Source organism: Moschus berezovskii, chromosome 8, assembly GCF_049115385.1.
Source record: "Moschus berezovskii isolate FMDL1 chromosome 8, NW_MosBer_1.0, whole genome shotgun sequence".
Lineage (NCBI taxonomy): Eukaryota > Metazoa > Chordata > Mammalia > Artiodactyla > Moschidae > Moschus > Moschus berezovskii.
Genome location: NC_142467.1, coordinates 9170087 through 9458444, shown reverse-complemented (window position 1 = coordinate 9458444; position 288358 = coordinate 9170087). Strand labels below are relative to the sequence as shown.

The 288358-nt window shown below is 38.8% G+C and overlaps 2 protein-coding genes and 1 pseudogene across 3 annotated transcripts; all 3 read right to left on the bottom strand.

The window, feature by feature from the left end:
* Window positions 1-29868: 29868 nt before the first annotated feature.
* SLCO4C1 (solute carrier organic anion transporter family member 4C1) lies at window positions 29869-113213 on the bottom strand. 2 transcript variants are annotated; one of them, XM_055430609.2, is made up of 13 exons: window positions 112748-113213; window positions 108346-108609; window positions 61642-61824; window positions 55548-55644; window positions 53891-54012; window positions 52811-52923; window positions 49857-50001; window positions 49020-49215; window positions 42768-42921; window positions 38956-39146; window positions 37294-37358; window positions 35811-35948; window positions 29869-32475 (listed from the first exon to the last, which is right to left on the bottom strand). In XM_055430609.2, the coding sequence occupies exons 1-13, from the start codon at window positions 113064-113066 to the stop codon at window positions 32315-32317; spliced, it is 2148 nt and encodes a 715-aa protein (XP_055286584.2). In that variant the 5' UTR covers window positions 113067-113213; the 3' UTR covers window positions 29869-32314. The 2 variants fall into 2 exon arrangements, with proteins under 2 accessions (XP_055286584.2, XP_088694570.1); XM_088838444.1 differs by lacking the exon at window positions 52811-52923 and having other exon boundaries at window positions 49857-49967.
* Window positions 113214-159757: 46544 nt separating this feature from the next.
* Window positions 159758-272656, bottom strand: SLCO6A1 (solute carrier organic anion transporter family member 6A1). The gene is made up of 14 exons (XM_055430376.2): window positions 272134-272656; window positions 258353-258613; window positions 252138-252320; window positions 250449-250554; window positions 238911-239032; window positions 237170-237282; window positions 225525-225669; window positions 218013-218208; window positions 195012-195165; window positions 187610-187797; window positions 173174-173238; window positions 170629-170766; window positions 161480-161626; window positions 159758-159894 (listed from the first exon to the last, which is right to left on the bottom strand). Exons 1-14 carry the CDS (start codon window positions 272483-272485, stop codon window positions 159884-159886), a joined length of 2181 nt encoding a protein of 726 aa, XP_055286351.2. The 5' UTR covers window positions 272486-272656; the 3' UTR covers window positions 159758-159883.
* LOC129559247 (elongation factor 1-alpha 1-like) lies at window positions 165913-168156 on the bottom strand (annotated as a pseudogene).
* Window positions 272657-288358: the final 15702 nt, after the last annotated feature.

Sequence of the window (288358 nt, the reverse complement as noted above, 5' to 3'; positions counted from 1 at the left end):
AAAAGAAGGGATGCGATGCAGAGAGATGAACTCTGTTAGTCTACATTTTCTAACGTGCACAGTTCTGGGCAGGAATAACCGAGACCACGAAAAACTGCAAGAAGAAAATGAGAGGCTCTGTGGGAGCTCAAGGGTTAAAAACACAAATCAAGAGGATCACTAAAAAAAAAACAAAGAAAAATATCATCAAATGAAAATGCACACTACTCTTCCATTTTGTGTGCTGGCACGCTAAGTCCATGCATTCATGTCTGACTCTGTGCGACCCTATTTACCATAGCCCGCCAGGCTCCTCTGTCCATGGGATTTTTCAAGCAAGAATAATGGAGTGGCTTTCCATGTCCTCTTCCAGGGCATCTTCCCAACTCAGGGATTGGAACCCCATCTCTTAACATCTACCTGCATTGGCAGGAGGGTTCTTTACCACCAGTAACACCTGAGAAGCCCACTCTTCCATTTTATGGATGAGTTAATGATTGAAAACCTTTCATGGTCTTTACCACTATGTTACACTCTAAACAATAAAATCTGAATTCACCAGATAGGGTTCTGGTTTTCTAAAGACGTCTTCACCTTCTGTAACAAATTATGACTGAATTACTTTAACAGTGAAATATTCTTATATGTTGAATGATATCAAGCAAAATATAAATTGAAATAAAATAATGTATTAATAAGTACTTACTGGAAAAAAGGAACCGTACAATATTTTGCTACATGGAGGAGGATTATAAGCAACTTCTTAAATAGAAATAACTTCAAGACATGAGGTTAAGGTAGTTATAGTGAGAAATGGAAATATAGTACTGAGAAATTTTCTACTGTCTCAAGTAAAGAATGTTCCAGTCATCAGAGATTGCAGCAACCCGAAGTGAACTCCCAATCCTTAAGGGCACTCAGGAAGGAGAAGAACACCTGTGATCTAACAGCCCTCAGACTGTAGCCACTCCTTATGCTGAGCCCCAAGGGCACTTAGGATGTGAACACACACAGGGTATCAGCCCAGAAGAGCAGAGATACACACAAAACAAATGATTTTACTGAGCCCAGACTCTTGCATCTTCCCATACGTAGAAAAGTGCTAACTTCCCTAACAGGATATCTGGTTGACTTTAATTCACCGTAACGTTTTGATGTTCAGACTACTTGCCCTTTGCTGCAAAACACCTGTATAACCTGGCTCTCCCCTCATCTCCTCCAAGTAGCTCTCAGGATTACTTGAGATGCTGTCTCCTGGTCTTGAAATCCAAAAAACTCCCACCGAATAAAATATAACTCTCAACTATTAGGCTGTGAATATTTTTTAATTCACCAGTATCATGGGGTCGCAGAGAGTCGGACACGACTGAGTGACTGAACTGAAATGAACTGAACTGAACTGATACATGGTAATAGCCACAGGGATTAGCTATTACAATAATGAAGTTTCCTCTCTTTAGTTTTTAAAGTAAAATGTGCACAAATTTTTCACAGTCCTGGGGATACTGTTTTTTGTTATCTGCAATTCAGTTCTTCTCACATAATTTGGTTTTCGGTTTTATTCCTTTAATGCTGCCTGCCTCCCATTTTCCAGTCTAAGGACGTCAAGGAGAAATATTGAGAACTGAAGTAATTTTAAATGAGTCATATCATTTAAGATTATCAGCTCAGTTCAGTTGCTCAGTCGTGTCCAACTCTGTGTGACACCATGGACTGCAGCATGCCAGGCTTCCCTTTAATTATAGTTTAATTTATGATTTTGAGCTTCCCTGGTGGCTCAGATGGTAAAGCGTCTGCCTGCAATGCAGGAGACCCGGGTTCAATCCCTGGGTTGGGAAGATCTCCTGGAGAAGGAAACGACAACCCACTCCAGTACTCTTGCCTGGAGAATCCCACGGACAGAGGGGCCTGGTTGGCTACAGTCCTTGGGGTCACAAAGAGTCAGACACAACTAAGCGACTTCATTTTCTCTTTAAACTTATAATTTAAGATCATCCATTCCGTTCCGTCGCTCAGTCGTGTCCGACTCTATGCGACCCAGTGGACTGTAGCCTACCAGCTTCTCCGTCCATGGGATTCTCCAGGCAAGAATACTGGAGTGGGTTACTGTTTCCTTCTCCAGGGGATCTTCCCGATCCAGGGATCGAACCCGGGGCTCCCGCATTGGAGGCAGACGCTTTAACCTCTGAGCCACCAAGAAAGAAAGTCAGAGTTGTTAGCTCACTGTCTTCAGGCCATATGCCGGATAGGGATTGAGAGCAATCAGGATGTTCTCAAAGATTTTCCATTGATTTCCCCACCTTTGCCTGGGGCCAGGCATGAAGATGATTCACCTCAACAATCCAAAACCTCATCAGCGATCTAGTAAAGAGAGCTTTGAGCTTCTCCTTATCTTATCTGTTTCCAGCGGAGAGACAGGTCATTCAGGATAAACTGAAATTCGTAAAAGCATGAGAATGTAAGTAGATTGGATCAGAAACACTGGAGCAAGGCAGTGGCCTCATATATCAGAACTTTTCATAAAATAAAGATATTACACACTGGGTGTAATTGTGTGAAGCTATTCTTTCTAGTGGGAAAGTCATCCAAAAAAGGTAGAAATGTATTCATTAAATGTATAGATTGATGGGCACAATCCACACAAGCCTTGAAGTGACTGCCCACCATTGTATACATGTTATATTTAGGTCCAGAGGTCTTGTCTTCCAGAATGTAATTGGGTGAAGTAGTATTTCTTCCCTTCAACTCTACAACTTAAATCACTTATAAACATAAAATGATTATCGCACGGAATTTTAGTCTTAAATCCTACTCGGGTTGGTGGCAATACTCCCAAGGTTTTAATCTACAGTCACTGCGTAAGACTTCAAGACCGTAGGGCCTGAGTCAACAAACGGTCTCTGTAAAAGTCCAGAGACTGAGTATTTTAGGTTGGGGGCCTTTCTCTTCTCTACCACAACCACTCAGCTCTGCCATTGTAGCCTGCAGACGGACGTAGACAACATGTAAATGAACGAGTGCCGTGGGCCGAAAGGACTTTCTTTACAAGACCACGTGTCAGATGGACTGCGTCTAAGGCCACGGTTTGGATTTCTCTGTTCTAGGGAAGATTTGCATGGGGCCACGCTCAACCTGGCATGTCCAGAATCTGATGTCAGTATTGGCAAAGGGAAGCAGAGAGGCTAAGGTAGCCCCTTATCTGTGAAAGGGCATCAGCTTTGTCCCACCCTGATACAGAGACTCAGGGGACCTTCAGAAGCATGTGGGATTGGGATCAGAGAAAGTTAAGCATAGAAACTTCGTGACTGGCGGCAAAATGTGGCAACCGTGAACCCCAATAGTAAGTTTTAGTAATAGTAAGTTTAGTTTAGTAAGTTAAATTAATTAAACAAGAGGCTGTTAGACCGAAGGGGCTTAATGCCCTGGCTGCCTGTGTAAGCAAACCAAATTCTAAGCCTAGAAGGACAGGGAAGCCTGGCATGCAGCAATCCTTGTGGTCGCAAAGGGTGGGACACAACTGAGCAACTGAACTGATGAGTGCCTCAAGGTTACAAAATTGAAACTTAAAGACAACCAATCACAAACAGAAAATAGGCTTTAAGCTATAGATAATCAGTAGTTTCCTTTCTTTGTGTTCACATTTATAAAAACCTCTCCCCAAAATCCTGTCAGTGGAACACTCCTAACCATTTCTGTTTTGGAGCTGCCCAACTGGAATTGATTTTTGCTCAAATAAAGTCCTGAAAATGTTCATTATGCCTCCGTTTATCTTTTAACAGCTGAACATCCATGGATCAACCATGAACGATGGTCACTAAGTCAAGGAATATACAGGACTAGTCTCCCCACTAGAGACTAGAGGAAGTCAAGAGAAAAGTCACTTGATTCCACAGAACTCGTCTCCTGAAATGACAATGAGGTCACATAAGCCCAACGTTGTGTGTATCAGAAGGCATCTTGGCAAACAGCTGAAAATGATAAAAAAAACAAACAAACATTTTTTTTGAAATATCAATTCATCCCAAAGAAAATGTTACCAGATTATATAAAGAAACTGTGGGAGAAGGCGAGGGTGGGATGATTTGGGAGAATGGCATTGAAACATGTATATTATCATATGTGAAATAAATCGCCAGTCCAGGTTCGATGCGTGAGACAGGATGCTCGGAGCCAGTGCACTGGGATGAACCAGAGGGATGGGATGGGAGGGAAGGGGAGGGGGTTCAGGATGGGGAACCGGGGCGGATTCATGTTATGTATGGCAAAAACCACCACAATATTGTAAAGTAATTAGCCTCCAATTAAAATAAATTAATTATTTATTTTAAAAAAGAAACTTTAAATCTCTGAATTTGAATGAATTTACTGTAAGAGCTTCCCAGGTGGCGCTAGTGGTACAGAATCTGGCTGTCAATGCAGGAAACGAAAGAGATGTGGGTTCGATCCCTGGGCCGGGAAGATCCCCTGGAGGAGGGAACGGCATCTCAGTCCAGTGTTCTTGCTGGGAAATCCATGGACAGAGGAGCCTGTCCATGAGCTACAGTCCATGGGCCCATAAGTGAAAGTGAAAAGGTTAGTCAGTCATGTCCAACTCTTTGTGACCCCACAGACTGTAGCCCTCCAGGCTCCTCTGTCCATGGAATTCTCCAGACAAGAATGCTGGAGTGGGTTGTTATTTCCTGGTCATCTTCCTGGCCCAGGGACTGAACCTAGGTCTCCCACATTACGGGCAAGACTCTTTACCAGCTGAGCCACCAGACCTATGGAGCCATAACAGTCAGATACAACTGAGCGACCAAGCCCAGTACCCACACGCACTGTTACTGTAAACCAATGTAGTAACGGGGGAGAGGAGGGCCCAAGCCCTCTGTTCCACCCTACAGCCGAGGCGTTGCAAGCAAAGCCAGACAAATGATAGCAAGTAAAGAAGCATTTAAGTTGAGCAGATCAGTATCAAAAATAAATATTCAACCCTATTACACAATTCCACACAGTTCAGTTCAGTTCAGTTCAGTCACTCAGTCGTGTCCGACTCTTTGTGACCCCATGAATCACAGCACGCCAGGACTCCCTGTCCATCACCAAATCCCGGAGTTCACTCGAGCTCATGTCCACAGAGTCGGTGATGCCATCCAGCCATCTCATTCTCTGTCGTCCCCTTCTCCTCCCTCCACCAACCTTTCCCAGCATCAGAGTCTTTTCCAGTGAGTCAACTCGTCACATGAGGTAGCCAAAGTATTGCAGTTTCAGCCTTAGCATCAGTCCTTCCAATGAACACCCAGGATTGATCTCCTTTAGAATGGACTGGTTGGATCTCCTTGCAGTCCAACGGACTCTCAAGAGTCTTCTCCAGCACCACAGTTCAAAAGCATCAATTCTTCGGGGGTCAGCTTTCTTAACAGTCCAACTCTCACATCCATACATGACCACGGGAAAAACTATAGCCTTGACTAGACGGACCTTCGTTGGCAAAGTAATGTCTCTGCTTTTTAATATACTATCTAGGTTGGTCATAACTCCTTCCAAGGAGTAAGCGTTTTTTAATTTCATGGCTGCAATCAGCATCTGCAGTGATTTTGGAGCCCAAAAAGATAAAGTCTGACACTGTTTCCACTGTTTTTCCATCTATTTCCCATGAAGTGATGGGACCAGATGCCATGATCTTTGTTTTCTGAATGTTGAGCTTCAAGCCAACCTTTTCACTCTCCTCTTTCACTTTCATCAAGAGGCTTTTGAGTTCCTCTTCACTTTCTGCCATAAGGGTGGTGTCATCTGCATATCTGAGGTTATTGATATTTCTCCTGGCAATCTTGATTCCAGCTTGTGCTTCTTCCAGCCCAGCGTTCCTCATGATGTACTCTGCGTATAAGTTAAATAAGCAAGGTGACAATATACAGCCTTGACGTACTCCTTTTCCTATTTGGAACCAGTCTGTAGTTCCATGTACAGTTCTGACTGTTGCTTCCTGACCTGCATACAGGTTTCTCAAGAGGCAGGTCAGGTGGTCTGGTATTCCCATCTCTTTCAGAATGTTCCACAGTTTATTGTGATCCACACGGTCAAAGGCTTTGGCATAGTCAATGAAGCAGAAATAGATGTTTTTCTGGAACTCTCTTGCTTTCTCCATGATCCAGAGGATGTTGGCAATTTGATCTCTGGTTCCTCTGCCTTTTCTAAAACCTGCTTGAACATCTGGGAGTTCACAGTTCACATATTGCTGAAGCCTGGCTTGGAGAATTTTGAGCATGACTTTACTAGCGTGTGAGATGAGTGCAACTGAGCAGTAGTTTGAGCATTCTTTGGCATTGCCTTTCTTTGGGATTGGGATGAAGACTGACCTTTTCCAGTCCTGTGACCACTGCTGAGTTTTCCAAATTTGCTGGCATATTGAGTGCAGCACTTTCACAGCATCATCTTTCAAGATTTGAAATAGCTCACCTGGAATTCCATCACCCCCACTAGCTTTTTTCATAGTGATGCTTTCTAAGGCCCACTCAGCGCAGACGTGAGAGACGGCGGCCCCGGCGGCGGCGACACAGACTCGAGAGACGCCAGCCCCGGCGCAACCGACCACACAAAGAGTCGCGGCCGTGAGGAGCTACCCCACGCCTGAGGCCAGGGCCAGTGGCCGAGAGGAGCCACCCCTCATCCAATAGGCGGTGGCTACAGGGGCGCAGCTACTCCACCTTCAAGGTCAGGGGGCGGCCTTGAAAGATACCCCTTATCCAAGGTAAGGTGCAGCGGCTGCGCTTTCTTGGAGCAAGGTAAGAGAAACCCAAATTAGACGGTAGGTATTGCGAGGGGGCATCAGTGGGCAGACACACTGAAATCATAATCACAGGAAACTAGTTGAGCTGGTCCACTGGAGAAGGGAATGGCAAACCACTTCAGTATACTTGCCTTGAGAACCCCATGAACAGTATTAAAGGGCAAAATGATAGGATACTGAGTGAGGAGTTCCCCAGGTCGGTAGGTGCCCAGTATGCTACTGGAGATCAGTGGAGAAATAACTCTAGATGGAATGAAGGGATGGAGTAAAAGCAAAACCAATACCCAGTTGTGGATGACCAGTGATAGAAGCAAGGCCCAGTGCTGTAAAGAGCAATATTGCATAGGAACCTGGAATGTTAGGTCCATGAATCAAGGCAAATTGGAAGTGGTCAAACAGGAGATGGTAAGAGTGAACATCGACATTCTAGGAATCAGTGAACTAAAATGGACTGGAATGGGTGAATTTAACTCAGATGACCATTATATCTACGACCTTGGGCAGGAATCCCTTAGAAGAAATGGAGTAGCCATCATGGTCAACAAAAGAGTCCGAAATGCAGTACTTGGATGCAATCTTAAAAACGACAGAATGATTTCTGTTCATTTCCAAGGCAAACCATTCAATATTACAGTAATCCAGGCCTATGCCCCAACCAGTAACGCTGAAGAAGCCGAAGTTGAATGGTTCTATGAAGACCTACAAGACCTTTTAGAACTAACACCCAAAAAAGATGTCCTTTTCATTCTAGGGGACTGGAATGCAAAAGTAGGAAGTCAAGAAACACCTGGAGTAACTGGCAAATTTGGCCTTGGAGCACGGAATGAAGCAGGGCAAAGGTTAATAGAGTTTTGTCAAGAGAACGCACTGGTCATAGCAAACACCCTCTTCCAACAACACAAGAGAAGACTCTACACATGGACATCACCAGATGGTCAACACCGAAATCAGATTGATTATATTCTTTGCAACCAAAGATGGAGAAGCTCTATACAGATAGCAAAAACAAGACCAGGAGCTGACTGTGGCTCAGATCATGAACTCCTTATTGCCAAATTCAGACTTAAATTGAAGAAAGTAGGGAAAACCACTAGACCAGTCAGATATGACCTCAATCAAATCCCTTATGATTATACAGTGCGAGTGAGAAATAGATTTAAGGGACTAGATCTGATAGATAGAGTGCCTGATGAACTCTGGACGGAGGTTCGTGACATTGTACAGGAGACAGGGACCAAGACCATCCCCATGGAAAAGAAATGCAAAAAAGCAAAATGGCTGTCTGAGGAGGCCTTACAAATAGCTGTGAAAAGAGAAGCGAAAAGCAAAGGAGAAAAGGCCAGATATAAGCATCTGAATGCAGAGTTCCAAAGAATAGCAAGGAGACATAAGAAAGCCTTTCTCAGTGATCAATGAAAAGAAATAGAGGAAAACAACAGAATAGGAAAATCAAGAGAGCTCTTCAAGAAAATTAGAGATTCCAAGGGAACATTTCATGCAAAGATGGGCTCAATAAAGGACAGAAATGGTATGGACCTAACAGAAGCAGAAGATATTAAGAAGAGGTGGCAAGAATACACAGAAGAACTGTACAAAAAAGATCTTCACGACCAAGATAGTCACGATAACATGATCACTGACCTAGAGCCAGACATCTTGGAATTCCACACAAGGTATTTCTTATTCCTTGAAAATTTATGTTGTGAAAAAAGGAAGTTAGTTCAATGCGTATCTTCAAAATTCTGCTTCCTGTGTGTGTGTGTGTGTGTGTGTGAGTGTGTGTGTGTGTGTGTGTGTGTGTGTGTGTGTGTGCTCAGTCATGTCCGGCTCTTTGCAACCTCATGGATTATAGTCTGCCAGGCTCATCTGTCCATGAGATTCTCCAGGCAAGAACACTGGAGTGGGTTGCCATTTCCTTCTCCAGGGGGTCTTCCTGACCCAGGGATTGAACCTGTGTCTCTTGCGTCTCCTGCATTGGCAAGCGGACTCTTTACCACTGAGCCACCTGGGAAGCTCCCAAAATAGAAAAAATAATCCCTATGCAACTTTTCATCCTTAGGTCAAAGACTGATCAAGGCTTAGACTCTGACAGGAGGAGAAAAATTAAACAAATAATGTGGTCCCACAGAAGATAAAAGCAAATATTCAAATAGCTTGATTTACTTTCAAACTTAGGGATCTGCTTTACTTTTAATACTAGCTTCTCCATTCTAAATTTCCAATGATAAAATGCAAATTCAGGAATATTGGGACGCTCAAAAGGATTTTTTAAGCACATGATTCTAATCAAAGCTAGACGATACATTAAACTGAAAGAGAAAGTTTGATTTGGCAAAGTAGCTTTTCCATTCTCAGGAGGCTGTCCTCGCTTTTATGACACTAGCGCGCTTCCTGCTGCACTAAGGCACTTGGTTTCTGCTTTAGATTAAGCAAGTCTGGTCCTTGATCCTGACGGTTCTCCACCTCATCTTGTACCAGAATGATGTTATGGAAGAAAACGCCAAGTCATATCATTCTAAAGGCAATCTTTCTTTAATTATCCATTGATGGGCCAGTTTCCAACATAATGTAACTGAAGATAGAAATCAAGATCCATTTTCCTGATGACTTGTAAAATGTCAATGATAGAGATAAGCAACAAGAAGTATGGCAATGCTTTACAGCTAGAATTTTTTATTTTTATTTTTTTCCTTATTTCTGAAGCTTCTCTATTAAGACATTCCTTTAGGGCTTCACTGGTGGCTCCATGGTAAAGAATTCACTTGCCAACACAGAAGAAACAGGTTTGATCCCTGGTCCGGGAAGATCCCGCATACGATGGAGTGACGAAGCCATAAGCCTCATCTATGGAGCCTGAGCTCTAGTGCCTGGGAGCCGCAACAGTTGAGCCCACGCCGCAGCTGCTGAAACTCAGGAGCCCTGGAGCATGTGCTCGGAGACAAGAGGAGCAACGGCAATGAGAAGTCTGCACATCGCGGCTGCAGAGCAGCCCCTGCTCATCACAACTGGAGAAAAGCCTGCAAAGCAACAGAGACCAGTGCAGTCAAAAATAAGTAGATAAAAGTTTGTTTTTAAAAAGACATTCCTTTAAAGGCTTAGTCAACGTGATGTCACAAACTTTCCAGAAACCCCACACTCTTTTTGCAAAGACTCTTGCTATTTATTTATTTCCTACATGAAGAGAAGGCCCATTCCTGAAAGCAGACATTCTGACTCGACTTTTCTAAGCCATCAGGATATTGTAAAAAATTAAAAGAATAGATCCCTGGATCCCTTAAGTGACAGGTATATGAAGGAAACAGGGCCAAATATTCAAAACAAAAAATCAATACCATATTATTATGGTAATTATTATCATAGATAAAAATTAATAGTGTATTGTTATGATAATACCATATTTAGTTACATAAATCCACATATTTTCTCATAATTTCACTCTAACTGAAGGGTGAGTGGCATGCAGGCATCTAGGTTCTGTTCTATGGCTACTCTTAACGAATCCTTTTAAATCTCACCATTAAATAAATAAATAATAAAGAATGATTTAAGAATTCATTGTATTTAAGAGCATAGTTAATTAAAAATAAAAGAGTGTCCTTAATTGAGATCTCCATTTCCTAATATTTATTCCTCTTAACTACCTAATTCCACAGAAAATAATGTATCTAATCACAAGAAAAGAAAGACAAATCATCAGCCCTTTCAAGCCTAGAATTTGGAATTTTCAATTAATTTTGTTTTCAGGCATAAGATAAGGAAACACAGGTCCTTCTCCAGTGTCAAGGTTGTCAGATATTCTTCCTAAGAGATATTTGCAGGGTAAGAAAACAGAATCTTGTCCAACTCAAGTCTTTCCTCCTTCCTTTGGAAAATGTCAGCCTTATGAAGAGATTATCTTAAAGTGAGATGAGTTGAGGAAAGAGTCAAGTCTTCCAGAGGATTGCAACCCTCAATATTGGAAAGTGGTATATCAAGAAGCAAACCTAAGGAAAAAGAAGTCAAAATAATGCCATTTTCTTCTCTCTGAGAAGACAGTGTCCCACAGAGTACCTCTAAGAATTGTCAACATTTTCCAATTCTTCATATTTGTCATGTGAAGTGGGAAATCAAGAGAATGGATTGAGAGGGTGGGGAGAAGGTCACCTGGAGATCGGGGGAAGGTGAAAAGCTTTCTGGCAGGGACGTTAGCGCTCCTATTTCCATTCTAAGTCCCCTGACTGGGGCCATGTTGGGTTATTTATCTTCAGTGACATACAACTTCATTATTGATTAGTTTTATGAAGAGAACCAAAAGTTATGACAGGCAAATGGTGGTTATAACTGATGTACTTCATGATGCTGTTTCTTTCAGGTTATCAGGGGGGAAAAAAAAGCCAAATGTTGCGAAATCATCTAAATTATTTCCTATGTTCTTCTACTTACCCAGGGTTTCTGTTGGTATGCAGTAAATTTTATGATGTATGCTATTATGGCTAAGTATTGAAACTCATTTCCTGAAGCATGCTTAGTTACAGAGCTGAGCAGAACGATTATTTCCTGGGTTTAAGGCTGCCCCATAAAAGATACCGTTTCTGTGTGTTGTATGCAAGAAAGTGACAGTGAGGTCTTCATGCTACTATGCCAACAAGCTCTAGAGTGTGTTCATTCCTTCCTTTTATAGTGGTCAGTTTGAATAACAGTCATTTAACCTTCTCAAATCTCCATTTCTTCATTTATTAAACCCGTCCCGAAAGGTTGTGTGGACTAAAGAAGTTAATATATGTGAAGACACTTGGTTTCAGGAACATACGGGTTCTGAATTTTTCTAAACTTCACTGATTCATGAAGTAGCAGCTATGAGATAAGTGACTTGAATCAATGCAAAGATACACAGGCCGCGTTCTCTACCCTAAATTTCTGAGGTACATTCATGACTAGAACTTAAAGCGTGCGACCCCGTGGACTGCAGCCCACCAGGCTCCTCCGTCCATGGATTTTCCAGGCAGGAGTACTGGAGCGGGGCACCAGTGCGGTCTCCAAATAAACTGAGCCCACAGTCGCACTCTTGTCTCTGACAATGATTTGGAAGGGGTCTCTTATGTGTTTCCTGCCGGGGTCATGGGGACACTGTGCCAGGAGCTCGGAACTCGTTCAGCACTGACTGGCCAGCAATAGCAGTGCTCGCTCCGCACAGGACGACCCCAGATCCGCTGGGCTGGGGGTCTGTGCAGGGCGCCGTCACTGAGTTCCCTGTGCTTCCCTTCTCTCCGCTCACGGTACTCCATCACCATTCTAGTCACCACCTGGCCTTCTTGCTTGGGAAAAGATTACTAACCGGCCATAGATAAGCTCTACAGAAAACAGCAAGCTCGTAATAAATATGTCATGGAACAAAATGACTGGCAGCCAACGCCCTGGTATGGGAAGCCGAAGGAGAGGGGACCCACACACTGGATCTGTGTGACAAGAAGTGCAATTTTATGACTGAAGGCAGAAACAAGAATGGATCGTATGATCCAAGACATACATATCTGATGCTAGGACTATGAGGACACTTCCACGTTTCAGTTTCCGACAAATGTTTTGCAAATTTCTAATATTTCCATGAATCGGTAGCTGAGTATATAACATTGTGATTATGTAGTCTCTGCAAAATCAAATGAAAACATCTTTAGGTGACTAACTTCAGGATTTTCGAAGTATTCATATTTCATATATTTTAGTTTCAATTATAAGCAATCAATTCCCCCAGTACTTCCGGCCTGCTCTATACCTGAGTCAGATTTGCTCCGTGACCAGCAAGGAAGGCAATGGACGGTAGGTAAGCTCCGTGGGAGGACGGAAGGAAGGGGCTGGGTGCTGACTATGTCCTGGCACAGTCAGGTGGAGTCTGTGCCTGAAGATGATTTGAATTTGTGTGATCTGAAGCAAATGTTGGAATAAGTATGGTCAGAAAGAGGAGGGTGTATGGACTCTTAACCCAGTTTTGATAGTACCGGGCATGTGATGGAACATCTGAAAATGTGTGGATGGGACTTGAGAACTGATGTGGCTGAGTCTGATACAGCATAAACCAGAAGATAAGCTGGGGGAAATTCCCTGGCAGTCCAATGGCTAGGACTCCATGCTCTCACTGCCAAGGGCCCAGGTTCGATCCCTGGTTGAAGAACTAAATATGCCAAATGCTGGGTGGCACAGCCCAAAAAAAAAAATGTCTGGAAAGAGAAAAGTTGGCATCTAGGAAGCAAGAAGAGCCACCTTCCCCCACCCCCAGAAAAAAGAGCAGGCTTAAAGGTTGAGAAGGAACCAGATATTAATGAATTGGCATTGAACTTATACTATTCCAGTTTTACAATTTTAGAATTTTTTATCCAAGATAATTTGCTTCTAACATTAATTTGGAGATGTACTGAAAGTTTTGGTTCTACAATATTAAATTTCATTCATCACTGATGCAAGATTATCTATAAGAGGAAATGTACAGACTAATTTTTACAAAAATAGACACTGTTTACTGAGACTTCAGTTTTCAAACGCTGCTGAATAAATACTTCTTCAACTTTCAGAAACCATACCTTTAGGAAAGCCTGAGAATAAATGTGAAAAACTCAAATCAAAACTAGGTTTTGTTTTAGTTCATTCTAAGTGATTGCAAATATGGTATTTTGTTGAAAGCTAGCTTGTAAACTTAGTTATTGTATTCATTATCGTAGACCCCATAATAACAGAGTCATTTCATCCAAATGACTTTCCCTTATTTTGGTTTAATAAAAATGCTGTTCAAGTTGTTCCTACTGCAAAAACTGCCTGTATAACACTGCCACTGCAAGGTCAGCCACGGTTGGAATTGTAAAGTTTGCTCTCCTGGCTGGGATCAAACTTCCAGTCTAGATGCATCACGTGTCTGTGACTGGAAAATATATGATGCAATCAAAGCATGTCAGAAATGTACCAGCAGAAGGAAAGAGAAACAAGACTAGGAGGTTCTTTCAGGGAGATTCTTTAGCTTATTATCCCGCGTGATAGTATCTTAATAGCATAATGAACTGTTTTCTTCTTATTAGTTTAATGGTAAAACTTCTGATATCTAGATATTACATGAACTCAGTGATGATTTTACTAGATTCTAATTTTCTCAGTGTTATATAGCTTAAGGGTGTTTATCAGTAACAAAGAAAAATGATTATTTTGATTTTCAGAGTATGGTAAAGTCATACACATTTCTTTTATTAACAAAGCTGCGGAACACATAACTTTAAGGCACACAATGGCTAAAATTTACTCCATGTGAATGAATCACAAAGCTTGCCTTTCTCACCAACCCCTGATTATTTTCATGCCATAAGCTGCCAGTATTAGGTTTTCAATCAAATGAATTTAAAGTTGTGCCTGTAAGCATAAAAATGAAATATTGTATTACTGTGGACTTCTATTACTGTGATCAAGAAGCTTTTTTAAAACTCAGGATTTGACTATGAGAAAAAAATGTGTGTGTGTGCACGCGCGCATCTGTGTGTGCAGTGTAAAAAAACGCTTGGAGGTCTATTTAACCATTCCATAGCAAATGTATTTAAAACACATTAGTATAAATGCTAGAAAGCTCTGAATTGGTATCTATACAAGATGGAAAAAACTTGGCAATGAACCAAGACTTTTCACATTCCCTTGACTAAATTCTTCCCTTTTTAGCTGATTATGCTGGCATCCTGTGCAGACTTAGTGTATCTATTACAAATTTTTAGACAAATAACAACTTTCAGAAAATCTTCACTCTGCGTGTTTTACTTTGAGATCCATCAGTCTCTGTGAATCTTTTTCATAAAAACATGGGCGAGCAGAACGAAAAAGGATACACTGTGAAAGGTCTGTCAAAGTTTAGGTAATTGTACTGAAGGAAAATGTTAGCCCTTCCACTGAAAAACCCACAAAACTCTTTGTAAGTCCATGTTTTTACAAAAATAATCCATTTTCCTATATGAATCAAAAGGTTTTAAACTTTAATCTTTGTATAAATAATACACACAGAGAGTTTGAAATGTCAAATAGTGCTGCAAACTTAATAAAAGCAAGTTTTGTGAAATGTCAAACAAAGGCAGAAGCTGTGTGATTTCAGTTATATGAGGAAAATAAAAAACAAATGTACAGACATAACAAAATGGAGTCATAGATACAGAGAACAAACAGGAGTTTTGCCAGAGGGGAGGAAGCTGGGAGGAGAGAAATAGATGAGGGAGATTAACTGTAATCTTCCAGTTCCAAAATAAATGAATCATTGGTAGGAAAAAATGCACAGTTGGGGAAGATAGTCAATAAGTATGTAATATCTTTGTATGGTGACAGATGATAACTAGCCTTATCATGGTGCTCATTTTAAAATATATAGAAATATCAAGTCACTGTGTATAACAGGAATGAACACAGTGTTGTAGGTCAATTATACTTCAGAAACAAACAAGCAAACAAACTCATAGAAAAATAGATCAGATTTGTGGTTACCAAAGGCATGGGGTGGCAGGAGGGGAAACTGGAGAAAGGGGGTCAAAATGTACAAGTTGTAAGATGTCTCAGTTATGATTGGAATAAATACTAGGGATGTAATGTTCAACAAGGTATATATAATCAACATACAGCTGCATGTTATATTTAAACATTAAGAGGGAATTCTGAGTTCTTCACACAAAAAAATTAATTTCACATTTCTTTATTTCTGTTTCTATACAAGATGAAACTTGTTTACTAAGCTTACTGTGATAATCATTTTATGATGTATGTAAGTCAAATCATTATGGAGTCCCATCTATGTTATGTTTTTTAAAATGGTCTGAATTTAGCAAACACTGTCCTGCAAGAAAGTATCTTTCATGCCTTTTAAAAATTAGTATGTTCTTCCATGATTACTACTGGATGATTTTCAAATGCCACTAGTTCATCTTTATTCCATTGTAATCTCGTCCCCTGAATGTTCTGCTTAAAATTTGTTATTCCTTAGAAATTTTTCTAAGATATCTGTCTTTAGGATATTTTTCTAAGATATCTATCTGAAACCTTGATGACATGGTTTCAAAACTATTAAAAATAAAATGTTTTCTCTTCTTTTGATTTCCTTCATTTTCAAAGAATCACATCTACCGGTCTAGGGTGTATTGTACATCTTCAGGTAGATTGTTTATCTCATAGTAACTGATAGACTCATCAAATTCATCTCTGATGTCTGATGCATCTTCTATTGCACTCAACCCATTTAAAGATATTGACCTGTCATGTTATTAATATTTTTATATTATGGAAAGAAAGAGTAAATTAATTATTATAGTCACACATTAGAAATCTGTAAGAGTGTTTAAAAAATCTAATAGGTTAGATCTATCTAGAGAGACATTGATTTTGCCCATGATATACTAAAAAAAAAAATGGGGAAAGTAGTATAAGATTTGTTTAGAGTTTTATAAAATAAAATAGACAAATGAATAAGTAAGAAAACTCTCTGCGAATGTGTGTGTGTGACTACATGCAGGAAAAAATTAGAAAGCCTAATGCACTTTCACAGCAGTTAATTAAGGGAGTTGAATCGTGAGACACGGGAAGCCTGAGCAAAGAACGGTGAAGGGATGAAAAAATGATTTGATTTGTGTCAATAGTCACAGAAAAATGTTATAATTTAAACTAATACAGAAAATACAAAGTTTAGTCTCCTGAAAAGAAAACTCCAGAAACTTTCTTGAACCTGGCATCACCAACTCAATGGACATGAGTTTGAGCAAGCTCCGGGAGTTGGTGATGGACAGGGAGGCCTGGCATGCTGCAGTCCATGGGGTCACAGAGAGTCGGACACGGCTGTGTGACTGAACTGAACGGAACTTGAACCTCAGTGCTGATGTGTTACATATTTTAACACACAGGAAGATTTTTTTGTCATAATTTAACCATGTCTTCTCTGCTAGTCATTTAAAAAAAAAAAAACACCCTTCTTTCATGGAACTGCTAAGCTGCTGCTAAGGCACTTCAGTCGTGTCCGACTCTGTGCAACCCCATAGACAGCAGCCCACCAGGCTCCCCCGTCCCTGGGATTCTCCAGGCAAGAACACTGGAGTGGGCTGGCATTTCCTTCTCCATTCATGAAGCTATGTAAAGTATAATGAAATTTAGGTATTGAGTTGGACTGTTGGGCAAGCCACATACTCTGAGTTTGTTAAAACAATGTAATAATGTGAAACAATGGTTATCATACTCATCCTAGGTACAAACCTTGTAACTTTTCTGACAACTAATGTCATCCTTGTTAGATTCCCCTTTGTCTCTAAAATGAATTTTTTTAAAGAAGTGTGCTATCTCCCTTCTAACTTATAGAAGTTTGTGGTAATGTTATGGGACACAAATTATCTAACATAAAAAGTGAAAATGTCTGTAAGTATAAATCGGTAATAATAACTTGTAATACTTGAATCAGGTCAAAAATGGCAGATTACAAACTTTGCATCTAACTAAGCAAAGAGGAAAAATCTTAGGGAATATAATTAAAAGCAAAATCTCCTCCATACAGGAGGAGACGGAAGGAAGTTACAAGTTTGAGTTTTTCAAAGGCCCAGTGGGATATTTAAAGTTTTTAAGAAAACACAGCACTACTCAGTATCTCTGGCACTCTGTACAAACTGCTAGCTTGAGAAATTCAAAAGTCTTAATATTTGATTGTACTATATTCCTTTACATGATGACATATCTTTGCCAAGCTGGGTTTTAGCAGTCACTATTAAAAAACAGAGACATCACTTTGCCCACAAAGATCTGTACAGTCAAAGCTACTGTTTTTCCAGTAGTACAGATGTGAGAGCTGGACCATAAAGAAGGCTGAGCACCTAGGAATTGATGCTTTCACACTGTGGTGCTGGATAAAACTCCTAAGAGTCCTTTGGATAGCAAGGAGATCCAACCAGTCCATCCTAAAGGAAATCAACCATGAAAATTCACTGGAAGGACTGAAGCTGAAGCTCCAATACTTTGGCCTCTTGATGCAAAGAGCCAACTCATCAGAAAAGACCCTGATGCTGGGAAAGACGGAAGGCAGGAGGAGAAGGGGACGGCAGAGGATGAGATGGTTGGATGGCATCACCCACTCAATGGACATGAGTTTGAGCAAGCCCCAGGAGATGTGAAAGACAGGGAAGCCTGGTGTGCTGCAGCCCATGGGGTCCCAAAGAGTCCGAAATGACTGGGCCACTGAATAACAGCAACAACAATAATAAAGCAAGTACCTGTGAAAAGCAAAGTAGGAAAAAAGGATTGCAGTTTCCAGTCCAATCCTAAGCTTTAAGGAGATGTGCCCAACAGGTGCATATATTAGTAATTCTGATTACTGAAGAATGAAATTAAAATATAATGTTTCTTTCAATTTATGTATGCTTTTTTAAAAAATAAGCTACTTTTAAATATTTATTTATTTGGCTGTGCTGGGTCTTAGTGGCAGCACATGGAGCCTTCAGTCTTCGCGGCAGCACGCGGGATCTTTGGTTGACGCACGTGAACTCTTAGTTGCACAATGTGGGATCCAGTTCCTTGACCAGGGACCGAACCCAGCCCCCTTATATTTTGAGCATAGCGTCTTAGCCACTGGAACACCAAGGAAGTCCCCAAATAACTGTTAAATTTATTGGAAATAAATATTTATTAAAGTTTGGGTCTGTCTAGTTAATAAACACAACTGTTAGCTGTTTCTCTGGATCTGGATGTGCCATGAAAAATTTACTGAGACGCTAAGTTGGTTGTGAACCATGAAAGCTTGGGACCTCTGGATCAGCACCCAACCTCTGCAAAACTACTGTGTATATACAGGAGCACAGTAAGTCACCTCAGTCTGTGCCTCTGTTCCTGAGACTCAAGTGCATATTCATTAAAAGGGGAATAATTCCAAGACTATCTTTTTGTGTTTTTTTTTCAGTATCTTTTCCAGTAATCATATATGGATGTGAAAGTTGAACTATAAAGAAAGCTGAATGCTGCAGAATTGATGCTTTTGAACGGTGGTGTTGGAGAAGACTCCTGAGAGTCCCTTGGACAGCAAGGAGATCCAACCAGTCCATCCTAAAGGAGATCAGTCCAGATGTTGAAGCTGAAACCCCAATACTTTGGCCACCTGATGCGAAGAGTTGACTCATTTGAAAAGACCCTGATGTTGGGAAAGATTGAAGGCAAGAGGAGAAGGGGACAACAGAGGATGAGATGGTGGGATGGCATCACCAACTCAATGGACATGAGTTTGAGTAAACTCTGGGAGTTGGTGATGGACAGGGAGGCCTGCTGTGCTGCTGTCCATGGGGTCACAAAGAGCCAGACACGACTGACTGACTGAACTGAACTGAACTGATCTTTTTGTTTAGGACGGGTAAGAAATGGCACTACATATGTTTCCCCTTCCTAATGACCAGGTCCACTTGTATCTTTTTATGCATGTGAATTCTATATATATATATATCCTCTTTTTTGGGATGAGGGGGGACACTCTGCACCCACAGCATTCAGGATCTTAGTTCCCCAGCCAGGGATCAAACCTGTGCTCCATGTCATGGAAGAGTACAACCCTAACCACTGAACCACCAGGGAAGAACCACTGTATCTTTTCATAAGAATAATAAAGCATATTGTTCACATTTATGTGTGCATGAGAATGAATTAATAAAAAAATAATTTTCCACCAAAACTTAGACATCTACCCAACAGAGGGCCTGACTTCCTGGGTCTAACAATTCATTGAAATTTGAGAAAACAACCATGCTCTGACAATCCATCATTTCATTACTTCAGTTCAGTTCACTTCAGTTCAATTGCTCAGTCGTGTCCGACTCTGAGACCCCATGAACCACAGCACGCCAGGCCTCCCTGTCCATCACCAGCTCCCAGAGTCCACCCAAACCCTTGTCCATTGAGTCTGTGATGCCATCCAACCATCTCATCCTCTGTCGTCCCCTTATACTTCCGCCTTCAATCTTTCCCAGGATCAGGGTCTTTTCAAATGAGTCAGCTCTTTGCATCAGGTGGCCAAAGTATTGGAGTTTCAGCTTCAGCATCAGTCCTTCCAATGAATATTCAGGACTGATTTCCTTACTTAAATAGTTATTGATGTGCACATCCAGCAGTGTTTTGATTGATACAGAGGACATGACATTGTCATGTCAGCTCAATAAGCATAGCCCATAGACTCTCTATTCTTTAAGGCTTCACGTGTACAGAATTGTATATCTGCAATGTAATTAATTATCTTAATCATTAAAGAAAACAGCAAAAGCAAAGAAACAAAGGCAAAAAAAAAAGCTAACCTGTGTATCACCAATGTGTCATGTGTTCTCTTATAAATACTGGATTCACGAACCATTGCCAAAGAAGGTCATTCATTTCAGCTGGAATGAAACACGATAGCAATGTCCTTTTCTTAATCTCCTGTATGGTTTTCCTTCCATGCGTTACAGTTCCATCCCTCATTTCTTTTGTCTCATTTCATGTCTCCTATTATAGTGGCTTTAATATGCTTACTCCCTAATCTCTTATTGGCCCACATTCAAACCATTTTCTTTAAGTAATTAGCTTTAGTGTGTCTGAGCCTGTGTTATCTCTGTCTGCTCTGTTCACAGTGGTCTTTTATATGTAGTCTTCTCATATCAGAATTTTAAAGAGTCAGAATAGGATCAATGTCTGCCGAGGACATTATTGAGTTTCGAGCAACTAATTGCTCCATTCAACTCTTTGAGTAAAAACACAAATCCATTGACAGATGTATCATTTAATTAAAAAAAACAAAAGGTTAAATTAGACTAGAATTTATAAAAGGTTATTACTATATTACAGAGTCCCTAAGTTAAAAATCAAATACCAAGTGCTGAATTTAAAAAAGAAAGTTACAATGTGAGAGTTGGGAGTAAAGTTTTATTTGGGGCAAAATGAAAAGACCCTGATGCTGGGAAAGATTGAAGGTGGGAGGAGAAGGGGACGACAGAGGATGAGATGGCTGGATGGCATCACCGACTCGATGGACATGAGTTTGAGTGAACTCCGGGAGTTGGTGATGGACAGGGAGGCCTGGCATGCTGTGACCCATGCGGTCGCAAAGAGTCAGACACGACTGAGCAACTGAACTGAACTGACTGAAGACTACAGCCCAGAAGACAGCACCTCAAATAACTCTGAGAAACTGCTCCAAAGAGGTAGCGGGGGAAGGTCAGTTCATATGTGACTTTGGTGAAGGTGGGAGAACACGCAATCAAGCACATTTATTTTTTAGAAGGTGTCTGCTGGTCTTGTGAGGCCTCTGCTAGTCACGATAAACAGTTGTCACCATGAAGGACTTTAGTGCTTTTCTAGATCTGAGGAGATTCAAGAATTGGGCTCATAAAATCAGCTCCGGAGAATACCTAACTACCTGAAGACCAGTCCTGCCGGGATTCCCCCCAACCCCATACAGAAGGCCGCATTTCTGCTCTCCACTCTGCACTCTTTTCAGGGGGCGTTGAAGGTCACCAGCTGCAGGGGCACATGATATAATCCTTGTAGAGGGAGACAGCAACTGCCCAAGGATGGCAAGTACCAATTTGTACTTGGCACAAGCAACCGTAAAAACACGCTATATAAAATTATGCTCAGACAGGGTTAAGGAAGACCGAAATAAAGTAAAAAAAAAAAAAAAAAAAAGACTTTGCATCTTTTTGAAAAGGACAGCCTCAACATATCCCTCAGCTTGAGTGATCTTAAAAATTAAGCTTCTTCCTAATTCTAGGCCCTACTTTAGAACATTTACTTTTAGAAAATTGGTCACTATAAATTCATTCTCTGCTCATTTGAGATGTAAACATTTTCTTTTTTTAGTTTATTGCCTATTTTATAATCTAGCGTTGTCTTTCTCAATGACTTGAGAGATTTCCCCTTCAAATGCGTTATCAAGGAATATTCTATTCATAATGAGTTGAAGAGATGAGGTCGGTAGATAACTGTTGGAAAGGATCTCTTTCCCACTGAAATGGAATAATAAAATATGGTATTATTCACCCCTTCTTCACCCATTTCTGTGTAAGGCTTGGAGCCTAACTTCAGTGGGTTCCTAGCTCTGACTAGTAAAACTATCTCACTCACAAATAGACTAGAAAGTTTACTTTTCCTTGGGTTAAAGTCAGTTGGCAAACGCAGATGGCCTACAATCTCCCCCTCACCCCACCTCTTACGAGCCATCTTTTCTTTATGCAGAGCTGAGTTCATACTGAGTTTGGTGTCTCTCCTCTATTGCAGCAATCTTGAATAAAGTCTTCCTTTCCGGTTTAACTTTGCTAGAGCAATTTTTGCTTTGACACCCTAATACGGCTTCTTGGTGGCTCAACTGGTAAAGAATCCACCTGCAATGCAGGAGACCTGGTTTGATCCTTGGGTTAGGAAGATCCCCTGGAGGAGAACACGGCTGCCCACTCCAGTATTCTGACCTGGAGAATTCCACCTGTTAAAGTTATTTTAAAATATATTCAAAATTCTCAGTTTTGTTTTATATTTTTTTCCCCTGTCACTGGCCGATCAGCTGGGTATTGTAGAGTTGGAAAAGAGAATTCAAGAAAATAAAAATTTCTGTTGATAATCTATATCAGCAAAGTAATTCATATTTCAGATTATGAAATTATCATATATTCATAAAAGAAATGTTTGAAAATAAAATTAAGAAGCTAAATTTACTATTTTATCATTCTTGGTGGTTTAAAATTCTATTGTCTCTTCACAATAACATATATATATATATGTATGAAGAAATAAAATTTACTCTAGATGTAGACATGGCATTTTGTTTATTCTGCTTTCACATAGTACGATACAACACATATTTATTGAAATTTAAAACCGTTTCTAAGTTTATTATATATTTGTATGTTTCAGTTCAATTCAGTCACTCAGTTGTGTCTGAATCTTTGTGACCCCATGGACTGCAGCATGCCAGGCCTCCCTGTCTATCACCAACTCCTGGAGTTTACTCAAACTCATGTCCATTGAGTTGGTGATGCCATCCAACCATCTCATCCTCTGTCGTCCACTTCTCCTCATGCCTTCAATCTTTCCCAGCATCAGGATCTTTTCAAATGAGTCAGTCCTTTGCATCATGTGGTCAAGTATTGGAGTTTCAGATTCACCATCAGTTCTTCCAATGAATATTCAGGACTGATTTCCTTTAGGATGGACTGGTTGGCTCTCCTGGCACTCCAAGGGACTCTCAAGAGTCTTCTCCAACATCGCAGTTCAAAAGCATCAATTTTTTGGTGCTCAGCTTTCTTTATGGTCCAACTCTCACATCCATACATGACTACTGGTAAAACCATATCTTTGACTAGTTGGACCTTTGTCAGCAATGTCTCTGCTTTTTAATATGCTATCTTGGTTGGTCATAGCCTTTCTTCCAAGGAGCAAGTGTCTTTTAATTTCATGGCTGCCGTCCCCATCTGCAGTGATTTTTGGAGCCCAAAAATGTCTGTCACTGTTTCCATTGTTTCCCCATCTATTTCCCGTGAAGTAATGGGACCAGATGCCATGATTTTAGTTTTCTGAATGTTGAGTTTTAAGCCAACTTTTTCATGCTCCTCTTTCACTTTCATCAATAGGCTATTTAGTTCTTTCTCACTTTCTGCCATGAAGGTGGTGTCATCTGCATATCTGAGGTTATTGATATTTATAGTTTATTTCCTTGAAATTATAGTCATATATGCAATAGTGGTGAGTTCACAATGGTAAAGATAGGAATTGTTGATGGATTTAGAACAGATGCTAAGGGGTTTAGAATGCAAAGGCAGAAATTGTTTGGGGCTCAGCTGAATCCATTCATTAATTAAAAGAGAGAAAACCAGACAGGTAAGAAAAGTGGACGGGGCAGGGAAGATGGTGAGGTGAGCTGGTGACAAACTGAGTTTACAATGCCTATGATTTAAGCCAAGGGAGGTGTCCAATAAGACCCTAAATATTTAAAGACTCATCAGGGCTGGACTTGGGCACTGGAAAGCATGAGGGAGAAAGATAATGTCCTATAGAAGGGGAAACACGGAACTCTTTAAATGAAAAAATGAAACAGAGAAAGATTAATATATTCCACAGAAGAGAGAGAAATGATTGAGCAATGTCCTGAGAAACAAGATCAGGGGTTTCAGAATGGAATGAAGTGATAGGTTAGTAGATAGGTAACTGCTGAAAAGGCCCTCTTTCCCACTGAAATGAAATGAAAGAAGATAAACTTTAATTTGTAAACAGGGCACAAAGAGATAGAAATAGGAGCTGAGAACAGTCCTATTAAATAGTCTCGTCTTCTCTGATAAGAATAAAGTACTATCACCTGTGGAAAATGAGGCCGGGCTGGATAATCAGGGCTTCCAAACGTCTGCTCAGACATGGAGACAGCTCTAACTGGACCAGCTGGGGCACAGAACACTGCAGCCCGTTTGAGACTGGCATCGCTTTGTGACATGCCATCAATCTGTCACCTTCCAAATCACTGATACAGCTGTCACTCCCCTGCATCAGCTATTGTGTCATTCCCATTGTGTGGTCCGGTAACAGTTTGAACACCATGTTGCACTTACAGACATTTATCGATCATAAGCTTTGGCTCCGGACTGCGGGATGTGAGGGAAGCGGCTATATTCCCATGTTATCAATGCTATGTTTGACACCAAACTCCCCCCCCAACAAAACTCCTGGTAGTAAAATTGAACTGTACTTTAATATTATTGATTAAATACTGTTCAATTTACAAAAGTCCACAAGCTCCTAAACATTAAATACAGACTGAAGGGCCTAGCTCTGGAGTTCCAAACATTCAGTTCAGTTCAGTTCAGTCGCTCAGTCGTGTAGGACTCTTTGCGACCCCATGAATCACAGCACGCCAGGCCTCCCTGTCCATCATAACTCCCGGAGTTCACTCAAACTCATGTCCATCGAGTCGGTGATGCCATCCAGCCATCTCATCCTCTGTCGTCCCCTTATCCTCCTGCCCCCAATCCCTCCCAGCATCAGGGTCTTTTCAAATGAGTCAACTCTTCGTATGAGGTGGCCAAAGTATTGGAGTTTCAGCTTTAGCATCAGTCCTTCCAATGAACACCCAGGACTGATCTCCTTTAGGATGGACTGGTTCGATCTCCTTGAAGTCCAAGGGACTCTCAAGAGTCTTCTCCAACACCACAGTTCAAAAGCATCAATTCTTCAGTGCTCAGCTTTCTTCACAGTCCAACTCTCACATCCATACATGACCACGGGAAAAACCATAGCCTTGACTAGACAGACCTTTGTTGGCAAAGTAATGTCTCTGCTTTCTAATATGCTATCTAGGTTGGTCATAACTTTCCTTCCAAGGAGTAAGCGTCTTTTAATTTCATGGCTTCAATCAGCATCCACAGTGATTTTGGAGCCCCAAAAAATAAAGTCAGCCACTGTTTCCACTGTTTCACCATCTATTTCCCATGAAGTGATGGAACCAGATGCCATGATCTTAGTTTTCTGAATGTTGAGCTTTAAGCCAACTTTTTCACTCTCCTCTTTCACTTTCATCAAGAGGCTCTTTAGTTCCTCTTCACTTTCTGCCATAAGGGTGGTGTCATCTGCCTATCTGAGGTTATTGATATTTCTCCCGGCAATCTTGATTCCAGCTTGTGCTTCTTCCAGCCCAGGGTTTCTCATGATGTACTCTGCATATAAGTTAAATAAGCAGGGTGACAAAGTGTCAATAAATGTTTCTGGAAGGTGAATATTTTGACTTTATGTTTAAATCTTTAATTGCTTTACTTGTTAACCCTTAACACACTAATTTTATTTTGCCAATTAGATTCCAACCTTTTGAGGAGAGTAACTTTAGTCACAAAACTGCATTATAAAACCTCTTTTGGCTTGAAAAGAAAACCTTGAGAGAGGAAGTTTTGTAAGAAATCGACATATAACATAATGCATTTCTCAGCTAGCCAAAAAGTAGAATCATAAAAACAACTGAAATCTGATTTTAATAGGAAGTATAAAGTATGAGACCATTTTATGTTCTCATATCAGATTAGATCTCTTTTTCATTTAATTTTGAGGAGGTCTTATCAACACTGATGGGATGAAATGTCAGCATAAAAGTAAAAAATGCTAATTTTAGTGTGTACAGAATGCATGCTGACCAATGAAATGACAACTTGAACAAAATTCTGAAACTTTTTTATTATGGGTTTTTTTTTTCTGTTTTTAAAGGATCAAATTCTTTTTATGAAAGATAATTCAGAAAGCTAGTGGGCATTTTAAAATAAAATATAGAATAATATGAAAAATTCACTCTTTGTCAGTACCTGGATAGAAAACTCATGAAATTAGAAATATGTGACATCCTATTTCTAACCAAGTAAAATCAACATAATGAAAACCATTCTGTTGCATTCACCAAGTAATTCTTGCTAATTTTTAGTTTCTTTTCTAACTGGAATCCTTTCTAATGACATGCAATGAGAAAATAATTATGTAAAAATTATTAAAAGATAGGAAATTAAAAACTGCAAATGTAATTTTTACCAAAGAGCCAGAAATACTCCTCCATTAAGAAAAGATTTGAGCTGTGGTGTTGGAGAAGACTCCTGAGAGTCCCTTGGACTGCAAGGAGATCCAACCAGTCCATCCTAAAGGAAATCAGTCCTGGGTATTCATTGGAAGGACTGATGCTGAAGCTGAAGCTCCAATACTGTGGCCACCTCATGCAACGAGCTGATTCATTTGAAAAGACTCTGATTCTTGGAGGGATTGAGGACAGGAGGAGAAGGGTACGACAGAGGATTTGATGATTGGATGGCATCACCGACTCAATGGACATGAGTTTGAGCAAGTCCGGGAGATGGTGAAGGACAGGGAAGACTGGCATGCTGCAGTCCATGGGCTCACAGAGTTGAACAAAACTAATCGACTGAACAGAACTGAAGAAAATGTTCAGGACTTCCCTGCTGGGCCAGTAGTTAAGAATCTGCCTGCCAACACAGAGGACACAGGCTCAATCACTGGTCCAGGAAGATCCCACAGGCCGCAGAGCACCTAAGCAACTGTTCAGTTGCTACTGCAGCCCCAGCACCCTAGAATCCGTGCTCTGCAACTAAAAAAAGTCCCCTGTGCAGCAAGGAAGTCACCACAGTCAGAAATTTAAAAAAAAAAAAAAAAATTCAAAAAGCAAAGTATTTTTACTGCGGTAGCCTGGTCAACACTACCACCTGCTGGTAGAAACACAAATTGCAAGCCTGGAAAGGCTATGAAAGGATTTAGATTAAACAATTTTTCTGGAAAGGGAAGTGGAAGTCACCCAGTCCAGTCCGACTCTTCCCAACCCCATGGACTATACAGTCCATGGAATTTTCCAGGCCAGAATACTGAAGTTAGTAACAGTTCCCTCCTCCAGGGGATCTTCCCAACCCAGGGATCAAACCCATCTCCCACATTCTTTACCTGCTGAGCCACCAGTGAAGCCCAAGAATACTGGAGTGGGCAGTCTATCACTTCTCCAATGAATCTTCCCAACCCAGGAATGGAACCAGCGTCTCCTGCATTGCAGGTGAATTCTTTACCAGCTGAGCCACAAGGGAGACCAAATTATTTTCATGTCTGTGTGCCTGAAATTTGCTTACTAACAGTAACTTCATAAAAATTTTGGACCCAAAACTCAATTCAAGTTCTAGCTCTGACCACTTAAAACTTAATTAGCCTTGAAAACTTAATTCCCCTAGGTATTAGCTGTCTCACATGTGAAACAGCAGAACTGTAGTGAGTATAAACCATATAGATATTCAGCTCATACCCAAGAGATAGTAACTGATATTTTCAAGCAAAAGCAGCCTCATTTTCACTAGAATTATCTGATCTCTGCTATTTTTTTTAAAAAGTGTTTTCATGGGTAGTGTTATCCAACAAGTTTTGCTGCTGATAATTTTCAGACCTTGAAATTCCTTGTCAAAGATCCATGATAATCATCATTATACCACTTACAGAAACAGAAAGCTAACAATAGACTGATCTAACCTAACCAAGGCAAAAGAGGGATGTGTATTAAACAAGGAAGAGAGGAGAAGGGGAAACATTCAGACACGCTTGAATCAGTGATTCCATTTTTCCTTATCTTGGACAAGCCTCTGCTTATTTAACTTATATGCAGAGGACATCATGAGGAACGCTGGGCTGGAAGAAGCACAAGCTGGAATCAAGATTGCCGGGAGAAATATCAATAACCTCAGATATGCAGAAGATACCATCCTTATGGCAGAAAGTGAAGAACTAAAGAGCCTCTTGATGAAGGTGAAAGAGGAGAGTGAAAAAGCTGGCTTAAAGCTCAACATTCAGAAAACTAAGATCATGGCATCCAGTCACATCACTTCATGGCAAATAGATGGGGAAACAGTGGAAACAGTGACTGACTTTATTTTGGGGGGCTCCAAAAATCACTGCAGATGGTGATCATAGCCGTGAAATTAAAAGACACTTACTCCTTGGAAGGAAAGTTATGACTAACCTAGACATTGTATTAAAAAGCAGAGACATTACTTTGCCAACAAATGTAAATCTGAGCACCAAAGAATTGATGCTTTTGAACTGTGGTGCTGGAGAAGACTCTTGAGAGTCCTTGGACTACAAGGAGATCCAACCAGTCCATCCTAAAGGAGATCAGTCCTGGGTGTTCATTGGTAGGACTGATGTTGAAACTGAAACTCCAATACTTTGGCCACCTCATGCGAGACCAGTCAGTCACCTGGTCACAGAGGTAGACCACTGATACACTTACAATCATGCTAAAATACTAAAACCACTTCACCACATCTGATTCTGATTGCTTAGTTATTTTAAATCACTTACATGAAGTTCCAGTACTTTGGCCACCAGATGCGAAGAGCTGCCTCATTCATTGCAAAAGACCCTGATGCTGGGAAAGTTTGAGGGCAGGAGGAGAAGGGGACGACAGAGGATGAGAAGGCTGGTTGGCATCACCGACTCCGGGAGTTGGTGATGGACAGGGAGGCCTGGCGCGCTGCAGTCATGACATGACTGAGTCAGACATGACTGAGGGATTGAAAAACAACAAATGTAACATATGTTAATGTTATTGTCTGGGGTACAAAAAGGCTAAAGGAACCTGAGTGTGTTACAGTGAAGGGAAAACATCATTACATCTCAAATTAATAACCAATGTGATTTCTTTAAAGATATTGTACTGAGTATTTTGATAATCCATGATGAATTAAATATATAACCTTTTGAAGACACATTACTTTTGGTGTCAGATACTTCAAACCATCTGTAATACATATCCTTCTTATATCAATCCTATATATTCATCTGCCTTACATGGAAACTGTTGTGTGAAACAATCTTAGTATATATTTCACAATGAATGGCTTATACTGAATTAAATACATCCACTGAGACAGCAGAAATCATTGCATTAAATTATATCGGCAAGTTCAACAGGACAGATTTTCCCTCTCCCAACCAACGTGTGTGTATACATAAACAGAGATAAATCATATTTTAAAATCTGTGACTTTAATAAGATTAAGCACTTAAGTACAAACATATTTATATTTTAAAATATATAGATTTTATATAATTATTTAGAATAAAAATTGAAAAAATAGAGCTAAAATTTTATTTGCATTTTCCTCCAATTTACACAGCTAAACAATTGTACAGTTCTTTCCATATATAAAGGCTTTACATTTGTATTTCCTACAGTTAAGAAAATTCAAATGTTAAATTTTAAGACATACCTTCAATTATGTACAAAAACTCACCAAATTACAAACTTAAAAATCATTATAAATTGTGAAAAATACATATTATAAAAAATTATGTTCTAAAGGTAGCATAATACCAATTCATATAATCTAGGTAACTCCAAAAGAATAAACACTGTTTAAAAATTATAGTAGTGTCTGTATTGCCCTAGCATAAGAAGAGGTATTCTTTGTAAATATGTATGTTATAAATGAGTCTGACTTCTTTCAAGTGCCAAAATTATTTTCACTTTCATCATTTTCATTACAAATTTTTTAAAAATGTTTATCATCTAATAAAATTGAGTATGCTGAACATAATGAAACCCTTGATAATTAAAAATCATTGTGAATGCCAATCATTTAGTGACTTATTCATTCAACTATTTCTATGAGTGGCGTGATTTTTTTCTTTTCTCTCAAGTGGCTTTAGACTAATATGTTTTATAGTTTTTGTTTCCACTCTATAAATGAGCTCTTGAGGATTTGCCGTTATTTTACATATAGAAAATGTTTCCACTCAACCCCCAGCTTCCACATATAGGACTGCTGTTGTTTAGTTGCTAAGTCGTGTCTGACTCTTTTGCGACACCCTGGACTGTAGCCCACTAGGCTCCTCTGTCCATGGGATTTTCCAGGCAAGCATATTGGAGTGGGCTGCCATTTCCTTCTCCAGGGGATCTGCTCAACCCAGGGATCGAACCCACGTCTCCTGCATTGGCAGGCAGATTCTGTACCACTCAGCCACTGTGGAAGCCACACACATAGGATATAGAAAGCCTAAACTCTCCCTTTAGCCTTAGCTCTAACAAACATTTAAAATGTGTCTGAGTGGGGCTTCCCCGGTGACTCATTCATTATAAAGAATCCGCCTCCCAATAAAGGTGACATGGGTTCGATCCCTGATCCAGGAAGATCCTACGTGCCACGGAGCAACTAAGCCCATCTACCACAACTGTTCAGCCTCTGCTCTAGAGCCCGGATCTGCAGTATTTAAGTGCATCCAGGAGGCCATGCTCTGCAAGAAGAGAAGCCACCCCAATGAGAAGCCTGAGTACTGCCGCTGGAGAGTGGTCCCTGCCCCCAGCAACTAGGGAAAAGCCTGAGCAGCAACGAAGACCCACACAGCCAAACTAAAAATAAAGAAATAATCTAAAATGTGTCTGGCTGGGTAGGAGGGAGACTGCTTCTGAACTGGGAGTATCACGTGTTTGTTCCCGTCTACCTTGAACTGTCTCTGGTTGTTATGCATTTCCCATTTCTCAAGCACCTGGGTTTTTGGCCACCCATTCTGGCTTCAGCCTTTGGTGCTTACCTGTTCCTAGTTTAAGTAGATCTGTCTCTCTGATGGGTGACCCACTGCTCCTCCAATTCCCTAAGATTCACACGTGCTTGCTTGCCTCACTTCAAATCCATTCCTTCTTGCATCTCAATCTATAAATACTACTCAATTCTTGAATCGCCTCTGGCCACCAATTACCACAAAATATAATTCTTCAAAACTCTGTGAATTACTAGTGCTTCTGATCCTGGTCTCCTATCAGGCCTTTACCCATTTCGTTACTCAATAAAACACTGATTGTAAACAGCTAACCTAGGAAAAGGCTGATAATGAGTCTTATTAAACCAGTAACCTTATTCTATGAAATTTCTAATGGGTATGAACTTCCAACAATTTTCTTAATCAGTAAAGTTCTTGACCAGGTAGAAGTTATTTTTATTGATGTTTACTGATGTATTTCCTCCACAATTCTGAGTACACAAAGTTGGCCAAAGTCTGAGCGGAAAAAATGGAATTATAATGCTATATATGTGAAATACTTAATCTTTAAATAAACAGATCAGTTAAAAGTAGAATTTAATGTTTTAACCAAATAATAATACCTGCCTACTATAAGCAAAGCACTGCTTATGTGCTATAAGTAATGTACTAGGTGATCTGTTTTTCAAACGAGAAAAGTTGAGCTACTGAGTATATAAACACTGATCATAGTTCATGAAGAAAGCTTTCCAAAGAAAATCAATAAAATGGACATAAGCCATTTCTTTTAAAAAAAGAAATATTTTCTTATCTAATCGGCACTTTACTGAAGTAAATTGGCACCTTCCTCTGGAAGACATGGAACTGAATAATACTATCACAGAATAATCAAAATGTTAAAAATCAGCAATATCAACAAATCACTTCCTGGAATTCTGGAGTTAAAGTGAAGACATGTGCATAGAATGCCAATATTTCTGAATGCACTGTGTACTGGGACAGGAAAAAGATAATTAACCAACATTCCAGCAGTCCACTCACTGTCTGTAATAAATCAAGGACAGACCAGTACATATCAATTTAAAAACAAACAATATTAGTAAGATGGTTTGAAATTCATGTTCTTTCAATAACAGTTCTTAAAACTTAGAACTTAAACTAGATATATTAAAATTTTTACATCATGAATTTTCTAAAAAAGGCCAAACTACTGACAATGATAATTAAAATAAGACAAGTTGTAAGAGGGATCGAAACATCACTTTGGTTTTAAAATGTAAACTGTTAACTAAACATTGGCTTTTTCTTTCTAGTATTATTTATTAGCTGGAGATTTCATCTATATTTGTGTGTGTATTTTGAGGCTTTTGATAGGCTTTGAAGGCACAGGTCTGTTTCTTATATTAAAACAAAAACAAATTCAGAGTCCATACATACACAGGAAACACATTTAATTATAAAAAAAACAATTTCTAAAATCTGATTGTCCATATTGGATAGTTAATGCTGCAGTGACAACATGCATTCTTACAAATGCAGGCCGATTTTCAATCTTCCGCGATTTCATCCGTCATTCCCTGCTTTGCTGAAATCACATTCTAATGAAACCGTAGTTACAACTGCATTCTGATTTTGAAATGCCACATCTGTGACTGATGGTGGTGGTTTATACAAAAAGACTGCAAGTCCATTGAAGAAAACAGTGATAATTTTGCAAATAACACCTAAATAGAAAAACAAAAATTAATCATGGATTTTAGGCTTTAATTTACAAAAACTGATCCTCATTGAAAATTCTTCATGAATAGAATCTCACTACATAAAGAAACTTTCACTTTCACGTAAAAAAAAGGAGTATAGAGGCAATTAGTTTTATGTTTTTAATTTTTAAAACTTTAGTAAGAAAGATGATAGTTTTCAATAGAACACTGTCTACAAATCACTATCTACAAATGAGTCTTATTTTTTCTAAACAACAAAAATATATAAGAACTATTCTATTTTGGGCTATGATTGTACATTCTTCTGGAGAAGGGCATGGCAACCCACTCCACTATTCTTGACTAGAGAATCCCATGGACAGAGGAACCTGGTGGGCTACAGTCTGTGGGGCTGCAAAGAGTCGGACATGACTGAAGCGACTCAGCATAGCATAGCATACATAGCATGTACATTCCGAACCAAGGAAAGATACTGATAGCTTACATCATCATTGAACCTGAATAAACAGTTGCAACATTTTCATGCCCATGATGAAAAGTAATTCTAAAAATAAAAAAAGCTTCAGAGTTCTTAGGAGAAAGTCTCTTTGGGAATATATAACATTCAATACTTAAAATTTACCTTTAAGCATCAACTAAAAATATGACACACTTAGATTCACGTCACAGGCTTCAATTTATTCAAAGAACTCTGAGAGTTCTTTGAAAGAATATCACATTTCTTACCAAAGTTTTAAAAATTTTAAAAGAGGCTCTTTCTCTTTAAAGAAACTAGTTCTGGTCATAGTACAGGCATCTAAGTGCTAACTAAATATATTAAATGACCTCACATTGTAGTTTTTGCAGTAGCTAGATCATGGAGAAAGCAAGAGAGTTCCAGAAAAACATCTATTTCTGCTTCATTGACTATGCCAAAGCCTTTGACTGTGTGGATCACAATAAACTGTGGAAAATTCTGAAAGAGATGGGAATCCCAGACCACCTGACCTGCCTCTTGAGAAACCTGTATGCAGGTCAGGATGCAACAGTTAGAACTGGACATGAAACAACAGACTGGTTCCAAATAAGAAACGGAGCACGTCAAGGTTGTATATTGTCACCCTGCTTATTTCACTTATATGCAGAGTACATCATGAGGAACGCTGGGCTGGAAGAAGCACAAGCTGGAATCAAGACTGCCGGGAGAAATATCAATAACCTCAGATATGCAGATGACACCACTGTTATGGCAGAAAGTGAAGAGGAACTCAAAGGCCTCTTGATGAAAGTGAAAGAGGAGAGTGAAAAGGTTGGCTTGAAGCTCAACATTCAGGAAACGAAGATCATGGCATCTGGTCCCATCACTTCATGGGAAATAGATGGAGTAACAGTGGAAACAGTGTCAGACTTTATCTTTTTGGGCTCCAAAATCACTGCGGATGCTGATTGCAGCCATGAAATTAAAAGACGCTTACTCCTTGGAAGGAAAGTTATGACCAACCTAGATAGCATATTAAAAAGCAGAGACATTACTTTGCCAACCAAGGTCCGTCTAGTCAGGCTATGGTTTTTCCCGTGGTCATGTATGGATGTGAGAGTTGGACTGTGAAGAAAGCTGAGCGCTGAAGAATTGATGCTTTTGAACTGGGGTGCTGGAGAAGACTCTTGAGAGACCCTTGGACTACAAGGAAATCCAACCAGTCCATCCTAAAGGAGATCAATCCTGGGTGTTCATTGGAAGGACTGATGCTAAAGCTGAAACTCCAATACTTTCGCCACCTCATGCAATGAGTTGACTCACTGGAAAAGAGTCTGATGCTAGGGGGGATTGGGGGTAGGAGGAGACGGGGACGACAGAGAATGAGATGGCTGGATGGCATCACCGACTCGATGAACATGAGTTTGAGTGTACTCCGGGAGTTGGTGATGGACAGGGAGGCCTGGCGTGCTGTGGTTCATGGGGTCACAGAGAGTCGGACACGACTGAGCGACTGAACTGAACTGCATTTGTATTAATCATTAATATTTTACTCAAACTGGGTATTTGAGAAACAGAAATACTCATTGAGCTAAGCATTTCTAGATTTAGACTAATTATAGGTACTATTATTATAATATTTTTGGAATATTTAAAGGTACATATGTTTCTGGTGGAGGAATTCTCATATTTATCACTGAGTAGGTAAAAGAAAAATTAATTATCTACATTTTTGGTCAAAAAGTATAAATATAACCAATTAAATAATTTTTTAAACATAAAAATACACTGAATAAAAAATGTTTCTTAACAGGTAAAAGTGACGGGAAGATTAATTTTGCCTGTTTTAGTCAATATTTATCATCTCATTGTTTTCCTAGATTTATGTATTTATTTCTTCAGTGGATAATTTATTATTCTGTCATTATAAATTCAGACAGCATACTCTGACTTTAAGCACAACACAGGAGAAATAAGGGGCTTCCCTGGTAGATCAGTTGGTAAAGAATCCACCTGCAATGCAGGAGACCCCGGTTCAATTCCTGGGTCAGGAAGTTCCCATAGAGAATGGACAGGCTATCCATTCCAGTATTCATGGGCTTCCCTGGTGGCTCAGATGGTAAAGAATCTGCCTGCAATGCAGGAGACCTGGGTTCGATCACCGGGTTGGGAAATCCCCTTGAGGAGGGCATGGCAACCCACACCAGTATTCTTGCTTTGAGAATCCCCATGGACAGAAGAGCCTGGTGGGCTACAGTCCACGGGGTCACAAAGAGTTCAACACAACCGATCAACTAAGCACAATTTCTTAGGTTGTTTTTTAAATTTTCTAATTTTATCATATTCTTTCCAATTAGATGCATTGCTCTAGTTCCTTAATCTTAATTTCCACTGATTGCTTAACAAAGACTACAGAAGACAGACTGCTGAAGGCAAAACGGGTCAAACATCACGGGTAACCTGTTGTATCATAAAAAGGTCTCTCAGGAAGGACCTTAGAGCCAAGAATACATCCTGACCTAGGTTCCATGTGCTCTCCAAAGCCCGGGTGCTTAGATGACAGTCATTCCAATTTCTCAGAATTCTCTTTTAGCTTTTCGTTATACTTTCCAAAAAAATTTGAGAAAAAGTGTTATAAGAAAATTATGCAAACTGTGACGCAAGGACAGCGAAAATGTCCCTCTCTCTTCTGTCTTGGACTGTGCCTCACAGACTCTAGACATGGCCTTTTAAAACACGCTTTGATAACTGGTCTCTGCTTCAGGACTAAAGGGCAGTCCAACTGCATGTACCAAAACATATCAAAACCTAAGTAAGTAACAGTATCTTTTCTCTTGTCATAATCCTTTTACTGTCAAGTCATCAAGCAGTCACCACTTACTTATGGCCACTAGCATATAGGCCATCCTGACGTTATTATAAATCCAGCAAGCTCCTTTACTGCCACATTCGTTAATATCCCAGAGAATACACGTGCTGTCTATTGTGCTGCCAAATATAATAGGTCCAGGTATGGTGCCTAAAAGAAATCACATGTAAAACACATGAGTGAAGATTAGAGTTTACAGTAACAGGGTTTTCTACATATATTTTTTACATAAATGGGAAATAGGTATTAATCTGTCTATCCTACAAATCAATCAGTTCATGTATAAGTGATAGGAATATAAAGAAGCACAGATAAAACATTCCAAAATAATTATACTTAATTATTATATATTTCTAGTCGATTCAAAAACTTATTTTAATAAACATCTTATTAATCATTAGATTAATACATTAATAAATATTAATGTATTGGATTAATATTTAGTTAAGGAAATATTTTTGTTCACTGTTTTTCTAATAAATGTCTTTGAAATTACCTATTATATTTAAAAAAAATCAAAATAAATATCTGAAGCATGGACTAAGTCTGCTAAACTTCGGCATAGGTATTATGTGTATGTGTGCATGTGCGTGTGAGCTGATACGGGTGTGTGAGTATACACATATACTGTACACACACACTGACATGCATGCACATGGGGGTGTACATGTGCAGACACATTCACACTAACGTGCTGAGTTCACCACTAATTGTGCAACGATGGGCAAATCCCTGAATTCCCCAGGTCCTTACTTTATTCATCTGAAAAAGGGGAAAATGGGTCTAGGGGATCTCTAATGTTTCCTGCTTTTGGTTTTCGTTTTTATAAACAATTGTAACATTATGTGTATAATATTATATGTAAAATTATACACACAAATAATTATGTGTAAGACATATTTCTGCCTTACTATTCTTCCTATATCTGGAATCTTAAATTTTGGGTGGCTTAAGTTATTTCTTTCATCAATTTTTAACTAGACACAATATTTACAGTACAGTTTTTTATTGAAACATACAAACTTATTTTTTTCCACTGCTAATGCAAGAATATTATGTCCCAAATGGAGTTAAATACAGGGAGAAAAAGGAATTACAATGGCTATAAATAAGATTTTATCATAATTTATGTTGGCAGTAGGTTTTATGTGAATAAACAAAAAAATTGTCTTTTACTGTGCTCTATTAGAAATGTGCTGGTGATCATATGTCATATTTTAAATAAATATAATATACTCTTTAGGGTTATGTTTGCAACAGAATTGTAAACAACAGGTAATCAATCAGGTAAAAAGTAAAGTCCATATCTTTTTATGCAACATATAAATACTACATCGTGAATAGTGGAAGATAGTTTTCTTCAAAGACAATTATGTAGTTGTCCACTGCAAATAAACTAATTGTTTTATTGGCACATGCTGTAAGTAAATAAATCAATAAAAGTAAGGAATAAAAATAGTCAGCAGTTACCAATGCACTTAGAAAAATGACATACCTAATAATCGAAGCAATGTACACTGTATTCCCAATGCTAGAGATCGCTGCCTTTGATTAACACACCTGGAGATATTTAATGCATAGGAGACAAAAAATAGTTGTATAGTATATTTACTCTTTGAGAAAATTCATTTTTATATGAGCTCAGCATTTCTAGATTAAAGTAAACATTATATGCAGGAAGTAAACAATTATTTATAACAGCTTATATACAGTTCAACCTTTCTGGAACTGCAAGAGAAGAAAAATTTTATCTAAACTAAAATAGTGCAAATAATACCAAAGAGAGTCAAATGAGTTTTAACAAACATACAAAATATGTAGGAATAACAGCAAACATAGAAAGGACATTCATTAACCAGACTATTTCTTCTTGACTATTTGATTATTCTGTACATTACAAGTCACATGACTTAAGTTGCAAGCAAATAATTCTTACTGCTTTACTAACATTGAGACAGAAATTACAGTTACAAATTAGAGTCAGCGTAAAACGGTTTCTGATACTCAATTTGATTCCACAATAAATCTTTTCAGTAATAACTCTCAAAGATGGATGAGACATGGTGTTGGCACACACGAGAGTTAGACAGCAGATAAAGGAGATCAAGGGGTCCTTAGAAAACAAATATGTAGGTAAAAGGTGATGTAGGTAAAATAGGTGTAATATTAACAGACTACTTAATGCTTTTAGACAAAATCTCTAAAGTTTCTATTTGTCAAAAAGTATGTGAAAAGGTAGTGACTGAGTATCAAGAAACAGACCGAAGAGGGAAAAAAACTAGTCTGTTAGGAAATATAAAAGAAAGACTGACGAGCTTATAAAAGGGCAAAGAGGAAACATTTAATGGCTCAGATGATGAAGAATCCCAGTCCCAATGCAGGAGACCTGGGTTCAGTCCCTGGCTTGGGAAGATCCCCTGGAGAAGGGAAAGGCTGCCCACTCCAGTACTCTTGCCTGGAAAATCCCATGAACAGAGGAGCCTGAGGGGCTACAGTCCGTTGGGTCACAAAGAGGAGGTTCAAGACAGAGGGGATATATGTACACCTATGGCTGATTCATGCTGATGTTTGACAGAAAACAACAAAATTCTGTAAAGCAATTATCCTTCAATTAAAAAAGTAAATTAATTTAAAAAAAGAGTCGGACACAACTGAATGACTAACACACACATACCCCCAAAAAAAGAAGGAAGAGGCAATGAAACTATGAAACACTGTGAAGAGACCAGGGACAGGCAGCGTTTTTACTGTTTATGGGAAGGTTTACTATAACAGCACCTACTATAAAAGGCAGAATGCCCGTCATTCTGATTTTGTCATGTGGAATGCACTGCCATTTCCATCATACTCAAGTACAACTGATCATAACCCCAGCTTACAACTGAAGCCTCATTACAGGAGCAGAGAAAATAGCATTGAACAGATGTCAAGTAGGTAATGTTAAGACACTTTCACAACCATGATCTCATTAAAGCCTCAAACATCTCGGGTTCAATGAGGTAGCTCTTCCAATGCCATAGAACTAATGATCTAGTGAGGGCTGAATTAGTACTGGAACCAACAATCAATATAAACCCCAAATGCATCCCTGAGTCCATTTTCTTTTTCATTCAACATGTTGCTTTAGGGATGGCAAATTTCACAATGTAACACATACCTTAGGATGGACACAGTTATAGGAGTACCAGCCATGAAGGTAAAAACAACTGCAGCAAAGAAAATGCCAAGGAATAGGGGCAAGTTTTTACATTGACTTGAACACTTTCCAGCTTGAGCTTCAAGACTAACACTTGATGGAGTAGGTGTTATGTCAATTTCCCCTTCAATACATGAACAGTTATAATATACCTAGAAATATTAGACATAAACATATGGAAAGTGCTTATCTTGAAAACATATTTTATCATTGCAAATTATGTGATTTCTAGACATGGCAAACACTCTTACATAATCTTAATTCAAACACAACAAACAGTGATGAGAAACAGTAATAACCCTTAAGAAATTAAGCAAGTGAAAACAAGGGGCCATATTTACAAAGTAGAATAGTCTGTATTTGACTTTTGTGTCTGTGATTTTAACTTGTAACCTGCTACTGAGTCATGTCTTATAAGACAAATTCACAAGAATATAACTATTAGATGATCTAGTGGGCTTCCCTGGTGGCTCAGATGGTAAAGAATCTGCCTGCAATGCTGGAAACCCAGATTCAATCCCTAGGTCAGGAAGATCCTCTGGAGAGGGAATGGCAACCCACTGCAGTATCCTTCCCTGGAGAATCCCATGGACAGAGGAACCTGGTGGGCTACAGTCCATGGGGTCACAAAGAGTCAAACACGATGGAGTGCTCACACAGACACACACACACATTCTAGATTTCTTTCAATAGAACTACTCAATTGCTCAAACAGTTTTCCTGCTAATTTTCTTCTTTTCCATTATTATGATACAAAGAAAAGCATGCATTGTGACAATCTCACTACCTATGCGAGCTTGAAAGAACGAACACTTAATATAATTTTAACCATTGCCACAGTAAAATTAAATAATATATTACAAGAGTTTGGGAAAAAAATACTGCTTTCAACTGAACTTTTTACTGTAATTTTCTGAATTATCTTACCAAAAGCAAACTGTATCCCTCTTAAGATCACATATTTACCATAAACAAAAACCAGAAGTTATTACATTATCCTAAAGGCTATTTTACATATAACAATTTAACTATTTAATATATGTATACACATATACATGTATATATACATGTATACTATAATAGCATGATATGTTGGAAAGTAACATGTTTTAAAAATCACAAGTATTACCTTTTTGTAGGAAAATAATTCAGGTGTATGAAAAGTGAGGCATAATCATTTTGCAAAGGCTTTTTACATCTCAACTTTATCCTCACTACGAATCTTTGTCTATGTTTAAGGCCACAGTAAAGTCAGAGCAGAGCTAGAGAAGTCAAGGTGAATCAGTGCTTTTATTGCCCCAGAGGCCAGAAACCACTGGGAAACCCAGGAAACACAGATGTGGAAGTGACATTCCTAAAATGACTGCTACGGACTCAGCAACCAGATACACCAAATAATGAAACAAGGGAGCCTTTAGAAATATTAAGAAGAAAAACTGAAAACAGTATTTTCTATCTTAATGAAATTTTACAACTCTCTTACATAAAAAAATATACAGTTGCCTATAATATAGCCAGCTGTTAGTCAACATCCGTTTCTGTTGTTTAGACCATTGGTACGAAATATATTCTATTTCTGTGAACAAACGTGTACTGTTCTTTATTAATTATTATCAATGCATTTTTGCCTACCAATACAATAATATAATTAGCCTCCAATTAAAATAAATAAATTTTAAAAATAAAATATTTCATTTAAAAAATCCAGTGAAAAACTTAGTTGTTAAATGGATTAGCTGGGCATAAAAGAAAAAGGACAAATAGAAAATCTGGAAGTCAAACTAACTTGCTTTTCTAAAACAATCCCTAGAAGACAATTTACTGTTTAAAACGGTAATGATAATATTTGGTGACAAATACAAATATTGAATTAATCATGTCAAAATGACCAATACCATTTCAGGTGTGCTCTGGGTATTAGAATTTTTTTTAATTTACTTATTTATTTATTCATTTATTTTGGTTTCCTTGTGCAGGATGTTGTGTCTACACATTTTGATATGTGGATAAAACCCTTCCAACAATTTAATTCCTTGTCATAATCTTTTAATTGAAGTTAATAAGTAGCACTTACTGATATTTTTTTGATTATTTTAATATGCAGGAAAAAGCTACCTACTTATCTGCTTCTCGAAGGAACAGTTTACCTTCTAGATAGTTCTGAATCTATGATATGTAGCATGTTCACTTGTGGAATTTGATTCCTTACAACGGACACAAATACCTAATTTTTTCAACCTGTTTTGAAACTAAAGCCTCCCCAGATGTCCACAGATTTGAAGGCATGATAACCCTCAGTTCTTGGGCTTTAAAAATCTTCCTGATGTCTTTCCTAAGTTTTTATAGGAACTTTATGGTAGTGATCTAATTAATTAGTTTTATTCCAAGGATTAAAACTGCACATGTCAATCAAGTCTATTAAATCCGCTATGATTTTTTTTCTGCCATATTTTCAATATTCTTAGACAACTATTTTTAAATCTAGTAAGCAAAATTTAAACTACTTTTATATCTAGTAAGCTCCAGGAGTTGTGAAGGACAGGGAAGCCTGGCGTGCTGCAGTTCATGGGGTTGCAAAGAGTCGGACACGACTGAACGACTGAACTGAACTGAACTGAAGCTAGATAATATGAAAGAAAATATATACTCTTTCCCATATTCTGGTTTACCACCAGAAGAAAAATGCAATCCTACATCTCTGCTGAGATAAATGTTCAATGTATTTATCACACACAAAATTATTAGATATGTACACATATGCACAGACATATTTATGTGTATATATGAACATATAAATGTGTATAACCACACACACACACAGGCATCCATGTTAGCTCTAAAAGAAATATGAAGTAATTTTGTGATCTTAAACTTATCTTTATATAGGGAAAAAAAGAATGTCAGTCACTAATCCATATTTCAAATAACCACGATTGTGCTGTTTTGCCATATAATTCTTACGTATCTTATTCATTGTAGTCTTTTATATCATATATTTCCCTCAGATCTTTTCAAAGTTATCACATTACCTGTTAATATATAACATAACCTATGATGTGAGTATTATTTTTCCCAAGGCTTTTAAATTTAATGAAGATAAAATGTTTAGATTGTAGATGGAGTACAACAAAATTCTATGGGATTTTTTTTTTAACTATTTAATTGAATTTAAAATAAATTACATTTAGGTAAGTTAATATACATTCTAATCCACTACTAAAAATAACTTTGCACTTGAGAATGGGTTAGTGATTTGTATATTTTTTAATGTGTCCATCGTTTATCAATTAAAAACAACAAATATTTATTCAGTTTTTATTATATACAATGTACTTAGTAAGAATAAGAGAAGTTTCCTGATTTCAAGGGACATACAGTATAGCTGAAAAGAAATAAAACAATGTAAAAAGGTAAATACTATTTCGGAAGTGATGTTTAAAGATGTATGTGAGGATCTGCCATGACGGTAATTGAATCTGAGGCATAAAAAGTGGGAGTGGTTGGGGCCTTTTTTAAAAATCAAGGCAAGAACAACAATGAATTTTAAGTGTATAATGCATTATTGTTGACTGTAGCTACAATGCTATACAGCAGAGCCCTAGAGCTGACCCATTTCACTCGACTGAAACTTTATGCCTGGCGTCTGAGTGGAGGAGGTAGGCCAGCGAGAAGAGACTGGTCTAGCATAACTCCACCAGAGGAAGACAGAAGGGCGTCCAGAAATACATAAACATACTGCCTCGGACGGGAGTAAAGGAGCGAACACAAGTTACCTTCGGCTGACTTTTGGAAACGGACTGTGTACAACCTGCATAGCAGGGAGAAAAATACTGGACTCCATTCCCTCCACAGACAGGATAATAATAGGATCGCAGGCAGCTACAGTCGGCATTACAAGGAGCGGTCAAGTTTCCCAGTTCCCCTGTCCTGTCAACATGGAATAAAAGATGGATCAATTATCCACATTATAATAATGAACAGACCAGAAGCACGCATTGCTATATCTTGCCATTCAGCCATTTATTCACTCACTGGATGCTTATTTAATTAGCGAACAAATGAAAAAAATGTCTGCCTGTTCACATAGAGCTTAACTTCCTGTGGAAGAGACGGGCAGTAGAAACAACAGCTATATAATAGAATGTCTGTCAATGCTTTAAAAACACAGGCAGAGTAAGCAAAACGGTCTCTCATTTGGTACCAGATAATTTTTTTTTTGGGTGGGGGTTGGGGAGGGCTGGTTCTGGGAATTGTAAGACACTCAGAAGCATCCCTGACCTCTCCCCACTGGATGTCAGTAGCATTCCTGTAGCTATGACAACCAAAATGTCTCCAGACACTACCATATTTCCCTAACGTGAAAGACAACGAAGTCGCCTGGTGTGTCCAACTCTTCACGACCCCATAGACTACAGCCTGCCACACTCCTCTGTCCATGGAATTTTCCAGGCAAGAATAACTGGAGTGCGTTGCCATTTCCTTCTCCAGGGTATTTCCCTAGGGTATGGGCAAAATGTTAAACATGGAAGGATGAATACAGTTATAATGTTCAGCATACTCACTTTATCAATGGGAAAACTGAGGCCTAGAGAAATTAATTTACTTAACTTTCTTTGTCATCTAATACTCCTGGTTCCCAGGTTCACTGTTATTCCACGCTGCCTCTTAATAGGAGGCAACCTCTTTTAAAATATAAAGGGTTACCCTCGGCAAAGATGGGCTTCGCATGTGGTGCAGTGGTAAAGAATCCATCTGCAATGCAGGAGACACAAGAAACTGCAGGTTTATTCCCTGGGTCGGGAAGATCCCCTGGAGTAGGAAATGGCAACCCAATCCTGTATTCTTGCCTGGAAAATTCCATGGACAGAGGAGCCTGGTGGGCTACAATCTGCGGGGTTGCTAAGAGTTGGACATGACTGAGCACACATGCATCGACAAAGATATTTCTCCAATCCCTTATCTATTTATTCAACGAATAAACAGAGCAAGTGCACGACACTATCCTAGGAACTGGAACTGCAGAGCTGATGATGCGGTTGTCATCCTCAAAGGTTTCAGTCCAGGAGAAGAGATGGACCAAGTGCATACAATAATGTGGTTATAGACTGCGGTTATAGGTATCAACAACATGCACTTTAGATCCCTACACTGAGGAATGATGCTAAAACAAGCCACAGTTTAGGTAAGAGGGTTGAAGGGCTGCTACTCGAGTCTTAAACAATGAGTCAGTTAGCTGGGTAAATGGGGAAGGTGAAAGGTACTTCAGAGAAGCTGAGAAAAGGCATAAGGGCGGGAAATAGCATTCTACATTCTATATGGAGAAATATGAATGACTTCTGAGGCAGAGAGTAATAGGAAATCTAGTTGGAAAATAGTCATGGATCAGATTATTGAGTGCCTCATGAGTCTTGTTGAAAACAAAGGGCTTTAACTTATTTTGAAAAGGTAATCAAGTATTTTAGACAGAAAAGTGACATTGTTAAAAGTACATTAAGAAATAACCCTAGGAGTTATACAAAGTTTCCAGTTACAATACCCCAGGCAATAAGTTATGATAATGTGTGGTAGAACTGAAATAGAATACTGATGAAAGGAAACAGATTTGAGAAATATTTTGTAGAATCAGTAATATTCGGTGTTTGGCTGACTGGAGATAGGAACCGAATGGAAAAGTTAAGAATGACTCCTAGTGTCTAACCTGGCATTTTGGCAGAAAAGAACTAGTTTTGTGGAAGAGATGACAGGTGTGGTTTTATAAACGCATATTGAGATTAAGAGTCTCAAATTCGGTGAAGAAATTTGGTCTGGAGCCAGGTATCTTAATATTCATTTGCATATGGATGCAGCTGAAACTACGAGAATGATAAGATCAACCGTGTAAAGAGTGGGAAGAGTACAGAGAGGTCCTGGGAGTTCATGTATTTCATGAATACATAACGAACTCCAATTATGCGCTAGACTTGAAGTGGTGGATATAGATCCAAAATAAATAGAGACAGAAATAAAGATAGAGAAAGAGAGAAAGGAAGGAAAAAGAATGGAAATCAGCGTAGAATAAAATTTCCTGCAACCATAAAGCAACGTTTCTTGAACTGGGGATGAAAGACATAAATGAGTGATTTATCTAACTATTAGAAGATAGTAGCTGCTATACTGCAAAAAGGAGACACTTAAAGAGTAGGTGGAAAACAAGAAGTTCCTATAGGAAACAGATTAAAGAGAAGCATATGAAGCAAACAGGAAGATAACCAGTGGGGAATTTGAAGGAAAGGGTGATCAAAGAGTCAATTTCAAGCAATTCGTCTCCTGCTTGGAGCCTCTCCTTCAAATCTATCCTACCAGATGCTGCTAGATTTCTTCATCAAGCATGATTCCACTCATGAAATCAAGCATTACAATCTCTGCTTTCATCTAGTTTATAATATAGATGTAGAAATGAGGTGACAGAAAAATTATTCCTGCAACTCTAGAAATAGTCTCTACACAGTAACTTTTAAATTAAAATATTTTTGTAATTCCCACATTATTGATAAATGATTACTAAGAACATCAAAGTTTAAGAAAGTCATGTAAATTACCATAGAAAAAAAGAAATATAGAATATATTCCTTATTATCAAGGATTAGTCATCACTGTAGCCTATATATTTGTAAAGGTTTATTTCATGAAGTATAGGAGGAACTATTATCAGGAACATAGCCAATGTTTGTAAAGTTTATGGATTTTTAAAAATTTTTAAATATATAAAATATTTTTAAAAATTGAATATTTTAAAATATTATATTGAATATACACAAAATAAATTTTAAGCATTTTAAAAATACACGTGTATGTTTATAAATACACATATGTAGATATAAGAAACATGTTTAATCACAAATAGCTGAATTTAATCATTAATGTTTTATTTGAATCCAAGCTATTATTCTACAAATATGCTTCTACAAAAAGCAAAGATTTCCCTAAATCTATTGCAACTCCTTGAGAGATATGCCTCTTAAAGGTGCTATTTCAGATAAGCAATGAAATTACAGCTTTAGGCCATAGAGGAAAAAAATATTGTGTGTACTTACTAAGTATAAAGTAAAATGCAAATCACCATAACCAATGCTGATTACCAAAACAGAGCCAAAGCTCTTACTGATAGATTCCCAAGGTGATACAGGACAATGGCAAATTTTAATAACTGCTAGAATGAGTGACTTTACTTTCACTTTTCCCTTTCATGCATTGGAGAAGGAAATGGCAACCCACTCCAGTGTTCTTGCCTGGAGAATCCCAGGGATGGGAGAGCCTGGTGGGCTGCCGTCTATGGGGTCGCACGGAGTTGGACACAACTGAAGTGACTTAGCAGCAGCAGCAAGCAGCAGAGTTCTGGAAATGTTCTTTGACAACCTCCTTTCAACTGAATTGAGTGTTGTACTCATGTGAGTGTGTACTCAGTCGTGTCTGACTCTGAGATCCCAAGAACTGCAGCCCACCAGACTCCTCTGTCCATGGAATTTTCCAGGCAAGAAAACTACAGTGGGTTGCCCTTTCCTCCTCCAGGGGATCTTTCCAACCCAGGGATCAAACCTGCATCTCTTGTGTCTCCTGCACGGGCAGGAGTATTCTTCATCACTGCACCACCTGGGAAGCCCAGTGTTGTGCTCATATCAACATTTAATGACACATTTATCTGAAATATTATGAATATTAAAAATATCCCCTGAAATAATCAGTATTATTGATCTTAAAGCCTTGAACATACTGTTATACAGGGCTTTAAATGAACCTAACAGTAAGCCTAATTCATTAATTCAGAGTTACAAAAGCTTTTAAATCACCTATGGTTACACAGCAAAGGGCAAAGATTCTTGGCATCACTCTACTAGAAATCCTGCATCTTGACAACCTCTCTTTCTCCCACTCACTAAGGAAGTATTTCTTGAGCTTCCAAGTCTGTTCTATCCATATAATTTTTCTTATGAGTGAGTTTCTTGCATAAGGTTATTATGACTAAGCTGTCCATGATATGGACATTTTAATATGCAGGGAACAGAGGTAAGTTAAGAATGTAGGGCCACAGAGAAAAATGATCTGACGATGTCACACCTCTGTTGTGGCTTGACTTTATCTCTATATTAGTACAATCTATACACACATTCACACACATCCTGTGTGTGTTAATGTACGCGTGTATGGGTTTGCCCAGGTGACTCAGTGGTAAAGAACCACCTGCCAATGCAGGAGATGCAGAGACATGGGTTCTATCCCTGAGTTGTGAAGATCTCCTGGAGAAGGAAATGGCAACCCACTCCAGTACTCTTGCCTGGAAAATTCCATGGACAGAGGAGCCTAGTGGGCTACCATCCCTGGGGTCACAAAGAGTCAGACATGGCTGAGCACAGGTGTGTGTGTGTATGCATACTCACTTTTAGTCTTTTCATCACTAAGAATGTGTATGTAATTAGGCATGATCTCTATGTCCCAGATCTTGATATCTCTCCATGACCAAACCCCACAGACACCTCAAACTGACACCACCTCACTTGCCCTCACTTCTGAGTATGCTAAGGACGACTCATTGGGTAGTGACTCGTGTCTAAGGTAGAAAACACCAGATGGACTCACATCCACATCATTTGTTTGCCAAGGTGAAAGAGTAGTAAGTTTCTGTACTTCTAAAAGGAACATTAAAAAAAAACTGTGGTTTCTTGGAGCACACCTGGGTGAAGTTTATGGGTATCAATCACGTCTGTACAACTTAACCTCTATCTACCTTTCAACCTTTCCAGGTATTTCCCTCCTATTTCCAGACACATGACCTAGCTCCCATTCAAACTGGTGTCTGAAGCTAGCCTTCACTTTCTAGCATTTATGCTTTGGCTTAACATATTTCTCTGCATTCTCTCTCTCCAAATCTTTCTCTCTCAAACTTTTTGTATACTTAAGAGGATATATTAGCCCTATTTCTCTATTGTGTCATGAAGCCTTTTCTAAATCTAATTAAAGAAACTGAAAAGCTGTCTTTTGAATTCCATAGCCCTTTATATCCCTCAACACCGAACACACTTTTCACTCACTGTTCTGTCTCCCAATCTATGCAGCTACCCAGGAAACTCCTGTAGAGTAGGAATTTCACTGTAAAAGTCTACCAGAGGAAGCAGTTAATAAATGCTGAATAATGGCAATAAAGCTGAACCAAATGCTGCTTTAGAAGATTCACCGTTTTTCATTAATAGAATGACAGACATGAACAGTAGCTACAAATCATGATAAATGTTATTGACAAACTTTTCTCTATATATATGCTATCTGAATCCATATTAATACAGAATTATAGAGTCCCTGACCTGGTGCACCATCCCCTTCAACAGTCTCAAACACATATATTCAAACAATTAAAGCAGTACTGTGGGCTATAAAATGCTCTGCTGAACAATGCCCTGATCCTCTACTTCTGGCTTAGGATTTCAAAGCAGAATAAACCAGGCAAATAAAGAGAAAAGAGTCAAACCAGTTATAGGCAGAAACATGTTCATAGGTCAGAAAAGTGAGAACTCATTTCTTTAAAACAAACTTCTAAAGTAAATACAACAATGATTACCATCACCTAGTTCTAGCTTCATTTTAATTAGCTTCATTTTAATTTCTCTCTACTCTATTTTAAATCTACCTAATAAAAGAATTTCATCATAAGGAGTTTCAAAATTGAAGTCAACAGGAACATAAAACGTGAAATTCTCCCTAGCATGTTGAATCCGTTATGGACCAAGATTCTGTAATATTAATTTTTGTATCCCTGAGCACAGTACTCAGTGCAGAACAGTTGTTCCTTAAATTCTTCCTGAAAATATCCAACTTTTAATATGATATCAATTACTGAAACTAAATAGAAAAACTACATATTCTTACATAGGAAAAGCAGCCTTCCGATTTTTTTTAAAGCCAATTACTCATCATTTTAAGAAAGCATACACTTGGAAATACACACACGGTTTATTACTCTGATATTAATATCAAAAACAATGAAATATATTTACCCATTATATGATTCAGACACACCCGCAAATGGCTCATTTTCACAGTTGGCATAAGCAAACACAAAAGTCAGTACAAGTGAAATTACAGATGTGAGCAAAGCAAACTTCATTATGTTTTTACACGTCATTTTGAATTTCGAAACAAGAATACCACCTAAAATCTGACCAAGAGCAGCTCCAGGAATTAAAACAGTCCCTAATGAGAAAAAAAGATACAGACAGTGAGAAAATATACAAGTATACTCAGTAATGTATACCAAAAATTGGAAAACATCAAAAACAAGTACTACTCTGGTTCTAACATATGAAGCATTCATGTGATTTAGAAATAATATGCATAAATGAGTTAACAGTTATATTAAAGTGAGAAGTTAATAAAATTAATGCTTTGAATATTAAGATTAATATGTATTCTCTTTAGCTCTGTATATAGCCTCTGTAGCTCTCAAATTCATACAACAAATTGTCTAATATCAGAAAATCAGAAACATATCAAAATCAGTATAAACTTTAACAAGTGAATATCCAAAATTTTACGGTTCCCTGGTGGCTCAGCGGTAAAGAATCTGCCTGCAATGCAGGAGACCAGGGCTCAATCCCTGTGTTGGGAAGATCCTCTGGAGAAGACGTGGCAACCCACTCCAGTCTTCTTGCCTGGAGAATTCCATGGACAGAGGAGTCTGGAGGCTCACAGTCCACAGGGTCGCACAGAGTCAGACACAAGTGAAGTAACTAAGCAGCAGCAGCATCCAAAATTTTACACACATAAAATTTAATAAACATCTACTGTAGTAAAATAAAATTATTAGATAGTTACAACAAAAGAAAATGTTTTACCTGCAAGAGTAGCTGCAGAGCTAGAAGACAATCCAAACTGATTCTCTATAAATTTAGGTAAAAAGGTAGCAAATCCAGTAGTAATGAAGGCTTCTGAACAAGTTGATAGAACTAAACACATAAAGACAGTATTCCTCATCAAATTCTAAAGAAAAAATACAGTTCACCAAATGAATAACTATGATTATACTGTAAGATGTAGCACTAGAATGGTAAGCTCCCTGATGAAATAGCACATTGTAAGTAAATACAACATAATTATTTCTAAAATGTCAGCATTTCCTTTAACACAAAAATATAGATATTGATTATTGATAACCTCCTACATACAATATTGAGAAAATTTATACACAGAGTACCTAGAAAATTGACAGACAACTAATCAGTAGGGTGAACGTACCCTGATCACAAGCAAGGGACCAGGGAAAAAGGTGAAAGCTGGTTTGGAAAGTTCCCTTCCCCAGTCTTACTATAAATCTCCATTTAATAAATCTACCTCTTACTCAATTTTTTTATTGTGTTCTGAATTCCTATATCCAATAAATGAAGAATTGACTGTGAGCAGGGATGAGAGTGGTTCCTAAGTATCATACTTGTAGTTTTGCTCCACAAGTGAAGGAATCAGTAGTTAAGAACCTTAGCTGGGTATAGAATTAAGCTATTTTAAACAAGTGTCTATATTGCTGGTGTTTTCAGAATCTATTAATCTACCAGAGGAGAGTAGAGAGATTCACTTATTTCACAATATGTAACCATAAAGTGAAAAACTACAAAGTATAGTTCTGGAATATTCAATGCAAAAAAATTTCATAACTGAACAACATACACACACAGAGGAGGCAGAAAAAAGGAAGATAAGAGATCAGAAGTCAGAGCCAGATGATGCAACATAAAAATGACAATAATGACAAAAGGAAAGAAGCACCTGAATGAAGAAATGATGACTAGAAAATATTTAAGTTTTCAGATTGAAAAAGATACTGGACTCCTAGTAAGCATAATGAAAAATGATAGACTCATAGGACCTAGTAAAGTTCCTGAAATCAAAGAGAAATTCACAAACTGGCAGATGGAAAGGATAACTAAGAATCACATTAATTTGAAACTTCTCAACTTCAACATATTTAACTCGAAAATAGCCAAACACTATCTACAGACAATGAGAATTAAAGAAGTATGATCTGAAAGTATTCATCCAGTTAGAAATATCATTCTGACATTCAAAGATACTTAGATGGCATCCTATCTGAGAAGACAGTGATAAAATGCTGTATCTATAGAGATTTGAATCAGAATTGAGATCTTCAAGCATGAGAACATAAGGATTAAAAAAAGCATTGGTGAGTAATGAGTCTTGATGGTAATACATGTGAGAATTTATAAAAATAAATTTAAATAGAAACATATGAAATAAAACAAAACTACTATAAAAGAAGATAACAGTAGTTGGAATTTAAAATTATAAACAACCTCAGCAAAACACAAGAACGTGCCTATATGGGAGAGGAGGAAGAAGAGTTAAAAGGTAAGATGAATGAAGTAAAAACATTTTAAGGCTTTCACTGGAGGAGGAAAAAATTAATGAAAAGTAAATAAGATCAAATCTTGAAAAGGTAAAATTGTAAACTCCCTTATGTACAAAACTTTTATGATACTAAACAGAATACTCTGCTGAGTTCAATAAAATAGACCATAACACTATTGTTTCTTTCACCTCAAATTCAGAAGAAGTAACGGCTAACTGCTACTTTTTCCACAAAGGAAAAATACTGGTTTGGCATTCTCAAAAACATAGTTACAATTCATTGGTAATTAACCCACCCATTACATAAGAGAAATGGCATGGGATAATGGACTACATGCTAAGGAGTAACTACTGAATATTGATTTTGCCAATAAGATAACTCATGTTCTTCCAACCATTCTACTCAGGAATACTTTTCATTTACTCAAAGCACAATACAATTAAATCTGGAGACGTCTGTATAAGAGCTCAAAACACAGTAAATAAACGAGCAAGAATGCTTTGTGATAATACTTGTGTGTATGGGTATACTGTTTATTAACATATATTTGTTTTACATTTTTATCAATAACCTCAGATATGCAGATGACACCACCCTTACGGCAGAAAGTGAAGAACTAAGGAGCTTCTTGATGAAAGTGAAAGAGGAGAGTGAAGAAGCTGGCTTAAAGCTCAACATTCAGAAAACTAAGATCATGACATCCAGTCCCATCACTTCATAGCAAATAGATGGGGAAACTGTGGAAACAGCGGCTGACTTTATTTGTCTGGGCTCCAAAATCACTGTAGATGGTGACTGCAGCCATAAAATTAAAAGATGCTTACTCCTTGGAAGGAAAGTTATGACCAACCAAGACAGCATATTAAAAAGCAGAGACATTACTTTTTCAACAAAGGTCCGTCTAGTCAAGGCTATGGTTTTTCCAGTAGTAATGTATGGATGTGAGAGTTGGACTAAAAAGAAAGCTGAACACAGAAGAATTGATGCTTTTGAACTGTGGTGTTAGAGAAGACTTTTGAGAGTCCCTTGGACTGCAAGGAGATCCAACCAGTCCATTCTAAAGGAGATCAGTCCTGAGTGTTCATTGGAAGGACTGATGCTGAAGCCAATATTCCAATTCTTTGGCCACCTGATGCGAAGAGCTGACTCATTGGGAAAGACCCTGATGCTGGGAAAGATTGAGGGCAGGAGGAGAAGGGGACGGCAGAGGATGAGATGGTTGGATGGCATCACTGACTCAATAGACATGGGTCTCGGTGGACTCCGGAAGTTGGTGATGGACAGGGAGGCCTGGCCCGCTGCGGTTCATGGGGTCGCAGAGTCGGGCACAACCGAGTGACTGAACCGAACTGATACTGATATATAGATGCATGTGTATTTGTGTGTGGAGTACGTGTGTGTATGAGTGAGTGTGTGTACACTCTGTACCTTTAGAGCAGCTGGAAAATCTTTAAAACTCTGTCCAAAATTACCATCTGTAGCTTGTAAGGAATCACTCTGATGAGTTTGGGAAATTTTTCCTTCTTGAATTTTTGCTGTACCTAAAAAAGTAGTAAATATACTCACTCTATCTTTTGCTTTCAAATGATTCTGTCTTGTCCTTTACACATTAAACAAAGTGAGTTAAAAGCTTTTTTCTTTTACTCCAATTCTAACATACTTTCTAGATGAAATAATTTTTACTAACTATTACCATGTCCTTTAATTTTTAATAACAGTGCTGTGAATAAAGTTGAGAAAAGTCAGTATGTGGAATCAGAAGCTGAATGGCCCAGAGTAGAAAAAAATCAATGAGTCATCTACTGCTACTCTTCCTACTTTTCTTTTGCCCATATCCAAAAGTTAATCATCTATTCTTGTACATAAAGCAACAGAAACAATGAAATGTCTTCAGCCTAGAAAAAAATACTTCTATAGATATGTGTATGAACCATACAATTATAAAGAAGTAAAATCTCACGGAGAAAGGAATGGATATTTTTTCCATTAATCTTTTATTTTTGTACAAATTTTTAGTATTGAAATTTGGTGGAAAATAAGTATACTACAGCATGACTTCAATGACAACTGAAAATAAAAAGTACTTGTATCATCATTAACCAATAACTAACATCAATAATTTAACATAGATGGGGTCCTGAAGTTACTAACTGAATACAAACTAATAGTTTAAAAGATATTATATCTTGCATAAACATAAAACAAGATTCTGATAACACATAAGTTACAAATTTAGCAAGTATTTAATAAAAAGGTGAATATGTACAGTTTTATTAGGCATTAATGAAAAACCAACAAAAGCCATGAATATTAAGATTGCTACCCAATATCTCCTAAAATAGAGGCATATTCAAAAGTTTGCATAAGCAGACAACTGAGATTCTATGTAAAAAATAATAATAATAATAATTTTCCAGAGTTCTTACTAATTTCCAAGGTTCATTTAGGAAGTACCACTTGGCCTAGAATTGGAATAAAACTCTCAGGTTTTAAAGAAGACATTTTTACCTGGTAAATGTTTTGGAAAGCAAGAAAAAGGTATTATCAAAGACCAAGCAAGTAGCCAAGATATAAGAAATCCAATCCACCATGCCCCCAGCCATCGAGGGTCATCCTCAGTGATATCAATGCTGTGTGACAGAAAAACAAGAGGCAGACATCAACTCTCTCTTGTTAATTAGAACTCAACCCTGATAATTACATAATTTATAATTCAAATGCATATACAGAGAAACTATATTATTCAAAATTTCAAGTGGAGCCATTTTGAAGAATCCCAATGGATAGCAGGCATAAATGGTCTCGGAATAATGGCCTACAAGTATTTCACGTGACCAATACAACATAAAAGTTTTAGCTATTTAATAGTAAATACATGTATGCTAACTATTTGAAGGCATACATAGAATTTCTGAACATTCTTCAATTTTGGCTAACTTTTTCTTCTTTAAATAGTATAATATGTAACATATATATAGAATAGTAAACACATCTCACAACAAATCACCAATTTTTGTTAAAAGCCAATACAATGTGCTTCAATTGTGGCATTCATTTGAATGTAAAAATTCTGCTTAAAGTGATATATATTAACAGTTTCTTAAAATGGTTGTCACGTTTTTATATCATCAGGCTTTCCCCTAAAACACATTCCAATAACTCATTTCACCCCACCAAAATGAAAACCCAGCTCTCTGCTCCAGGACTTCCTCTCCCAACCTTTTAGATAGTCTCTAAAAGATTAACCTAGGACTGCATACAACAGTATCGTTGCATAGTACAACCTCTGAATGTTTTTATTAACCGACAGTCTCTAAAAGATCAACCTTGTTTCTAAAAAGATTAACCTAGGACTAATAGCTAAAGAACAGATCACTTGCTGTGACTATAGTTTCTTATTCATTGTTCACAGTCATGCAAAGGACTGAGATAACATGCCCTCATCAAAGTTACTAACTTCTCTACTCAAGAAAAGGAGAAGGTAACTCAGTGGGTAAGAAGGAGGTTTCAGAATCAAAAAGATCTACTTCATTTCATGCCTTGGCCACTTACCCAGTTCTGTATATCAACTACCTTATAAGATAAGTAAGAGGATTAAATAAAATGGCATGTAAAATAAGGTTTTATATATATATATCTTATATACACAAAACCTGCATTGTCTGAAGCACAGTACGGGATAAATAAACGTTATCTATTACTACCCTTCAGTGTCACAACTGTTAAAGCTGAACAATGCCATCCCTATGGTATTCTCAGAGCCACTACAGCACTTTGTCTGAGAACCATAAACTGTCACGACTCTTTCAGGCTATCTAGCTGCAGCAACATCTACTGAAAGCACAACTAATTTTAATTAAACTAGTATTTTTGAACAATGCGTAGCATCTTGGTGGTATATTTTGAAAAATAAGACCAGCTAACTATTAGTCATCCTTATTTACACTATTTACATCCTTAAATACACTATACCAAGTGATGATGTGGCATTAATTCATGAAGCAACGCAGCCAAAATACTACATAAAAATTGTGTGTATGCAGTTTTTTTCCAGAAAAATCCCTCATGATATTCTGAAGAAATACTATAAAAATGCTCTGTCTGCGGTACTAACATGATTAAAATAATATAAATCTAAATAAAAGAAAAATAGATATTGCCTTGCCTCTGTTTCAAATCCACATCAATGTACAGGGTTAGCAACTGTCCTCCCAGCACATAGCCAACAGCAGGGCCTAAAATTGACATGGCATAGCCAATTCCTAGAAGAAAGCAGAGACACTGAACATGACCATCTGTGCAATTTTGCTTTGAACGTCTGACAAGTTAAGAAAGACAAGTATTTTACCACAGAAAAACAAATGATTCAAATTATATCAAAATTTTACTCTATGGGGTCGCACAGACTCGGACACGACTGAAGCGACTTAGCAGCAGCAGCAGCAAACTAAAAAATGCCATTTGAGTGGTATCGCTGTCAAGGAGCTTCAAATACGTGAATCTATATAATTTTTTTTAGACTACAATAATGACTGCAACAGATCCGCTAATTATAAATACATGGAAAGCTATACCATGTGACCTCACAGCAGGGGTGGTCTTCTTCTGCCATTGCCCTCCGTGAACAGTGATGGTAATTATGGTCCACCATGCTCATGGAAGAAAGCAATGTGAAATGAGAAGCCTTTCATCTTCCGTGCATACAGGCATGCTAAGTTGCTTCAGTCATGTCTGACTCTTTGCGGCCCTAAGGACTTCAGCCTGCTGTACACATTCCAAAAGCACTCTTTATTTTGGACTATGGCAGCTGATTTAAAACCTGGATCTGGTCATCAGTCTGCTTCTTAAAAGTAAACCATTAAATTCTTGCTCTTAGTGAATCTCCTATTTTAACTGACAGCAGAATTAAACTGACCTTATTTTTCTGATATTTAAATTTTTTCCATACACAACTTTTTACTTTTTATTAAAAAATTATTCATACAAAAAATTATATCCTCATATGGCATGAGGATAATGATTATTCTGAAATGATTATTAACTACTGAAATTCTCATTCCCATACATGGAAGGAAAGGAATATATCAAACACAAAGTGAAGCATACATCAGTGGCAAAAATGATTTATGTACTAGATTAAGGCTCCAAAATAGAGGTCATGAAAGATGATATGAAAACATCTAAGACTTTTATTTATCTATCCTACCCTAATTTATGGGCTTCCCTGGTGGCTCAGTGGTAAAGAATCCACGTACCAATGCAGGAGATGTGGGTTCAGTCTCTGGGTAGGAAATATCCCCTGGAAAAGGAAATGGCAACCCACTCCAGTATTCTTGCCCAGGAAATCCCATGGATAGAGGAGACTGGCAGGCTACAGTCCATTGGGTCACCAAAAGACTTCGGCACAACTTAGCAACTAATATATAATTATATTTTTAAATGTATACAGATTTTTAAATTATACAGAGTGAAGTAAGCCAGAAAGAAAAACACCAATACAGTATATTAATGCATATATATGGAATTTAGAAAGATGGTAATGATAACCCTGTATATGAGACAGCAAAAGAGACACAGATGTATAGAACAATCTTTTGGACTCTGTGGGAGAGGGTGAGGGTGGGATGATTTGGGAGAATGGCATTGAAACATGTATATTATCATAAGTGAAACGAATAGCCAGTCCACGTTCGATGCATGATACAGGATGCTCGGGGCTGGTGTCCTGGGATGACCCAAAGGGATGGGATAGGGAGAGAGGTGGGAGGGGGGTTCAAGATGGGGAACACATGTACACCCGGGGCAGATTCATGTCAATGTACGGCAAAACCAATACAATAAAGTAATTAGCCTCCAATTAAAATAAATAAATTAAAAATAATAATAAATGTAAAAAATGTGTTAGTAGAAAATTTTAAGTATATGTAAGATTCATCCTCACAAAACTTTTACAGATAGAAATACATGATTTAAAATGTTGAAAATCAATGATTCCCAAATTATCTTTAGTGATAGATCTTTTTTAAAAATTATATCCAATTGGGTTTCGATTGATACAGTTATAAAAATGGTAGAGGGACTAGGTAGACTAGTGTTTCCAACCAAACTGCCCACTAAGAAAAACTTTTAAAAACTGTAAAAATCATTTTTAAATATATGCTTGAAGGCAAAGAGATAAAAATAGTGAAGGATCACTGTGTTAAGACTCTGAAGAAGAGAGATGTTTAACAAAAATTGAGACTGAGTTGTTGTTTGTTTTTCCTGAGTACACTGGCTGATTCTACAAGAGGCCCTGGGAGGGGACACTGTCCCTTGCTAGGCTTTAGGAAGTAGGGTACAAATGATGCAGCTCAGAGTATATCTTGTAAACTTTCCCTGCCCTACATTTGACACTGACCCCGAGGAGGTTATGCTCTAAAAGCAAGGGTGAGTTAATGGTGGACTGGTGCACAGCGTAAGTGCTGCTTAGCTTCAGATCAACTCAATCCCTGAAATTAGATAAAGGGCATCCCACTGCAGTGTTCCTGCATATGAGAGAGACTGGCAAGTTATTAAAAGGCACAAGGAGTGAGTCTCAAAAAAATTCTAGAACTATGGAATACACCTGTCAAAACAAACATGAAATGGATCCACAGTAGGTTACTTAGAACTAAACTGGGTATTATGAAACTAGAAAATATATTATTAAATCAGTAAATATTTATCAAGAAGCAAGAAAAAATAAAGATAGAAAATATAGAAAAGACATTAAAGGACAAAGAATACATTAAAAAAAAATGCCTAGCATACATGTAACTGGAATAGGAGAGGAGAAAATAAAGCCGAAGTTAATATATTGGAACAGTCTGCTTGTGCTGAATTCTCTTATTTTCCTATCTAAAAATGATCTTTCTTTTTACTCTTTTCCCTGATGAGTATTTTCACTGGAAACAGAAGATTAGCTGCCTCTTAATGTTCTCTCAGTACTCTAAAAGCACTGTTTCACTGTGCTCACTTCTACTCCTTTCCTATGATTATCAGTATAATTTCTAACTTAGTGACTTAAGATTGTTCTTCAAGTTAAAGGAAAATGACTTTTCAATGAAGCACTGCTGATGCTGCTGTTACTAAGTCGCTTCAATTCGTGTCTGGCTCTTTGACTCCTATGGACCATGACCCGCCAGGCTCCTCTGTCCATGGGATGCTCCAGGCAAGAATACTGGAGTAGGGTGCCAGGTCCTCCTCAAGCGGGTCTCCCCAACGCAGGGATCGAACCTGCATCTCTTACATCTCCTGCCTTGGCAGGCAGGTTCTTTATCACTGGTGCCACCTAGGAATCCCAAATAAATCATTAACAATACTTATTCAGGAGCTTAAATATAGAAGGGATCACAGGACACAGAAATAATTGACTAAATGTTGGGACAAGAATAAAGTTCAAAGGTTTTAAGATTATGTGATGACCAGGAATGTGATAAAAGTATCAATTAACATTAGAATGTCATAAAATCAGGTTTGCATATAAGGTAATTAGTAGATGAACAGTAAAAGAGCATATACCAAGGAAGTTAACAGAGGGGAGAAATGAAATAATAAATATTAAATTATCAAAAAGAAAGGGAAAAAGGGCAATAAATAAGAATGTAGAGCAAACACGAAGTACATATTAAGATGAAAGATTTTAACACAAAATAAGATTAAATGAACTTAAAAGTTTAATTAAAGGACAAAAATTGTAAACCCCAGAAAGCATTTAAAGAGAAAGACAGAATGAGTGAACGGCGTGGAGGTGGCTGTGAGGTCAGACACGAGGTGTGACTACCATTTTCCCATCACTCTAAGAGGCCAGATTGTGACTCTTTTCATTTTGCCCATTCTTGCCTTGCCGCACGAAACTGTTTCACAGAGAGGAAGGCATCCTACCAGTGACAGATACTACTGTAAAACAAAGAAAGAATGGGGGAAGATTTTGGAAATGGGGAAATGTATAAACATAAAAAGCTTAAGAAAGGATTTCACTCAACAAAACCCAATTATCCAAAGAAGAGAATCAGTTACCTGACATTGAAAACAATTAAAATGAGTTCCCCAATTTTATTATTTTTGTTTTTTCTTTCCTTTACTCTCAAAAATTACCATTCAGTGAATGCTAGAGTATTGCAAAGAGTTAAAGTAGCAGGCTTTGTGGCTGCAATCTTTAGAAAGACCGTGCTTGTGAGGTTGACCCTTGGTTTGCATTTGGGATCTTAAATGTCCAGAAGGATTGCCACCATTTCCACATAAAGGTGGATCATTGTGCTGAAACTGTTTGTACAAACAATGTGGTTTTTCCGAACACTTGTATTCCTTCTGAGAGTCGAACTTTCTTATGTGCAAGGCTCCTATATGGTCAAGTCCCAGTAAAATCCTTGAGCACTGAATCTCTAATGAACTTAGCTGGTAGAAAACATTTCATATATGCTCTTACAACTGCTGGCTGGAGGAGCTAATTTTGACCTCTGTGGCTCCACTAGGAGCAAGCAGATGCTTGAAGCTTGGCTGTGTATGTACTTTACCTCAGGTACCTTTTCCCTTTGCTGATTCTCCTTTGTATCCTCCTGCTGTAATAAACTGTAGCCCTGAAAACTGTCAGTCCCGGGGAATATAAAATCTGGGATGGTCTCTTGGGCCTTCACCCCACCCTTCCATTCTTAAACAATCTTATAAAAACTTCATATTTTGTGTGTCACTAAAATATAAAGATTGAAATTGTTTTACGAGGAGCACTGATTAGAAGAGGCCCTCAGAGAGAAAATCTGTGACCTGGAAGGCTGAAAAGCAGCACTAGCAGCTAACTGACATAAAAGCACTGCTAAATTAGTTAAGTGGAGTTGTACAGATCAGCCAGAATGCATGAGAGAGCATCAGATCTTGTGCAAAGACCAAAGCAAAGCAAGCGAACAGGCAGAAGGGTAGTGGTTTCTACATCAGAGATTCAGGGCCACACTGAACACAGGTGACTTCCAGCCACTATGGCAATAGGTCTCTTCATACACTGAAAGTTGATGTCGCCCCAAAATTCATATGTTGAAACCCAATTCCCAATGCAGTTGCATTTGGAGGTGGGGCCTCTGGGAAGGGATTAGGTCATAAGAGTGAAGCCCTCAGAAAAGGATTAGTGCCCTTAAAAGAAGGCCCCAGAGAGCTCACTTGTCCCCTCTGCCACAGCTAAAAGGCAACTGCCCATGAATCAAGAAATGGACCCTCACCAGATACTAAATCTCTGGGCACCATGATCTTGTACTTGCCAACCTCCAGGACTGTGAGAAATAAATCTCTCTTGTTTGTAAGCCAACTAGTCTATGGTATTCTCTTTGAGCAGTCCAAGTGGACAAAGTCCCCTACATTTGAGAATTCTAATAAAGTGAAAGTGCAAAGTAAAAGTGTCAGTCGCTCAGTCGTGTCTGACTCTGTGACTCCATGGACTGCAGCCCTCCAGGCTCCTCTGTCCCTGGAATTCTCCAGGCAAGAGTACTGGAGCAATTCCAGTAAAGAGAATAAGGAGTCATTCCCTTCTCCAGGGGCTCTTCCTGACCCAGGAATTGAACCCAGGTCTCCTGCACTGCAGGCAGATTCTTTACCACCTGAGCCACTTAAGGAAGACTCGATAAAGTGAAAACTCACATGCAAACATATTACACATTAATTTGAATGTAGGCCATACATGGTTCAGTCAGCTCTACCTTCCAGGAACTCCAGGGATGGAATTTAAGAGAAACTTGTGCTGTCAAGAATTAGATCACAAAGGGAAAATATTGAGTCATATGTAAAAAATATTCATCTGAAATGGACAACTCCACAGAAGTTTCTGAGTACCATTGTGTGGTTTCTTTTGTTGATTTTAGTCAATCCCATGTAGGATGAAGTAAGTCACACAGAACAGCAGGACTCTACCCCCACACCTGTGTAAATTAGCCTGGGAAACATTCCAGCAATCAAGACGATGGCACTTCCATCGTCCACTTCCACATCCACTTCTTGAATGGCACTTCCAGGAAGGCTTGAAATGCCCAGCACAGGAAAGAAGGGAGGATGTCAATAAAAATCAACCACATTCAACTGAAGGACATGGTACTTTAGCAAATAGTTAAACAAAAAAAAGTAATATTGCATTTACCTAGTGTAGATACTTATGAAATCACAACTAACTTCTTAAAAAGTGTATGCTGTACATTACTTATAAATTAAATAAGCAATAACATGAAATGACACTGAGACATTTGTATTAGCAGCAAACTTACCTATATAGAGAGAAGATTTGTGGATGGGCACAGAGTCATCAATAAAGGCTGTTCCCAGGGTATACAGAGGAGTTCCTCCTGTTCCCAGCAACAGTTGTCCCAAAATAAAGACATACAAGTAGTAGAAAAGTGGAGAACTTGAAGTGCTACAGCTGCCTTTATTCTTTGCTGTTGAGCAAGTATCTTTAGGGAAAAAATAAAATAAGATTGTGAATTTATCAAAATGTTACCTAATAACTTAAATTTCATAAATTATACTTGCCTAACATAATTTTTCTTCTTCACTTTATTATACTTAAACATACTTAGAATATAATTAACATATTTAAAAGACATATATTATTAAAGAAAATGCATGAACCATTGGATGCATGCTCAATCGCTCAGGTGTGTCTGACTCCTTTGCAATCCCATGGACTGGCCTGCCAGGCTCCTCTGTCTGTGGGAGTTTTCAGGCAATGATACTGGAGTGGGTTGCCATTTCTTCCTCCAGGGGATCTTCCCAACCCAGGGATAGATCTTGGGTCTCCTGCGTCTCCTGCATTGGCAGGTGGATCCTTTCCCACTGAGCCACCTAGGACGCCCATATGAAACATTACAGCTTCAAAACATGACAGCATCAAAATATGTGGTACATACATGCTATGACATATTACTCAGGCATTAAAAAGAAGGACATAATGTCATTTGCAGCAACATGGATGGACCTAGAGACCGTGGTACTGAGTGATGTCAGGCAGAGAAGAAGTATCCTATGACACCCCACACGTGTGGGATCTAAAAAGAAACAATACAAATGAACTCACTTACAAAACAGAAAGACACTCACAGACTTAGAAAATGAACTCGGTTGCTGGAGGGAAGGACTGAGGGAAGGTATAGTTAGGGTATTTGCAATGGACATGTACAGCACCGCTATATTTAAAACGGATAACCAAAAAGGGCCTACTATACAGCACAGGGAACTCTGCTCAGTGTTACATGGCAGCCTGGATGCAACAGGAGTTTAGGGGGGAACAGTTACATGTGTATGCATGGCTGAATCCCTTCTCTGTTCAACTGAAACTTATCACAGCATTGTTAATTGACTATATTTCAACACAAAATAAATTTTAAATATATATATATATATACTTTTATACCACAATATTGATTTTATCAATCAACATATGGTCATATGGCATTTGTCTTTCTCTTTCTGAGTTACTGCACTTAGTGTGATAATCTCTAGGTTTATCCATGTTACTACTACAGATAACCATTATTTCTTTCTTTTAATGGTTGAAAATTATTCCATTGTATGTATGTGTGTATATATATATTCACACACACATACACAACACACCCTGCATCCTCTTTATCTTATTCACCTATTGATAGACATTTAAGTTGCTTCCCTGTCTTGACTATTGTAAATAATGTAGATATCAACACTGGGGGGCAAGTATATTTTCAAGTTAGAGTCTTCGAATAAATGCCCAGGAGTAGACTCTGGATCATTTTAATTTTTCAAAGAACCTCCAAACTGTCTCCACAGTGGCTGCACCAATTTACATTCCTTCCAGCAGCGTAGGAGGGTTTCCTTTTCTCCACACTCTCTCCAGCATTTGATACTCGTAGTTTTGGGGTTTTTTTTTTTTTTTTTTAATGATGGCCATTTTGACCAGTATGAGGGGATACTTCATTGCAGTTTTGACTTGTATTTCTCTAATAATCAGGGATGTTGAGCATATTTCATGCGCCTAATGAACATTTGTATGTTTTCTTTGGAGAAATTTAGGTCTTTTGCCCATTTTTTGATTGGGTTGTCTTTTGTTATTGAGTTGTATGAGCTATGGGTGTATTTTGGAAATTAAGCCCTTGTTGTTCACATCATTTGCAACTATTTTCTCTCAGCCTGTAGGCTGTCTTTATGTCTTCTTTACGGTTTTCTTTGCTATGTAAAATTTTACATGTTTGATTAGGCACCATTTGTTTATTTTCATCTTTATTTCGATTGACTTGGAGCCTGACCTAAGAAAATGCTGCTACACCTTATGTTAAAGAATGTCTTGTCTACGTTGTCTTCTAGAAGTTTTATAGTGTCGTGTCTTATATTTAACTCCTTAAGCCATAAGTTTATTTTTGTGTCAGGTGTGAGGGAATGTTCTAATTTCATTGATTTACATGCAACTGTTCAGCCTTCCCAACATCCCCTACTGAAAAGATTGTCTTTTTTCCATTATATACTCTTGCCTCCTTTGTCAAAGATTAACTGACCCTATATGTGTGCATTTTTTTCTGAGCTCTCCATTCTGTTCCATTAATCCACATCTGCTTTTCTGCCAATATACCACACTGTACTGACCACTGGAGCTTGGCAATATTGTCTGAAATCTGAGAAGGTTATACCACCAGCTTTGTTCTTTTTCATCAGGATTGCTTTGGAAACTCTGGATCTTTTATGGCTCCGTATAAACTTCAGAATTATTTGTTCTAGTTCTGTGAAAAATGTAACAGGGAATTTGACAGGTATCTGCATTAAATCTATAGATTGCTTTGGGCAGTATGGCCATTTTAACAATATTAATTCTTCCAACCCAAGACCATAGGATATCTTTCCATTTCTTTAAATTATCTTCTGTTTTATTTATCAACGTTTTATAGTTCTCAAAATACAGGTCTTTTACCTCCTTTGTCAGGTTTATTTTACTTTCGTAATAAAATTTTTAAAGGGATTGTCTTTTTACTTTTCCTTTCTGATACTTCATTGTTAATGCAAAGAAATACAACAGATTTCTGTGTGTTAAACTTGTATCCTGCTACCTTGCTGAATTCATTTATCAATTTTAGTAGTTTTTGTGTGGCCTCTTTTAGGGTTTTCTACATATCATATCATCTGCATAAAATGATAATTTTACCTCTTTCTTTCCAATTTGGATACCTGAAAATGGTTATCTTTAAGTTTGATTAAATAAAACCTTTTATAAAAATATCACATTTAAAGGCTAGGCATAATAAATCCATATTTTCTAACTTCATCATGGGCTTCCCTGGTGGCTCAAACAGTAAAGAACCCACTGACAATGCAGGAGACCTGTGTTAAATTCCTGAGTCAGAAAGATCTCCTGGAGGAGAGGGAATGGCTACCCACTCCAGTATTTTTGCCTGGGAAGTCCCATGGACAGAGTAGCCTGACAGGCTACAGTGCACGGGGTCACAAAGAGTCAGACATGACTGAGTGACTAACATACACACACAAACTAACTCATCACATTATATTAATGAACTAAGAGACTTGTTAAAAATATATTCCCAACCCTCTCACTTTAAATCTAGAGTAGCATCCAGGAATTTGTATTTGAACAATGACTTCAGCTAATTCTATTTTCATTTTCTTGATATCAGATCAAGATTTATTATTTCCAAATTGATGAGACATAGGGCCCCTAAAGCACCAATTCTGAATATTCTTTACCTGGTTGATAGTCATCAAATTTTCAGATGCATATTCAATGCATAAAAATAATTCTTAAAATTTTGTATTTAAAATATTCTCTATAATAATATTGTATATATTCATGCTATAAGAGGTCGGCAGATATTTCGGCAGGTAATCTGTATTTATAACAGGACTAAGTCTGCATTGTTTGTGATATTTCCCTGGCCATGTCAAGCCTTTGCATTATAACTCTTGATTTCAACATTCATTTTCCTGGAGGTAGTAGGTTAGACTATCAATCTCTTATTACTTGATACACAGCAAAACTGAACATATGTATATGCATTATTGCTTTACTGTTTTCTCCTACTTCCTTTTATGTAATAGATAAATTGCCTTTAGGAAAATATTTTGTTGTAATAATCTGGTAGACATTTTGATTATATGAGTATTCTATGGGGTTTGGTGTTTTTTTGTTTTTCCCAGAGAAAGTAATCAATGAGCTTCAGCTTGCTTGTTTAAATAAATTTTCAACATGCTTGAAGAACATCAAGAAAAATATCCAGGGTTAGGAGAGAAGATGGCTGAGGAGTAAAAAGGTGAGATCACCTTCCTCCCCACAAATACATCAAAAATTCATCGGTATATGGAACAACACCTACAGAACAAGTTCCGAATGCTGGCAGAACCACCCAAGCTTTCAAAAAGGCAAGCCAGCCTCCTTAGAACAGGGCAAGGCAAAAGTTAAGATAACAAAAGAGACAAAGGATTTCAGGACAGGGACCTGAAGGAGGAAAAGTTTCCGCACACTAGGAAACTCTCTCACGGGTGGAGTCAGGGGAAGCTTCAGAACCACAGAGTGGAGCACAGTGGCGGGCACTCAGAAGGCACAGCAGAGGGAGTCCACCACAGGGATCATGGCCAACAGCACGGCCAAGAAGTGGCTTGGATGCCTCCACCTGCAGCAGAGGTTAGAGCAGCGTGTCGTGCTTCAGGTGCGGGTGTTGGACCTCAGGGAGAGGACCTGGGTTGGCTTCCATTCTCTGAGGGAGCTGGGATGACACAGTGCAGGGAGTCAGGGAAAAGACTGGGCATCCCAGGCGGGCAAGAGGTCCTTGTCACTGGGACACCCGACCTCTGCACTCACAGACAGCAGCCGAGTGAGCGCCTGCCGGGGGCCACCAAAACCAACCAAACCAGTCAGAGCCCCAGCCAGGCTTAGATTTGACTGCAATTTACACTTCCACAGCAGAAAATGACAGCTACCAGACTGATGTCATCACTTCACTTCAGGGCAAATAGGTGGGGAAAAAGTGAAAACACTGACAAACTTTATTTTCTTGGGCTCCAAAACTACTGTGGACGGTGCATGCAGCCATGAAATTAAAAGACACTTGCTCCTTGGAAAAAAAGTAATGATAAACCTAGACAGTCTATTAAAAAGCAGAGACATCACTTTGCTAACAAAGGTCCTTATAGTCAAAGCCATGGTTTTTCCAGTAGTTATGTACAGATGTGAGAGTTGGACCATAAAGAAGGCTGAGCACTGAAGAACTGATGCTTTTTAAGTTGTGGTGCTGGAGAAGACTCTTGAGAGTCCCTTGGACTGCAAGGAGATCAAACCAGTCAATCCTAAAGGAAATCAACCTGGAATATTCACTGGAAGGATGGATGCTGACGCCAAAGCCCCAATACTTTGGCCCCCTGATATGAAGAGTTGACTCAATCGGAAAAGAGTCTGATGCTGAGAAAGACTGAAGACAGGAGAAGGGGACAACAGAGGATGAGATGGTTGGATGGCATCACTGACTCAATGGACATGAATCTGAGCAAACTCTGGGAGATGGTGAAGGACAGGGAAGCCTGCCATGCTGCAGTCCATGGGTCTCAAAGAGTCAGACATGACTGAGTGACTGAACAAGCCACTACCAAATCCAGGGAAAATGACTGAAGCAGCAGACAAAACGCCACTGATGTGGTCCAGACCCCAGAGGTGGCAATTACCACCAGGCTGTGAGCAGATACAGGTTACTGCCTGCACCCTGCTGAGAGGCTAAGCAGCTTGGTTCTTCCTAGGGACCCACGATCTGGGGCCAATTGCTCTGAGAGTGCGCACAACCCATATCAGGCTGTAAGAACATCCAGCAGGTCTCTATTACCACAGGCAACCCCTAGAATTCCCCTGGTGGCTCAGACAGTAAAGCATTTGCCTGCAAGGCAGAAGACCTGGGTTCAATCCCTGGGTCAGGAAGATCCCCTGGAGAAGGAAATGGCAACACATTCCAGTACTCTTGCTTGGAAAATCCCATGGACAGAGGAGCCTGGAAGGCTACAGTCCATGGGGTCGCAAAGAGTCAGACACAACTGAGCGACTTCACTTTCACTTTCACATCCCAATTGTGGCTGCCATACCCCCTCCCTCTCCCCAGCCAGAGTGAGTAAGTGAGTCCTAAAAAGTCTCAGCCTTTGACTCCTCGTGTCTAGGCAGGGAACAGTCATGAGAGGGCAACCTACAAGCAATGTATGCGTGCGTCCTTAGTCACTTCAGTCGTGGCTGACCCTTTGCAATCCAGTGATCTGCCGTCCACCATGTTCCTCTGTCTATGGGAGTTCCCAGACGAGAATACTGGAGTGAGTTGCCATGCCTTCCTCCAGGGGATCTTCCTGACCCAGGGATCAAACCAGTGTCTCCTGCATTGCAGGATTCTTACCCACTGAGCCATCTGGGAAACCCACCTGCAAGCAGAGCCAGACCCAAAACCAAAGCAGAACACCAGGGGCTGTGTGACCAAAGAAGAAAAAGAGAATTAGCAGCCACAGGTGCAGCAGATTAAATACCCACAATTAGCCTGAGATTGTGGACTCTAGAGACTGTGTACTTTGGGACAAAGTACAAGCCGGAGTAAGGCCAGATCTGAGACTGGGCAGACCCCACACAGCCCACAACAGGTCTAGAGGACTTCCTAGAAATATTGGAGGACTTTGGTATGTGTTTCTCTGGGTGTTCTGGGCTGTTGAGTGTTGCTTTTACCAACAGTCTTAGGGTTTTTTGTCTTCTATGCTGTGTGGCTTGTGAGGTTTTAGTGCCACAGTAAAGGGTTGGACTTGAACCTCTGAGGTGGAAGACCTGAGTCCAGGACTTTGAATGACCAGAGAACTCCCAACCCCATGGAATATTAATTGATGAGAGCTTTCCCAAAGGTCTCCATCTCAACACTAAGATCAAACTCTACCCTAAGGTCAGCAAGCTCCAGGGACAGATGCTCCATGGCAATCCTTCAGCAAGACAGGAGCACAACCCTGCACATTAGCAGAGAGGCCACTCAAAGCATACCAAACCCATAGACACATCAAAAAGCACTGCTGGACATGGCACTGCCCTTCAGAGAGACAAGATCCAACTCCATCCACCAACCAGAAAACCTTCACAAGGCACTGCTCCAACCCCACCCACCGGGGGCAGACTCCACAGTAAGAGGACCTGCAGAAAGAAGACCCTAAACATAGCAAATTAAACAAAATGAAAAGCCAGAGAAACTGCAGCAGACAAAGGAGCACGGTAAAAACCCAGAAGACACAATGAATGGAAGGGAAATGGGCAGTTTACCTGGAAAAGAATTCAGAGTAATAATACTAAAGATGATGCAAAATCTTGACAATAAAATGGAGGAATGGATAAATTGACGGCAGGCACAGATAGAGAAGATGAAGGATGTGATCAGTAAGGACCCAGAGGAATTAAAGAGCAGACGATCGGCAATGAGCAACGCAATAACTGAGATGGAAAATGCGCTGGAGTGAACAACGGCAGAGTAACTGAGGCAGAGGAATGGATAAGTGAGCGGGAAGATATAATGGCGGAAGTGGCTGAGGCAGAGCAGACTAAGGAACACAGACTAAAAGGAAATGAGGACAGTCTCAGAGACCTCTGGGGGCAATATTAATCATAAAAGCATTTGAATCATAGGGGTCCCAGAAGACAAAAGGAAAGGGCATGAGAAAATATGTGACTCCTCATATCCTTAATATAGTTATAGTCAAAAACTTCCCTAAAATGGGAAAGGAAATAGCCACCTAGGTCCATAAAGCTCAGAGATTTTCACACAGGATAAACCCAAGGAAAAACATGCCAAGACACATATTAATCAATCTAACAAAAATTAAACACAAAGAACAAATAAATATTAAAAGCAGCAAATCAAAAGCAACAAGTAATATAAAAGGGGATCCCCATAAGGCTAACAGCTGATCTTTCAACAGAAACTCTGCAGATCAGAAGGGAATGGCGGGATATACTTAAAAGTAATGAAAGGAAAAAACTTGCAACCAAGATCACTCTATCCAGCAAGGATCTCATTCACATTCAAAGACGCAATGAAAAGCTTTACAGACAAGCAAAAGTTAAGCGAAATCAGTACCACCAAATCAGCTTTACAACAAATGTTACAGCGACTTCTCTAGACCAAAAACACAAGAGAAGGAAAAGGCCTATAAAAACAAACCAAAAACAATAAACGGTAATAGTATCATACATATCAATAATTACCTTAAATGTGAATGGATGAAATGCTCTAACCAAAACACAAAGATTGGCTGAATACATACAAAAACAAGACTTCTATATATGCTGCCTACAAGAGATATGTCTGAGACCTAGGGACACATAAAATTGAAAGTGAGGGAACTAGAAAAAGATATTCCATGCAAACAGAAATCAAAGAAAGCAGGAGAAGCAATACTCAGATAAAATAAACTTTAATAAAAAAGACCATGACAAGAGACAAAGAAGGACACTGCATAATGATCAAGAAAAGAAGATATAATGATTATAAATGCACCCAATATAGAAGCACCTCAATACATAAGGCAAATGCTAACAACTATTCAAGGGGAAATCAACAGTAACAATAATTGTGGGATATTTTAATACCCTACTCACATCAATAGATCATCCAGACAGAAAATTAATAATGAAACACAAGCGCTAAAAGATACATTGGACCAGCTGGACCTAATTCATGTCTACAGGGCAATGCATCCCGAAACAGTAGATTCCCCTTTTTTTCTCAAGTGCGCATGGAACATTCTCCAGGATAGATCACATCTTGGGTCACAAATCAAGCCTTGGCAAACTGTAGAAGACTGAAATCATTCCAAGCATCTTTGCTGACCAGAACAGTTTAAGATATCAACTACAGGGGGAAAAAAACAACTGTAAAATAACACGAACACATGAAGGCTAAACAATATGCTTCTGAATAGCCAAGAGATCACTGAAGAAATAAAAAAGGAATTAAAAATATACCTAGAAACAAATTACAATAAAAACACAACTCAAGGCCTATGAGATGTGCTAAAAGCAATGCTAGAGGGAAGTTTATAGCAATACAAACCTATCTCAAAAAGCAAGATAAACATCAAATAAACAACCTCATACCTGAAGCAACTAGAAAAAGAACAAAAAAAAAAAGTTAGTAGAAGAAAAGAAATCATAAAGATAAAAGAAAAAATAAATTAAAAAGAAACAAAGGGGACTATAGCAAAGATCAATAAAACCAAAATCTGGTTCTTTGAGAAAATAAACAAAGTTGACAAACCATTAGCCAGATTCATCAAGAAGAAAAGGGAGAAGACTCAAATCAATAAAATGAGAAATGAAAAAGTTACAACAGCCAACACAGAAATACAAAGGATCATAAGAGACCACTATGAACAACTATATTATATGTCAATAAAATGGACAATCTCAAAGAAATGGACATATTCTTAGAAAAGTATAACCTTCTAAAACTGAACCAGGAAGAAACGGAAAATATGAACAGACCAATCACAAGCACAGAAATTGAAACTGTAATAAAAAAAATCTTCCAACAAACAAAAGCCCAGGGCCAGATGGCTTCACAGGTGAATTCTACCAAAAGTTTAGAGGAGAGCTAACACCTGTACCCCTCAAACTCTTCCATAAAATTGCAGAGGAAGGACAACTCCCAAACTCAATTTACAAGGCCACCATCACCCTGCTACCAAAACCAAACAAAGATGCCACAAAAAGAAAATTACAGCCCAATTACATTGATGAACATAGATACAAAAATCCTCAGCAAAATGCTAGCAAACAGAATCCAACAACACATTAAAAGGACAACACATCATGATCAAGTGGGTTTTTTTCCAGAGATGCAAGGATTCTTCAGTATATGCAAAATAATCAGTGTAACACACCATATTAACAAATCAAAATACAAAAGTCATATGATCATCTAAATAGATTCAGAGAAAGATTTTGACAAAATTCAACACTCATTTATAATAAAAACTCTCCAAAGAGTAGATACAGAAGGATCAAATTCAACACTCATTTATAATAAAAAAAAAAAACTCTCCAAAGAGCAGACACAGAAGGATCATGTGTGCATGTGTATTTAGTTGCTCAGTTGTGTCTGACTTTTTGCGACCCCATGGACTATAGCCTGCCAGGCCCCTCTGTCCATGGAATTCATCAGGCAAGAATACTGGAGTGGATATCCATTACCTTCTCCAAGGGATCTTTCGGACTGAGGGATCAAACTCGGGTCTCCTGCATTACAGGCAGATTCTTTACAGACTGAGCCACCAGGGAAGTCTCTCATAGGGATCATACCTCAACATTATAAAAGCCATATACAACAAACTCACAGCAACATTATTCTCAGTGCAGGAAAACTGAAAGCATTTCCTCTAAGATCAAGGAAATACAAGGAATAAGACAAGGGTGCCCACTCTCACCACTATTATTAAACATAGTTTTGGAAGTCCTAGCCACAGCAATCAGAGAAGAAAAATAAAAGGAATCTAGATTGGAAAAGAAGTAAAACTCTCACTGTTTGCAAATGACATGATACTATATTGAAAACCCTAAAGATGCCACCAGAAAATTACTAGAGCTGCCCAATGAATATAGTAAAGTTGCAGGTATAAAATTAATACACAGAAATCCCTTGCAATCCTACACATTAACAATGAAAAATCAAAATGCAGTTAAGGAAACAGTCCCACTAAATACCTAGGAATAAACCTACCTAAAGAGACAAAAGATTTGTATGCAGAAAAGTATAAGACACTGATGAAAGAAATCAAAGATACACAAACAGATGGACACATATACCATGCTTTTGGATTGGAAGAATCATTTTTGTGAAAATCACTATATCACCTAAAGCAACTGACTGATTCAATGCAATTCCTATCAAACTACCAATGGTATTTTTCACAGAAGTACAGCAAAACATTTCATAATTTTCATGGAAACACAAAGACCTCAAATAGCCAAAGTAATCTTGACAAAGGAAAATGGAACTGGAAGAATCAACATTCTTGACTTCAGACTAAACTACAAAACTACAGTCATCAAGACACTATGGTACTGGCACAAAAACAGAAATGCAGACCAACTGAACAAGATAGAAAGCTCAGAGGCAAACCCACAGACCTATGTGCACCTTATTTGACAAAGGAGGCAAGATTATATTAAGGAGAAAAGACAGCCTCTTCAGTAAGTGGTGCTAGGAAAACTGGACAGCTCTATGTAAAAGGATGAAACTAGAACACCTCCTAATATCATACACAAAAATAAATCAAAGTGGACTGAAGACTTAAATGTAAAGCCAGAAACTATAAAGCTCCTATAGGATAACATAGGCAGCATACTCCCTGACATAAATCACAGCCAGAGTCTCCATAACCCACCTCCTAGAATAATGGAAATAAAAACAAAAACAAACAAGTAGGACCTAATTAAACTTAAAGGCTTTTGCACAGCATAGAAAACTATAAACCAGGTGAAAAGACAACATTCAGAATGGAAGAAAATAGCAGCAAAGGAAACAACTGACAAAGCATTAATCTCAAAACATACAAGCAGCTCATACAGCTCAATACCAGAAAAACAAACAATCCAATAAAAAAACTGGCAGAAGATCTAAACAGACATTTCTCCAAAGAAGACATACAGATAGCTGATAAACATGAAAAGATGCTGAACATCTCTCATTATTAGAGAAATCCAAATTAAAACTACAGTGAGGTATCTCCTCCTAGGGTCAGAATGGCCATCATCAAAAAATCTACAAACAATAAACGCTGGAGAGGGTATGAAGAAGAGAACCCTCTTGCATTGTTGGTAGAAATGTAAATTGATATAGCCTCTATGGGGCATCGTATGGAGATTCCTTAAAAATCCAGGAATGGAACTAGCATACGACCCAACAGTCCCACTACCGGGCATACACTCTGAGAAAACCTTAACTGAAAGAGATGCATGTATCCCAGTGATAGCTGTAGCACTATTTACAATAGCCAGAACATGGAAGCAACCCAGATATCCATCTACAGATCAATGGATAAAGAAGACGTGGTACATGCACACAACAGAATATTACTCAGCCATGAAAAAGAACCCATTTGAGTCTGTCCCAGTGAGGCGCATGAACCTAGAGCTTATTATGTAGAGTGAAGTAAGTCCGAGAGAGAAAACGAATATCACATATTAGTGCATAGATATGGAATCTAAAGAGACGGTGCTGAGGAGTCTATTTTCAGGGCAGCAATGGAGACACAGACGTGGAGAACAGACTTGTGGACACAGTGGGGGAAGTGGAGGGAGGGATGAATTGAAAGAGTAGCTCTGAAACATATACTCCACCCTGTGTAAGACAGATAACCAGTGGGAATTTGCCGTATGATGCAGGGAGCTAAAACCTGACGGTCTGTGACAACCAAGAGGGTTGGGATGGGGAGGAGGTGCGAAGGAGGTTCAAAAGGCAGGGACATATGTATACCTATGGCTGATGTTGCTGCACGGCAGATACTAACACAATAGTGCAAAGCAATTATCCTGCAATTAAATTTCTTTTTTAAAAAGGCAATGGAGAAAATGTTCACAATGCAAACCAAAGAAAATAACCTCTCCCATACCTCCACTTTCCTCCACCTTATGCTCTCCCATGTCGCTTAGATGGAGGCAATAACCTCTGTCAACATTTTCTTTGATCATTTTTCAGATATTTTCTCATACATTCACATGCCATATCCATTTATACTTTTATACCTGATCATATTAAACATACTATTCTTATCTTCAACAACTTCCCGTTTCCACTTCTTATGTCCTAGACATCCTTGATATTGACACTAAAACTTAAAGCTATATTTAAATTTCTCTGTTGGCAGTGTTATAACATTCCACAGAATAAATATTTTGTGATTCGTTTACCAAGTCCACAACTACTATTTAATAACTAATAATATAACATATATGGCTTCACAGGTTGTTCAGTGGTAAAGAATCCACCACCTGCAAAGCAGGAGACAGGGGTTCGATCCCTGGGAAAGGAAATAGCAACACATTCCAGTATTCTTGCCTGGGAAATCCCATGGACAATGTAGTCTGGCAGGCTAGTCCATGGGAGTGCAAAAGAGTTGGACACGATTTAGCGACTAAACAACAACAATTTTGACATAAATTATTAATGTTATCATATTATGCATACATTTAGGTCAAAATAATGCCATGATGAATATTTTTAAAATTCATTTTGGCATATCTGTGCAAGCCTATCTATAGGACAAGTTACAGAAGTGGAATTTCTAGGTCAGCATGTGTAAATCTTTATATTTGATTTGCCAAACTGCCTTATCAAAAAGTTATAAAAATATGCAATCCCATTAGCAATGAAGGAACACTTTACACAAAAAAACTTGAATCACTACCAACCTCACTGGTTAAATAAATAAAATATATATGGACACACACAATTTTTAAATTTCATTTGAAAAAATCAGCAAAGAAAGTAAGCATTTTTCCATACGCCTGTTGGCCACCTGCATGTTTTTCAGTGAACTAACTTTTCAAATTCACCTCAGAGCTTCTAATTTATAAAAGTCTTCCTTTCTCCATGATTACATATAAACTCATTTATTCTAGGTTTTATCCTATCATTTTTACTACTTTAATTTTTAATTCATCCATGTAATATATTTTGTGAGAAAATACAAGGGTACAGCATTTTGTTAATTAATCAAAGAGTACATCTCTTTAAATTTCTTATGAATGGGTTTATTTCTTGACAATCAGTTTTGTCACTGATCTTTGCAGCCCCTCTCCCCAGATCTCTTGTAAGTACTTCATCTGTCCAATGTTTGTGGGTATTAGAAGCTCAGCCCAGCTACAACCCATTTTATATTACTACATTTAATGCTCTGTAACAGATATTATTTTATCATTTTTCCCAAATAAATAAGGCCTAAGAGTTATTTATAAAACTACTGTATCCAATACATTGGATTACTTTCCACAATACTTCTGAATATTTCCTTCTACTACTTTTCCTAAAATTGATAAAAATTGATAGTGACATGTCAAGACCCAGAAAGGCAAAGAATCTTAAATGCATATTTCTAAGCGCAAGAATCTCGTCCACAAAGAATAGACACGTTACAGTTTTGAACATACAACAGTCCAGAAAAGCAAAAGCATGACAAGAGTTGCCAAGGGAAGAGCAGAGGGAGGGTTGAATATATGAAGCACCACAGGATATTTTTAGGGTAGTGAAACTATTCTATATGATGGCTTGATTGTGGATACATGGCACTATGCATCTGGACATCATAGTACAATGAGCAAACTTTAAAATATACAAATTTTAAAAAATCATTTAAGGGGCCAAAAGGTTTCAGGAGAAAACATAGAATGTGACAACAGAATCTAACTACTACAAATGCGTGAAACCCCCTCCCCAAAGAGGACAGGTCCTGAGGAACTCTCGACATGAGTGGAGTCTTCAAGACTAAAGGCAAAAGGGTCTACACATAATCTCCATACTCTCAATGGTAAAGCTATTTCCTATCCTGTAATAAAGAAACCAGGGCCCATGAGAGAACCAGTTAATCCTAGAACCAGAGCAGGAAATATACAGGATGAGCCTGAAGTATCTCAGAGTGCCAGGACATAAGGAAGTTCTCAAAAAAAAAAAAAAAAAAATATCAGCAATAATGGAGGCAAGTCAAAGGTACACATGAGCCAAATGGAAAAACTCCAGGTAGACAAAGCTAGAATAATTTAAACAACAAAATAAAGTAGCATTGGATTATAACTGAAAGTATAAGATATATATCCATGTATCCACACTGAAAAGAAGTGGATTTTTAAATTTTTATTTTACTTAAATAAATAAATAGAAGTGGGAGAAGAGACAAATCCTAATCCTGAGTAATCCCAAGTAATTTATGCAGTTACTCCATCCTCAAAGAGATGGCATATAACACTCCATTTCTGAAGTGTGGGGTACATTTAGTGACTTTCTTCTGAATTGTATACTATAGAAAGTAGGAAAAGAGCAACTTCACAGCAGATTAACCTGAAAAATACTACCTGAGCCAGGTAATCAAGGTTATCATCAAGAGTGATAAGTGATGCTTATATCATACCCTTGATATGATGTGATGAAAATGGCATTTTGCTGCGTGGTCCTCCCCCTGGAAATCCCATAAGCCTAGTCCAATCACAGGAAAAACATCAGACAAATCCTAGTTGAGGGACAGTTTACAAAATATCTGCCTCAAAACTGCTATGATTATCAAAAGAGAAAAAGAAAAATCTGGGAAATTATCAAAGCCAAGAGGAGCCAGAGGGATGACGACTAAATGTAATAAGGCATACTGGATCAGATCATAGAACAGAAAAAGGACACTAGGTAGAACTAAGTTCAGTTCAGTTCAGTCGTCTCCGACTCTGCTACCTCATGAACTGCAGCACGCCAGGCCTCCCTTGTCCATCACCAACTCCCAGAGTCCACCCAAACCCATGTCCAGTGAGTCGGTGACGCCATCCAACCATCTCATCCTCTGTTGTCCCCTTCTCCTCCTGCCCTCAATCTTTCCCAGAATCAGGGTCTTTTCAAATGAGTCAGCTTTTCGAATCAGGTGGCCAAAGTATTAGAGCTTCAGCTTCAACATCAGTCCTACCAATGAACACCCAGGACTGATCTCCTTTAGGATGGACTGGTTGGATCTCCTTGCAGTCCAAGGGACTAAATCTACATAAAGTTTGGACTTCAGTTAACAAGTAGAAACATTAATAAATGATATATCAATATTAGTTCATGAATCATAAGAAAAGTAGCATACAAAGCAAGATTTTAATAACAGGAATAAATGGTTGTGGTATAAACAACCATAGGAAAAGGTGTACGTCAAGGTTGTATATTGTCACCTTGCTTATTTAACTTATATGCAGAGTACATCATGAGGAACGCTGGGCTGGAAGAAGCACAAGCTGGAATCAAGATTGCCGGGAGAAATATCAATAACCTCAGATATGCAGATGTCACTACCCTTATGGCAGAAAGTGAAGAGGAACTCAAAAGCCTCTTGATGAAAGTGAAAGAGGAGAGTGAAAAGGTTGGCTTGAAGCTCAACATTCAGAAAACAAAGATCATGGCATCTGGTCCCATCACTTCATGGGAAATAGATGGAAAAACAGTGGAAACAGTGTCAGACTTTGTTTTTTTGGGCTCCAAAATCACTGCAGATGCTGATTGCAGCCATGAAATTAAAAGACGCTTGCTCCTTGGAAGGAAAGTTATGACCAACCTTGATAGTATATTAAAAAGCAGAGACATTACTTTGCCAACCAAGGTCCATCTAGTCAAGGCAATGGTTTTTCCCGTGGTCATGTATGGATGTGAGAGTTGGACTGTGAAGAAGGCTGACCGCCGAAGAATCGATGCTTTTGAACTGTGGTGTTGGAGAAGACTCTTGAGAGTCCCTTATACTGCAAGGAGATCCAACCAGTCCATTCTAGAGGAGATCAATCCTGGATGTTCATTGGAGGGACTGATGCTAAAGCTGAAACTCCAATACTTTGGCCACCTCATGCGACGAGTTGACTCACTGGAAAAGACTCTGATGCTGGGAAAGGTTGGGGGCGGGAGGAGAAGGGGACGACGGAGAATGAGATGGCTGGATGGCATCACTGACTCTGTGGACATGAGTTTGAGTGAACTCCGGGAGTTGGTGATGGACAGGGAGGCCTGGCGTGCTGTGATTCATGGGGTCGCGGAGAGTCGGACACGACTGAGCGACTGAACTGAACTGAACTGAACTGAACACTATCTTCACAATATTTCTGCAAATTTACATCCACATCCAAATTTATATGCTATAACTAAAGTAGTACCATAGCAAAAACATCTCATTCAAACAAAAAAGACATCCCCCAAAAAAAGAAGTCAAAATAAAAGATGTTAAAATAGATCACATATTAATATCAGTGAATTGCCCCTAGCACTAACACTACTGGCTCTAGATGAGTTTACTGTAGAATATCAACAGAGAAAATAACATACAAAAGAATATCCAGGAAAAAGAAATACTGAAAAAAGCAAGCGATTAAGAAACATCTATAATAAAAAGCAATAAAGAATTAACAAATGAATAGCCATTTGATTAATAAAATATAAAATAAGAAAAGTCACACAAAAATCATCTGAAATAACCAGGAAAATATATTACTAGCTATCATAATGAAAAAGGAGAAATAACATATATACAAATAATACATGAAAAGAAGGAAATATAAAGAGAAGAAATCTTTTAAAATTCATAAGAGACTACTTAGATAAAAATTCTAGCAAATTAATTTGAACACCTAAAATGGCTAATTCCCAACCCACTTAGTTTCAGAGATTAATTTTATCAGAACTTTATATATTAATAATAATAATAAGTCTAATGCTACTTAAACTACTCCAATACATAAAAACAGGATTAAAAATTACTAAAATATTTTTGACTACAAATTGATAATGTGAAAAAGATGAACAATACCAAAGAAAACCATAGACCAATATCATACATGAATATCAACACAAAAAAGTCATAAACAGAATATTAGCAACAAAATCCAATAATATGTATAAAAAAATACAGCATGACTCTATAAAGAAGCACATTAAGAAATCTATTAAAATTTAACATATTGGACCTAATTAGAAAAATCAAATGACCAGTTTCATAGATTTTAAATAGACAATTGACAAATGTCAACTAAATCATATTATTCAACATAAAACAGGAATAGATATTTAACATAATTAAACATATAAGTGTGTATACACACATAGGTATGTATACGCATACACACAGACTGCTAAAATCAGGAGCTAAGACAAGGATACACACTAACTCTGCCAATTCTCTTATTGTACTAGAGGGAAAGAGAAAAGAACTAGAAGCCTATGAATGGGAAATCAAGAGGTAAAGCCACTCATATTTGCAGAAATTATAGCTTCTTTTTGGGACACTGAATTCATTCCAGAACCAATGGAAAAACTAGTAAAAATAATAAGGGAATTTAGTAAAGCAGTAAGATACAAAATTAATTAAAAAAAAAAGAATATACAAAATAAAGTAAGCTTCACATGCATAAGTTAGATGACAAGATGAAAAAAATGTACAGAAAGAAAAACACTAAGCACACTTAGAAATAAATGGGAACATCTTATAGGAAGAATACTTGTCTACCTAGCATCACTGAGAAGTCAGAAAGGTGGAATAAAACAAGGAAGAATGTGTCATAAAGGTGAGGAGCCAGACAAAAATTCTAAATCTAAACAGCAGTCTTTCCGTGTGGGAAAGAAAGAAATGCTCCATGACTTTTTCAAGAGGAACATCTATCTCAGCCAGAAAATAATCCCGTTTGTCCAGAGCAGGGCTGCAGGCCCTCTCCTGAGTGCATGTGAAGTGAGAGGGCCCTGAAATTGTGCCCGGGGCTCCCAGTCCTAATTCCGGGGCCTGACTATGAAAACAACACGCCTCTGATTAGGTCACAGTGGCAAAGGGAACTCTCAGAGCAAATCCATCTTACTAATTAACTACTTAAGTCACTAACTTAGGTTGATTTTGAACTGGTCTGAGAGAAGATTAACTGACCGTGTTCGACAATCTCATCACAGGAGCCCCTTAAAAGCAGAAGCTTTCTCTGGCGGGCAGAAGCGGTGATAGAGATTTAAATTAGCAAAAAGATTCTGTGAACTTTCGTTGGTTTTGAAGATGGAGAGGACTATGTACCAAGAAATGCGAGGAGCTTCTAGAAGCTGAGAGAAACCTCCATTGACAATCGTCAAGGAAACGGAAGATCAAAGTTCAACAATTCCGAGAAATGGATACTTCATGACTGTTTAATAGGTTTGCAAAAGAATTCTTGTCTAGAGCCTCAAATGAGAACGCAGCCAGCTGACATTCTGAGATGGAGACTCTGGGCAGAGAACTCATAGCTGTGCCAGACTCGAAGTATGGAGATGGTAACATAATGTATTTGTGCTTTTTCAAGTTGGTAAATTTGCGTAATACGCTATACAGCAAAAGAAAGTTAATACAAACTTCATACAAAAAGCTCTCCAAGGTAATAATTCACCTCATTCAAAATAATTTCCTTATAACCCAAAAGGAAAAGCAAATACATAACAGAACAATTACCATATTGCTATGGGGTCACACAGAGTCGTACACAACTGAAGTGACTTAGCAGCAGCAGCAGCCTTTAAAGTGATGAAAACAATTGGTTCTTAAAAATCAAAAGCTGAAAACAGGGATTTAATAAGCTCATAAATGTGGGGAGATAAGGGAGTTGGTGATGGACAGGGAGGCCTGGTGTGCTGTGATTCATGGGGTCTCAAAGAGTTGGACACGACTGAGCGACTGAACTGAACTGAACCGAAGGGATTTTAAAAAGAGAAAAAAGTAGGCTGAAAACTCTGGAAACACATGAAATACAAATGAAAACTACCACAGAAATAAAAGTCACACTGCAATGGGCAAGAGAGAAAATAGAAATTGTGAGAATTACAAGGACATACAGAAAACACTTGAGAAACACACAAAAAATTAAATGAACAAAAACCAAGACTTAAAAGATTAGAAAGAAAATTATAGAAATGATATCCAGACACAGAAAATCAAACATTGCAGTATCAACCAGAAAAAATACATATATTAGTAGGAAGCTTTCCTGAAATAAATACAGACTAATCCATAATTTTAAAAGGCATTGAACAGTCCTGGTAATTTTGATCCAGAACTTTCAACAAGACATTCCCTTATAAAACTACTAGATTTTAATGATGAAGAAAGACTTCTTTGAACAGTCAGGAAAAAAAAGATAGTCACTTAGGCAGAGAGAAATTAAAAAAAAAAAAAGCACTTAGCTGGACTCAGACTACTTTAAACCAAAATTATTAAAACGCAGAGATATTACTTTGCCAACAAAGGTCCATGTAGTCAAGGACATGGTTTTTCCAGTGATCATGTATAGATATGAGAGTTGGACTGTGAATAAAGCTGAGTGCCGAAGAATTGATGCTTTTGAACTGTGGTGTTGGAGAAGACTCTTGAGAGTCCCTTGGACTGCAAGGAGATCCAACCAGTCCATTCTAAAGGAGATCAATCCTGGGTGTTCATTGGAAGGACTGATGCTAAAGCTGAAACTCCAATACTTTGGCCACCTCATGTGAAGAGTTGACTCATTGGAAAAGACCCTGATGCTGGGAGGGATTGGGGGTAGGAGGAGAAGGGGACGACAGAGAATGAGATGGCTGGATGGCATCACTGACTCGATGGACATGAGTTTGAGTGAACTCCAGGAGTTGGTGACGGACAGGGAGGCCTGGAGTGCTGTGATTCATGGGGTCGCAAAGAGTCGGATACGACTGAGCGACTGAACTGAACTGAACTGAATCCCATAAAGGCAGTAAAGGAATGACATAGAAAATTAGTGAAAGATAATGTGACTCAGAAAATTTACACTCAGCCAAACTGTTATCCAAACATAAATAAAAGACAAATATTTAACATATTTAAAATCTGATGGAATTAACCTTTCCTTAAAACAAACAAACAAAAACCTACTAGAGGATACATTTCAGCCTACTGTGAAATCAGTATTTCATTCAGAGATGCACTGCTGCTGCTGCTGCTGCTAAGTCACTTCAGTCGTGTCCGACTCTGTGTGACCCCACAGACGGCAGCCCACCAGGCTCCCCCGTCCCTGGGATTCTCCAGGCAAGAACACTTGAGTGGATTGCCATTTCCTTCTCCACAGAGATGCACTATAGGGCCCTAAAGAAAACCATTCATGTTAAGTAATATCAATTTATTAAATTGCATCTGTTATAACACAGCTTTACAAGATAGCTAGATTTACCTATTACACAACTTCTGTGGTATTAATAATTGAGGGAACTATCTGAACCTTGTATTTCAACTTCTGATGTGAAATCCAAGTTTCTGACAAAATATTTGCAACGCTAAATTAAAGGTATGTGATTTGACAAGACACCACAAGAGGGAGCCTCTGTGTCGTTTAAGAACGTAAGAGGCGTGTTGCCAAAAAAAATTAAGGCTCAAATTTTCTTTTTCTTTTTTTAAGGTTTCAAGTATACTTTATTTCTTCAAACATGCCATATTTTAATGGGTACATAGTACTTTTAATTGGCATTAATTATGAGTTGATTTTGAAACAGTTCAGTTCAGTTCAGTCGCTCAGTCGTGTCCGACTCTTTGTGACCCCATGAATCACGCCAGGCCTCCCTGCCCATCACCAACTCCCGGAGTTCACTCAAACTCATGTCCATCGAGTCGGTGATGCCATCCAGCCATCTCACCCTCTGTCGTCCCCTTCTCCTCCTGCCCCCAATCCTTCCCAGCATCAGAGTTTTTTCCAGTGAGTCAACTCGTCGCATGAGGTGGCCAAAGTATTGGAGTTTCAGCTTTAGCATCAGTCCTTCCAATGAACACCCAGGACTGATCTCCCTTAGAATGGACTGGTTGGATCTCCTTGCAATCCAAGGGACTCTCAAGAGTCTTCTCCAGCACACAGTTCAAAAGCATCAGTTCTTCGGCGATCAGTTTTCTTCACAGTCCAACTCTCACATCCATACATGACCTTACTTCATGGCAAATAGAAAAGTGAAAAAGTAGAAGCAGTGACAGATTTTATTTTCTTGGGCTACAAAATCACTGCAGACAGTGACTAAAGCCACTAAATTAAAAGATGCATGCTCCCTGAAAGGAAAGCTATGACCAACCTAACACAGTGTATTAAAAAAGCAGAGACATCACTTTGCTGACAAAGGTCTGTGTAAGTCTAAGCTATAGTTTTTCCAGTAGCCATGTATGGATGTGAGAGTTGGACCATGAAGAAGGCTGAGCGCTGAAGAACTGATGCTTTTGAACTGTGCTGCAGAAGACTTCAGAGTCCCTTAGACAGCAAGGTGTTCAAACCAGTCCATCCTAAAGGAGATCGACCCTGAATATTCATTGGAAGGACTGATGCTGAAGCAGAAGCTCCAATACTTTGGCCACCTGATGAGAAGAACTGACTCCTTGGAAAAGACCTTGATGCTGGGAAAGATCGAAGGCAGGAGGAGAAGGGGACGACAGAGGATGAGATGGTTGGGTGGCATCACTGACTCAATGGACATGAGTCTGAGCAAACTCCTGGAGATAGTGATGGACAGGGGAGCCTGGTGTCCTGCAGTTCATGGGGTCGCAAAGAGTCAGACGTGACTTAGCGAATGAACAAAAAGTCTACAAGCATCTTCTGACCTGGAGATGGTAGCTCATCCCTATCTCCCTCTCCTATAATCTCTGTTCACTTATCTTATTATCACTCTTTCAAAAACCTTTCTTACAAAACTTTAAAGGGAAGAAGCAATTATCCATGAGTTTCAGTGTCTTTGATGTGCACCCCTGTGAGCACAGGGGTCAGGGAGGACCCTTCTTACCCAGGCCCAATGGCAGGCAGCCGGCGGCAGATTTGGGTAAGAAGAGGAGGAAAAAAATACTCTTTCTGAAGGTGGGCAGCAACACTCTGAATCCAGGCTTCCCCAGAGTTCCTGAAACAACTGACGGAGAAACAGGAGATGAATCCGGTTGCAGCAGGGTCTTCTCGGGCTCCTTTGGTTCATAAAAATAGAGCAAGTGTGCAGGAAGAGGCAGCACAGGGAATCTCACAGATGATTTAGGGCTCTGTATTTGTGGGAGCTGAAGACCTGGAAAGCCTCTGCCTGTTTGCCAACTAACCCACCTGGGATGCTGAGCTGATCACTCATCTCCCATGAGAACCTAGCTCAACCAATAAAATGATTTAAAAAAAAAAAAACAAACTATCACAGCATCCATACAAAGATGCTGTTAAGAAAAAAGAACAACATACTTTCATTTAAAGTAAGATTCGGACACTGACTAAAAAATATATTTTCATGGAGCAGATGAAAAATCTGAGCACATCGTAATGGCAAAGCAGAAATGAAATAACTTAGAAAAGTGGTGAGAGAAAGAGGAGGTGCAGTTTGCACTGAAAAACTCCAAGAAAAAAGTAAAAGGGAAAAACCAAAACTGCGTGGAAAGGAAGGTAAAACCACAAGGATGAAGAGGTTGAGAAAATACAGTCATGGGCACATAATATAAGTTAGAAAAGGGAATGAAATGAAAGATAAAGAGGCAGAGAAAATGTGAAGGATAGAAGGTGGCCAAAGAAGATTATATATACACATAATTGAATTATCCGAGGGAAAATATTCCTAAAATGTGAAAATATGCATGTAAATCTATATGCTTCAATCTGCATAGTTGGGTGCCAGGGAAATCAACAGTCATCCTAAGACATAGCTTCAACTGGACTTTGAAGAGACTCCAAAGTGCACAGACATATGGACTCTTGAGAATATTCTTGGTAGAAAATATGACCATTTACACTGTATATCTGGGGCTTCCTTGGTGACTCATCTGGTAAAGAATCCGCCTGCAATGCGGGAGACCTGGGTTCGATCCCTTGATTGGTAGGCTCCCCTGGAGAAGGGAATGGCAACCCACTCCAGTATTCTTGCCTGGAGAATTCCATGGACAGAGGAGCCTGGCGTGCTACAGACTAGGGGATTGCAAAGAGTTGGAAATGACTGAGTGACTAACACCATACTGGACATCCAGTGTCACAGGCAGTTCTAAACGATTTCAGAATACACAGGTGGAAAAAGGCCATTAAGAACATAAATATAAGGATGAGTAAGAAAGCCCCAAAAAGGCAGAGATCAAATTACGAACATTTTTTAAAAAGAGAAACACTGAAATTACAAACTACACCTTGTGCCAAATAACACTCACCTTTAACTACAATGAAATCTATCCTATTTTACTCACCACGTATTATTCCAAAGGAAAAAACTATAAGCTTTCACATGCATTTCTAGCCTAATCTTTACAGTGTTCTGCAATCATTCTACTCATGAAGAAACTGAAGACCAAAGTCACATGCTAAGAAGAGTCAGATTTTGCAACATAGCCTAACAATTCGATTCCTAGTCTTCTGGTCCTCCAATATATTCTCCATGATCTTTGAGAGCTATAATTAAATAAGCTGAACCATTATCTAAAGAGATACAAAGCAAGATTTCCCCAAGTATAATTTATGGAATCCTAGGCTTCTGAGAATTTCCATGAATGAAAGGGTGCTATGGTCAGATCAGTGTGAGAAACACTGTTTTATAGCACCTCCCCTCTTAGATTAATAAGCATGAATTTATAAGTAAGTAAGATGGACATGCTTTCTCCATGATCCAGCGGATGTTGGCAGTTTGATCTCTGGTGCCTCTGCCTTTTCTAAAACCTGCTTGAACATCTGGGAGTTCACCGTTCACATATTGCTGAAGCCTGGCTTGGAGAATTTTGAGCATGACTTTACTAGCATGTGAGATGAGTTCAATTGTGCAGTAGTTTGAGCATTTTTTGGCATTGCCTTTCTTTGGGATTGGAATGAAGACTGACCTCTTCCAGTCCTGTGGCCACTGCTGAGTTTTCCAAATTTGCTGGCATATTGAGTGCAGCACTTTCACAGCATCATCTTTCAAGATTTGAAATAGCTCAACTGGAATTCCATCACCTCAGCTAGCTTTGTTAGTAGTGATGCTTTCTAAGGCCCACTTGACTTCACATTCCAAGATGTCTGGCTCTAGGTTAGTTATCACGTTATTGTGACTATCTTGGTCATGAAGATCTTTTTTGTACAGTTCTTCTGTGTATTCTTGCCACCTCTTCTTAATATCTTCTGCTTCTGTTAGGTCCATACCATTTCTGTCCTTTATTGAGCCCATCTTTGCATGAAATGTTCCCTTGGAATCTCTAATTTTCTTGAAGAGATCTGTTTTCCCTATTCTGTTTTTTTCCTCTATTTCTTTGCATTGATCACTGAGGAAGGCTTTCTTATCTCTCCTTGCTATTCTTTGGAACTCTGCATTCAGATGCTTATATCTTTCCTCTTCTCCTTTGATTTTCGCTTCTCTTCTTTTCACAGCTATTTGTAAGGCCTCCTCAGACAGCCACTTCGCTTTTTTGCATTTCTTTCCCATGGGGATGGTCTTGGTCCCTGTCTCCTGTACAATGTCACGAACCTCCGTCCAGAGTACATCACACACTCTATCAGATCTAGTCCCTTAAATCTATTTCTCACTTCCACTGTATAATCATCAGGGATTTGATTTAGGTCATATCTGAATGGTCTAGTGGTTTTCCCATCCGCTGGATCATGGAGAAAGCAAGAAAGTTCCAGAAAACCATCTATCTCTGCTTCATTGACTATGCCAAAGCCTTTGACTGTGTGGATCACAATAAACTGTGGAAAATTCTGAAAGAGATGGGAATACCAGACCACCTGACCTGTCTCTTGAGAAACCTGTATGCAGATCAGGAAGCAACAGTCAGAACTGGACATGGAACAACAGACTGGTTCCAAATAGGAAAAGGAGTACGTCAAGGCTGTGTATTGTCACCCTGCTTATTTAACTTATATGCAGAGTACATCATGAGAAATGCTGGGCTGGAAGAAGCACAAGCTGGAATCAAGATTGCTGGGAGAAATATCAGTAACCTCAGATATGCAGATGACACTACCCTTATGGCAGAAAGTGAAGAGGAACTCAAAAGCCTCTTGATGAAAGTGAAAGAGGAGAGTGAAAAGGTTGGCTTGAAGCTCAACATTCAGAAAACAAAGATCATGGCATCTGGTCCCATCACTTCATGGGAAATAGATGGAAAAACAGTGGAAACAGTATCAGACTTTATTTTTTTGGGCTCCAAAATCACTGCAGATGCTGCTTGCAGCCATGAAATTAAAAGACGCTTACTCCTTGGAAGGAAAGTTATGACCAACCTAGATAGTATATTAAAAAGCAGAGACATTACTTTGCCAACCAAGGTCCTGTCTAGTCAAGGCTATGGTTTTTCCCGTGGTCATGTATGGATGTGAGAGTTGGACTGTGAAGAAAGCTGATCACCGAAGAATTGATACTTTTGAACTGTGGTGCTGGAGAAGGCTCTTGAGAGTCCCTTGGACTGCAAGGAGATCCAACCAGTCCATTCTAAAGGAGATCAATCCTGGGTGTTCATTGGAAGGACTGATGCTAAAGCTGAAACTGCAATACTTTGGCCACCTCATGCGACGAGTTGACTCATTGGAAAAGACTCTGATGCTAGGAAAGGTTGGGGGCGGGAGGAGAAGGGGATGACAGAGAATGAGATGGCTGGATGGCATCACCGACTGTGGACATGAGTTTGAGTGAACTCCGTGAGTTGGTGATGGACAGGGAGGCCTGGCGTGCTGTGATTCATGGGGTCGCGGAGAGTCAGACACGACTGAATGACTGAACTGAACTGAACTGAAACTGAACTGAATATGGATATGAGTTTGAGTGAACTCCAGGAGTTGGTGATGGACAGGGAGGCTTGGTGTGCTGTGATTCGTGGGGTCGCAGAGAGCCGGACACGACTGAGCGACTGAACTGAACTGAAGACGATAAAGAGTGATACAATATCTGTCATACATTCAAGTGGCTTTTTTCTCCATTAATGTCTAACATCTCACAGAACTAGTGTTCCATAAAACACACTTTGGTTTAAAGTATAACAAAGGTGTCAGGTAAAACAAAACAACCCTAGGTAATTAAAAGTTTTAAATTAACTCTTGTATTGACATACATAATTCTCAAAGGATTAGTGTTATCAGTGATCACTTAGTGATTCCTAGTGCCAAGATTCTATTATTTTGGGGGGCTCCAAAATCACTGCAGCTGGTGACTGCAGCCATGAAATTAAAAGACACTTGCTCCTTGCAAGAAAATTTATGACCAACCTAGACAGCTTATTGAAAACAGAGACATTACTTTGCCAACAAAGGTCTGTCTAGTAAAAGCTATGGTTTTTCCAGTAATCATGTATGGATGTGAGAGTTGGACTATAAAGAAAACTGAGCGCTGAAGAATTGATGCTTTTGAACTGTGGTGTTGGAGAAGACTCTTGAGAGTCCCTTGGACTGCAAGGAGATCCAACCAGTCCATCCTAAAGGGGATCAGTCCTGGGTGTTCATTGGAAGGACTGATGCTAAAGCTGAAGCTCCAATACTTTGGCCACCTGATGCAAAGAACTGACTCCTTGGAAAAGACCCTGATGCTGGGAAAGATTGAAGGCAGGAGAAGAAGGGGACGATAGAGGATGAGATTGTTGGATGGCCTCATCGACTCAACAGACATCAGTTTGAGCAAGCTCCGGGAGTTGGTCATGGACAGGGAGGCCTGGAATGCTGCGGTCGATGGGGTCGCAAAGAGTTGGACACAACTGAGTGACTGAACTGAGTGCCAAGGTTCAGGATTTTGCTTCCCACCTTTTTTATTACAACCCATCTCCTTTGAAATGAACATAGAGATATAGAAACTGTAAGGATGACTCCAAATCTCAATTTGAACTTCCAGTGTTTTATGCTCTAGAATTACACTTTTCCAAAAAAAAAAAAAAAGAAATCTATATTTTAATTAATTATTTAGAGCTTCTAGCTGTGGTTCATGGGGTCGCTAAGAGTCGGACACGACTGAGCGACTGAAATGAACTGAACTGAACTGAATGCCAAGCTTGTACCTCTAAATCTAAAACAAAATTCACATGCTTCATCACAAACCAAACTTCTCCACCTGATTTTCCAGTGTCTGTTCATAACATCCATTTTCTATAGTCCTTGGCTATAATGACCATGTCAAGTGCTTTTTCTCCTGATACCACACCCATTGTTCAAGAGTTGCCCTAAGGAAACTTTCATTTACTCGTATTTTTCTTTATTCAGTGACTAGGCCTGTATGACTCACTGGGCTCTTAATTACCATGCATTACTTTTATCTTATCCTCATTTATGTTAACAGCAATAAAAATAATACACACTGGGTGCTTATCTTAAGCAAGGTCCTTCAATGGCAACCATTTTCTTATCTAATCCCCAGAAAAATCCTATGAAAGTGATACTATTGCTTTCCTCATTTACAGATAAGTAAAGTCTGGATTAGATTAACTTCAAAATTTCTTAAGATTTAAGAGCCTATCCTTTGTATTTAAGAGATTCATCTCATGGTTAATGGTGACATAAAGTAAAATTAATCAGTTTCTTGAATAGTTTGGGATGTGAATTCAAAACATTTCTATAAGAGCTCCTGACTTTAAGATAAAGAGACAAAAACTTTTTAATATAAAATTTAAAAGTTGATCTCCTTATCATCTCTAAAGTACAATAGAAACTCTAGACCTAACAGGCCATTAACCCATTAAAAGTTAAAAAAAACTGGAATTGCATATAACAGGAATGATCATAAATGCATAAAAGATTTTTTAACATTAGAAAGCTATACATATAAGCATGTACCAATAAATTTAAAATCTATTAAAATAAAAATATTGACTACAAATGATATAAAATTTGAATGAACCTGCTGTGGCTCAGCTGATAAAGAATCTGCCTGCAATGCGGGAGACCTGGGTTTGATCGCTGGGTTGGGAACTCACTCCAGCATTCTGGCCTGGAGAACTCCATGGACGGTATAGTCCACGGGGTCACAAAGAGTTGGACACAAATGAGTGACTTTCACTTTCACATGACTCAGGAATAAACTGAAATAGCAATCAAAAGTGTACTTCTAAAATCAACCTATCCAAAACAGTTTCTCCAGAGGATGTGTGTCAAAGCTCCATCGAGAACAATCAATCCATGTGTGCTATTTTAACTGTTCCAATATAGGGAAGAAAATAAAAAGTTTCTCATTTTGTTATGAAGTATTAGCACAATTGGGCTTCCCAAGTGGCTCAGCGGTAAAGAATCCACCTGTCAGTGCAGGAGACAAGGGTTCAGTCCCTGGGTGAGGAAGATCCCCTGGAGAAGGAAATGGCAACCCACTCCAGTATGCTTGCCTGGGACATCCCATGGACAGAGAAGCCTGGTGGGCTACAGTCCACGGGGTTGCAAAAGATTCCAATGTGACTTAGCGACTGAACAGCAACAACATTAGCACAATCTCACTTCAAAACAACAGCCATTTGCAAGGAAGAGCTTAAATCAAAATATTTGTTAAGAGTCAAGTTAGAATATGTGTATATTTTTACATATCAGTTAAGGTTGCAGTAGGGCACAGATAAAAGAGATAACAAGCAAATTTAAGATTTCTGTATGGATGTGAAGTGCTTTATGAGTGAATTACTTGACAAAGGCATAGTTCAAGGAAGAAACAGTGGGTGCGACTGGGCAGTTACTGAAACTGCAGCAACGTGGCCTTAGGCAGAGACACATAGCAACTCGCACACCAGGAAAATAAGCAGCAGAACCCCTCCTTCCCCACATGCAAACTCCCACTGGCTGAATCCAACTAGAAGCCACATGGCAATATAGTCCATGGGGCTTGTTCTGATAAATCAGACAGCTGACAAGCTTGGTAATTCTCCTTTCTGTAATCACTTCTTCTACCATCCAGGCTGTTTCCTTACCACCTGCCTGTCTCTCAGTTGATAAGGGATTTTACAGTCTTTGTAAGTCTTCAGCTGTTCTGTCTCGATTAGGATGCCACAGGGCTCCATTTTTTTTAAATGGAAAGTATCAGTATCTTTTTATTTATTATTTTATTATAATTAATGTAAGCATGGGCTTCCCTGGTGGCTCAGAGGTTAAAGCATCTGCCTCCAATGCGGGAGACCTGGGTTCGATCCCTGGGTTGGGAAGATCCCCTGGAGAAGGAAACGGTAACCCACTCCAGTATTCTTGCCTGGAGAATCCCATGGACGGAGAAGCCTGGTAGGCTACAGTCCACGGGGTCACAAAGAGTCGGACACGACTGAGCGACGGAACGGAACGGAATGTAAGCATCTGATGCCAAAGAAATGAAGGTGATTTTACAAACTCAGAATTTTGGCACGTCCATGAAATTTCCATTTTATTTATAGCTTTAAATCACATTAGTCCAAATGCATTTCTCTACAACTATTCCAACATAGCTTCTTCAGAACTATTTCAGTCATACTTATCACGTGACTTTACCAAAGACTTTGAATCTGAAATAAACAAAATTTCCAATCAGTAACATTTCATTACGAATGGGGTAAGTCACAAGTTGATGGCTGGGGCTGTTAATTTCCAACAAGACATTCTTTTGACATGTTTCTTCTGATACCCCTAGTATAAATGAGAACCTTCAGGAAACCAAAGGGCAGAACCAAGGTACATTAAAGAAGCTTCTGCAGCTTAAGCTTCCCATAGTCCTAGACCTCTGATAGATGCCAGGCAAAACATCTTTCCCGCACAATAAGTGGGTTTCCAGTATTTCCATGTGGTCAGGCTTTCAGAGACAGACACTTAGGCATATTATGAGAATATACCATCTTGGCTCTGGTTCCCTTATCTATGCCAGAAGAGGTTAATGCCTGTCCAAGTCCAAAGGTGGAAGAACACATAAACAGATACAGTAATCGGCAACAGCTGACTGTAAAAGCACAGGCTGGTGGTGCCAGCGCAGCCCTGTGGGAAGTTTTACTCCACACAGCCCGAATAAAACAGTCCTGCTGAAGACACGAACGGAACAAGGACAGTCAGTGCACGGAGAGACAGAAACCTTCTTCCCCGCCACTCTGACCTTTTAAAAGGCAGATGGTACCTAGCATATTGACTTGTGTGTGCTGCTTTTAAATACGATCTAATGCATGCTGATGCTGGGAAGGATTGGGGGCGGGAGGAGACGGGGACGACAGAGAATGAGATGGCTGGATGGCATCACCGACTCTGTGGACATGAGTTTGAGCGAGCTCCGGGAGTTGGTGATGGACAGGGAGGCCTGGCGTGCTGTGATTCATGGGGTCGCGGAGAGTCAGACACGGCTGAGCGACTGAACTGACTGGGTACCGGGGAGTTAACAGGACCCCTCAGTCCAAAATACACTCTGCCTTGCCAGTGATCAGAACAACGCAATTCCCCTTCTTAACAAGGACCCATCACTTCCGCAAGTTCAGTGGTCATCTTCTCTACCTGCTGATTATTGAGTATGGAGACTAAGGCTGGAAACAAAGTCTGTACGTGGATTTTTAGGTACAGGACTACAAGGCTCCGACCACTGCCACTCCCTAGCTCAGCACCATACGTGTGGTGGCTCCGGAGGCCCCAGCAACACACAATGCGTCTGCCTCACTTAATGCAAATACCATGTTCTGTAGAGAAGGAAATCTTATTCTGCAACTTATAGCAAAATAGACACCGTTCGACCAAGTCAGAGACTTCCGGGTGTTGGGGTAAATAGTAAGATACATAAGTGAATTTCATGAGCAGAAGTCTGTTACCATCGTTCTGCTGCAAATGAATTTCTTCATCAGAGGTGATGCAACTTCTTCAGAAGTTAGCTATAACAATGAATAAGGCATTCTGTAAGTCAAACAACATTGAGTGTTGGTAGAAGCATCACAGGTGGTAAAATCATATCTCGAATGTGTATTTGTCTCAGGAGGACAACCTGCAACCAGGAGAGATATATTCTGGCTGTCCTGGGGTATACTGGGTGCCCGAGGCAATGTTACCAAACCATTGCTCTCAGGACTGGACCCTGAAGTTGGTAAATTGGGTAATGCATCTGCAATACAGGAGTTACACCAGTCTATGAGGAGGAAAGAATCATTCTGAACCCATGTCTAGCTTCCTTCTATAAGACGTGGTCATTTTTAACATGGGTCAATTCCACAAAAAGTACAGTGGCTGAGGAAAAACACTGATTGGCACTCACTGGACAGACCGTATTTTCTTCCTGATTGAGGGCGTCTTCTACAAAGGATGCCCTCAAGTTAACAAGTGGCAAAAACACCTTTAAATTCTAGGCTTCAGATTCAGCATCAATCCTTCCAATGAATAGTCAGGATTGATTTCCTTTAGGACTGACTGATTTGAACTCCTTGCTGTCCAAGGGACTCTGAAGAGTCTCCTCCAACACCACAATTCAAAAGCATCAATTCTTGGGCACTCAGCCTTCTATTTGATCAAACTACACCTGTACATGGCTACTGGAAAGACAATGCTGCTGCTGCTGCTGCTAAGTCACTTCAGTCATGTCTGACTCTGCGCGACCCCATAGACGGAAGCCCACCAGGCTCCGCCGTCTCTGGGATTCTCCAGGCAAGAACACTGGAATGGGCTGCCATTTCCTTCTCCAATGCATGAAAGTGAAAAGTGAAAGTGAAGTCGCTCAGTCGTGTCCGACTCTTCACGACCCCATGGACTACAGCCTACCAGGCTCCTCCACCCATGGGATTTTCCAGGCAAGAGTACTGGAGTGGGTTGCCATTGCCTTCTCCGGAAAGACAATAGCTTTGACTAAACATACCTTTGCCATCAAAGTAATGTCTCTGATCTTTATTAATAATATGCTATCTAGGTTTGTCATAGCTTTCCTTCCAAGGAGCAAGCATCTCTCAACTTCATGGCTGCAGTGCACTATACATACGTATTAACTCATAGCATACTATTAAAATTACCTTGTTAACAACTTTCATTTTTGTTTTGTTTTGTTTTCAAGTTTCTGACTGGCCAGCTTATCTATTAGAGTGTTGTGCATAGAAGAATTGGTCGTTCAGTCGTGTCCAACTCTTTTGTGACCCCATGAACTGTAGCCCACCAGACTCCTCTGTCCATGGGATTTTCCAGGCAAGAATACTGGAGTGGGTTGCCATTTCCTTCTCCAGGGGATCCTCCTGACCCAGGGATTAAACTTGGGTCTCCCGCACTGCAGGAAGATTCTCTACTGTCTGAGCCACAAGGTAAGCCCAGACTGTTGTTTGTGAATCAATGAAAATCTATACCTCAGGCCTTCTCTTCTATCAATACAGAATTTCCACAGACTTTTAGGTACATGCCTGAGTAGGCTTTCTCTACAAAATGTTCACCTTTGGTAGGTACCAGCAAAAACCCTCCATAAAACAGGCTACACCTTTTCCTGCTCTGTTAGCCAGTCACAAGGAACTCTGTGAGATCCTTGTAATGAGGACATTTAGGGTTTTGTAGTAAAACCATGCTAACTCCTGCCTATAATAACCTTTCTCCATTGGAAAAGAGGGAAGTGAAAGTCAATAAAAAACAAGTAGGCTAGTAGTATGAGATATATGCCTATAGTTACTTGCACCTTTCAAATTTATTTTCATCTACCATATCATTTAACAACAAAATGTCCAACTTTCACATGTCTAATTTCATGATTTGTTCCCTTATAGCTCAGCTAGTAAAGAATCTGCCTGCAGTGTTGGAGACCTGAGTCTGATCCTGGGTCTAGAAGATCCCCTGGAGAAGGAAATAGCAACCCACTCCAGTAGTCTTGCCTGGAGAATCCCATGGACAGAGGGGCCTGGTGGGCTACAGTCCATGCGGTCGCAGAGTCAAACACGACTGAGCAACTCAACCACCACCACAGTAGTAACACACATGATGAGTTCAGGTCGCACAGTGATCATAATCCTGTTTATGTCTAACATATCAGCACTGAGGAGCAAACCGATGGTTGCTTTTCAAAAGAATAAGGTAGACAAAAAAGCTTAGCCTTACTAAAAAAAACCCACGGGTCCTCCCTGTGAAGACTTGCCAGAGGCTTCCTATATTTTCCCAGTCTGCCGTCAGTTCAGTTCAGTTCAGTCGCTCTGACGTGTCTGACTCTTTGCGACCCCATGGACTGTAGCACACCAGGCCTCCCTGTCCATCACTAACTACTGGAGCTTACTCAAATTGATGCCCATCGCATCGGTGATGAAATCCAACCATCTCATCCTCTGTCGTCCTCTTCTCCTCCTGCCTTTAATCTTTCCCAGCATCAGGGTCTTTTCTAAGGAATCAGTTCTTCCCATCAGGTGGCCGAGGTATTTGGAGCTTCAGCTTCAGGTATGGCCAACGGGTATGGACAACACTTATGACAGTGTTCTTTGGACAGTCTGCCATAAACAGTCATAAACATTGTCCATACCTGCTGCAAGAACTTTATCATGTTCCAGAACTCAGAAGGCCTTTGAGCAATATAGGTCAATTAAAATTGAATGTGGAGTAGATAAAACCAAGGCGATGGCCCCACTCCCTGTTAATGGCACTGAGTGGATTAAGCCGACCCCAAGCAAAATACATCCCATGCCATTAACAGGGAGTGGGGCCATCGCCTTGGTTTTATCTACTCCACAGTCTATTTTAATTGACCTGTGTTGCTCAGAGGTCTTCTGAGTTCTGAGTTCTGGAACATGATAAAGTTCTTACAGCAGGTTTGGACAGTGATATGGCAGACTGGGAAGATGTAGGAAGCCTCTGGCAAGTCTCCACAGGGAAGACCCCTGGGTTTTTGTAATTAAGACTAAGCTTTTTGGCATACATCATTCTTTTGAAAAGCAACTGTCGGTTGGCTCTTAGATGTTGGTATGTTAGACATAAACAGTGTTATGAGCACTGCAACCTGAACTCTCCATCATGAAGTATGTGTTACCTACTGTACATGGATGGAAATAGATTTGGAAGGTACAAGTAACCATAGGCATATCTCTCATACTACTAACTACTTGTTTTTATTGACCTGCACTTCAAGCAAATACTTTCAATTGGAAAATAAGGCTCAGGGAAAAGTGCCAAAGGGTTTGACTCTTCTTTACTCTGATAAGCTTGAAGTGAAGTGAAGTGAAGTTGCTCAGTCATGTCGGACTCTTTGCGACCCCATGGACTGTAGCCCACCAGGATCTTCTGTCCATGGGATTCTCCAGGCAAGAATACTGGAGTGGGTTGCCATTTCCTTCTCCAGGGGATCTTCCCGACCCAGGGATCGAACCCAGGTCTCCTGCATTGCAGGCAGATGCTTTAACTCTGAGCCACCAGGGAAGTCCAAAGAGACAAGACACAATGCAAAACTTAAGAGTGTGATTATTGGCACATAAACCTGAATCATGTGAAATGATTTTCTTGGGCTCCAAAATCCCTGCAGATGGTGACTGCAGCCATGAAATTAAGAGACGCTTGCTCCTTGGAAGAAAAGCCATGACAAAACTAGAAACCATATTAAAAAGCAGAGACATTATTTTGCCAACAAAGGTCTGTATAGTCAAAGCTATGGTTTTTCCAGTAGTCATGTATGGATGTGAGTTGGACCATAAAGAAGGCTGAGTGCCAAAGAATTGATGCTTTTGAACTGTGGTGCTAGAGAAGATTTTTGAGAGTCACCTGGACTGCAAGGAGATCAAACCAGTCAATCCTGAAGGAAATCAATCCTGAATAATCATTGAAGGGCCTGATGCTGAAGCTGAAGCTCCAATACTTTGGCCACCTGATCCAAGGGCTGACTCATGGGAAAACACCCTGATGCTGGGAAAGATTGAAGGTGGGAGGAGAAGGGGACGACAGAGGATGAGATGATTGAATGGCATCACCGACTCAATGGACATAAGTTTGAGTAAACTCCAGGAGTTGGCGATGGACAGTGAGGCCTGGCGTGCTGCAGTCCATGGAGTTGCAGAGTCAGACACAACTGAGCAACTGAACTGAACTGATAAACCTTTTGAAGAAAAGAAATAGAAAACCTTTGAGATCAATGACTAGAAAAAAGAGTTCTTAGGCTTGACAACAAAAGGAAAAAAGAGAGAAACTGAATTTCACTCAAACTAAAATCTTTTGCTCTGTGAAAAACTCTGTTAACGAGGTTGAAAAGGATAAGCTACAGACAAGATGAGAATATTTGTAAACCACCTATGTGACAAAGATCTAGTACTTGGAATACATAAGTAACTTTTAAAACTCTACAGTAAAAAATAAACAATCTAGTTAGAACATGGGCAAAAAATAAGAAAAGATATTACATGAAGGACAAACAGATGGCAAAGAAGCACAAGCAAAGATGCTCAACATCATTAGCCATTAGGGAAATGCAGACTACAAGTATAACAAGATTTCACTACAACCTATCAAAATGGGTAAAATAAAAAATACTGAGGGGAAATTCCCTAGTGGTCCAGGGGCTAAGACTCCATGCTCCAAATTCAAGGGGTCTGGTTTCCATCTTTTTTCAGGAACGAGATCCCACATGTCCCAATTAAAGAGCTCACATGCTGCAACTAAAAATCACCACATGTCACAACAAAGATCGAATATCTCATGTGCAGCAACTAAGATCTAGCACAGCCAAATAAATAAAATAAATAAAAATAAATACTAAAAAAAGCTTTTAAAGTAATGACAGCAAGAAATGTTGGCAAGGACGTAGATAAACGGGATCATTCATACGTTGCTAATGGTACCATCACTCTGGAAAACAGTAATAAACTAAGAAGAGAACTATCATATGACCCATCAGATTTACTCCAAGGCATCCATCCCAGAGAACTGAAAAGTATGTTCACACAAAAATACATATACTAATGCTTATAACTTAACTTGGGATAGCCAAAAAACTAAGATCAACTCAAATGCCCTTTAGCAGGTGAATGGTTGGACAAAACATGGTAAATCCATACCATGAAAAACTTACTAATTAGCAATAAAAGGGAAAGAGTAATAAACTCAACTCTGATGAGTCTTTACAGAATTATTCTGAATGAAAAAAGTCAATGTCAAAATGTTAAGAACTGTATAACTACCAAAGTATAGTACAATGTTTAAACATAAAAATGTTATCACGAGGTGATTTATTATGGAAAACTTTTAAAATGTAATTATTTAGCTCTGTGAGAATGGTTAATATATATAATTGAATATGGTACAAGAACAAGAATGCTCATATGTTGTAAACTATGAGAAATATTATACTAACTCTATAAGAGACATGTACAATAAAAATATTAAGACAATCCCAAAGTTGCTCTCTTGAGGAAAGAATAATAATGAATTTTTTTCCCCTCTTTCTACTGTTTAGTATTACTCAAATTGTCTGCCATGGGCAATAGAACTTTTCTAACCAGAAAAATAAAATGCATTAATAAAAATCACGACAAAGGAGGGTTGGTTAAATAGATTATCTATAAAATGAAACAATATAAAAGCATATTCTTCAGTTTTGTCTTTTTTAATATTTACAATATCCCAAATATATTCTAAGTTAAAAAATAGATACCCGTAAGTTAAAAATATTGTTTCCTTAAAATGTGCATTGGTATATATATATGAAAATGTGATATAAAGATACATGAATATGTATAAAGGTTAGTAAGAAGGTACGAGAATGTGTGTATTAATGACTCAGCTCAGTTCAGTCACTCAGCTGCCTCTGACTCTTTGCAATCCCATGGACTGCAGCACACCAGGCTTCCCTGTCCATCACCAACTCCTGGAGCTTAGTCAAACTCATGTCCATCGAGTCAGTGATGCCATCCAGCCATCCAATGACTATGGATGGATCCAATGACGATGGTATTAATGACTATGTAATGTAAAGGTGCAATCGTGCATAACTACTTGTGAATACACATATGAATATGTATATACATTAAAAGGCTGAACTACTGATAGTGTGCTATCTAGGATGTGTTATCATGCAGACTTCCTTCCTTTTATTCCATATATTCTAGTTTTTCCCCTTTTATATCACTTTTTTAAATTTTTCTATCTTCTGATTGGCTGCCAAAGGGACATATCATATTCAAAATTAGGAAAAAATTAAAACTATTTAGAAAGAGGCACCATGGCTATTTAACAGGCAATATTTTAGTATGTTATATTGAGTAGCCCCAATTAATTTAGCTACAGCAAATCAAGTTTAGCCAGACTTTTGGGATATGCTGATATCAAATGGCACTTACAAAAACATATGCATCAGACTGAAAGATTTTTAGTTGTCCATATTGTAACTACCATTGATAATAGCTAAAACAAACCAAGAAAGGCAATTTTTTACATTAAAATAACTGTTAATTAGCATGAACATAATTTTTATTCATTACTATTATTTGATGAGAACTTACCCATACCGGGCACTGCCTTAGCACTGTGTGTAATTTCCTATGAAGTAGCAGTTACTATTACCATCATGATTTATAGTTGAAAAAAACCTGTGTAGGATCACACAGCTCTATCATACAGTGCTCAAACAAAAATTTAAACTGTTTTGTCTGACCTTAATATCCCTGTCATACTACTGATACTTTCACTCAATGTAATGTGCTAAGTGAAGTGAAGTAAGTGAAGTGGCTCAGTCACGTTCGATTCTTTGAGACCCCATGGACTATAGCCTACCAGGCTCCTCTGTCCATGGGGTTTTCCAGGCAATAGTACTAGAGTGGATTGCCATTTCCTTCTCCAGCGGATCTTCCTGACCCAGGATTGAACCTGGGTCTCCCGTATTATAGACAAACACTTTACCATCTGAGCCACCAGGGAAGTCCTAGTGATAATGTGCTAATTCCACTAAAATAAAAGAAAAAATACAGTAAAACACGCTGGCTAATTCGTGTATTTTTAAGAATTAGTGACCAAGAAAATTGAATTTCCTCATTTTTTCCTTACCACAGTTTTTACCAACCATTCTGAGGAAGCTACAAAAAGCATTGCTTAATCACTACCTCCCATATATTACATCTTGTTAGACAGAACTATGCCTACGGTCTGCTTGAATGCCCTATCAGAACATTTCCTTTTATTTCAACACAGGAAGATAAACAAGGGTTATCACCACTAAAGTCTATCCAAAAACATCTGACATTTTGGTATCACTTTAAAAGTACAGTAGATAGTAAAATCAATATTTTAGCAAGCAATTAAGATGAAAGTCAAAAATAGAATACCAATGCATTTTGCTTCTATTTCTGAATATGCTTTCTCATTTTAGCTTCCTTTTTCATACTGCAAATATTTCAGATCCCAAATCTTACCCATAAAGGTCATTTATGGCAAATAATCTTTGACTCTGATAACTGACAATTCTTTCCAAGTCAGTGGCCAAAAGAAGGGAAAATTATTCTTTATGGAGTAATTTTGGGTTCCATAAGGCCAAGTTAATAGAAAATGTGAACAGAGAATTTTAGACTGCCTTTATCTGCCATTAGCTACTCTTACTGCCTTCTGTGAAAGGACAAGTCATCAGACTCAACGTGCCTCTACTGAAGGGGTGCAGTCATTCATTTACATGTCTGATAACTCAACAAACATTTCTCAGGTACCTACAATCCATTATACTGTTATAGGTGCTGGCCATAATGAAGTTTCTAAAGTCAACAAGGGATTTAAAATCACATACTGAGACATTAGTGGGAAGCAGACCTTCCCACTAATCTGGAGGAGAAAATGTAAAGTGAATAGTGGAAGCAAGGTAAAAGGGACAAGCATATCTGTGGAGGTCTTTGGTCGATAAGTTCAGAACCAGACATTTCATATCCCCTAACTAAAGAGTCACACAATGCATTCACTTAAGTGTTCATCTTTCCCCAAACTCACTGAACTAGGGCAACCCATGTTTAACATATCCCTGACACCGTCAGAAACTCGGCTTGGCAGATCATATTTTGGTAAATGTAGCAACATTATTTTCTCTGTTCAAGACCATGAATTTTAAAATGTGTATCTGTCTGCAAACTATAACTGTGGGCAGATTTGAGTTTGTGCTAACATCTCATTGACACACGCCTCCCTACTTATTTTTTTCTGAGTTTCCTCTATTTCAGAATCAGGTTATGTGAATTTCAACAAAACTGGCTACATTAAGGCAGGTAGTATTTCATGATGCTTGTGAAACTCCTGTTTTAAAGGAAAATATAAATCAATAATCCTGAAATGAAAAGAAACATTTATTTCTATGTCAACAGTTGATGCCACAAAATAAGGAAATTCTAAACTGGACACGTATTTCAAAAACGGACTTCTAAAATAACCTGGGTAATTTTAAAAAACATAAATTCCTGAATCCCACTTCTTGAATTAGAATTAGGATCTCAGATCCAACCAGTCCATTCTAAAGATCAATCCTGGGTGTTCATTGGAAGGACTGATGCTAAAGCTGAAACTGCAATACTTTGGCCACCTCATGCGACGAGTTGACTCACTGGAAAAGACTCTGATGTTGGGAAGGATTGGGGGCGGGAGGAGACGGGGACGACAGAGAATGTGACGGCTGGATGCCATCACCGAATCTGTGGACATGAGTTTGAGTGAACTCCGGGAGTTGGTGATGGACAGGGAGGCCTGGCGTGCTGTGATTCATGGGGTCGCAAAGAGTCGGTCACGACTGAGCAACTGAACTGAACTGAACTGAGGGCATTAAATAAGGATACCAACCATCTAGGATAATTCATATTATCTAGGAATTCTGGGAAACAGTAAAAACAGTGACAGTTTCTACAGCACTGAATATCCCTAAAAGGTAGCTCTAGCTCTTTCACTGTTGTATATTAAATTTAAAGATTGTTTTAAATAATTCACTTTATTACACTACTATATATTTTAACCTAATAAACCACCTCTGCTCTTTATTTCATTATAGTAAAATTTAAATCTAAGAAAAAATGATTTTCATATGAAAGAAGCAATATGAAGAAGAAGGAACAGAGACCAAACAAAATTAAAGCATCCTGTAATGCACCGAAAAACTCTAAGATTCTTGGCCCTCTGTCTTCATCCTAGGCAAGCATTCCATAGCCAAAAAAAAAAAAAAAACCTTTAAGAACACAAGACAAAGACAAAACAGTAATTAAAAATTAAGTCCAATTTTGAGTCCAGCTCTAATCATTTTCCTAGTTCAACGTTTTTAGTTAGTCAGTCTGCCTAACTAAAATCCTTTGATGCAAAATGCTCCCTGAAAGACCATTTCTAAAACATTAGAAATTTAGTGATTAAGCAAATGGGAAGTGTTGAGAGCTATATATATATATATATATATTTATCTTTAGAGAAAAGGATACGAAAGGGAAACAAGAAAATAATACAACTTAAAATTTATCCAACTATTGGTCAATAGAGAAAAACAGCTTTACTGGATTTAGTAATTAGTACTCTATAATTCCTAAGTATTTACTAATGACTCCTGTCACAAAGTCTCAAAGAGAAGAAAAGATAATTTTATTTACCAACATTAAATTAACACTCATCCAAAGGAAATTAAAAAGCGCTTGGATGAAAAAATGTTATGTGGCAAAGATTTGATTATTTATTGCATTTTAACAATATTTAAAAGCTATATTAAAATATGTTCTGTTATTGGTCTGTTAAAATACAGCAAAAGTGAATGGCAAATATGATTTACTTGAAAATGGTTTATGACATTATTCTCAGGTTAACATATTAGCCCTTAGAAGCATTTATTTCCCTGAAATTAATTCTTCCTTTTTTCTTGTGTTTGTCCAATAACAGCAAGCAAAACTTCTCTTTGATAAATGTTAATTTTTCCATTTAAAGTTAGATCACTGCCTCTAACCCTTATGTCTCCACTAAAATTTCCTTTAAGAAAATAATTTCCCAAACCTACTTAAATTTATTTTTTATAGAATAGAAAATTCAAGCTGTTTTCAAACACTTTTCTTCCTTTTTGCTAATTCTTAACCTCCTTTTGTGTCATTCTCACACCTGTGGAAATTATACCTGCTTATCATATTTCATATTTTTTTTCTTCTACTTACCAATTATATTACATTACTTTAATCTCCTCTTACAGAGAGTATTTCATCCAAACTGATGTTTGGTTTCCCTCAAGTTCGAAACAACAGCAACAAAAAAAGCATATGAAGGAATATATTAATTTTCTCAATGTCAGTTTCAGATTAACTTAAAATGACATGTATGATTCAAATAATATGATTTATTAATGTTATGCTCTTTAGGTTATTTATATAAAATTACCTAAGAAGATTTTACATATCCTTCTAATTTATTTCCAAAAGCTTTCAAACTTATTTGTTTTCCTTTTCTCACTTAAATCTCCAGTTTTTTTCAACATTCTCCTTAGAGTTGGATAAATAACTCAGATTCGTGGTTATATGATCCTGTATTTACAAAAGTGGATTAATTCACTTGAGCAGACAAGTTAGTACAGACCATTAAAACTGGCTATCGGTTACAGACGGCCCAAAAGAACACAAAAGGATGGTCAACATCACTAATTAGTATAGAAATGCAAATTAAATCTACAATGAGGTATTACCTCACGCAGTTCAGAATAGTCATGATCAAAAAATTTACAAATAGATACTGGAGAGGGTGTGGAGAAAAGAGAACCCTCCTACACTGTTCATGGCAATGTAAATTGGTAAAGCCACTATGGAGAACACGGAGGTTCCTTAAGAAACTAAAAACAGAGATACCATATAATCCAGCAATCCTACTCCTGGACATATGTATGAAGAAAACTATAATTCAAAAATATACATATGCTCCAATGTTCATAGCAACACTGCTTACAACAGCAAGGACATGGAAGCAACCTAAATGTCCACTGACAGAGAACTGGATAAAGAAGATGTGGTACATACATACAAAGGAAGATCACTCAGCCACAAAAAGAGCAAAATGACGCTGTCTGCAGCAACACAGAGGGACCTAGAGATTGCCATACTGGGTGAAGTTAGAGAAAGAAATATCATTTGATATCACTTACTTGTGGAATCTAAAAAATGGTACAGATGAGCTTATTTACCAAACAGAAATAGTCACAGATGTAGAAAACAAATTTATGGTTACCAACGGGCTTTCACAAGGGAGAAGGGAGAAGGGATAAGCTTGGAGATTGGAACTGACATATACACACTAGTATATATGAAATAGGTAACTAATAAGGACCTACTGTATAGCACAGGGAACTCTACTCAATATTCTGTAATGACCTATGTGGTAAAAGAATCTAAGAAAGAGTGGATATATGTAAATGAGGGATTCCCTGGTGGCTCAGACAGTGAAGAATCTGCTGGCAACACAGGAGACCTGGGTTCAATCCCTGGGTCGGAAAGACCCCCAGAGAAGGGAATGGTAACCCACTCCAGTATTCTTGCCTGGAGAATTCCATGGATAGAGGAGCCTGGCAGGCTATAGTCCATGGGGTCGCAAAGAGTCAGACACACTGAAAATTCACACACACACATACACGATCCACTTTGCTGTACAGCAGAAACACAACACTGCAAATCAACTACACTTCAATAAAAATTAAAATAAAACTAGCTATGTGAACTTAGGGAAAAAATGGTTTAATTTCATAAAGATATTTAATTTCATAAAAAATATGAAATTATTTGATAAACTTAATTAACCAACTACCAGTAATAAATTAAAAAGTTTAAAAGCCTAAACAAAGCACAAAAACTAGTATTAATTTTAGCTGTTATTGACCACCTATGAAATTGCTATAAAGTCACTTCACCTCTTCTCCTAGGGGGTGTGTGCATGTGTGTGTGTGTGTGTGTTAGTCACTCAGCCTTATCTGACTTTTTGCGACCCCATGGATTGTAGCCCGCCAGGCTCCTCTGTCCATGGAATTCTTCGGCCAAGAATACTGGAGTGGGTTGCCATTTCCTTCTCCAGGGGATCTTTCCAACCCCAGGATAGAATCTGGGTCTTCTGCATTGCAGGTGGATTCTTTACCATCTGAGACACAAGGGAAGCCCTGTCCTAAGGTTCTACATGGTAAAAGAAGGGATTCACAACTTCTAACATTCCTTCTATTTGCAAGTGTCCAGTTTCCTTTACATATATAATGTAATTTCAACCCCGAGTTTTGTATCTGTTACATTGTAAACACCTCCACTTACACACAAACACACCCCAGTGACATTTCTATTAAGGAAAAGTTTCAGGGAAAAAAGAATGTAAACACTTCAAAAAAGCAACCAGGCATTTTTCTTATATGGACTGTGGAAGAGTAACTGGTATATTCTTTCCTAAAAGTCAGTGTGACACTACCTATCAAAAATTAGAATAAGGAAGCCCTTCTAACCAGCGTTTTCATTTCTAGGAATGAAGACTAAAGAATGACTTGAACATTTACATAAACATTCATGTCTAGAGATATATATTGCAACACTGGATATATAGTATGCGGTTCCTACTTAAGTCCAAACCTGAATTCTTGATTTGCACTCCCAATAATGTTCTACCCAGTCTTCCACACGAGAGTAGATGGCCCCAGTTGGCCAAACCAAATATGAAGGAGTCATTACCCTTTCCTTCCTCACAATCAATCCACTATAAAGACCCGTCTCTTTTTCCTCCAAAATACATTGGGAATCAATCACTCCTCTAAATTTCTACTGTTACCAACCCCACCCCAACCACCTTTTTTGCTCACCTGAACTATAGTGAAAATCTCCTGGGTGATTTCCTCGCAAATACTCTTGTCCCTCAGAACAACAGATGCCAAATGATGATTTAAAAACATAAATAAGATCATGTACTCCCCTGTGTAAAACTCTCTCATGAATTCCCATTGCATTTAAAGACAAATCCAGATGACTCACGCTGTGGTCTGCCTGCCTCTCAAGTTCATCTCAGCTACATTTTCCCTACCTTTGAGAATGCTGGCCAAAACGGACACTTCCTAAAATCTACCAAGCTGTTTCCTGCTCCAAAGCCTGCGATCATTTTCTCTCCTGCCTGGAAATCATCTTTCAGGACTGGCTCCTCATTATCCAGTTTTTATCACAATAGCCTTCCCTTGCCCATGTATTTTTCCTTGTGTGCACTATTACTTCATACTATTTCTTCCCTTATTCACTCACCTCAATCTTTAGTTATCATGTTTGGTGCTTTATTTTGTATTTCCTCCCACTAGTATGTACAACCCAGAGGGCATGAGCGACTGAACTGAACTGAACTGAGAGTCCATATCAATAAATATTCATCATACCAATGGCAGAATAAGGGCAAACTGAAATTTTATTTTTATTTTCCATAGAGAAATTATTATTTAAATTATGAGTCAATTTCGAGTAAAAATTTTACAGCTCATCCAATTCTTCTACCTAATCTACTTCAACTAAAATCATGAAAAACATCAATATGAATGTGGTGAAAACTTGCATGATATGCAATAATGTACTAAAAGTTTATAATCTGGTTTCAAGAACCTTCTTGGCTTCATCTCTGGCCACACACTCCTTAATTTTTGGCAATTTCCCTTTGGGAAATAGAAATTATTCAAACTGGCTGCAACAAAACGGGTGTACGAAGAGAGGAAGCTAAGAAGACAGCTGAGGACAGATCAGGCTTTTGCATTTGGAGCAGGTGTTTGTGTTTTAGTTCAAAGAGTTAAAGTTGTTTTGTTTTGTTTTTTAAACAAAGTCTGTATACTTTAAGAACAGTAGGGTATCTGATCAACTGGAAAAATGAGGGATTAAATTCAGGACAAAGGTCACCATCTAAAGGCTATCAATACAATAATATTTTTGCTATCACAGAATCAGTTTTATATTTCTTGCGACAGATAAAAATTCAGCTTTTCCCTTACCATTAAGATATCAAAGATACTATACTAAATCCTGCATCTCTTATTCCTAAAACTACTCCCAGAGAAAGTATGTGCAGTTGACCTAATAAAATTTTATGGAATCTTAGATAATATACTAGAACCCAGTAACTGTTCTTTCTGTAGATAACACATTCAACTTATCTCATTCATTTCAAGCTGTACCACCTTTTTAAAACATCTCTTGATCCATATACTTGCATATTCTATTTTTATTTCTAAAATGAAGTCTGCTTACTTAGTAAGTGCACCCCTAAAACCACGCTGCATGATATATATACTTTGTTATTTAAAATACTGCCCTATTTGTTGTCAGTCGACAATTGGGAAATAGATCTTGGGAAATGTTAACACTTTAATATGAATCTTCAATACTAATACAAATATAAAAATCTTAACTTTCTAAAAAATAATGGCTATCATGCAGCAGGCCCCAGTTCCCCTTTCTTCTTACTATAAGCCTTTTTTTCAAAAGGAGATCAATCCTGGGTGTTCATTGGAAGGACTGATGCTAAAGCTGAAACTCCAATACTTTGGCCACCTCATGCGACGAGTTGACTCACTGGAAAAGACTCTGATGCTGGGAAGGATTGGGGGCGGGAGGAGAAGGGGACAACAAAGAATGAGATGGCTGAATGGCATCCCTGACTCGATGGACATGAGTCTGAGTGAACTCCGGGAGTTGGTGATGGACAGGGAGGCCTGGCGTACTGTGATTCATGGGGTCGCAAAGAGTCGGACACGACTGAGCGACTGAACTGAACTGAACCTCTGAAAGCTTCTGAGTTTGTAACTCTCTGATTTTATTTCAATATTTGCTATTAAGTCTCAAGAAGGACAAAAAGTGTTTAAAAAGTCTGCTTTCATTGGCACATTTCTCGGGCTCTACCATAATTGGTTTTCCATTAAAAAAAGATACTTTGGGGGAAAAAAGGAGAAGGAATATAAATAATCAAACTTCCTTTCTGAGCCTTTAAATAATGTACTGAGCAGAGCAACACTTTAGGTAACTCATGAAGTTCTGCATCTCTAAATCAGAGTCAAAAGTGAAGCTAATTTCAGTACTCAGGAAAAGCCCTACTCCTGTAAGTTTCGCCTCTCATTCTCAAATCGGGAGTCAGCGGGTCCAGGGTGCAGAGCTGTAAGCACAGCAAACAGAACCACCAAGGGGAAAAACTAGATCTTAAAGCCCCAGCGAAGCCACACCACCAGCAAAGCAAAACAGGTCATGTCTTTTTTTAAGGAAGATTGTGTATAATACGAGGAATGAGTATTAGAAGATTAAAAACTTGGAGATCCACTGAAGCAATGAACAATGCACAATCTGTCTCTATAGTCTCCTACCCCACACAAATCACATCGTAACAAAGCAGGGAACAGCGGAAGACGGCTAAGCCCTTACCCTACATACCCATACAAGTGAGGTGCACCACAGAGCCAATACAACTTCTTCAAACAAGCAAGAAGGGAACAGAAACTTACCTTCAAAAAGGGCCCCAAATTGGTATTTTCCACTAAAAAATTTGGGCAGTGAAAACACAAGCGCTCCCAGCCCTATCATGAAGGATGCAAATGCAAGCCATCTCGGTTTGTGTCCTCTTTCACCAATGAATGATACAAATAGAGACAGCAAGCAGAAGGCAATGTCATAGCTTGATGATATCAAGCCCGTCAGGGAGCTCTGCAATTCATAGCGCTTCTCGATAGTGGAAATGCTAATATTTACCAGGCCATTCACCACAATACCTAAAAGAGAAAAGAGGAAATCCATGTGCATTATTACAGCTTTACCATATAGAGTATGATCATTAACATGACATTACTAAAGATTGTTCATTTCTTTTAATATTTTTAAATATCCAATTTTAAAAATCTCAGTTTCAAAACTAAGCAAGCCAAACATATTTCCTTTACAAATCAGTTCTCTTTTAAATTATACATTTGTGAATATTGAGCTGTTAAATAAAGTTGATGCTTATCACATACTGAATTACAGCTAACCATGTTTCTTTAAATGACAAGAGACTGGTAAAGTCTCATGAAGCTGATTCGTTAAAGAGTTTCCAGGTATAGTATATTCCCATGGGCCTCACTTGGAAGACTGCAAAACATACAGGTGATAGAGAGGTCAAATGCTAAAACTGTTCAAATTACTCAATCCTTGACTTAGTCTTATGAAAGGTGCAATTGAGTTCTCAAACCTCTACTATCTTCTAGCACTCTTAGAGTCATTAAAGTCATCATTTAAAAGTTCCTGGGGCAAAAACAAACTAAAAGTCTATTTCAATTACTAGCATTCTAAATCATAGGCAACGTGACAGAAAATAAAAAACAAACAACTTACACTTCATCTGCTCATTATAACTGTGATGAAAGAATATAAGATAAACAAGAAAAAGCTGAAAATTCAAATCTGACTAACAACAAAAATGTCCGATTAGGATACTGATTATATAGAAGTTTAGATATTACTATGCTGCTGCTGCTAAGTCTCTTCAGCCATGTCCGACTCTGTGCAACCCCACAGACGGCAGCCCACCAGGCTCCCCCATCCCTGGGATTCTCCAGCCAAGAACACTGGAGAGGGGTGCCATTGCCTTCTCCAAGATATTACTATAAAGTGAAAATAGAAGCCATTTGATCAAATTACAAAGTTTCAAACTGATTATTAATTTTACTTAAGAGGCTACCATGAATTGTTTTCAATCATTAATTAATAGAAAGAGTATATCCAAGACATTATCTCTATAATCCCTTCAAATTTTGCTTTATCAAGACTGTAACTGGGAATATATTGCAAGAAACTTTATACAAATTTTAAAAGTTCTAACATGATTTTTACTTTCATATCAGTTTAATAAATCTATACGCCAAGTTATAGCTCTTGATGTTTTAAGATAAAATTTCTAAATAGCTAGGAATGACAGATTTATAAGGAGGTATAGCTTAGTCGGTAAAGAATCTGCCTGCATGGCAGGAAACCCGGATTTGATTCCTGGGTCAGGAAGATCCCCTGGAGAAGGAAATGGCAATCCACTCCAGTATTCTTGCCTGGAAAATCCCATGGATAGAGGAGCCTGGGAGGCTATAGTCCATGGGGTCGCAACAGTCCACACGACTTGGTGACTAAACCACCACCACAAACGTTGTCTGAGAATCTGAAAAGTTTCCATCTAAAATCAACTTCCCAACACCCTAGCTATACTGATTAAAAATCAGTCATTAGAATTCATTATTTTTACAGTAAAAAAAATTTGAGTAAGTAAATTCGTAGACTCTTATGGAAAGACTGCATTTTAAGCCTAGGATCCCAAAGTAAATTCTACACTACATAAACTCCAAGAACTTTGCTTTTTCAAAAAAAGAAATTTCGTGAAAGACTGCATACTACATCCACTGTACATGTAAGAAGCTAGGAGGTACATTAGGAAATTAAGTGCTAAGAGAAATACTGTTTATTTTTTATAAGTGGCTGGGTTAAGTAAACTCATTTGACGAGTTTGGGGTCTTTTTTCACCAATTAATCACCTATTATACTATATCTTGGAAACAGTCTTCCCAAGAATCAAGACTGAGAAACACGATAATGTTTTCAGTCATTCAAACTTAAGCCGAAATAAGAATTTATGGAATCATTTTCATCTCAGATTACGCTTCTGAAGTTGGAGATTTCCAGGTAGGGTAACTCCAGGCTAAACTTGACACAGTTCTCTAAGAATTTCAATTACATTTGATAATAATTTTAAACAATAGTTTATATTAAACATAAAATGATATATTCTGGAATAATATTGCAGTTTCAGAATACGTTTTAAAACACAAGATAAATTTTGACTTGTGAAAGAGTTGGACATGACTGAGCAACTGAACTGAATTTCTTTGAACTTTACATTTGACCTTAAGATGCTTGGTAATCACTGATTTTGGACAATTAAAGTTAAGATGCTGCGAGAGGGCCAACTTTGGTGGGGACAAGAACGGTGGAAAAGGAAGTAATGCGAGCACAAAACTGTCACTAGGAGAAGAGCTGCAGCTGCTTCGCAATCAAATATTTACTCAGCACCTAACCTGCGCAAGCAACACTGAGTTGCTTTAAGACAGTGGGGCAGGAATAGGAACAGGTGAAATATATTTCGATTCAGTCTCCGTTAATCTTCCGTTCCCTTCCGTCGCTCAGTCCTGTCTGACTCTTTGCGACCCCGTGTACTGTAGCCTACCAGGCTTCTCCGTCCATGGGATTCTCCAGGCAAGAATACTGGAGTGGGTTACCGTTTCCTTCTCCAGGGGATCTTCCCGACCCAGGGATCGAACCCGGGTCTCCCGCATTGGAGGCAGACGCTTTAACCTCTGAGCCACCAGGGAAGCCCAAAAAGAGCTATTTCAAATTCAATTTTTTTTCCCGATTACATTTCTTTCCATCAGTACTTAATTGCCTCTTAACAAAAGTTTTAAACTGTGACCTTCCCCCCCCCCAAAAAAAATCTACATACTATCAAATTCCAGATAACTTATAGCATGTCCTTGAAGATGCTCCATTTCAATGCTCCCTGTCCTTAATTTGTCGCCCTAGCATAAGTTCCATTTCTTTCATTCTCTGCATGCTTTCCTTCATGAGAACCACTGTCCCTCTGCCTCACTACCTACCCCTCTAATCGAGACTTAGATTGCAACTTCCTGAGGGTATGCTGCTGCTGCTGCTAAGTCGCTTCAGTCGTGTCCGACTCTGTGCGACCCCATAGACGTTAGCCCAACACGCTCCCTCGTCCCTGGGATTTTCCAGGCAAGAACACAGGAGTGGGTTGCCATTTCCTTCTCCATCCTGAGGGTATAAACCTGGGCTTTTATCAGTAACTCCCGAGAGAATCTAAAAGAGATCCGTGAACAAACAGATAAGGGGTTTGAAGCCAGTTCCCTTGTGGCTCAGCTGGTAAAGAATCTGCCCGCAATGCGAGAGACCTGGGGTTCAATTCCTCGGTTGGGAAGATCCCCTGGAGAAGGGAAAGGCTACCCATTCCAGTATTCTGGCATGGAGAATTCCACGGACTTCGACTTCTCAGTCCATGGGGTCGCAAAGACTGAGTGACTTTCACTTCACTTACAGAATTTCCCTGGTGGCTCAGACGGTAAAGAGTCTGTCTACAACGCAGGAGACCCAGGTTCGATCCCTGGGTCGGGAAGATCCTCTGGAGAAAGAAATTGGCAATCCACTCCAGTACTATTGCCTGGAAAATCCTACGGACAGAGGAGCCTGGTAGGCTACAGTCCATGGGATCGCAAAGAGTCAGACACGACTGAGCCACTTCACTTACACTTACTTACCAGTTAATAACACCTGAAGCCTCTGCAGATTTTTAATCCCTGGACTCAGGAGAACGTGAATGCACAGATCTGACCACTGCTATGTATGCTCAATAAGTTTCTCCTTGGCGAACCGCCCTACCTTCAGCTGCACATTTATCCATTCTCTCCCAGAAGCGATGTAAAGACAAATCCCTTTAATAAGGGGGTTTTGTTTTAGCAAAACGCATGCTTTTTGTAATGCAGAGACGCGCCCCCCCACCCCACCCCACCCTGAGCACCCGGTTCCCCTCATTTCCACCTTCTCTGCAGGAAATTGTTGGCTGGAGGCAGAACACTTAAAAGAGAAAGAGTTTGCCCGGCCGTTTTCAATGTTTCGCTAAAAGAGAAGCTAAAAATGCAGAAGCGTGAACCTGGTTGGGTGGCGTCGGTGCGAGCGCTCGCGAGTCCCGAGCCGGGGACCACCCCTCTCGGGCGCGCAGACCGCCTCACCCCCGGGCCACCCCCGGGCCGCCCCCGGCACCTGCGCCTCCGACTCTCCCCGCCGGCGCCCCCCGACGCCCCCCGGAGCCGGCGCGGCGCTCACCTTGCGTGAGGGCCAGGAGGCAGTAGTGAAACAGAAAGCCCTGGGGCGTGTTGCAGCGCCGGAGAGCCTGGGGCTGGAAGCCGCCCCAGCCGCAGGGCCCCTCCTCATACTCGGACAGCGAGCCGGGCGCGGAGGCGCCGGGGGCCCCCGAGGGGCGCGCCGGGGGCTCCTGAGGCGCGGGCGGCGGCGGCGGCGAGCCGGCGGCCGGGGCGGCCGGGAAGGCGAGCTCGATGGAAGGCGACGGCGCACAGGCGCGGCGCGGGCTCTCTGGGCTGGAGGCGACGAAAGCCGGGTTCTCGATGCCCTTGCAGCTCTTCATGATTCGGGCGCGTCCTCCGACTCCCCGGGGCTGCCGGAGCCGCACAACAATGATAATGAAAAGTGCACCCAGGCTGCGCTGGGGCACCTCCTCCGGGCAGGTGGCAGCGCCCCCGCGCGGGCCGAGTCCCGCCTCCCGGCGTCCCGCTCAGGGGCGCTCTCGTCGCCGGGCGCCTCCTCCGCGAGCTGGCGGCCGCCGGCCTCGCCCACCTGTGGCCGCCGCGCGGAGGGAGTCCCCGCCTCCCGGGCGTCCTGCCCAGGGGCTCCCCGGCCCGGTCACCGCGCGCCTCCTCCGCGAGCTGGCGGCCGCGCGGCGGTGCTGTCGGCCCCCGGCCTCGCCCGCCTGTGGGCGCCGCGCGGCCCGAGTCCCGCCTCCCGGCGTGCCCCCGGGGGCTCTGTCGCCGCCGCCGTCGCCACGCGCCTCCTCGGCGAGCGGGCAGCCTCGCCCACCTGTGGCCGCCCGCGCGGGCCGAGTCCCGCCTCCCGGCGTCCCCCCCGGGGGCTCTGTCGCCGCCGCCGTCGCCGGGCACCTCCTCGGCGAGCAGGCAGCCGCGGGCCCCGCAGCGGTCCTGTCAGCCCCCGGCCTCGCCCGCCCGCGCGGGCCGAGTCCCGCCTCCCGGCGTCCCCCTCGGGGGCTCTGTCGCCGCCGCCGGCGCGCGGCCCGCCCGCCTCCTCCGAAGGCTGAGAGGGGGCCCCCGGGTCCCCCCGCGCCCCTTCCCGGGGACTGAGAACCACCGTGACGTTGTGGGCGTCGTCTCGCCGCTGACGGGAAGGCTGTGAGCACATCTGCTTCAGGAGATAATTCCAGAAACTCTCCAGTGACCTTCTTCCCTTGAACCTGTCGCTCAGTCGTGGCCACCTCTTGGCGACCCCATGGACTGTATGGCCCACCAGGTTCCTCCGTCCAGGGAGTTTCCCAGGCAAGACTACGGGAGTGGGTCCCCATCCTCCAGGGGATCTTCCCGACCCAGGGACCGAACCAGGGTCTCCCGCCTTGCGGGCGTACCGGCTGAGCCACCGGGGAAGTCTTCCCTTGCCGCTTAGCCAATCAGGCTTAGGTCTGGACTCCCAAGGATCTGAGCCGCCACAGGTACAGTATTTTGGATTCCGTGAGCATCACGGTAAAAGACTTCGCACCTGTCATCCTCCCTAGAAACGGAAATCCCTACCAGCCCTCACCACTACAGCCATTGGCATGATAACCCCCTTTTTTGTAGCTTTTACTTCCCCCGAAGTGAAGGAATACAAATTAAGAAACTTTAAAGCCATGTATATATATAATATTCTTTCTGTTGTTCATGCCTTCAGAGGAACAATGCTGACAGTTGTGTAAATAATTTCTGTATGTAGAATAAATAACAATAACTCCTTGAAGAACTGAACACCACTGTGATAATTGTAGTTACAATTCATTCATTCGTCCTTTGATTTATTAACAAAACATATTTATTTTCCAGGCGCCAAACACTGTTCGTAGCCCCCGGGGTGAAAAAGTGCACAAAAACGTACAAACACCCCTAGGCTTACTGTGCTTACATTCTGATGAAAGACAGACAATAAGTAATAAATATGCAGTGCGTGTGTTCCCAGTCCTGTGTCACTGTGATCCTGTGGACTACTGTGCGATTGACCCTGTGGACTGTGAGATTCTCCTCGACAAGAATATTGGAGAGGGTTGCCATTTCCTTCGCCAAGGAATCTTCCTGACTCGAGGATGGAACCTGCAGCCCCTGTGTCATGCACTGCAAGTGGGTTCTTTACTGAGCCCACCTGCTGCTGCTGCTGCTAAGTCGCTTCAGTCGTGTCCAACTCTGTGCAACCCCATAGACGGCAGCCCACCAGGCTCCCCTGTCCCTGGGATTCTTCAGGCAAGAACACTGGAATGGGTTGCCATTTCCTTCTCCAATGCATGAAAGTGAAAAGTGAAAGTGAAGTTGTTCAGTCGAGCCCACCTGGGAAACCCCTAAATATGTAGTACCTGCAGGTGTACTCTGCTGCTGCTGCTGTTAAGTCACTTCAGTAGTGTCCGACTCTGTGTGACCCCATAGACGGAAGCCCACCAGGCTCCCCCTTCCCTGGGATTCTCCAGGCAAGAACACTGGAGTGGGTTGCCATTTCCTTCTCCAATGTGTGAAAGTGAAAAGTGAAAGTGAAGTCGCTCAGTCATGTCTGACTCGTAGCGACCCCATGGACTGCAGCCTACCAGGCTCCACTGTCCATGGGCGTACTCAGTCCTGTTTAACTCTGAGATCCTCTGGACTTTAGCCCACCAGTCTCTGTCCATGGACATTTCCAGGCAAGAGTAATGGAGTTCAGTTCAGTTCAGTCACTCAGTCGTGTCCGAATAATGGAGTATATCTCTACAAATGCTGTGGAGAAAAGGAAAGCAAGGACAGGCTGGGAAGGGTGTTTGGGGGGAAGGGGGAGAATTTGATGCAATTTTAAATAAGGTGGTCAGGAAAGGCCACAGGTTTTTAAGCAAAAACCTGAAGAAAGTAAAGGAGGGTGTCTGGTATGTTGGGGAAGTCAAGTGGGCTGGAATGAGATGGTTGGAGAGCACTAGAAGTTCATGGCAAGTAAAGGGGTACAGGTGGAGTGGGAGAGAAGTGGCAGGGGCCAGATCTGGTAGGCCATTATAAAGACTTTGGCTTTGTTGTGATTAAAACAGGAAGGTTTGGAGCTGAGGCATGACATGATCATGGTATGATTAGATTTTCAAAGAACCCATTCTCTCTCCCCTTCCGAAGGTAAACTAATGCATCTGAAAGTAATGTATGTTAAACAAAGACATTATTATCTTGGAATGTTTATCTTTCCCTAAATATTTAGTCCAAAAAGGAACATAATAAAAACCACAAATACTGTCTATTTGCTATGTAATCAGGGCTACGTACACAAAACTATTAGGCTTCATAAGACTGCAGACTGTTAAGGAACCAACTTCTTCAGATCTGATTATTGGTTTTGTTGTGCTGTGCTGTGCTTAGTCACTCAGTCGTGTCTGACTCTTCGAGACCCAATGGACTGTAGCCCGCCAGGCTTCTCTGTCCATGGGGATTCTCCAGGCAAGAATACTGGAGTGGGTGGTCATGCCCTCCTCCAGGGGATCTTTTCAACCCAGGGATCGAACCCAGGTCTCCCCTGTGACAGGTGGATTCTTTACCATCTGAGCCACAAGGGAAACCCAAGAATACTGGAGTGGGTAGCCTATTCCTTCTCCAGGGGATCTTCCCGACCCAGGAATCAAACTGGGGACTCCTGAGTTGCAGGTGGATTCTTTGCCATCTGAGCTACCAGGGAAGTCCCAATTATTGGTTATAAAAATTCTCAAATAATATGTCTGAACTACATTTTGCAAAGTTAATAAAGGTCTCAGATATTACTGGATACTATACTGCTGCCGTTGTTCAGTCTCTCAATCATGTCAGACTCTCTGTGACCCCATGGACTGCAGCATTCCAGGCTCCCCTGTCCTTCACTATCTCCCTGAGTTGACTCAGATTCATGTCGATTGAGTCGGTGATGCTATCTAACCATCTTATCCTCTGCCACCCCCTTCTCCTTCCTCTGCACCAACCCCTGTTCAATCTTTCCCAGCATCAGGGTCTTTCCCAATGAGTCTTTTCTACTACACTGCTATATGATATCATTTTCAGTACATTAGTACTATTATTCATTTGTAAGTGCCCTTTTATCGAAAGTTGGATTGGAGTATTTCACTAAATATTAATTAATCATGCTATCAAGTTCTGGGCTTCCCCTGTGGCTCAGCTGGTAAAGAATCCACCTGTAATGTGGGAGATCTGGGTTCGATCCCTGGGTTGGTAAGATCCCCTGGAAAAGGGAAAGGCTACCCATTCCAGTATTCTGACCTGGAGAATTCCATGGACTGTATAGTCCATGGGGTTGCAAAGAGTCGGACATGATTGAGAGACTGAACAACAATAACAGCAGTATAGTATCCAGTAATATCTGAGACCTCTATTAACTTTGCTAAGTGTAGTTCAGACATATTGTTTGAGAATTTTTATAACCAATTCTAGAGACAGTTTTCAAGTCTTCCTATCCCCATTCAGACTAATTGCCTGCCCAAGAAGCTACTTCTAGATTCAGTGCTAATGCCTCTTAAACAGCAATAATTAGGGAGCGCGTGCCGGTCCTATCCAAGTATAGCCTTACATCCAGAGATGAGAGCATGGTGATGGAAAGGTTGTCATTCATCCTGAAACAAGACATTTTATTTATTATAACCATAGACAGTAGGCTCACTTAATGTATCATGGAGGAATGTTTGTCAAACACTATTACTTCTTAATGAAATAAACTAGAATTTAGAAGAAAATTCACAGTGGATGACACATAAGTACTATTTTGTAAAACTTTTTTCACTTATATACTAAGCCTGTTTTACTGATGAGTGATTGAGATATAAAACATTTATCTTATTTTGAACAGACATACATTTGTGGCTCAGTGGGTAAAGAACCCACCTGCAAATGCAGGAAACATAAGAGACGAATGTTCAACCCCTGGGTCAGAAAGCTCCCCTGGAGGAGGGCATGGCAACCCACTCCAATATTCCTGCCTGGAGAATTCCATGGACAGAGGAGCCTGGCGGGCTACAGTCCATGGGGTCACAAAGAGTTCAACCTGACAAGCAACTGAGCACACACATACGTACATTCTGTTTTTTACCCCCTCACAGTCAAAAAAAGTCTACCCTGGCCTGAAACCTAACGAAAGAGTAGAAGTAGAAACTAGCATTTTTTAAATGTCCCATCATTTAAACCTTATAAGAGCAGTATCTACTATCATCTTCATTTCACGTTTTAAAGAAATTACACTCCAGAAAAGATTAGCAACTCTTCCAAAGTCATATAACTAATAAATAGTCAACCACTTATTAAGGATTTGAATGTACTTCTCTCAGTTAGAGCTCTTCTCTGGCCTCTGCATTTTCTATCTTGTAATGGCTATAGCCTGTATTTGTGGTTTACAATTATTCCTTAGCAATTCTGAGAGATCAAAACTCACATTTACTTCATATTGATGAGGTCTAGAAAACTAATGCTGCTCTGAATTCCCCAGATTTTGCAAATATTCAAATTAGAATCGGTATGTAATCGTTCTAGACTCATTGAAAAAGAGTTTCAACAGTGGTGTTTAAATGTATAAATAGATATGGACACCATCTTATCTCTGAAATACAAATTAACCAATCAGCAAAGTTTGCTTGATGAGATGTAAGTACATTCGTAGTTAAAGACTATTTTGCAGCTTTGAATGAACAAATTCGAACTATCAAAATCAAAGAAGCATAATCTTCATGCACTTAAATCCATGCTGGCTAAGGAGAAATCGCCACTTTTGCTATGAGGAAGAGTAGAATTTTGCTGAAAGATTAGCAAAAGTACCATTGCTTCATCTTAAGTTCTTGCTCTTCATGAAAATGCAAGAAATACTTTCCTGTTCTCTCACATTCTTTATGCTACAATTTTAAAATGACAGGGGTTGAAGCTTGCAAAAGCAAAACAACTTCATAGATTTTTGTCTCTGATAATTGTGTGGAAAACTATCAGTTGAAAATTCTTTGTTCAACCTAGGGTACATCTAGTGAGCATATTCAAAATGCCATCTTAATTTTCAGGAAGTAATTAATAAGTTGCTATTCTTTTAGCAGATTTTATTTGCTATATTTTTAAACTGTGGAGAATGAGAGAAAGAACAGCATCTAGATTTTGAAGTAGAACCTGCCCCCCAGTGTACTCAGGAGCAGAAATCCCTGCCTGTCCGTTCCATTTTCTGGCGTGTGCTCATTATCAGGAGCTGGGTGAACCCAGGGGAATTGGACTAGTGACAGAAGCTTTCGAGATGATCCCACCAACTCCCCTTGCTCTGATCCCATGCTTAAAAACATTCTAATGATTATATTTTTGCGTTCTATGTAGATACACTTACAGGGTGAAAATCTACTTATCTGCCTATCTAGAGTATTTTATATTCCTTTATTTGCTTTTAATACTCCATAAGTTCCCTTCCACTTTCAGACAGGATGTGAAATCTTTGGCAGTATAACATTGTGAGGTTATATAATGTTAAAATTGGAGGGATCCTGAGGAAGCCTGAAGAGAAAGATGGTCAAATGCAGATATTTTTGAAATAACTTAAAATCCTAGCTTTCGCATACATACCACTATATAAAATGGGTAACTAATAAGGACCTTTATCGAGCCCATCTTTGCATGAAATATTCCCTTGGAATCTCTAATTTTCTTGAAGAGGTCTCTTGTTTTTCCTATTCTGTTGTTTTCCTCTATTTCTTTGCATTGCTTGCTGAGGAAGTCTTTCTTATCTCTCCTTGCTATTCTTTGGAACTCTGCATTCAAATGCTTATATCTTTCCTTTTCTCCTTTGCTTTTCGCCTCTCTTCTTTTCACAGCTATTTGTAAGGCCTCCTCAGACAGCCATTTCGCTCTTTTGCATTTCTTTTCCATGGGGATGGTCTTGGTCCCTGTCTCCTGTACAATGTCACGAACCTCCGTCCAGAGTTCATCAGGCACTCTATCAATCAGATCTAGTCCCTTAAATCTATTTCTCACTTCCACTGTATAATCATAAGGGATTTGATTGAGGTCATATCTGAATGGTCTAGTGGTTTTCCCTACTTTCTTCAATTTAAGTCTGAATTTCGCAATAAGGAGTTCATGATCTGAGCCACAGTCAGCTCCTGGTCTTGTTTTCGCTAACTGTATACAGCTTCTCCATCTTTGGTTGCAAAGAATATAATCAATCTGATTTCGGTGTTGACCATCTGGTGATGTCCATGTGTAGAGTCTTCTCTTGTGTTGTTGGAAGAGGGTGTTTGCTCGATAAAGGACAGAAATGGTATGGACCTAACAGAAGCAGAAGATATTAAGAAGAGGTGGCAGGAATACACAGAAGAACTGTACAAAAAAGATCTTCACGACCAAGGTAGTCACGATAACGTGGTCACTGACCTAGAGCCAGACATCTTGGAATGTGAGGTCAAGTGGGCCTTAGAAAGCATCACTACGAACAAAGCTAGTGGAGGTGATGGAATTCCAGTTAAGCTATTTCAAATCTTGAAAGATGATGCTGTGAAAGTGCTGCACTCAATATGCCAGCAGATTTGGAAAACTCAGCAGTGGCCACAGGACTGGAAGAGGTCAGTCTTCATTCCAATCCCAAAGAAAGGCAATGCCAAAGAATGCTCAAACTACCGCACAATTGCACTCATCTCACACGCTAGTAAAGTCATGCTCAAAATTCTCCAAGCCAGGCTTCAGCAATATGTGAACCGTGAACTCCCAGATGTTCAAGCAGGTTTTAGAAAAGGCAGAGGCACCAGAGATCAAATTGCCAACATCCGCTGGATCATGGAGAAAGCAAGAGAGTTTCAGAAAAACATCTATTTCTGCTTCATTGACTATGCCAAAGCCTTTGACTGTGTCGATCACAATAAACTGTGGAACATTCTGAAAGAGATGGGAATCCCAGACCACCTGACCTGCCTCTTGAGAAACCTATATGCAGGTCAGAAAGCAACAGTTAGAACTGGACATGGAACAACAGACTGGTTCCACATAGGAAAAGGTGTACGTCAAGGTTGTCACCTTGCTTATTTAACTTATATGCAGAGTACATCATGAGGAACGCTGGGCTGGAAGAAGCACAGGCTGGAATCAAGATTGCTGGAAGAAATATCAATAACCTCAGATATGCAGATGACACTACCCTTATGGCAGAAAGTGAAGAGGAACTCAAAAGCCTCTTGATGAAAGTGAAAGAGGAGAGTGAAAAGGTTGGCTTGAAGCTCAACATTCAGAAAACAAAGATCATGGCATCTGGTCCCATCACTTCATGGGAAATAGATGGAAAAACAGTGGAAACAGTATCAGACTTTATTTTTTTGGGCTCCAAAATCACTGCAGATGCTGATTGCAGCCATGAAATTAAAAGACGCTTGCTCCTTGGAAGGAAAGTTATGACTAACCTTGATAGTTTATTAAAGAGCAGAGACATTACTTTGCCAACCAAGGTCCGTCTAGTCAAGGCAATGGTTTTTCCCATGGTCCTGTATGGATGTGAGAGTTGGACTGTGAAGAAAGCTGATCGCCGAAGAATCGATGCTTTTGAACTGTGGTGTTGGAGAAGACTCTTGAGAGTCCCTTATACTGCAAGGAGATCCAACCAGTCCATTCTAAAGGAGATCAATCCTGGATGTTCATTGGAGGGACTGATGCTAAAGCTGAAACTGCAATACTTTGGCCACCTCATGCGACGAGTTGATTCACTGGAAAAGACTCTGATGCTGGGAAAGGTTGGGGGCGGGAGGAGAAGGGGACGACGGAGAATGAGATGGCTGGATGGCATCACCGACTCTGTGGACATGAGTTTGAGTGTACTCCGGGAGTTGGTGATGGACAGGGAGGCCTGGCGTGCTGTGATTCATGGGGTCGCGGAGAGTCGGACACGACTGAGCGATTGAACTGAACTGAACTGAACTGAACTGAACTGAATAAGGACCTACTGTATAGCACAGAAAACGCTTCTCAATACTCTGTAATGACCTTTATGGGAAAAGAGTGGATATATGTATACATAAAACTGATTCACTTTGCTCTGCAGCAGAAACTAACACAACATTGTAAATCAACCATACTCGAATAAAAAAAAAAAATTTTAAAGGACAAAACAAAACAAGAGTGAAGCAACACCAGAAAAAATTAAGAACAAAAATTCCCAGCATTAAAGACTTATAACACCACTAGATCTTATATTAACTAAACAAAAGCAGAAAAGTTTGTTTCATTGCCTCATTCAAGAAGAGCAGTGATTCTCCTAGTATTTTTCACTTTAAACGCTCTCCAAAATGTACAATTAAAAATTGCAGATTATATCCAAGAAAAAATTTAATGCTGACTAGATTCATAAAATACTGCTTTGAATTGCAGTTTCACAGGAAAATATGTTTATATTAAGATGGAAGACAGCTATACTTTTCTTTCTGTAATAAAAATCATAAATCACAACGATATGTATCTACAAACAGGACTGATCATGATTTTTAAAATAAAAAAGGTAAACATTTAATACAATAATTCTCATAAGAAAGCAAACTCAGTAGGAAGTGAAAAATGAACTATTAATATAAAATTTACTATATAGTATCAAGTTAAGCCTTTCATTGTTATTATAATTCATTCAAAACACTGAATTCCTTAAAAGCATACTTATGGTCAAGTATCACAACATTCAGTACAGTTGCTCCGATCATGGAGAAAGCAAGGGAATTCCAGAAAAACATCTATTGATGTTTTTCAATTGACTTCATTGACTATGCTAAAGCCTTTGACTGTGTGGATCACAACAAACTGGAAAATTCTTAAAGAGATGGGACTAGTAGACTACCTTAACTCTCTCCTGAGAAACCAGTATGCTGGTCAAGACGCAACAGATAGAACCAGACACGGAACAATGGACTAGTTCCAAATTAGGAAAGGAGTACAACAAGGCTGCATATTGTCACCCTGTTTATTTAACTTCTATGCTGAGTGCATCATGTGAAATGCTGGGCTGGATGAATCACAAACTGGAATCAAGATTGCCTGGAGAAATATCAACAACCTCAAACTGTACAACAATACCAAACTAGCAATTATTAAATTAAATTTAATTATTATTAAATTATTAAATTAAATTAGCAATTAGCAATTATTAAATTAAAACACATTGCTTTTATACTCAAGGTCTGATTTTGATCCCTGGAAGCAGTCTTCAACATGCTGTGATTCTGTCAGTCAATTCAGACTCTCAGTCGTGTCTGACTGTTTGCTACCCCATGGATTGCAGCACACCAGGCCTCCCTGTCCATCACCAACTCCTGGAGCTTGCTCAAACTCATGTCCATCGAGTCGGTGATGCCATCCAATCATCTCACCCTCTGTCATCCCCTTCTCCTCCCACCTTCAATCTTTCCCAGCATCAGGGTCTTTTCAAATGAGTCAGTTCTTCACATCAGGTGGCCAAAGTATTGGAGTTTCAGCTTCAGTATCAACCTTCCAATGAATATTCAGGACTGATCTCCTTTAGGATGGACTGGTTTGATCTCCTTGCATTCCAAGGGACCCTCAAGAATCTTCTCCAACGACATAGTTCAAAAGCATCAATTCTTCAACGGCCAGCTTTCTTTATAGTCCAACTCTCACATCCATACATGACTACTGGAAAAACCATAGCTTTCACCAGACAGTCCTTTGTCAGTAAAGTAATGTCTCTGCTTTCTAATATGCTGTCTAGGTTGGTCATAGCTTTTCTTCCAAGGAGCAAGTGTCTTTTAATTTCATGGCTGCAGTCACCATCTGCAGGGATTTTGGAGCCCAAGAAAATAAAGTTTCTCAGTTTCCACTGTTTCCCCATCTATTTGCCATGAATTGTTGGGACCAGATACCATGATCTTAGTTTTTCGAATGTTGATTTTTTTTTTAATTTTTATTTTTTTCTTTTTTATTGGAGGCTAATTATTTTACAATATTATATTGGTTGGTTTTGCCATACATTGACATGAATCTGCCCCGGGTGTACATACGTTCCCCTTCCTGAACCCCCCTCCCACCTCCCTCCTCCCCTTATCCTCCCTCTGGGTCATCCCCATGCACCAGCTCCGAGCATCCTGTATCATGCGTTGAACCTGGACTGGTGATTCATTTCACATATGATAATATACATGTTTCAATGCCATTCTCCCAAATCATCCCACCCTCACCCTCTCCCACAGAGTCCCAAAGACTGTTCCATACACTTGTGTCTCTTTTGCTGTCTTGTATACAGGGTTATCATTGCCATCTTTCTAAATTCCATATATATGCATTAGTATACTGTATTGGTGTTTTTCTTTCTGGCTTACTTCACTCTGTATAATAGGCTCCAGTTTCATCCACCTCATTAGAACTGATTCAAATGCATTCTTTTTAATGGCTGAGTAATACTCCATTGTGTATATGTACCAAAGCTTTCTTATCCATTCATCTGCAGATGGACATCTAGGTTGCTTCCATGTCCTAGCTATTATAAACAGTGCCGCAATGAATACTGGAGTACATGTGTCTCTTTCAATTCTGGTTTCCTCGGTGTGAATGCCCAGGAGTGTGATTGCTGGATCATATGACAGTTCTATTTCCAGTTTTTTAAGGAATCTCCACACTGTTCTCCATAGTGGCTGTACTAGTTTGCATTCCCACCAACAGTGTAAGAGGGTTCCCTTTTCTCCACACCCTCTCCAGCATTTATTGCATGTAGACTTTTGGATAGCAGCCATTCTGACTGCTATGAAATGGTATCTCATTGTGGTTTTGATTTGCATTTCTCTGATTATGAGGGATGTTGAGCATTTTTTCATGTGTTTGTTAGCCATCTGTATGTCTTCTTTGGAGAAATGTCTGTTTAGTTCTTTGACCCATTTTTTGATTGGGTCGTTTATTTTTCTGGAATTGAGCTGCAGGAGCTGCTTGTATATTTTGGAGATTAATTCTTTGTCAGTTGTTTCATTTGCTATTATTTTCTCCCATTCTGAAGGCTGTCTTTTCACCTTGCTTATAGTTTCCTTTGCTGTGCAGAAGCTTTTGATTTTAATTCAGTTCAGTTCAGTCGCTCAGTCGTGTCCGACTCTCCGCGACACCATGAATCACAGCACACCAGGCCTCCCTGTCTATCACCAACTCCCGGAGTTCACTCGAACTCATGTCCACAGAGTCGGTGATGCCATCCAGCCATCTCATTCTCTGTCGCCCCCATCTCTTCCCGCCCCCAACCTTTCCCAGCATCAGAGTCTTTTCCAGTGAGTCAACTCGCCGCATGAGGTGGCCAAAGTATTGCAGTTTCAGCTTTAGCCTGATTTTAATTAGGTCCCAATTATTTATTTTTGCTTTTATTTCCAATATTCTGTTAGGTGGGTCATGGAGGATCCTGCTGTGATTTATGTCGGAGAGTGTTGTGCCTATGTTGATTTTTACGACAACCTTTTCACTCTCCTTTTCACTTTCATCAAGAGGCTTCTTAGTTCCTCTTCACTTTCTGCCATATGTGTGGTGTCATCTGCATATCTGAGGTTATTGATATTTCTCTCAGCAATCTGGACTCCAGCTTGTGCTTCATCCAGCCCTGCATTTCTCATGATGTACTCTGCATATGAGTTAAATAAGCAGGGTGACAATATACAGCCTTGACTCCTTTTCCAATTTTGAACCAGTCCATAGTTCCATGTCCAGTTCTGTAGGATTTACATAACCACAATGTCATAATCATAACAAAATGCCTTCTTTACTGAATAAACAGCCATCCTGCCACTCTTGATAGTCCCATGACATTCACAATTTAACCACTCTTCACTTGTTAACAAAAGAGAGGAGATAATGAAAGATACTAGAATTTAGATTTATGAAACTATATGAGACATGGAGATTTTATTTGTTCTAGCAGCCTGCTTCTATCAAGATTAATGGCCAATACACCCAAAATCTCAGTGCATTCAGACGCAGAAACAGGCCAGTGACAGATAAAGTGATAGTGGTGAGTGAGGAATTTTCATTTCTTTCACAATAATCTTTTTACAATTCACTGGGAATTAAGGGAAGTCTAGTGTGAGATGTCGGACATGACTGAAGTGACTTAGCAACAGCAGCAGCAGTGTGAGATGAGAAGGAAATGGCAACCCACTCCAGTGTTCTTGCCTGGAGAATCCCAGGGACGGTGGAGCCTGGCCAGCTGCCGTCTGTGGGGTCGCACAGAGTCGGACATGACTGACGCGACTTAGCAGCAGCAGCAGCAGCAGTGTGAGATGAAGGGAGCTAGCAAGATGCTATTAATTAGCATAACAACCTACTTGTAAATAAAGTGAAAGCTTAAATAAACAAAGCTCAAGGCAGTAGGCAGAGGTAAAATAACCCTTACACCTCCACTCTCCAACTCGTGAAAACTCTTAGAGTGTGGTCCTATAGGACAAGGACAAAACGTACACGCTGCGAAAGAGAGGGAAATAGAGAACTGCTTAGGTGAGCATCCAAAGAAATACAGAGTCAACTGTCAATTGACTGACAGTTTAACTGTCAGTTTAACACAATTTAACTGTCTCTTCAGTTAGAGAGAAGGTACAAGGCTCTCCATTCTCCACCTTATCAGGGGAGATGAAAATTTACTAGATTAGAAGAAGAAAAAATATACTGAAGAACTATAAGAATAAAAACTTCTGAGGAAGCAGTGAAACAAAATCTTTTTTTTTTAGTATGAAAAATGGAATACAAAAACTGGCATAAAGGGAACAGTCAGTAAAGGGACTTCCACTTCTCTGCAGGATGGAGTAACAGAGACTAGATTTAATCTCTTCTTGAAACACCCAAAAGAAGAAGAACAAAAGAAATACCTTATGAAGGGAAAAAAATATTTTCAAAACACCTGATACCAGATTATGAAAGGCAGTAATCTCAAAGAGGTGGGAAACAAACTAGGTGAGCAGTTTGCTGCTTTGAGAGAGTTTTCAAGTGAAAGTGTGCATAGGCAGTGTGGGGCAGGACGTGAGGTCCATAGGAAACCCAGCAGACTCTCTTGAGTTGAGGAGACAAAGCTGAAGGTCCAAGACAGCTAGAATGTGCAAGACGAAACACTGGACCGGGAAAGCTGGACTGGGCTGATGGGCAGAGGATTCCCTCTGGCATTTAGCAGAGCCCAGAGAGATGTGTACAGAAACGGTCCTAGTCCAGGGAAAGAACCATCTGAATGGATTAGAAGGACAGTGGCCAGTAAGGCAACATGAACATGAAACAAGTTTTCAGACATTAAAAAAATGGAAATATTAATAATTTATCTTCCAGAGCACCTGCAGCTGTATTATAGAAGTCCTTCAGGCTAAAGGAAAATGATAACAAGTGAAAATAATGATTTGTGCAAAGCCATAAAGAACACCAGAAATGAGGAGATGGAGCTTAAGACTCATGGAGAAATATGTATGATTTTATTATGTCAATCTCTTTAAAAGACAATTCATTGTTTATACAAAAATAAAGAAGTATTGTGGGATTCATAGTTGTGTAGAGGCAAAACATATGCCAACAATAATGCAAAGACCAGATCAAAAGAAATGGAAATATGCTATTGTAAATGTCACATATGTGAAGTGATAACATGTCAAAGGTTTAATATGATGACTTACACCATGAGGCATAGAGCAGCCTCTAAAATAGCAACAATAATAAAAAAGCCAAGGGAAAAATATTAAGTGGAAATACATTAAATTAATCTAAAATAAGGCAGAACAAGTGATGAAAGGGGACAAAATGGATAAGAGAAAAAGAGAACAAGTTACAAGGTGATGATTCACACCTAAATATATTAATAATCACACTAAATGTAAATAAAGATTGCAATTTAAAGGAAAAGATGAGGTCTGATACAAAAAGCAAGCACCAGTTAAATACTTCCCACAAGTAACATACTTTAAATATAAATGCTAAAAGTAGAAGATTGAAAATGATATATTATGCTTATACTAATCAAAAGAAAGCTGGAATGGATACATGAATAACAGTCCAAATAGACTTCACAGAGAAGAATATTATCTGAGATAAGTAAGGTTATTTCTTAGTGATAAAGGGGTAAATTCATCAATAGCACTTAATCTCAAATAATTATGCACTTAAAATAGTGTCAAAATGCATGAAAATTAAAACTGATGAATTGCAAGGAAAAACAGACAAATCTAGAATCATGATCAGACTAAGTAATATGCTCTCAATGATTAATACAACAAATAGAAAACTCAAGAGTATACCAGATTCAAACAACACTATAAGCAATCTTGATCTAATTAACATTTATAGAACTTCTCACCAGTAGGCTACACATTCTTTCAAAGTGCACATGGAATGTTTATCAAGATACATACCGAGGAAACCAGAATTGAAAGAGACACATGTACTCCAATGTTCATCGCAGCACTGTTTATAATAGCCAGGACATGGAAGCAACCTAGATGTCCAGCTGCAGACGAATGGATAAGAAAGCTTTGGTACATATACACAATGGAGTATTTTTCAGCCATCAAAAAGAATGCATTTGAATCAGTTCAAATGAGGTGGATGAAACTGGAGCCTATTATACAGAGTGAAGTAAGCCAGAAAGAAAAACACCAATACAGTATACTAACGCATATGTATGGAATTTAGAAAGATGATAATGATAAACCTGTATACGAGACAGCAAAAGAGACACGGATGTATATAACAGTCTTTGGGACTCTGTGGGAGAGGGTGAGGGTGGGATGATTTGGGAGAATGGCATTGAAACATGTATATTATCATATGTGAAACGAATCACCAGTCCGGGTTTGATGCATGATATAGGATGCTCGGGGCTGGTGCACTGGGATGACCCAGAGGGATGGGGTGGGAGAGAGGCGGGAGGGGGGTTCAAGATGGGGAACACATGTACACCCAGGGTGGATTCATGTCAATGTATGGCAAAACCAATACAATATTGTAAAGTAATTAGCCTCCAATTAAAAAAAATTTTAATTATAAAAAAGATAGACTTTGAACCATGAAAAATGTCTCAGTAATTTTTAAAAGATTCAAGCCACACAAAATATGTTCTCTTGTCACAATGGAATCAAATCAGAAATCTGTAACAAAGATATGTAGAAAATCTCCAAATGTGTGAAAACCAAATAACATAGCTCTAATAACCCACAGGTCAAAAACAAAATCAAAATGAAAATAACTGAATGGAAATGAAAATAACTGAATCAGGGACTTCAAGTTCCACCATAAGAAACTGAAAAATAAAGAACAAATTAAATGTAAGGTATCAAATCATAAAGAACGGGAATAATAAAGGCCAGAGAGGAAACGAATGGCATAGATAACAGGAAAACAATAGAGAACTTAACAAGACCAAAACCAATTTCTTTAGAAGATAAAATTGAAAAATTTCTAGTCGGGCTGACCAGAAGAAGGGCACAAATCACCAATATCTGGAACAAGAGAGGCGATATCATTACAGATTCTACATGTATAAAAGGATATAGTTATAAATAGCCTATGCCTACAAATCTGACAGTTTGGGTGAAATGAATAAAAGTCCTATAAGACTCCTATAAGACAAATTACAAAAGAACTCTTAAGAGGTAACAGATCATCTGAACAAGTCTAGGTCTATCAAAGAAACTGAATTCGTAATTAGAAATCTTCCCACAAAGAAAACTTCACCCAACTGACTTTTTTTTTTAATTGAAAGATAATTGCTTTACAGTATTATAGTTAGCAAAAACAAGACCAGGAGCTGACTGTGGCTCAGATCATGAACTCCTTATTGCGAAATTCAGACTTAAATTGAAGAAAGTAGGGAAAACCACTAGACCATTCAGGTACGACCTAAATCAAATCCCTTATGATTATACAGTGGAAGTGAGGAATAGATTTAAGGGACTAGATCTGATTGATAGAGTGCCTGATGAACTCTGGACGGAGGTTCGTGACATTGTACAGGAGACAGGGACCAAGACCATCCCCATGGAAAAGAAATGCAAAAAAGCAAAATGGCTGTCTGAGGAGGCCTTACAAATAGCTGTGAAAAGAAGAGAAATGAAAGTAAAGGAGAAAAGGAAAGATATAAGCATCTGAATGCAGAGTTCCAAAGAATATCAAGGAGAGATAAGAAAGCCTTCCTCAGTGATCAATGCAAAGAAATAGAGGAAAACAACAGAATAGGAAAAACAAGAGATCTCCTCAAGAAAATTAGAGATTCCAAGGGAACATTTCATGCAAAGATGGGCTCGATAAAGGACAGAAATGGTAGGGACCTAGCAGAAACAGAAGATATTAAGAAGAAGTGGCAAGAATACACAGAAGAACTGTACAAAAAAGATCTTCATGAGCAAGATAGTCACGATAACGTGATCACTGACCTAGAGCCAGACATCTTGGAATGTGAGGTCAAGTGGGCCTTAGAAAGCATCACTACGAACAAAGCTAGTGGTGGTGATGGAATTCCAGTTGAGTTATTTCAGATCTTGAAAGATGATGCTGTGAAAGTGCTTCACTCAATATGCCAGCAAATATGGAAAACTCAGCAGTGGCCACAGGACTGGAAGAGGTCAGTCTTCATTCCAATCCCAAAGAAAGGCAATGCCAAAGAATGCTCAAACTACCACACAATTGCACTCATCTCACACGCTAGTAAAGTCATGCTCAAAATTCTCCAAGCCAGGCTTCAGCAATATGTGAACCATGAACTCCCAGATGTTCAAGCAGGTTTTAGGAAAGGCAGAGGCACCAGAGATCAAATTGCCAACATCCGCTGGATCATGGAGAAAGCAAGAGAGTTCCAGAAAAACATCTATTTCTGCGTCATTGACTATGCCAAAGCCTTTGACTGTGTGGATCACAATAAACTGTGGAAAATTCTGAAAGAGATGGGAATCCCAGACCACCTGACCTGCCTCTTGAGAAACCTGTATGCAGGTCAGGAAGCAACAGTCAGAACTGTACATGGAACAACCTATTGGTTCCAAATAGGAAAAGGAGTGCATCAAGGCTGTATATTGTCACTTTGCTTATTTAACTTATATGCAGAGTACATCATGAGGAACACTGGGCTGGAAGAAGCACAAGCTGGAATCAAGATTGCTGGGAGAAATATCAATAACCTCAGATATGCAGATGACACTACCCTTATGGCAGAAAGTGAAGAGGAACTCAAAAGCCTCTTGATGAAAGTGAAAGAGGAGAGTGAAAAGGTTGGCTTGAAGCTCAACATTCAGAAAACTAAGATCATGGCATCTGGTCCCATCACTTAATGGGAAATAGATGGGGAAACAGTGGAAATAGTGTCAGACTTTATTTTTAGGGGCTCCAAAATCACTGCAGATGTTGATTGCAGCCATGAAATTAAAAGACACTTGCTCCTTGGAAGGAAAGTTATGACTAACCTTGATAGTATATTAAAAAGCAGAGACATTACTTTGCCAACCAAGGTCCGTCTAATCAAGGCAATGGTTTTTCCCGTGGTCATGTATGGATGTGAGAGTTGGACTGTGAAGAAAGCTGATCGCTGAAGAATCGATGCTTTTGAACTGTGGTGCTGGAGAAGACTCTTGAGAGTCCCTTGGACTGCAAGGAGATCCAACCAGTCCATTCTAAGGGAGATCGATCCTGGGTGTTCATTGGAAGGACTGATGCTAAAGCTGAAATTGCAATACTTTGGCCACCTCATGCAACGAGTTGGCTCACTGGAAAAGACTCTGATGCTGGGAAAGTTTGGGGGCGGGAGGAGAAGGGGACGACAGAGAATGAGATGGCTGGATGGCATCACCGAATCTGTGGACATGAGTTTGAGTGAACTCCGGGAGTTGGTGATGGATAGGGAGGCCTGGCGTGCTGTGATTCATGGTGTCGCGGAGAGTCGGACACGACTGAGTGACTGAACTGAACTACGTTGGTTTCTACCAAACATCAACATGGATCAGCCATAGGTTTACCCATGTCCCCTCCGACTTGAACATCCCTCCCCTTCCTCCTGATCCCACCCCTCGAGGTTGCTATCAAGCCCTGGTTTGAGTTCACTGAGAGTAACATGGAAACATATATTCAGTTCAGTTCAGTCTCTCAGTCGTGTCCTACTCTTTGCGACCCCATGAATCACAGCACGCCAGGCCTTCGTGTCCATCACCAACTCCCAGAGTTCACTCAAACTCATAAATATACATTACCATATGTAAAACAGATAGCCAATGGTAATTTGCTATGTGACCCATCGACTTCTGTCAGGAATTCCACTGAGCATTTAAGGAAGAACTTTATACTCTAGACTTCCCTGGTAGCTCAGCAGTTAAGGATCCTCCTGCAATGTAGGGGACACAGGTTCAATCCCTGGGTCAGGAAGACCCCCTGGAGGAGGAAATGGCATCCCACTCCAGTACTTTTGCTGGGAAATCCCATGGACAGAGGAGCCTGGCAGGCTAAGTCCATGGAGTTGCAAGAGTCAGACACAACTTAGCAACTAAACAGCAAAGCAATTCTACATAAACCCTTTCAGAAAATCAAAGATAAGGGAACACAACCCAACTTATTCTAAGGCTAGCGTCACTTATGATTTATCTAAATTTCACTGTAGCATTTACCAACAGTTATCTTATATTCACGTGGATATGATAAATAAATGTGAGGTAAATGACAGCACTGTTAGTCTTCTTAGTATTATTGAGGTAATATGGCCTTTTTTGGTTGAATGACTGTGGTAAAACAGTGATTGAATAACAGACTAATGTCAACCATAGAGAATTTTAATCGAAGCTGAGAACATGTACTAGGATAGGCTGCCAAATAATTCCATGAACTTAAAGCAGATTCTTTCTGGTTCATAAATAACAGAGTCTTTCTGGCTCATGAAAGGTTCAGTGTGACTTTTCCTCTTTAGGAGGCTTTCCTGAACGTTCTCCTTCCAATGAAGAACTCAGGGATCCAAGTTCCTCCCACTTTCTCGTTCTCTCTGAAGTCTTTTCTTGCAGTCAGTCAGTTGGAGAGAGAGTACACCTCTGTACTGCATGTTCCCGGCTAGCACTGAAACAGATCATAGGGAACTTCTGTCCATATGTCACTGATCAAACTCAGACCTGTGCTTCAATGCAAAAGGAGCTCAGTATATAAAACAATTTGGTGAACATATTGCATTATATCTGCCATTAATATTATGAAAACTTTGTATAACAGCATCAAGATTCACAAACTAAAACCATGATCCTTATCTAACAAGATGACACAGGTTTAAAAAAATTCTATAAATCAACTTAAAATGGGAAAATAAACATTTGACTAAATATCAGCTAGTTAAAATATGGATCAAATGTGTGTTTTAAGAAACATTAATTGAAGTATGAAATCCAGGTTAAGATTTTCTCTCTGCATCATTCAGACTTTCCTGAAACACTGTTTTCAACCCTGATTCATGCACCAAGGAAACAAGTGACTAATGGGAGCAGGCCCAATGATGATATAAATAAGATGGAATGAAAAACTGTAATTTTTCACATGATAATCAGTTGAAAAAAGTATGAGAGTTTATCCTGAAGGAAAGATGCAGGGATAACTAGCTGTTATACAATATTTGAGTGAGGGGACCATTTGAAACAGCGATCACGTTTATTCTTTATGGTTCTTAAGATTAGTAAAAGGACCTTTCATGTAGAAGGAAAACATGAGTTCAAAATAAAGAAAATCCTTTATAAGTAATTGGAACAGTGATTCTCAAAATGTGATCCAGGAACCCCAGGAAAATCTGAGACCTTTTCAAGGAGTCTGCAAGTTCACAGCTATATTTAAATAATACTAGGATGTTTTTTCGGAGAAGGCAATGGCAAGCCACTCCAGTACTCTTGCCTAGAAAATCCCATGGATGGAGGAGCCTGGTAGGCTGCAAGCCATGTGGTCGCTAAGAGTCGGACACGACTGAGCGACTTCACTTTCACTTTTCACTTTCACACATTGGAGAAGGAAATGGCAACCCACTCCAGTGTTCTTGCCTGGAGAATCCCAGGGACAGGGGAGCCTGGTGGGCTTCTGTCTAGGGGGTCACACAGAGTCGGACACGACTGAAGTGACTTAGCAGCAGCAGGATGTTTTTTTGCCTTTTAGATTCCCATTGTCTTATAAAGGAACAGTGAAGTTTTCCAGAGGCTGTTTGACATATCATATCACAAAAAAGAAGACACAAGAACCCCTTGTTAAGCTAGACATGAAAGAGATTTGGAAAGAGATAAAACTATTTCATTGTCCTCACTATAATTGTTTTAAATATATTTTTAAACTTTATTGAGATATTGCTGCTGCTGCTAAGTCGCTTCAGTCGTGTCCGACTCTGTGCGACCCCATAGACGGCAGCCCACCAGTCTCCCCCGTCCCTGGGATTCTCCAGGCAAGAACACTGGAGTGGGTTGCCATTTCCTTCTCCAATGCATGAAAGTGAAAAGTGAAAGTGAAGTCGCTCAGTAGTGTCAGACTCTTTGTGACCCCATGGACTGCATCCTACCAGGCTGCTCCGTCCATGGGATTTTCCAGGTATGAGTACTGGAGTGGGGTGATTGTACGTATGAGTAAACTCATATTCAGACACTTAAAGGACCTTTCCCAGGGCTACAAGGCCACAGAGTCAAGTCAGTGCGACTCCAGAGCCCATATTCTTTCAGGCTGCCTCTCACTTCATTTTATTTTCTTTATAGCTCTAAAATATTTTGTATCTAAAATACAAAAATGTTCTATATTTTCAGATTTGAGAAACTCAGGTTTTTGAAGACTCATCAGGATCACGTATGCTACAGCAGTATATTTATAAAAAACATAATATTCTTACCTCCTTATCTCAAGGGACATTACTAGTAACAAATAAAAGTGGTATCTATTTGAGGTGTGGTGGTGGTAGTTTAGTCACTAAGTTGGGTCCGACTCTTGCAACCCCATTGACTGTAGCCTGCTAGGCTCCTCTGTCCTCGATATTTCCTAAGGAATAGTTCTGGAGTGGGTTTCCATTTCCTTCCCCAGGGAATCTTCCCAACCCAGGGATCAAACCCAGGTCTCCTGCATTGCAGGCAGATTCTTTACCATCTGCGCCACCAAGGAAGTCCCAAGCTAACATACCCATCAACTTATATAGTTACCTTAGTGTGTGTGTGTGTGTAGGTGGTGTATGAGAACACTTTAGATCGATTCTCTTATCAAATTTCAAGTATGCAATGCATTAACTGTAGTCACTGTGGTGTACATTAGGTCACCAGAATTTCTTCATGTCAGAACCGAAAGCTTATTCTCTGACCAACACCTCTTCTATTCCTCCAGGTCTTCCAGTCCCTGGACCCATTCTACTGTCTGTCTCCATGAATTCAACTTTTAAAAAATGCCGCATGTAAGTGAGATCATGCAGCAGTTGCCTTCCTGTGTCTAGCTCATAATTATTAAAATTTTAAAACATTTATGCTAATATTTAATGGGCGTATTGTCACTATTTTCTATGAACTAATTCTTTAAAAGCCTCATTTTAATTTCTAACATGATAACATGCACATGCTTGCTATCTAATATGCATCTATCAGTAGACGCATCCCATACAAACAAAAAGCTGTGTGTGATATTCTATTCTGTAAGTTCTAGCAGCATAAATGGACCTGAGACAAAAAAAATTTGACCCATTGAATTAGAGGTATACAAAATGGGACAGGTTGCCTCAGTAGGTAAAAAATTCTCTTTCACTGAAAGGGCTAGCTGGTTAGTTAATAGGTATATTGTGGGAATGTATTAGCATTCATACTACAGAGATTTGGCTTAGATAACCACTGAACCCCTTTCCAGCCATCCATTAATTTCATAAAATACTGATAAAAATATAAAATTAAATAAAATTTGCTTCATCTAATCTATTTCGCGTCAGAGCCATTCTTAGAATTTTGTCTTTCTACGAGGCCGCTGTTTTCCCATGATCCTACTCCCATAGCTAGCAACCTTATGTTTACTTCCAGGCCTTGGCCAGGCAAATAAATGTTCTATTCTAACTTGAACCGTTCATGAGCTCACCAGCTGAGATGTTTGTTTATTATGACCACCTTCCTTTCTTAGCACTCTTTGACTGAACAGACAATAGACTTCTTGACTTCTGGTGTACTGTTTACCGTTTATTCTATTTATGTCTAAGGCATTCAAGGTACATGTTAGCCAAGAAAGAAAGATTCAGTTCTGAGATGTGGGTGGGAAGAAAACAAGAAAGAAGCCAGATGCAATACTACCCAGTTTCAAGGTCATCCATGGAGTGCGATGAGTCATGAAACAGTAAAGCACGTTCAATTGTACGCCCACAAATACTTGCCCAAACAAAGAACCTGAATATAAAAAGATGTATTCAATGAATGTCATGTAATACTTTCTAAAGTAAGCGTAAAAAATCAGTAAGTATGGTATGGTGTAAGCATGGAGACACTGTAGGCACAAATGTTAACTAGGTACTATCATGTATGTGTCAAAATATTCAAGTATTGTTGGTATCAAAGTTTTGGATCAATTACACATTCCTTCAAAATGGCCATGGTTCAGAAACTTGTGCCTATTATTTCCTTGCCAAAAAAAAGAAATGTTAAGTGTTCAGACGAAAACCCTAAGGTGAAATGCAAGCAGTAAAATAAAACTGCCCGTCGGATACCTGCGATGACACCAGACTGATCTGAAATATAATTTCCTACCGGTCAATAGGTGTCATTTAATGACTCTCCCAAATTTAAACTCTTGAGATAATTTCTATGGTCCCCAAATATTTTTGCATTTACTATCTGAATATTTGAAAAGTAACCTAATTATGACGGAGTCTGATATTTATACAGTAGGAATAGAAATCCTGTCTTCTTTGAATCCTAGGAAAGGCCAGTATACCATTTTAGATGTTTTGAAGACAATAGATTCGATCAGAGAGAACTGACACCGTTGTCTTTTTCACCTCTCATATATGAACTTCCTTACACTATTCTTGCCAGTTTTCGATAGTTTGTAGAAATAGAAATTTAGAATAAAAATTTTAAGAATAAGATCTGTCATAAAACAGTCCAACCCTTTCCATCACACTTAGACTAAAACAACACCCTTCCCACAGCCTACGAGGCCCTATATGCTTTAGTCCCTGACTGCCTCAGCAGCATTATGACGCTACCCCTGGCTCAGTATACTCTGGGCTTCCCAGGCGGTGCTAGTGGTAAAGAGCCCACCTGCCAGTGCAGGAGATGTAAGAGATGCTGCTTTGATCCCTAAGTCAGGAAAGTCCCCTGGAGAAGGAAATGGCAACCTACTCCAGTATTCTTGCCTGGACAATCCACATGATCAAAGGAGCCTGGTGGACTATAGTCCATTGGGTCATAAAAGGTTGGACACAACTGAAGCGACTTAGCATGCACACACACAGTGTACTTTATTCTTAAGGTTCTCCTATATCCTTAACACGCCAAGCTCTTCTCTGCTTCATTGTCCTGGAACTTGCTAATCACTCTGCCTACAATATTACTTTCCAGAATCTTATAAAGCTGATATTTTCTCAGTGTTCAATCTCCTCATAAGTATTATACCAAGTAGGCTTTCCCTGTCTGAATTGAAATAGGCATTACACACACACACACACACACACACACACACACACGTACAATCACTTGCTTTGATTGCTTTGTTTATATCATTCATCAAAATTCACAAATATTTTCTTTACCTTGTTATTATCGTTGTTCCCTTAAACCAAATAACTTTGTATTTCCCATTCTAGCATGATAAGAGTTGAATAAACTTTTGTCAAATGAATCAGTTTGAAAGAAAGCCACAAAATAATTATTATAATGATCATTATGATAACTACCATTTATTTTGACAGTGACATACTAAGTCCTTTATGGGCATTATTGTATCCTTACCTTACTTACCACTATATCCTTACCTTTCTTTTTTATTATTTAACAAAATTTTTATCTTATATTGGATTATAGTTAATTAACAATGATGCAGTAATTACAGGTGTACAGCAAAGTGATTCATTTATACCCATACAAGTATGTATTCTTCTTCAAATTCTTTCCCCACTTAATTTATTACAGACTAGACCTGAGTTCTTTGTGCTATACAATAGGGTCTTGTTGGTTATCTATTTTGAATATAATAGAGTGTTCATGCCAATCCCAAACTCCCAGTTTTTCTCTTTTCACCCCTTTCCCCCTGGTAATCATAAGTTTGTTCTCCAAGTCTGTGAGTGTTTCTGTTTTGTAAATAAGTTCATTTGTATCATTTTTTTTTTTAGATTCTGCATATAAGTGATATTATGTGATATTTGTCTTTCTCCAACTTCACTTAGTAGGATAATCTCCAGGTCCATCTACTTTGCTGCAAATGGCATTACTTCATTCTTTTAAATGGCTGGGTAATATTCCATTGTGTGTATACATACGTACATATGTATATCATATCATTTTTATCCATGCATCTGTTGATGGACATTTACTTACCTTTCATAGAATCATGGGCAATTTCTGATATGACTCCCAGTGACTCCTACCTCCTGATACTTATGCCATTATGTCATCCCCTTCCCTTATGTGTTCTGGCTGGACTTAGTGACTTGTCTCTAACAAACTGAATATGTCAAAATTGGTGGTAGTGGTGGTAAGTTAATTGAATTGAAGCCTGATGCGTACAATCTTAACCAAACCATCAGACTTATGGATACTGGCAATATATGTTGACATCTTGTACCCATGTTATGATAAAATGGAAAGGGCTATCACTTCTGTGTTATCCTTCTAATAATACAAAAGCTCAACAAAATCATGAGAAAGTATCAACAATTCAAAATTGAGGGGCAATCCTGCAAAATAACTAGCTCTTCTGAAAAAGTCAAGATTACAAAACACAAGGAAAGACTGAGGAATGGTTACTAAGAGATGAAAGGTTACAAAGCGACTAAGGAGATACGACTACTCTGAATTGGACCCTAGGTGGAGACACTGTTGAAATCTGAATAAAGTTGTAGTTTAGTTTGTTTTTAGTTTTTTTTTTTAAGGGATGAACTGTCAATTCTGAGACTATGCTACAGAAGACTGTGACTTCTATCTGGCTTGTACTTACTCTTGGGCTCTTCCTGCTTGCTGCTATGATGAAGCAAATTTCATGGTATAAGCCACATGGAGAAGTCCACATAGCAAAGGATTTCTGGTCAAAAGCCGGTGGAGTCACTGAGGCCATTGGTCCAACATACCTTGAGAAACTGAATCCTACAATCAAAAACAGTACGATTATCATGGTTGAGTTTGGAAGAAGGTTCTTCTCTATGTAAGACGAGTTGACAACCGACACATTGATTCCACCCCTGTGAGACCCTGAGCCATAGAAACCAGGATTGTGTGCTGTGCACTTAGTCACTCAGTCATGTCCAGCTCTCTGCAACATCGTGGACTGTAGGCCACTAGCCTCTTCTGTCCATGGGGATTCTCCAGGCAAGAATACTGGAGGGGGTTGCCATCCAGGGGATCTTCCCAAACCAGGGATTGAACCCAGGTCTCCCGCGTAGCAGGCGAATTCTTTACCATCTGAGCTACCAGGGAAGCCCACCCAGGCAAACTGCTCCCAGATTCCTGACCCACAGAAACTGGATGATAAATGTTTTAAATCACTAAATTTTAGATTAATGTATTACACAATAATAGATAAGTAAGACCCACGGTTCTATACAATTATTTTTCCTGCTTTTTGCAGGAATGAGAAAAGGTGCTTAAAGAAATTAGGTAACTTGCCCAAATTTACATAATTAAGTGACAAAACTGGAATTCAAACACTGGTCTATCAGAGACTATGGTCTCAGTCACTGCAATAAATGTGCTCACAAGGGCCCTTACAGCTCCATATAAGCACAACAGCAGCTATATATCTGTTAATGAAATTGATCTAAAACAAAGTAAAGTTTTAAAAGCATCTGAACCTATTACCAAATAAATTTCAGAAAAAAAATAGACGTTAACACCTAAACAAGGTCAAAGCATGTGTACACCTGGGGCAGATTCATGTCAACGTATGGCAAAACCAATACAATATTGTAAAGTAATTAGCTTCCAATTAAAATAAATAAATTTTTTTTAAATGTCAAAGCAAATCACAAGTTTTTGAGAATGATCAACTGAACTGAACTGAAGCCCAGCAATGATAGACAAAATCAGACATTCTATAAGATTCCATAGTGAGTTCAAGGCATTTCAGGGCTGAAAAAGGGGAAAGATATGACCATGATGTGGCAATAGTACTATGAGCCTTATCTCAGCAAGACAGGTTTGCTTGTGGAGGAAGTCCTCACAGCATGATAGTCCAGTTCAGCCTCTCAGTCGTGTCTGACTCTTTGTGACCTCATGGACTGCAGCACGCCAGGCTTCCCTGTCCATCACCAACTCCCAGAGCTTACTCAAACTCACGTCCATCAAGTCGGTGATGCCGTCCAACCATCTCATCCTCTGTCGTCCCCTTCTCCCGCCTTCAATCTTTCCCAGCATCAGGGTCTTTTCCAACGAGTCAGTCCTTCACATCAGGTGGCCAGAGTATTGGAGTTTCAGCTTCAGCATCAGTCCTTCCAATGAACACCCAGGACTGATTTCTTTTAGGATGGACTGCTTGTATCTCCTTGCAGTCCAAGGGACTCTCAAGTGTCTTCTCCAACACCACAGTTCAAAAGCATCAATTCTTCGGCACTCAGCTTTCTCTATAGTCCAACTCTCACATCGTACATGACTACTGGAAAAACCATAGCTTTGACTAGATGGACCTTTGTTGGCAAAGTCTCTGCTTTTTACTATGCTGTCTAGGTGGGTCATAGCTTTTCTTCCAAGGAGCAAGCGTATTCTAATTTCATGGCTGCAGTCACCATCTGCAGTGACTTGGAGCCCAGGAAAATAAAGTGATAGTGACAGTATTGGAGCCTAAAGCCCTGGGGAAAGGGGTGAGAAGACTGTCCAGAGGAAGGGAAGCAAGTGAACTCCCAAGGGAGAGGGGACTCAGGGAGGAGACTTACACGTCTCAGTGATGTCCTGCAGGAGCCCAGCAGGGAGCCGCGGTAGAGAGCTCCAAAGGGCAGCGGCCACTCTGATTTTGTAGCTGTGTGTGTGTGGGTGGGTGGGTGTGCATGCATGCGCTCAGTCGTTTCAGCCTTTGCAACTCCATGGACTGTAGCCTGCCAGGCCTCTCTGTCCATGGGATCATCCTGGCAAGAATTCTGGAGTGGGCTTCCATTTCTTCCTCCAGGCTTTTGAAGCTATAGAGTTTATTTTATCCATGGCTAGCAGATGTTGGGCATAGTTTCCCAAGATACAGGAAGCAGTCCACTAAAAATTGATTATGTTGAAAACTGACTAAAAATTGATTATGTTGAAAACTATTAATGTGTAAAAAATTTTAGTTTGACACCAGTGACCTTTAGGCTAACAGGACCCAGTGTGCTGTGAATAAATAAACAACCTAGGGAACATCTTTGATTACTTTATAAAACAGATTCATACTAAAGCTCTTCTGTTATTAACTGGGTCAAATGGGAACAACTTGCCTTTAAAGATCTCTAGGCCAAGGTAAAACCATAACTTTTAGTTCACAGGAAAGTGAACTGCCACAGAAGTATTATTCAGGCATAAAGTGAAGTTGTTCAGTTGTGTCCAACTCTTTGCGACCCCATGGACTGTAGCCCACCAGGCTCCTCCAGCCATGGAATTTTCTAGGCAAGAGTACTGGAGTGGGTTGCCATTTCCTTCTCCAGGGGATCTTCCTGACCCAGGGATCCATCCCATGTCTCCCACATTGCAGGCAGACGCTTTACAGTCTGAGCCACCAGGGAAGCCCATTCAGGCATATAAGAGGCTCAAAATTCTTTGAGAAAAATATTGGTTCCTCTCCTAGCATTACGGTAGACTCTGTCCCAGGTGCCTCCATGAGAGGTGGGATTACCTCTAAGCAAAAAGAAAGCCACCTCTTTAATTTGTGTAACTGCATCTTATGCTGCCTGTTGACCTTCATCCATAAAGAGCATACGAATCTTTTCAATAAGACACACAGTCCTTACTCCAGTCACTAGCCAGCGAGCACAAGTTAGATCTGGAAATTTTATGCACTAAAAGCGTAGATGAGAGGTTACAGTCTAAGGGCAGTGTTAGCCATAAAGTCTTTGGAAGTTCTGTAATTTCTAACTTTAAACTAGAACTCTAGAAATTAAAGAAAGAAAGTTCCTGACAGAAGTATTTTTACTAAGTTATATTATCTGTTTTGTTTGTTTTTTTCGAATAAACTATGTCAAACGACAGTAACAAATGACCACTCCAACTGTGGTAGCTAAATGTAATTTTTAAAAAATTATTTCTAGCTCCACTACATGTTGAAAGAGGATTTGAGAATGTTTCCTTTGTTATACTTAGGCCCTCGGGGGCCCACATTGACGGAGAAGCTGCTGTCTTACCACCTACACCATACAGTGATGGCGCTATAGAATAATCTGATCCCAACGTGACCCATTTCACTTCTGCTTACACTTCAGTGTTAGAATGACTAACATCTTACTTCGAGGGGACTAGAAAATGTAAGTGAGGGGAGAGAATATTTGATGAATATTATCTCTGTGACAGTATCATTCCTGTAAATTTTTGAGAACAAATATGATAGATACACTTGTTTGCTATTGCTGTTTTAACAAATTACCACAACCCACTCCAGTGTTCTTGCCTGGAGAATCCCAGGGACGGAGGACCCTGGTGGGCTGCCATCTATGGGGTCGCACAGAGTTGGATGTGACTGAAGCGACTTAGCAGCAGCAGCATCAGTGACTTAAAACAACAGGCAATATAATACCTTACAGTCTTTGAAGATCAGAAATCCAGAATGGGCTCACTGGATTAAAATCAAAGTGCTGGCATTCCTTGGCCCATGGTCGCTTTCGTCTCCCATCTTTGAAGCAACATGTGGGCAGATGGGATTTTCTCACATCTCTTCATTCTGACGCTGACTCTTCTGCTTCCCTCTTCCACAATCCAGGGTTCTCATGATGACGTTTAACCTGGAAAGGCCAGGATACTCTCTCTGTTTTTCAGGTCAGCTGATTAGACCCTTAATTCCATCTGCAACCTTAGTTCTCCTTTGCCACATTCTGAAGTATACTGACAGGCCCCAGAGTTAAGAACATGGACATTTTTGAGGGGCTATAATTCTGCCTATCAAAATAGGATATGAAAAAATATGTGCAGCTTTGTCGTATTTGCCGCTGCTGCTGCTGCTAAGTCACTTCAGTCGTGTCCGACTCTGTGTGACCCCATAGACGGAAGCCCACCAGGCTCCCCCATCCCTGGGATTCTCCAGGCAAGAACACTGGAGTGGGTTGCCATTTCCTTCTCCAGTCGTATTTTCTATTAAAGACCTATTCCAATATTCTTGCCTGGGAAACCCCATGGACGTAGGAGCTTGGTGGGCTATAGTCCATGGTGTTGCAAGAATCAAACATGCCCACCACCACCATTACTAAGGTAAGCACCATTCTTTTTGGGTTTCCTTGGTGGCACAGTGGTAAAGAATCCACCTGCAGGGCAGGAGACATAGGAGACATGGGTTCAATCCCTGGGTCAGGAAGATCCCCTGGAGAAGGAAACAGCAACCCACTCCAGTATTCTTGCCTGGAGAATCCCAGAGGATCCTGGAGAGCTACATTTCATAGGGTTACCAAGAGTTGGACACGACTGAGCTGACTGAGCATGCACAATCTTTATTATGTTAAGCAGTGAATTTTATATAAAATTTTCATTTAAAAAAATATGAAACTTCCTTTTTATCAATTCATAGGATCAAAGTAACACATCTTTTCTTCGTAGTCTTAGAGACAAGGAAGAAAACAATTCACTAATGCATTGCCATATGAATTTGTGTCACTTTTTTAATCAAGCAAATCCTGCATTCTTAGGTAGTCTTATAATTTATTTCTCCTTAAAATAAATATTGCTTCCAATGCTTTTAAATAAAAAATATTGTGTAGAATAATAATGTCAGCATCGTTGAATTAAATTATAAAATATTGGATGCAAAGTGAAAGGAAAAACATTTTTAATATTTTCCACAGAATAAAGTTGTTCTTATATTTTATTTTCAGTCATATAGAGATGAAGGCATGCATATTCTCAGGAAAGAGAATATTCAGAGGAATGAAGAAAAATCCCTTCCCTCAAGGAGCATAACATTTATTTGGAGTGATAAAATCATACACATAAAGGTATAACTAGCTACACCTTGCATGAAATAAGCAGAAAAGTTTCTTCTAGTTAAACGCTATGAGAACCATATCAGAAGAAAAAATGAGTAATTATGTGGAAAAGAAATGTCTGATTGGAGAAGAGTATTTCTTTTTTAATAATAAACTTTATATTTTAAAGCTCTGTTTTCGGTGCAGAGCAAAAATAAGAGGAGGTACGGAGATTTCCATATAAACCCTGTCCTCTGCCCTAAACATGCAGAGCCTCCTCCATTATCAACTTCCCCCACCAGAGTGGTAGATGGGTTACAACTGGTGAAACTATCTTGGCAAATCATTACCACTTAAAGTTCATCATTTCCTTTAGGTCTCTCTTTTGATGTACATTCTATGGATTTGGACAAACTGGTAATGACATATATCCACCATTATAGTATCATACAGAGTAGGTTCATTGTCCTAAGAATTAATCTGTGTTCTGTCTAGGGAGCCTCTTCTCCCCTGGCAACTACGGATCTTTTTACTGTCTCCAAATTTTACCTTTCTCAAAATGTTATGTAAGCTGGAATCATATAGCATGTAGCTTCTTCAAACTGACTTCTTTCACTTGTAATATGAATTTCAGTTTCCTCTAGTCGTTTCACACAGCTTGAAGGCTCATTTCTTTTCAGTGCTATATAATGTAACTGTCTGGATATGCCACACTCTATTTATCCACTCACCTACTGAGGGGCATATTGTTTGCTTCCAGGTTTAAGCAATTACGAATAAATCTACTATAAATATCCATGTGCAGATTTTTATGTGGATGTAAGTTTTCAACTCATTTGGGTAAATACTAAGAAGTGCAACTGCAGAATCTCATGGTAAGAGTATCATTAGTTTTGTAAGAAATTGGCAATCTGTTTTCCAAAGTGGCTGCACCATTCAGAATTCCCATCAGCAATGAATGAGAATTCTCGCTGTTCCACATTCTTTCCAGGACTTCTTGCTGTTGGTATTCCAGATTTCGGCCATTCTAACAGGCTGTAGTAGTATCTCGTTTTTTAAAATGTATTTTATGGAATCATGGTTGATTTACAATGTTATGTTAATTTCTGTTGAACAGCAAAGTGATTTAGTTATACATATCTATCTATATTATTTTTCATATTCTTTTCTATTAATGCTTTATTATAGGATAGCAATTGCAGTTCCCTGTGCTATACAGTAGGGCCTTGTTTATCCATTTTCTATATAATAGATTGCTTCTGCTAATCCCAAACTACCAATCCACCCTTCCTCAACCACCACCCCCTTCCCCTGGAAACTACGTTTGTTCTCTATATCCATGATTCTGTTTCATTGTTGTTTTAATTTGCATTTTCTTGATGGCATATGATATTGAGCATCTTTCCACATGCTTATTTGTTGATTGTGTATCTTTTTTGGTTACATATCTGTTAAGGTCTTTGACTCTTTTTTAAATAAGTTTGTTTTCTACTGTATAGCACATGAAACTCTGTTCCATGTTAAAATGTGCCAGCCTGGATGGGAGGAAGGTTTGGGGGAGAATGGATACAAGTACATGTATGGCTGAGTCCCTTAGCTGCACACCTGAAACTACCACATCATTGTTAATCAGGTATGCCCTAATACAAAATAAAAAGTTTAAAAGGTTTGGAAAAAAATCAGTGTGCTTTCTCACTGAGTTTTAAGAAGTCTCATATTCTGGAGAACAGCCATTTATCAGATGTGTCTGTTTCAAATATTTCACTCCAGTTTGTGGCTTCTCTTTTCTTGTTCTTCTGCAGAGTAGTTCTTTATTTTAATGTTTTTAGGTTTACTGAATTTAAATAGATAAAGCCCCAGAAAAAGGGCTCCTGCCATTTTTATGGACCAGGGGTTTGCAGGGGAGGATGGGGCTTCCCTTGTAGCTCAGCTGGTCTTCCAAAGAATCCGCCTGCAATGCAGAAGACCTGGGTTTGATCCCTGAGTTGGGAAGGTCCCCTGGAGAAGGGAACAGCTAGTATTCTCACTCCACTCCAGTATTCTGGCTTGGAGAATTCCATGGACTGTATATCCATGGGGTTGCAAAGAGTTGGACACAACTGAGTGACTTTTGCTTACAAGAGATGGGTGGGAATTCAAAAGTACTAAATATTGAGTTAGGATGAAGAAAAATATCTTCAAGACCTTCCAATAATGTGATCTGAGCAGAGGCATCTGAGAGTGATGATGGCCAAAGTCTCCTGATAAAGACATCTCCAAACTGAAGTGTTTGGGCTGGGAATACATGTACCCATAAGGTACAAATAAGAGCATGCTGGCCAGCAGAGGGGCTGACTCCTTGAAAGTAACTCCCTCCAGACTTGGTACAGTCTGGTGTGGAGGGCAGATTTGACCCATGAGATCTTTCAGGTAAAGCCTTTTAATTTTGAATGGTTGGACCTGAGAGATCACAAGTAGGATTTTGGTGTGGTGCTGGACTCAATTACATATTATCAACATTTCCTTTGCCTTTTTTGACACCTTCTTTATCCCTTAACACAAATAAGAAACAATGAACTTGACCAATACAATAATTATTAAAGATCGTGTGTGTGTGTGTATTAGTTGCTCAGTTGTGTCTGACTCTTTGCAACCCCATGGACTATAGCCCACCAGGTTCCTCTGTCCATGGAATTCTCCAGGCAAGAACACTGGAGTCAGTAGCCACTCCCTTCTCCAAGGGATCTTCCCAACCCAGGGATTGAACCTGGGTGTCCCACGTTGCAGGCAGATTCTTTACCAACTGAGCCACCAGGGAAGCCCATATGATCATATGTCATATTTAAAACTCAAAATGTGTTGAAGTGATTGAGTTGTAAGTTTCCCTCCATTGTCAACTCCACTCTAGGTTTCTCTGTTCCTTCAATAAGCCCAACTCATCTGCCTTGTATCCTTTGTGTAAATTGTCTGAGAAACTAATCAGATAGTCCTGAGTCTCACATCTCAGTCCTTTTAGATCTCTGCTCAAATGCCACTTCAGAGCAACACTAAATCAAATCCAGTAAAATATAGAAACTTTTTTCAATATAGTTCTGTTCCAGCCTCCCTCATTTGTGCTTATATCAGTTCAGTTCAGTTCAGTCGCTCAGTCGTGACTGACTCTCTGAGACCCCATGAATCACAGCACGCCAGGTCTCCCTGTCCATCACCAACTCCCGGAGTTCACTCAAGCTCATGTCCATCGAGTCAGTGATGCCATCCAGCCATCTCATTCTCTGTCGTCCCCTTCTCCTCCCTCCCCCAATCCCTCCCAGAATCAGAGTCTTTTCCAGTGTTATAAACCCAGCAACATAATATTAAAATTATTGCTTTATAAAATCTTATAGAAATTAAGAGAACAAAGGAGAATATTATATTTATGAAGTTTTTCTTGTTTATTAACCTACATATATACCATGTCTGATATTCTTCATTTCTTCCCAACTTTTTTCCAAGTTACCGTCTGGTGTTATTTCATTGTTTCAGTATAGCTCCATTCTCTGGCCCTTCTTTTAGGCTATATTGTTGGATAGATTGTATCCATATAGAATTCATTTTATTTGTTCTACTACATATTAGTTTAAATTAAATATTTCCATAGACAAGATAGCTTCTAAATGAGAAAATACCTTTATTTGTAATTAATCAAAAGCAAGGCTATGGTTTTTCCCGTGGTCATGTATGGATGTGAGAGTTGGACTGTGAAGAAAGCTGATCGCCGAAGAATTGATGCTTTTGAACTGTGGTGTTGGAGAAGACTCTTGAGAGTCCCTTGGACTGCAAGGAGATCTAACCAGTCCATTCTAAAGGAGATCAGTCCTGTGTGTTCATTGGAAGGACTGATGCTAAAGCTGAAACTCCAATACTTTGGCCACCTCATGTGACGAGTTGACTCATTGGAAAAGACTCTGATGCTGGGAAAGGTTGGGGGTGGGAGGAGAAGGGGACGACAGAGAATGAGATGGCTGGATGGCATCACCGACTCTGTGGACATGAGTTTGAGTGAACTCCGGGAGTTGGTGATGGACAGGGAGGCCTGGCGTGCTGTGATTCATGGGGTGGTGGAGTCAGACACGACTGAGCGACTGAACTGAATTGAACTGAACTGAACTGATATATTTTGTAAATGCAATGTAATAAGAAATATTGTATAGTTTTAAGTTTTTCTTAAATATTTCCTTCTTATCTAGGGAACTCTTCATCAGTTACCAAATAACCAACCTGTTAATTATCTCCTTGGTGTCTAGTTTTATAAACAAGCTGTTTAATCTATAACTGTTTTTATTTTTTAAGTTGAAGCTTACACAGTCTTGTCATTACTTAAGACATTTTTACGTTGTCAGTAGCTCAGACAGTAAAGAATCTGCCTGCAATACAGGAGACCCAGGCTCAACCCTTGGGTTGGGAAGATCTCCTGGAGAAGGAAATGGCATCCCACTCCAGAATTCTTGTCTGGAAAATCCCATGGACAGAGGAGCCTGGTAAGCTGCAGTCCATGGGGTCGCAAAGAGTCAGACACGACTGAGTGACTTCACTTTCTTTCTTTCAAAGCCAACAATGTTCTTCAGTTCCACAACTCTCTGTATGCCACAGGACACAAGACGTGTCTGTTGCTAGACCAAAAATACATGGTCCGGGAATAGTATCTGTGAAAAATATATTTATGTGTTAATAGCCAGTTTGCTGTCTACAAATTGGGATAATATTTTGTTAATTAAATTTAAATTTAGGCGTGTGTTTTCAGCTTCATTCCACTAAAAATGTCATTTTACATCATCTTGCTCTAGAACATGAGCACAATGAAGGCAGGAATTTTCATCTGTTTCGTTCACTGATATAACCCCACTATTTGGAACAATGTTTGACATACATAATGAAATAAAATTTATATTTCAAGGCAGGACAGGAGAAACATAAAATTCTCTGTGTCCATTTGGGCCTTTCCCTTCCTCCCTAATGTACAAAGTGTATCTGCATTATGCATTAGCCACATCTTCTCAAAAACGGTCATGCCCCCTGACCGTTTCTTCTCATGCTAGGAATGTAACTTCTTAAAATAATAGTGTTCTTTTCCAACCCTGTAGAGGGTCGTGGGGACTTGCTGCTTGCTTTTTACATGCTTATCTATGTTAGGGAGTTAGAACAGGAAAAAGGAGTCCAGAATGGCGGTGGCTATAAGACAAGGAATGAAAAAAGCCCATGAAAATAGAATAAAGGAAGGTCTGAGGACCAGAGTGAGGACCTCAGCAGTCTGCCCGAGGGTCTGCCACTTCAAATTTTTGTTGTGACTAGACACAACCGAGGAAATCACATACTCCCCCAACATCTAGACTATATATCTTTGGTGAATTTTTTGTATATAAAATATCAATATGTAATAACCTATGGGCAACTTATCTTTGATGAAGGAGGCAAGAATATACAATGGAGAAAAGACACCCTCTTCAGTAAGCAGTGCTAGGAAAACTGGACAGCCACATGTGAAAGAATGAAACTGGAACACTGTCTAACACCATGTGTGTTAGTCACTCAGTCGTGTCCAACTCTTGGTGACTCCATGGACTGTAGCCCGCCAGGTTCTTCTGTCCATGGAATTCTTCAGGCAAGAATTCCAACCCAGGGGTTGAACACACACAGGCAGATTCTTTACTGAGCCACCAGGGGAGCCTGGGATAATATATTTTTGATAATAAGTTATGAAGCACCGGAAAAATTTTTTACAGGTGGTAAAAAAAACCTACTCTGTGATTAGTTTCATAAGTATGTGAGGTCTCATTTAGGATAGTGGTTATTTGGGAGTTTGAGAATATATACAGAATTCATGCTAGACCTGTTTTTCTGTGGGGTTATTTTCTTAAAATTGCTTAAGAACTTTGATTTTGTGAAAGTCCAAGGTATTCTCCATAGTGGCCAACTCATAATATTGAAAGACAGTGAAAATGAAATTGACTTTGAGATGAACTTGTCAGGTCTGCAGTTTTCCTTTCTCCTTATTCTGAGAAAGTAACCATGCTCTTTGTGCCTAGTTCCCTGAAATAAATTTGGTATTATAGAACCAAAACTAGGAGTAAATAACCTGCTTTCTTGGCTTTTCAGCTCAAGAATGGTTCAGCTCCTTGAGGAATTATGCTAAAGAGATGGGAAAGGAAGAGATTATTTCAGAATGCAGAGGAGGATAGAGGCTGTTGAGAGATGATGCTACACAGAGATGAGAGGCCTTCCTCTGCCACCACTCCTAGCAGCAGTGGGTAAAACATGGCCACATGTACACAGTGAACCCAGAGAAGCTGAGACCCTGGAACTCCAAGATCCCCAAGAGGTGCTGAGAATGGAGATCCCTGGCCTAGGCAGACATCTCACTACCAATCTTTATTCCTAACACTTTATTTTCTCGGGCTCCAAAATCACTGCAGATGGGGACTGCAGCCATGAAATTAAAATACGCTTGCTCCTTGGAAGAAAAGCTATGACCCCACCTAGACAGCATATTAAAAAGCAAAGCCGTTAATGGTCCAACAATGCCAACAATGGTCCGTCTAGTCAAGGCTATTGTTTTCCCAGTGGTCATGTATGGATGTGAGAGTTGGACTATAAAGAAAGCTGAGCACCGAAGAACTGATGTTTTGGAACTGTGGTGTTGGAGAAGACTCTTGAGAGTGCCTTGGACTGCAAGGAGACCCAACCAGTCCATCCTAAAGGAGATCAGTCCTGAATATTCACTAGAAGGACTGGTGCTGAAGCTGAAACTCCAATACTTTGGCCACCTGATGTGAAGAACTGACTCATTTGAAAAAGCTCTGATACTGGGACTGATTGAAGGTGGGAGGAAAAGGGGATGACAGAGGATGAGATGGTTGGATGGATTCTCCAACTCAATGGACATGAGTTTGAGTAAACTCCGGGAGTTGGTGATGGACAGGGAGGCCTGGAGTACTGCAATCTATGGGGTCACAAAGAGTCGGACACGACTGAATGACTGAACTGACTGAACGGAACACTGAGTCAATCACTCTCAAGATCAACCATGGGCTTCTTGCTATCAATGGCAAAATAATAATCTGAAAAATAGAGGCAGTTTTGGGGCTCCAGGTAGGTATTCTGAATTCCCAGTGTTATCTGAAATGGCACACTTTATTGCCCCTAGGGATAGGCTCTAATTAGAGACAACAGTATGCAAATTGAGTGCACGACTCTCTAGTTTGTCTCTACAATGGTATCTGCTACATCATAAGGTTTTGCACCAGTGACAGCAACAGGCCAAGGTGAGTGTTGCAAAGAAGTAGCTCTAAAATCCATGACTCTCCTGCCAGGCAATTCCATTAGGACCAGAATTAAGGTGATATTATTAAACTAAAAACAGTCACCATGTATTTTTCTTAATTGCCTCTGAAGCAGATATTTCTAAGAAACTTTTATCTGTGAAGAAAAACATCACTAACTGCTGGAGATTGCTAATTTAAATTTTGACTTATATTACCCTCATGGTAAAATATGTGAAGGAGAAGTAAAGGAGAAAAGGTTGACTGCCATTTCAGTTCTACCAAGATCAGCCTTTCGCTCCTCTAGTTGCCCACGGATTGAGCACCTTGGGGGGAACTCAAGAGGAAGAAAAACAGGAAGCATTCTGTGCTGTGCATGTGCAGAGCCCTAGACAGTTGAAACACAGATCTCAGGAAACATTTCAATGAACTCCAGATTTTTGTATCTTCTCATGTGTAGAAAAGGACTAAAATCATTAACCTAATGTGTCTATTCTTTGTGATTAGCAGTAATATTTTGACATTTGACATGTTTTTTCTTACCAAAAAAAATCATGTATATCCTGACTCCTCCATTACCTCTTTGGAGTTGGTCCTGAGAACTCTGAGAGGCCGGTTTCCTGGACTGTTTCCCTCAGTAAGGTCCCTGAATAAAATGCAACTCACAACTTTTACATTGTGCTTTGTCAACAGATACGTCACATGGTAAAGGATGTCAACAAAATTGAGGCTAGTTCTATCGTCCTTCTCATTTAAAAAAAGCCCTCAACATAGCACATTATACATGTAAATTATAAATCTGACATTTTAGCTCATGCTTTATAAGGTAGAATAGTTCAAACTCTAAAGAGGTGACAAGTTTCCACAATATGAATCACCAGTCATACTGAGAATTAGAGGGAGGTTTCAGGTACATGCCCACAATAATTGATGTAAACTAACTGCAAAATGTTCTAATGTAAACGACAGTGTTCATTGTGGTATCTGACTACAGCATCCATCCCCAGATATTAACTCTGCTTTTTTAGTTCTGCTTTTGCTTTTGATACGGATAGCCATGAAAGAATAGGAATAAAAATTTAAAAATATTTCAGAAGAATAAGTAAGAATATTTTATAAGTGACCAAATTCTTAAGCTGTATAATTAAACTATATTTACACTTAGTCCATCTTAATTATAACAGAAATAATAGGATTCCTGCTGTACCAAATTACAGGATAATTTTTTTTCCTGAGAAGAAATAAGTTTTAATTTCTAAAGTAGAATTACAGAAGTGCATTTCTCCCTCTTTACTCACGCCAATGAAAGAGCAGAAATTCTTCCCAATGATGACTTGACTGCTCCAACATGCATTCTCCATGTTTTATTCTAAGAGAGATATACTTTTTATGTATGCAAGAAAAGGCACATGTATATATTTACAGGATGATGGGGAAGGTAATTATTTAGGGCAGTAGTGCCTCATCTTGGACTTTCATAGGCAATAATGGAGAAACCAAAGCTATGTATTTTAGAAAAAAAAAAAACCAGAAATATCACACTTTCTAATTTCAAACCCTATTATAGAGTTATAGCAATCAAAACAGTATGACACTGGTATAAAAACAGATATATAGGCCAATAAAACAGAATCATGAGCCCCAAGATAAACCCTTACATATAAGGTAAACTAATATTTGACAAGAGCCAAGTATACTCAGTGGAGTAAAGATAGCCTCCTGAAAAAAAATGATGCTGCTAAAACTAAATAGTCATGTAAAAGAGAATGAAACTGAACCCCTATCTTACATCACTCACAAAACCTAACTCAAGATGGATTAAAGATAAATATAAAACCTGAAGCTATAAAGCTCTTAGAATAAAACACAGGGAAAAACCTCCTTGACACTGATCTTGGCAATGGTTTTATGGCTATGACACCAACAGCACAAGCAACGAAAAGCAAAGGTAAATAAGTACAACTTCATCAACTAAAAAGTCTCTATACAGCAAAAGAAGCAATCAACAAAATGAAGTGTGCAAATCTGACATCTGTTAAAATGTTAATGTGCAAAATATATAAGGAACTTACACAACTCAAAGGCCAAAAAAAAAATCAAACAATCCAATTAAAAAATGGCAAGACATTAATAAATAGACATTTTTCCAAGAAGATATTTAAATGGCCAACAGTTACATCAAAAGGTCACTAATTTTCAGGGAAATGTAAATAAAAACAACAATAAAATATCACCTCACACCTGTCAGAATGGCTATTATTAGAAAGACAAGAGATAGTGTTGATGAGGATGTGAAGAAAAGGAAGCCCTTGTGCACTGTTGGTGGTGGGAATATAAATTAGCGTAGCTACTTGAGAGAGTAACTAACTGTGGACCTCCTGTTTCCTGTTATTGTACAGCCTAAGAATGGTTTTCACATTTTTTAATGGTTTAAAAGAAATCAAAATAAGCAGATTTTGTGGCACATGAAAAGCATATTAAATTCAAATTTCAGTGTCCATAAAGTTTTATTAGAACATAGCCATGCTCATTTGCTTATGTATTGTAAGCAAACCCAAAACTTTTACCCTCTAGAACTTGCAGAGCGAGGTTACTGACCCCAGACCTTAGCAGATGGAACACCACTGAGAGGCATGGGCTAGAACAGACAAGTAAGGCAGTGTAAGTAAATTCAAATAGCACAGGTGATATGATAAATTACTTGCTTGTTTGGGGAAAGAAAAATTGAAAAGAAAAAAAGCTTACATGAGAGTTTGTGTAAAATGAAGCTTGGAAGTTTCTACTAGGGGTTAGTGGAAGAGTGATTCCAAGAGAGAGGGGCAAAGGTTTGCACTGAGAAATGCCAATGCTGGTGTTTACCAAAAGAGAGCAAAGTTCAAAAAATAGTAGAAAAATACTTACCTGTCACAGAGAAAATTATCAAAATATTGAATAAAATAAATGAGTGAGATGTCTTGAAACGTTTCACTCTTTCACAAATACCAGGTTGCTCCTGAGATGCATTGAAAAGGCTTTAGCTTGTTTTCATCCATATGTACGAAGGAGTTGCTATCTTCCTTATATTAATAATTTTCTGATTCTTCACATGCTAACCCTGACCATTATACATGTTAGAATCCAAAATGATCATGTTTTATCAGTTCAGTTCACTTCAGTCTCTCAGTCGTGTCCGACTCTGCGACTCCAAGGACTGCAGCATGCCAAAAAGGTTTCCCTGTCTTTCAGTATCTCCCAGAGTTTGCCCAAATTCATGTCCATTGAGCTGGTGATGTCATCCAATCATATCATCCTCTGCCACTCCCTTCTCCTCCTGCCTTCAATCTTTCTCCTCCTTTCTTCAATCCTTTCAGGGTCTTTTCCAATGAATTTGACTTTTCCCATAAGGTGGTAAAAGTACTGACATTTCAGCTTCAGTATCAGTTCTTCCAATGAATATTCAGGACTGATTTCCTTTAGGACGGACTGGTTGGATCTCCTTGCAGTCCAAGAAACTCTCAAGAGTCTTCTCCAACACCACAGTTCAAAAGCATCAATTCTTTGGCACTCAGTTTTCTTTATAGTCCAACTCTCACATCCATACACGACTACTGGAAAAATCATAGCTTTGATTATACGGACCTTTGTTGGCAAAGTGATGTCTCTGCTTTCAAATATGCTGTCTAGGTTTGTCCTAGTTTTTCTGCCAAGAAGCAAGTTTCTCTTCATTTCATGACCACAGTCACCATCCACAGTGATTTTGGAGCCCAAGAAAATAAAATCTGTCACTGTTTCCTCTGTTTCCCCATCTATTTGCCATGAAGTGATGGGACTGGATGCCATGAAGTGATGGGACTGGATGCCATGATCTTAGTTTTCTGAATGTTTAGTTTTAAGCCAGCTTTCTCACTCTCCTCTTTCACTTTTTTCAAGAGGCTCTTTAGTTCTTCTTCACTCTCTGCCATTAGGTGGTATCATCTGCATATCTGAGGTTGTTGATATTTTTCCCAGAAATCTTGATTTCAGCTTGTGAGTCATCCAGCCCAGCGTTTCTCATGATGTACTCTGCATATAAGTTAAATAAGCAGGGTGACAATATACAGCCTTGATGTACCCCTTTCCTAATTTTGAACCAGTCCATTGTTCCGTGTACAGCTCTAACTGTTGCACTTTGTCCTGCATACAGTATTTTCAGGAGATAGGTAAGGTGGTCTGGTATTCCCATCTCTAAGAATTTTTCACAGTTTGTTGTGATCCATATACAACCATAAATAATAAAATAGTGTATGTTATACACATTTATATACATAACTTGAAATTTGGCATTTTTTTCATAATTTTATTTTTAAGACATTCATTTTGACAGCTCCACCTCAGTTTCACTGTTTAATAGCAATTGGTTTCCATTATAAAAATATCACATAATGCACTTATGTTACCTTACTGATTACAATTTTTATTGTTCCCCTATTTCCTCATTCAAGCCATTACTTCTACGAACATTTCTTAGCATGTCTCTTTCTGAACATATGTAAGGGTTTTCTAAGATTTATACTCCTAGGAATGGAATTTTTAGGTTACATGGCATATACTTTCAACTTAAAACATAAAGCAGATAACTGTTCACAATGCTTCTACAGTTTTACACTTCCACCAGAGAAACTCTACTTGCCCAATTCCTCAACAAGAGATCTTGTTATATTTAAAAAATTTTTAATTCTGATGCATATAAAATGACTCAGTTTTCAACTATGATTTTCTCAGGGTATATGCCCAGTAGTGGGATTCCTGGGTCATATTGTAGTTCTATAGTGGTTTTATCAGTTTACATTCCCACCAACAGTGCAAGAGGGTTCCCTTTAAGGAGATTTAATATTGTGAAGATGCCCATACTACCTAAAGCAATCTATAAATTTAATGCAATCCCTATCAGAATACCCATCATATTTTCCACAGAACTAGAACACATAATCCTAAAATTTATATGGAACCACAAAATGATCCAGAATAGCCAAAATAATCTTGAAAAAAAAATAACAAAACTGGAGGAATCATGTTCCCTGACTTCAGGCTATACCACAAAGATACAGTAATCAAAATAGCATGGGACTGACACAAACGGAAAGTACAGTGGAACAGAATACAGAGCCCAGAAATAAGCCCAAACACTTACAAACAACTGGTCCATGACAAAGGAGGCATGTCATATACAATGGATAAAAGATAGACTCTTCGTAAATGGTACCAGGAAAATTTGCCATCAACACATAAAACAATGATATTCAAACATTTTCCCACACCATATACAAAAGTAAATTCAAATGAGTTAAATACCTAAATGTAAGGCTGAAAACAAAAAAAACTCCTAGAAGAAAACATGCAGAACACTCTTTGACATAAATCATAGCAGTATTCTTTTGAGTCTGTTTCCTGAGACCAAAGAAACAGAAGCAAAAATAAGTTATTCCAACCTAATTAAATATGAAAGGTTTTGCACAGCAAAGAAAACCATTGACAACCAACCAAGTGAAATAAATACTTCCAAATGATATGGCCAATAAATGGTTGATATCCACAATGTATAATCATTTCATACAACTCAATACCAAAAAACCAAATAACCCAATTAAAAAATGGGCAGAAGACCTGAATACACATCTTTTGCAAAGAAGACATAAGGATGGCCAAAAGACACATGAGAAGATGCTCAGTATCACTAATCACCAGAGAAATGCAAATCAAAACTGCAGTGAGATATCACCTTGCACGTGTCAGAATGGCTGTCATCAAAAAGGCTACAAATAACAAATGTTGGTGAGGGCGTGGATAAATGGGAACTCTAACACACTGTTAGAGTGCAAATGGGAGCAGACCCTGGGAAGACAGTATGTTGGTTTCTCAGAAAAACTAAAACTATAACTACCATATAATTCAATAACTCTACTTCTTGATATATATCCAAAGGAAAAACAAAACAACAAACCACTAATTCAAAAAGATACCTTCACCCAACATTCATAGCAGTACTATTTACAACAGCCAAGTTATGGAAGCAGGGCCTTCCCCAGTGGTCCAGTGTTAAGACTCTGAGCTTCCAATGAAGGGGCCCCAGGCTCAATCTTTGGCCAGGGAACAAGATCCTGAATGCCATAATAAATAAAAAATAAAATAACTATACTATTTTTTTTTAAGATATGGAAGCAAACTATGTTTGTATCAACAGATAAATGGATAAAGAATGTGTGTATGTATTCATATATATATATATATATACACCATGAGGGATCACTCAGACCTAAAAAAGAATTCTGTCGTTTGCAAAAACATGAATAGACCTAGAGAATATCATGCTTAATGAAATAAGTCACACAGAGAAAGACAACTATTTTATGTTATCACTTATATGGGATTTGAAACAACCAAACAAAATCCAGACTCATAGAAAAAGGATCTGATCTGATCAGGAGCAATTAAGATGGTCAAAGATGCAAACCTCCAGTCGTAAGATATATAAGTACTGGGAATGTACAGCACATGATGACTATGGTTAACACTGTGTCACTGAGAGTTAAGAGGGAAGAGCCTAAGAGTTCTCATCGTGAGGAACAAACATTGGCTCTTTCTTTGTTTTTCTTCCTTCCTTCCTCTTTCTTTCTTATCTGTATTAGATGACGAATGTTACTGTGGTAAACTTACTGTGATAATCACTATACCATATGTGTAACTCAAGGCATCACGCTGTACACCTTAACCTTACACAGTGTGTGTGTGTTCAGTTGTGTCTGACTCTTCGTGATCACCTGAACTATTGCCTGCCCAGGCTCCTCTGGTCATGGAATTTTCCAGGCAAGAATACTGGAGTGGGTTGCCATTTGTTCCTGGCAGGCAATTTCTTTACCACTGCGCCACCTGGAGCCCAACCTTATACAGTACTGTGTGTCAATGATACCTTAAAGCTGAGGGGAAAGGGGGAATAAACTCTTAGTGCTTAAAAGGAAAATGTTCTGTTAATAAATCAAAACTTGATACTTTTCTAGACTATATCAGTCAGTTCAGTCAGTTCAGTCGCTCAGTCGTGTCCGACCCCTCGCAACCCCATGAATCACAGCACGCCAGGCCTCCCTGTCCATCACCAACTCCCAGAGTTCACTCAAACTCATGTCCATCGAGTCAGTGATGCCATCCAGGCATCTCATTCTCTGTCGTCCCCGTCTCCTCCCACCCTCAATCCCTATGTAAGGTTAAATGCTAAATGTTAAATCAAGAAAGCCTCAATCTAGTTTACATAAGAATCCAGAGAAGAAAAAGATTGAAAAGGCAGGACAGTCATAGATATTAAGACTTTGGTGAAAATGCAACTTCAAGAGCACAAATTATCAATTCTAAAACATAAGCACTCTGCTGTAATACCAGGTATTGTTGTTTAGTCACTAAGTTGTGTCCAACTCTTTTGATCCCATAGACTGTAGCCTGCCAGGCTCCTCTGTCCATGGGATTTCCCAGGCACAAATACTGGAGTGGGTTGCCATTCCCTTATGCGGGGATAGAACCCTTGTCTCTTGCCTCTCCTGTATTGTCAGGGTGCCTTTACCACTGAGTCACTAGGGAAGCCCAATATTAAGTAGGCTTTGCCTAAAAATGTCCCTTCAGGCAAAATCAAGCACCCAAAATAATCAGGCTGATGGAGAAAATACTGTGGAGATGAACTGTTCAAAAACCTATACAACTTTGTAACCACAGTCCTAACAAGAATAATCACAATCTTAATGAATTTTAGCTTGGCTAATCTCTGCAGCATTTTCACCCAGCATCACAGTCAATCAATTCTTTAAGTTTTAAGGCTGGGGCTCACCTCCCTCCTTTGAGAAGTAGTTCCTTGAGGGCACCAGTTGTCAATAGAAAACAGTTCCATCAAAAATTTAAATTTAAAATCTGATACTTAAAAATGTCTTTGCAGCTTCTTCACATGAAGTGTCAGCTTCACTGGATACATTCACACTCTAGAAAGTGTACTGATCCTTGATAGCATTAAAATACTCAGAACTGATTACAAAGAAAGGTATTTCAATAGGATTTTTAGCTGGCCTTTTTTCTTAAGACTAAGGTTTTCTCATTAACATTGAGAAGCTTCCACTGATTGTTTCAAAAGCTGCTAAACTGGTATTAACCAGTGACTTTTGAGTTATATTTTCTCTATCAATCCTCTGTGAACTAGTTTGCGGCATAGAAACACATGTTCTATTGTAGCTGAATATTATATGCAAATTGAAGTCTGAAATTTGCTACTCTCCAAATTGTTATAATCTTTGCTATACTTTTACTATGCTTATGCAAAAAATACATATATAGATATTTACACAGAAACACAGAAACATACTACAAGTTCCTTCAAAATGGATCAGAATATTATTATTTTATCTTATTTCCTCGTTGCACAAATTGTCAAATAATATTTTCAGACAATAGAATATTAAGAAAGAATATAAATACCCTACAATTATTAACCTGTAATTCTAGGAAAGCCTATACTGTACATTGGTGTTTAAAATCCTTCATACATTAAAAACATAAGAGAAACGCTTTATAAGAATGTACTTTATTATGAAAATACAAATCACCACAGATTACGTTTCTACTACTTTTGCAAATATTGCATGTGATTTTCCTTTTCTGAATGTAGCACAGCAACAGATCTTGTAGAATCTTTAAAGGAAACGTTCCTGTTTTCACATTCTGATCCTCAGATATTCTACCACCCTGCTGGTTCAAACAAAGAACAGTCAAGTTTCACACAAAGGCAAGTTTATAGATTTTCATAAATGCATGTTAAAGCTAGGGAGAAAGACGTATAGGAAGATAGGAACACTCCCTGTTTCACATTTCCTTCTGCCCGCTAAGACCGTGCATAGGGCCATGGCTGCCCTCACACACAGGGTCACTGACTAATAAGAAAGACAAAGGAGAAATGTTGTCAGTTGTCCATTCTCCCGAGAGAACAAAAGAAACATCGTATAGAAGTTTTTGTTTCATAATAATTTTATTTTTTAATAGTTGGAAAATTGCTATATAATTTAGATAGGTATTAAATCATGTATGAAATAATTATATCAACACTTTTCTATTGAAACACATTTAAGCTTAAGAAAAACTCCACAAATGGTTGGCACATTTTCTGCATTCAAATTTGAACATTTCTTTAAGTGAAATGATTATGATTAATCATAAAATTAAATATAAAGACAAAAAAATGGATATCAATTGAGGTATCAGTAGTCTTTACCAATAAAATTCAAGTCAAGATATTAAATAAAAGGGAGAAGTATATGATCATATTGAATTCCATGTCTACTAATATTAAAGAAGCATGAAAATATGTATTGCAAACTGGCCAGTTGACTGCTTGGATAAATTTTCTGAGAAAACCTTTCCATTACCAAATAAAGGAAAAATGTTAATTTTTAAAGTTTGAAATGTCTCCTTTTGGAGAGCAAATATGACTTTCATGTAAATATTTATTATATGATCTGGATTGGCACATCTAGTCTTATTTTGAAAATGATTTATAAATATGCACAGTCCAAATGAAAAGGAACAAGAATAAACTACATGAAACCTAAATAATTCTACATAAAAAAGTGCAAGTGTTAGTCACTCAGTTGTGTCTGACTCTTTGCAACCCCATGGAGTTTAGCCCTCCAGGCTCCTCTGTCCATGGAATTCTCTAGGCAAGATTACTGGAGGGGGTTGTCATTTCCTTCTCAAGGGGATGTTCCCAATCCAGAGATTGAACTGGGGTCTCATTTCTGGGGAAGACTGAGGGCAGGAGGAGAAGGGGTTGACAGAGGACGAGATGGTTGGATGACATCACCGACTCAATGGACATGAGTTTGAGCAAGCTCCAGGAGATGGTGAAGGACAGGGAAGCCTGGTGTGCTGCAGTCCACGGGGTCACAAAGAGTCAGACATGGTTTAGAAACTGAACAACAACTCCCTCATTGCAGGCAGATTCCTACCATTTGAGCCACCAAGGAAGCCCAATCCTATATAACCAAAGACCAATAATGAATATATAAGACATCACTACAGTCACAATTAACTTATGTGTATTTTCTACTTCCACTTCATCTTTTTCTTTCGAAGTATGACCTTTCTATTGAAAGTATTAAATATGTGTGATATCTTTTAAAAGTGCAAATCACAGACTATATTATTATTTTATACTCAAAATAATAAAGCTTATAAGATCACATGAACTTATTAAATATGTAGTTATATTAAATTATTTTAAATTTTATTAACATCCAATAATATCCCATTGATAGATTGACAAATGTGTAATTCTTACATAATGTTGATTCTTCTCTTTCAATTTTTTTAACTCTTACATTCTTCACAACTGTAGGCAAAACATCACTGTTTTCTTGCTGTAGATTTCTATATAGGCCCAATGCAACAGTATTGAAGAAAATAGTAGCTACTTTGCAAGTAAAACCTGAATTTGAAAAAAAAAAAAAATACAGTCATCGGATGCATCAATTTATTTAGAGCAAAATGTTTATGGAAAGAAAGATATTTACCAAAGAAAGGGTGAATATATTTCATCTCTAAAGTTACCAATTTTCCAATTGTAGAATGTAATTAATGTCATAAACTTACATCAAGTTCCTTAAAGGAAAATTTGTTTAAATGTTTGTAAAACCTTTTAGATTTCTTAAATGTATAGCCCAAGACAAATGCAAAGTGTATTACTATTTCACAGAATGTATTAACTCTAAAACATAAAAATACATTTCTACTTTCAAAACTAATTATCAGTGGAAACTGGAACCTTTTAAAGTCACTTCATGCAGCTTTACTCCTTTTGAAATATATATAATTTTCTAAACACCAACAGAAACATTTTAAAAAACTAATTGACTATGTTTGTTCTTAAATTCATTTTCATTTTTCAAGTTTCAGAAAATTACAGGCATTATATAAAAGTACTTGAAATTTCTATGTAAATGACCCTGTTAAAGTAAAAAATATTTTACAGCAACAATATTAATTATAGTGGTTTCAAAGATAAAATAGGAAACATTAATGAGTCTATATCATTTGTAATGATACATTTCAAACATTTATTTATAACAGCCTAACATGGCAAACAGCCCAAATATCCATTAATAAGAGCATGAATAAACTATAGCATATTCAAAAATGAAATGGTATTCAGAAATGTTTTAAAAGCACAAAATACTGCGTAGAGTAACATGGATGTATCTCCCAAAAGTGTAACATTAAGCAAGACAGGTGAAATTTGCCTCGCCCCCAGCATATATTCTATTCCATTTGCATAATTTCTAGAACAGGCTAAACCAACATGTTGTAATAGAAATATGAAAAGGGTTTATCTGGGCAGAAGAAAAATTGACTGGAAAAAGGCATAGGATAAATTTCTATAGTTTGTTTTGGATGCAGCTTGCACAGGTGCACCCAATTATCAAAAGCCATCACATGGAACACCCAAGGCATTACCATATGAACACCTATGTTAATTGCAGGCTAACTGCATCTTATTTTTTTTAAAAAGAGTACCACTTGATACATTTTTCACAAACTAAATACTGTGACCAGGATCTGGATGAAGAAAATTAAGCATTGCCAACACACCAGAAACCCTATTAATATTTCCTCAAAGTCACTGATAACAAAAGTTTAATTTTATTTGCCTTTGAAGAATATTATAGCAGGTTAAAATTCTGTAAGTGGAGTCATACAGTGCATATTCATTTGTGTCTAGTTTCTTTCCTGCAACATTATGTTTATGTGATTCATCCATATCTTATGAAATTGTGTGCTTTTAAATTTCACCGTTTCATAATATTCCACTACTGAAGTTATCACAATTTATCCATTCCATTCTGTTATGACTATATATATATATTTAGCTTCCAACATCTGTTTAAGCCTCACATTTTAGATTCAGTTCAGTTCAGTCACTCAGTCATGTCCGACTCTTTGCGATCCCATGAATCACAGCACGCCAGGCCTCCCTGTCCATCACTAACTCCCGGAGTTCACTAAAACTCATGTCCATCGAGTCGGTGATGCCATCCAGCCATCTCATTCTCTGTTGTCCCCGTCTCCTACCACCCCCAATCCCTCACAGCATCAGACTCTTTTCCAGTGAGTCAACTCGTCACATGAGGTAGCCAATGTATTGGAGTTTCAGCATTAGCATCAGTACTTCCAGTGAACACCCAGGGTTGATATCCTTTAGAATGGACTGGTTGGATCTCCTTGCAGTCCAAGGGACTCTCAAGAGTCTTCTCCAACACCACAGTTCAAAAGCATCAACTCTTCGGTGATCAGCTTTCTTCACAGTCCAACTCTCACATCCATACATGACCACGGGAAAAACCATTGCCTTGACTAGACGGACCTTTGTTGGCAAAGTAATGTCTCTGCTTTTTAATATACTATCTAGGTTGGTCATAACTTTCCTTCCAAGGAGTAAGCGTCTTTTAATTTCCTGGCTGAAATCAGCATCTGCAGTGATTTTCGAGCCCCAAAAAATGAAGTCTGACACTGTTTTCACTGTTTCCCCATCTATTTCCCATGAAGTGATGGGACCAGATGCCATTCGTTTTCTGAATGTTGAGCTTCAAGCCAAACTTTTCACTCTCCTCTTTCACTTTCATCAAGAGGCCTTTGAGTTCCTCTTCACTTTCTGCCATAAGGGTGGTGTCATCTGCATATCTGAGGTTATTGATATTTCACCCGGCAATCTTGATTCCAGCTTGTGCTTCTTCCAGCCCAGTGTGCCTCATGATGTACTCTGCATATAAGTTAAATAAACAGGGTGACAATATACAACCTTGATGTACTCCTTTTCCTATTTGGAACCAATCTGTTGTTCCATGTCCGGTTCTAACTGTTGCTTCCTGACCTGTATACAGGTTTCTCAAGAGGCAGGTCAGGTGGTCTGGTATTCCCATCTCTTTCAGAATGTTCCACAGTTTATTGTGATCCACACAGTCAAAAGCTTTGGCATAGTCAATGAAGCAGAAATAGATGTTTTTCTGGAATTCTCTTGCTTTTTCTCTGATCCAGTGTATGTTGGCAATTTGATCTCTGGTGCCTCTGCCTTTTCTAAAACCTGCTTGAACATCTGGAAGTTCATGGTTCACATATTGCTGAAGCCTGGCTTGGAGAATTTTGAGCATGACCTTACTAGCGTGTGAGATGAGTGCAATTGTGCGGTAGTTTGAGCATTCTTTGGCATTGCCTTTCTTTAGGATTGGAATGAAGACTGACCTTTTCCAGTCCTGTGGTCACTGCTGAGTTTTCCAAATTTGCTGGCATACTGAGTGCAGCACTCTCACAGCATCATCTTTCAGGATTTGAAATAGCTCAACTGGAATTCCATCACCTCCACTAGCTTTGTTCGTGTGATGCTCTCTAAGGCCCACTTGACTTCACATTCCAAGATGTCTGGTTCCAGGTGAGTGATCACACCATTGTGATTATCTTGGTCATGAAGATCTTTTTTGTACAGTTCTTCTGTGTATTCTTGCCACCTCTTCTTAATATCTTCTGCTTCTGTTAGGTCCATACCATTTCTGTCCTTTATCGAGCCCATCTTTGCATGAAATGTTCCCTTGATATCTCTAATTTTCTTGAAAAGATCTCTTGTTTTTCCTATTCTGTTGTTTTCCTCTATTTCTTTGCATTGATCGCTGAGGAAGGCTTTCTTATCTTTCCTTGCTATTCTTTGGAACTCTGCATTCAGATGCTTATATCTTTCCTTTTCTCCTTTGCTTTTCGCTTCTCTTCTTTTCACAGCTATTTGTAAGGCCTCCTCAGATAGCCATTTTGCTTTTTTGCATTTCTTTTCCATGGGGATGGTCTTGGTCCCTGTCTCCTGTACAATGTCACGAACCTCCATCCAGAGTTCATCAGGCACTCTATCTATCAGATCTAGTCCCTTAAATCTATTCCTCACTTCCACTGTATAATCATAAGGGATTTGATTTAGGTCATATCTGAATGGTCTAGTGGTATTCCCTACTTTCTTCAATTTAAGTCTGAATTTGGCAATAAGGATTTAGATTAACTACTTAATAATATTATAAACGTGAATGCACAGCCTGATAATTGGGAAACTAAATAACATAGATTTACTCATTATTTACATAACCATACACAATTTTAAATGCAACAGGTGCTTTTATACTATAGAATCTGACTTTACAAACTAGCTTACATATAAAACAGTTACTCTTTACTCATCTGTGCTAACCTAGCAAGTGTTGCACCAATGCTTTTTAAGATGTTCTTAAAACGGATGAGTTCGCAACACAGGCTTAACAAATCTGAAGTGCCACCCTAGAAATCCAAACCCATGAATAGAAAAATTGTTTCACTAGAAACAGGTTATGAGCAACTTTTACCAAAGTAGTACTACAGGGTGTTGCCGTGTTGACCCAAAGAAGACATAGGTTTCTCATTAAGGTTTTATTTTAATGGGTCTCAAATTCCATGACAGATTTTTGGTCAAATTGTTTTCATTAAAAAGTACTGATTTTAAGAACTAATAACTTAAACTGCCACACACAAAACATAAAACATATGGTCCACAAAACATTCTCCTTTCCTTCTGAAGATTTTATGATGCATTGTTATCATTAACCATTCTCTTACTATTAAACTTAAATGGTCAATTGAAACAAACAGTTCTGAGACCATTCTTCCACCACTGATTAAGACTGGGGTGTCAGGTATTGGGGATAATATTCATTCAGCCTTCTGAACTTTCTGGGCAGACATGGTGACCTCGCCAGCTCCAGCAGCCTTCTTGCCCACTGCTTTGATGACACAGCGACTGTCTGTCTCATGTCACACACAGCAAAACGGCCCAGGGGAGGATAGTCAGAGAAGCTCTTGACACATGTGGGCTTGCCGGAAACCATATCAATAACAGCAGCATCGCCAGATTTCAAGGATTTAGGGCCATCTTCTAGCTTTTTCCAGAACAATGATCAATCTTCTCCTTCAGCTCAGCAAACTTGCAAGCAACGTGAGCTCTGTGACAGTCCAGCACAGGTCATATACTGCACTGATCTGGCCTGGATGGTTCAAAATAATCAGCTGAGCTGTGAAGCCAGCGGCTTCCACTGGTGGGTCATTTTTGCTGTCACCTGCCACACTGCCATAACGAACATCTTTGACAGACACGTTCTTGATGTGGAAGCTCACATTGGCCCCGGGAAGGGCTTCACTCAGTGCTTCATGGTGCACTTCTGCACACTTCACTTCAGTTGTTACATTGACTGGAGCAAAGGTGACCACCATGCCAGGTGTGAGAACATCAGTCTCCACGCGATCCACAGGGACAGAACCAATACCACCAACTTTATAGACATCCTGGAGGGGCAAACACCAAGTGTCTGTTGGGTGAGTTGGTGGCAGGATGCAATCCAGAGTTACAAGCAGGGTGGTTCCACGGGCATTGCCATCCTTATGGGTGACTTTCCATCTCTTGAACCATGATGGCCTGTTAGCACTTGGCTCCAGCATGCTGTCACCATTCCAGCCAGAAATTGGCACAAAAGCTACTGTGTTGGGGCTTAGCCAATTTTCTTAATGTAGGCACTGGGAGAAATATCAGTAATCTCAGATATGCAGATGACACTACCCTTATGGCAGAAAGTGAAGAGGAACTCAAAAGCCTCTTGATGAAAGTGAAAGAGGAGAGTGAAAAGGTTGGCTTGAAGCTCAACATTCAGAAAACAAAGATCATGGCATCTGGTCCCATCACTTCATGGGAAATAGATGGGAAAACAGTGGAAACAGTGTCAGACTTTGTTTTTTTGGGCTCCAAAATCACTGCGGATGCTGATTGCAGCCATGAAATTAAAAGACGCTTGCTCCTTGGAAGGAAAGTTATGACCAACCTTGATAGTATATTAAAAAGCAGAGACATTACTTTGCCAACCAAGGTCCGTCTAGTCAAGGCTATGGTTTTTCCCGTGGTCATGTATGGATGTGAGAGTTGGACTGTGAAGAAAGCTGATCGCCGAAGAATCGATGCTTTTGAACTGTGGTGTTGGAGAAGACTCTTGAGAGTCCCTTATACTGCAAGGAGATCCAACCAGTCCATTCTAAAGGAGATCAATCCTGGATGTTCATTGGAGGGACTGATGCTAAGGCTGAAACTGCAATACTTTGGCCACCTCATGCGACGAGTTGACTCACTGGAAAAGACTCTGATGCTGGGAAAGGTTGGGGGCGGGAGGAGAAGGGGACGACAGAGAATGAGATGGCTGGATGGCATCACCGACTCTGTGGACATGAGTTTGAGTGTACTTCGGGAGTTAGTGATGGACAGGGAGGCCTGGCGTGCTGTGATTAATGGGGTCGCGGAGAGTCGGACATGACTGAGCGACTGAACTGAACTGAACTGAGGCACTGACTTCCTTAACGGTTTCCTTGTATCTCTTCTGGCTGTAGGGTGGCTTGTGGAATCCATTTTAACTCCAACAATTAGTTGTTTCACACCCAGAGTGCAAGCCAGAAGGGCATGCCCATGGGTCTGCCCGCTCTTTGGAGATGCCGGCTTCAAATTCACCAGCCCTAGCAGCAACAGTCAGAACAGCACAGTCAGCCTGGGAGATGCCTATAATCACATTTTTGATGAAATTTCTGTGTCTGGGGGCATCAATGACGGTAATACAGCACTTGCTGGTCTCAGATTTCCAAAGGGAGATAGTAATGGTGACACCACGCTCACATCCGCTTTCAGTTTGTCCAAGGCCCAGGCGTACTTGAAGGAGCCCTTCCACCTTGGCAGCCTCCTTCTCGAACTTTTCCACTGTTCTCTTGTTGATCCCGCCACATTTGTAGACCAGATGGCCAGTCGTGGTAGACCTCCCTGAATCTGTGTGCCTAATGACGTCAGCATTGACGTGGGTCTTTTCTTTTCCCATTTTTGCTTAGGTTTATTGTTACTCCTTGGAAGGAAAGCTATGACCAACCTAGACAGCATATTAAAAAGCAGAGACATTACTTTGTCAAAAAAGGTCCGTCTAGTCAAGGCGATGGTTTTTCCAGTGGTCATGTATGGATGGGAGAGTTGGACTATGAAGAAAGCTGAGCACCATAAGAATTGATGCTTTTGAACTGTGGTGCTGGAGAAGACTCTTGAGAGTCCCTTGGACTGCAAGGAGATCCAACCAGTCCATTCTAAATGAGATCAGTCCTGGGTGTTCATTGGAAGAACTGATGTTGAAGCTGAAACTCCAATACTTTGGCCACCTGATGCGAAGAGCTGACTCACTTGAAAAGACCCTGATGCTGGGAAAGATTGAGGACAGGAGGAGAAGGGGACATCAGAGAATGAGATGGTTGGATGGCATCACCGACTCGATGGATATGGGTTTGGGTGGACTCCGGGAGTTGGTGATGGATAGTGACGCCTGGCGTGCTGCAGTTCATGGGGTTGTAAAGAGTTGGACACGACTGAGCGATTGAACTGAACTGAACTGAGCTGTGGTTTTCAAGACACCTGTATCCCTGTGGCAAACCCGTTGCAAAAAATTGTTTTAAGACTCTTTGATTATCCACTTTTCTAAAGAGTTCTTTCCAGTGTTTTGTTCACTTTTCTATTAAGTCACATATCCTTTATTTACCATTGTTCTGTGGGAGTTTTTTAATATGTCTTGGACATTAGTTCCTTGTCACCTTTTTACTTTCTCCACTGTCCTTTAACACTGTGGTTGTCTTTTCTGTCTCTCAGTTGTTTCTTTGGATGATCCAGTTTTATTAATTTTAATTAATTTTATAGCTTGTGCTTTTTGTATCCTTCTTTATGCAGTCTTTTCCTACTTCAAGGTTGTGAATATATTCTGTTAATCTCTCACACTTAGACCTTCAGTGCATCTAGAAATGATTTTTGTGTATAACGTAAAGCAGGGATCAAGATACATTTTTTCAGATATGGAGATGTAATCTATTACCCTTTATTTAAAAAACCACCTTTTCACCCCCCTAGTGACTCCTTTGTGGTTATCACATGAGTGTGCAAGTGAGGGTTTATTTCTGAATTCTCTGTTCTATTGCTTAATGTGCTGACACTCACACTAACACCCTTTTGTATAGATTATTACAAGTTGATAGTAGGTTTTGATATCTGGTGGCATATACCTTTCAATTTTGTTTCTTCTTTGAGATTGTTTGGATAAATCTTAGCACTTTGACTTCTCATATGAATTTCAATTCCCTTGTCAATTAAAAAAATTCCTTCTGGGATTCTATGATCATACCAAGGCTATAAATTAATTTAGGAGAGGTGGCATTTTTAAATCTTCCTATCTGTAATCGTGATGCACTTATTTCATTTATTTAGGTTTTGACTTACTACAAATAAATTTTATATTTGTCCACATAGAGGCTTTATACAACTTTCAACAAAACTTTTCTGGGTACTTGATTTTTTAATGTTACTGTATTTATTAGATTATTTCTGTATTTGGTTGTGCACATGATTTCCGTGTATTGATTGTATATTAAGCAACTTTACTAAATTCATGTAGTAATTCTAATACACTGTGTTTCTTAATTTGAGTGCTAATGATACATATGCTCACTTTATAAAAATGTGTTCAGCTATATATTTATAATATGTTCTCTTTCTTTATATTTCCTATAAAAATTTTACCAAAAAACCCAAACTTGACGAAATTACTTGATGAATTTCCTTGCTACCAAAGAGAACTGACAGACTGATAAAATACATTTTTCCTAACTTTTTTGAGCAATAAAACTTTTGAGGATCTGATGAATGCCACAGTCTTCCTCTATAGCAGATTTCCATTCTGTTCTGTTCCGTCGCTCAGTCCTGTCCGATTCTTTGCGACCCCGTGGACTGTAGCCTACCAGGCTTCTCCATCCATGGGATTCTCCAGGCAAGAATACTGGAGTGGGTTACCATTTCCTTCTCCAGGGGATCTTCCCAACCCAGGGATCAAACCTGGGTCTCCCGCATTGGGGGCAGGTGCTTTAACCTCTGAGCCACCAGGGAAGCCCATAGCAGATTTACAACTGTACAAACAGAATTTTAGGATTTCAAAATATACACAAAGTTTAATGTGGGCTCCCAGGGTTCCTGGACCCCTTTTGAATAAGTTTTGCCCTGGAATAGTGGTGTGCATAGAACATTCTGTGACAATGGCAGTGTTCTACATCTGCACTGTCCTACAGAGGGACTGGATGTTTAATTGCATTAGATTAACAGAAAACAACTTTATATGTGATCCAGCATTTCAAATACTTACATAAATTCCATAGTAATTTAGTTTCTAAAATATTTTGTATACAATAACATAAGGTTTCTTTAATAATTAAAGTATCCACTTGTTCTTAGTTTATTATGACTATACCTTACACCAAACAGCCATAAGTTTTAAAAAACAATTTTACTTCTTGACATTTACTTCAATAGATATCACTTACATACTGCTACCAATAGGTAGGCCATTTTTGTCTTGTAATAGATCCAACAATTTCCAGTGCTTCCACAGCGCTCTGTATCCCGAAAGATGCAAGAAGTTTCTCTTATTATTTTAAAAATTACTGGTCCAGGTAGAGTCCCTATCAAAAACGCAATGATGATAAATTCTCCATGAAAACACTGTAGGCTGGCATCAGGATGATTTTTATCTCAAACTTAAACTTACATACTTCATCTTCACACTAGACATACCATTTTAAATTATCTAAGAATTTATTTTTTAATAGAATTGTTAAAAACTGGAAACACAACTGATGTGTTTTTGAAAATCCTCATTCTTGTAGATGTTAAAAAAAAAAACTTGCAGATTTTCATCTTCTTAGAATGGTGTACGTGCACTTATTTAGTTCAGTGGTCCGCAACCTTTTTGGCATCAGGGGCCAGTTTTGGGGAAGACAGTCCTCCCACAGATGGTGGCAGGGGATGGGGGTATGACTCAAGCACATGCCATTTATTATGCCACCGCTGACCTCACAGGAGGCAGAGCTCAGGTGGTCAGGCGAGCAATGGGGTGTGACCGCAAATACAAAAGAAACTTCACTTGCTCACATGCTGCTCATCTCCTGCTGTGTGGCCCAGTTCCTAACAGGCCACCAAACCGCACTGGTCTGTGGCCTAAGGGTTGAGGACCCCTGATCTAGTTGACGTCTCAACATTTTTGTTAATTTCTGAATTAAAAATTTAGGAGGAAGTATTTAAAACAGAGATTCTAAATACTGATTTTGTGAATCCAATGTATCTCCCAAAGATTTAAAATTCTGAAATTTTCAATGACTAAAAAATTAGTTTTTGAAATGCAGTGTTATCTGTTATGTGTCAAGACATTGAGAGAAATAACTGAAAAAGCAAATGGTTTGGTATGTTTGTAGCAGCCCTAGCTTCAGAAGACTCCAAATCTAGAGGCATACTTGTGTGCTGCCTGAGGGAAATCTCTGTATACTCACAGAGAAAACATCTTCCCAGCAACAGTATCACTTTCAGATAAAAGTGAATGAAGTCTTTAAAAAAATAAGTAAGTAAATAAATAAATAAATACTAAAGACATTAGAGCTAGGTTCTCAGGCTAACATATCTAATGACTAACCTTCTTGCTTAAGAAATTGTGAGTTCTCATGCATCATGACTTGGATGCCTGTCAAAGAAAGCTACCCATCACCAGATTTCCCAATCCCAGGGAGTGCTGGTACTGTCTACAATTGCTCAAAGTGAAATAAGTCCTGTTAACTCATTTTTTTTTTTTCTATTTCCCACCATGATTTTTCCAATCCATGATAAATCTTTGTGACACTAACTGCAAGTATATCTTGGATAAGTTGATTTCTCTTTTTCATTACAACCCCAAGAATCCAATTTAATATAACTCAGTGTTCTTGCCTGGAGAATCCCAGGGACGGGGGAGCCTGGTGGGCTTCCGTCTATGGGGTCACACAGAGTCGGACACGACTGAAGTGACTTAGCAGCAGCAGCAGCAAGACTTCAGCAAACATGTTTATCTTTTATAAATACTTCTCTCCAGCAGGAAAGTTATCTTTTAAATGTAAATCAGGTAACATCTATCATATGCTTAAATTTTCTGATAGCTAGAGCTAGTCATATCTAAAAGATCTTCACCTTGTCCCACCCCCTCTCATTCAAAAATGCACCAGCCTCACTGGCTTCATTTCTGAGGTAGGAAACTGTGCACTTGCTCTTTCTTATGCTCCCTCTACCATTCAGAATCTATCTTTATCCAGTGGATCATTGTCCACCATTAAAATATGATCTAATTTTTCTCAATTGAAATATCTATTTTGAGCCCTGAATACTGATCTAAGAATTTCTCAGATTCCCCGTAAGAGCCACACTTAAATTTTTCTACGTTCTTGATTCTAATTACTGTCTGCCTTTGTCTTCAACCCAGTCTAATCTTGTTTCCTTACCCCACAGATATTTTAAATCAACTTCTTGAATCAGAGCTCCTAATATAGTCCATGTGGATTTGAAAGCTAGTTTTTGCACTTTAAAAAAAGCCTGAAATACAGAGTGCACCACCATCAGAACAATCAATTTGTTCTTTGTATGTAAATCTTTTAAAACATCAGATACAGTATCTTTTGTAATGAAAAAAACTTAAAGCACTAATCTAGGTTAATGACTTCTCAAACATGTAAGAATGTAAAATACAGTTTCTGTGCTTATATGTGCTTTGTTTTCAGCTTACCAAACCATTTGTATAAGCTTGAAGAATACATTTCTGATCAAAAAGATTTTCTTCTAGTTGAGTTAAAATACACATTTTATATGACAAGATGGATTTACATTAAGTATTATCTTTTTATACTATCTCCTGAATTCTGTAAAGCATCTCCCCTATTCACTTGTTTTGTGTCAGTTTATCACTATTATCATTATTATTTGTTTGAAATTCTATATATACATGTTGACACATATAAATCAAAAGAGAAACAATTCAATTCAATTTAATAATAAATTGCCAAAAATCCATACCACATATTCTCAAAATCACAAAGGTCATACCCATGGCCAGAGGACGCTGTTTGTCAGACACAATCCTGCAAGCAGATAGCAGTGATATCATCAAAAAAGCATCATTATTAGCTGTAGAGAATGCTTGCTAGGTTCAGGGGTAATTTTTTTTTTTCCCTGTGCATCCATTTGACTAAGAATCTTTAGCCAGTTGACAGGATTCAATCTGGTTGAATTAATTACAGCTCTTCCCATTTCCCCATATTCTGCCCTTTGCCAACCAACTTTAAAACTTCTTGCACTTCTCAAGGAGCAAGCATTTATGGCCCAAACTCTCTGCTCCAGTCTTTGCTGGAAAAAAGTGTAGCACTACCTTTCCTACTTCTCATTTTTCTTTCTGTGGGGCAGTTTTCTCAGATATCTTCCTTTTATCCCCATGAGATTCACTCTCTACCTTTCTCTCCCTTGCTCTCTGCCTTGGGAATCTGACTCGAATGGACTACATCAGGAGGTTCTCTCGCCTCTGGCTACCGATTGGGTTCTGCCAACGCCGTGCTCCAGAGTGAGAAAGGAAAGGGACGTCAAGGTCTTCAGCCCCAGGTTTCCTCCCTGAAGAGTTTCCCACCTTGACTGGGTCCCTAGGCAACGCAGTCCCCTCTACAGGTCTCTCCTCTTCCTACCTTTGTTCACCTTGGGTGTGGGGTGGTAAGAGACCTGAAGCTCTATACTTTGGGATGCCTTATACCCTGCCCACATTTTAAATAGACACTTTATTCGGCCTTCAGTTCAGTTCAGTTCAGTTCAGTCGCTCAGTCGTGTCCGACTCTCCGCGACCCCATGAATCACAGCAGGCCAGGCCTCCCTGTCCATCAACAACTCCCGGAGTTCACTCAAACTCATGTCCATCGAGTCGGTGATGCCATCCAGCCATCTCATTCTCTGTCGTCCCCTTCTCCTCCCGCCCCCACTCCTTCCCAGCATCAGAGTCTTCTCCAGTGAGTTACTTGTTCTAATTGGAGAGTGCCATTTCTTTTCTGTTGGAAATCTTAATTTTACCCTCACTATTCAAAAGTTTAAATAAACGAAAAAATAACTTTATAAAAAAATATATAAAGAATGAAGATCTCTGTACTTTGTATGGGTCAAACCCAGTATTTGTTTTAAAAAGAAATCATAATGCATAATGTCATATATTAGTAGTTTGGAAAATAAACTAAAAGTACTCAACCTTTGAACATTTTCAAAAATAAAAAAATCAAAGCTACATTTAAATGGGTATTTAAACAAATCCTATGCTCATCCTTTATTTCCTTGTTCTGGAAGCTGAATAATAAACAAATATGACCAATATTGTCACCTAGAAATGACTCGGTGTATTAAAATTCAGCATTTGGACAGCATTTTATGACTTTTTTGTAAAAAGTGAGATAACTCCACCTGTATCAACCTGGTAAAATTACATACTCTTTTCTCAAATGTTTACTACTAGGAAAATGAAAACAAATTTACCAATTCTTAAAGGATAATGATGTTTTTAAATAAAAAATAATTCAACTGTTATGAGCAGATTCATTAAAGACATATAAAGGAAGTAAAGTGAATTTTTTTGCTATTTTGTCTAAGGGGTAAGGCTGTGATAAGATGGTTTAAGAATTTCATGGAATAAACAACATATGTATTAGTACTCTTCTAAAATGGAACAGGCAGTTTCCAATATCTCTGATAACTTCTAAATTTATATTTTCAGCCCATATCTTTCTTAAGTTCTAGACTTCAGTTCCTATCTTGCACAATAGTTGCATCCCTCTCATGCCCCCTATCACAAGAAGTAGAATCATCATCAACGAAGCTTTCAAGCCCAAAATCTAGAATGAGGCATGCTTAAAAAAGAGTATCCTTTCCTGCTTTCATCAAATCAATAATAAAATACTGTGATTTTAAAAAATAACTTTTCCAAGCATGTATTTTTTTGCCTGAAGAAAATGAAACAATTTCCTTACTTATCTCCCCCAAATCATTTTTAACCCCTTCAGCCCACTCTCTACATAGAGCCACAGTGCTTTTTTAAGGTAAAATTTTGATTATTTCATTGCCCCACTAGGATCCTTCTACGGCTCATCAGTCTCATTGCACGCCGCCTCACAACTTTGGCCTTTGTCATCCTCTTTGTTTACATTCTATCACACAACACTCTTATGAAGCTGTTTCTTGCACTCAGCTCAGAGTCTTTGCATATATTGTTCCCACTGTGTGAAATTCTCATCCCCCACCTTGTAGGACTTAGTTAAACTGTGATTTCTTTAAGGATACCCTCTCTGAATCTCCGAACTAATTAAGATTGTCCCATAATTTTCTCCTAGCATTCTTCTACATTTTCTTTGCAGTATATTTTAATGTTATACTTAAACACTTATAAGTGAACCTACTTTTTTTTCCGTCTTACAACCCTCCAAAGTCCATCAGAGAAGCAGGGACCTGGTCATTTCTATTCTCTTTCAATTCACCTTTTTCCCTGAAAGTGCTCATCCACCTTCTAGCTTAAATCCATGGTACCTATCACAGGTGAGAGGAATACTTAGACATATTAAAATAATGAGGAATGGAAGGGAAAGACATGAAGAACTAATTTTTCTTCATGAGCACCTTGATGGAGAGAGAACTGAAAATTCATACTTCTCTGTTTAGACTTAAGCCTCACAGCTTCAGACAGGTCATATTTGTCCAGAGGAAAAGGAATGTTGTCCTTCTTTGTTATTGTTTTGTTGCCAAGTTATGTCCAATCCTTTTGCAACCCCTTCGGCTGTAGCACACAAGGCTCCTCTTTCCACAGGATTCTCCATCAAGAATACTGGAGTGGGTTGCCATTTCCTTCTCCAGGGGAATCTTCCTGACCTAGAGATCGAACCTGTGTCTCCTGCATTGGTAGGCAGATTCTTTACTGCTGAGCCACTAGGGAAATAGTACCCCTCATCAAGAACTGGCAAGAACATCAGTTCTTTAAAAGTCAGTTTTAGATCTGCCCCTTAAAAAACTTTAAGGGTCGGTTTTAGATCCTAATTACATCTCTAAAAGCCCTGCTCTCTCTGGAATTTTAATCCCTCTAGTCCTCTGCCACCTTGTGCCTTTAATATATTTACCTCAGCTTTTCTAGGGATCTTCTGAAAGAGCACTGGCCTGCGGCAAAGTATTTCATTCTACATCACTTCCATGACTTGATAATGACTTCACAATTTAGGTATTTGACTCTATTATTGTATTCTTAAAAAATAAATTTTGTTGAGTTTGTATTATGATTATATGCTTTGGAAAGCTGTAAAGAGATCACACACTGGAGAGACATGCTTGTTTATACCCTGCTCTCATCTACTCCCTTGATGCACTTAATTAGAATTTTACTTTTGTTGTATTCAATTCCTACACGGGTTGAGATCTATTTCTAAACTTAATGTCATTCTATTCATAAATCAGTACTATACTGCTTCAGTGTTGAGGCTTTATGGTGCATTTTTGCTTATGAGGATAAGCCTCTGTTATTCGTGCCTCTTTGTTTCAGATTCCCAAACCACTCTTGCTTATTATTTTTCCAATAAAACTTTAAAATCAGGTTTTACACTTCAATAATTCTATTGGTATTTTCATTATCACACAAAATTACACATTAACTTAAGGAGAATTGATATATTGGTGGTGGTAGGTATTCCTATTCAATAATAGGGGCTATACCCTTCCAAATTGTTCAAGTCAGTTTTTGTGACACTCAACTGTGTTTCGTTTTATTTTGAAATTATTATTTATCTTGAAACTCACAGGTGGTTGTAAAAATATTAATAGTACAAAGCATCCTGTGTACCCTCACCTAGCATTAGTAAATGGTGGAATCTTATATAACTGCAATTATAATATTAAAGCTAGGAAACTGACATTGACTCGTTGCTGCTAAATAGACTATAGATCTTCATTTATTTTCATTTTTCAGTTAATAAAGGTTAAATTTTTTAACTGAATTCGTGTGTGTGTGTATGTGTGTGTAGCTCAATGCATCTGTTATTTTTTATATTCTGTTACCTTATTAAATACTTAGTTAAATGTACTGGTTATTATTTCTAATACAGTGTAAAAAAGAACTGGTAATATTGCTCTTAGAAGTTCTATTGTGGCTGGGTAGATAAGTACTGGAGTTCAAATCTCACCAAAAGTGAAGGATCCTGTATTTAACATACCTCTCTTTCAATTAAATCCTCCTGAAAGACTGTACCCTAGCATCAGTCTTAAAATTGATAAGGTCTTTAAGAAACTTACGTGGAGAAGGAAATGGCAACACAGTCCAGTATTCTTGCCTGGAGAATCCCATGGACAGAAGAGCCTGGTGGGCTACAGTCCATGGGGTCACAAAGAGTCGTACGTGACTGAGCAACTGATACTACTACTTAAAAAACTGAAGCCCATCGTCAACTCAGCTAAGTTTTTGCTTGGTTTACAGGGAACTGTTCCTATCTACCTTTCTTAATAAAGCTATTGTAAAATATTTTTGGAGTTATTAATATTCAGAGTCTCTATTAGTTTTTGGTGTACAAAATCTCACATATGATTAAAAATAAGTACGGGTGTTTTAAGAGACAGAGTCAAGAGAAAAATTGAAGTTTCATAATCCTACAGAATATTCAGATACTAGATACCTGACAGCTATTTTAAATTTAGGGGACTAATAAGTCCAAGGAAACAGATGACAAGGTAGAGAATATTATCAGAGAACTGGTCTATTAAAAAGAAATAAAATTCTATAACATAAAAGTACACTAATTATAATGAACTCATAGATGAATTCAAAAGCTGATTAGATTCAGAGAAAACTAAGTAACCTAGGGTACAGGTAACTGAAAAAGCAGGTGGAAATATGATTAATACATTAGAGATTGGTGAAGAAACTTAGGCTGAAGCACAGAGCACAAAAACAAATGAAACAGAACGCAAAAGTGAGAAGATACATGGATATTGCAGAAGGTTTTCAGTTTGTGTAAGTGATGTCCGGAAGGCAAGCAGACCACCAATGCAGCAGAAGCAGCATTTGAAGGGACAACACTTACGCATTTTCCAAAACCAATGAAAGATACTGTGGTAGATAATTACTTGACGTGGCTATCATGGATTCTTTTTTCCCCTGAGACATGCATGTTGCTCCTGACCTCAAGAAGTGGAACCTAATCACCCTCCTTTTGAAATATGACTTTTTGGAGAAATAGAATGCAGAAGAATGGCATTCTTGGACTTTCAACCTGGATCAAATGAAGCCTTGCGGTGTACACTTGTAGCTTATGCCTGTGTCTCTTAGAACACTAAAACTTAGGATGTTCCCTTTGGGAATTCTTGCACTTTATTAGCAGATGTTTAAGTTACATAGCAAAGCCACTTGGCAACAGCCCAACATAGGCTCCTAGCAAAATTCAGCCTAAATTATCAGCCATCTGGGAAATCTAGCCCAGTCATGCTATCAGACAACTCAAATGCTATGTGTCATCTGACCATAAGATCAAGAGAAACCTCAAGCAAGAACTACTCTGTTGAACCCAGTCAACTCACAGAACCATGAAATGTGAGGAAAAAATGTTGTTGTTCAGTGATTAAATTTGGAATGGTTTGTGACTGCTCTGGACTGACTTCCCTCCAAAATTTATATGCTGAAATTCTACCCTCAGTATTTTAGAATGTCGTCAAGTTAGAGAAAGGTATTTACAGAGATAATTAAGTTAAAATGAGGTCAGTTGGGGAGGCCCTAATCCAATAGAACTGGCATTCTTATAAGAAGAGAGAATCTGGACACAGACATTCACAGAGTGAAGATAATATGAAGACTCAGGGAAAAACAGCATTGAAAGGCATACTTGAAAGTATGGGGGAAAATATATATATCAAGACTTCTGGGATGCAGCTAAATTTATACTTGGGTAGAAAAGGCATATATACCAATACACAGAATACACAGGTGAATAAAAATACTAAAAATGCAGAAGCAAAATGATAGAAATTTTAAAGATAAAAGAACGATTTATTAGCCACATACACACACATTCAAATTTTAATTTAAAATATTCTCACAAATAAATTCTAGGCCCAGGCACATCACAAATAATTTCTTCCAAAGATTTAATTAAAACATAATACATAATACCATACATGCATAAAAATAGTCCAGATATTAAGAGGAAATACTTCTCAATTTATTTTATGAAACCAGATTAATAATGATGCCCAAATCTAACAAGCACATTGATAAGAAGGAAAATTCTAAGGCAAACTTCAAAAAAAAAAAAAAAGACAACATTATTCTTGAAAATGGGGCTTTTCCCAGGTCCGCAGTGGTAAAGAATCCACCTGACTGAAGGAGACATAAAAGATGTGGGTTTGATCCCTAGGTCAGGAAGATCCCCTGGAGGAGGAAATGGCAACCTACTCCAGTATTCTTGGGGCTTCCCTGGTAGCTCAGCTGGTAAAGTATCTGCTTACAATGCAGGAGACCTGGGTTGATCCCTGGGTTAGGAAGATTCCCCTGGAGAAGGGAAAGGCTACCCGCTCCAGTATTCTGGCCTGGAGAATTCCATGGACTGTATAGTTCATGGGGTCACAAAATGTCAGACAGAACTGAACGACTTTCACTTTCCAAGGACTCTATAAAAAAACCTGCAACCTGTCACGGTAATGAACTTTTATCCCCCTCTAGTGATAGCCTTTAGCAATCAATCATGTAAAGATAAAAATAGGTTCAGCTTGCCAGTAGGGAGCATAATTCTTTTGAAGCAACTTTGCAGCTTTGTGGGTTTTGCCTTTACAAACACCTGCATTTTATCTCCTTCTTGGAAAACATTTCAACTCTTGCTCAAACCAATGTCTTCAGAAGTGGAATTCTCAGACCCCAAATAAAGCCTTAATTTCTTCGCAGTTCTACTGTGGTGAATTTTCTTCTACATTGTATACAAAATCTGAAGTAATCTACCAACTAACTATTAGAAATTAACATGAATGCAGTCATAGGATACAAGATAAAAGCATAAGAATAAATTGCATTTCCTTCAAGCCAGTAATAAACAAGTATATTATACTATGCTATACTAAATATGAAAAACAGTTACCTAGGAATGAATCTATTGAAGGAGGTTTAAGACCTCCACTTTGGAAAAGAAAATTATGAAGCATTATTGGAGAAATACATGAAAATTTAAACAAATGAAGGAGTCATACTTCACTGATTTATCAAGAGATTCAGTGTGGTAAGTAGAGCAATGCTCCCAAATTGATTCAAAGACATTCCAAACAAATCTCAGCATTTTTTTTTAATGGACATTGACTAGGTGATTTTAATCACCTAGAAATACAAAGTAATGCGCAAAATTCTCCAAGCCAGGCTTCAACAACACATGAACTGTGAACTTCCAGATGTTCAAGCTGGATTTGGAAAAGGCAGAGGAACCAGAGATCAAATTGCCAACATCCGCTGGATCATAGAAAAAGCAAGAGCATTTGAGAAAAACATCTACTTCTGCTTTACTGACTATGCCAAAGTCTTTGACTGTGTGGATCACTACAAACTGTGGAAAAGTCTGAAAGAGATGGGAACACCAGACCACTTAACCTGCCTCCTGAGAAACCGTATGCAGATCAAGAATCAACAGTTAGAAATGGACATGGAACAACAGACTGGTTCCAAATAGGAAAAGGAGTACGCCAAGGCTGTATATTATCACTCTGCTTATTTAACTTATATGCAGGGTACATCATGAGAAATGCTGGGCTGGATGAACCACAAGCTTCATCAAGCACAAGCTGGAATCAAGATTTCCAGGAGAAATATCAATAACCTCAGATATGCAGATGACAACACCCTTATTGCAGAAAGTGAAGAAGAACTAAAGAGTCTCTTGATGAAAGTGAAAGAGGAGAGAGAAAAAGTTGGCTTAACACTCAACATTCAGAAAATTAATATCATGGCATCTAGTCCCATCACTTCATGGGAAATAGATGGGGTAAGAGTGGAAACAGTGACAGACTTTATTTTGGGGCACTCCGAAATCACTGCAGATGGTGATTGCAGCTGTGAAATTAAAAGATGCTTGCTCCTTGGAAGAAACATTATGACCAACCTAGATAGCATATTAAAAAGCAGAGACATTACTTTGCCAACAAAGGTCTGGCTAGTCAAGGCTATGGTTTTTCCAGTGGTCATGTATGGACGTGAGAGTTGGACTATAAAGAAAGTTGAGCGCCAAAGAATTGATGGCTTTGACCTGTGGTGTTGGAGAAGACTCTTGAGCGCCCCTTGGACTGCAAGGAGATCCAACCAGTCCATCCTAAAGGAGATCAGTCCTGAATATTCATTAGAAGGACTGATGCTGAAGCTGAAACTCCAATACTTTGGCTATGTGATGAGAAGAACTGACTCACTGGAAAAACCCCGATGCTGGGAAAGATTGAAGGCAGGAGGAGAAGGGGACGACAGAGGAGGAGATGGCCGGATGGCATCACCGACTCAATGGACATGAGTTTGGGTAAACTCTGGGAGTTGGTGATGGACAGGGAGGCCTGGTGTGCTGTGATTCATGGGGCTGCAAAGAGTTGGACATGATTGAGTGACTGACCTGAACTGAACTGAATGGCTAATGAATAAATGAAAATATGTTCAATAATATTAGTCCTATGAATAAGGAAACTAATATTATAATGAAATATCAACAGTTACACAACAGTAGACTGCTAGAAGATCTTATGCAATTATGCAAATACCTTAAAAATTTATTAAAATGCTTAACATACTATGATTCATCAATTCTGTTTATACATGTATTCAACAGAAATGTATTCATTTTTTCCAAAAGAGAAGTAAAAACATGTTCATAGAAATAATAATCATATTAGCCTAAAGTGGAAACAACATTAACTATAGACAGAATAAATTTTAGTATATTCACACAATGGACTACTACAAAACCATGCTGTACAATATGGTAACTATTGCCCATTTGTGCCTACTTAAATTTAAGTCAATTAAAACTAAATAAAATTAGAGTTCAGTGCTTCATTCACACTGACCGCGTTTCAAATGCACAATAGCACATGTGGCCAGAGGCTATAGTGGACATCAGAGATGCAAAACATTTCCACCATTTTAGAAAATCTGATTGGATAGCACTGCAATACAGCAATAAAAGTGAATTTCTGCTATATGCAACTATATGAATGACTCATAAGCACGTCATTAAGTAACGAAATGCAGACACAAATAACTATGTGCAGTGTCCTCCTGTTTCTGCATAAAGTTCAAAAACAGGACAAATTAACCTATTCATTGCAGAAGTCAAGAGAGTGGTAATCTTAGGGATTAAGGATTTAGATAAGAAAGGAGGCAGAGGTAAAGTTTTTGAAACAGTTGAATTATCTGTTTCTTGAGCTAGATTCTGGTTCCATAGATGTCTTCACTTTGTAAAAATCTATCAATCTATACTGGCAATTTAGCACAGTCTTCTGAAAATGTATTATGCTTCAATAAAATGTCTGTAAAAATAATATCAATATTTCGTGCATATATCCATATATAAATTGTTTATAACTGTAGGATAGTTTTTTGATGATGATATAATGAGCTAATGTTTTCTCTCCTTGAGGATCTTTTGTTTGGCTAGTTTTCAGGAGATGAATGCTACCGATGAGAAATTTGATTCAAAACATTTTTGAGTTCTCTCTTTTTTAGATAACAAAAGGACTTTTTCTTCATTTTTAAATCCAATAATTTTACCACAGTATATCTCAGTGTTGAGATATTAGATGCTCCTTAAGAACAGACAGCAAGGCAAATTATAACCAACCAAGATATAACTGGATAAATTTTGATAAAAGGTCTGATGACTAGCATCAAGTACCTTAAACTTCTTATGTTAAACTACTTAGATTTAACCACTGACATTAGCTGATATACTTAATTAAGTAATATACTAAGCTGAGCATAAGGGTGGAAAAATAAAATGAAATAATATCTGTCTCCCCATCTATTAGCTACTAGGCAGCCATTGCGTTTTCCTTCTTTTGATCTTTACCCTGTTTACTTCTCCAGTTTTCGTTAGTTGTGTGTGTACACTGGATCTCCTTTTCTTATCTTCTATATTTGTCTCTTCTCACTAATACATTTCTTACTCTTATTTTATATTCTCCACCCTCCCCCTTCTATGCCACATTTTTGTTGTTGTTCGGTCGCTCAGTCGTGTCCAACTCTCTGCGACCCCGTAGACTGCAGCACGCCAGGCCTCCCTGTCCTTCACTGTCTCCCGGAGCTTGCTCAAACTCATGTCCATCGAGTCGGTGAGGCCATCCAACCATCTCATCCTCTGTTGTCCCCTTCTCCTCCCGCATTCAATCTTTCCCAGCACCAGGGTCTTTTCCAATGAGTCAGTTCTTCCCATCAGGTGGCCAAAGTATTGGAGCTTCAGCATCAGTCCTTCCAGTGAATATTCAGGATTGATTTCTTTTGACTGGTTTGATCTCCCTGCTGTCCAAGGGACTCTCAAGAATCTTCTTCAACCACAGTTCAAAAGCATCAATTCTTCAGTGCTCAGCTTTCTTTATAGTCCAGTTCTCACATCCATACATGACTACTGGAGAAACCATAGCTCTGACTAAACAGACCTTTGTCAGCAAAGTAGGTCTCTGCTTTTTAATACACTGTCTAAGTTGGTCGTAGTTTTTCTTCCAAGGGGCAAACATCTTTTAATTTTATAGCTGTGGTCACTGTCCACAGTGATTTTGGAGCCCAAGACAATAAAATCTATCACTGCCTCCATGTTTCCCCCTTCTACTTGCCATCAAGTGATGGACTGGGTCATGTGATCTTAGTTTTTTTGAATGTTGAGTTTTAAGCCAGCTTTTGCACTCTCCTGTTTTACCCTCATCAAGAGGCTCTTTGGTTCCTCTTCACTTTCTGTCATTAGAGTGGTATCATCTGCATATCTGAGATTGTTGATATTTTTCCCGGTAATCTTGATTCCAGCTCGTGAGTCACACAGCCAAGCATGTCACACAATGCACTCTGTAAGGAAGTTGAATAATCTTGGGGGACAGTATACAGCCTTGACATACTCCTTTCCCAGTTTTGAACCGATCCATTGTTCCATATCACATTCTAACTGTTGTTTTCTTGTCCTGCACACAGGCTTCTCAGGAGACAGGTAAGGTGGTCTAGTATTCCCATCTCTCTAAGAATTTTCCACAGTTTGTGGTGATCCACACAGTCAAAGGCTTTAGCACAGTAAATGAAGCATTTTTTTTTAAAATTTCCTTGCTTTTTCTATGATCCAAAGGATGTTGGTGATTAGATTTCTGGTTCCTCAGTTCAGTTCAGTCACTCAGTCATGTACAACTCTTTGCAACCCCATGGACTGCAGCACGCCAGGCCTCCCTGTCCATCACCAACTCCCAGAGTTTACTCAAACTCATGTCCATTGAGTCGGTGATGCCATCCAACCATCTCATCCTCTGTCGTCCCCTTCTCCTCCTGCCTTCAATCTTTCCCACCATCAGGGTCTTTTCCAGTGAGTCAGCTCTTGGCATCCTCTGCCTTTTCTAAATCCAGTTTGTATATCTGGAAGTTCTTGGTTCATGTACTATTGAAATCTAGCTTGAAGGATTTTGAGAATTGCCTTGCTCTGCTCCATGTGAAATGAGCACAACTGTATCACAGTTGGACTATTCTTTGGCATTGTCTTTCTTTTGGGATTGGAATGAAAACTGACATTTTCCAGTCCTGTGACCACTGCTCAGTTTTCCAAATTTGTTGATATATTGAGTGCAGAACTTCTACAGCATCATCTTTTAAGATTTGAAATAGCTGGAATTCCATCACCTCCACTAGCTTGGATTGCAGTAATGCTTCCTAAGACCCACTTGACTTCACACTCCAGAATGTCTGGCTCTGGGTGAGTGACCACACCATCATGGTTATTTTGGTCATTAAGACCTTTTTTTTTTTTTTTTTTACTGTTCTTCTATGTATTCTTGCCACCTCTTCTTAATATCTTTTGCTTCTAATAGGTCCATATTGTTTCTGTCCTTTACTGTGACCATCTTTGCATGAAATGTTCCTTTGGCAGAAAGTCATGGAAATGGAACATGCAACAGGTTTCCAAGCTTCAAAACTGAAGAGATACTCTCTGTTTATTAGAGGAGGGGTTTAATAAAGTCCCTATGTGTGGTTACACCTTCTCCACCCCTGCAAACCTGGCCTGCTTGAAAAGAACTTCTGTTGCCAGCTCTGGGCTTCTGAGATCTCTTCACGTTTCTTGCTTTCCAAGGTTATGTATTCATTTATAGAAGGTACATTTTGCTGGCACTTTTTGAGATCTGCTGTCTTTGCATTTTGCAAAGCTTTTCTCCCATTCTTTCCAAAAATAATCTGCCCTGACTTATCTACCTAGGTCTTCCTCCCAGAACTTTCATCTTAAGGTGGAACTCGCACCTTCTAAGAAACAGTAATATATGCTGGAGATATTTGAGATCTGTCCATTCTGAGACCCTCTCAACATTTGCTACATGTTTTTGTGATATCTTTGTGATAACATGTGTGATATCTTTGTGAATCTACAATCTGGTTCCTTGTTCTACTTCAATTTTGATAATATTTATATGCAATTACAACTCTGTCTCGTAACTGTACTAAAGCAACATGTGCTCATGTGTGTGTGTGTATGCATATTTATGTGTTTTATTCTTCTTATTGCTTTGTATAGTTACCAAGAGAAGTGAGAAGATTCAGAACCAGACTTCCAGAAAATTGCAATCATCTTTCTCATCTCACTGCTGAGAATATTTGCTCAGAAGTTTCACATGAACTTTAAACAAGGCATGATCAATACTTTAATCATTATCTTCAGTCTGAGCTTTCTCTTCTTGAATTTCTTATCTCAATGGATTATCATTCATTTAGTTCCCAGGCTAGATATCTGGACATAGTACTACATTTTTCCACATTTTATACCAGGAACATCAAATTAATAACCTTGTCCTTTTATCCAAACTAAATATTTCTCAATTATGATCTATTCTTTCTCTCTTTAAACAGAGATAAATTCTAAAATGGTTTCCTAAGTTCTTTTCTTTGTTTCCAGTTTTCCCCCATCAGCTCCAGCACCCAGACTATCTTCAAAGTAATCTATCTAAAACACATATTTGATAACTTTTACTTCTGAAGTCTGCTCTCTTCAATGGCTTGCTGGTGTACACAGAATAACATCATTCATGTTAACATGCCAAAGAAAACCAGGCCCTTATCAAGCTCAAACCTCCCTGTCCGATTCACAATCACGGTACTCTTGTAACGAACTCCTTGCCAATATAGTTCATATACTTTTGCCTCTACATTCCCTACGCATTTTTCCTGTTAAGAACTGTCCCCCATTTGCTTGTATTATGAGAAATCACTTATCTTTATGACTCAGTTCAAGTGCCACGTTGTCTATAAGCATTTCCAAATCATCCTAGATAAAAATGACCATTTTTTCTCTTTTGTTCCCAGGTCAACCTGTACAAGCTTTAATCAAGGCATTCTAAGTACTCACTGCACTCCTTTTGATGTGTTTTTCTCCTCCTATTAAACTCTAAGCAACTTGAAGACAGGTCCATACAAGGTCTTTGTAGTTTCAGTACCAGATACAGATGAATAAACTAAAGCCCACCTCGTTGTATAGGTATGTTCAAATTTTGTCACCCATCTAAACTGCAAGTTCACTGAAGACAGAAATCATATATGCCCAATTTAGATTTTTCATTGGCATATATTTATTCATGTTTCTAGTCTATTTTTCTAGCAGACAACAAATTGCTTCTCATGACCTAAGGATTTATGCTAGCCTTTTGAAAAAAATAATTTGAAAATAATGACCAATTATTCTGTTACTATGATAAAAATATCAAATATATTTCATATATTCAGGAAGAACAAATGAATAATAAATGTTAGTTTAATTTAGAATAATAATCAACTTATGTATTAAAATTCCAAAATTCTAGAAGCTATTATTATGTTCCTTTATTGATGACACTGATGATTTCTCATAGTCAAACTGGCTAATATAGAAGTAAATAGCCAATAAATATCTATAACCAATGAGTCAATAAATATCTATAACCAATGAGTGGACACTGAAATAATGTGCTAAAATTAAGATTTTTCCTGTATCTATGAATTTTCCAGGTGTGTTAATGTTTAGTTTTAAATTAAACTAAATGTGTTTTCTACATACCTTCTGCAAATAAATTAGAGGATTAAGCACATACAAGAATTTTGAAAATATAGCAATTTTCCCCTCAAGCAGTTGCAACCTTGAAACAAAAGCTTAAATTATTTACTGCAATATTCTAAAAGCTTCCTAAAATTGTCTTTCACATGTATTAAATGAATAATGATTATGAATAACATATACACACCGAAGGATGGTCAGGATGCTTGGTACACCAGCAAAAGCAAAAAATACAATTGTAGAAAAGATAAAAGCAATGAACAAAGGTAATTTAATACACTTTGGATCACATGTCCCACTTGTAGCATCAATAAAATCACCTTGGTCATCTGAGGTTGTTAATCCTTCTTTAATGCAAGAACAATTGTAGTATGTCTATGAAAATGAAAATAGGAAACACTCTTTAGAAATATAATCATAAGGCAAAAGCTCTTATTGTCGTAAAAATTAAATAATTAACTGTAGGGAAGCTAGGCAGTTTTATTAGCAAATATGTTTTGCTGTGTTGCTGATATTTGTTGTTTTAGTCACTAAGTTATGTCCAACTCTTTTGTGACCCCATGGTCTCTAGCCTACCAGGCTCTTCTGTCCATGGGATTTCCCAGGCAAGAATATTGGAGTGGGTTGCCATTTCCTCCTCTAAGGGATCTTCCTGACCCAGGGATTGAACCCCCATCTCCTGCATTGCAGACAGATTCCCTAACTGCTGAACCACCAGGAAAGCCCAATTAGTAAATATACTTACACTAAATCTTCTGTTGTTAATTTATAAATGAAGCACTAACAATAAATAATATCAAGGCATTTTACCTAACAAAGAATTGTGTACTTATGTATATATAATTATAGTTACTTAGGAAAAATTCTATTAATTTAAGAAATTTCACTAAAAATATTTATATTTAATTGTACAATAACTGAGAGAGATATGGGTTGAGGATGAATAAGGAAAATACAATGAACAAAATGGAATTTTAGATGGGATTTGAAATATGGAGAGTTACACAATAGACAGTTTCAGAACTGTGCTTAAAAGACAAGAAGACTTTACTCTGTATATGATGATGACAGGGCTGTTATCTATTAGGCAGAGGAAGCACAGTGTGCCTAGGGTCCACAGTACTTTCAGGACCAAAACAGAGGTTTTAATTTTAGTGTCTTTTAAAATCAGAGAAAAAGTAAATGTCATAATAAAGGAATATATTATAATGTATCAAGCCTGGATCATATTTGTCTTTACACCATTGCAGTTGAACATTAAATCAAACTCTCTCTCTCTCTCTCTCTTTCGTTTTAAGTGAAGGAAGAAGTTTACAAAGGCAAAAGTGCCTAAAGTCAATGTAAGTCATAACGTAGTCCCTAATGAGAACCAATAAAAACTTTGGGTTGTTATTTTAGTACTGGTAATTCAAGGAAGATGAATAGATGACATTTTCTAAGAAGAGCTAAACAGAGCTGGAAATAACTAGTAAGCAATTTGCTAATATATTGAAAAGATTCTAAATTAAATAATGATGTTGTTCTGTCACTAAGTCACATCCAACTTTTTGTGATTCTATGTACTGCAGCATAGCAGGCTTCCCTGTCCTTCACTGTCTCCCTGAGTTTGCTCATACTAATAGTAATAATTTTTAAACATTCAGTAGAAATAGTAAACTAAGTTACTAGTGAAAGAAAAAGGGGAAATAAAGATGTCTTGAACCTCAGTGATTCAGAAAATGATGGTACAAAAGTCATATCATTTGTTTAGAAAAGCTGCTAAGTGGTTGCTGGATATGTTAAACAAAAATAGAAATATCCAAATAGCAAATCAATCTTTCCACTGTATTTTTCTTATAATTCCCTTGTACCAAACATCATTGTAGGTATTATGAAAACAGAGTAAACATACAACAGAAATCCCCGCCCTCATGTAGAAAATTTACTTGCATAAGATAAGTGTTTTTTTTTTTTTTCAATAAAAAGAACCTTTAATGGAGCACATGGTGATGAATACTATGGAGAAAAAAAAATAAAGCAAGGAAAAATCAGAGCAATGATAGGGGTAAGTTTTGCATGGTCAGGTAATGCCACAATAATACAGTGATATTTAAGCAGAGATTTGAAGAAGGTAAAGAAGTGAGCCATGTGGCTATCTGAAAGAAGTACATTCCAGGTAGGAAAAACAAAATAGAAATTAAAAAGCCTTGGGACTTGAGCTTGCTTGACAAGTTCAAAGAAAAGCAAGGCAAAAAATCTGGTTGAATCAGAGTGGACATAAAGAAAACTAAGAGAAAACAAGATCAGAGTAATGAGGAAAGGATTAATACAGAAACTGGTAGGTAATTTCAAGAGCAATTAAGAACTTTGGTTTCTATTATTAGCAATATGAAACCATTAGAGGGGTATATATATAAGTGATGTATTTTAAAAGACCACTTTAGCAGCTATATTGATACTACTGAACTGTGAAAGCAGAGAAAAACTAAAAGGCTACTGAAATAAGATGCAAGTCAGTGGTGATTAGGGCCCAGATATCAAAGAAAATGATGAAGATAATCAGATCCAGGATGTATTTTAAAAGTAGATTTGAAGGGTCCTAGGGTAGGAATAGAAAGTTATATGGAGAAGGCCTCCCTGAAAGAAACTAAGACTTGCAGGCAAGGGTGGTCGGTCCAAGGCACAGAGAGGGAACCAAGAAAATAAACACAATGACTTTACTTTCTCCTACCCCATCTTTCTGATTTTCTACTAGGACTTCTTACCAGCATAATCCAGTCAGAAGCTAGAGGGCAAAGGAACTCTCATCCTATATCCAGTCTTCTGGAACAATGAGTAGGTGGAAAGTAGATACCTAGCACAACAAATAATTGCAAGCCATAGAGCCTGAGCTGACTAACAGGAAAAGTGAGAATATGAAGAAAGTCCAGTGAACAGATGAGAGAATATTAGGCTCTGTAGAGTTATAGCCAAAGAGATATAACCAAAATGGCAAAAGTTAAATTAAAAATGAAACATCAAAAAATATTCAATCCAAATAATAAAAGAGGAAGACAGATCTAACTCTACAATATCAATAATTACAATAAATGTCAGTTGTCTAAAAATGCCAATTGAAAGACAGACATTAACCGAAATGTGGAAAAAAGCAAAAGCATATTATCCATGGGCTACGGGAGACACTTTAAACATAAAGACAAAAACCATTGGAAAATAAAATGATAGAAATAAGATGCACCATGAAAACAGCAAGAAAATCTATAGTGACTGTTTAATATACAAAATATACTTCAAGAAAAAGAGTATTATCAGAGTTGGAAATGAACATTTTGTAAAGATAAAAGAAACAATTCATCAATTGACAATTATTGTTATGTACACAATGGAGAGTTTTAAAATGCATGAAGCCAAAATAAAGAGAGAAATAGATGACTGTATAATTATGTTGATATATTTTTATATATAATGTTTAGGATTTCATATATCATTACAAAGTATGAAAAGTAACAAGAATAATTGGCTTAAAACTAGAAGAATAAACGTGAGTAGGCTACTACAAATAGTAGACCTGAAAACAAGAACTTTAAAACAGTTATGATTAATATTTTCCAGAAAATAGAAGGTAAATGGATAAAATATCTCAAGGAATGTGCAATTTCCCCAGGGATTTGGATTCCACAAAAACACAGTGTTAGAACTGAAACATACAATGAGTAACCTTACCACCTCAGTTAAGGGGATTAACAGCAAAGCAGACAGAGCAGAAAACAGAAACAGCAACTGGAAGACAGGCCAACAGAAAATATCTGAACAGACAAAAGGAGATGGAAAATAGAGGGAAAAAAGCAAAAAGAAAGGATGGGACACGGTAGAAAAGTCTATTTGCAGTCTGTTGTTAGGCAGAATTTTAAATAGGCACCTAAGAATCCCACCCCTCTATTTTACAAGCCTGCATAATCCCTAGGTTGATGGAAACTGGTGAATTTTAATCCTCTTACTAAATTTATGTTACATGGCATTGCTAAGAGGTGGTAAACCTCACCCAATCAGATAGTATATATAAACAACTGGGCCTTTCCTGAACTCAGAGGTTCAGAGCATGTATCATAAGGGAGATTCCCTTGCTGACTTTGAAGATGGAAGGAGTCATGTAGCAAAAAAGCGGGGTGGCCTCTGAGACCTAAAATCGGCCCTTAGCAGACAGCTAACAAGCAAAAGGAGGCTTCATTTTTCACAGTCCAAAAGAACTAAATTTGGTCCATAATCTGAATGAGCTTGGAAGTAGGTTTTTTCCCACAGAGCCTCCAGAAAGGAATATATTTCAGCCAATACCCTGATTTCAGTCTGTGAGACTCTGAACAGAGGGCTAGCGATGCTGTATCTGGACTTCTGATCCTGTCAGCTAATAAATGAGTATTATTTAAAGACACTAAGGATGTAATAATGTGTTATGCAGCAATATTAAGCTAATATATAGTGTTTCCCCCTCCAATAAAAGAGGAGAAAGTGAGGGAGAAGCAATTACCAAGAATTTTCCAGCTGATAGACATAAATCCAAAAACTAAAGACATTCCATGAAACTCTAGCAAAATACATATAATGAGAACCACATCCAGGCACATCAAAGTAAAATTCTTGAAAATCAAAAACAAAGAGAAAATTCTAAAAGCAGCTAAGCAGCCAGAGACATAAAGACTATATAATGGCATCTTTCAAATGCAGGGGCAGGGCAGGAAGTGGGGACAGATCATTGCCAATACAGAATTCCATACCAAATGAAAACAGTTTTTCTTTTCAGAAATGGAAGGTAAAATATGGTTCTTCAGGAAGAAAGAAAATAATCTCATATGAAAACATGAAAATGCAAGGAAATGGGTAAATATAAATGGATATTGACTGTACAAAACAACAAAAAGGGTGTGGTGTGTGCTGTGTCTGACTCTTTGTGACCCTGTGGACCATAGCCCACCAGGGTCCTCTGCCCATGAGGATTCTCCAGGCAAGAATACTGGAGGGGGTTGCCATTTCCTCCTCTAGGGGATATTCCCAACCTAGGGATTGAACCCAGGTTTCCTGCATTGCAAGCGGATTCTTAACCATCTGAGTCACCAGGGAAGCCCATAATTTACATAGTTTATCAAAATTACATACGTCTGCAAGAATACTGGAATATGTCACCCAAGAATACTGGAGTGGGTAGCTTATCCCTTCTCCAGGGGATTTTCCCGACCCTTTGAACTGGGGTTTCCTGTATTGCAGGTGAATTCTTCACCAGCTAAGCCACCAGGGAAGCCCAACAAAAAGGATATGTGTCCTTAAAAGTATATGGGGAAATAAAATATATATGACAAAAGTAACACAAAGGAGGCAAATCAGTAAATGAAATTAAAATATTCTAGGGGTGTTTCAACTGGAAGAGACCCTAAGCCTGGCTTCTTGTACTCCTTAACACTTTGGACAATACTGACTTCCCTTCTCTATAAATAATTGGAATGAGGCTCCTGTTGAACGAGAGCAGTCTCTAGAAGAAGCCCCCTGAAACTGCTATTTTATGATGAAAGTCATATCAGCTGCTGAAAAGAACTAGTCCCAGTGAAAAGATCATGAAGCAAAGCTAGAGATTTCTTTCATATCTATGTAAGGATATCTGAAGATCTTTGATAGCATGGATACTAGCAATACATGTAGGTCTCAAAGAGGCAAAACACTTGGAATGTTATCAACATGAATAGCAGATATGTTTTCAGTTTTGGTAAAGCTGTGATTTTCTACAGAAAATTAGAAATCTTCAGAGGTGTAGTATCTCCTACCACTCTTGTAAATTTTTGCATAAGTCTAACTGAAAAGCACTCAATTCTAACACATTTGACCCTGGTCATACTTTGAATATGAACATTTAATCAGAATTATTTCAAAGTTGACATATTTTCATTGAAAAAAATTTCCAGAAGGAATTCCATTAACACAATTTAGACACAATAATTTTTTATATATGGTATTTCTCTTATTTAATTTCCATTTTGTTAAAATTATGTTTATTGGTATCAATTCTTTCCCATTTGAAGTTAATGTATATTTTATCCATTAATTGGCTTCATCTGTATCAAATTGTACTAATCATAACTTCTGCTAATGGTCAATGTTTTCCTTCAGAGACTTTATTGCTTTTCAAAGCTAATTGTCTTGGGTAATTTGTAACATCTAATTTTTGGTCCAAAATATTTCATTCTTTTAATTTTTATTCTGCATCAAATGTTATCACAGAACACCAGGCTGGGCTCCCTGTGTTATGTGGCAGCTTCCCACCAGCTATCTATTTTGCAGATGATAGTGTATATATGTCAATACCAATGACATATTAAAAAAAATGTTATCACACAGTTTGAGTCACTATTTTGTGAATTACTTCATTATTCCTTAAGAATTAATTATTCCTTAGACAAATTAAATTATAAAGATTTTTATGAAATAGAAACAAATCCCTAAAAGGGATTCCCCAGAAAAAGAAAGAGGGGTTAGAGCATTTCAGTGAGTGGATTTTTTGGCTCTTGAATATCCCATGGGATCAAAACACCAAAGTCAAACAGTTCTGCTTTATACTGTGGTTACAATGTGAACACTTAAAAAATCATTTATTTAAAATATGATTTTCCATAAGTTAATAAATTGTTGAAGACGGGTAACATATAGGAGTTCATTATGATTTTCTACTACATTTAAAGTTTTCCATAGTAACCTATTTTGAATGATTTAAAATATTTTAAATATATTTTAAAATATATAAATCATTTAAAATATGTAAGATTTTAGAAAATATAATATTTATAAATAACCATCTTAAATTTAACAATTTTAAAGAATCATTTTAAACATTTAAGAAAAAAATTTTTAAGGGTATATAATCTTTTCAATATAAATATTCAATAAAAACTGAAGATATATTGTTAAATCATAGGCCAAAGAAAATACGACAATGAGGAACTAAAGTTGGTCAGGTATGCTATTATCTTGTAATAAAATTATCTGTTTGTAACAGCAAAAAAGAATATTGTGGTGTAGATACTAATAAATAAAGTACTAATAAAGTACTTTATTGCATACTTGGGAAGGTGGTATAATGTCCATATGTGAGGACAAACGTTCTTTATTCTTCTCTTCCCCTCACAAAGACTAGACAAAGAGAGACGATAGAGAAACACTGAATAAAATACAGATCCCAAAGTCATTCCCGGCTTCCCTGGTGGCTCAGCTGGTAAAGAATCTGTCTACAATGCAGGAGACCCAGGCCCCATCCCTGGGTTGGGAAGATGCCCTGGAGAAGGGAAGCTTGAGTATTCTTGCCTGGAGAATCCTATGGACAGAGGAGCCTGGCAGGCTACAGTCCATGGTGTCACAGAGTCGGACTCCATTGAGTGATTAACATTTTCACTTCACTTACAGTTCTCCATAAGTCCTACGAATTGTGACCAATAAATCCACAATTTAAGAAAAATTTAAGAAAAGGGAAAATAAGGAGTAAAAAGGATTTTGTAGAGAGCAAGAATGAAATGTAAACATCTATAATATGCACTTCTTAATGGAGAGAAAGAAGCATAATAGAAGATAATAACCTTGCTAGCCTTTAATGTTTTAGACTGTGTACAACCTGCAAAGCAAGGAGAAAAATATCCAATATCATTTCTTCCACATGTAGCAGAATAAAATGCAGATGAGCATTTACAATGAGAATTGCAAGGAGCTGTCAGGTTTCTCAACTGCCCTGTTCTGTAAAAAAAAAGAGATTGAATGTAATTATACTACTACTGTATTATACATATTAACACATACATCAAGATATCAATGAGACCAATAAAATATGATTATTCATTTTAATAGATTTAGGTATAACTGATATACAATAAACTGTACATATACAAGGTGTACAATTTGCATACACTTGTGAAAGCATCACTGCAATCATGTTAACGAACATGATCATCACCCACAATGGTTCCCTCATGCTCCTTTGTATTAATAATTCCTCCACCCCATGGCATCTGCTGATCTACTTTCTGACACTATTCATTAGCTTCAGTTTCAAAGCATTTTTTGAAATGGAATCATACAGTATGTGCCCTTTCTTTGTCTGACTTCTTTCATGAAGTTGGCCTTTACATGGTCTTTGTATGGTCATATGCTTCCATGTCTCTTAAGTAACCATCAAGAAGTAGAATTTTTGGATCATATGGTAGGTGTTCATTTAACTTTTTAAGAAATTGTCAATTAGTTTTCCAAAGTGATTGTGTTATTTCATATTCTCAGAAATAGTGTATAAGATTTCAACTGTTTCCTATATTTCTTGCCAACACTTGGAATAGTCTTTTTAATTTTAGATATTCTAACAAAGATATAGTTTGAGAGTCCCCTGGACTGCAGGGAGATCCAACCAGTCCATCCTAAAGGAAATCAATCCTGAATATTCATCGTTTAAGGACTGATGCTGAAGCTGAAACTCCAATACTTTGGACACCTGATGCGAAGAACTGACTCATTTAATGCAAAGAACTGACTCATTTGAAAAGACCCTGATGATGGGAAAGACTGAAGGCAGGAGGAGAAGGGGACAACAGAGAGATGTTTGGATGGCATCACTGACTCAATGGACATGGGTTTGGGTGAACTCCGGGAGTTGATGATGAACAGGAAGGCCTGGCGTATTGCAGTCTATGGGGTCGCAAAGAGTCAGACACGAATGAGTAACTGAACTGAACTGAATATGAGTTTCCCTAATGACTGATGCTAGACATCTTTCCATGCACTTATTTTCCATCTATATTTATTATTTGGTTAAATACCTGTTCAAATCTTCTCCCCATTTTTGTGGCTTTCTTATTAAGCATTGAGAGTTGTTAATATTATCAAGATATCAAGTCCTTTGTAAAACATATGATTTTCAAATATCTTCTCATAGTCTATGGTCTGTCTCTGCATTACTTTAATGGACTCTTTCAAAGAGCATATGTTTTTTATTTTAATTAAAGGAGAGATAAGAAAGCCTTCCTCAGTGATTAATGCAAAGAAATAGAGGAAAACAACAGAATAGGGAAAACAAGAGATCTCTTCAAGAAAATTAGAGATTCCAAGGGAACATTTCATGCAAAGATGGGCTCGATAAAGGACAGAAATGGTAGGGACCTAACAGAAGCAGAAGATATTAAGAAGAGGTGGCAAGAATACACAGAAGAACTGTACAAAACGATCTTCACGACCAAGATAGTCACGATAACGTGATCACTGACCTAGAGCCAGACATCTTGGAATGTGAAGTCAAGTGGGCCTTAGAAAGCATCACTACGAACAAAGCTAGTGGAGGTGATGGAATTCCAATTGAGCTATTTCAAATCCTGAAAGATGATGCTGTGAAAGTGCTGCACTCAATATGCCATCAAATGTGGAAAACTCAGCAGTGGCCCAAAGAAAGGCAATGCCAAAGAATGCTCAAACTACCGCACAATTGCACTCATCTCACACACTAGTAAAGTCATGCTCAAAATTCTCCAAGCCAGGCTTCAGCAGTATGTAAACCGTGAACTCCCAGATGTTCAAGCAGGTTTTAGAAAAGGCAGAGGCACCGGAGATCAAATTGCCAACATCCGCTGGGTCATGGAGAAAGCCAGAGAGTTCCAGAAAAACATCTATTTCTGCTTCATTGACTATGCCAAAGCTTTTGACTGTGTGGATCACAATAAACTGTGGAACATTCTGAAAAAGATGGGAATACCAGACCACCTGACCTGCCTCTTGAGAAACCTGTATGCAGGTCAGGAAGCAACAGTCAGAACTGTACATGGAACAACAGACTGGTTCCAAATAGGAAAAGAAGTACGTCAAGGCTGTATATTGTCACCTTGCTTATTTAACTTATATGCAGAGTACGTCATGAGGAACACTGGGCTGGAAGAAGCACCAGCTGGAATCAAGATTGCCGGGAGAAATATCAATAACCTCAGATATGCAGATGACACTACCCTTATGGCAGAAAGTGAAGAGGAACTCAAAAGCCTCTTGATGAAAGTGAAAGAGGAGAGTGAAAAGGTTGGCTTGAAGCTCAACATTCAGAAAACAAAGATCATGGCATCTGGTCCCATCACTTCATGGGAAATAGATGGAAAAACAGTGGAAACAGCGTCAGACTTTATTTTTTTGGACTCCAAAATCACTGCAGATGCTGATTGCAGCCATGAAATTAAAAGACGCTTACACCTTGGAAGGAAAGTTATGACCAACCTTGATAGTATATTAAAAAGCAGAGACATTACTTTGCCAACCAAGGTCCGTCTAGTCAGGCTATGGTTTTTCCCGTGGTCATGTATGGATGTGAGAGTTGGACTGTGAAGAAAGCTGATCGCCGAAGAATCGATGCTTTTGAACTGTGGTGTTGGAGAAGACTCTTGAGAGTCCCTTATACTGCAAGGAGATCCAACCAGTCCATTCTAAAGGAGATCAATCCTGGGTGTTCATTGGAAGGACTGATGCTAAAGCTGAAACTGCAATACTTTGGCCACCTCATGCGACGAGTTGACTCACTGGAAAAGACTCTGATGCTGGGAAAGGTTGGGGGCGGGAAGAGAAGGGGACGACCAAGAATGAGATGGCTGGATGGCATCACTGACTCTGTGGACATGAGTTTGAGTGAACTCCGGGAGTTGGTGATGGACAGGGAGGCCTTGTGTGCTGTGATTCATGGGGTCGCGGAGAGTCAGACACGACTGAGCGACTGAACTGAACTGAAGTCCAATTTATCAATATATTTCTTTATGAATCACATATTTGGTGTCATATCTAAGAAATCTTTGCTGAACACAAGTTCACATAAATTTTTTCTCATATCCCTGGAATTTTATATTTTACATCTACAATCCATTTTAAATTAATTATAAACATTGTATAATATACAGATCAAAGTTTGTTTAAATATAGATATCTAAGTGTTCCATAAACTGCATATGCACTCTGTCATAAGTAAATTATCTATATATATATTTGGGTACTTTTGGACTTTGTTCCACTGACTTATTTGTCTATATTACACCAGTACTACTTTCTTGATTATTGTGGCTTTATAATAAGTCTTGAAATCAAATAGTGTTAGTCCTCCATGTTTGTTCTTTAGAATTGTTTGTTTGTGGTTTTTCTGGGTCTTTTGCATAAATATATGAATTTAAATGTCATTTTTCCAATATCTAAAGAAGAAAGTTCACTAGGATTTTGGTTGTGATTACATTGAATACACACATTAATTTCTGTATTAACATCTGAAGATTAACATCTTAAACTGGACATCTCTTCATTTTAAAATTTAGGCCTTTAATTTCTCTCAGCATGTTTTGTAATAATCATTGTATAGAATTTTTACATCTTCTATCATATTTATCTTTAAAATTTTCTTTTTCTTGATACTATTGCTAATGGTATTGTTGTTTAATATCAATTTCAAGTTGTTTGTAGGTAGTATATAAAATACCAAAGATTTTTGAATATTGATGCTTAATAGTATAGTTAATGTTATTTTTTAAGCTTTTCTAGTTTTATTGAGATATAATTTACACTTTATAAGGTTAAGGTGTACAGCATAATTATTAGACTTACGTATGTCATGAAATGATTAGCACAACAAGTTTAGTGAGCATCCATCATCAATATAAAATTAAATAAAGAAAAAAACTTTCCATATAATGAGAACTCTTAGAATTTACTCTGACAACTTTCATCTATAATATGTAGCAGTATTAATTACATTTGTCTAGTCTCCAGTGTTCTTGCCTGGAGAATCCCAGGGACGGGAGCCTGGTGGGCTTCTGTCTATGGGGTCGCACAGAGTCAGACACGACTGAAGCGACTTAGCAGCAGCAGCAGCAGCAGCAGTGTCCATTACATCCCTAGTACTTATATAAAACTGGTAGTTTGTACATTTCCACTGCCTTCATTCAGTTTCTGCTCCCTTAAACCCCTGCCTTCAGATCAGTTCAGTTCAGTCGCTCAGTCGTGTCCGACTCTTTGCGACCCCATGAATCACAGCACTCCAGGCCTCCCTGTCCATCACCAACTCCCAGAGTTTGCTCAAACTCATGTCCATCGACTCGGTGATGCCATCCAGCCATCTCATTCTCTGTCATCCCCTTCTCCTCTCGCCCCCAATCCCTCTCAGCATCAGACTCTTTTCCAGTGAGTCAACTCTTCGCATGAGGTGGCCAAAGTATTGGAGTTTCAGCTTTAGCATCAGTCCTTCCAATGAACACCCAGGACTGATCTCCTTTAGGATGGACTGGTTGGATCTCCTTGCAGTCCAAGGGACTCTCACACCGCAGTTCAAAAGCTTCATTTCTTCGGCAATCAGCTTTCTTCACACTCCAACTCTCACATCCATACATGACCACTGGAAAAACCATAGCCTTTAGTAACCCACAAATTTGATCTATTTTTCTATGAGTTAGTTTATTGGTTGGTTGGTTTTGAAGTATAATTGGTCTACAACACTGTTCATTCCTATTACACAGCATCATGATGTGGTTTTCTATACATTTCAAACCTACCATTACACTGTCTGGTTACAATACATCACCACACAAAGATATCACATAGTCATTGACTATAATGCCCACACTGCACATTTCATACCCATGACCCACTTATTTTGCAACTAAAGGTCTGTACCTCCTAAACTCCCTCACCGATTTAAATCCTCCCCTCAACTCCCGTCTTCCTGGCAAGCAGTTGTCTGTTCTCTGTATCCACACAACTTTGTTTCTGTTGTGTGATATTTGTTCATTCGTTTTCTAAATAGAGTCCACACACAAGTGAAATCACACAGTATTTGTCTTCCACATACTTAACTTATATTTAAATAACCTCTATTTCCATCTTTGTTGTTACAAATGGCAAGATTTCATTCTTATTTATGACTAATATCCCACTGCATGTGTACTACATCTTTTTTATACATTCATCTATCCATAGGCACTTGGGTTGTTGCTATACCTTGGCTATTGTAAATAATGCTGTAATAATTACAGAGGTGCATATATCTTTTTTAATTAGTGCTTTTCTTCTCTTCAGCTAAATACCCAGGAGTAGACAATAAATTTGTATGTATGCTTTGTATATTTAGGATGTAAATCCCTTATCAGATATATCCTTTGCAAATATCTTCTCCCATTCAGTAGGCAGCCTTTATCTTTTGCTGATCCTTTCTTTTACCGAACAAAAGATTTTTAGTTTGACGTAGTCCCATTTGTTAATTTTTTATTTGCTTTCTTTGCCTGAGGAGACATCCAAAACTATCACTAAGACTGAAGTCAAAGAGTGTACTGCCTGTTTTCTTCCAGTACTTTTGTGATCTCAGGTCTTACATTTAAGTCTTTAATCCATCTTGAATTTATTTATTTTTTTATGGTATGGGAGAGTAGCCCAGTTTGATTCTTTTGCATGTAGCTGTCCAGTTTTCCCAAAACCATTTGTTGAAGAAGCTGTCTTTTCCTCATTGTATATACCTTCATTGTTGTAGCTTAATTGTCCATATAAGAATGGTTTTATTTCCACTGATTTATGTGTCTGTTTTTTGTCTGTTATACATTTTGATGACTGTAGCTCTGTAGTACAGTTTGAAATCAGTGGAGCATGATTTCTTCTTTTCTGAGATTGCTTTGGTTGCTTAGGGTCTTTTGTTTCCATACAAATTTGAGCATTAGTTGTTTTAGTTCTCTGAAAAGTGTCATTGATATTTTTAGGGACTGCACTGAATCTGAAGTTCTCATTGGGTAGTATGGTCATTTTAACAATATTAATTATTCCCACATCAGCATGGCCTACCTTTCCGTCTGTTTGTGTCATCTTCTATTTCGTGCATCATTGCCCCATTATAGTCTTCTGAGTACAAGTCCTTTACCTTCTTAGATTTACTTCCAGGTATTCTCTTCTCCTAATGCATTTAAAATGGGATGGTTTTCTTTTCCTTTTAATTTTTAAAAATGCATTTGTTTTTGGCTGTGCTGGGTCTTCATTGCTGTGTGCAGGCTTTCTCTAGTTGCAGCAAGTGTGAGTTACTCTTCATTGCAATGTGCAGGCTTCTCATTTCAGTGGCTTTTCTTGTTGCAGAGCACGGTCTCTGAGGCACACAGGCTTCAGCAGTTGTGGCATGTGGCCTCAGGAATTGCGGCAGGTGGACTCTCAGCGCACAGGCTCACCAGTTGTGGTCACAGCTTAATTGCCTCACAATATGTGGGATTTTCCCAGAACAGGGATCAAACCAGTGTCCCCTGTATTGCAAGGTGGATTCTTAACTACTGGACCACCTGGGAAGCTAGAGATTGTTCTCTAAATTTCTGATGGTATGGTGTTAGTGTATAGAAATGCAAAAGATTTCTGTGTATTAAGTTTATATCCTGCAACATTACCGAATTCACTGATGACCTCTAGCAGCTTTTATATCCTGTTTTGAATCCTTTCCAGTCACTCTATATGTTTTCATTAGAGGATTTAGAACATTTACATTTAAATAAATTATTAATAGGTATGTACTTACTGTCATTTTGTTCATTTTGGGGGGTTTGTTTCTGTGGGTCTTTTTGGTGTCTTTCTCTCCTTTTGCTCTTGTCCCTTGTGGTTTGATGACTATTTTCAGTGTTATGTCTGGATTCCTTTCATGTGTGTGTCTGTCTGTGCAACTAACAGATTTTTGCGGTTACCATAAGGTAGGTCAGTTCAGTTCAGTTCAGTCGCTCAGTCGTGTCCGACTCTTTGCGACCCCATGAATCACAGCACGCCAGGCCTCCCTGTCCATCACCAACTCCTGGAGTTCACTCAAACTCTTGTCCACAGAGTCGGTGATGCCATTCAGCCATCTCATTCTCCGTCGTCCCCTTCTCCTCCCGCCCCCAACCTTTCCCAGCATCAGAGTCTTTTCCAGTGAGTCAACTCGTCGCATGAGGTGGCCAAAGTATTGAAGTTTCAGCTTTAGCATCAGTCCTTCCAATGAACACCCAGGATCGATCTCCTTTAGAATGGACTGGTTGGATCTCCTTGCAGCCCAAGGGACTCTCAAGAGTCTTCTCCAACACCACAGTTCAAAAGCATCAATTCTTCGGCGATCAGCTTTCCTCACAGTCCAACTCTCACATCCATACATGACCACGGGAAAAACCACAGCCTTGACTAGACGGACCTTTGTTGGCAAAGTAATGTCTCTGCTTTTTAATATGCTATCTAGGTTGGTCATAACTTTCCTTCCAAGGAGTAAGCGTCTTTTAATTTCATGGCTGCAGTCAGCGTCCGCAGTGATTTTGGAGCCCAAAAGAATGAAGTCTGACACTGTTTCCACTGTTTTCCCATCTATTTCCCATGAAGTGATGGGACCAGATGCCATGATCTTTGTTTTCTGAATGTTGAGCTTCAAGCCAACCTTTTCACTCTCCTCTTTCACTTTCATCAAGAGGCTTTTGAGTTCCTCTTCACTTTCTGCCATAAGGGTAGTGTCATCTGCATATCTGAGCTTATTGATATTTCTCCTGGCAATCTTGATTCCAGCTGTGCTTCTTCCAGCCCAGCATTTCTCATGATGTACTCTGCATATAAGTTAAATAAGCAGGGTGACAATATACAACCTTGACATACTCCTTTTCCTATTTGGAACCAGTCTGTTGTTCCATGTCCGGTTCTAACTGTTGCTTCCTGACCTGCATATAGGTTTCTCAAGAGGCAGGTCAGGTGGTCTGGTAGTCCCATCTCTTTCAGGATGTTCCACAGTTTATTGTGATCCACACAGTCAAAAGCTTTGGCATAGTGAATGAAGCAGTAATAGATGTTTTTTTGGAACTCTCTTGCTTTCTCCATGATCCAGCAGATGTTGGCAATTTGATCTCCGGTTCCTCTGCCTTTTCTAAAACCTGCTTGAACACCTGTAAGTTCACAGTTCACATACTGCTGAAGCCTGGCTTGGAGAATTTTGAGCATGACTTTACTAGCGTGTGAGATGGGTGCAATTGTGCGGTAGTTTGAGCATTCTTTGGCATTGCCTTTCTTTGGGATTGGAATGAAGACTGACCTTTTCCAGTCCTGTGGCCACTGCTGAGTTTTCCAAATTTGCTGGCATATTGAGAGCAGCACTTTCACAGCATCATCTTTCAGGATTTGAAATAGCTCAATTGGAATTCCATCACCTCCACTAGCTTTGTTCGTAGTGATGCTCTGTAAGGCCCACTTGACTTCACATTCCAAGATGTCTGGCTCCAGGTGAGTGATCACGCCATCGTGATTATCTTCGTCGTGAAGATCTTTTTTGTACAGTTCCTTCTGTGTATTCTTGCCACTTCTTCTTAACATCTTCTGCTTCTGTTAGGTCCATACCATTTCTGTCCTTTATTGAGCCCATCTTTGCATGAAATGTTCCCTTGATATCTCTAATTTTGTTGAAAAGAGCTCTTGTTTTTCCTATTCTGTTGTTTTCCTCTATTTCTTTGCATTGAGGAAGGCTTTCTTATCACTGAGGAAGGCTTTCTTATCTTTCCTTGCTATTCTTTGGAACTCTGCATTCAGATGCTTATATCTTTCCTTTTCTCCTTTGCTTTCCGCTTTTCTTCTTTTCACAGCTATTTGTAATGCCTCCTCAGACAGCCATTTTGCTTTTTTGCATTTCTTTTCCATGGGGATGGTCTTGGTCCCTGTCTCCTGTACAATGTCACGAACCTCCGTCCAGAGTTCATCAGGCACTCTATCTATCAGATCTAGTCCCTTAAATCTATTTCTTACTTCCACTGTATAATTATAATTATACACTTATAATTATAAGGGATTTGATTTAGGTCATATCTGAATGGTCTAATGGTTTTCCCTGCTAACTGCTAAGTCACTTCAGTCACGTCCGACTCTGTGTGACCCCATAGACGGAAGCCTACCAGGCTCCCCCGTCCCTGGGATTCTCCGGCAAGAATACTGGAGTGGGTTGCCATTTCCTTCTCCAATGTGTGAAAGTGAAAAGTGGAAGTGAACTCACTCAGTCATGTCCGACCCTTAGCGACCCCACGGACTGTAGCCTACCAGGCTCCTCTATCCATGGGATTTTCTAGGCAAGAGTACTGGAGTGGTTTGCCAGTGCCTTCTCCGAGTGGATTTTACTACTTTCTTCAATTTAAGTCTGAATTTGGCATAAGGAGTTCATGATCTGAGCCACAGTCAGATCCTGGCTAACTGTATACAGCTTCTCCATCTTTGGCTGCAAAGAATATAATCAATCTGATTTCGGTGTTGACCATCTGGTGATGTCCATATGTAGAGTCTTCTCTTGTGTTGTTGGAAGAGGGTGTTTGCTATGACCAGTGCGTTCTCTTGGCAAAACTCTATTAGCCTTTGCCCTGCTTCATTCCATGCTCCAAGGCCAAATTTGCCTGTTACTCCAGGTGTTTCTTGACTTCCTACTTTTTCATTCCAGTCCCCTATAATGAAAAGGACATCTTTTTTGGGTGTTAGTTCTAAAAGGTCTTGCAGGTCTTCATAGAATCGTTCAACTTCGGCTTCTTCAGCATTACTGGTTGGGGCATAGGCCTGGATTACTGTAATATTGAACGGTTTGCCTTGGAAACGAACAGAGATCATTCTGTCGTTTTTGAGATTGCATCCAAGTACTGCATTTCGGACTCTTTTGCTGACCATGATGGCTACTCTATTTCTTCCAAGGGATTCCTGCCCACAGTAATAGATATAATGGTCATCTGAGTTAAATTCACCCATTCCAGTCCATTTTAGTTCACTGATTCCTAGAATGTCGACGTTCACTCTTGTCTTCTCCAGTTTGACCACTTCCAATTTGCCTTGATTCATGGACCTAACATTTCAGGTTCCTATGCAATATTGCTCTTTACAGCACCGGAGTTTGCTTCTATCACCAGTCATCCACAACTGGGTATTTGTTTCTCTTTGGCTCCATCCCTTCATTCTTTCTGGAGTTATTTCTCCACTGATCTCCAGTAGCATACTGGGCACCTACCGACCTGGGGAATTCCTCATTCAGTATCCTATCATTTTGCCTTTTGATACTGTTCATGGGGTTCTCAAGGCAAGTATACTGAAGTGGTTTGCCATTCCCTTCTCCAGTGGACCACACACACACAAAGACACAGACGTCATTATTTTGTTATTTATCTCAAGTTCAAACACATTTTAATGACCCTGCATTTTTTGCTTCACCCATGTTTCCTGTTTTTCACCTACTTTACATCTTTTTGTGTATCCTTTAACTATTTATTGCAGATATAATTTTATTAGTTTTGTCTTTTAGTCTTTGTACTAATTTTATATGTGGTTGATTTACTATCTTCCCTTCATACTGCTGTCGCCAATGAGGTTTTTCATTTTGTAATTTTCATGTTTCTAGTAAATGGCCTTTTCTTTTTCAGTTAGAGAAGTCCTTTTAATATTTCTTATAAAGATAGTTTGGTGGTGATGAACTCTTTTAGCTCTTGCTTATCTAATTTTTATTGCTCCATCACATCTGAATAAAAGCCTTTTTTGGTATACTATTAGGTTTTTTCCCTTTCATCACTTTAAATACATTAAGCCACTCCCTTCTGGCCTACAGTTTCTGTTGAAAAGTCAATTGATAGCTTTATGGGAGTTAATAATACTACTTTTAATATTGATTTCTGCAGTTGTAGGTAGCATATATAAATGACATAGATTCTTGTAGGTTTATTTGTATCTGACAAACTTGCTAAGCTCATTTTATTATAGCGTTTTTTTAAATTTTCTACATAGGCAATGGTGTTGACAACAGAGTTTTGCTTCTGATGCTTTTTTTTTTTTTCTTACATTATTGCAGTGTTTAGAACCTTTATTTGGACTTTTAAGTTGTCTTCTACTTGAATTTTTATCATATGGATTACTGGTATAATAACTGTGTTAACATTCTTCTCTGATAATCTTAACATATACATCAGTTGCTGCTGCTGCTTAGTCACTTCAGTCATGTCCGACTCTGTGTGACCCCATAGACGGCAGCCCACCAGGCTCCCCCGTCCCTGGGATTCTCCAGGCAAGAACACTGGAGTGGGTTGCCATTTCCTTCTCCAATGTGTGAAAGTGAAAAGTGAAAGTGAAGTCGCTCAGTCATGTCCGACCCTTAGCGACCCCACGGACTGCAGCCTACCAGGCTCCTCCATCCATGGGATTTTCTAGGCAACAGTACTGGAGTGGCTTGCCATTGCCTTGGGTCTATAATTTTGCTAATCATTATGGGTTGTATTTTTCTGCTGATTTGAATTTCTTTTAATTTTTCAAGGGTTATTAGGTCTTGTAAATTTCACCATCTTAGAAACTAGATATTTTTGTATTTTTATAAATAAGCTTTGTTCTGGAATGCAGCTAATTTTAGGTAATTGCTTTGCCTTTTTAGCTCTTGCTTCCAAGATTTGTTAGAGCCAAAGTAGTGCTCAGTTTAGAGCTAATTATTACCCATTACTGAGACAAGATCCTTCTGCATTTTATATGTTCTGTGATTTTGGAGGCTTCCTAGTCTAACTGGTCAGAACAGGTACTAACCCCAACAGTGTGTGTGTGATGGGTTCTGCTTGCTTTTTTAATTTTCCTTTGAGCCTTACACTCAGCTATTTTCCTCACATATATGCTAGCTAGTACTCTGCTTCATACTTCATCCTCTGTGGATATGCTATGTCTTCTGGTATACTATCCCCTGAACTCTAGCTAAACTGATTTTTTTCTGGGCTCTCAGCTTAATTGCTTCAACTCAGGGAGTTTGACAGAATCTGTATGGTTCCCCCTTCCTGTAACATGACCTCAAAACCCTCTTAAGGCAGTAAGCTGGAGGAATTATAAGGCTCACCTTAAAGGTTTCCTACCTCTCACGTATCACTGTCTTTCACTGACCGATTCCTCTGTCATATAAACCACTGTCTCAATTTTTGTCAAATTTTTGGTTGACTTTTGTAGTAGGGGAAATGTGTTATTCCATCTTGGCTGAAAGTGGAAATCCAGAACAATTTCTAAATATAAATTTATAAGGAAATCAAAGGATCTTAATTTACATTATTAGTAATTTGAAAAAGTAGCTATATTTAAAAGTCATTTTTAAGACTATCATTTTTTATTGATAAACTATGTATTTGAACCAATATAGGCAGCATCAACTAATTCTGGGTAAAGTGCACGAAGTTACTGAGAGAATGTCAAAGAGCTCATAGAAATAAGTAAGAAGCCTCAAAAAGTAGATTCTAAAAACCATCGAGAACCCAAAAAAGGCAAGCAAAAGTACATTATAGGACCAATTTTAGCGAGCCTCCGTGCCTCCACCCCCAGGATCTGATGCACTGCAGTATCCAGTTTTACACTGGTTGCTACAGGTAATCTCTGGCTACCATGGGTTTTTTTCTTACTTTCTCAAAAATCAAAATCTTGAGGGAGCAGTCCAATCAGATGAGCCTAACTCACACACCTGCTGATGAGAAGACTACTATGTATCTCCTTTGGGTTCATTTAGGGGGCTTTCCTGTTAGCTCAGTTGGTAAAGAATCTGCCTGCAATGCAGGAGACCCCGGTTTGATTCTTGGGTCGGGAAGATCTGCTGAAGAAGGGATAGATGAAGCAAGGCCCTGACTGACATGTACACTGAATGAGCCCCAAACAGGAGACAGGATGAATATTAGGCACTAGGAAGGTATAGTTTTTGTATAAATCTATAATATATATTGTTGCATTTAACTTGTTAATGTTTTGTCAATGCTGCTGTATCTAAATTTATGAGAGATACTATTCTGTGTGATCATTTTTTTTTTTTTTTTACTGTCTTTAGCTTTGCTGTGAGAACAATACCAGCCTCATCAATCAAGTTAGGAAGTATTCCTTCCTTTTACACTTTCTAGAAGACACTGTGTAGAATCACTGTTAATTCCTTAAATATTTGGTAGAATTCTCCAGTGAAATCATCTGGGCCAGAATATGTTTTAGGGGTACTTTGTAAACGGTGGATTCAATTTGTTTAATAGTTCCTTCTATAACTATTCAAATTATCTAGTTCGTTTTGGGTGAGTCTTTTTTTTTTTTCTGTTTTCAAGAATTAGTCCATATTACCTGTCAAATTTATATGCATGGAGTTACTTTTGGTTGGCCCTTATTGTTCTTTAAATATCTCTGAAGATAATTATTGCCTATTTTATTCCTCATAATAGTAAATTGTATGTTTTCTGCTTCTTTTGTTTGTTAATCTTGCTAGTGATGTGTCAATTTTATTGATCTTTAAAAGAATAAGGTGGTTTTTTTGGTTTGATTGATTTCCAGTTGTATTATTGTTTGCTTCCTTCTGCTTCTTTTGAGTTTATTTTGCTGTTAAGTTCTTGGGCAGGAGCTTAGATTATTGAGATATTTCCTATTTTTTATTATATGCATTTAATACTATAAATTTCCCTCTCAATACTGTTTTAATTTGGTCCCACAGTTCCGGTATGTGGTATTTTCATTTTCATTCAGGTAAATGTTTTTCTGTTAATTTCTCTTCAGACTTCTTTGATCTGTGGGTTCTTAGAAGTGTGTTATGCGGTTTCCAAGTGTTTAGCAATTGTCTCATTATTGTTATTTGATGATAGTCTGATTCTGCTGTGGTATAGTACTCTGCATAGTTTCAGTTCTTTTATACTTTAAAGGTCTGTTTTGTAACCCAAAATATGTCCTATTTTGGTATATATTCCATTTGTATTCAAAGAGAATAGGTATAGTGCTTCTGTGTACCGGAGTGTCCCATAAATATAAATTAGTTTAAGCTGACTGTGATATTCAGTACTTTTTTATCTCCCTTGAGAGAGCAGTAATAAAATTTTCAAGTATATTTTTGGATTTATCTTTTTTCTTTCAGTTTTACTAGCTTTTTCCTCTTAGATCTTGAGTCTCTGTTGTTAGCTGCACACTTAAGTAGAATTGTTTGCTCTTTGTAAATTGACCGTTTTATAATTTTGCGATGTACCTTTATCCCAGTTTCTTTATCAATGTTTCTTTATTCTTGATTCTGAAGCCTGATATTAATATATTTATTTTAGATTTCTTTTGTTTAGTGTTTTTATGTTATGATTTTTTCGACTTTCAATATATATGTCATTATTTATTGTAGATTTCATGTAGACTGAGTTTAGCTTAGGTTTACTTTTTTAAACAATCTGACAATCGCTGCCTTTGAATAGGTACGTTTAGATTAGGGATCAATGAATACATTATATAAGGAGCCAGACAGCAAATATTTAGGCTTCACAAGACTTGTGCTGTCTGTTGTATATTCTCAGGTATCTGGGAGCCAACTGTGATCTTCCAGAGACTGGGGAAAACATCAGACACCACCTTTGACTTCTCACTCTAGCCCACTACAAATGGCCAGTCTCCCTGGAAGGAGCAAGTACACATATCTGCCATCCCAGCTTTTCTGACTGCTGCCCAAGGAAGGAACATGTCCTGGGATCACTTGGCTGTGATAACCAATTGGACTTGTATTCACAGGACTGTAAACAAAAAAGCAGTTATTAAAAGCATAAGAACACCCCTCCTGCAGCGATAAACTCAAGCTTAGCACAGAGGGGACAGGCAGAAAAAGCCTATCTCCCAGTTTCTCTCTAAAAGCAACCTAACTACATATTTTCTCCTCCACTGCTTAAGGATCTGGCTTCCCATCTGCCTGCATCTATGTGCCAGCTGTCATCCTCTGCCTTGGGCCACTGACACATCTCAGTCATCCTTAACTACTGGGGTGACTACAGACAGAGAAGGACACCTGGGCAATCACAAAGATTTGATGAATGACCCAGAACTCAGGGTTGGTTAAGCGATAAGGCTATTTAGTCAGTATAATTGTAGATAAGGTTACTGTTATAGATATAGACCTATGAGTTTCCTGCATAGCTCAGTCAGTAAAGAATCTGCCTGCAGTGCAGCAGACCTGGGTTCGGTTCCTGGGTCGGGAAGATCCCCTGGAGAAGGAAATGGCAATCGACTCCAGTATTCTTGCCTGGAAAATCCCATGGACAGAAGAGCCAGGCAGGCTACAGTCCATGAGGTATTGACACTAGTAGAGTTAGACACTACTTAGCGACTAAACCACCACTGTTATAGACAAGGTTCATCTAGTTATTATAGTCATTAAAATATAACGACAATAATTTGTTTACAGATATACAAGGTAAAAGGTACAAATTTTGACATCAAAAACATACATAAAATTCAGGGAGAAAGTAAAAATGTAGAGCTTTATTATGCATTCAAGGTTAAGTTGTTATCAGCTGTAAAAGTCTGTTATAAATATGCTTTCTATAAGCCTCATGGTAACCACAAAACAAAAACCTATAGAAAATGCACAAAAGAAAGAGAGAAAAGAGTCTAAGCTTTAAATAAAATCACCAGATTACAAAGGAAGAGCAAGGAACAAGAAGAAACACAGAACTACAGAACAGCCAGAAAACAATTAACAAAATTGCAGTGAGTACACACCTATCAACAAACACTAAATGTGAATAGACTAACCCCCCAGTTAGAAGACACGGAGCATCTGAATGGATTAAAAAAAAACAAGCCCCATAGTTAAGCTGCATACAGGAGACTCACTTCAGACATAAGGACACACACAGAGTGAAACTGCGGAAAATTACATTACATACAAATGGAAACCAACATAAAACTGGGATAGCTATACTTATATCAGACAAAAAAGACTTTAAGACAAAGACTGCAAGAAGAGACAAAAAGGTCATTTCACAATAAGAAAAAGGGGATCAATCCAACAAGGAAATATAACACCTGCAAATATTTATGCATCCAACACAGGAACACCTAAACACATAAAGCAAATATTAATAGACCTAAAGGGAGAAATAGACAACAATACAGTAATACTAGAGGATTTTGATGGTCCACTTTCAGCAATGGATAAAACATTCAGACAGAAAATCAGTAAGGAAACACTGAGATTAAACACAGCTTTGAAAGACAAGAATCACCAGACATATACAGGACATTCCATACACCAGTAGCAGAATACATATTTTTCTCAAGTGCACATAAAAATTCTCCATATGTTATGCCACAAGTCTTCACAAATTTAAGATTGGGATTATGTCAAGCATCTTTTCCAATCACAATAGTAACAAATCATTTACAAGAAGAGGACTGGAAAATTGACAAATATGTGAAGATTAGACAACATATCACTTAACAACCAATTGGTCATAGAATAAATCAAAAGAGAAATTTAAAAATACCCCGAAATAAAATTGAAAGCATACCAAAACCAATGGGACACAGCAAAAGTATGAAGGTTCTTTAAAAAAACTAAAAGCAAAACTACCACAAGATCCAGCAATTACACTCCTGGGTATACATCCAAAGGAAATGAAAACACTAATTTGAAAAGATATTACTACATCCACCTCAATAAATGTTGATAGCATTATTTATAGTTGCCAAGATATGGAAGCAACCTAAGTGTCCATCAACATATGAATGGATAAAGAAGATGTGGTATTTATATACAATAAAATATTACTGTTCTGTTCCGTCGCTCAGTTGTGTCCGACTCTATGTGACCCCGTGGACTGTAGCCTACCAGGCTTCTCCATCCATGGGATTCTCCAGGCAAGAATACTGGAGTGGGTTACCGTTTCCTTCTCCAGGGGATCTTCCCAACCCAGGGATTGAACCCGGGTCTCCCACATTGGAGGCAGAAGCTTTAACCTCTGAGCCACCAGGGAAGCCTGGTGAGTTATATTACTGAGTTATATTACTACTCAGTTATAAAAAAGAATGAAATTCTGTCATTTGCAACAACATGGATGGACCTAGAGGTAGTATGCTTTGTGAAATAAGTCAAACAGAGAACAAGTAACTCTATGTTATCACTTACATGTGAACTCTAAAAAAATAAAGAAAGCTGAGCGCAGAACTGATGCTTTTGACTCTTGAGAGTCCCTTGGACTGCGAGGAGATCCAACCAGTCCATCCTAAAGGAAATCAGTCCTGGGTGTTCATTGGAAGGACTGATGCTAAAGCTGAAGCTCCAATACTTTGGCCACCTCATGCGAAGAGCTGACTCTTTGAAAAAGACCCTGATGCTGGGAAAGACTGAAGGCAGAAGGAGAAGGGGACGATAGAGAACGAGATGGCTGGATGGCATCATAAACTTGATGGACATGAGTCTGGGTAAACTCCGGGAGTTGGTGATGGACAGGGAGGCCTGGCGTCCTGCAATCCACGGGGTTGCAAAGAGTAGGACATGATTGAGCAACTGAACTGAACTGAAAAAGTAAAATGAATAAATGTATGTAACCAAACAGAAAGATTCAGAGATACAGAGAACAAACTACTGGTTACCAGCAAGGAGGGAGGGACCAGATAGGGTATAAGATTAAGACATACAAACTACCATCATAAAAAAGCAATAAGGATATATTGTACAGCACAGGGAAATAAGCTATTATTTTATAATAACCTTAAAAGGATTATAATCTATAAAAATACTGAATCACTATTTTGTACACCTGAAACTAATATAATATTGCAAATCAATTAGTTTTCAGTAAAATAAAAGGCAATTCTAAGAAATCCATATCAATAAAACCTTAGACGAAGAAAAAAAAATGATCACAAATAAACAATCTAACTTTATACTTCAAGAAACTAGAAAAAGAATAAACTAATAAGTCCAAAGCTAGTACAATAAAGAAAATAAATATCAGAACAGAAATAAATTAAAAAGACCAAAAGAAAAGATGAATAAAACTGAGTTTTTTTTAAAAAATAAATAGAATAACTTTTAGCTAGACTTGCAAGAGAAAAAAAGAATTAAATAGATGTAATTATAAATGAAAGTAGAGATATTACAGCTGATGCATTACAAATATAAAGGTCATAAGAGACTATTGTGAACAATTATACAACAAAAATTTGTTCTTGCTGGTTTTCATCTTTCCTGTTTTTTTGCTTTCTCTGGTTTTCGGTATGAGATTTCATTATCTCTCATCTGTTAGCATAGCATTTATATTTCTTTTTTAAAATGTTTTAATGGTTTTTCCTAGACTTTCCAATATACATTTACAAGTTATTTAAGTTTACATTCAAATAACATTATAACACTTCACTGGTATTACAAGTACTTTCTAAAAATGTATTTCCAATTCCTCCTTCCCCTTTGATAAGACTACTGTCATTTATTTCACTATCCATAAATTATAATCACTGAATACCCTAATGCCATGATTATTTTGAAGAATTACTTATCATAACAATTAAAATAATAAAAATAAAAGAACATAGTCTACCATCATTTATTCACCTCTAGTGCTCTTCGTTTTATACAAATCTACTAATACATCTAATAAATCATATCATTTTTTCTGAAGAAATTCTCTACACATTTCTTACAAAGCAGGTTGACCGGTGACAATTCCCTTATATTTCGTTTAAGAGTATCTGAGAATATTTCTCCTTCACTTTTGAAAGATAGTTTCATTGCATATACCGTTCAAGGTTCACTTTTTTCAATCCTTTACATATTTCGCTCCATTCTTTTCTTGCTTGCTCGGTTATAAGTAAAGCTTTATTTCCTCTGGCTGTTTTTCAAAACCGTTTTTGATTCTGCAGGTTGAATGTGATATGCTTTCATGTAGATTTTTTGGAATATTAATCAATTTTGGTGTTCCTGAGCTTCCCAAATGTATGGTTTGGTGTCTGTCATTAACTATGGAAAATTCTCAGCCATTATTACTTCACCTATTTCTTCGGTTCTTTATCTCCTTCCTCTCTTTCTGGCATTTCCATTATACTTGCGTTACATCTTTGTAATTGCTTCATTGTTCTTGGATATTCCGTTTCTGTTTTTTTCATTCTTTTTTCTCTTTGCTTTTCAGTTTAAAAAGTTTCCACGGATGTGTCTTCAAAGTCGTTAATACTTTCTTCAGTTATGTCCAGTTTACTGATGAATCAATGAAAGGAACTCTTCATGTTATTATAGAGCTGTTTGGACTTTCTAGAATTTACTATTGATATTTTTCTTAGAGTTTCCAATTCTCTGCTTTCATTATCTAGATTTTCTTTCATTATCTAGATTTTCTTTCATGCTGTCCACTTTTTCCATTAGAACCCATAGAATATTAATTATAATTACTTTATGTTCCCAGTCTGATAATTCCAAAATCTCATTTTTTTAGAGCCAACAACAAATGTTATTAATTACCCTTAACCTGAGACTATCTTTCATCTTCTTTCTTGAAGAATATTTTCACTGGATAATAAATTATGTGTTGAAAGTTCTTTTCTGACAGGACTCTTAAGACATTGTTCTACTATCTTTTGAACCTGTGGCTTCTGATAAGAAATTCACATTCATTGTCTCACTGCACCTATAATTACTATTTCAACATTCTCACTTGATAATGTCAATATCTGGATCCCCTATGGGTTTATTCTATTCTATAATGTTTTGTCTCATGACGTTGTGTCTGTCTGGTATGTTTTTAATGCAAGACCATTGTCTACAACACTTTTCAGCTTTGTATGATATTATCTTTCTTTCAGAGTGTCAAGTCTTTCTGCTGCTACAGTGCTGGCTGACCAAATTAACCCAATTAGAGAAAAATTAACTCCCGGCTGGTTACAGTACTATAGGGAGGCCCTCACTCCTAGATCTTAACCTTACAGAGATATCAGGTAAGAACATGGTGGTTACCATGGCTCCTTCCCAACAGCACATTCTAAAATTGAATAGAGTATAGAGTATCTATAGAGTATCACAAGACTAGTAAAAATTTTCTTTGCTTTTTAATATTATTTTTACTTTATTTTAGCCTCTTAGCATCACTGTTTTGGTAAATGTTCTGAGTAAAACTCCAAAAGAGTGTTATCTTATTTGTTTTCATCTCTTCTTACTGATGTCGTGTCCCACTCCACGGCCTAATTTTTGTCTCTTTAGGTTCAAAGTTCTGTCAAAAATTTGTGCCAGATTTTGGCCATCTTACTATTCAGTTCAGTTCAGTTCAGTTCAGTCACTCAGTCGTGTCCAGCTCTTTGCGATCCCATGAATCACAGCACTCCAGGCCTCCCTGTCCATCACCAACTCCCGGAGTTCACTCAAACTCATGTCCATCGAGTTGGTGATGCCATCGAGTCATCTCATTCTCTGTCGTCCCCTTCTCTTCCCACCGCCAACCCTTCCCAGCATCAGACTCTTTTCCAGTGAGTCAACTCGTCGCATGAAGTGGCCAAAGTATTGCAGTTTCAGCTTCAGCATCAGTCCTTCCAGTGAACACCCAGGATTGATCTCCTTTAGAATGGACTGGTTGGTCCTCCTTGCAGTCCAAGGAACTCTCAAGAGTCTTCTCCAGCACCACAGTTCAAAAGCGTCAATTCTTCGGCAATCAGCTTTCTTCACAGTCCAGCTCTCACATCCATACATGACCACGGGAAAAACCATAGCCTTGACTAGACGGACCTTGGTTGGCAAAGTAATGTCTCTGCTTTTTAATATGCTATCTAGGTTGGTCATAACTTTTTTTTACTATTAGGTTGGTGCAAAAGTAATTGTGGTTTAGCATTGTTGAACTTCTCCCTTTGATACTGGAATACACTCTTAACTAAATGTGGTTATGTTATACATCATTTTAACGTGCATCTCTTATTTTACATCTTTTGCTAATGAATTACTACTTGCTATTTATTTATATGTACTTTAGACTATGGAAATGACGTTAGACAAAAAACAAATTTGAGCAATTTTCTTATTCGAGTTTGAAATGGGTCATAAAGCAGCAGAGACAACTCACAACATCAACAATGCATGTGACCGAGGAGCTGCTAATGAACGTACAGTGCAGTGGTGGTAAAGGAAGTTTTGCAAATGAGGCAAGAGCCTTAAAGATGAGTGCAATGGCCGGCCATTGGAAGTTGACAGTGACCAACTGAGAGGATCATCGAAGCTGTTCCTCTTACAACTACATAAGAAGTTGCCTAAGAGCTCAACATCGACCAGTCTATGGTCGTTTGGCATTTGAAGCAAACTGGAAAGGTAGAAAAGCTCAATAAATGGGTGCTCATGAGCTGACAGAAAATCAAAAATATTGTCATTCTGAAGTGTCATCTTCTCTTATTTTATGCAACAACAAACCATTTCTTAATCGGATTTGATGTGTGATGAAAAGTGCATTTTATACGACAAGCAGCAATGATCAGTTCAGTGGCTGGACTGAGATAAAGCTCCAAAACACTTCTCAAAGTCAAACTTGAACCAAAAAAATAGATCATGGTCACTGTCTTGTAGTCTGCTGCTGGTCTGATCCACTACAGAGTTCTGAATCCCAGCAAAACCATTGTACCTGAGAAGTATGTTCAGCAAATCGGAGATGCACTGAAAACTGTAATGCCTGCAGATGGCACTGGTCAGCAGAAAGGACCCAATTCTTCTCCATGACAATGCCTGACAGTACTTTACACAACCAGCGCTTCAAATTTTAATGAATTGGGCTATGAAGTTTTGCCTCATCTACCATATTCACCTGTCCTCTTGCCAACCGACTGCCATTTCTTTAAGCATCTCGACAACTTTTTGCGGGGAAAATGCTTCCACAACTAGCAGGACTCAGGAAATGCTTTCCAAGTGTCTGTCAAGTCCCAAAGCATGGACTTTTATGTTACAGGGATAAACAAACTTATTCCTTGTTGGCAAAAATGTGTTGACTAATGGTTCCTATTTTGATTAATAAAGACATACTTGAGTCTAGTTATAATGATTTGAAGTTAAGGGTCCAAACCATAATCACTGTTGCACCAACCTAATAGATGCTTTTCACCCAGACCCTTTGCCAGAATTCCCAGTTTCTTGACAATGTCCAGAAATAGTCAATGTACTCAGGGAAAACAGTAATTGCAGAAGGTTACAAGGTTTGCCTTTCCCCAGGATTTTGGTCCTTTAGCTGTTACTTGACTAAGCAACTGTCTGATATCTTTAAACAAATCTTTTAAAACATTAAGTCAGCTTTTCTAGGTATACTCAGTGGAAGCACTGGTCTGCCGTGTAGTTGAAGTATAAGTCTAATTTTTTTTGCTTATTTTCCTTGCTTAGTCTTTCAGTTTCTAATTCCAGCTCTGTTTCTCTTCCTTAACATTAGGTAACATTAAAATAATCTGTGCCCAGCTCTTTGAATTTTTGCAGGTTTAACTAAAAGGAGACCTTACTCATGCATACTTTCAGATGCCTTCAGTTCCATTCTTTGACAAGAAGGCTGACATAACAATTCAGACCAAGGTAAGCCTGGCTTCATATCGTTAGTATGGTCTTCTAGCTGCTACTCACTTTAATACAGATTTCTACTTCTAGGTTCTGATTCATTTCAATATCTTTTTTCTTTATATGAATGCACAAACAGTTACACCACAAGCTATCATTATGATATTTCTGCCCTTACAATGAAAAGTGAAACTATGCTTTATGTTTCTTTTACATGTTCAATAATGCCAGTAATGTTATGAACCTATTAGGGTTACTGGGTAAATAATTATTGACTAAGAAATATGTGATTGGTTTGGATATAAAAATACAAAATTATACTTACCCACCATAATCTTCAGTGATCCCAGCAAATGGTATTGAATCACAGTGTACAAAAACTACAAATGCAAGCAGTATAAGGGATAGAGCAGATGTAGCTATTACAAATCTCATAAGGCCTTTAGAAGATATGTGTAACTTGGAAATAATGATACCTCCCAGAATTTGGCCAAGTGCACCCCCTGGAAGTAAAACAAGTCCTAAAAGAAAGGAGGAAGGGAAAACACAGTTAAAAATAGTAGATGTATGGCAGACACCAACACAATATTGTAAAGCAATTATCCTCCAACAACAACACAAAAATAGTCAGCTAAAGACAGGACAGAAAATTCACACATTGATGCAATCTCCTCTGCTCTAAACATATAGCAAACATTAAGTATAACTAAGAAGCCAAGAGAAAACTTAAAGACACAATAAATAACAAACCTTAACCTTAAGAGAAATACAAATTTGTGCATGGGGCTGATGTTACAGGCCTAAAGGACCTAGAATAAGAGGTTCCACAAAATGTTTTAGAGCAGTTGTGAGCAATACAATAAAATCAATACCAGAGAAACAACATTTGAAAGTTTGTAGCCAACTATGATAAATTTAAATAATTAAAGTGATATCAGTCCTGGGAATAAAAGTATACTATAATTATGGATAAAATGTAAAAATAAAAAATATTAAATCATATAAAGTAAAAAGGTAAGAAAACTTCATAGCATCAAGACAAAAATGAAAACTGTAAAAGCTGCCAGAGAGTCTGTTACTTGCCAAAGAATTATAATTAAAGTTTATTTTTAAAAAAGATAAAATTAATAACCTAGACCAAACACACATACATACACATGATCCTGAGGAGTGGAGTTAGTGAACTGCAAGTGAACATTAAAATTTCCTAAACCAACTGATGGGGATAAAATGAATAAAACATGAATCCGTTGAGAGGAGACAGAATAATGGGGGAAGGGGTAAGAAGCAAAAGAGAAGTGCAAAACAACAAAATATACAATTAAAAAATGAAAAATGAATGTCAGAATTCACAACAATGATGTATGAATAAAACAACTATTAGACAGATGATGAAACTTGATACTTTTTAGAATGGAAAGTTTGAAAATAAACAGTAAAAAACATATACCATGAAATGTAGATCATGAACATGTTTATACCTAATGACATCGCATTAAATAAATTATATAAACACTGCCTAGATTTCAAGGAAATTAAAAATCTATAAACAAAGTGTTTTAAATCAGCTGTCTCAAAGATGAATATTTACTTTACAACACTACTAAAGACACGTAAACTATTAACTGATTTGAACAGGAGTTATTTAAAAAGATAAATAAAAGCCTATATCTACAAACAAAAAAACTCTCTTTTCAACAAAGCATGGCTTAAGTAAAAATATGCTGTGATGAGAATTTAAAATGCTTAGAACCAAACAATAATACAAATTACATCTAAGTGTATGAGGTGCTATCAAATATAATCTATAAATAATGATACCTCTATCATAACTTGTTAGGAGAACTGAATGAGTTAACACTTAATTGCTCAAGACAGAGTACAGTCATGCAGCAAACATTATATGAGTGTTTGTTTAAAGGTAGAATTTACAGACAAATTCATTTATTAGAAAAGCAAAAAGCGCAAATAGTGTAGAGGCGATATTTATTAAGAAATCTGTGGGAACTTGAAGTTAATCAGAGAGTGAGCAATAAGGCTATAGGTTAAGAAGTCAAGAAGTAATCCACACTGCAACTCATAATCTCAGAAATTAAGGGCAGGTATTAATATGACTGAAAACAAGAGTGAGGTAGACTTAAAAAACAAGAGGTTTGGATGGCAGTCTACGTAAAATGTTTGATCCCCAATTCCCATCCCTAACCACAATGCCAGAGGACCCCAGGTCTCTTCATTTTGAACCCAACAACCATAGAGTTGAGAAAACCAAGTACATCTGTGAGCATAAAAATGAAAACACAATTCAACTGAGAGAGTTTTGGCTGCCAGGCACATTGCCCTAGGCAATAAGAAAATACTGAACACAGGAAGTTCAACAATTAAACAACTGGGTCCTTGAGGACTACCCTAAAAAGAAACAAAACGGTTGAAAATTGAATTGCAAAGCACAGAACTTCGAAGCAACTTTTTATGTAAATATTATATTGATGTACAAAAAAATACACAAATCAAAATTATACATTTGATGAATTTCCAAAGTGGACTTAACTCTGTAACCACACCCAGGTAAAAAAAATTAATCAAACATTTACTAGAAGGCCAGAGGCTTTTTTGTGCACTTACAAAATTTTATAAAATATGAATCATAAAGTATGCATACATTATAGCTTCTTTTATTGGACATGATATTTGAAAAATCCACCATGCTTTTGTATATAGTAATAGTTCATGTCTTATCACTGCTGAATAGTATTCTAGTACGTGCATACAACACAACTTATTTACTCACTGTGATGTTAACAAATTGTGCTGCTAATTTAAAAATTCATGTATATGTTCTTTGTGTAAACATTTGCATTCCTGTTGAATATATTCTTAAGAAAGGAACTTGTGTACATAACTAGGAGTTGAATTCTTGGGTCAGAGGATATGTATAGGTTCAGATTTTTATGACACTGCCAAACAGATTTATAAAACGATAAATTGCACTCTCACCGGGAGTGGATCAAATGACAATTGCTCCACATTCATACCAACATATCTTTCTCTTATATTTCAGCAATTCTGGTGAATGAGTACTAGTATTGCCTTGTGATTTTAATATTTCCCTGAAAAACCACTGAAGGTGAGCACATTTTCACATGAATATTGGCCAACTGGTATCAGCTTTTATATAATGCCTGTTCAAATCTTTTGTCCATTTTTATTGGATTATCTACCTTTTTATTATTGTCAGATTTTTTAATATATTCTGGACCCAAATGCTTTGTAGAATATTTCTATTGAAAAGATTGTTTTATATGCATTTTCACTCTTCATGCTGACCTTTGATGAATATAAGTTCTTAATTTTAATGTAATACCATATTTTTTCTTTATATTTATGTAATTTCTGTCTTGTTTAACAAATCTTTGTCTTCTGTAAGGCATGAAGATATTTTCCTATGTCTTTCTAAAAAGCTTTATTGTTTTAACATATACATTGAGACCTGCAATCTACCTAGAATTGGTATCTATGTATGTAGTTACATAGAGGTCAAGATTTGTCTTTATTTAAATGTACCAGATTTAAACAATAATGGTATTAAAATAATTTTAAATTTTAATAATATTTAAATTAAAATTTTTGTATTTAAAAAATTACTACTTTATTTATTGGGTGACAGTTCTCTGCTACCCTCTGATGCTATATATCCTACAAGTAGACGCACTGACTGCTTTTTGTTCTACATTTTCACAGATATTTCTATAGTGAACATGCTTGGATAAGTGAGAAAGCGCATTTTTAGAGCACCTTCCTTGTGGCTTCACTATATTAATGCTGTGGTTCCAGTTTCAAAGTATAGAATAGGTAACTGTATTTTGCACACTGGTACTGCATATGCTTCTAAATTCTAAGAGCGGCAGTGGAACACGAATTTGCCATCCTTTTCCTCATGTATGGTCCAACAGGAACAACACAGGATCCCAGGAGGAGAAAGGAAAGTCCCAGTTTCGATTAGGGACTTAAATGAAGCAGTGTCTCAATTCAAGAGACCTCATGTCCAGTGAAAAAAAGTTACCAGGTGCTTGAGGTTTACACTGGATTAACCACCAACTGAATTCCATTGTCCCTACAGCCCTGAATGGCCTGTACATGGTGGTGTCAGTAAATTTTTGGCACAGGCTGATGGCACTGGATACACTATCTTGGACATTGCCGAAGTCTTCTTTTGCACCCCACTTGGATGTGAGAGTTGGACTGTGAAGAAAGCTGATTGCCAAAGAATTGACGCTTTTGAACTGTGGTGCTGGAGAAGACTCTTGAGAGTCCCTTGGACTACAAGGAGATCCAACCAGTCCATTCTAAAGGAGATCAATCCTGGGTGTTCATTGGAAGGACTGATGCTAAAGCTGAAACTCCAACACTTTGGCCACCTCATGTGATGAGTTGATTCACTGGAAAAGAGTCTGATGCTGGGAAGGATTGGGGGCAGGAAGAGAAGGGGACGACAGAGAATGAGATGGCTGGATGGCATCACCGACTCGATGGACATGAGTTTGAGTGAACTCCGGGAGTTGGTGATGGACAAGGAGGCCTGGCGTGCTGTGATTCATGGGGTTGCAAAGAGTTGGACATGACTGAGCGACTGAACTGAACTGAACTGAGCACCCAAAGAAGATTAATTTTCGTTCGTGCTAGAAGGCCACAAACATACATCTGCAGTACTCCCTCAGGAGTACCTAAATTCCTCTCCCATTTACTACAAAAGGCAGATTTATTTTGATGACCATTACCTATGATGCCCAAAGCTTTCAATGATAGAAGATACTCAGTTGGTTATAGGGTGAGAGGCCTGACTCAATGGCTCTGACTTTGGTGTTATTATACCATCATCAGCAAGGAAGACTGATCAAGCCTAACAAAATCCAGAGACCACTCATCAAGTTTTGGGGCACTCTGCAGACAGAATCACAGTGCTCTATCCCTCTGAAAGTTAAGGAAAAACTGTCTCCTTCTCCCCCAACTGAAAGCCAACCTAGCATTGGATTTTGGAATTTTGAGTATTGAACACAGTAGACAACTCACTTAGGGTTTCTCTTTGGTCTTTTATATTAGCTGATCCACAGACCTACACTGAATGCTAATCAGCAAGCTGTGGTATGCTCCAAGTACAGACTTGGAGGTGAAAGTGAAAAGTGAAAGTGAAGTTGCTCAGTCGTGTCTGATTCTTTGCAACCCCGTGGACTGTAGCCTACCAGGCTCCTCTGTCCACGGGATTCTCCAGGCAAGAATACTGGAGTGGGTTGCCATTTCCTTCTCCAGGGGATCTTCCCAAGCCAGGGATCGAACCCAGGTCTCCCTCATTGCAGGCAGACGCTTTAACCTCTGAGCCACTGTATCACAAACCTAATAAACCGATTTCAGCTGCAAGGCTCTGTGACTGATGATTTTGTGTGCTGGAGCCTCTGGAAAATGGGAAGAAGCTCCCGCTCAGAAGCACTGTTGCTTGTATAGGAGTCATAGACTCCCTGAAACAGCTACATTTAAAAGCAACTCTTAGTTTATTCTGGGGAAGAAAATGGAAACCTACTCCAGTATTCTTGCCTGGAGAATTCCGTGGAGAGAGGAGCCTGGTGGGCTGCAGTCCACGGGGTCACAGAGAGTCGAACACAACTGAGTGACTAACACTTAGCTTATTACTGGTCTCTTGGCATAACCAAAGTCCTGACTCACAGAAAACTTGATTTTGTGGACTGATATTCTCATTTGGAGATAAACCAAAACAGACTCACCACTAACCATTTGACAAGCCTTACTTGTCAACTGGAATTGGTGTGGTCAAGCCATGGAGGTGGTCATGAAAGAGCCACAGATGTTTAAAGAAACACCACCACTAGACCGCATAGCCCTCAGAATACTGTGGAAATTTCTTTCAAGTGAAGTTACTTTCTTTACTCTGGGAAGATTTTCAGAGGGACTACTGATACACTACCTGTATATACCCTGAAGGCAGTTGTCTCTACTACTCTACAAGTAATCCGACTAGAAAAGGTGGTACCAAAAAAATGTGTCCCTAATTTTAGTTGAAATATTCAAAGACACCTCATGCCTGGAAAGCACTCTGGTCAGCCTCAGTGACTGAGCAGCATTGTTATGGGTGACTGAATTGCCCAAAACTTCATCCTGGCAGGCCCGAGTAGAATATATGCAATTACTAACCCATTCTGTTATGCCTGAATGAATACCTCAGGCTAAGTGGAAAAGTAAATACAGAAACTTAAGCAGAAAGTTATCTTGCTGTCTAAGGTAGATCCTGAGGACCAGGAAATTTGGTCAACTGGCTGCATCCAAACTGCTAGCATGATTGAGGCCAATACTGCAGGTGGCCTTATCCTGTTCTTTGGAGTCTTATTGATATTAGCTTTAATTAAGTACTGTATGGAAAAAAAAACTGAATGATTTAGTCCCTATCTCTGTTAATTATATTAATCATTGTCAAACAAAATGGTATAACTGTGAAAAAATCTGTCATATGGCCCCTGAAACTGTGTCATGTTTGGCTTTTGAATTATGTGCAATCCAACAATGGTGTGCCCTTTACCACAAAATCTACTCAACAATGGGATAAAAGTCAAAACTTTTGCACGTATTAACATTTGTTTTTATTTGGCTTACATGTTTTATGTTCCTTTTTTTCCTTTCTTATTTTTTTAAATTGTTAATAAAATATTTCAAGTTAATGTACTCTTTACTATTCTCTTACTGGTTACCTGCAAGTTAAAGTATGTATCCCTGATTTTTTACAACATAAAATAAATGATCACATTCACCATCTTCCCATTAATGCTAGAACCTTAAAACATTTAATTCCACTTGCAACTTCTTTTGGAGAACCAATTATCAATATCTAATATAACTGATGTACTTAATAGCAATGCCTCTTTGATGTCTAAACATAGATCAATTTTTACAAATGTGCACAAGGAACATGAATAGGAGTCTATTTGTTACTTCATTGTTTGGAAAAGTGAAAGAGCTAGAGGCAACTTCATGTCGATGTATATGATATAGAAAAAGAAACAGAAAAAGAAACAGTATTCATAAAATAGAATCCCATAGCAATGTTAAGGAGAAGGCAATGGCAAGCCACTACAGTACTCTTGCCTAGAAAATCCCATGGACGAGGAGCCTGGTAGGCTGCAGTCCGTGGGGTCGCTAAGGGTCAGACACGACTGAGCGACTTCACTTTCCCTTTTCACTTTCACACATTGGAGAAGGAAATGGCAACCCACTCCAGTGTTCTTGCCTGGGGAATCCCAGGGACGGGGGAGTCTGGTGGGCTGCTGTCTATGGGGTCACACAGAGTCGGACACGACTGAAGTGACTTAGCAGCAACAGCAGCAGCAATGTTAAAATGCCTTAAGTAGAGATCAATATGAATCTGATGAACACAATTTCAGATAAAAGTAACAGAAGAGCACATACAAAATGATATATCGATTTTAGAAATAGACTGCATGTAGACAGGTACATAAGAGGTAACAATATACAAATGTGTGAGAGGGAAGAACTCCAACTTTAAAAGAGGTGTAAGTTACCTCTGGGAAGGGAGGAAAAGAAATGTGGTAAAAGAGAGATGCAGAAGTCCTACAAATTTCTACGTGTTAAAAACTAATGATGCAATGATGGAAAAATGCTCATATTTTAAAAATTTGAACAAGCAGTATTCAGATATTTAAAATTTAAGCAAACACTACTGCTCCTTCTACTTCCCACTTAGTTGAAATATTTCATAAATACATAAAAGAAAACTTTACATAAAAATTTCATGAGTACAATGAGTGGAAATGTCTACCTGCAAGTGTAGTTGCCTCGTTGGGTGTTAATATAAACTGATTTTCTATATATATAGGCAAAAATTCAGATGCTCCAATCATAACTAAAGATTCTGAAGCTCTGGACAGAGATAGGAACACAAATATTGGATTCTTGATCAGAATCTGAAATAGAAATAAGTTACATATGAATTATGTTATTTTATTAGGTAAAGACAAATAGATATACCCACCCATATATTAGTGACCGATCCACAAAATGTTTACCTTTGTCAATAACTGACAATACTATATGTATATAAAAATTGAAACAGAAAGTTAAAATTCACCAATATACCATAAAAGACATGTAGTGTTTGAACCATTTTTATTTGCTACTTGATTTCATACCACCTATAATTTTTATTTGTGACACTGGCAGTGTGCTAGAACTGCTAGAACTAGAATATTAATTTTCAAACTGATTTCTATATTTCTTAGATATGTATATATCTTTGAGAATGTTCAGTGATGTTTTATACTTGTATATTTTTAAATAAACTTAAATTTTATTTTTCTATCACTAAACACTATTTCTGAAATCTATCATTTTCTGCGTATTTATCAAATTCATCTTCTGGGTTATGTTTAACACATTCAGTTCAGTTCAGTTGCTCAGTCATGTCTGACTCTCCGCGACCCCATGAATCACAGCACGCCAGGCCTCCCTGTCCATCACCAACTCCCAGAGTTCACTCAAACTCATGTTCACAGAGTTGGTGATGCCATCCAGCCATCTCATTCTCTGTTGTCCCCTTCTCTTCCCGCCCCCAACCTTTCCTAGCATCAGAGTCTTTTCCAGTGAGTCAACTCGTTGCATGAGGTGGCCAAAGTATTGCAGTTTCAGCTTTAGCATCAGTCCTTCCAATGAACACCCAGGATTGATCTCCTTTAGAACGGACTGGTTGGATCTCCTTGAAGTACAAGGGACTCTCAAGAGTCTTCTCCAATACCACAGTTCAAAAGCATCAATTCTTCAGTGATCAGCTTTCTTCACATAGTGTAATACCACTCCCATAGGGTAAAATGCTTAGGTCCACTTGAGCTTCCTACGGGCGCAAACAAGGTGACATTAAACATCCCTGTGCAGCTCTTAAGGAAACAGGATAGAGTGTCTTTGGAAGTATACATCCTAGACAGGGATTGCTAGGGCTCTGGCAAATTTTCGCCATTCTGATGAATGTATATTATTACATTGCTATATTTTATCATTATCTAACTTCAAATATAACTGAGCATTTCTTCATAAAGTTTCTTAGCTATTTAGTATTCATTTGGGAGTATGAACTGGTTATTTGTACGCTTCCTGAAATTCTTCTGTAGATTTTCCAAGAACTCTCTTTTATTCTAAATACTAATCCTGTGTTGGATTTAGATATCTGTCACCCACCTTTTAACACTGTCTACAGCTTCCTTCATTGAACAGAAATCTTAATGTAATGTATTTAAGAAATCTTAATTACATTAATGTCTTAATGTAATCTAATCCATAAATAAGTTCATATTTGGCACTATTACAAATCTTGTCTATTCTTTTCATATCCTTATATTGCAAGGTGTTTCTTTCATTCTAAACCTTGACTTTTTCATTTTTTTATAGTCACATTCTATTAACCTAGAAATCATCTTTTTGTATCATATGAAGTAGACAGCCAACTTCACAAAGAACCGAGTTAGTCATCATACCTACTGAACAATATCTTCAGAGTGCCTCCTCGATCATATGACAAGTTCTTATATATACTAATCTGTAGCTGGGTTTTCTGTTCCACCGGCCTGTTTATTTGTACTGAGGAAATACTACCTTTTCTTTTTTAACCACTATGGCTTTGCATCAGGTCTTACTGTGAACTAGAATAAACATTCTTTGTTTCACTTATTCATGCCCTTGCATGCTCAGTCACTCAGTGACTTCCCTGCCAGGCTCCTCTGTCCATGGAATTTTCCAGGCAAGGATACTGGAGTGGCTTTCCACTTCCTTCTGCAGGGGATTTTCCCAACCCAGGGAAGAGCATGACCTTGCACAGCAAGAGTAACACCCATTTTTCCCCACAGCCAGTCCCTCCCATCAGAAGCTTGCACAAGCCTCTTACCCTCATCCATCAGAGGGCAGATAAAATCAAAACTACAGTCACAGAAAACTAACCAAAATGATCACATAGATCACAGCTTTGTGTAACTTCATGAAACTATGAGCCATGTCCTATAGGGTCACCCAAGATGGATGGGTCATGGTAGAGAGTTATGACAAACTGTGGTCCACGGGAGAAAGAAATGGCAAACCATTTCAGCATTCTTACCTTGAGAACCCCATGAACAGAATGAAAAGGCAAAAAGATATGCTACTACTGGAGAAGAGCAGAGAAATAGCTCCAGAAGGAATGAAGAGGCTGAGCCAAAGCAGAAGCAATGCCCAGTTGCGCGTATGTCTGGTGGTGAATGTAAAGTCTGATGCTGTAAAGAACAATACTGCATAGGAACCTGTTAGATTCTTGAATCAAGGTAAATTGGAAGTGGTCAAACAGGAGATGGCAAGAGTGTACATCGACATTTTAGGAATCAGCGAACTAAATTGGGTTGGAATGGGTGAATCTAATTCAGATGACCATTTTATCTACTACTGTGAGCAAGAATCCCTTACAAGAAATGGAGTAGCTGTCATAGTCAACAAAAGAGTCCAAAGTGCAGTTCAGTTCAGTTCAGTCGCTCAGTCGTGTCCGACTCTCTGCGACCCCATGAATCACAGCACGCCAGGCCTCCCTGTCCATCACCAACTCCTGGAGTTCACTCAAACTCATGTCCACAGAGTCGGTGATGCCATCCAACCATCTCATTCTCTGTCGTCCCCTTCTCCTCCTGCCCCCAACCTTTCCCAGCATCAGAGTCTTTTCTAGTGACCAAAATGCAGTACTTGGGTGCAATCTCAAAAATGACAGAATGGTCTAAGTTCATTTCAAAGGCAAACCATTCAGTATCACAGTAATCCAAGTCTATGTCCCAACCACTAATGCCAAAGAGTTGAAACTGAATGGTTCTATGAAGATCTGCAAGACCTCTAGAACTAACGCCAAAAAAAAGATGTCCTTTTCATCATAGGCGACTGGAATGCAAAAGTAGGAAATCAAGAGAACCTGGAGTAACAGGCAAGTTTGGCCCTGGGATGCAAAATGAAACAGAGCAAAGGCTAACAGTTTTGCCAAGAGAACACCCTGGTCAAAGTAAACACCCTCTTTCAACAACACAACAGATGACTCAACACATGTATATCACCAGATGGTCAATACTGAAATCAGATTGATTATATTCTTTGCAGCCAAAAATGGATACGCTCTATATAGTCAGCAAAAGCAAGACTGGTAGCTGATGTGGCTCAGATCATGAACTCCTTATTGCAAAATTCAGACTTAAATGGAAGTGAAGTGAGTGAAAGTCGCTCAATCATGCCCAACTCTTTGACCCCATGGACTATACAGTCCATGGAATTCTCCAGGCCAGAATACTGGAGTGTGAAGCCTTTCCTTCTCCAGGGGATCTTCCCAACCCAGGAATGGAACCCAGGTCTACTGCACTGCAGGCAGATTCTTTACCAACTGAGCTATGAAGAAAGTAGCGTAAACAACTAGGCTATTCAAGTATGACCTAAATCAAATACCTCATGATTATACAGTGGAAGTGAGAAATAGATTCAAGGGATTAGATCTGATAGACAGAGTGCCTGTCTATGGATGGAGGTTTGTGACATTGTACAGGAGGCAGTGATCAAAACCATCCCCAAGAAAAAGAAATGCAAACAAGGCAAAATGGTTGTATGAGGAGGACTGACAAATAAACGAGAAAAGAAAAGAAGGAAAAGGCAAAGGGAAAAGGAAAGATACATCCATCTGAATGCAGAATTCATCCATCTCAATCCAGAATAGCAAGGAGAGATAAGAAAGCCTTCCTCAGTGATCAGTGCAAAGAAATGGAGGAAAACAATAGAATGGGAAAGACTAGAGATCTCTTCAAGAAAATTAGAGATACCAAGGGAACATTTCATGCAAAGATGGGCTCAATAAAGGACAGAGATGGTAAGGACCAAACAGAAGCAGAAGATATTCAGAAGAGATGGCAAGAATACACAGAAGAACTGTAGAAAAAGTATTTTAATGACCCATATAACCATGATGTTGTGATCACTCACCTAGAGCCAGGCATTCTGGAGTGTGAAGTCAAGTGGGCCTTAGGAAGCATTACTATGAGCAAAGCTAGTGGAGATGATGGAATAGCCGTTGAGTTATTTCAAATCCTAAAAAAAAAAATGATGCTGTGAAAGTGCTGCACTCAATATGCCAGCAAATTTGGAAAACTCAGCTAAGGTCAAAAATTTGAAAAAGTCAGTTTTCATTCCAATCACCAAGAAGGGCAAGGCCAAAAAATGTTCAGACTACCACACAATTGAATTCATTTCACACAAGGTAATGTACCGCAAGGAGATCCAACCAGTCCACTCTAAGGGAGATCGACCCTGGGTGTTCATTGGAGGGACTGATGCTAAAGCTGAAATTGCAATACTTTGGCCACCTCATGCGACGAGTTGACTCACTGGAAAAGACTCTGATGCTGGGAAAGGTTGGGGGCGGGAGGAGAAGGCGACGACTGAGAATGAGATGGCTGGATGGCATCACCGACTCTGTGGACATGAGTTTGAGTGAGCTCCGGGAGTTGGTGATGGACAGGGAGGCCTGGCGTGCTGTGATTCATGGGGTCGTGGAGAGTCGGACACGACTGAGTGACTGAACTGAACTGAACTGAACTGAATGCTCAAACAGTACTGAACTGAGGACTTCCAGATGTACAAGCTGGATTTAGAAAAGGCAGAGGCACCAGAGATCAAATTGCCAACATACACTGGATCACAGAAAAAGCAAGAGAATTCCAGAAAAACACCTACCATCTACTTCTGCTTCATTGACTATGACAAAGCCTTTGACTGTGTGGATCACAATAAACTGTGGAAAATTCTGAAAGAGATGGGAATACCAGACCACCTGACCTGCCTCTTAAGAAACCTGTATGCAGGTCAGGAAGCAACAGTTAGAACTGGACATGGAACAACAGACTGGTTCCAAATAGGAAAAGGAGTACGCCAAGGCTGTATATTGTCACCCTGCTTATTTAACTTATATGCAGAGTACATCATGAGAAATGCTGGGCTGGAAGAAGCACAAGCTGGAATCAAGACTGCCGGGAGAAATATCAATAACCTCAGATATGCAGATGACACCACCCTTATGGCAGAAAGTGAAGAGGAACTCAAAAGCCTCTTGATAGAGTGAAAAGGTTGGCTTGAAGCTCAACATTCAGAAAACGAAGATCATGGCATCTGGTCCCATCACTTCATGAGAAATAGATGAGGAAACAGTGAAAACAGTGTCAGACTTCATTTTTTTGGGCTCCAAAATCACTGCAGATGCTGATTGCAGCCATGAAATTAAAAGACGCTTACTCCTTGGAAGGAAAGTTATGACCAACCTAGATAGTATATTAAAAAGCAGAGACATTACTTTGCCAACCAAAGTCCGTCTAGTCAAGGCTATGGTTTTTCCCGTGGTCATGTATGGATGTGAGAGTTGGACTGAGAAGAAAGCTGATCGCCGAAGAATTGATGCTTTTGAACTGTGGTGCTGGAGAGGACTCTTGAGAGTCCCTTGGACTGCAAGAAGATCCAACCAGTCCATTGTAAAGGAGATCAGTCCTGGGTGTTCACTGGAAGGACTGATGCTAAAGCTGAAACTCCAATACTTTGGCCACCTCATGCAACGAGTTGACTCACTAGAAAAGACTCTGATGCTGGGAGGGATTGGGGGCAGGAGGAGAAGGGGAGGACAGAGAATGAGACGGCTGGATGGCATCACTGACTCGATGGACATGAGTTTGAGTGAACTCCAGGAGTTAGTGATGGACAGGGAGGCCTGGCACGCTGTGATTCACGGGGTCACAAAGAGTTGGACACGACTGAGTGACTGAACTGAACTGAACTGAAAGATTACTGACTCGGGCTCAAATACTGACCCAGATCTACTTTTGACTAGAACAATTAGAATACATCATACAGAGCACAACAACTAATGCACAAGGAAACACTTCTGGGTACTTTATTCAGAAAGAGACTATGAGCAGAGAAAATGATCCGCATACCAAGGATCCTCTTACAGGTTTTCTTACCTAAATAAAACAGCCTATTTCTTTTCTTAGGTATAACATATGGGGGGCAAAAAAGAAGGCCAGATATATAAATTGGTATCTAAGTGGTTTCATGTAGCAAAATGAGGCTTAATTCTGGTACTTGTTGACACACAGAGGGAGAACCTGAATTAGTTCCACAAAATAGAAGACAGTTCTGTGCAATTGGCCAAGTCTTGCAGTGCTGTGAGTCTTAGTCCTAGTCCCTCGCAGAGTTTGTCAACAACCCAGGGTCTTTACTATACTAGAGGAAGCTCATGCTGGTCTGGAATTTCAGACTAGGTTAGGTACTCCTATATGTGCTTACTTAGCTGGGAGTTGAAACAAGAGGTATAGAGGCCTGAGAAAAGTAGACTGAGACTCAGGACAGGGCTCAAGCAGCAGTGGGATACAAACGTTAATGAAGAAACCAATGCAGAGGAATGCTGCAGGGAGGAAACAGTTCCTAAAGCTGGGTCATATAATGTCTCAATTAATTCTGGAATTTTTCCTATCATATGGTAGAAGCATTAATCTACTGCCTACCTCAATCCAGGTTGCATGATGGCAGACACTGACGCTCCCAGTAAAAAAGCCTTGGTGTTTATGGACAAATAGAAGGAAAATAAGTTGAGGAGGACACCAATAAATTTTTAACTTCTCAAGAGTTTTACTTGTAATTTAACTTATGGAAGTCATGGGTCGGGAGATGTCTGGAACACTGATTAATGTGCAGGGACCGCCTTAGCAAGGCTCACACTGGGTCCTTCTCTGGTCCCTCTTGCTTCAGGACTACTACCTTCTCAGGTGAAGGTGCCATTGCAGGGAATGGGGGGAACACACATCTGTAGTGAACGGAACCAGCTCAGACCTGATTCTCAGGGCTTCTCCTCCAGCACCTCGGGACACATCCTTACCCCAGATAGGGCAAGGATGGCCACTGAACCTAGGACAAGCCCTAGCTTATACCTGACTGGCTGTATCCACGCTATCTCCAGCCCCACCTCCCAGCAAGGTGATAGCTGGCCGGTATAACCTAGGGGAATACATGACCCTTGCACACTTCAGATCCAGCTCTCCCACCAGAGGCACTGGGAGCACATGCACTGTACAGGGATGCTCTCACATAGGGACACCCTTTCAAGTCTAGGATAGTTAACTGTTTTACCTAATTTCATAGAGAGATTCATGAGAAAGTTAAACAACATGAGAAGACAGAGGAATTTGTTTCAAATGAAATAACAAGAAAAAATCTCTAAGAAAAGAATTAATGAAATTATAAATAAATAATTTATCAGATAATGAGTTCAAAGCATTAGTAATAAGAATGCCAACTGAACTTGAGTAAAGAATAGATGAACACTGAGAAATTTAACAAGGAAATTGAAAATATAAAAAGGAATCAGTTGGAGCTGAAGAATACAAGAATTGACATGAAAAACACACTAAAAGTAATTAACAGCAGGAGATGGCTGGATGGCATCACCGACTCTGTGGACATGAGTTTGAGTGAACTCCGGGAGTTGGTGATGGACAGGGAGGCCTGGCGTGCTGTGATTCATGGGGTCGCGGAGAGTCGGACACGACTGAGCGACTGAACTGAACTGAACTGAAAGGACATGAACAAAGATCACGGCATCTGGTCCCATCACCTCATGGGAAATAGATGGAAAAACAGTGGAAACAGTGTCAGACTTTATTTTGGGGGGCTCCAAAATCACTGCAGATGCTGATTGCAGCCATGAAATTAAAAGACACTTATTCCTTGGAAGGAAAGTTATGACCAACCTTGATAGTGTATTAAAAAGCAGAGACATTACTTTGCCAACAAAGGTCCGTCTAGTCAAGGCTATGGTTTTTCCCATGGTCATGTATGGATGTGAGAGTTGGACTGTGAAGAAAGCTGATCGATGAAGAATTGATGCTTTTGAACTGTGGTGTTGGAGAAGAACTCTTGAGAGTCCCTTGGACTGCAAGGAGATCCAACCAGTCCATTCTAAAGGAGTTAAATCCTGGGTGTTCATTGGAAGGACTGATGCTAAAGCTGAAACTCCAATACTTTGGCCACCTCATGCGACAAGTTGACTCACTGGAAAAGACTCTGATGCTGGGAAAGGTTGGGGGTGGGAGGAGAAGGGGACAACAGAGAATGAGATGGCTGGATGGCATCACCGACTCTGTGGACATGAGTTTGAGTGAACTCCAGGAGTTGGTGATGGACAGGGAGGCCTGGCGTGCTGTGATTCATGGGGTCGCAGAGAGTCAGACACGACTGAGCAACTGAACTGAACTAAAGAACGTGAAAGAACGTTTAAGTGATCTAGAAAGGAAAATGATGGAAATCACCCAATCAGAACAGCAGAAAGAAAAACAAGTTTAAAAAATGAGGGCAGTTTAAGGGACATGTGAGATTTCATCAAGCATAATATTATATGCATTATAGGGGTCCCAGAAGGAGAAGAGAGAAAGAACAGGGTTAAAAATGTATTTGATGAAATTATTGCTGAAAAATCTTGAACTTCAAGAAGGAAACAGATAACCACGTACAAGAAACACACAGAGTCTCAAAAGAGATGAATCCAAAGATATCTACACCAAGACTTATCATAATTAAAATGGCAAAAGTCAGAGATGAAGAGAATTCTAAAGAGGGGCAAGAGAAAAATAAAGAGTAATTTACAAGGGAACCCCCCACACACATAGCTATTAGTGATCTTTCTGCAGAAGCTTTGCACGTCATGAGAGAGAAGCATAATATATTTTACTGTTAAAAGGGGAAAGCCTACAACCTAGGATATTCTACCCAGCAGAGTTATTGCTCAGATTTGAGGGAGAGATAATGAACTTTTCAGATGCAAAAAACCAAAAGGAAATCATGAATACTAAACCAACCTTAAATAAAGTGTTAAAGGGTCTTCTCTAAGTTGAAAAGAAATGATAATAACAATAAGTAAGAATTTACGAGAAAAGAAAAATCCCACTATGAAAGGCAAATATATAGTAAAGGCTATGGACCAACCATTTAAATAAGCTAGTATGAAGATTAAAAACAATGATTGTAAAATTATCTACAACTACAATATTTAAGGGATAAATATGGGAATGTAAATATGACATCAACAACACAAAAAAATGGATGAGGGAAGTAAAAAACATAGATCTTTTACAACATGTTTGAGTTTAAATAGAGAACAGTTTAAAACAAGTAGTTACAGGTCAACATATATGAAGCCACATATATATAATCACAAATTGAAAACCTATAATAGACACATAAAATTAGAAAGAAAAATACAAGTATACCACTAAAGAAAATCCTAAAAACACATGGAAAAAAACAAAAATAAGAAAAACAGAGAACTATAAAAACAATCAGAAAAAATAATGAAATGGCAATGAGTCCATACCTATCAATAATCACTTTAAATGTCACCGGAAAAATGCAATCAAAAGACAAATGTTGGCTGATTAGGTAGAAAAAACAAGATCTATCTATGCACTGCTTAAAAGAAACACTTCGGAGCTAAAGACACACACGCAAACTGAAAGTGAGGGGGATGTAAAAAGACAGTTCATGGAAATGAAAAGAAAGCTGGGGTTACAATACTCATATCATACAAAGCAGACACTAAAACAAAGTCTATAAGAACAAACAAAGGCATTATATAATGACAAGGAGATCAATGTAAGATGACGACATAACATTCATCAACATACGTGCACCTAACATATGAGCACCAAAATATACAAAGCAAACACTAACAGAAAAGAATACAAAAGTAGTAGGGGACATTCATACCCCATTTGCATCAATTGACACACCATCCAGACATAAAATCAATATGGACATGGTGGTCTTACACGACACATCAGACTACTTGGCTTAACAGACATCCATAGGACAGTCCATCCCCAAACAGCAGATATGCATTCTTTTCAAATGCACATAGAGTATTCTCTAGGTCAGATCATATGTGGGCCACAAAATAAGTCTCAGCAAATTTAAGAGGACAGAAAATATATTGAGCACTTTTTCTAGCCACAGTGGTTCAGTTCAGTTCATGTAACTAGAAATCAGTTATAGGGAAAAAAAATGGATAAAGCACAAATGTGGAGACAAAACAACATGCTACTAGAAAATCAATGGGCCAGTGAAGAAATCAAAGAGGAAAACAGAAAAGATACAGAGAAAAATGAAAAGTAAAATGACAAATTCCAAAACTATGGGATGCAACAAAAGCAGTTCAAAGAAGGTAGTCCATAGCGATACAGTCCCACTAGAAGAAACAAATCTCAAAAACAAACAACTTAACCTACCATCTAAATGGAAAATACCAACAAAATCAAGAGCTGTTTTTTTTTATTAAAGATAAGCCTTAAGCTAGGTTCATTAAGAAAAAAAGATAGAGTATGCAAATAAACAAAATAAGAAATTAAAGAGGAAAAATTACAACTGATATCACAGAGATACAAAAATTATAAGAGAATATAACAAATAGTTAAAGGCCAACAAATGGACAATCTAGAACAAATGGATAAATTTCTAGAAACATACAATCTTCCAAAACTGAATCTAAAGAAGAAATAAACAATCTGAACAGATCCATCACTACTAGTGAAATTAAATTTGTAAGAAAAAGTTCCCAGCAAACAAGTCCAGGACTGGACAACTTCATAAGGGAATTCTAACAAGCATATAGATAAGAGCTAATGCTTATCCTTCTCAAGCCATCTCAAAAAATTTTAATAGGACGGAACACTCTCTAATTCATTCTACAAGGTCACCATTACCCTCATACCAAAATCAGATAAAGACAAGCATATAAAAATAAAACTACAGGTCAAAATTTCTGATGAATATAGATGCATAAATCCTCAAAAAATATTAGCAAACTGAATACATGTTTGTTAGTTTTGTTGCTTTGACTTGTAGGTTCATAAAAGCAAAACTCAGTCATGACCCATGAGAAGGGCTGACAGGAACTTTACCTGGGTAAGGTTCTATAGGCCATTCTGAAATAAACATTTCTAAATGAAAAAAAAAGTTGTTTGTGAGAGTATCTGTTAACTTCTAAAGTTCTTTTCTAAGTTATTTAAATATAATAAAAAGATAATGCTAATACCTCTGTCATCTTATTAAATGGCTTATTTATTTATATAGAGAAAAAATAAATTCATTATAAAAGTTAAAAGCAATAGAAAAAGGAAAAATACTTGGTATCAGTCTTTGACACTAACCAAGTTCGTAGTGATGCCACATAAGTGAAATGGGTCCTATTTTCCATTACCTATAAAATGAGTAGGTTAATTAAGACTTCAAAAGTTCTATTCAGATTCAAGTTGAACAGTTTATAGTTTTCTTAAATCCACAACAAAAATATTGTACATGTCATTTTAATTTGCTTGTTCTTGTAAAATACTTTACCCCAAAAGTAGCAAATAAGTCCTTGATACTAGGTCCAAATTCCTGATCTTTTGTTTGATCTCTGTCCAAACTATGAGGCTGTTTACGTTTCCCAGGTTTTATCCTTGCTGTGCCTATACGTTAACAAGGAGAAGAATCTTATGTTCAAATAACTAACACACATATAATAAGCACTCATACACATCCCAACATATACCCAATTTGTCCTGAAATGGTAAGTGAACTATTTTTGAACAAGCTAAAGTCAAGCTGGTGGCCCCTGGTGGCTCCAACAGTAAAGCGTCTGCCTGCAATGCAGGAGACCCAGGTTCAATTCCTGGGTTGGGAAGATCCCCTGGAGAAGGAAATGGCAACCCACTCCAGTACTTTTGCCTGGAAAATTCCATGGGGTCCCAAAGAGTAAGACACAACTCAGCGACTTCACTTTCACTTTCAAAGTCAAGCTAATAAACTAAAAGACATGCCTGTCTAAAATAGTACTGTCCTAAAGAACTTTGTGATAAGGAAAATTTCCCATATCTGTACTCTCCAATATCTCCAATACCGTAGCCATTAGCTATGATGTGACTATTAAATATTTTAAAATGTAGCTCCCATGATTGAATAAATGGATTTTTAATTTAACTTAAAATTTAAATAGCTACATATAGTTACTACAGTATTTGACAGCATAGCCCTAAAATATAAAAGCACAAATTTGGTATTACTAAAAATGTGAGAGTTGGACTGTGAAGAAAGCTGATCGCCAAAGAATTGATGCTTTTGAACTGGGGTGCTGGAGAAGACTCTTGAGAGTCCCTTGGACTGCAAGGAGATCCAACCAGTCCATTCTAAAGGAGATCAATCTTGGGTGTTCATTGGAAGGACTGATGCTAAAGCTGAAACTCCAATACTTTTGCTACCTCATGCAACGAGTTGACTCACTGGAAAAGAGTCTGACGCTAGGAGGGATTGGGGATGGGAGGAGACGGGGACGACAGAGAATGAGATGGCTGGATGGCATCACTGACTTGATGGACATGAGTTTGAGAGAACTCAGGGAGTTAGTGATGGACAGGGAGGCCTGGCATGCTGTGATTCATGGGGTCACAAAGAGTCGGACACGACTGAGCGACTGAACTGAACTGAAAAATATTTTATACCAACTAAATGTACTACTATTAGGAAACTATTTGATTTCTCTAATGTTTCGGGTATATTCCAGTGGTTCCCAAAGACTTTTAATAGTTATTACTTTACCTTATAACATAAGTGAAGTGAAGTTGCTCAGTCTTGTCCAACTCTTTGCAACCCCATGGACTGTAGCCTACTAGGCTCCTCCATCCATGGAATTTTCCAGGCAAGAGTACTGGAGTGGTTTGCCATTTCCTTCTCCAGGGGATCTTCCCGACCCAGGGATCAAACCTGGGTCCTCCGCATTGCAGGCAGACGCTTTACCATCTGAGCAATTAAATATGCTTCTTTTGTTAAGAAAATTTTAGATAGTATGAAGCATTTTTAGGCAGGAATGACAAAATACAAAAATATGTACTAATGACAGTCTGGTACATAAATAAAATAATTACTTGGTGGCATGCTTTACTTGTTCAAATAATACTAGCACATGTCACTGTTTGTCCATCACAGAAAGAAATGTACACAGAAAGAAATGAAATTCAGTCATATTCTGAGAACTGGGGATCAGGATAGGGGTGAGGAATATACTCTCCTTTAATTTAATGAATTATATTTTTATAGTCACCTCGTAAACTCTGTGGAAAGCATGAAAATGGTATTAATGTAGACCATGCAATAACTGCAATAATAACAAAATAACTCCTCCAACTCTTCTTCCAATGTTCTTTATCATCACTGTCTCCAACACTTTAATAGAGAAAATGAAAATTTTCAACTTTGTTTAGTTTATTACAAAGCCATAATTAAACAGAGAGAGAAAGAGAATTTTCTGTTAATTTGTCTTTGTTATTGCTCTGTTTTGCTGAGATTGAGTGGTTGCCAGTTCTCCAATTATGTGGTTCTCTTCTGTCATGTAGGATGCTAAATTTTTTCTTTTCCCCACTTTTCCCCTGTCTGCTCAGGTGGTGAACAGTAATTCTTCGCCCCTTTTAAAGTTTTTACTCCGACAGAAGTTACAGATTTAGAAGACTATCACTCTAAATCTCAACTATTTTTTGAAATCATTCTTACACCCTTTAAATCATGTGCCAAATTCTTTAGAACGAGTTTGGCCTTTTAAATTGCACAACTAACACTTTATCTGGGTACCTGACTCATTACCATTTCTTGGTAATCTTTTTCTTATAGTCCCTTCTCTGAACTCCCAGATTGAACATGTTTTAGCCTTCCAGTGATCCTAACTCACCACATTTTGATAGCCTTTGTTTTCTATCTCCCCTATGGTTTTACTTGGTCAGTCTTAGCAAACCACAAAGCTTTGCAGTGGGCAGAGGAAGATGGAAATGTGATTGGGTCCTCTGCTGGGATTTTGTGGATTTTTTTTCCCCTTTTCAGTCACAGTTGCTTTGTAGTTTCAACATTCTTTGTTTCCAATAATGCTCAGGCCATGATTTTGGGGGGGATTTTCATGTTGTGACATTATTTTATATCATTTAGGGAGGAGACTTGGGGAAGCTGATTACCACATTGCTGCCATTATCTTCAGTTCCACACACATTTAGATGCAACCAGCTGTTGTGGGAAAAAGTCCACATCCACGGGAACCAGTTTTGGTGGTACTCTAATGCCAGCAAGATCTGCTGCCAACAGAACCTGGTGAGTAGCCTGCATATAGGCTTCAACTTTCACACAGTATGGAGAATATTCCCAGTTTATTCATTGATGGGATAACTTCCTACCCATTGCTACATTATTCAGGGATACAAACGCCAACTTGCAATGACACAGGGTTACAAATTTGATATCCATAATTCAGTTAAGGATATATACATGTGGATATGTTAAGCCCAGGGAGTTTCAACTCCAGATTATCACTGGGCTCTGTTTCCTTGTTGATTATAATATTCATAAAATTTCTATTTTTCTCTCTTTTAAAGTATTTATAAAACTATAGCTTTTTATCTTTTGGAAATCTTTCTTTTTACATTTGAACCCATCTATGTATTCTAACTATATGTATGCATTGGTTCCAATTATTACCATGCAATTACTCTCATTTGACACACAAATCCAAGTGTTACAAGTCAAAATGTTTTATTATAGCCTATAACTATCAAATGTATCTGGAAGAGCAATTTTGTAAAATCAGCCCCTTATTTGATGAATGAGGACTTATTTAACAATATAGAAAATAATACAATAAAGTTTTTGTTAATGAAACCCTTTAGTATTGCCATGAAATAAAAAAATATATCAGGGAACATACTAGAGATTCAGAGACAGGAAGAAAATCTATATATACAGGAAAATTTTATTTATCATAAAGATTGTATTTTAATATAAGTAAAACTTAATTTTTAAAAAATCATGGAATGACTAAAAAATGTTATCAGTATAAATAAATATTCCTTTGAGGAAAAATAGAAATGTGTCCAATTTCTCATATTATATGAAAAAATAAACTGAAATTGATGTTAAATTTAAATGTACAACCAAATCCAGACAAGGACACCACAAGAAAATTACAAGTCAATAATGAACATCAATGCAAAAATACTCAACCAAATACTAGAAAACTGAACTAAATTGTACATTAAAAGTATCACAACCATGATCAAGTGGGATTTGTTCCAAGGATGCAAGGATGATTCAACATCTGCAAATCAATCAATGTGATTCACCACATTAGCAAAATGAAGGATAAAAATCATATGATCATGCCAATTAAAGCAGAAAAAGCATTTGAGAAAATCCAACATCCATTTATGATGAAAGACACTCAACGGATTGGGTATACAGGGAACATTTTGCTGTTTAGTCTCTAAATTGACTCTGACTCTATTGCAACCCCATGGACTGTAGCCTACCAGACTGCTATGTCCATGGGATTTCCCAGGGAAGAATACTGGAGTGGGCTACCATTTCTTTCTTCAGGGGATCTTCCCAACCCACAGATCAAGCTGCATTGGCATGTGAATTCTTTACCAATGAGCCACCAAGGAAGTCCATAGAGGGAACATACCTCAACATTAAAAAGGCCATACATGACCCACACACACAGCTAACATCACCCTAAACAGTGAAAAGCTAAAAATTCTGAGATCAGATAAAGGCAAGGATGCTTAACTTTCTCACTTTTATTCAACATAGCATGGGAAGTACTAGCCACAGCAATTAGGCAAGAAAAAGAAATAAAAGGCAACCAAATCAGAAAGAAATAAGTAAAACTGTTTCTGTGTGAAAATGGCATGATATTACATATAGAAAACTCCAAAAATTCCACCTAAAAACCTGGTGAGGGCCCCAAGCTATGACATCATTCTATTAAGTCAGATATCTCTGGATAATGGTGTGCATATTAAGACCAGTAAATTCAATAATTACCATGCTGTCATACTGCCTTTGTCTTATCATATATCCCTAGTCAAAGACTAGAGAGATAGCCACAGGAATGAGATAGCACAGGTATGAATAGGGCATCTGTATGAATGGTAGTGATAGCATGAGCACTGTTGGTGGAATGAATACTGTTATGAATGGATATTTGTGTCCCTGCAAAATTCATATGTTAAGATTCCTTTTAATGATTTTAAGAAGTGGAGTTTTGGAGAGGTTATTAGGTTATGATGGTAGAGTCTACATGAATGTGATTAAAAACTCCAGACAGACTTCGTGCCCCTTCACCCATGAAAGGACACAAGGAGAAAATAGCTGTGTCTATGAACCAGGAAGCAGGATTTCACTAGACAATGAATTTGCCAGCACCTTGATCATGGACTTGTCAGCATACAGAACTATAAGTAAATTTCTGTTTTTGTAAGCTCAGAGTATGAGATTTCTATTCAGTTCAGTCACTCAGTTGTGTCCGACTCTTTGCGACCCCATGAACCGCAGCACACCAGGCCTCCCTGTCCATCACCAACTCCCGAAGTTCACTCAAACTCATGTCCATTGAGTCGGTGATGCCATCCAGCCATCTCATTCTCTGTGGTCCCCTTCTCCTCCTGCCCTCATCTTTCCCAGCATCAGGGTCTTTTCAAATGAGTCAGCTCTTCCCATCAGGTGGCCAAAGTATTGGAGTTTCAACTGTCCAAATGGACAAAGACAGTAGAGAAGAAAATTCTTGCCTAGGATATGTGCTGTTGTTACTGTTATTGCTAAGTTGTGTCCCACTCTTTGTGACCCCATGGACTGTAGCACAACAGACTCTTCTGTCCTCCACTATCTCCTGGAGCTTGCTCAAATTCATGTTCATTGAGTAGGTGATGCTATCTAAGCATCTCATCCTCTGATGCTCCATTCTTGTTTTGCCTTCAATCCTTCCCAGCATCAGGGTCTTTTCCAATGAGTCGGTTCTTCACATCAGGTGGCCAAAATGTTGGAGCTTAAGCTTTGTCATCAGTCTACCAGTGAATATTCAGGATTGATTTCCTTTAGGGTTGATTGGTTTGATCTCTTAGCTGTAGAAAGTACTCTCAAGAGTTTTCTCCAGCACCATACAATTCAAAGTATCAATTCTTTGGCACTCAGCCTGCTCTACCATCCAACTTTCACATATGTATATAACTACTGGAAAAACCATAGCCTGGACTATATGGACATTTATCAGCAAAGTGATGGTTCCATTTTAAATACAGTATCTAGATTTGTCATACCTTTCCTTTCAAGAAGTTCAGTTCAGTTCAGTTGCTCAGTTGTGTCCAACTCTTTGCAACCCCATGGACTGCAGCACTCCAGGCCTCCCTGTCCATCACCAACTCCTGGAGCTTACTCAAACTCATGACCATCGTGTTGATGATACCATCCAACCATCTCATCCTCTGTCATCCCCTTCTGCTTCTGCCCTCAACCTTTCCCAGCATCAGGGTCTTTTCAAATGAGACAGCTCTTTGCATCAAGTGGTCAAAGTACTGGAGTTTCAGTTTCAGCATCAGTCCTTCCAATGAACATTAAGGACTGATTTCCTTTAGGATGGACTGGTTGGATCTCCTTGCAGCCCAAGGGATTCTCAGGAGTCTTCTCTAACACCACACTTCAAAAGCATCATTTCTTTGGCACTCAGCTTTCATTATAGTCCAACTCACACATCCATACATGACTACTGGGAAAACCATAGATTTGACTAGATGGACTTTTGTTGGCTAAGTAATGTCTCTGCTTTTTAATAAGCTGTCTAGGTTGGTCATAACTTTTCTTCTAAGGAGCAAGGGTCTTTTAATTTCACAGCTGCATTCACCATCTGCAGTGATTTTGGAGCCCCAAAAAATAAAGTCTGTCACTGTTTCCCCATCTATTTGCCATGAAGTGATAGGACCAGATGCCATGATCTTAGTTTTCTGAATGTTGAGTTTTAAGCCATCTTTTTCAATCTCCTCTTTCACTTTCATCAAGAGGCTCTTTAGTTCTTCTTCACTTTCTGCCATAAGGGTGGTGTCATCTGCATATCTGAGGTTATTGATATTTCAAGGAGTAAGCATATTTTAATTTCATGACTGCAGCCAACATCCACAGTGATTTTGGGGCTCAAGGAAATAAATAAAATCTGCACTGCTCCAGTTTTCCCCCTTCTATTTGCCATTAAGTGATACAACTGGTTTATTTCTGCTTTATCGACTATGCCAAAGCCTTTGACTGTGTGGATCACCATAAACTGTGGAAAATTCTGAAAGAGATGGGAATACCAGACCACCTCACCTGCCTCTTGAGAAATGTGTATTTCAGGTGGCCAAAATATTGGAGCTTAAGCTTTGTCATCAGTCTACCAGTGAATATTCAGGGTTGATTTCTTTAGGGTTGATTGTTTTGATCTCCTTGTTGTAGAAGGGACTCCCAAGAGTTTTCTCCAGCATCATACAATTCAAAAGTATCAATTCTTTGGCACTCAGCCTGCTCTACAATCCAACTCTAACAGCGAGAACTGGACATGGAACAAAAGACTGGTTCCAAATAGAAAAAGGAGTATGTCGAGGCTGTATACTGTCACCCTGCTTATTTAACTTATATGCAGAGTACGTCATGAGGAACGCTGGGCTGGAGGAAGCACAAGCTGGAATCAAGATTGCTGGGAGAAACATCAATAACCTCAGATACTCAGATGATACCACCCTTACAGCAGAAAGTGAAGAAGAACTAAAGAGCCTCTTGATGAAAGTGAAAGAGAAGAGTGAGAAAGTTGGCTTAAAGATCAACATTCAGAAAACTAAGATCATAGTATCTGGTCCCATCACTTCATGGCAAAGAGATGGGGAAACAGTGGAAACAGTGGCTGACTTTATTTTGTGGGGCTCCAGAATCACTGCAGATGGTGACTGAAGCCATGAAATTAAAAGATGCTTGCTCCTTGGAAGGAAAGTTATGACCAACCTAGATAGTATATTAAAAACCAGAGACTACTTTGTCAACAAATGTCTGTCTAGTCAAGGCTATGGTTTTTCCAGTAGTCATGTATGGATGTGAGAGTTGGACTGTGAAGAAAGTTGAGCACCGAAGAATTGATGCTCTTGAACTGTGGTGTTGGGAGAAGACTCTTGAGAGTCCCTTGGACTGCAAGGAGATCCAACCAGTCCATCCTAAAGGAGATCAGTCCTCGGTGTTCATTGGAAGGACTGATGTTGAAGCTGAAACTCCAATACTTTGGTCACCTGATGCAAAAAGCTGACTCATTTGAAAAGACCCTGATTCTGGGAAAGATTGAGGGCAGGAGGAGAAGGGGACGACAGAGGATGAGATGGCTGGATGGTATCACCGACTCAATGGGCATGAGTTTGGGTAAACTCCAGGAGGTGGTGATGGATAGGGAGGCCTGGTGTGGTGCAGTTCATGGGGTCACAAAGAGTTGGACACGACTGAGTGACTGAACTGAACTGAACTGATGAAACTGGATGCCATGATCTTAGCTTTTTTCACATTGAGTTTCAAGCCAGCTTTTTCACTCTTCTCTTCCACCTTCATCAAGACACTTTTTAGTTCCTCTTCACTTTCTGCCATTAGAATGGTAACATTTGTAGGCCTGAAGTTGTTGATTTTTTTGCCTGCAATCTTGATTCCAGCTTGTGATTCATCCAGCCTGGCATTTCACATGATGTACTCTGCATAGAAGTTAAATAAGCATGGTGACAATAATTCAGTAGTTCCATGGCCAGTTCTAACTGTTGCTTCTTAACCTGTAAACAGGTTTCTCAGGAGGCAGGTAAGGTGGTCTAGTACTTCCATCTCTTTAAGAATTTTCCACAGTTTATTGTGATACACACACAGTTTTCAGTGTAGTCAAGGAAGCAGAAGCAGATGTTTCTTTGGAAGTTTCTTGCCTTCTCCATCATCCAACAAATGTTGGCAATTTAATTTCTGGTTCCTCTGCCTCTTTGAAACCCAGCTTGTACATCTGGAAGTTCTCAGTTCATATACTGCTGAAGCCTAGTTTGAAGGATTTTGAGCATAACCTTGCCAGCACATGAAATGACTGCAATTCAACTGTAGTTTGAACATTCTTTGGCATTGCCCTTCTTTGGGACTGGAATGAAAAAATGACCTTTTCCAGTCCTGTGACCACTGTTGAGTTTTCCAAATCTGCTGATGTACAGTGCTGAGTGCAGCACTTTAACAGCATCATCTTTTAGGATTTTAAATAGTTCAGCTGAAATTCCACCACTTCCACTAGCTTTACTTGACTTTACACTGCAGGATATCTGGCTCTAGGTGAGTGACCACATCAAGGTGGATATCCAGGACATGAAGACACTTTCTGTGCTCTTGCCATCTCTTCTTAATCTCTTCTCCTGCTGTTAGGGCCTTACCATTTCTGTCCTTTACCATGCCCATCCTTGCATGAAATGTTCCCTTGATATCTCCAGTTTTCTTGACGAGGTCTATAGTTCTTTCCTTCTGTTGTTTTCCTCTATCTCTCTGTTCACCTAAGAATGCCTTCTCTCTCCTTGCTATTCCCTGTACCTGCATCCAGTTGGGCGTGTCTTTCTCTTTTGCCCTTGCCTTTCACTTCTCTTCTTTCCTCAGCTGTTTGTAAAGCGTCCTCAGAAAACAACTTTGCCTTCTTGCATTTCTTTTTCTTTGGGATGGTTTTGGTCACTACCTCCTATACAATGTATGAACCTCCATCCATAGTTCTCAGGCACTCTCTCTACCAGATCTAATCCCTGGAATCTATTCATCACCTCCACTGTATAATCATAAAGGATTTGATTTAGCTCATACCTGAATAGCCTAAATATTTCTCCCACTTTCCTCAATTTAAGCCTGAATTTTGCAATAAAGAGTTCGTGATCTAAGCCACAGTCAGTTCCGGGTCTTGATTTTACTGTCTGTAGAGTTTCTACATCTTTGGCTGCAAAGAACATAACCAGGATGTGTATCTTTCCCTATAAAGACAAATCTCTAGGTTAATGGAGGGCCAACCTGATGACAAAGTAATCAATCTGATAAAAGCTTGTCTCATGATGGAAGTATCATGTCAGGAACTCACAGTTTACCACTACTATTGATGAATTGGACAATCAGCAATATTAGTAATTATATCCTGGTAAATATTTTGTTGACAGATTTGTATGACAAGTAGTGCATTTATGTAAAGTCATCATTACTCTCACCAGCTCCTTTCACATGAGCTTACTGAGGAAGAATTTAGAGTGGTTAGAAAAAAATGAGAGAGGTTGATTAACATTGACAGGATGAGTCACCTTGTCCAACTGCTAAAGTGCCTCTTACAAAATGCATACCATTTTCATGTGCTAGTAGCAAGAGGCTCATCTACATATTCTCCTGATTACATATTTTTTATATTGCTCTAACTCCCTGGCTACCCAACCATACATTAGTATAAACTTATACCTCAGTATAAATTTAGTATCAGAGGAGAAGATGGTTGGACGGCATCACTGACTCAATGGACATGAGTTTTGGGTAAACTCCCGGAGTTGGTGATTGTCAGGGAGGCCTGGTGTGCTGCAGTCATGGGGTCACAAAGAGTTGGACACAACTGAGCGACTGAACTGAACTGAATACCTATAAAAATTAGTATAAATTTATACCTCCTGGGTGGCTCAGCTGGTAAAGAATCCTCTTGCAGTGCAGGAGACCCCATTTGATTCCTTGGTCAGGAAGTTCCCCTGAAGAAGGCTACCTACTTCAGTATTCTTGGGCTTCTCTGTTGGCTCAAAAGGTAAAGTATCCGCCTAAAATACAGGAGACCTTGGTTCAATCCCTGGGTTAGGAAGATCCCCTGGAGGAGGGTATGGCAACCCACTCCAGTATTCTAGCCTGGAGAAGCCCATGGACAGAGGAACTTGTCAGGCTACAGTCCATGGGGTTGCAAAGTGTCAGACATGACTGAGCAACTAAGCGTAGCATACCTCAGGGCATCCCTTCTATGCTAAGTGGTCAACAGCCCGACATTCACTAGAATGATTTCCTGTATTTCAAGGCCACTGTTGAGTGGAGCTGTAATATAGTGGCTATCCTTTTTCTCATTTCAATAAGAGAACTTCATATTCACACATTTAAATGTTTCCTTTTCCCTGGGAATATTTTCTAGTATTGTTAAAAGAAGCTATATGTATTACAGAATGCAACAAAAAGTCAACATATAATTATCAGTTAATGCGATATACCACATTAATAGAATAAAGGACAAAAGCACATGATCATCTTAAAGGATTCATAAAAAGCATTCAACAAAGTTTAACACCATTTCATTATAAAAAACACTCAACAAACTAGGAACAGAAGGAAATTACCCCAACATAATAAAAGCTATATATGAAAAGCCCATTTCTAATATTGTATTCAATGTGAAAAACTGAAAGTTCTCCCTCTAATATCCGGAACAAGGTAAAGATACCTACCTACTTTTACCACTTCTATTCAACATAACACTCAAATTCTAGCCAAAACAAATAGGCAGGAAAAAGAAATAAAAGACATCCATATTGGAAGGAAGAGGTAAAATTATCTCTGTCTGCAGATGATATGAACTTCTGAGAAAATGCTAAACACTCCAAAGAAAAAAACTGTTAGAACTAATAAATGAATTCAGCAAAGTTGCAGGATACAAAGTTAATACAACTCAAGTGTGATTCTATACACTAACAATGAGCAACATGCAAGGCAAAGACTTGTACGCTGAAAACTCCAAAACATTGCTGAAAGAATTAAAGAAGATACCAATAAATGGAAGAAAAACATGCTTATAGATCTTTAACTCAGTATTGCTAAAATGCCCTTAATACCCAAAGTGACCTACAGATTCAATGCAATCCCTATCAAAACCCCAATAGAATTTTTCACAGAATTAGAAAAAAATCCTAAAATATCATATGGAATCTCAAAAGACCCCAAACAGTCAAACAATCCTGAGAAAGAAAAAACAAAGTCAGAGGCTTCATATGTCCTGGTTTCAAAATATATTACAAAGCTATAGTAATCAAAACAGTATGGTACAGGTATAAAGCCAGAATCTAGAACAATGGAAGAGAATAAAGATCCAAGTAATATATTCTCATAAACATTAGACAAATCATATTTTACAAGAAGAATAAGAATATACAACAAGGAAAGGATAACCTCTTGAATAAATGGTGCTGGAAAAACTGAATATCCATGTGCAAAATAATGAAGTGGGATGCTTTCCTTACAATATATATGAAAATAACTCAAAATGGATTAAATATCTAAACATAAAAGTTGCAACAATAAAGCTCCCAGAAGATAATATATGAGCAAAGCTTCATGGTGTTGGTTTTGGGAATTAATTTTTGATATAACATCAAAAGCACAGGCAACAAAAATGAGATTAGAGCAATGGGACTACATTGAACTTAAACTGGACAGCAAAGGAAACAACAGAGTGAACAGAGAAACTACAGAATGGGAGAAAATATAGGCAAACCATTTATCTGGAGTAAGGCTAATATCCAAAATATAGAAAGAATTGTGTCAACTCAATAAGAACAAAAATCTGATTTTAAAAATGTGCAAAGGACTTGAATAGATATTCCTCCAAAGAAGATATGCATATGACCAACAAGTATGTGAACATCACTAATCATCAGGAAAATGAAAATCAAAACCACAACAAAATATCACCTCCTACACACCTGCTAGGATAGCCATTTTAAAAAAGAGAAAATAATAAGTAATGGCAAAGATAATGAGAAACTGGAAGCATTTATGCAGTATTAGTGGGAATGTAAAATGATACAGACACTGTGGAAAACAATATGGAAGTTCCTCAAAAAAATTAAAATTAGAAATACCATACAATCTAATAATCTGGCTATATATATCCCCAAAATATTAAAAGATAGAATCTCAAAGAGATATTGACACATTCATGTTGAAGCAACCTAAAGGTAAACTGACAAAGAAAATGTGGTTCATACATACAGTGAAATATTATTTATCCTTAAAACAGAAGGAAATACTGTTATATGCCACAACATGGATGAGTCTCGAAGACATTATCCTAAGTGAAATAAGCCAGTCATAAAAAGACAATTACTTCATGATTCCATTTATGGAAGGTATCTAAAGTAGTCAAACTCTTAGAAACAGAAAGTAAACAGTGGCTGAGGGGAAGAGGGAAGTGGCACATTGTTGTGTAATGAGCATCATTTCTTATGTTTTTTTAGATTTTTTTTTTTTTTTGGCTGTGCTGCACAGTATATGGAATCTTAATTCTCTGGCAGGGATTGAACCTGTGCCCCCTGAAGTGAAAGCTCAGAGTCTTAACCACTGGATTGCCAGGGAGGTCCCAATTGTATAATGGATATAGTTTCAGCTTTGCAAGACAAAAAAAATTTTAGAGATATGCTGCACAATATTATGCATATAGCTAACATTATTGTATTATACACTTAAAAATGGTTAGACTGGTAAATTTTATACTATGTGTTTCTTGCCACAATTAAATAAAACTATATGCAGAATTAGTAGTAAGGCTGTCATCATAAGTCACTTTTTAAATTATATTTCAAACAGCAAAGTGTATTTTAGATATATTTATATGTACATATATGTGCATACTAGTCACATTTATATACTTTAAAAAATATAATTATTATAAGTCAAATATACATTTATAAGCTATAGTATCTATTCAATAAATATTTTATACAATGTAAACCAGAAAGAAAGGAAAAAAAAAACAGCTTACCTTTTCTCGAAAGTACTATTCTCATATAGCACAGAGACCTTAATTAGGGGTGCTCCTATAGTATAACCCAAAGAATATCCGAGTATTCCTACAGCTTCCACAATGCCTATAAAATGAATACTGAACATCAAATAACTACATAACCCAGCTTTGTTGTAAAATGATAAACATTATCTAATTGAAATGGGTTACTTCTGAAAGCTTCATTGCATACTTTGTTAGTCTCCAAAGAAACAGAACAAATAGAATATATAGAGAGAAAGAGAGACAGAGACAGACAGAGACTTCAAGGAAGTGGCTCATGAAATTGTAGGGCTGGCAAGTCCAAATTTGTAGGGCAGGCTCTCAGGCTGGAAATTCAGGTAGGAGTTAATGTTACAGTCTTGAGTTCATAACGTTAAATCCACAGGGCAGGCCAGTAGGATGGGAAAACTCAGTTTGTACACTGCACTCTGGAGACAGAATTGTTTCTTTCTTGGGAAACCTGTCTGTACTGCAAGGCTTCAACTGATTGGACAGTGCTCACCCATATTATTTGGGTAATCTTGACTCAAAGCCTACTGACTATAAATACTGGTCACATCTAAAACATATCACAGAAATATCTAGACTGGTGTTTGACGAAAGGACTAGTTGTCATAACCTAGCCAAGCTGACACATAAAATTATTCGTGCATATTACTCAAAGCACATAGAGAAATTCAGATAATTTTATAATTCACTGTAACATTTAATATATGTTAATATAAATAAACATACATATATTTAATATAATTCAAAAGTATTTCACTTTAATTTGTGGTACTAAAGCAAGAGGATATTTCAATATAAACATCATTTTTGCATCCTTCACTTTAGCTGCCAGGGAGGGAGGAGGTAATAATAATCTATTCTCTGTAATATATACATGTATGCTTTTAATTGCTATTCTGTAAAACTAAAAGCAAAACAGATTTGTTGCTACCATCAGTCAAACACTAATAAATTGGTGTAATTTTGTTCTAAAAGCAAGCATAAATATGAATGTCATCTATTTTAGTTTATTGACATGACTTTCCTTATCTCTGGTGGAAAAAGTATTATCTTGGTGTAAAATGTTATTTTCTGTTAAGTCACCTTCACAATAGGTATGTAAAAACAAACTTAATTTTTTTTCAAAAAGGAAAGTTAGATAACCCTGTACAAATAGATGATCTACCGGGACCAGAAGCTATTACAGTATAAAGGAGTACAGATTATTGTGAGATATGCTCAGGGTTACTTTTTGTATGACACACTAGCATGAAGTATTATCAAAGTGGATTCTACACTGTAGCTAACTAAATAGCATGTCACTCTTGCCCTTGATAGGATGAATAAGATTATAACAAGAACTGTTACAAAGTCATTAACTTCAAAATGTCAAAGCCCTCCAAAAAGACTTAGTTGGTATATGTAGTGAGCTTAGTACAGTAATAATTATTTCAGCAGTGCACTGAATCTAGTTCTGAGGAAGCATAAAACGATGTTTTCATTCCCTTAAGGACATGATGGCAGCAAACCCCACTATATCTTCAAAGTTTAAGCATACAAATATTCAAGCAATTTAATCTTGTAATTTGAGTTATTTCCTAGAGAAATGAACTACAGCCTAAATAGTTTGATAAGATATAAATATACAAAAATCATATTACAAGGAAAAAAACTTGCCTAGATAAATACCAGCTGAGTGTGTGGCAACGCTGTTATAAATAAAGGTTACTCCAAGGATATAAAGAGGTATGGCTGCTATTCCCTGCACACTCTGCCCAAGGATGAAGAAAGTCATGTAGTTTGATTGGAATAATGAAGTTTTCGAGCAAGGTTTGACAATCTTCACTTCTTGGCAAATATCTTTTGAAAAGATAATTACATTTTTGTTAAATGGGTCAAAAGTTAAACATACAACAAATATGCAGTGTCTTCTATGAAATGTTTTACCTTTTATAAGCTATTTCTACCATAATGCTTTAATTTTAGTTAACATCTCATTTATATTGAATGTAGTAGTTCTACAGTAAATCGTCATGTTCTCAGAAAAAAGCAATGATAAAAGAATATTTGTGTGAATACTGGAAAAGATGCACATACTACAAACCAAATATAAATCTTTATTGCATGATTGTATGTGTAAACACATTTATGTGTGCATAAGCATGTATACATAGCCACACATACATATTCCTCTTAAATTTGGCATCTGGTACTCCTAAGTTTCTACCCCAGAACAAAAGTATTTCTGATGTCCTAAGTTATCTGAATTACTAAAGATTACTTTCTGAGATTAATTATAGATCAACTTCTTCAGCAATCTTCACGTTAACTTCATGTCACTAAATAGTTTTCCATTTTAAACCCACTAACTTCTTGAATACAGGTCATAAGGACAAGGCATTATACAATAAAATTTCTCTAAATTAGAGTTACTCATTATATAGCAATATACTATATTTTGAATTATTTGAAGTGACATTCCATTTCTTATGCTTTCTCAAGTTCACATGACTGTAGATCAATAGTCAACAAATATTTGTTGGAATTACATTTGTTGTAGATTGGTAGATCCAAGCAATGCTATTAGATCATTCTGATTGTGTCTATTTTGATTTAATTGTGTCTATTTAACAAAATGTTCTTAATATTAGTTCAGTTCAGTCACTCAGTCATGTCTGACTCTTTGCGACCCCATGAACCGCAACACGCCAGGCCTCCCTGTCCATCACCAACTCCCGGAGTCCACCCAAACCCATGTCCATTGAGTCGGTGATGCCATCCAGCCATCTCATCCTCTGTCATCCCCTTCTCCTCCTGCCTTCAATCTTTCCCAGCATCAGGGTCTTTTCAAATGAGTCAGCTCTTTGCATCAGGTGGCCAAAGTATTGCAGTTTCAGCTTCAACATCAGTCCTTCCAAAGAACACCCAGGACTGATCTCCTTTAGGATGGACTGGTTGGATCTCTTTGCAGTCCAAGGGACTCTCAAGAGTCTTCTCCAACACCACAGTTCAAAAGCATCAATTCTTTGGTGCTCAGCTTTCTTCACAGTCCAACTCTCACATCCATACATGACTACTGGAAAAACCATAGCCTTGACGAGATGAACCTTTGTTGGAAAGGAATGTCTCAGCTTTTTAGTATGCTGTCTAGGTTGGTCATAACTTTCCTTCCAAGGAATGAGCATCTTTTAATTTCACAGCTGCAATTACCATCTGCAGTGATTTTGGAGCCCAGAAAAATAAAGTCAGCCACTGTTTCCACTGTTTCCCCATCTATTTCTCATGAAGTTATGGGACCGGATACCATGATCTTAGTTTTCTGAATGTTGAGCTTGAAGCCAACTTTTTCACTCTCCTCTTTCACTGTCATCAAGAGGCTCTTTAGTTCTTCTTCACTTTCTGCCATAAGGTTGGTGTCATCTGCATATCTGAGGTTATTGATATTTCTCCCTGCAATCTTGATTCCAGCTTGTGCTTCTTCCAGCCCAGCGTTTCTCATGATGTACTCTGCATAAAAGTTAAATAAGGAGGGTGACAATATACAGCCTTGATGTACTCCTCTTCCTATTTGGAACCAGTCTGTTGTTCCATGTCCAGTTCTAACTCTTGCTTCCTGACCTGCATACAGGTTTCTCAAGAGGCAGGTCAGGTGGTCTGGTAGTCCCATCTCTTTCAGAATTTTCCACAGTTTATTGTGATCCACACAGTCAAAGGCTTTGGCAAACTCAATAATGCAGAAATAGATGTTTTTCTGGAACTCTCTTGCTTTTTCGAAACTGGTGAAAGTACAGATTGCATAAGAGTACACAAGTGGAATTTTTCAGCTGGTCCAGTATCCACATGTCAAATGGGAGGAGGTTTCTAGAACTGTGATCCAAACCACTAATGATTCAATTTTACATAAATGTATTAACTAGTGGTGATATCACAATCAATCTAACATTTTCAACACCCTAGCCTCTTAGTTTCTTGAATTTCATTCTGTCCATGTACTTGTACTCCATTTACCTTAGCTATTCATTTTAAACTTTCGGAAAAAATAACTACAAACCTTCCTTAATTGCAATTCCAAGCATCCTACACTCAAACTATTTCTGCTTTTCCAGGTCACTCCTTCTAGAAACCAAGTTGCTGCACGCCTTAAAACCCACCAGGACCTATAATCAACCCACTGAGCCCACTCTGTTTCACTCTCTCAATGTCACCTCCATCACCTTACTTTTTTCATAGTCATCTTAGCACTTTTAATACCTTTGTTCTCTTTTATATCATGCAATCCCTTAGTAAAATTTCAGCCTTTCAGTCAAATTAAACTCTGTTCCCTAGTCTACACCTACACATTTAAAGCGGAATGTGGCTGGAGGGAAACACACAACGAGGCAAATCTCACTTTGAATGCATGATTGTTAAACTCAACTAGGCCCTTCACCCTCCTGATAATCAAATATGTCCCTACTTGACCACTCTTGGCTTCTCCTAGGAAATTCAACTTGTTTTCCTTCTCCTAAGGATCATGGGCCTGGGATTCAAATGTCCAACATTTGAAAACAAATGTTTCCACCAGTAGGATACAACTAATCTTTTGGTACCCTTCTTCATCTTAAAAAATATCCTTTGATTGGACTATAATTTCAAGAAGGAGGGTGGCAGGCAAGAAATATAATTTAAAAAAAAACTTTTATTTATATTAAATAACAAATTATGAATATAGTTTGGTGAAAATATATCTGTTGCAGTGTTTATGGTGAGGGCCATGTTAAAGTGGGTTGAGTGAAGAATATGAGATAAAGCCAGAAAGCATTCTGGAATTCTTTCCAAAAATTTCAAAGGAAATGAGAAGTTGTGCTAAGGGACACTGTTGGTTATGTCTATTGTTGTTTCAGTTGTTTAAGAATAGGAAAAAACCTGAGCACGTTTAAATGCCAATACGTGAGAAGCAAAAGAGAAGTTGCAGCAAGAGGGGCAAGGAGACCACCCATGGAATAAAGTCCCCATGGAGTTAAAAGAGCACAGGATGTTTAGTGGGAGGACAGCTCTTCCATTTTAACAGGAAGGAAGAAGAGTGTCAATATGAAGTTATAGGTGAAATTATAGTTTCTATGGGAAAAAAATTAAGGGAAATTTCTATTATGGCGGTATTTTCCATCCAACACAAAAAGTAAGAGTTAAGTGAGATGTTATAGGCTGAATGTTTAGAGTTTCATATGTTGAAACCCTAATCCCCAATGTGATGACATTTGGAGATGTGGGATCTTGAATAGTAAGTAGCTCATGAAAGTAGGACCCTCATGAGTGGGATTGGTACCCTTATAAGAAGAGAGGACACATGAGGGCTTGCTCTCTTTCTCTCTGTTATATGAGAACATAACCGGGAAATGAATCAGTTGGCACCTGGATCTTGAACTCTCAGCCTTCAGAGCTGTGAGAAATGTTTTTGCTATAGCGGTCTATGATGTTTTTGCTATGGCAGCCCAAACTAAGACATGAGGAAAATCGAAAATCTTTGTTGTGAATTACAGAAGGGAGTTAAAAAAAAAAGTCAGTGGAATAGATCCATTTGAGAATATAACTGAGGTTGAAAGTAGCAAATTTATTGTGGGACTAAGAAGTCCTCTTGTGTGATTTTTCTCTCTAAAATACTCATCAGCAGGCCAGGTATAGATATAAAAGAGAGGTATATGGTTGGATCAAAAGTTTTCCAGACCAGGAACGAGAAAGGACAATGAGACAGAGAGCTTAGTATGATCATTAGAGTGTGTTTGCAATACTCTAACATGTCATATTAAGGGACACAAAACAAGCTACAAATGAAAGAAAGTAACAACAAGGAGAGCCTGATAAAGGGAGAAAGTAGATGTCAATATACTAAAAGTTTCAATGAAAGGCGAGAACTGGAGTCTCGGTCACATGAGTGAGCTAGGAGAACTAGTGGATATAATCAGAGAGCAAGACAAGAGATATTTAGGAAGTTCTTAGTAAACTTACAGTGTACTGAAACCACTGATGTGGTGGGTATTCAATTACACGTAGAGATTTAGACACTGAAGACCAGGGTGTGATACAACTGTGCTCATGTCCTAGAGGGGAAATCAGTTTTAACTCCTCAAGGATTTGGTGGAAATCCTTGTGATTTCTACGTGCTAATTAGGACATGGGGGTGAAGACCAACTTACTGTGAGTACTGAAAACTGAGACAAGGTAGAGGGGCAGAGAAAGGGAGTGCGAGGTGGTGGTAAACGGACTACTTCAAGCTTCAGACCAGTCATACAGGAAGATGAGTATGGCAGGTAACTGGGAATACAGACCAAATAGAACAGGAGAGACATTCAGAAAAGAGGAAGAGATGGACTGTCCCCAAAAAAGGATGAAACAAGATAAAGAAATTTAAAATATATACATATGGAAACTGAATTGCGGGCATAGTGCAGGAAATCAGTTATGTAAACACTAAACTTCTAAACAAAATGAGCAAAATAGTGACATAGACGGATGGATAAAATGGGCACTGATACTTGCAAAGATCACTCATTTACTTTATTTCTGTTTTCTAAGACCAAGCAAAGGGCTACCCAGTCAACACAGTGAATGAGTGTTGTTAGATAAATTTCATGTTCCTAATCACAAGCAGAAAATAAAATACGTGGGATCTAGATAATATAAAGAAGACAAAGGAAGAACGACTATACTATTTCTACTCTCATTACTCCTAAGGACTCATCAAGCAGCATTTTTAATATCTCAAGCAGTGCTTCCTAACTTTTCATTCTTTCTGATCAGCAGGGTTAAAGGAAAATCAGGAGCAAAATGTTCTCCATTCCCTTCTTTCCATAAGTCATCTTCTAATTCAATTAGCTGTCTATTCTATAAATACAATAAAGATATTACAAATATATCCTATAAATTAATAAATGTATTTATTCTATATACATTCTATAAATATAAAGATTATAAATATATGTGAACATTATATACCTCATAAATTAGTGATATATGATACATATTATTGTTTATAATATGAATTATAGTATAATAATATCTTAATACATAAATTATTATATTTAATATGAACTATTTTTATTTATGTTACAAACGCACATCTTAAACATACTTTTAAACATCATTAACATGTATATACACATATACACACATACACATACATAAAGATATCTTCATGCCTTTTCCATCATTTCATGCTTAAGCCCAGTCTAAAGTTTACAAATGGGTAAATGCATTTCAACACTTTTACACATCTATACACAAAAGGAAAGTACCTGACATAAAAGTGTCAAAAATAGTACTTTAAAACTTCAAATAGTATTTTTTATCTACTAGGTGTAGATTTTAAAAAATGTAGAATAAATCAGAAAAAATTAAGAAAGCAAAGATGCCACCTATCTTTTCAAAGTCCTATGCCAAAGGGCAGCACCCATTTTTGAAATGGTAGAAATAGCTAGAAAAGTTCTGACTTTTTGAGTATGTCTGTGTAAGTATGTTTATCTTTGCCTTTGTGTTTATATACATGTGTTGAGGTCAAAATAAAGGGATCAGTTAAAATATATATTGTAGAAGACATAAGAAATCACTGAAGTTCTCAAAAGATTTATAATATATATGAAAATTGACAGAAGAAAAACAACGTCATGAAATAATTATCCCAAATACTGTCCTAAATATTCTTTCATCTTCCTAGGCCCTTCTCTTAGATGAAAGGATATGTGTTCATAAGAAGATGGAAGAATGGCCACAATTAATTAGCTTAGTAAACTTGATCACATAAACAGATACAAATGAGTGAATGTATAGACAAGTATCACTGTTTATATTAAGTTCCTACAGCCAATGGTTTAAATGAATAATGATTCGATGGATGACAGTATCTTTTAAAATCTTACCTTCAAATTCTACCTTCATTTGAGAATCTTCGACACTAAAGTATGGAAAAGCAAATAAGAGTGATCCAGATCCTACTAAGAAGGAGGAAACTGTAATCCATCTTGGTATGTTTCCTTTCCCGCCATAGTATGCTATAAACACTACTACCAGGCAGGATGAAATATCGTAAGTCAATGACAAGAATATATTTTCAATGATGTTCAAATTATTTTCCTTCTTAAAACTGTCGGTGCTCAGATCTACAAGACCAAACACAACACCTAAAATGTAAAAAGAAAAAAAGAAACAATAACATGCATTAAATGATCTTTATAAAGACAAAATAGATCATCATTATAATCATTAAAAAACAATTACAATGATTTAACTTTATTTTAAAGTACTCTGAATGCTTAAGATCTATAAAAGCTTAATAACGTCTTTTCCAAAATACTAATAAGACTTCAGGTCAGTTCAGTTCGTGTCTGACTCTGTGACCCCATGGACTGCAGCACACCAGGGCTCCCTGTCTATCACCAACTCCCGGAGCTTCCTTAAACTCATGTCCATCAAGTCAGTGATATCATCCAACCATGTCATTCTCTGTCATCCCCTTCTCCTGCCTCCAATCTTTCCCAGCATCATAGTCTTTTCCAATGAGTCAGTTCTTCATATCATGTGGCCGAAGTACTGTAGCTTCAGCATCAGTCCTTCAAGTGAACATCCAGGACTGATTTCCTTTAGGATGGACTGGTTGGATCTCCTTGCAGTCCAAGAGACACTCAAGAGTATTCTCCTAACCCCTATGATTTGCTATTGAACTTTTTTGTAACTATTTTTAAACCATATTTATGGGTAATTTACTAAAGAATGTGCTCTTTTTAATCATTTCACTTAGTACTTATCTTTATTGCAATGTATTATGCTTCAATCACTTAAAAAGCAATAAATAACAATATAATGAATATATTTTTATCTCCCATCCAGAATAGGAAATGAAATTTTACCAAAATACTTGAAACTCCACATGTACTCCCTAAACACATTCTTCACTCTCATGCCACAACGCATATCCTATATTTGAAGTTTACCACTTCCGAGGCATTTTAACACTTTTTTTGACAATGCATATATACATCCTTAGACAATATAGAGTATCATTTGTCATGTCTTTGAACATTAAGTAAATGGTACCATATAGGTGCATTTCTATAACTCAGCATCCATCTGGGAAAAATAAACATATTAAATATTTGAAACAGAAAGAAATTGATCTAGGGGTTGGTTACAAAAGTAATACATTTGTTGGAATGAAAAGAAGAAAGTTACTAATCAAAACTCATGAAATACATGCCACTAACTGGAGTAATGACTAGAGTGGCAACAGCTACAGCTGCCGCTACTGCTGTTGGAACTGCAATCATGGCCTCTTGCAGGAAGCCATGACCCACACACCTAATAATACTATGAAAGCCGGCTACCTCATAGTCACGTGCTGTCTCCATGGCTCTTGTAGTTGCTTGAGACAGTGCCCATAAGTACTGCGCCACTGCAGCCTCCACTATTGTTGCTGCTGGAGCTCTATTCACTGTTGACTATAAATCTAGGAGCCTCACTTACCCAGTACTGCTGCTGTTGCCAAAATTACCAGAATAGAGAGAGAAAAAAGAGAAAGGCTTCCCCTGCCCCTTTTTCAAATGTTCTGCTGCAGCCTCTTACTGGCAACACCTAAGTGGAAGCCAACTGCCAAGGAAGTCTGGTAAATATAGTTTACAGGCCGCCAGTCCCCTTGGAAACAGGAGAGAGTCCAGAAGGGCAACAATGGAGGTTATGGGCAACAGACAAACAACTTCAAGAGCTCACCCTCTGGACTACTCAGAACACATTTTCACCCTTCTCTCCATGTTTAAACTTCCATACCACATTAACAGCCACATAATCATGCTTCTGCCAAATATGCCGCAATAATAATTCTTCCAAACAAAAATGTTCTCACTCTTTCCCCAGAAAGGTCATTCTCACCCTTCTTCAATCCAATCACAAACCTGAATGCATTTCTTCAATATAAAAATGAGATGCAAGTTATAAATGGTATATGTAAATAAATAAGTAAGCAAAGATGTAGGCCTAGCTAAAACCGTGAGGGAACTATACTGCAAAAGAAATCATAATCGGACTTAGAACCACAGTTTAACAGACCTAAATTAGCAAGAAACAAGATAGAAACATTTTTATGTACCTAAACGAATTTTTTCAACTCTCCTTTTAGATGTGGCCAAGGAGGATAATGGCCAAGGCAAAGAATGTCCTGTTAGTAACTATGTCCATCTCTGGGGTTGGGGCATTTGTTCCTCCTCTAATTCATGAATATTTTGCAACCTAGAGACAAATTTGTAAAGTTCTCTTCCGTAATACTGTTCTGTTAAATAGTAAGGGAAAGAGGAAGAGAAAAACTTAAAAATTGAAATACACACAAATGTATATATGTTTATGTGTGTGTACACATAAAACAAGAGAAAAATGCACAGTTGCTACATATCTTATTTAAATCTGAATATACCACAGTTGATATTCATAACTTCCTTTTTCCATTATTCACCCTTTCTTCTTCCTCTAGGTCTCAGATAACACATATGTAGGTTACTATAATAAAGTATATGCCTCCCTCTTTAGGATAGTACCCAAACTTTTGATTGCTGTCTCCGAGCTGAAGCCTCATCTGAGTCTTTAATAGGACAATATAACAATCTATAAAGCTAAGGGTTTCTAGTTCATGAGCTATGTAGTAAGGCCAGTGAATTCCATGAACATGACCGCCTTGATGTACTTCTTTGGCTGTAAGGTGAGTTCCTTCATTAAAAGCAATGTGATAATACATAAGACAACTATGATGGGGCACGAGGCACTCATAAAGTCCAATTATGGTTGTTCTGGCAGAACCATGGTGCTAAAAGAACCCAGATCTAAACATCTATTTCAGAAGGGAGAAATTAAACAAACAACATAATCAACCTGCCTCTAGGGAGCTGGTTGGTTTCTCTAGGGAATGAAGTTATTTCCTGAATTGTATTGAATTTTCCTGGTGGCAATTCAGGCACTCGAAAATGCAACAGTCAGATCAGCTCTGGTGAAGATAAATCCTTGCATGCAGCTCTCATATAAACTTTATCTCTAATGCAATTATCACTATAAATATGAGCCCATTGAGAACACATACAGTGGCAGGGAAAAGAGGCTGACTAATATGCACAGGATAGTTCATCTATCTACTTCATTATTGATAGCTTCCTTTGCAATGGATTTCTTTTGGTGAACCATTCAAATAGGATAACTTGGCCCATTCAGAGACACATACTACTTACCCAACCCTTTACTAGTCACCAAACGGTCAAACCATTAACAATGGCAGCATGGTAACTAAGCAATACAGACAATCAGACATACTCTCCAATGTTTTGCCCACTGGAAGGGTTTCCTTTTTCCTCTGTTTCTCAGGGCTATGCTGCTACATATAACATTATACTGTAGCATACTTTAGCCTTCAAAAAACCACAGGTTAACCAAAGATTATGCTCTTTCTTAGTAGTATATGGTAGAAATGAAGAAACTTTTTCTTCATTTTAGAAGAGGTAGCCCTGCAGCATATCAGTTATATGCTGATCAGCATATCCCTAGAGGCATCGCTGAAGTGGCAGGCAAATTTTGGGTATATAAGATATTATATTCCATGACAGATTTTATGTTAGTCATTCTAAGAAGGCTGGAATTTGATTCTAGCTATGAGTCAAGTAGCAATGAGAGGCAGGATGGGTCAAGAGAGCAATCAGTATTCCCTTAACTCAGGTGAAGTAAATTCAGTGTCTTCAAGCAAGCAGTTGCTTTTTTGAGACACAGAAGAATGGTTGCCCATACTGGGAAAGGAGGTTCAGGATTCAGGGTTTATAGTTGTTGGATTCATGGAAATCCACACTAATGCTTTTGGCCCAGTTATCAGGGTTCCACTCTCCTCCAATCAATGTCCCAACTCTCACACATGAGATCACATGAATTTATGAATTCAACTTATGATGTAATTCTGCAAGTGTGGATAAGGGTTGCTATTGTTCCAAATACACAGTATGAGGCTAAAAGGGAAAATTCTCACAGGACCATCAGAGAACCTCACACATTTTCTAATCATGCCCTAAAATTCTCATTTTCTTTCTGTAACATTCTCAGTGAAGTGAGAAACAGTCAATTTCAAAAACTTTGTAGTCAATAATAACACGATAGGAGTTAACTGCACCAGCTGTTGGTCTCCAAAAATCTTGAGTCTAATAATAACTTTACCCCAGCAACATTTTAAATAACTCTTCTAAAGTCACTTCACGTATTGACGTCCAGTGTACCATTTTCCACAGGCACAAATACTGTTTTTTTCATTACTTTCAAGACCAGTCAGGTCAGATAACCAATTTTGGATTCCTATTTTTGAGGGTTTATTTGTTTGTATTTTTCATGGCTCAATGCCTGGTATGGAATACTACATTAAAAAATCATATAATTTTTGCAATTTATAGACAAACTAGTTTTATTACATTAATGAAGCCAAAAATTAGTAAAAACCCTTTTCAAATATATTTATATTATATATTATGATATTTACAAGATAAAGGAATATTATTCCTGTTACACATCAGATAACTTAACTGATTTCTTCAGTTTAGTTCAGTTCAGTCACTCAATCATGTCTGACTCTTTGCGACCCCATGAATCACAGCATGCCAGGCCTCCCTGTCCATCACCAACTCCCAGAGTTCACTCAAATTCACGTCCATCGAGTCGGTGATGCCATCCAGCCATCTCATTCTCTGTCGTCCCCTTCTCCTGTTTCTTAGCCACCTCGATTCATAATTTTTCCGAAGAATATGTTTTTAACATGATCTTATTTCTAACTAAATGAAAATGGACTAGAATGGGTGAATTTAACTCAGATGACCATTATATCTACTACTGTGGGAGGAATCCCTTAGAAGAAATGGAGTAGACCTCAGAGTCAACAAAAGAGTCAGAAATGCAGTACTTAGATGGAATCTCAAAATGATAGAATGATCTCTGTTTGTTTCCAAGGCAGACCATTCAATATCACAGTAATCCAAGTCTATGCCCCAACCAGTAACATTGAAGAAGCTGAAGCTGAATAGTTCTATGAAGGCCTACAAGACCTTTTAGAACTAACACCAAAAACAGATGTCCTTTCATTATAGGGGACTGAAATGCAAAAGTAGGAAGTCAAGAAACACCTGGAGTAACAGGCAAATTTGGCCTTGGAATACAGAATAAAGCAGGGAAAAAGCTAAGAGAGTTTTGCCAAGAGAATACACTGGTCATAGCAAACACCCTCTTCCAACAACAACAGAGAAGACTCTACACATGGATACCACCAGATGGCCAACACTGAAATCATATTGATTATATTCTTTGCAGCCAAAGATGGAGATGCTCTATACAGTCAGCAAAAAAGAGACCAGGAGCTGACTGTGGCTCAGATCATGAACTCCTTGTTGCCAAATTCAGACTTAAATTGAAGAAAGTGGGGAAAACCACTAGACCATTCAGGTATGACCTAAATCAAATCCCTTACTATTATACAGTGGAAGTGAGAAATAGATTCAAGAAACTAGATCTGATAGAGTGCCTGATGAACTATGGACGAAGGTTCGTGACATTGTACAGGGGACAGGGATCAAGACCATCCCCAAGAAAAAGATATGCAAAAAAGCAAAATGGCTGTCTGAGGAGGCCTTTCAAATAGCTGTGAAAAGAAGAGAAGTGAAAGGCAAAGGAGAAAAGGAAAGATACACCCATTTGAATGCAGACTTCCAAAGAATAGCAGGAAGAGATAAGAAAGCCTTCCTCAGAGATCAGTGTAAAAAAATAGAGGAAAACAATAGAATGGGAAAGATAGAGATGTCTTCAAGAAAATTAGAGCTACCAAGGAAGCATTTCATGCAAATATGGGCTCAATAAAGGACAGAAATTGTATGAACCTAATAGAAACAGAAGATATTAAGATGAGGTGGCAAGAATACACAGAAGAACTGTACAAAAAAGATCTTCATGATCCAGATAATCACAATGGTGTGATCACTCACCTAGAGCCAGACATCCTGGAATGTGAAGTCAAGTGGGCCATAGGAAGCACCACTACAAACAAAACTAGTGGAGGTGATGGAATTCCAGTTGAGCTATTTCAAAGCCTGAAAGATGATGCTGTGAAAGTGCTACACTCAATATGCCAGCAAATTTGGAAAACTCAGCAGTGGCCACAGGACTGGAAAAGGTCAGTCTTCATTCCAATCCCAAAGAAAGGCAATGCCAAAAAATGTTCAAACTACCACACAATTGCACTCATCTCACACACTAGTAAAGTCATGCTCAAAATTCTCCAAGCCAGGCTTCAGCAATAAGTGAACCGTGAACCCCAAATGTTCAAGCTGGTTTTAGAAAAGGCAGAGGAGCTAGAGATCAAATTGCCACATCTGCTGGATCACTGAAAAAGCAAGAGAGTTCCAGAAAAACATCTATTTCTGCACTATTGACTATGCCAAAGCCTTTGACTGTGTGGATCACAATAAACTGTGGAAAATTCTGAAAGAGATGGGAATACCAAACCACCTGACCTGACTCTTGAGAAACCTGTCCACAGGTCAGGAAGCAACAGTTAGAACTGGACATGTTCCAGACTGGTTCCAAATAGGAAAAGGAGTACATCAAGGCTGTATATTGTCACCCTGCTTATTTAAATTATACACAGAGTACATCTTGAGAAATGCTAGGCTGGAGGAAGCACAAGCTGGAATCAAGATTGCCAGGAGAAATATCAATAACCTCAGATATTCAGATGACACCACCCTTATGGCAGAAAGTGAAGAAAAACTAAAGAGCCTCTTGATGAAAGTGAAATAGGAGAGTGAAAAAGTTGGCTCAACATTCAGAAAACCAAGATCATGGCATCTGGTCCCATCACCTCATGGCAAAGAGATGGGGAAACAGTAGCTGACTTTATTATTTGGGGGCTCCAAAATCACTGCAGATGGTGATTGCACCCATGAAATTAAAAGATGCTTGCTCCTTGGAAGGAAAGTTATGACCAACCTAGACAGCATATTAAAAGTCAGAAACATTATTTTTTCAACAAAGTTCCACTTAGTCAAGGCTATGTTTTTTCAGTAGTCATGTATGGATGTGAGAGTTGGACTATAAAGAAAGCTGAGTGCCAAGGAATTGATGCTTTTGAACAGTGGTGTTGGAGAAGACTCTTGGGAGTCCCGTGGACTGCAAGGAGATCCAAACAGTCCATCCTAAAGGAAATCAGTCCTGGGTGTTCATTGGAAGGACTGATGTTGAAGCTTAATCTCCAATACTTTGGTCACCTGATATGAAGAGCTGACTCATCTGAAAAGACCCTGATGCTGGGAAAGATTGATGGTAGGAGGAGCAGGGGACGACAGAGGATGAGATGGTTGGATGGCATCACCGACTCAATGGACATGAGTCTGGGTAAACTCCAGTAATTGGTGATGGACAGGAGGCCTGGCCTGTTGCAGTTCACGGGGTCGCAGAGTCAGACAAGACTGAGCAACAAAACTGAACTATTTCTCATTGTTCTTATAAGATTAACTAATTAAACAAAGTTGCTTTTATAGCTTTGCAGTAAGAGTTAACTCAGAAGGCCTGGGTTACTCAAAAAAGGCCTGGCTTCAGGACTGGTCTTTGGCAGGTTCCTGGGAGAGGACTCTGAGCCCTTGGAATATTCTGCCATATAAGAGTACTTTTTATATGCTGGTGGCCTTGGGCCACAAAGTACCATTTTGGTCAGATAGCTTATGTTAGCAACATGATTTGCAGTGAATGCCTTTCCTGTTGTGTGTGAGGGGTGGGATAATAGAGTCTGAGTAGCTGAGGTCAGTCACACAGATGTTGCATGTTTATATGACTGAGACCCCCCTCTCAAAAAAAATAAAACCCTGAATACCCTGGCTCACATGGTTGAGCTTCCTTGATTGGGAACTCTTTGCAAATGTTGTCAAACATTGTTGCTGAAAGTATTAAGGAGTCCCTGTGACTACTCTGGGAATGGACAATGGAAGTTTGGCCTGGTTTCTTCTGGACATTGTCTCATGTGCCTTTTCCCTTTGTTAATTTCAATGTGTATACTTTCACTATAATAAATTATATTCATGAGTATAACATCTTTCTCTGAGTCCTTCTAGTGAATCACTTAGCCTGAGTGAGGTTTTAGAGATGTACAAATAATAAATTTTGAAGTGGTTAAGGCCTCCAAATGACTCTTTATTGCAAAGCATAATATTTTCATGGAGAAAACACTCTTTATAAGTATGTAAGTATCTAAGAAGCTAAAGAAAACACTACTAAATAAAGAATATCTTTAGTTATAGCTTTGCACCAAAATATTTCAGCCTAACACTCAGTTCAGAAAATCTTTCTTTGACAAATACTTTACAGGACAAAGCTCTTCAAATAAGTTGTCTCTGTTTGTGATTATTTTGAATATTTCACCAAGTTTAAGTGTCCAAAGTCATCCATTCCATTCCGTCACTCAGTCATGTCCGACTCTTTGCGACCCCGTGGACTGTAGCCTACCAGGCTTCTCCATCCATGGGATTCTCCAGGCAAGAATACTGTAATGGGTTACCGTTTCCTTCTCCAGGGGATCTTCCCGACCCAGGGATCGAACTAGGGTCTCACGCATTGGAGGCAGACGCTTTAACCTCTGAGCCACCAGGGAAGCCCGTCCAAAGTCATAGGTCTCCTTAATTTCATTTCAATATATGAAAATGAATCATTATAATTTACTAAATTTTAAAAACAAAAGCCACATGAACAAAAGGATGAAAAACATTTGATAAAATCTAAGACCTTTTAATAATAAAAACACTTGATGAAAACATGATTCAAAAATACATGAAACACTCCTTTGAGAGAAGAAGAAGGAGAACTTCACAAACTGATGAAATACATATATGCAATACCTACAGCATACTGAAAAATTTAACTACAGAGGTAGCATTTGATCCAGAAATTTCACTCCTAGATATAAATTCCAGAGAAATGAAAACATGTGTCCACGCAAATACTTACACACAGTTCCAGTTCCACGTTTAAGGAACTTAGAGGTCACCACTATATCCTAAGTAACAAACCGAATAGACTGCAAAAATAACACTCTTCTTGGATACATAAAAGATGGGAAGACACAGGACAAACTTGACAAAATTTTGATTTCAACTGTCATCACAATTCATTAATCCATACATTTAATTTTGTGTTTGATTTCCATAAATATGTGGTTAAAAAAAGTGATAGCTTATTTCAGGGCTTTCATGGGAGCCCTTGAATTTTCAAATGAAAACTTGAGCTGAGAGTTAACAAACCCAAGTCTGTCATTTTTCCTTCACAAGTGCTTCAGTTCAGTTCAGTTCAGTCGCTCAGTTGTGTCCGACTCTTTGCGACCCCATGAACCGCAGCACACCAGGCCTCCCTGTCCATCACCAACTCCTGGAGTTTACCCAAACTCATGTCCACTGAGTTAGTGGTGCCATCCAACCATTTCATCCTGTGTCATCCCCTTCTCCTCCTGCCTTCAATCTTTCCCAGCATCAGGGTCTTTTCAAAAGAGTCAGCTCTTCGCGTCAGGTGGCCAAAGTATTGGAGCTTTAGCTTCAACATCAGTCCTTCCAATGAACACCCAGGACTGATCTCCTTTAGGATGGACTAGTTGGATCTCCTTGCAGTTCAAGGGACTCTCAGGAGTCTTCTCCAACACCACAGTTCAAAAGCATCAGTTCTTCAGTGTTCAGCTTTCTTTATAGTCCAACTCTCACATCCATACATGACTACTGGAAAAACCATAGCCTTGACTACACGGACCTTCGTTGACAAAGTAATGTCTCTGCTTTTTAATATGCTGTCTAGGTTGGCCATAACTTTCCTTCCAAGGAGTAAGCATCTTTTAATTTCATGGCTGCAATCACCATCTGCAGTGATTTTGAAGTGCAAAAAAATAAAGTCAGCCACTGTTTCCACTGTTTCCCCATCTCTTTGCCATGAAGTGATGGGATCACATACCATGATCTTGGTTTTCTGAATGTTGAGCCAACTTTTTCACTCTCCTATTTCACTTTCATCAAGAGGCTCTTTAGTTTTTCTTCACTTTCTGCCATAAGGGTGATGTCATCTGCATATCTGGGGTTATTGATATTTCTCCCGGCAATCTTGATTCCAGCTTGTGCTTCCTCCAGCCCAGCGTTCCTCATGATATACTCTGCATATAAGTTAAATAAGCAGGGTGACAATATACAGCCTTGATGTACTCCTTTTCCTATTTGGAACCAGTCTGTTGTTCCATGTCCAGTTCTAATTGTTGCTTCCTGACCTACATACAGGTTTCTCAAGAGGCAGGTCAAGTAGTATGGTATTCCCAAAGGGCACTCAAAACATTCCATCCATCACCAGGATCCTTATAGTCATCATTACTATCATAAGGTAAACTATAGCATCCACTCACCTTTCAAGGTACATGCTTCACTGGCATTTCATCCCAGTCAAGCACAGGTGATACCTTGATTAATTATGATACCACCACATGCCAAGAACTACCAGCCATTTTCCGCTGGCAAAGAGCTCAGCCTTTCACTCAAGATTAAAGGCCTAACAAAACCAACCCTAAAATTCCAGCTTTATGAGTATATACCTTCTGGCACTACTCCTGATACCAATTCCATACTATTCTGAATCCAGTCAGAAGAGAGAAACCACACAGTAATTTGAACAAGAAAAGTTTAACATAAAGAATCATTAGCTATAAGGGGGAATTTGCAAAACAAGGCATTAGGTAGTTACAAGTAAAGAGAATGCTAAAGAATATAGAAACAGCCAGTATGAGGAACAGTCACTTCCCTCAGGACTGGGAGAGAGCATTCAAGGGCTAAAAGCTAGACCTTGTGAATAGGGCACAGCCATGGCTTACTGAATGACCAAGAAGTCACTGTGATGCCATGCTAACAAAACTAGCAGGAAATCTATACTCTAAAACTTTGTGGTATGTCTTCTTCTATGTGCTGGGGAGATCTCTTCATGAGAGATGCCAGAGGGAGCTGCCAGCCACTGAGGGCTTCTGGCCACCATGTACTGCAGCAGAGGGATACGAGAGAAGATGCAAACACACAGGAGCTTGATGATAGAGAAAGCTGTACACACTGCAGAGGCTCGCCAAGCAAACACCCTGGAACCAAGAAGCAATATTTCCTGTGCGGTGGCTCTCTAGTACATCCTACTGCCGAAGTTGAACACTGTTACAGCTGGGGGAAAGAAAAATATTTAGAGGGCCCAGGTCCATTTCCACAGAGTAGGCAAAATGGATGTTTGGAACTGAGAGGCAATAAACTGACAAATTGATTCTAAAAGAGCTCAAGTAGGCACCCAATCTTACATAAACTCTTTCATAAAAAAGAAGAGAAAGGAATGCATGCAAATTTAATGAAGCCAGTATAACCTGATTAAAGTCAGGCAAAAACATTCCAAGAAAACTACAAACCAATATCCTCATTAAAAAAAATTCTTAGCAAAATTTTCACAAACTGAATCCAGCAATCTATTAAAAAAAAAAAAAAGATAGAAATAAGGTTTATCCCAGGAATACAAAGTTGATTATAAACATCCAAAAATAAAAAACACAATATATAATGTTGGTAGAATAAATAAATAAATATGATGGCCTCAATTGATACAGGAAAAAAAAACGATAAAATTCAACACCATTGATGATAAAAAAAAAAATTCCCAACCAACTAAAAACAAAAGGGAACATCTGCAAACCGGTAAAGCGTATCCACAAAAATTCTGCAGTAAATATATTTAATTGTGAAAAGCTATATGTTTTCTACCTAAAATCGGGAAAAATAAATGAATATGTCTTTCAAAACTTCTATTCAACACTGTACTGGAGGTCCTAGTCACTGCAAGAAAGCAAGAAAAAGAAATAAAATGCATGAATACTGGGAAGAAAGAAGTAAAATTGTACCGATTCACAGATGACATGATCATGTAGTTAAAAATTCTAAGGAATAAATTACTAAAGCAAACCTGCAGGAGCGAAGACCTAAGTAAATAGATACACAACGGTCAGATATCAGAACACTCGATATTGTTAAGATCTCAATTTTGTCACTCACCATTCCGAAGCAAGGCTTTCCTGTATCTGTTTACCAAAACACTCATTCATTCATTTCCTTATTCAAAAAGTATCCTACATCCCCAGCTATTACTGTACCTATTTGTGAAGGCATAATTCAAACCCTTCTTTCCCAAAGAAACTTCTTTGATGATTTCTCAAGACAAATTGATGACTATTTATCAATATTTGTTCCTCTCATATGGTTCTTATCACATACAGACTTTTTACTTAAGTTATTTAGATACAGCATTTTAGAGCAAAAGGAGACCATGTTTGGCAGCCTCCAATATCATCAGTGTAACAAGGCTTGTGAAGAATATACACGTAATGGGAGTGGTGAGGGTTGTGGCCAAGTAGAAAATATATGCCCCCTCTATTGTTTAGTTGCTAAGTCGTGCTCAACCCTTTGCAACCCCAAAGGCTGTAGCCTGCCAGGTGCCTCTGTACACGGGGTTTCCCAGGCAAGGATACTAGAGCGGGTTGTCATTTCCTTCTCCAACGTAACCTCTCTAAAGGCATTCAGATTCACATTTTTCGTCCAACTGTGCGGACAAACATAAACACCTTAGAGTTTGGGTTCTCTGATATCGTCTGAGGTCCCACAACACCTCTTTAGTTGACACATGAGGAAACAAGATCCTGGAGGGAAGTGGCTCGGTCAGGATGTCTCAAAATTTTGGGTAGAAGCAGAAACCCCCTGGTGGTCACATTCTTTCCGACCTTATTTTAATCCACTAAGTGACCCGGCCCTGAGTGAAGGAGCTTCTCTGGGTTGGTGACCAAACACACCTGGCGAAATGACTCAGCAACACCCTCATCCCATCAAGCTACATGGAGGTCAGGCCCCACTGTGAGGGAGAATTACGTCAAACCGGGGCCTGAGGAGCTGAAGTAAAGCAGGGCGGGGCCCTGGGAACCTGCGCTGATTCCAGACGCACCTGGAGACCGCCGGCGGTCACATCCACAGGGAGCCGGGCCGCCCCACCACTCGGGGGCGTCCCCACCTCCTCAGTGTAGGGGGCCCCGGGCGCCTCGCCCGGCGTCCGCCTCCTCAGTGTAGAGGGCCCTCTGGCGCCCCTTGCAGGCCTCCTGGGGCCCCGCGTCCGCCTCCTCGGCGTAGGGAGCCCGCTGGCGCCCCCTCAGGCGTCCCCGGGCGCCTCGTCCGCCTCCTCAGGGTGGGCGGCCCGCTGGCGCCCCCCTCAGCCATCCCAGTGCGCCTTTCCCTGCGTCCGCCTCCTCAGTGTAGGGAGCCAGCTGGCGCCCCCTCAGCCCTCCAGGGGCCCCTCGCCCGCCTCCTCAGTGTAGGGGGCCCTCTGGAGCACCCTCAGCCCTCCCGGGGCGCCTCGCCCCGCGTCCGCCTCCTCAGCGAAGGGAGCCCGCTGGCGCCCCCTCAGGCGTCCCCGGGCGCCGCGTCCGCCTCCTCAGCGTAGGGAGCCCGCTGGCGCCCCCTTCAGGCGTCCCCGGGCGCCTCGTCCGCCTCCTCAGGGTGGGCGGCCCGCTGGCGCCCCCCTCAGCCCGCACCAGAACGCGCTTTCCTCGACGCAGCCCCCTCGGCGGGCTTACCTTGAGCCGTGACCAGAATGCAGAAGAAAATCAGGAAGCAACGGACGTTGTTAAAACGCTGGCACCAGCGGATAACCAGACATCCCCAGCCGCAGGGCCCCTCCAAACTCCCTTTCCCGTGCCTGAGCCCCGTCTTGGCGCCGCGCCGCGCGGCCCCGGCCTGGCCGCCTCCCTGTTTGCTGAAAGCGCCGAGCTTCAGGAGGCTAAGCGGGACGATCCTGAGGTGCGGGCGCTGCGGCCCGGCTGCCGCTGGCCCGCTGCTCGCGGAGGGCGCGGCTGGCTCGGCCTGCGGCCGCACCTGCTCCGGGGCCGGCGCCACCTCCGGCCGCACCTGCGCCAGGCCCCGCAGCATCGCGCTGGGCCGGGGCCGGGCGGGTCTCAGCCAGAAACGAGCCTGCCGGGCCTGGAGGTCGGGGACCGGTTGGCCACCCGGGCCGCCTGCAACCCCAGCCTTCAGGGGGAACGTTTCTCCGTGGGCAGGAGGCAAACGTCCCGCGGGGAGGTTGGCAGTTTCCCCAAAAGAACGTCGGGGCTGCTTCCTGCTTTGCTTCCACGTGGGGCAGGGGGTGGGGTGGAGGGAACGCTAGTCCTACTGTGTGTGGGGGGGGGGGGACGCTAGTCCTACTGTGTGTGTGTGTGTGTAACTCAGTCGTGTCTCTGCGACCCCGGGGACTATAGCCGACGAGGCTCCTCTGTCCACGGGATTCTCCAGGCGAGAATACTGGAGTGGGTAGCCATTTCCTTCTCTAGCGGATTTTCCCAACCCAGGGATAGAACTCACAGTTTCCTGCTTTACTGTCTGAGCCATCAGGGAAGTCCCCTCAGTTTTGCTAGATTCTTATAACTGCTCACATGAACAGGGGCCCCCAGAGGAACTCGGATAGCAGGGATCCACTAGTGCCTTCAATCCACCACGATCGAAGGATGCTGCTGCTGCTGCTGCTAAGTCGCTTCAGTCGTGTCCGACTCTGTGTGACCCCATAGATGGAAGCCCACCAGGCTCCCCCGTCCGTGGGATTCTCCAGGCAGGAACACTGGAGTGGGTTGCCATTTCCTTCTCCAACGTGTGAAAGGGGAAAGTGAAAGTGAAGTCGCTCAGTCGTGTCCGACCCTTAGCGACCCCACGGACTGCAGCCTACCAGGCTCCTCCATCCATGGGATTTTCTAGGCAAGAGTACTGGAGTGGCTTGCCATTGCCTTCTCCGTCGAAGGATGCTACTCCTTATTTAATACTTCCTCGTTAGGAGGCAAGGGAAGGGAAGTTTTGTTTAGTGATGAGACAGTGAAACCGTCTCCCGGTTTCCTCACACTTATTTAATCCTGGTGTTTTGTGAACTGGGTGACCTCACTAGAAACAACCTGCTGCTGCTGCTGCTAAGTCACTTCAGTCGTGTCCAACTCTGTGCAACCCCATAGACGGCAGCCCAACCCCTGTCCCTGGGATTTTCCAGGCAAGAGTACTGGAGTGGGGTGCCATTGCCTTTTCCAAGAAACAACCTGAAACATTGTTAAATAACAGGGGAAATCAGAAGACATGGGGGGCGGGGATTTCTTTTCCATTAGGGCGGGTTGTTTTTGTACCTGGAAAATAAATCACATGCTAGGTCCCATCCCCCTATGTAGGGAAGAAAATAATAATCCTTTCTGTTCTTAACGAGGTATACAGATTCTGGGACAATAATTTCTATGTGAAAAACACCTAGCAAATGGATGAAAACCAGCAAAGATGAAAAGACAGTGTACTTTCCCAGGTATAAATTTTTTTCTGAAAAGAAAGGAGGTAAGAGAATATTACCAGGATATGAAATGTGTTTTTATGTAAAAATGCAATTTCTTACTGTTTTTTTCTTATAGGCAAAAATATAAGTTGTTTGGGGAGGATGACTTTCCAGGAAAAAATTAAACTTTCTTTCCTCCCATGGATTAGATGTTGTATTTTCAAAAACAACCCACCTGGACAAGTTTTTGTGCTGCTAGTATGGTACTGGGGCTGCTATAATGGCACTGGGGCTCTGAGAAGAGCTGGGAAGGAAGGCAGCCCAGGCACCACCATTGACCTGAGGCCAGGCTTAAATGTTATTTTGCCTATACTAAGAAACTTACCTTGTCAAATATGTGTAACTCCATACAGAGGATCAATGTTCTAGTTTTCCCATCTTCATCTCAACCATGAATATTCATTGGAAGGACTGATGCTGAAGCTGAAGTTCTTTTTTTTTTTTTTTTTGGTAATTAATTTATTTTTTATTGGAGGCAAATTATTTTACAATATTATATTGGTTGGTTTTGCCATACATTGACATGAATTCGCCCTGGGTTTACATAAGTTCCCCCTCCTGAACCCCCCTCCCACTTCCCTCCTCCCTTTATCCTCCCTCTGAGTCATCCCCGCATGCCAGCCCCCAGCATCCTATAACATGCATTGACCCTGAACTACTGATTCGTTTCACATATGACAACATACGTGTTTCAATGCCATTCTCCCAAATCATCCCACCCTCACCCTCTCCCATAGAGTCCCAAAGACTGTTCTATACATCTGTGTCTCTTTTGCTGTCTCATATACAGGGTTATCATTTGCATCTTTCTAAATTCCATATATATGCATTAGTATACTGTATTGGTGTTTTTCTTTCTGGCTTACTTCACTCTGTATAATAGGCTCCAGTTTCATCCACCTTATTAGAACTGATTCAAATGTATTCTTCTTTTATAGTTTTCTATGTACAAGTCTTTTGTTTCCTTAGGTAGATATATTCCTAAGTATTTAATTCTTTTCGTTGCAACAGTGAATGGAATAGTTTCCTTAATTTCTCTTTCTATTTTCTCATTATTAGTGTATAGGAATGCAAGGGATTTCTGTGTGTTGATTTTATATCCTGCAACGTTACTGTAATCATTGATTAGCTCTAGTAGTTTTCTGGTAGAGTCTCTAGGGTTTTCTGTGTAGAGGATCATGTCATCAGCGAACAGTGAAAGTTTTACTTCTTCTTTTCCAATTTGTATTCCTTTTATGTCTTTTTCTGCTCTGATTGCTGTAGCCAAAACTTCCAGAACTATGTTGAATAGTAGTGGTGAGAGTGGGCACCCTTGTCTTGTTCCTGACTTTAGGGGAAATGCTTTCAGTTTTTCACCATTGAGGATAATGTTTGCTGTGGGTTTGTCATATAGAGCTTTTATTATGTTGAGGTATGTCCCTTCTATTCCCACTTTCCGGAGGGTTTTTATCATAAATGGATGTTGAATTTTGTCAAAGGCTTTCTCTGCATCTATTGAGATAATCATATGATTTTTATTTTTCAGTTTGTTAATATGGTGCATTACGTTGATTGATTTGCGGATATTGAAGAATCCTTGCATTCCTGGGATAAAGCCCACTTGGTCATGATGTATGATCTTCTTAATATGTTGTTGGATTCTGATTGCTAGAATTTTGTTAAGGATTTTTGCATCTATGTTCATCAGTGATATTGGCCTGTAGTTTTCTTTTTTTGTGGGGTCTTTACCAGGTTTTGGGATTAGGGTGATGGTGGCCTCATAGAATGAGTTTGGAAGTTTCCCTTCCTCAGCAATTTTCTGGAAGAGTTTGAGTAGAATAGGTGTTAGCTCTTCTCTAAATTTTTGGTAGAATTCGGCTGTGAAGCCGTCTGGACCTGGGCTTTTGTCTGCTGGAAGATTCCTGATTACAGCCTCTAGTTCCGTGCTTGTGATGGGTCTATTCAGATTTTCTATTTCTTCCTGGTTCAGTTTTAGAAAGTTGTACTTTTCTAGGAATTTGTCCATTTCTTCCAGGTTATTCATTTTATTGCCATATAATTGCTGATAGTATTCTCTAATAATCCTTTGTATTTCTGTGTTGTCAGTTGTGATCTCTCCATTTTCATTTCTAATTTTATTGATTTGGTTCTTCTCCCTTTGTTTCTTGATAAGTCAGGCTAGTGGTTTGTCAATTTTATTTACCTTCTCAAAGAACCAGCTTTTAGCTTTGTTGATTTTTGCTGTGGTCTCTTTTGTTTCTTTTGCATTTATCTCTGCCCTAATTTTTACGATTTCTTTCCTTCTACTGACCCTGGGGTTCTTCATTTTTTCCTTTTCTAGTTGCTTTAGATGTAGAGTTAGGTTATTTAGCTGACTTTTTTCTTGTTTCTTGATGTGTGCCTGTATTGCTATGAACTTCCCCCTTAGCACTGCTTTCACAGTGTCCCAGAGGTTTTGGGTTGTTGTGTTTTCATTTTCATTCATTTCTATGCATATTTTGATTTCTCTTTTGATTTCTTCTACGATTTCTTCATTATTCAGTAGCGTGTTGTTCAGCCTCCATATGTTGGCATTTTTAATGGTTTTTCTCCCATAATTAAGATCTAATCTTACTGCATTGTGGTCAGAAAAGATGCATGAAATGATTTCAACTTTTTTGAATTTACCAAGGCTAGATTTATGGCCCAGGATGTGATCTATCCTGGAAAAGGTTCCATGTGCACTTGAGAAAAAGGTGAAATTCATTGTTTTGGGGTGAAATGTCCTATAGATATCTATTAGGTCTAACTGGTCTATTGTATCATTTAAAGTTTATGTTTCCTTGTTAATTTTCTGTTTAGTTGATCTATCCATAGATGTAAGTGGGGTATTAAAATCTCCCACTATTATTGCATTATTGTTAATTTCCCCTTTCATACTTGTTAGTAATTGTCTTACATATTGCGGTGCTCCTATGTTGGGTGCATAAATATTTATAATTGTTATATCTTCATCTTGGATTGATCCTTTGATCATTATGTAGTTTCCTTCTTTGTCTCTTTTCACAGCCTTTGTTTTAAAGTCTATTTTATCTGATATGAGTATTGCTACTCCTGCTTTCTTTTGGTCTCTATTTGCATGGAATATCTTTTTCCAGCCCTTCACTTTCAGTCTGTGTGTGTCCCTCGTTTTGAGGTGGGTCTCTTGCAGACAACATATATGGGGGTCTTGTTTTTGTATCCATTCAGCCAGCCTTTGTCTTTTGGTTGGGGCATTCAACCCATTTATGTTTAAGGTAATTATTGATAAGTACGATCCCGTAGCCATTTTCTTTATTGCTTTGGGTTCGAGTTTATACACCCTTTCTGTGTTTCCTGTCTAGAAAAGATCCTTTAGCATTTGTTGGAGAGCTGGTTTGGTAATGCTGAATTCTCTCAGCTTTTGCTTGTCTGTAAAGCTTTTGATTTCTCCTTCATATTTGAATGAGATCCTTGCTGGGTACAGTAGTCTGGGCTGTAGGTTATTTTCTTTCATCACTTTAAGTATGTCTTGCCATTCTCTCCTGGCCTGAAGAGTTTCTGTTGAAAGATCAGCTGTTATCCTTATGGGAATCCCCTTGTGTGTTATTTGCTGTTTTTCCCTTGCTGCTTTTAATATTTGTTCTTTGTGTTTGATCTTTGTTAATTTGATTAATATGTGTCTAGGAGTATTTCGCCTTGGGTTTATCCTGTTGGGGACTCTCTGGGTTTCTTGGACTTGTGTGATTATTTCTTTCCCTATTTTAGGGAAGTTTTCAACTATTATCTCCTCAAGTATTCTCTCATGGTCTTTCTTTTTGTCTTCTTCTTCTGGGATTCCTATGATTCGAATGTTGGAGCGTTTAACATTGTCCCAGAGGTCTCTAATATTGTTCTCATTTCTTTTAATTTGTTTTTCTTTTTTCCTCTCTGTTTCATTTATTTCTACAATTCTATCTTCTAGCTCACTTATCCTGTCTTCTGCCTCTGTTATTCTACTGTTTGTTCCCTCCAGAGTGTTTCTGATCTCATCTATTGTATTATTCATTGTATATTGACTCTTTTTTATTTCCTCTAAGTCCTTATTAAACCTTTCTTCCATCTTCTCAATCCTTTTCTCCAGGTTATTTATCTGTAACTCCATTTTGCTTTCAAGATTTTGAATCATTTTCACCACCAAAATTCGAAATTCTTTTTCATGTAGATTCCCTATATCTTCCTCTTTTGTTTGTGTTGGTGGGCATTTATCTTGTTCCTTTACTTGCTGGGTATATCTCTGCTTCTTTATCTTGCTTATAATGCTTTGCTTGGGGTGGCCTTTCCCTCTTCTGGCCGTTTGTGGAGTTCTCTTTATTATGTAGTTTCCTTGCTGTGTGTGGGGTTGGTCAGGTGACTTGTCAAGGTTCCCTGGTTATGGAAGCCTGTGTCGGTGTTCTGGTGGGTGGAGCTGGATTTGTTCCCTCTGGAGTGCAATGAAGTGTCCAGTAATGAGTTATGAGATGTCAGTGGGTTTGGAGTGACTTTGGGCAGCCTGTATATTGAAGCTCAGGGCTAGTTTCCTGTGTTACTGGAGAATTTGTGTGGTATGTCTTGCTCTGGAACTTGTTGACCCTTGGGTGGTGCTTGGTTTTAGTGTAGGTATGGAGACGTTTGATGAGATCCTATCGATTAATGTTCCCTGGAGTCAGGAGTTCTCTGGTGTTCTCAGGATTCGGGCTTAAGCCTCTTGCCTCTGGTTTTTGGTCTTATTCTTAGAGTAGCCTCTAGACGTCTCTATCTGTCATTTCCAAGGTGGTTCCCTCTGTTTTAGCTTCTGTTTGCTGGTCTCTTCAGTGTCTAATTTCCGCCCTGATACTAGGGGGTGGGTGGACACTTTTTAAGGCTCAGTTGTTCAGTCCTGTTCTGGGAAGGGAGGAATGCTGCAGACGAATATCTCTGGTGTCTGTGGGGAGTGCTCGCAGCGTCTCGGCCACACTGGGTTTGCCCCCGCTCACAGCACATATGCTGTCCCAGTCTACACTGCACAGGCTCTAGGTTGCTCTGCCAGGAACTGTCCGAGGCCGGCGCCGGGTTGTATGCACTTCCCAGGTCTGAGCGGCTCAAGTTCAGGTTCTCAGGTACTCCACAAAGGCGCAGACTTGGTTGGGCTTGCGTTTTGTGCCTTCCCTGGTCCGAGCAGCTCAGGGGACCACGTGTTTGGCGAGCGTGGTCTCTGCGACTTATTGCCTCCCCAGTCCTCGCCACTCAGTTTTCTGGGTGTACAACCAGTGCACCTTCTCAGGGGGATATCGACCGGCCTGAGCCCAAGAAGTCCTGATTAGCCACAAGCCTGTCTGCAGTTTGTATCAGATGCCTTTCTGGGGCCGCGGTTGCCCACCCCGTCTCTGGCTTTGCTCCCTGCCTGTCTCAGCGGGGGATGGGGGATGGGCCAACCGCAGCCAGCTCCCTCTGCTCAGTCCTTTGTTCTGTGAGCGGGGCTGGCCGAGTCTTAGGTTAGAGCTTTCCGCCTTTTCGTGGGGGAAGCTATCCCACAGTCTGCTTTGCTCTCCCCAGTTCTCTCAAATTGTTCTCACGGCATTCAAGCCCAGTCCTCTCTCTAAGCAGTTCAGCCGGCTCCTCCCTGCCCAGCCCCCGCTTGCTAATGGCGTATGCTGGCGTCTGCGCTGCTTCTCCACTGGGAGTTACCGTTTGGCGGGTAATCTGTGGGTTTTAAAAAAATCTCCTTTCGAAGACAATGGGCTGCTTTTCTGGGTGCCTGACGTCCTCTGCCAGCATTCAGAAGTTGTTTTGTGGACTTTACTCTGCGTTCAAATGTTCTTTTGATGAATTTGTGGGGGAGAGAGTGGTCTTGCCGTCCTATTCCTCCGCCATCTTGTTCCTTCCTCGAAGCTGAAGTTCTGATACTTTGGCCACCTGATGTGAAGAGCTGACGCATTGTAAAAGACCCTGATGCTGGGAAAGATTGAAGGCAAAAGAAGGCAGCAAAGGACACAATGGTTAGAGAACATCATCAACTCAATGGACATTAGTTTGAGCAAACCCTGGGAGATAGTGAAGGACTGGGAGGCCTGGCGTGCTGCAGTCCATGGGGTTGCAAAGAGTCAGACACGACTTAGCAGCTGAACAGCAACAATCATACTCAAATAGGATTCTCCCTTCATGTTGCTCCATGACATTAATAAGCATAAAGGAAACAGGAGTTAGGAAAGGGGTACTCTTTTTCTTGTGCTTTGATACCAGACTGGGCACTGCCTGAAAGAAGAAAAAAGTCAACATTGATCAAAATAAATGATGCTAGTACTTTTGCTTCTACTCAAAATACAAAGAGCCAAACTGAATGTTATCCCCACTCTACCAATGACAATAACCAAAAGAAAAAAGAAAACTAGAAATAATATAAAAAAAAATTATCACTTTTTTGAGCCTATCACAGAACTATATTTGCAAAGCAATCAGGTGAAATGACTCCAAGGATAACATACCTGGGAAGAAGGATGAGACTCACAAACTGTTTCACCTTGGGCAGAGTTTGAGAACCACTGATGCAAGAATGTGGCCACCTCTATAGATCCCTTTGAAATGTGGTATCAGTCCAGTTCAGTTGCTCAGTCGTGTCTGACTCTCCACGACCCCATGGACTGCAGCACACCAGGCCTCCCTGTCCATCACCAACTCCCAGAGTTTACTCAAACTCCTGTCCATTGAGTCGGTGATGCCATCCAACCATCTCATCCTCTGTCTGTTAAGAAAAAGAGAGTGAAGAGCCTCAAGGATAATGTTTACTTATGACACTTACCATCCTTTAAACTTTCTTCCCTCTCCTGTGGCCTTGATTCCTGTGCTTTGAGTGGTAAATGTGAACTGTAAACCCTGAAATATCAGAGTCCTAAAAGAACCCAATAAGAACTACATAATAGAAACTTTCTCCATACTTCTTACTGATTTGATGTTTTGGTCACAGGTTAGTTGAGAGAGTGAAAATGAAGTGGAAAGGGATGGATAAAGTAATGAAATATAGGTGAAGACAGCTCCTGAATGGCAATATCAGCTTTCAGAATTATGTGAGGTATCAGCTTTCAGAATGTTACTTGTCCTTACATTTAATACTAAGAACGAAGTTGATGCTTACACTATCTCATAAAGACATACCAGCAACACTCTGAGTGTACAGAAAACAGCGAATATATCCTTTAGAACTCAAGTGATCAACTGCCTTCACACAGTCCCTTTATCTCTTTTCCCTCCTTCTTTCCCTTTCTCCCACTCTACTTGTCATTTTTCATTCAACATCAGCCATCTTTAGAGAGAGTTCTAGACATTTAGCTCCAAGAATTTCAAGAGACTCACAAACTTTCACCTTTGATATGGTAATCTCCACACAGATTACCATGAGAGTTGTCGAATTTACCTTTATTTTATTAAAATTCCCAGGTAGTATTGGTTAAGGAGCTTTCTCCTTTCCCTCTCTAATAAAAGGAGTAGAATAGATCCCAAGCTAGTCACAAGGGGAATTCTAAAATTCTTCAGTGAAACTAAAATTGAAGCATAATAATCTTTTCCTTGTGTCAGTGAGCTTTGAGGTTAACGAGTTAGACCTTTCTCATCAGTCTTTATTTTGAGAATAAATACTATTTTATTTTCCATCCTTCATAACTTTTCCAAAGTTGTACAGTTTTGACTTAAGGTGTTTTTTTGAACTTCTACTTTTTTTCACATAATGTCTTAGTGTTCTGTCTCCTAATATTCCTCATTAGATTCCAAAAACCACTTCTATGACTTTCAAGTGTGTCATAATGGTAAATTACAAAAATAATAGCACAGGTTAGAGCTATTCAAATAGAACATTAAAAGCTGTTACTGTGCAAGTGACAGACTGGTTTCTTCTTAGATAGGAACATTTTTAACTAGTGATTTGAAAGCTCTTTTCCAACAATTAAGAGCATGTTTTAATTGTAGAGTTTTGGCTTACAAACAGGTTTCAAAAACAGGAAACCTGTCCATGAGTTTGTACAGAGAATTGTACATTTGGACACAGTCCATTTCACATTTCTGTGTGATTTTTTTTCATAATTTTTATTATGTGGCAAATTAAGTACAACCTGTATAAATTTAAAAATAATCAAAAATATTTTTTAAAAAACCATTCTGCTCTTCATAACCCTCAAATTTTGAACTAGATTACATAATAAGTAAATATAAAAATCTTTAAGGTAACAAGGCTGGATGGCATCACCGACTCTGTGGACATGAGTTTGAGTATACTCCGGGAGTTGGTGATGGACAGGGAGGCCTGGCATGCTGTGATTCATGGGGTCGCGGAGAGTCGGACACAACTGAGCAACTGAACTGAACTGAACTGAACTGTGATGGAACTAAATATGCAGCACTGTATTTAAATAAAATATATTTAAGCTAATATATTTTAATAGAAAATAGTTATTATAATAAATGGAAAACATACTACATCTGAAATCAGAGACCTAGGTCAATAACTATCTTCCTTACTTATTAACATTGCCTTTGACAAGTCATTTAAATTCTCTTAACCCAAGAATCTTTATTTATAAAATGAAATTCTTCCTATGCTACTTGTTTCATATGGTGGTTGTGAAAGTCAGAGGTGACAATACAAATTAAAATGAATTATAACTACAAAATATATAAATTGTAAATTTAAAAATAAATATTAAAATACAATGTTTAAGTAATTTAAATTTTAAAATATAAAAAGAAAATGTTAACAAAATTACCACAATTCTTCTTCAATGTCTACTACCAGAATTTACTTCTAGTTTAAAATAAAGTCTCATTATTTACCACACCAAGATCTTAAAGGATAAACTGATTTGTTAGGATATATTTCCGTTTCTAGAGTCTAGGATAACTTGTTGGATTTTCGAAACTGAAAAGGAGGAGGAAGCAAAAAGAACTGTAATCTGTTGCCTGCCTACTCTCTATCAATCACTCTGCTAGGTATTTAGCATTTCACTCAGTTTTTCAGATATACTGGCTCAGGAAAGTTAAGCTTTTTGCAAAAATATCACATGAATCCAGGAGGAAGTATTTCTGTATTTGATCTAATTTCAAGAGTTCTTGACAAGGGGCTATTTTGCCCCTGCGGTTCACTTGACAATGTCTAGAGACATGTTTCTCTGTCACAACTCAAGGTGAGGAGTAGGATTCTGCTGAATATCCCACAATGCACAGGAATAGCTTCCACAGCAAAGAATTATCAAGCTCTAAATGTCAATAGTGCCGAGATTAAAATGTCTTGGTCAGATGTCAAAGCTCATGCTCACTCTACCATGTAATGTTGAAAATAAAAGCTGTTTCCATGTTTATTCCACAACACTGAGCTGTCACAGATGTACCAGGTTCAATCTTAGATATATTCTTTCTATGTTTTGAGTCTGTTTGGGAAGATCCATTTTAAGATCCCACTAAATTATCTTTTTATTCAAGCAGTAAAGGAGGTTTCTGGAAAAATGTCCATGCTGATCAGTCCAAGGAAAATGACTCGAGGTCAGAGAGCAAGGATGATTTTGAGAAAGGCTGGAGGCCTGTTACTCAGATCACATCCTGGCTTCTTCTCCCTCGCCCCCACCAAACAGCATTGTGTCCTAGTGAGAGAAGAATTCAAGCAAACACTAAAGGAGTTTTTCATGAAACTTTAGAGCACTAGGAAGCTCTGTAGAAGTACAATACCAAAGAGAAGAAAGAATACTAATCCTATTTGGAGTTGCTTCTTGGAAAATGATGCAGAAAAATGAAGAAAAGCAGTACTATGCCTGAACCTAAGTTTGGGTCAGAAGAACTTCATATTTGGAAGCAGATCACACTGGAGCTTAATGATGTTTAAGAATTTGTAGCTTCAAAATACTTTTATAGAGGTTTGGCAGCCAACAGTAATTCTAGAGCTAGAAAAGAGACATCTATAAGGCTAATATTTTTGTATTCCTTGACTCTGTGAATGGCACCAATATCCACTCAGTTACAAGTCTTGGTGAAAAAAAAAAATTGAAAGTGTTAGTCGGTCAGTTGTGTCCCACTTTTGTGACCCCAGAGACTGTAGCTGTCAGTCTCCAGGCAAGAATGGAATTCTCCAGGCAAGAATACTGGAGTGGGTTGCCATTCCCTTCTCCAGGGGATCTTCCCGACCCAGTGATCAAACCCCGGTCTCCTTCATTGCAGCCAAATTCTTCACCATCTGAGCCACCAGGGGACAAGTCTTGGTAGTCATCTGTAATTTCTTCTTCCTAACTCCTCGGAACTCTTCAAACCCAGTGATGGAAGAGGATTTCTAGTATTGCAATCTATTTACATGTTTTACTCGCAGAGACTCTATGTAATATTTAATTTGAATAAAGGAGTCCATAGTTGAAAAGTTATTTGAAACCTGTGATTTTCCAGGTTGAGATCTGCAAGGCTTTTCCTGCTCTGACTGCTGCCTTCTGACTGACTTTATATGACTTTGATCATCAGTTTCCAGCCCTACTCAGTTCATTGTGACTTCCCAAAGAGTTCATGCTACCATTTCAGTTTGACCACATAAATCTCCATTAAAACAAGCATCTCAGAGACTTCCCTGTAGGTCTGGTGGTTAAGACTTTGCCTTCCATGCACAGGGTACGGGTTTGATACCTGGTTGGAGAGCTAAGATCCCATGTGCCTCGTAGCCAAAAAACTGAAACATAAAACAGAAGCAATATTATAACAAATTCAATAAAGTCTTTAAAAATGGACCACATCAAAAAAATTACTTAGCACAGAGATCCTGGTACATAAGAAGCATGAAGAAAATATTAGTTAGCATTATAAAAAAAAAAAAAAAAACCAAACATCTCGTTGTTTTTGTATATGTTTCTCCACTAAACCAAAAGCATCTTGAGGGCATAGTACTTAGAACTTTGGAGAATTAATGTTTGATTAGCAATTGATTAATTAACTAATTAAAAGTGAATGCTACATGAAGCAAATGACTAGACTAGTGGAAACTATTAGTAATACTTAAGAAAATCTTTAAAGGAACACGGAGCATATTACTGGGGTGAAGATAAAACCAGAGAAATATTGTCCTTGGATTGCTTTACGCTGGGAAAGCTGTGCAGAAAACAAAAGAACATTCATTCCACGAACAGAAGATTTTATGAGAACCATTTTTAGCTAGAAAGACCAGCTATGATTCTACAAATAACATGTTAGCCTTTGATATCTGCATATATCTAGATTCTCAATTGCATTACTGACTTGGATAGCACTGCCTTATCAAGGAAACTGACAGAGATGATCTCCTTTCTGCTGATGTTGATTTGTTGATCTTTGACTTGTCTTCAAGGTCATTTGAGTCATCCTTTATGCAAAGATACAACTATATGATCATGCAGTCATATTTTAAATAGCCCATGATGTTTAAAGTATCCATGGAGGGAAAAAAATGATTCACCCCCTTAAGAATGTAAATCTGGACATCACTACTGAAAGCAGTAGGTGACAGACTTAAAGAGCTATGTCCTTTTCACGGTGCAAGACAACGTGTGGTAGAAGGTCATTGCAACAGCACCAGTGTTATTCATCAGCACAACTGCACCCTAACGGAAACAGGAGGTCCAAGGGGGAAGTTCTGCCCATGGCTTCACTTTTGTGGTGGGTGTTCTGATTACAAAATTTTTTAAGTCTAAAGGAGTGTCAGAAAGAAATAATAAATGATTCTTTACAAATTCTTTTCTAACTTTAGCCAGAAATGAGACTTTTTAAGTTTCTAAGTCTCTAAGAAACAAAAGTTATAAAGCAGTGCTGTCCAATAGAAACAAAATCTCAGCACGTGTGTAATTAAAAATTTTCTAGTCAAGAGGGAAGGGACATATGTGTACCTATGCTGGTTCATGCTGATGTTTAGCAGAAACAAACAAAATTCTGTAAAGCAACTATCCTTCAATTAAAAATAAAATTTTTAAAAAGATTTGTAAAAGTACAAAAAAGAGTTTTCCAGTACCACCATAAAAAATAAAAACTAGTGAAATTCATTTGAATTATATATTTCCTTTAACCAAATATGCTCAAAATACTGTCTTTTCAGCATGTAATCAATATTTTTAAAGCACTAACTATAATAAGACAATTTACATTCTTTTATTCCTACTAAGTATTTAGTGTGCGTTTTACACTTGTAGCACATCTGTTTGTACTGGCCACATTTCAAGCGCTCAGTAGCTGCATGTGGCTGGTGGCTACTATAGCGGGGAGTGCAGTTACAGAGGTTCATTTTTAGTTCGAAAAAGTGAAGTCTGTAAGTTATTTTAGGGCTAGAATTTAAATCACAGAATTAACAATAATTTTTTTTTAGTTATTCATTATTTAACCGATGCTTTTGTGTTCTTTTATAATTTAACATAAAATGAGTTTTTTTCTATAAACAAATTTGTTTTTTAAAGTCAAGCTAAATTACTTAGTTGTGTCTTTTTTTAATCTCAGGGTTTCTTCAAGTCTAGAAGTGTCTAATCACAAGATTTATTACGTAATAGAGGGCACTGCCATCCAGTTGCAAGAACTGTAGCCAAGTATTTAAGAAGAGATAGTGGCTCTTTCCTGCCTTATACATTTAACCTCAGTAAAAATCACAGTCAGAAATCCATGTTGATTCTGTTTTTATGGTGGCACAATATCTACAAAGAATTTCATTGTATAAATTTAATATAATTTATTTAGCCACTCTCATATTGATGAAATTGGCTTGTTTCCAATTTTGCTCTGACAGTACTGAAATGACTATCTTCATATGTAGAATATTTTCCCAAAAGATAGATTGCTGACTTAGTAGCTTTTCATAGAAAATGTAAATAAGGATTACAAAACATATCCCAATTGTAGTAATACTAAATATGAATAAACTATCTTTGAATCTATAAAAGTATGGAAATTAAAATTCTTTTGCATGTTTTCTAGAAGTTAACAAGTTATTATTGCATAAAATTTCAATATAGGTATTAAAATATAGCTGCTGAATAAAGCAGCCCCTGATAAATTTAGCAAACCAAGAACTTGAGATATTTCAAGAGATTAGCTTGAATAAAACAATGAATGTTTATAATGTGCTGATAAATATCCCCCATATAAGATTTATTTTGGCTAAAATCTCTAAACTTGTATATAGGAAGAACTACTCACTAAAGTACCCTGTTAAGAGTAATTCATATAACACTTTTGCTGAATGAATCATAAATCAGATACATGATGGTACAGATTACTGTAACATAGTTTAATACAGGAATGACCTCAACTATTAAGGGATATATAACTGTGTTCAGTTCAGTCAGTCAGTCACTCTGCAGCCCCATAGACTGCAGCACTCCAGGCCTCCCTGTCCATCACCGACTCCCAGAGTTCACTCAAAATCATGTGCATCACGTCAGTGATGCCATCCAGCCATCTCATTCTCTATTGTCCCCTTCTCCTGCCTTCAATCTTTCCCAGCATCAAGGTCTTTACAAATGACTCAGTCCTTCACATTAGGTGGCCAAAGTAGTGGAGTTTCAGCTTTAGCATCAGTCCTTCCAATGAATATTCAGTACTGATTTTCTTTAGGATGGACTGGTTGGATCTGCAGTCCAAGGGACTCTCAAGAGTCTTCTCCAACACCACACTTCAAAAGCATCGTTTCTTCAGCACTCAGCTTTCTTTATAGTCCAACTCTCACATCCATACATAACCACTGGAAAAACCATAGCCTTGACTAGATGGACCTTTGTTGGCAAAGTAGTGTCTCTGCTTTTCAATGTGCTGTCTAAGTTGGTCATAGCTTTTCTTCCAAGGAGCAAGTGTCTTTTAATTTCATGGCTGCAGTCACCATCTGCAGTGATTTTGGAGCCCCCCAAAATAAAGTCTGTCACTGTTTCCATTGTTTCTGCATCTATTTGCCATGAACTGATGGGACTGGATGCCATGATCTTATTTTGCTGAATGTTGAGCTTTAAGCCAGCTTTTTTACCCTCCTCTTTCATCTTCATCAAGAGGCTCTTTAGTTCCTCTACACTTTCTGCCATAAGGGTGGTGTCATCTGCATATCTGAGGTTATTGATAATTCTCCCAGCAATCTTGATTCCAGCTTGTGCTTCTTCCAGCCCAGCATCTCTCATGATGTACTCTGCATATAAGTAAATAAGCATGGTGACAATATACAGCCTTGGTGTACTCCTTTTCCTATTTGGAACCAGTCTGTTGTTCCATGTCCAGTTCTAACTGTTCCCTCTTGACCTGCATACAGATTTATCAGGAGGCAGGTCAGGTGATCTGGTATTCCCATCTCTTTAAGAATTTTCCATAGTTTGTTGTGATCCACATAGTCAAAGGCTTTGGCATAGTCAATGAAACAAAAGTAGATGCTTTTCTGGAACTCTCTTGCTTTTTTGATGATCCGGGGAATATTGGCAATTTGATCTCTGGTTCCTCTGCCTTTTCTGAATAGAGCTTGAACA

Bases quoted from the DNA above. Each gene is read 5' to 3' on its own strand.
- SLCO4C1 (XM_055430609.2), bottom strand. From the start codon at position 113,066: ATGAAGAGCTGCAAGGGCATCGAGAACCCGGCTTTCGTCGCCTCCAGC. The intron at 42,922-49,019 runs GTAAATATATTT...CCATGTTGACAG, and splicing joins GTGTCTGAATCATATAATGG to GACAGGGGAACTGGGAAACT. The intron at 39,147-42,767 runs GTAACTTGTGTT...TAATATTTCTAG, and splicing joins TTTCCAAAAGTCAGCCGAAG to GTATATTATAACTGTTCATG.
- SLCO6A1 (XM_055430376.2), bottom strand. From the start codon at position 272,485: ATGCTGCGGGGCCTGGCGCAGGTGCGGCCGGAGGTGGCGCCGGCCCCG. The intron at 250,555-252,137 runs GCAAGTTTTTTT...TTCATTTTATAG, and splicing joins CTCAGCTGGTATTTATCTAG to GCATTGTGGAAGCTGTAGGA. The intron at 187,798-195,011 runs GTTATTATCTTC...TCATTTTCATAG, and splicing joins AAACATTAAAGGCTAGCAAG to ACATACTACAATTGTTCTTG.